Below are 288,358 nucleotides of genomic sequence, written 5' to 3' on the forward strand. Positions count from 1 at the left end.
CAACACATACTTCCCTGCAATCTCTAGTAGTTAAGAACACAGCAATTATAAAGACTTTATCTGAAACTGCACTATCTTTATTGGGAAAGACTGATTCTCAAACCGTGGAAGTAAAAGCTCTTGCTGAAAGAACTTCTAAACTGGAACTGGTGGGTCAGACATTGCTTAAAGACAAGAACTTTACTTCTAGAAGGTTGGAACATCTTGAAAATCAGTCTCGGAGACTAAATTTAAAACTAATAAATTTTCCCAGCTCACCTTTGATTACACCGGTACAAATGGTGAAGAAATACCTTGTTCAAATTTTGGGTATGTCAGACTCCTCTCTGCCACCCATAACTCAAGCTTTTTATTTACAAACTGATACACCTCGTGTAACAGGAGCAACTTCTCAGGATGGCAGAGAGATGAATCTGACTGCCTTCTTGGAATCATCTTTGGAGGTTGTGACAAAGAGGGCAACTTTATTGTTCTCATTTGCTTTGGAATTAGATAGGGACGCAGTATTGAGACTTTCATTGAGACATTTAGATTCAAGTTCTTTGGGGTCTAAAATAAGAATTTACCCGGATCTATCGAGAGAAACCCAAAAGAGACGCAAGGCCTTTTTGGCTTTGCGTACAAGAACTGTGGCAATAGGAGCTAGTTTCCTACTGAAATTTCCTTGTATATGCAGAATTGTGTTTCAGTCTAAACAATTTCAATTCCCGGCACAGGCAGCTCCTTGTTACTCTGGGCAAGTCACTTAACCCTCCATTGCCCCATGTAAGCTGCATTGAGCCTGCCATGAGTGGGAAAGCGCGGGGTACAAATGTAATAAAAATAAAAAATAAATAAATTTCAATTCTTTGACCCCAATCAGCTGGAGGAATTTCTAGTAAGTAGGGAAGTAGTAAATGTAAAGGTATAGTCCCATATGTTCACTGTTTATCGAGCTAGGAGGAATTACCCGGGACGGGTGCATCATTTATTGTTTATTTCCTATAAATTTTCTTTTAGATTATAGTATATAATCTTCCATCTTGGACCAATTTCTTTAACTGGTGGTCGATATTTAAGTTGAATCTTGCCTTGAAAATTTAATGTAATTGTGAATATTTCCGATTTGTGTATTATCATGCATAATTGTGATTTATGTTTGTTAAAACTCAATAAAATAAATTTAAAAAAAAATCTCCAAGTTCATCTTAACATCAATAATGCACGAACGGCCACCATTTAGCTGCACAGGGGCACAGAACAGGGATGTCCACTGTCTCCACTGTTCTTCACTCTCCCAATAGAATTGCTAGCGCAAATCATCAGGGCAAAGGGAGGCCATCTGGGGCACTGAGGTGGGGAGCAAGGAACATAAGATTATGCTCTTCGCGGATGACATTTTTGCTTGTCCTGACAGAGCGTCTAACCTCCCTTACTCAGGTCAGGACAGAATTACAACTCTGTAGCGTGGTGTCTGACTTTTGGGTCAATATGAGTAGATCTGAGATTCTGGCATATTTTCTATCTGGGCATTAACATCACAGCTGGAGAGATTATTTGGAGCTAATTTCCCCTCTAAGGTGCAGGAACTATTTGCTGACCTTGATAGATGGGAGGGTCTTAATGTTTCAATGACTTGGCAGGCTGTCAAGATGATGATTTAGCAATAATTTTTATTTATTTATGGCCAGTGCTTTTTTTGTAGAAAAAAAGGTGCCGGTACTCATTATGGGCGGGGTCACCACATATGGCTCCACCCCTATGACAGCCACACCCACATTAACCACACCCCCTATACCAGCCATGGCGCATATAAACAGACGTCATTGAAAATATTACAGTACTATAGGAGAAAAAAATAACGTGATTTGCTAAGTAGTAGTAGTAGTATACCCAGTGCAAAATAAGACAGCCAATGTAAATTCTCAAATTGGACATATTACAAACACTAAAATGAAAATAAATGATTTTTTTTTCTACCTTTGTTGTCTGGTGACTGTTTTTCTTTCCATATGGTCCCAGACTGTGATTCTCCTTTCCTTTGTTTCGCTTAACTCTTCTGTGCCATTTGTCATTTTTTGTCTCCTTTTTCTTTGCTTTCTTCAGTATTTTCAGGCTCTCTCTCTGTCCAGATTTAATTCATTCTTACTATCCATTCTTTAATTTCCTTCATCTACCCGTGGCTTTTCATCTTTTCCTCACCCTTGTTCTCCCCATGCCTCTTCCTCTTATTCTCCAGTCTTTCTCTATTCCCCTTTTCCATCCAGCAGCTCTGCTTTCTCTCCCCATCCTTCCAGTGTCTCCCCTATTTCTTTCTGCATTCTTCCATCCAGCGTCTTCCCTCTTTCTCTCCCTATCCTTCCGTTTTCCCTCTCTCTCTCCCCATCCTTCCATCTGTTTTTCCCCTCTCTCTCTCTCCCCATCCTTCCATCTGTTTTTCCCCCTCTCTCTCCCCATCCTTCCATCTGTTTTCCCTCTCTCTTTCCCCATCTTTCCATCTGTTTTTCCCTCTCTCCCCAATCCTTCCATCTGTGTTTTTCCCTCTCTCTCCCCATCCTTCCATCTGTTTTCCCTCTCTCTCCCCAATCCTTCCCTCTATTGTTTTCCCTCTTTCTCTCTCTCCCCAATCCTTCCATCTGTGTTTTTCCCTCTCTCTCCCCATCCTTCCATCTGTTTTTTCCCCTCTCCCCAATCCTTCCATCTGTTTTTCCCCTCTCTCCCCAATCCTTCCATCTGTTTTTCCCTCTCTCCCCAATCCTTCCCTCTGTTGTTTTCCCTCTCTCTCCCCAATCCTTCCCTCTGTTGTTTTCCCTCTTTCTCTCTCTCCCCAATCCTTTCCTCTGTTGGTTTCCCTCTTTCTCTCTCTCCCCAATCCTTCCTCTGTTGGTTTCCCTCTTTCTCTCTCTCCCCCCAATCCTTCCTCTGTTGTTTTCCCTCTCTCTCTCTCTCTCTCCCCAATCCTTCCCTCTGTTGTTTTCCCTCTTTCTCTCTCTCCCCAATCCTTCCCTCTGTTGGTTTCCCTCTTTCTCTCTCTCCCCAATCCTTCCCTCTGTTGTTTTCCCTCTTTCTCTCTCCCCAATCCTTCCCTCTGTTGTTTTCCCTCTTTCTCTCTCTCCCCAATCCTTTCCTCTGTTGGTTTCCCTCTTTCTCTCTCTCCCCAATCCTTCCTCTGTTGGTTTCCCTCTTTCTCTCTCTCCCCCCAATCCTTCCTCTGTTGGTTTCCCTCTTTCTCTCTCTCCCCAATCCTTCCTCTGTTGTTTTCCCTCTCTCTCTCTCCCCAATCCTTCCCTCTGTTGTTTTCCCTCTTTCTCTCTCTCCCCCAATCCTTCCCTCTGTTGGTTTCCCTCTTTCTCTCTCTCCCCAATCCTTCCCTCTGTTGTTTTCCCTCTTTCTCTCTCCCCAATCCTTTCCTCTGTTGGTTTCCCTCTTTCTCTCTCTCCCCAATCCTTCCTCTGTTGGTTTCCCTCTTTCTCTCTCTCCCCCCAATCCTTCCTCTGTTGTTTTCCCTCTTTCTCTCTCTCCCCAATCCTTCCCTCTGTTGTTTTCCCTCTTTCTCTCTCCCCAATCCTTCCATCTGTTTTTCCCTCTCTCTCCCCATCCTTCCATCTGTTTTTCCCCTCTCCCCAATCCTTCCCTCTGTTGTTTTCCCTCTTTCTCTCTCCCCAATCCTTTCATCTGTTTTTCCCTCTCTCTCCCCATCCTTCCATCTGTTTTCCCTCTCTCTCCCCAATCCTTCCCTCTGTTGTTTTCCCTCTTTCTCTCTCTCCCCAATCCTTCCCTCTGTTGGTTTCCCTCTTTCTGTCTCTCCCCAATCCTTCCCTCTGTTGTTTTCCCTCTTTCTCTCTCCCCAATCCTTTCCTCTGTTGTTTTCCCTCTTTCTCTCTCCCCCCAATCCTTCCTCTGTTGTTTTCCCTCTTTCTCTCTCTCCCCAATCCTTCCCTCTGTTGGTTTCCCTCTCCCTGCCAAGTTTCCCGCGAACGGCGCGAAGTCGCGATGCACGCGGCACCAGCCCCTATTTCCGGCCGCTGCTGCTTCTCCTGTTGAGCAGCAGCGGCCGCTACACAAAGAAAAAATGAAACCTGGCTGAAACGCGGCACCCCGGCACTGTAGACAGCCATTAGGCATTGGCTGTTGCCCCGCAGCCACTCCTCCTCTTGCCTGTACGTCACTGCCCCTGGAGGAAGACCCCGGAGGAGCGCAGTGACGTAGAGGCAAGAGGAGGAGCGGCTGCGGGGCAACAGCCAATGCCTAATGGCTGTCTACAGTGCCGGGGTGCCGCGTTTCAGCCAGGTTTGAAGTTTTTTTAAAATCTTTTTCTTTGTGTAGCGGCCGCTGCTGCTCAACAGGAGAAGCAGCAGCGGCCGGAAATGGGGGCTGGCACTGCGTCCGTCACGGGGCGGGGGGAGCAAAAAAAAAAAAAAAAAGGTGCCGGTACGCCGTACCGTTGCGTACCGGCACAAAAAAAGCACTGTTTATGGCACTCCCCTTGTTTATCCCTTAGCAGTTTTTTGTAAAGTTGAAGCATAAGATCTTTCATTATATCTGGAAAAAAACGACCACCAAGGGTAAAAGTCGCCATGTTACTAAAGGTGAGAGGGAGCATGGGGATCCCAAATTTTCCCCTGTACTTCCAAGCGGCCTAACGTAGGGTGCTGGCGGAGTGTCTCATTGCTGATGCACTAAGCACAAAACGTCGATAACACATCTAGGAAATGGCTATTTTTGAATAAAAAAGACATTATTCAGCTTCAAAAATGGTCATGTTCGCTAATCGATTTTTGGACATTTTTTGCAAATCGTCCAAAGTCAGATTTAGATGTCATATTGAAAATCCGACTACTATGGTCTCTATTGCAACTTTGCTATCAGGATGCCCTGTCTTCCGTGTTTTGGTGATATCTTTTAAAGATACCTTATTCCAAGCCATGTTTTTTGTATGACTGTCAGCCTTCCCAAAATTTCTAGTTTAAGAGCTGCTCTATCTCCTTTTTAAATGTTGATGCCAGGACGCGTGGTTCCACCCTGGTTAAGGTGGAGCCCATCTTTCCAGAATAGGCTCCCCCTTCCCCAGAATGTTGCCCACTTCCTAACAAATCTAAAACCCTCCTCCCTGCATCATTACCTCATCTACCCATTGAGACTCTGGAGCTCTGCCTGTCTCCTGGTCCTTCTCATGGAATGGGGAACATTTCTGAAAATGCTACCCTGCACGTTCTGGATTTCAGCTGTCTACCTAAGAGCCTAAATTTGGCTTCTAGAACCCCCTCCCATATTTTCCTATGTCATAGGTACCCACATGTACCATGACAATAGTTTCCTCCCCAGCACTGTGTAAAATCTTATCTAGGTGCCACAAGAGGTCTGCTACCTTCGCATCAGGCAGGCAAATGGCCAAGCAATCCTCATGTCCACTATCCACCCAGCAATCTGCATGCTTGATGATCTAATATCCAACTACAAAAGCCATCCTAACCATTTCCTTCTAGGCAGAAGCCCCTGGAAACACATCTTCAATGCAAGAGGATACTACATCCCCTGGAGGGCAGGTCCTGGCTACATGATCACTTTCTGCCTCTCCACAGTGGCTCTCCCTTCAGGATACCTTTCTCCTCCATGGCAGCACAGAGGTTGCCAGACTGGAGGTGGGACAACTCTGCTATTTCCCTGTAGGCCTCCTCTATAAACCTCTCTGTTTGCTCAGCTCTTCCAAGTCTGCAATTCTAGTCTCCAGAGACTGGGCCCATTTCCTGAATGCTAGGAGCCAAGTACACACATATGACTTCTCACCAACTGGGAGATAATCAACCATGTGACATTCAGTGCAAAAGACTGGATAGCCCCCATCTTGCTGCTGGGCTGCTGCCTGCATCATATTATTGGTGATTTCTTAATTAAGTTGCTAATGGAATGGGAATATGTAAATTAAAGTTCCCTAAGATTGATAGTTATATGCTATGCTATACTAGTATTTAGTTGTTGTTGTTGTTATTATTATTATTTACTAGTATAAAAGGCCCATTTCGGTAGGCAATGAAATGGGCGCTAGCAAGGTAATCCCCCCCCCCTGCAGCGTCCTTCCTGTCTCCCCTGCCCCCCCTGCAGCCACCCATCTGGTCTCAGGACCCCCTCCCCACCAACCCTCCTCTGCCCCTGCAGCCACGCATTGTGCAGCGGCCCTCCTCTCTCCCCTGCTCCCCCTGCAGCCACCCATGTCCAGCGACTCTCCTCTCCCGCTGCCCCCCCTGTAGCTATCCATGTCCAGCAACCCTCCTCTCCCCCTGCAGCTACCCATGTCCAGCGACCCTCCTCTCCTTTCCCCTTGCCCCCCCTGTAGCCACCCATGTCCAGCGACCCTCCTCTTCCCCTGCCCCCCCACCAGCATCCCTTCTGTCTCCCCTGCCCTCCCCTGCAGCCACCCATCTGGTCTCAGGACCCCCTCCCCACTTCCCTCTTCCCTGCCCCCCCTGCAGCCATCCATGTCCAGCGACCCTCCTCTCCCCCTGCAGCCACCCATATCCAGCGACCCTCCCCTCCCCCTGCCCCCCTCCAGCCACCCATGTCCAGCGACCCTCCTCTCCCCCTGCCCCCCCACCAGCATCCCTTCTGTCTCCCCTGCCCTTCCCCTGCAGCCACCCATCTGGTCTCAGGACCCCTCCCCACCTCCCTCTTCCCTGCCCCCCCTGCAGCCATCCATGTCCAGCGACCCTCCTCTCCCCCTGCAGCCACCCATATCCAGCGACCCTCCCCTCCCCCTGCCCCCCTCCAGCCACCCATGTCCAGCGACCCTCCCCTCCCCCCTCGGCGCATCACCCAAACCCCTACCCCCCAGCGCATCACCTAAGCCCCTACCCCCCCCTCGGGCACATCAACCCCCTCGCCACCCGCAGCCGCCAATACTAACGCTGTCCGGCCACTGCTGCGTCTCCTGTTGAGCAGCAGCGGCCGGTACAAAAAGAAAAAAGCCAAAAAAAAAAGATTTTAAACCTGAAACACGGCTCTGTAGACAGCCATCTGGCATTGGCTATCATCTCTGCAGCCGCTCCTCCTCTCCCCTCTGACGTTGCTGCGCTCCTCCGGGGTCTTCCTGCAGGGGCAGTGACGTGGAGGGGAGAGGAGGAACGGCTGCAGTGATGACAGCCAATGCCAGATGGCTGTCTACGGAGCTGCGTTTCAGGTTAAAAATCTTTTTTTGGCTTTTTTCTTTTTGTACCGGCCACTGCTGCTCCACAGGAGAAGCAGCAGCGGCTGGACAGCGTTAGTATTGGCGGCTGCGGGTGGCGAGGGAGTTGATGTGCCCGAGAGGGGGGGGGGGGTAGGGGCTTTGGTGATGTGCCAGGGGGAGGGTCTTGGGTGATGCGTCGAGGGGGTGTAGGGGCTTGGGTGCTGCGGAGGGGCTTGGGTGTTGCGCTGAGGGGGGGCACTGAGAGCTGATTGATAGGCATGGGGAGGAGTAGGGAAACACACTCCGCATATTTCCCTACTCCTCCCCCTGCCTGGCTCGCGGTTTTGCAGGGCAGGGGCTTGGGTGCTGCGCCGAGGGGAGGGGGGCACTGACAGCTGTTTCCCAGGCAGGGGGAGGAGTAGGGAAACACGCTCTGCGTGTTTCCTTACTCCTCCTCTTGCCTTGGAATCAGCTGTCAGTGACATCACTGACGTCAGTGCATTCTAAACTGCCTAGCAGACCACCTCCGAGGGAGCCACGGTACCAGGCACATTAGAACGATGGAGGTGAGAATTATTATATAGGATGTTATTAGTAGATTCCCCTAAGAGCTAATTAGTGGCTGATAGAGATGCCCTAATTAAATTTGTAGCCTCCTAATTGGTTCAAGGGCCTATAAATCAGAGATCAGGCCAGGGGTGGGTGGGAGTTGGGCTGTTTGGGAGGGAATTAAAATCTAAACTGAAGCTTCCTGTGCCTATTAGCTATGCTTTGTATTGATACTATAGTAACTGTAAAATAGCCCCCTTCAGTGCTAGCCTATGGAACTGTAACCAAGATGTTATATGTTAAGAAAAACTATTCCTTAAACTCCTTTGCTAAGTGAGCAGAGTAACTTAAAATAAAGTTCCTGAGGTTACCTATTTCACTCTAAGTCTACATTTCCCCAAGTTTAAAAACAATTTCCCAGCAAATTCTTACCAGTGAAGATCCCTCCCTCTCTGAAAGTCTTTTCACAGCAATTTTTCTGCATTCAATGATGTTATGGTACTTTGACTTTTACTCAAAAAGCATTATATTAGGTAATAACCTTTTTACTTTCATTAAATTTTTAATGTGTTCTTCACTGTACTTTTAATTTTACTTAAGTATTAAGATACACATTTATTTTTATTTTTACTTAAGTACTTTGAAAAACACTGGAAATGACATGCTCAAGACTTTGAACTGAAGTTTGCACAAAGAGCCTGCCTGTTACCTTTTCTTTCAGGCTGTCGATGGTCAGAAGCAATGTTTCTCTGTAAGAGCTGCAAAACATTTTTGCCTCCTGCCAACTCTTAGTAAACCCGGTCTCTTCTATATAGTAACAATGTTTATTCCAGAACCACCATCCTGGATCATGGGGACATTTTAAATTCACCAACTCTATAACAAATATAGACAAAGTAAATTATGTACCAAAGCATACATGGTCAACATGTTATAGTGATCTGCCGGGCTTAATTTGTGGACCAAAAAGATATGGAATTGGTGTGTGTGTGGGGTGGGGGGGGGGGGGGGGGCAGAGCTGCAAATGAACTTCTATATACACAATGCTTCATTGGTGGATAAAAAGTATGTTGGTGTGTACATATATTTGGAAAATTCATATATTAAACATTTTAAAAGAATATCACCAACAATAGTACATTTCTAGATTAATCTGTTTTTCTCAACATACTACAGTCACAACCTTAGGTGGCAGGGCCGCCGAGAGACTGAGCTGGGCCCAGGGCAGGGCCCAGGGCAGGGCTGCCCCCAGCCCCCCCCCCCCAAGATCACTGACGCCCCACCCCCACCTCCCCCCAATTGCTACTGCTGTCGCCTCCCTCTCCTGCTCCCAAGCCGCCGGCGCCGCAGTCCCCAGTCTCCACCTACGTACCCTCAGCTCCCTTCTGTCTGCCAACCGACCCCCTTCATTTAAAAAAACCCCCAAAACTCAAAATCGGCAGCGCAGAACCTTCTGTGTGAAAGCGGCAGATCGCCTCAGGCGGGCCTTCCCTCACTGTGTCCCGCCCTCGCGGAAATAGGAAGTTACATCAGAGGAGGGCGGGACACAGTGAGGGAAGGCCCGCCCGAGGTGATCTGCCACTTTCACACAGAAGATGCTGCGCTGCCGATTTTGAGATTTTTGTTTTTAATGCAGAGAACCGGTTGGCAGACAGAAAGTAGCTGAGAGTAGGCAGGTGGAGACTGGGGACTGCGGCACTGGCGGCCTGGGAGCAGGAGAGGGCGAGAGAGTCCCCTCTCGGCGGCCCTGGTAGGTGGTCAATGACTGAACTGTCTGGGGAGACTAAAGTGGGACAGAGGGATCAGGGGTATGGGGTAAGGTGGAACAGAATGGAGCAAGATAAAATCCTCAGAGTGGGAGGCAACACCCATTCCAGCAGTAAAGGAACAGTGAGGCATATGTGAACACAATAAGGAAGGAGTCCTTTACTGTGTTGCACCAGCTGTCCTACCCCCCACCCCCAGTACTTCTGTTACTGATGGTAATATTCACACTGAATACACTCTAGGAATTATGTGGCAAAAAAAATCAAAATAATGCATCCCCAACCCCCCCCCCCCCCCCCCCCCAACATATTAAACAGAATAATATTTCCAGTATCCTGAAAAATATATGTAGGTACTTTAACATTTGGTTCCTAGTCAGCCCTATCACCCAAGTTTAGCATCTTCCTGATGACCATGTGGTGTTCAGCAACACTGTAACAGAAATTTTGTGGTTAATAGTAACCATAAAATGATTTGTCTATCAGGTTTATTAGTAGGTTGCCAAATGATCACCAGGTCTACTATCCTTTAGTTTATTACGAGTTATCAAACATGTTTGGAATATGCATTATCTGTATTATCTGTAAATAAGCATAGAGCAGCTGAGAACCAGGGAAGCCAAGGTTCAGATCCCACTGCCTTGAGATCTTGGGCATAAGAACATATGAACATAAGCATTGCCACACTGGGACAGACCAAAGGTCCATCGAGCCCAGTAGTACAACAGACTTTATGCTTCTTATTCTAGAAATAAGCAGCACAAGTTGAGTTTCCCAAGTCCATCTTAATAATGGCTTATGGACTTTTCTTATAGGAAATTATCCAAACCTTTTTTAAACCCTGCTTTTACCACATTCACACTGAGTGAAGAAATATTTTCTCTGATTTGTTTTAAATTTACTATTTTATAGCTTAATTGCATGCCCCTTAGTCCTAGTATTTTCAAAAAGAATAAACAAGTGATTCAATTCTACCCGTTCCACTCCACTCATTATTTTATACACCTCTATCATATCTCCCCTCAGCCATCTCTTCTCTAATCTGATGAGTCCTAGCCACTGTAGAGTTTTTTTTATAGGGAAGTCATCCCATCCCCTTTATCACTTTTTGTCGCCCTTGTCTGTACCTGTTCTAATATCTTTTTTGCGTTGCGGTAACCTGGAATGTACACAGTATTTGAGATGCACAACATGGAATGATACAAAGGCACTATAACATTCTTATTTTCTGTTTTTTTTCTATTCTTTTTATTTATTAACCTTTAAAGTGGACTAAAACAGCTACAACATTACTTCATCCTAAATTATAAATAATATTCTTTTTTATACCTTTGTTGGTTGGCCATTTAATTTTTCTGTGTTGGTCCCAGTCTGTAGTTACTGCTTTCAGTTACTGCTTTGTCTGCTTTCAACTCTGGGCCCAATATTTAACCAGCAGCCAACAGCAATCAGAATTTTGATGACTGCCATTAAACCCGGAAATGCAAATGCTGGCCCACTAAATTTCCAGGTATAGAGAGCCAGCTAAAATGTAGCCAGTTAAATGTGATATTCAGCACTTAACTGGTTAAGAAGAATCGCATAAAGATAGGGCCGCATTTTAAGAAGTCCTATTTATGTGGTTATCTTAACCAGTTAAGTGCTGAATATTGGCACTTAATCGGCTTAGATGAATAATCTATGTTGTGAATCTGCTTTTAAAATTATTGAATAATAAGACCAAATTTAAATAGTCTTTGGCAGTAGTCTATTAATTTATTATATTTTCCCCTTGTGTATCACAGATTACATGGTTGTGATTTGTTGTGCCTGTTTGTCTGTAATTCTTTTATTTATTTATTTTTAAATTCTTGCTACTATTTGAGATTCTGCCAAGTAGATTTGTGGATTGGCCACTGTTGAAAGCAGGATACTGGGCTAGATGGACCACCAATCCGACCCAGTATAGCTATTCTTATGTTCTTATGACCAGCTGATACATGCTGACTATCCTGAATTTCCTCCACAATAGAAATCAAGTTGGAAATCCTTGGCTATGGAAGAAAGGCAGTTCTTTAAGTCAAGTCTAGTAAGATACCTATGAATTTATTTATTTATTGCATTTGTATCCCATATTTTCCCACCTATTTGCAGGCTCAATGTGGCTTACAATACATCATGGATAGTGGAAATATATTAGAAAATAGACAGTGTTACAGAAAAGTTTTGGCAACATGATAATGATAACACATGATAGTAGTATAACAAGCAGATATTATAAGACATTTCTAACTATGTGCGGAGGAGTTATGTATATTCACATTGGTTGATCACTGTATTGGGTTTAGTTTTGACTTGGGATAATTTATGATAAACCCTTGAAAATCTAGCACCAAAATGGTTGAGTGAATGGATCTTTCTGTCCCTTCCTGAGTTGCACACTTTGCCAGCCAGCCAGCCATCCAAACAGGTAAATACATGCAACCCCAATCTAAATTTGAGCAGATATATGGAGTGACATCACTAATGAAATCTACTGTGGCAGCATTTAATTTTCGAAAGGGCACCTATAATAAAATGAAGAAACTGGTTTAAAAAGAACATAAAAGGATTGGCCACAAAGGTTAGGGCTTTAAATCAGGCATGGATGCTTTTAAAAATACCATTTTGGAAGCCCAGACCAGATGTATTCTACGTATTAACAAAGGTGGAAAGGAGCAAACAATAGCCAGCATGGTTAAAAGGTAAAGTGAAAGAGGCTATTAGAGCCAAAAAGAACATGCTTCAAACAGAAAAAGGATCTGACTGAAGAAAATAAGACTCAGCATAAGCACTGGCAAGTTATTTATTTATTTATTTATTTATTGCATTTGTACCCCACACTAACCCACCTTTTTGCAGGCTCAATGTGGCTTACAGAGTAAGGTTATGATAAAGTCAGTACATGATTTAAATACAGTTGATCATAAGCTGAGGTGAAAAAGGAATTTAGATGGGCGGATGTTGGATCGGTTGTGTGAGAAGTGTTTTAGGAGTGCTTGGGTGGTTTGGGAATGATTTGTATCTTTGAGGGTGACTTTTGTAAGCTTTGTTAAAGAGGTGAGTTTTCAGAGCTTTGCGGAACCTGGTTAGATTGTTCATGGTTTTCAGGGCCTTGGGTAACGCATTCCAAGACTGTGTGCTTTTGTATGCAAAGGTCGTAGCATAAGCCTGTTTGTATTTCACTCCTTTGCAGCTGGGGAAATTCAGATTGAGGAATTTGCGGGCCGATCTTTTGGCGTTTCTGGGTGGTAGGTCCACTAGGTTTAGCATATAGAGTGGGGCGTCTGCGTGAATGATCTTGTGCACGGTTGTGCAGATCTTGAACTCAATACGTTCCTTGAGCGGAAGCCAATGTAGTTTCTCTCTTAGGGGCTTCGAACTTTCATATTTAAGTTTTCCAAAGCTGAGTGTGGCTGCCGTGTTTTGGGTTGTCTGGAGTCTTTTAATGGTCTGTTCCTTACAGCCTGCGTACAGAGCGTTACAGTAGTCCAAGTGGCTTATTACTAGTGATTGTACCAGGGTGCGACAGACGTTTCTTGGGAAAAAAGGTTTAATTCTTTTGAGTTTCCACATCGATTGGAACATTTTTTTTCGTTGTGTTCTTCACGTGGGTATCGAGTGTGAGGTTTCGATCAATGGTGACTCCAAGAATTTTCAGGTTTTCTGAGATAGGAAGTGTGCAGTAAGGTGTGGTTATAGTGGAGTAGTTGTTTGTATTGTATTGGGAGATGAGAACTAGGCATTGGGTTTTTCTCTGCGTTGAGTTTTAACCGGAATGAGTCCGCCCATGAGTGCATGATCTGGAAGCTCTGGTTGATCTCGTTGGTTATTTCGTTTAAGTCACTCTTAAACGGGATGTAGATTGTGACGTCATCGGCATATATGTAGGGCTTAAGGTTTTGATTGGCCAAGAGTTCAGCTAGTGGTATCATCATTAGGTTAAAGATTGTGGGTGAAAGGGGGGATCCTTGAGGGACTCCACATTCCGGTGTCCAAGGCGATGATCTGGCAGTATTCGTTATAACTTGGTAGGATCTAGTGGTGAGGAATCCATTTGAGAACTGGGCCTCCGATTCCGAAGTATTCTAGTATGTGTAATAGTATTCCATGATCCACCATGTCAAAGGCACTAGACATGTCGAATTGTAATATGAGTATGTTCTTGTCGGTTGCAATTGTTTTTTTGAAGGAGTTCATTGCAGATATTAGAACGGTTTCGGTGCTATGATTTGATCGGAATCCTGACTGTGACTCGTGTAGAATTGAGTGTTTGGTCAGATAATCCGTGAGCTGCTTCGTCACTATGCCTTCCATCAACTTTGTAGTGAGAGGGATAGAGGTGACTGGTTGGTAGTTGGTTAAGTCCATTGTGCTTTTCTTGGCATCTTTTGGCAACAGAGTGAGTAGTATGTTTCCATTTTCCGTTGGGAAGAAATCATGTAGGAGTCTATAGTTTACTTGGTTCGTGAGGTCTTTTTTAAATTGTTTGGGTGCAGCTCGTATTAGGCTGGTAGGGCAAATGTCGAGTTTGCACTGAGATTTGGCGTATTTATTGAGCCAGTGTGTGAGTTCATCTACTGAAATTAAGGCAAAGTTGGTCCATGATCGATCAGCTGGGTATTCCCCAGGTATTGGGTCTAAGCATTCAAGGATGCTTGAATATTCAATGGTGTTACTTGGTATCATGCGTCGGAGCTTTGTGATTTTTTCATTGAAATACTTCGCTAGGTCGGCTGCCGATGGGGTGTCTGTGTTTTGTTTGAGGTGACCCGTGTGGTGTTTAGGAGATTGTTTACGAGTGAAAAGAGTTTGTGTGTGTCCTTGTAATCTGGTCCTATTATGGTTTTTTTAATACGTTCTTTTGGTATGTCTGATGCTGTATTTGTATTTTCTTTGTAACTGTTTCCATTCTTTAAGTGTGTGTTCATCTTTTTTTTTGCTCCATGCTCTTTCTAGTCTTCTGACCTGTGTTTTTAGTTCTTTCAGCTCTTCGTTGAACCATGGGATTGAGCTGATCCTGTGCGAGGTTCTGGTTTGGAGCGGGGCTATGTTGTCTAGGACTGTTCTGCATCTATTATCCCATTCTTGTAAGAATTGGGGTGATTCTGTGGTTGTTGTCCATTCGGCGGTATATATTTGTTGCCAAAATGTTAAAGGGTCTATTTTGCCTCTCGTTGTGTAGGTTCTTTTTTCCTGTTTTTGTTGTTTGTTGTTAGATGCAAAGCACTGATAAAGAAAACTAAGAATATGAAGAGAAGCTTGCCACAGAGGCAAAAACTCATAGTAGCAACTTTTTCAGATACATCAGAATCAGAAAGCCTGTGAGGGAATCTGTGGAACCGTAAGATCATCAAGGAGTAAAAGGTACATTCAGGGATTACAAGGCCCTAGCGGAGAGATTGGATGAATTCCTTGCTTTGGTCTTTATGGAAGAAGACAGAATAAATCTACATGTACTAGAAATGTTTTTCAAGGGTGAAGATGTGGAGGAACTGAGAGAAATGTTGGTGAACCTGGAAGACGTACTGAGCCAAATTAATAAATTAAAGAGTTGTAAATCACCTGGACCAGATGGTATGCACCATAAGGTATGGAAGGAACTCAAACATTATATTACTGATCTGCTGTTAGGGATTTTTAACCTGTTGTTAAAATTGTCCATAGTACCTGAAGATTGGAGGGAGGCCAATGTAACGCTGATTTTTAAAAAGGGTTCTGGGGTGATCCAAGAAATTACAGACCAGTAAGCCTGACTTCAGTGCCAGGCAAAACAGGGTAATCTATTACAAAGAATAAAATTACAAAACACATAGACAGACACACTTTAATGGGTCAGAGCATGGATTCAGCTGAGGGAAGTCTTGCCTCACCAATTTGCTTCATTTCTTTGAAGGTGTGAATAAACATGTGGAAAAAGGTGAGTCAGTTGATGCAACATAGTAAATGATGGCAGATAAAAGACCTGAACGGTCCATCCAGTCTGCCCAACAAGATAAACTCATTTTACATGGTATGTAATACTTTATATGTATACCTGAGTTTCATTTGTCCCTGCCTTTCTCAGGGCACAGACCGTAAAAGTCTGCCCAGCACTGTTCCTGTACTAAAAGTTCTGAAGCTAACGTCGAAGCCCCTTAAAATTTACACTCCAGCCCCTACATATCTATTCAGTCACGATCAGGGCACAGACCGTAGAAGTCCGACCCGCACCGGTTTTATTCTCCAAATACCGGAATTGCCACCCATTCTCCGCTTCCATAGATCCATTCCTTCTAAACAGGATTCCCTTGTGTTTATCCCACACATGTTTGAATTCCATTACCGTTTTCATCTCCACCACCTCCCGCGGGAGGGCATTTCACATATCTACCACCCTCTCCATGGAAAAATACTTTCTGACATTACTCCTGAGTCTGCCCCCCTTCAACCTCAATTCATGTCCTCTAGTTCTACCACCTTTCCATCTCCAGAAAAGGTTCATTTACCTTTCAAATATTTGAACGTCTGTATCATGTCATCCCTGTTTCTCCTTTCCTCCAAGGTATACATGTTCAGGTCAGCAAGTCTCTCGTACGGTTTGCAACGCAAATCCCATACCATTTTCGTAGCTTTTCTTTGCACCGCTTCCAGTCTTTTTACATCTATAGCAAGATATGGCCTCCAAAACTGAACACAATACTCCAAGTGGGGCCTAACCAACGATTTGTAGAGGAGCATCAACACCTCCTTTCTTCTGCTGGTTATACCCCTCTCTATGCAGCCTAGCATCCTTCTGGACATGGCCGTCGCCTTCTCACATTGTTTCTTCACCTTCATATCCTCAGATACCAACACCCCAAGGTCTCTATCCTGAGTCAAGTTTAATGTAATGTATCTAGATTTTCAGAAAACTTTTGACTCCTTTGAGAGACTCCTTTGAAAATTAAAAAGTCAAAGGATAGGAGGCAATATTCTGTTGTGGATTAGGAATTATTGAAAACAGAGGGTTGGGTTAAATGGCCATTGTTCTCAAAGGAGGAGGGTGAACAGTAGAGTGCTGCAGGTATCAGTACTGGGACCAGTGCTATTTAACATATTTATAAATGATCTGGAAATTGAAACAAATGAGGTGATTAAAATTGCAGATAACGCAAAAATATTCAAGGTTAAAACACATGCAGATTGTGAAAAATTGCAGCAAGTCCTTACGAAATTGGGGGGCCATTTTACTAAGCCGAGTAGGCGTGTACGCGCATCCTACGTGCATCAATTTTGAACTACTTGCCGACTACTGCGTGGCCTGGGCAGTAATTTTATTTTTTACGCGCATCCGCTACACACACAGAAAGTTTTCTGGCGCATGGCGCTAACCGGGCGGTAATCATCATTGTATGCACACTAACAATTACCGCCCGGTTGATGAATGAGACCTTACCATTAAGTCAATGGGTGGTGGTAAAGTCTCAGGCCCAAAATGGACATGCACCGACTTTCATTTTGCCGTACGTCCATTTTCTACCCCACAAAAAAAGGCTTTTTTTGCAGGTGCGCTGAAAAATGGACCTGCGCGCATCCAATAAACACGTCTACACCAGCGCAAGCCATTTTTAGGCGCACGTTAGTGAAAGGACTCCTGGAAGACTGGGCATCCAAATGGCAGATCAAATTTAATGTGGACAAAAGCAAATTGATGCACATTGGGAAGAATAATCCAAATCATAGTTATCTGATGCTAGGAGTCAGCACCCAAGAAAAAGATTGAAATGTCGTTGTAGAAAATACACTGAAATCTTTTGTCCAGTGTGCGGCAGCAGCCATAAAAGCAAACAGGATGTGAGGAATTATAAGAAAAGGGATGAAAATAAGACCAAGAATATTATAATGCCTCTATATCGCTCCGTGGTGCAACCTCACCTTTAGTATTCTGTTCAGTTCTGGTCACCATATCTCAAAAATGTTATAGCAGAATTAGAAAAGGACCAAAATGATAAATGAATAAAGGCTAAAGAGGTTAGGTCTCTTCAGTTTGGAAAAGAGATAGCTGAGGGGGGATATGATTGAGGTCTGCAAAATCCTGACTGGTGTAGAACTGGTAAAAGAGAATCAATTTTTTCACTCTTTCAAAAAGTACAAAGACTAGGAGACACTCACTGAAGTTACATGGAAATACTTGTAAAACAAAGAGGAGGAAATGTTTTTTCACTCAATGAATAGTTAAGCTCTGGAACTCATTACCAGAGGATGTAGTAACAATGGTTAGCATATCTAGGTTTTGAAAAAAAGGTTTGGACAAGTTCCTGGAGGAAAAGTCCATAGTCTGTTATTGAGATAGACATGGGGGAGCCACTGCTTGCCCTGGGATCGGTAGCATGGAATGTTGCTCCTATTTTGGTTTCTGCTAGATATTTGTGTCCTGGATTGGTCACTGTCGGAAGCAGAATACTGGGCTAGACCGACCATTGGCCTGACCCAGTATGGCTATTCTTATTTTCTTATGTGTTATTATATAGATAAACTGCAATGACCCCTAAACATTTTTGGGGCAATTCTATAACTGAGGCCCACACATTTGGTACCTAGATTCAGTGCACTGAGGGCCCAGGGCAAGCATCTGGGCACCCAGATTCTGTTATAGAATACTAGTGTAACTCATCATCTACGTTCCTACATTTAGGTGCGCCCACATACACTATTTCAATAGTAGGTATAAATGTGTACACCTAAATTTGGCACTTTAGCATGCAACAGTATTTTGTAAATTATACACATAAATGTTGAGCATGCCCATGCACCTCCCCCTGTGCATGAACCCTTGTATTTACACGCTAAGTGAGTTGCACATTAAAGTTACAGAATAGCACTTAGGGGGAGATTCTATATATGGCACCTAAAAACTCCACAAGGAAAACAGTGCCGACTAAGCATATTCTATAAGTGGCACCTAGATTTAGGCATGGTATATAGAATATGCTTAGTTGATATCCCAGCACCTAAAACTACACACATCAGTTTACGACATGGTGTAAATCCTGGCAAGTTGATTTAGACGCACTGGACCATATTCTATAACTACATGCGTAAATTTTGGAACACCCAAGAAATACCCATTTACCTACCCATAACTACACCACTTTTTGCATTCGTGCATTAGAAGTTAGGCACACTGTGTTACAGAATACGCTTAGTGACTTGTGAGCATAAATTGTAATTATTGCTAATTAGTGCTCATTATTGCTTGTTAGTTAATTCATTCATTTGTTACATTTGTATCCCACATTTTCCCAACTATTTTGCAGGCTCAATGTGGCTTACATAGTACTGTAATGGCGTTCACCATCTCTGGTAAAGAAACAAATACAGATGCTGTGGTCGAATAGGTTCATGTGTTATAGACACATTGGGGGAATCATAGATAGGAAGAGTTATGCAATGTTCATTACAAGCTTTGGTTTCGTTGTGTAGCAGGATTTAGGCACTTAAGTAGGATTGGTGGGTATGCCTTTTTGAACAAGTTGGTTTTTAGTGATTTCCAGAAATTTAGGTGGTTGTACGTTGTTTCCACGGCTTTTGGTAGTGCATTCCACAATTGTGTGCTTATGTAGGAGAAGCTAGATGCATAAGTTGATTTGTATTTGAGTCCTTTGCAGCTTGGGTAGTAGAGATTTAAATATGTTAGCAACACTGATTGACTTGTTAAGCCAGTTAAGTTATGTGTGCTGTTATAAAATATGCTTGGATTTCATGCGGATCTCTAGGCGCGCTATATAGAATCCGGGGGTTAGTGTCCAACTAGCACTTATGAGTGACAGTAACAATCACGCATGTAAATGCTACTTTTCTATAACTTACATGCACACTTGAAGTGTAAATGTAGATGCCAAGTTATGGAATGAGGGGGTTTGTGAACACTTGAGATGATGACATGAGGCCAAATGGCAGAACACAATACTGGTAGTGACATTTTCCACCAATCCCATTATTAGCAATATTTGTCCAATGGGGTATAAACTCCTCTTCACTTTCCTGAGAAGAACTCCCACTTAGCCATCTCTCTCCTCTTCAATCTGTTCAAAATTCTGCTGCACGACTAATATTCCGCCAGTGTCGTTATGCTCATATTAGCCCTCTCCTCAAGTCACTTCACTGGCTCCCTATCCGTTTCCGCATACAGTTCAAACTCCTCTTATTGACTTATAAGTGCATTCACTCTGCAGCTCCTCAGTACCTCTCCACTCTCATTTCTCCCTACATTCCTCCCTGGGAACTCCGTTCACTGGGTAAATCTCTCTTATCTGCACCCTTCTCCTCCACTGCTAACTCCAGACTCTGTTCCTTTTATCTTGCTGCACCATATTCCTGGAATAGACTTCCTGAGCCAGTACGTCAAGCTCCATCTCTGGCTGTCTTCAAATCTAAGCTAAAAGTCCACCTTTTTGATGCTGCTTTTAACTCCTAACCCTTATTCACTTGTTCAGAACACTTATTTTATCATCCTTACTTTAATATTCCCTTATTTATTTATTTATTTATTTATTTATTTATTTAGAGCATTTATATCCCACATTTTCCCACCCATGGGCTGGCTCAATGTGGCTTACATCAGTTTAAAAAGGCATACAGCAGTGTAAAAAGGCTTACATCAATCTAGTAACAAACAATCAGATACATTTAGGTTGAAGTAGTTGCTGAGTAGTGACAGAGGGGAAGAAAAGAGAAAGGTGTTTGTCCTGTTCGTGTGTCCTAATTAGATTGTACGCTCTGTCGAGCAGGGACTGTCTCTTCATGTTCAAGTGTACAGCGCTGCATACATCTAATAGCGCTATAGAAATGCTAAGTAGTAGTAGTAGTAGAAGAGAAGGTGGGGGGGGGGGGGAGGGAGGTATTGCTTTGATCTACCAAGATATTTTTACAGTAAATTTACTAGATTTTATAATCTCTCCGGAATCGGAGATTTCTTTCTTGCCAAATTTAGGGGCCCTTTTACTAAGCTGCATAGGTGACTACGCACGCCCAACGTGCTTCAATTTTGAGTTACCAATTGTGAAAGATCGTAAGGAATCTTATAAATTGAGTTCAAATTACAGACTGGTTGTGTCTATTCTTTGTTTTAAAAATTATTGGAGGGACTGGTCTGTGCTCAACTGAATGATTACTGAATGAAGCATAATGTTTTACATTATTCACAATCAGATCCTGGCACACTACAGAATCAACATTGGTGTCAATTCTTGATAAAGCTAGGTCCCTGTTACATAAGAACTATAAAGCTCTCATTCTGCAATTTTATCTTTCCTCTGCATTTGATCTGGTGGACCATGGCATCTTTCTCTCTGAGCTAGGTAATATCGGTATCACTGATAAAGTGTTAGATTGGTTTAGAGGGGCAGAAATTCAGACTGCAGGAATTAGACTGGCTAACTCCCACAGTCGATGATGAGCCCAGATATTCAATGCCGGGCCATTTCCAGTGGCCAGCATTGAATATCCGTTTTATTTTTGGCTGGTTTAAAGATAACCAGATAAGTCGGTATTCAGACTTAGCCAGTTTTCTTTAAACCAGCCAAAGATATCACATGTTTTCACATGGCCAAATATGGCCACTAAACTGGCTTTAAAAATCAATGGATAACTGGTTATATTGGCCAACAGAGCTGGTTCTCTGCTAGCACTAAGCGGGGATATTCAGTGGTGGATATCTGGTTATCCCCCGCTGAATATCAGCGAATAGCGAGTTAAGTGCTATTTAACTTGTCAGCAGCTGTTCTGGACAGTTAAATAGTGCTGATCATACAGAGTGAAGCAGAATGGAGTTTTGTCTGATAGTTGGAAGAACCCCTGTGGTGTTCTACATTGTCTCCTCTTTCACCTACACTTTTTAATGTATTTTTACATACTTTGGGGTGGCAGCAGATAAGGGCTGTTTCATCCCCCGTTATGTGGATGACATCACTGTTTTGATCCCAGTCTATGAATCATTAATGCAAATATCGTCAATTATTCAAAATTGTATGTCAATAATAAGTGCATGAATGTCAAATTATAAACTTAAAATGAACCTTGAGTAAACCAAGTTTTTATTTTTTGCTAATAACCCTGATTTATTGATTGATCACATATTTATAGATCAAGTTAAATATCTTCTCTCTCCTGTAATTAAAATTTTGTGTGTTTTTTTTGACCAATCAATTTCTCTTGAACCATAGGTCAATTCTTTGATTAAAAGCTCTCTTTTTAATGAGAAAATTATGAAGAATTAGAAAATTCTTTGAGGTTGAACAATTTAGATTACTCGTTCAATCTCTCTGTTTTTGTCAAACTTAGATTATTGTAACTTGATATATCTTGGTGCCCCTAGATATATTCTTCAAAGACTGCAGACAATTCAAAATATTGCAGTTAAATTGATCTTTTCTTTGTATAAGCATAACAGAATTTCTAAATTTTATATAGAGCTTCATTGGCTCCTGATTGAGGCCAGGATCTTGTTTAAAATTTCCTGTATTTTGTACTGAGTTCTCAATGGTGATTGTCCTGAATACTTATCTCATTTTGGATTTTCAATTTCTAGAAGCAGAAGGACTGTTACCTATTCTCCTTTTATTTTCCCTTCAGTTAAGGGTTTTAAGTGATTTAAGATCTGTGATTAGACTTCTTGCTTAGCAAGCACTCCAAATTTGGCGTGAGTATGCTTTATGTTTTATCAATAATTCTGAATACACTTCTTTTAGGAAGACATTGAAAACATCACTTTTTAAACATTTTCTTCTTAATCAAGAATGAGGTTCTGGTCATTTGTTTTTAATTGTATTTCTCAAGTTGTTGACTTGATTTTTTTCTTATTGTAAACTGCTTTGAACCTTTGGTGTTAGCGGTATATAAGTATAAATAAATTGTAAATTGTAATGAATCTCAGATACTTCTTGCAACCTGGATGTAATTGAACATGGTATAACTATCCTTCAGTTTCAGAGAATATAGTCAGATTCCCTTTTCAAGCAGTAGCATAAGAGAGCCTAAGGAAACCGTCCTGAACTTTTGTTTGGAGAAACGCTTGATCAAGACTCTCAGATCTAGAATGAAGTGGAATCCTTCCATCTTCTTTGTGATCAGAAATAAAATATCTGCCCTCTTTCATATGGTGGACATGGCTTGACCACATTGGCCTGTATAAGGGAAGAGGGTCCTTTGTAACCTCCTGATGATGAGAGCTTAATCTTGATGCTCTTAGTGGGCAATTAGGAGGATGATCCACTAATGAAAGAAAATATCCTATCCAGATAATTTTAAGAAACCACCTATCTGAGATTATAAGGGGTCATCTGTTTGAAAAAAAAAAAATTAGCCTCCCTCCCAAAGGAAGATCATCAGGAACAGATACAGGGACTGAAGCTATGTTCTCATGAATGCAGTCAAAACCCTGTCCCCACTTTTGGCTTTGATGCAGGTTGGGACGTTTGGATCCTCTGCTGTTTGGGATGAGATCAAAAACCCTATCTAGATTGGGAGGATCAGGAATTTGAAGATAGCTATGTCTATGAGAATAATAGGATCTCCATTGACCTTCATTCTAATACTTCCAAGAAGAGGAAGCCAGGTCAGAAATGAGCCTGGAGAGGGTCTTGAGTGTCATTGTGATGGGGAAAGGGGAAGGGGATGGGAGGCTGTGGAGGAGTGGCCTAGTGGTTAGGGTGGTGGACTTTGTTCCTGAGGAACTGAGTTCAATTCCCACTTCAGGTACAGGCAGCTCCTTGTGACTCTGGGCAAGTCACTTAACCCTCCATTGCCCCAGGTACAGCCACATTGAGCCTGCCATGAGTGGGAAAGTGCGGGGTACAAATGTAACAAAAAATAAAATAAAAAAATTTAATATTACCCCTTTCTGTGGTTACAATCAAAGCAGTTTAAATATTATATACAGGTACTTATTTTGTATGTGGGGTAATGGAGGGCTAAATGACTTGCCCAGATTGACAAGGAGCTGCCATGGGAATCAAATCCAGTTCCTCAGGCTCTCAGGGCACTGCACTAAACATGAGGCTACTTCTCCTCGCTGTGATGCTTAATGAGAGGGGCAGCCTCTTGCATCTTATCTCTGAAGGGATTCTTTCCATGGCAAGACATATCAGTGAGCTTCTCCTGCACATCCTGTCTTAGGTTTGAGCCAGACGAATCTGTATGTACCAATACGTGCAGTGTATATAATAAAATGTAAAAGGACAGTCACCCAGAAGCTATGGGTTTGAGTTAAGGCAGGCATATTATTATTTTGAGCCCAATCCCCAGGAGATGGAGGATGCAGACTTCAAGGCCTTATTTTTAAGAACCTTGACTCCCGATCTAAAAGCCTAGCTGGCCAATAAGGAACATGAGCCCATCTCCACCTTGGTGAGCTGAGAAATTGTTTGAGATTAAGGATCCTGTTTACTAAGGTGTGTTAGTGTTTTTAGCGTGCCTACACTTAGCGCACATGCTAAACATGTAGGTGCCTATAGGAATATTGTAGGCACATACATGGTTAATGCAAGTACATGGTTAACACGCTTTTAACGTGCCTATAACGCTCCTTAGTAAACAGGGCCCTAAGTCCAGTAGCGTGTAGGGGCGTAGCCACGGGTGGGCCTGGACCCACCCAGTTTGGGCTCAGGCCCACCCAGCAGTGCTGCACCTTTAACATAATTGGCGTGGAGGGGATCAGGCTGGGCTCCCGCAGTCCTGCATCTCCCTTCCTTAAGTGTCGCTCTCACGTGAACAGATTCCCCGGCAGTGGCGGTGATTCCCACATGTTGCCTGCTGATGCCGCTAAGCCGGAAGCCTCCTTTCTTCTGTGTCCCGGCCACCTCTGTTGCAACTTCCTGTTCTGACTAAGCGGCAGGATACTGCAGAAAGGAGGCTTCCGGCTTAGCGCAGGCAGCGTGTGAGAATTGCTGCCACTGCCAGAGACTTGTTCTCACAAGATAGGTGCTTAAGGGAGGGAGATGCAGGACTGTGTGAGTCCCTCCACACTGCCACTGCCAGGAACCAGAACTTAGAAAGTTGTGAGGTGGGGTAGGGAATGAGAGATGCTGCGGGGGGAGGGGGTTGTCATAGAGGGAAAATTGTTGGACATGGGAGGGGAGGGGAGAATTGTTGGACATAAGGGTGGCGGGGAGGGTGAGATGCTGCATGGAGTTTGTGAAGGGTGAGAGAGGGAGAAATTTTGGGCATAGGGTTGAAGGGGAGGGAGAGAGGCTGCATGGGGGGTGAGAGGAAGAAATGTTGGAAATAAGGGTAAGAGGGGAGGGAGAGATGCTGCACAAAGGGTGAAAGGGATAATACAGGGAGAATTGTTGGACGGGGGGGGGGGGGGGAGAGAGGAGAATTGTTGGACATAAGGGTGGAGGGGAGGGATGATGTATGGCTGGTAAGAGGGATGAGAGAGGGATAAATGGACCTAGGGGTGGAGGGGTGGACAAAGACCATATGGAGAGTGAGAGGGTTGAGAGAGGGAGAATTGTTGCATGGAGAGTGAGAGAGGGAGAATTGTTGGACATGGGGAGAGGTGGGGAGAATTGTTGGACATAAGGGTAGAGAGGAGGGTGAGATGCTGCATGGAGGGTGAGAGGGGTGAGGAGGGAGAAATGTTAGACACAGGGGTGGAGAGGAGGAAGAGATGGTGCACGGGGAGAGAGAAGAAATGTTGGACAAGGTAGTGGACAGGAGGAATGGGAAAATGCTGCATTGGGGAGGAGGAGGAAGAGAGATTTGGGGCACAAGGGAGGGAAACAGAGAGATGGTGGACAATAGGAGAGAGGGAGAGATTTTGGACATGGAAGAAGATGAGAGGGAGGGAGATGTTGGATCCAGGAGCAGAAGGGAGTGAAGGAGAGATGCCAGACAGTGGGAGTGAGGGAAGAGAGAGGGAGAAATGCTGGAGAAATGGGGGAGCGAGCAGAAGGGAAGAGAAGGGTCAGGGAGATGGCAGGCTATGAGAGTGGAGATGAGGAAAAAGAGGGAACAGTTGCTGGGCTAGAAGGGTGGAGGGGATAGTGGAATCATGTGGGAGAGACCAGGAGGGGGTGGCAAGGAAATGAATAAGAGAATAGTGATTACAGAGAGTAGAACTATGGTAATGGGGATTAGATTAAAGTTGAAAGATAATTGAGGGCTGGGGAAGGTTTGAGATGGGTAATGGGAGAGCTACTGGGTGAGAGAAGATGTAAATTTGATAGATGACTAAAAAGTAAAAAAAGGATGAGAAGGGTGATGGGTGAAATTTGAGTTGACAGAGAGCAGAAAAGAAAAAAGAGGAAAGAGCTAAAAAGGAGCAATCAATGTTACAAGCAGGTGTAGTGAGGGAATAGACAGGAGAGAGGAGAAAAGACAAATGAACAGCAGCCATTTGAAGGAGCCCCCCTGAATTCAAATCATAGCGCCTCACCTTGACCTCGCTCTGTGTGAAAGAAGCGCGGCAGTCTGCAGATCGCCTCCCTTCAGGCATTCCCTCCCTGTGTCCCGCCCTCGCGCAAGTTACGTCAGACGAGGGATGGACACAGGGAGGGAAGGCCCGAAGGGAGGTGATCTGCAGACTGCCGCTGCTGCGCTTCTTTCACACGGAACGAGGTCGAGGTGAGGCGCTATGATTTGAATTCAGAGGGGCCCGGCCCGGTGGTGGACAGAGGGGAGCGAGTGGAGGGGACTGCGGTGCAGGGCCCCCCCTCTCAGTGGCCCTGGATGGACGTCCTTCTCACAGGGTCGCCCAAATCGGCATAATTGAAAGCCGATTTTGGGCTTCCTCAACTGCTTTCCATTGCGTGGACGACCAAAGTTCATGGGGGCGTTACAGAGGTGTAGCGAAGGCGGGACTGGGGTGTGCCTAACACATGGGCATCTTCGACCGATAATGGAAAAAAGAAGGGCGTCCCTGACGAACACTTGGACGACTTTACTTGGTCCTTTTTTTCTTACGACCAAGCCACAAAAATGTGCCCTAAATGACCAGATGACCACCGGAGGAAATCGTGGATGACCTCCCCTTATTCCCCCAGTGGTCACTAACTCCCTCCCACCCTCAAAACAAATTTAAAAAATATTTTCCAGCTTCTATGCCAGCCTCAAATATCATACTCAGGTCCATCGCAGCAGTATGCAGGTCCCTGGAGTAGTTTTAGTGGGTGCAGTGCACTTCAGGCAGGCAGACCCAGGCCCATCCCCCACTACCTGTTACACTTGTGGAGCAATTTCTGAAGTCCACTGCAGTGCCCCCTAGGGTGCTCAGTTGGTGTCTTGGCATGTCAGAGGGACCAGTGTACTACGAATGCTGACTCCTCCCATGACCAAATGGCTTGGATTTGGTCGTTTCTGAGGTGGGTGCCCTTGGTATCCATTATCGCCGAAAATCGGGGACAACCATCTCTAAGGACGACCATCTCTAAGGTTGACCTAAATTTCGTGATTTTGGCGTCCCTGACCGTATTATTGAAACAAAAGATGGATGCCCATCTTGTTTTGATAATACGGGTTTCCCCACTCCTTCACCGGGACGTCCTGCGAGGACGTCCTCAGGAAATCTTGGGCACCCCTTTCGATTATGCCCCTCCACGGCAACTCAGATACCTGGTATATCCTGTTACAAAAGTTATTTACTGAGAAAAGGTATGGCAAGGACCAATTGCAAGCTTCCAGTACATATGAAAGTCCCAATTACAAGTCTCCAGCCCATATGCAGCACCTATGATTGGTCCAGGGTAGAGGAGAGGTGGATGCTCACCAAAGCCTATAAACCATGCTGCAGACAAAGAAACTTTGAAAAACTAGGCATGCTTGGAGAAAGTGTTTCAGATCCGTCCAAATGGCCTGTTTTTCCCGAAGGGGTTTGCTTCCCCCCCCCCCCCCCCCCCCCCCCCCTTCGTACCTTCTAGAAACTAATTCTTTCTTTCTTTCTTTCTTTCTTTCTTTCTTTCTTTCTTTTCTGTGACCTTTGTATGAGGAACAAACTTTCTTCCTCCTTTCTCTCTTCTTTATCTAATTAGTCTAATTACTTATAATTACCAGAGGTACTGATGTTAGATTTTGTAAGTTTAGTTATAACTTTACAACTGATGTCAGATACTGTGATGGTGGGTGAGTAATTAAAGACTTTTAATTCTCTCTAATTCCTGTACAATTTTTCTAAAATATTTTATAAAATTTCATAAGTTGTTTTAGCGAATAGCAAACCAAAATGTGCAGCCTAGTACAGCTTCAGATCTAGATGTGTGCTATAGGAGATCCAGAAGTTTATTTTAGAGCCATATATAACAGGGGCGTAGCCAAACCTCGAGGTGGGAGGGGGCCTGAGCTCAAGGTGGGGGGGGCACATTTTGGTTGCCGCTCCCCTCTCCCACCTTGCCGGTCCCCCCTCCGCCGCCCACTGCCGCTGCTGTATATCTTGGTAGGCAGGGGTCCCCAACCCATGCCAGCTAAAGCACCTGCTGCCGCAAATACCTTGGCTGGTGGGGGTCCCCAACCCCCACCAGCTGAATGTCACAACTGTCAGGAATGGTGAGCCCTTGGACCAAAGCTGGAGCTTTGGCAGACAAATCACTGGGGCTGGCACAGGCAGAAATCAGAACAGTCTGGACTAGGATAAACTAACAGACTCAACAAGGCAGGACAGAGGTAACTAAACACAATGGACAACACAAGAACCAGACCAGAACCAGACAAGGCAAAGAAAAGAAGGCAAGGGCCAGAACTGGAACCCAGACAGGACAAGGCAAGACTTGGAACTGGATTAAAACTGGGACTGGGACCCAGAAATGCAAGACAAGGCAAAACACGGAAGTAGATTAAAACTGGGTCCAGAAAAGGGCAAGACAAGGACAAGGCAGGGACTGGATCTGGACAGGACTAGACTGAAAGAGACAAGACAAAGCACACCTAGACAGGCAAGACAGGGCAGGAGTTAGGCAACAGAATAACAGACGCAAGACAATACACAAGGCAGGAACAGGATTCAGGATTCTCAAACAGGATTCAAGATTCTCAAACAGGTTTGGCTGGAACAGGATTCAGGATTCTCAAACAGGATTCAGGATTCTCAAACAGGCTTGGCTGGAACAGGATTCAGGATTCTCAAACAGGGTTCAGGATTCTCAAACAGGATTCTGGAACGGGCTTGGCTTGACTTGACTGGAACCGGATTCTGGAATGGGCTTGGCTGGAACTGGATTCTGGAATGGGATTGACTTGGCTGGAACCGAATTCTGGAACGGGCTTGGCTTGGCTGGAACCAGACTCTGGAACGGACTTGGCTTGGCTTGACTGGAACCGGATTCTGGAACAGACTTGACTTAGCTTGACTAAAACTGGATTGTGGAAGGGACTTGGCTTGGCTTGACTGAAACTGGATACTGAAAGGGACTTGGCTTAGCAGGGAACTGGGACAGAACTAGCTCAAACATAGAGCAGGAGCCGAACCTGGCTCAAACACACACAGGAACAGAACTTGGCAGAAACAGAGCTCAAGAGCCAGGAAGCAAACATGGCAAGCAAAGGATTAAGCAGACTAAGGGAAGACAAACAAACAAAGAAGCAATGTGCTTACCAGCACCCACAGCTGGATAGCAGTGAAGTAATCAGGTATGATGCTGGCTTCTACAGAGTCAGAATAAACAGATAAGAACCACACACACAGGAAACAGAACAGGGAATACAGAAACAGAGCTTGGCTAAACACAGAGATTGGCTTAAAAACAGAGCTTAACTATAGCAAGAGTCAAAAGCAGGGCTAGACTAAAAGCAGAAGCCAAGGGAAGTCAAACAGATACAGACCACAAGGGCAGGGTGTGGCTCTAGAGCCAGGCCTTCAGGATCAAGGTTCAAAAGCAAACTCACAGAAACAAAACAAAACATTGAAACACAAGAATCAGGGAAACACAGAACAGACCTTCAGGAGCAAGACTCAGGAACAAAGCCAAGCAGGGATATGACCTATACAGGTAACACAAATTAAGAGACCTCTTGCAAAGGCAACATACGAAAGCTCCCTGGGTCCTTATAAAGGAGTAGGCTGATGATGTCACAAGTAGGAAATGAAGCAGAAGCAGGGAGACCAAAGCGAGGCTTGGCTAACAGGAAGGACAACAACAGGGAAAAAGGCAGACTGGAGAGATCACAGAGTTAGATACAGAGAAACAGTAGGTCTGAACATAAAGGCATGGCCACAACCATGACACTGAAGACTTCATCCAGCGCTGGTCTCTGGCACTGCCGCATTACCTGCCCTGGTCTCTCTTCCCCTCACGTCCGGCACGCTACTTTTAGTGAAACTGAGCATGCTCAATTTCACTAAAAGGAGTGTGCCCGACATGAGGGGAAGAGAGAACAGAGCAGGCAATGCGGTGGCGGCGCCGCAGACCAGCGCTGGACGAAGTCTTCAGCTGCTGGGGGTTGGGGACCTCTGCCAGCCAAGGTATTTGCAGCAGCAGGTGCTTTAGCTGGTGGGGGTTGGGGACCCCTTGCTATGCCACTGATATATAATGCCTCGTTGTCTTTAAAAATTAAACAAAAATTAGATATCTTGATGCAATAAATTGATTCATAGTGTGTTTGGTTAGTAAGCATTTTAGTATTGTTGCCACTTAGTGTGCACTCCTGTACCTTTTGTGGTGTGATAGTAATATCAGGTGAGGAAATTGGAGGGGAGGCAGAGAGGAGAGGGGTTCAGGGAGCGGGAGGCTGCACGGCTAACATCGGTCCTGACCCTTGCTGTATAGCAGGGGTCCCAGTGGCATATCAAACGATGGACTATAGAATAAGTAACCACAAATTGGTTTAAATCATTGTAAACCGCTGTTCTCTAGCTACTCTCTCAAGATTCCTTTGTGCAAAGGGAATGGAACATCATTTACCGCCTTTCTGTGGGTTTTTTGCAACTAAATTCAAAGCGGTTTACATATACAGGTTTACATATACAGGTAATTATTTGCACCTGGGTCAATGGAGGGCTAAGTGACTTGCCCAGAGTCACAAGGAGCTGCAGTGGGAATCAAATCCAGTCCCCCAGGATCAAAGTCCACTGCACTAACCTCCACTGCTTTCTGCAAATGCTGGCATAAAGTGATGTACTCAGTAGTGGCACTGGTGATGTTTACGTCCTGTGTTCTATATAGCAGGTGAATGGAGAGAGTCATTTCATTACCCATCATTATTCAAATGGTGACAGCCCCATAGAGTGGTGGGGTGTTGCCCTAATGCCCATTAATACCAATGGTAACTTAATATCCAAGTCTCTATTAGAGGTGGAAACATATTTCTTCAACACATTAACAACCATTTGGTTTATTCTTTCCACCTGTCCTGAGGACTGAGGCTGATAGGCGATATGATATCTATTCTCAACACCTAAGATATCTGAGAAGTTCTGAGAGCAGAGGACATTTTTCTGGTAAGTGAACACTATTTTGCTTTGTGATTTGTGAACTTAAAGATTTGGGTTTAAAGGAGGAATTATAGGTTAGTGATAAGCAGAATGAAAATATTAAAAAAGCAAATTTTATCAACTAATCTTCATAATCTTTTCACTTTAGTTTTAAAACTTGAACTTTATACCACAGTATTAACAGATAGCCTCTAGCAGGCACTGCAGGATCTAGGGAGGAATAAAAAGAGAGAGAGAGAGAGAGAGAGAGAGAGAGAGAGAGAGAGAAAAGTAAGCATTATTAACTAGTTGCCATAATGTACAACCCTTTCCCCATAGTTTTAAACTGATTTTTTCTCTAGAAATAGGCATTTCCCCATAGTTTTAAACTGAAACCTTTTCTAGAGGTAGAAACTTAACAGCCAAAAACTCTTGTTCTAAAAGACAGTTATTTTCTTTTCCTTGGTTGCTGGAGAGGTGGCACATCCAGTGACCTCAATTAGGTGTTAATTAAGGTGTGGAGAAGTAGAATATTTGCATAGGTTGCTGAGGTAGCTAGAAAGAGCCTGTTTAAGAAAGGCCCCTTAGATTCAAAACTATATAAAGAGGAAAGGTCCCACTGAACTTTCTTTCTAAGACATTCTGAGAGAAGAGGACATTTCTCTGGTAAGTGAACACTATTTTGCTTTGTAATTTGGAAACTTAAAGATTGGGGTTTAAAGGAGGAATTGTAGGTTAGTGATAGGCAGAATAAAAATATAAAAAAAGCAGGACCCGATCCAAGATGGCGTCTGAGAGGGTCGCATGAATGCCAGCTCCTGAACCACCATCGAAAATCACAAGTGAGAATCTTCCCTGTTTAATAATGGGGAAGAGGAAGGGTAAGCCTGGCGTACCTTGCTCCATGGGTCAGGCGACTCCCTTTGCCGCTCAACAGATGACGCTGGAGGAATCAGATCTGACTGTTCAGAGGACTCAAGCCGGCGCTTCGAGGGGCCCAACAGAAATCTCGGACCCCAGTGTAGAGGGAGTGACTCTAAGTCCCCCTCTGAGGATTACACCCCCGAGACCCGGAGGAATTTCTTGGGCTACGGAGAGGCAACCGACAGTGGCATCCGGAAGTGTGGCCCCTGTGGTTGATCGTGGAGACCCCGTGGCTACCTCGTCACCGATTGAAACAGCTTCACAAGCAGGTTTGATGCCGGGTGCCTCTCAGCCTGCACAAACTCGGGACGAGACCTCCGGAGAAACTCCATTTGGGAGGCAATTCAAGGTTTAAACGGCACGTTGCTTCAGGTAGCAGAATCTTTACGAGAGAAATGGAGAAGTTGTCACAGGCCCATTCAGAGCTTTCTGGTAAGGTGACTGAGCAGACAACTAGGATGGACTCCATTGAATCTGAGGTAAACTCCAATAAAAACTCTATGTTAGCTATTATGAATGAAAATAATGCCCAAAGGAAGAAAATTGAATACATGGAAAATCAGCAGAGGAGAAATAACCTTCGGTTTTTGAATTTTCCTAAGTCTCCTCTAATCTCAGCCAAAGAGATGTTAAAAAAATATTTTATTGAAGTTCTGGGTATTCCCCCAGAAGCTTTTCCCCCATTGACTCGAGTGCTTTATATCTCTGGGGCCGGAGTTGATAATGAATCTCCTCAATTAAACTTGACACAGTTTTTGGAAAATTCATTGGAAGTTATCACAGAGAGGACGACATTACTAGTATCGTTTGCTCTAGAACTGGACCGTAATTATATATTTAGGTTATTCTTTCGCCATATCTCCTCTCCTTTTCTGGGTTCAAAAATTCAGGTTTTTCCTGATCTCTCTTGAGAGACACAAAGAAGAAGAAAAAATTTCCTATTATTAAAAGCGAGGGTCCTACAATTAGGTGAGACCTTTACTCTTAAGTTCCCATGTAAATGTCATATTTCTTTAGATTCCACTAATTATATTTTCTTTGAACCTGGAAAGCTTACAGCATTTATTGCTAGTAAGGAGTAATGTGTTGTTAACTTGGATTGAACACTAAATTGGCTGCCCCGTCCTGAATCCTTGCCCCTCTCTGTTTATTAAGATTTATTGTATTTTGTAGGTTGAAGTAGGTTTCTCTTCAACCTCTTTGTTCATTTTTATTTAAGTACCTATTTCTTGGATCAATCAATGTGGACTAATATAATTCACCGTTTTCCTGATTATTTTTTCATGATTATTATGATTTGAATAATGCCAATTTATGTTTTTGACATAAATGTTATGATAAAATTGATAAATAAAAAATTTAAAAATATATATATAAAAAAAGCAAATTTTATCAACTAATCTTCATAGTCTTGTCCCCTTAGTTTTAAAACTTGAACTTTGTACCACAGTATTAACAACCTCTAGCAGGCACTGCAGGATCTAGTTTAGTCTTTCCGCCCACCCCTAGGACAACTCTTCATTTATAGTCAGTTATTGTAATTAGGGTAACAAGCAAAGAGTGCTCTTATAGAGTTTTAAATACATTTCATTACCATCTAAGAAGAAAACACTAAATAAATCACACAATACACCATATAAACTAAAAGTCATTTTTATATTAAGCTAATATCCTTAATACTTTAGCAAGTTTTAAATGGAGTCAGCAGTCCAGCAGCAAGAGGGATGTTATCCAGTCTTTTGCATCGAGTGTCACATGTATGATTATCTCCCACTTGGTGAGCGATTATATGTGTGTGCCCGATGCAAAGAGCTCCTAGCTGTCAGAAAACAGGTCAATTCTCTTGAGGCTAGAGTAGCAGACTTGGTAGAGCTGAGGGAGACAGAGAGGTACATAGAGTAGACCTACAGGGATGTTGTAGAGAAATCCCACCTCCAGTCTGGTAGCCCCTCTGCTACCTTGGAGAAGGGAGGTCTCCTAGAAGGAGAGCATCACCATGGTGAGGTAATAAGTACTCCTGTAGCCAGGACCTGCCCACCAGGGGATGTACAATCCTCTTGCACCGAGGATATGTCTCCAAGTTCTGCCCAAGAAGGAAGGGTTAGGACAGCTGTTGTAGTTAGTGATTCAATCACTAGGCACATAGATAGCTGGGTGGCTGGTGGACGTAAGGATCGCCTGGTGACTTGCCTGCCTGGTGCGAAAGTGGCGGACCTCATGCGTCACCTAGATAGGATTTTAGATAGTGCAGGGGAGGAGCCGGCTGTCTTGGTACATGTGGGTACCAATGACATAGTGCAGGGGAGGAGCCGGCTGTCTTGGTACATGTGGGTACCAATGACATAGGAAAATGTGGGAGAGAGGTTCTTGAAGCCAAATTTAGGCTCCTAGGTAATCAATAGAAATAAAACATGGAAAAGAAATTAAGATGATACTTTTTTATTGGACATAATACATTTCTTGATTAGCTTTCGAAGGTTGCCCTTAGGTAGAAATTTCAAATCCAGGACCTCTAGGGTAGCATTTTCTGAAGTGCTACCTATTCCACGTGGAGGGCCCAACAGACAGGCAGAGTTCCGGAGTCTCAATGCATGGATGAGACAATGGTGCAAGGAGGAGGGTTTTAGATTTGTTAGGAACTAGGCAACATTCTGGAGAAGGGAGAGCCTATTCCAAAAGCAATTAAAAAGGAGATAGAGCAGCTTTTAAACTAGGGGGAAGGCCGACATTCGCTCAAAAGCGCATGGTTCGGGATAAGGTATCTTTCAAAGACATCACCAAAACAGGGAAGATAGGGTATCCCGATAGTGAGGATGCAAAAGAGACCATAGTAGAATAGGTGCCTTTAAATAAAAATAAAAATCAGACAAAAGATTGCAAATTAATACTGTCAAGTACTGAGCATGGTTTAAGTAGGAACAACAAACATAGTTTGAAATATCTATATGTGAATGCCAGGAGCCTATGAAATAAGATGGGAGAGTTAGAATATATTGCACTAAATGAAGATATAAAAGGCATCTCTGAGACCTGGTGGAAGGAGGATAACCAGTGGGACACTGTCACACCGGTATACAAATTATATCGTAGTGATAGGGTGGATTGAATTGTTGGAGGGGTAGCATTTTATGCTTTAATTATTTATTAGTTTCAAAATTTTTTAACAAATAATACATTTGAAACAGAAAAGATACCTTCGTCAATTTTACAAAGAAATCTCATTCCAAAATTAACTTTATGACTAAGTACACTCCAGTCCACAACGTCTAATCCAAGATTTACTACTAAGAGGGATTACAACTAAATTAAATAAAAGGAAAAATAAGAACCGATCTATTGACGGTGTCCTTTTTCATTTAAGAGCTTTACCTCATAGAACTTCTGGCGGCTATGAATTCAGATAATTGAACAGATTCATAAAAAACATATTTAACCGATTGATGACAAATTATACATTTACAAGGAAATCGTAACATAAAAGTAGCTCCCAGTTGAAGCACCCCTGGTTTTAACAGAAGAAATTGTTTACGCCTCTTTTGGGTATCTTTACATACATCCGGAAATATACGGACCTTGAGTCCTAGGCAATCTTTCTCTCTACTTTTAAAGAATTTTTTCATAATTAAAGTTTTATCCATGGCTAAAGCCAAAGTGACTAATAAAGTTGCGGAACTTATTAAATCTGCTGTTGGTGTTTCTAAAATTGCGGAAACATCCAGTGATTGATCCATCTGTTGTTCAGGTTCTACGAAATTTTTATTAGGTAAATAATATACTTGGTAAAATGTCATCTGTAAAACCCAGATTTTCTTTCAAATATCTATTTATCATTTCTCTAGGAGTAGTAGTAACTATCCTAGGGAAATTCAAAAACCTCAGATTTTTAAATCTTTGAGCATTTTCCAGGTTTTCAATTTTTCTTCTCAAATTAGAAACATCTTTTACAATATTGTTTTGTAAATCTCGTGATTTCTCTAAGTTTTCAGTCACTGAATTTATTTTAGCCAGCATTTCTTCTTTTTCCAGTTCCAAACCCTCAGCCTTCTCTTCAATTTTCCTTACCCGGGACTCAAGACCTTGAATTTGAGGGCATATAGCTTTACCCAAATTAGTAATTAATACCCAAAGACTTTCCAGGGATATCTCTGCTGGTCTCTCTTCTAAAAAGGATACAGTACTTTGCATTTGTAATCCTCCGGTTTGTAGCTTCTTCACTTCTGAGTCCATAGCCTTCTCCTTCGTTCCTCCCGCAGTGAGAATTGTATTCTCCCGGTTCAATTGAGGGCTTTTATCTCCCTCAATTCCTTCTCTCTCCAGGCTTATTTCTCCAGCTCCCGCTAGCTCCGGAACGCCAATTCCTGGCTGTTTCAGGGTCAACGCCATCTCTGGAGAGGAAACACACTGGGGTTGCGGGGGAGGAGCCCGTTGATCGGGGCTGAGGGTAACCTCCAGCAGGGGCGGCGTCTGAAGCCCTCCATTCGTCGCAGACGCGGCCAATCTGCCACCCACTGATCCCGCCGGCACCGTCGGTGTCCGCACGAACAAGTCCATGGGGCCAGTCTGCGAAGAGAGGGGTCGGTTCGGGGGAGCAGCTGCCGCCGCCTTCCCTCTTCGTTTAGGCATCACGAGAAGGTAGGAGAACGTGTAGACAAACGATCGGTTCAAGCCGCCATCTTGGATCCTCGTGCAATCGGGGTAGCATTTTATATTCAGGAGAGCCTTGAATCAAATAGATTGAAAATTCTGCAGGAAACAAAACACATCTTGGAATCACTATGGATTGAAATTCCATGTGTAAAGAGGAAAATGATAGTGATAGGAGTGTACTATCGTCCACCTGGCCAGGATGAATAGATGGATGCAGAAATGTTAAAGGAAATTAGGAATGCAAACAGACTGGGCAAATCAATAATAATGGATGAACTGAATTACCCTGATATTGATTGTGTAAATGTAACATCAGGGCATGCTAGGGAGGTAAAATTCCTTGATGAAATCAAGGACTGCTTTATGGAGCAGCTGGTACAGGAGCCGATGAGAGAAGGAAAAATTCTAGACCTAGTCCTTAGTGGAGCACATGATCTGTCCCTCCAACTACCGCCCCATCTCCCTCCTACCGTTCCTCTCCAAAATACTTGAGCGCGCCGTTCACAGCCGCTGCCTTGATTTTCTGTTCTCTCAGGCCATCCTTGATCCGCTTCAATCCGGCTTTCGCCCTCTACACTCGACAGAGACTGCACTCTCTAAAGTCTGTAATGACCTGTTCCTTGCCAAATCCAGAGGCCACTACTCCATCCTCATCCTCCTTGATCTGTCAGCCGCTTTTGACACTGTCAATCATGACTTACTTCTTGCCACACTGTCCTCATTTGGGTTCCAGGGCTCTGTCCTCTCCTGGTTCTCCTCCTATCTCTCCCACCGCACCTTCAGAGTACACTCTCATGGATCTTCCTCCACCCCCATCCCGCTCTCTGTTGGAGTTCCCCAGGGATCTGTCCTTGGACCCCTTCTTTTTTCAATCTACACCTCTTCCCTGGGCTCACTGATCTCATCGCATGATTTCCAGTATCATCTCTATGCTGATGACACCCAGCTGTATCTCTCCACACCAGACATCACCGCGGAAACCCAGGCCAAGGTATCGGCCTGCTTATCCGACATTGCTGCTTGGATGGCCAACCGCCACCTGAAACTGAACATGGCTAAGACCGAGCATATCATCTTTCCACCAAAACCACTTCTCCTCTTCCTCCATTCTCGATCTCAGTTGATAACACCCTCATCCTCCCCGTCTCATCCGCCCGCAACCTCGGAGTCATATTCGACTCCTCCCTCTCCTTCTCTGCGCATATCCAGCAGACAGCCAAGACCTGTCGCTTCTTCCTCTTTAACATCAGCAAAATTCGTCCTTTCCTCTCTGAGCATACCACCCGAACTCTCATCCACGCTCTCATTACCTCTCGCCTTGACTACTGCAACCTACTCCTCACTGGCCTCCCACTTAACCATGTTTCCCCCCTTCAATCCGTTCAGAACTCTGCTGCACGTCTTATATTCCGACTGAACCGATATACTCATATCACCTCTCTCCTCAGGTCACTTCACTGGCTTCCGATCACATACCGCATACAGTTCAAGCTTCTCCTTCTTAACTACAAATGCACTCAGTCTGCAGCCCCTCACTACCTCTCTACCCTCATCTCCCCGTACGTTCCCACCCAAAACCTCCGCTCACAGGACAAATCCCTCCTCTCAGTACCCTTCTCCACCATCGCCAACTCCAGGCTCCGCCCATTCTGCCTCACTTCACCCTATACTTGGAACAAACTTCCTGAGTCTGTATGCAAAGCCCCTTCCCTACCCATCTTTAAATCCCTGCTCAAAGCCCACCTCTTCAATGTTGCTTTTGGCACCTAACCTTTATACCTTTCAGGAAATCTAGACTGCCCCTACTGACTGACTGTCCATTTGTCCTTTAGATTGTAAGCTCGTTGAGCAGGGACTGTCCTTCTATGTTAATTGTACAGTGCTGCGTAACCCTAGTAGCGCTTTAGAAATGTTAAATAGTAGTAGTAGTAAGGTAATGGTGCTGGGGCCGCTTCTTATCAATGATCATAATATGATCAGATTTGATATTAGCTTTGGAGCAAGTATACATAGGAAATCCAATACGTTACCATTGAACTTTAAAACAGGAGACTATGTTAAAATGACAAGAACGGTAAAAAAAAACTTAGAGGAGCGGCTGCTAGGGTCAAAAATTTACATCAGGTGTGGATGCTGTTCAAAAACACCATCCTGGAAGCCTAGGCCAACTATATTCCGTATATTAAAAAAGGAGGACGGAAGACCAAACGACAGCCAGCATGATTAAAAAGTGAGGTGAAGGAAGCTATTAGAGCTAAAAGAAAATCCTTCAGAAAATGGAAGAAGGAACTGACTGAAAATAATAAAAAACAGCATAAGGAATGTCAAGTCAAATGCAAAGTGCTGATAAGGAAGGCTAAGAGGGACTTTGAAAAAAAGATTACGTTGGAGGCAAAAACACATAGTAAATATTTTTTTCAGGTGTATTAAAAGCAAGAAGCCAGCAAAAGAATCAGTTGGACTGCTAGGTGACAGAGGAGTAAAAGGGGCGATCAGGGAAATCAAAGCCATAGCGGAGAGATTAAATTAATTCGTTGCTTCGGTCTTCACTGAGGAAGATTTGGGAGAGATATCGGTGCCAGAAATTGTATTCAAAGCTGACGAGTCGGAGAAACTGAATGAATTCTCTATAAACCTGGAGGATGTAATGGGGCAGTTCTACAAATTGAAGAGTAGCAAATCTAGACTGGATGGTATGCATCCCAGAGTACTGATAGAACTGAAAAATGAACTTGCGGAGCTATTGTTACTAATATGTAATTTATCATTAAAATTGAGCATTGTACCGGAAGATTGGAGGGTGGCCAATGTAACGCTGATTTTTTAAAAAGGTTCCAGAGGAGATGTGGGAAATTATAGACCGGTGAGCCTGACGTTGGTGCCGGGCAAAATGGTAGAGACTATTATAAAGAACAAAATTATAGAGCATATTCAAAAGCATGGATTAATGAGACAAAGCCAACATGGATTTAGTGAAGGGAAATCTTGCCTCACCAATCTATTTCATTTCTTTGAAGGGGTGAACAAACATGTGGATAAAGGTGAGCCAGTTTATTTATTTGTTACATTTGTGTCCCACATTTTCCCACCTATTTGTAGGTTCAATGTGGCTTACATAGTACCGGAGAGGCCTTTGCAGGCTCCGGTGTGAACAAATACAGGGTGATGTTGTGGTAAGATCAAGTTCATGTGGCACAGCCACATTAGGGTATCGGAGAACGGAAGAGTTGTGTTATGTGCATTACGTGCTTTAGTTTGGTTGTGTTGCTGAGATCAGGCATTTAAGTTGAATAGATAGGGTTTGTCTTTTTAAACAGGTTGGTTTTTAGTGATTTTCGGAAGTTTAGGTGGTCGTCCATCGTTTTCAAGGCTTTTGGTAATGCGTTCCACAGTTGTGTGCTTATGTAGGAAAAACTAGATGCGTAAGTTGTTTTGTATTTAAGTCCTTTGCAGCTTGAGTAGTGCAGATTTAGATAAGATCGTGTTGATTCAGATGTATTTCTAATTAGTAAGTCGATCAAGTCTGTCATGTAACTCGGGGCTTCTCCGTAGATGATTTTGTGAACCAGGGTGGAGATTTTGAAGGCGATGCGTTCTTTGATTGGGAGCCAGTGTAGTTTTTTCACGGAGGGGTTTTATTTATTTATTTATTTGTTGCATTTGTATCCCAAATTTTCCCACCTATTTGCAGGCTCAATGTGGCTTACAATTTTTCGTCATGACTTATGTCATTTCAGAATACATATACAATTGGTAATATATATAGAACATGAATTCTAAATGAACAGTCAGGTAAAAAAGGGAAAGAAGGAGGCCAATCCAGTAAGGAGAGGCCGGCCACAACTGAGCTGATGGCTAGCGAATATAAGGTGGGAGGGGGGGGGAGGGAATGTGGTGAGGTGAAGGGAAAGGATGGGGGGGAGGGGGGAGTTGAGACTGGTAGGCAGGGAAAGGGTTAAGGAGTAGGGAAAGGGGGAGGAGAGGGTTAGGGGATATAAGGTAGGGTGGCTGATGCAGAGCTTCGTCAGTGTAAAGAACGAGTGGTTGGTGAGCGGAGCTGACCCGAGCCACCCACCCGATAGAGAGGAGGTTGTCACAGCTGGAGCAGTTAGTAGCCGTGATTATCCAAAGACTCTGGCAGGTACACAGCAAGTGAGCACATAAGATACACAACTCCCCCACATATAGTCAGAACTGTTTTACAATATATGCTTGTTATATTACTACCATGTCCTATCACTATCATGTTACCAAAAATCCTGCTGTAATACTAATTATCTATTTTCTAATATACTTCCATTATTCACGATGTATTGTAAGCCACATTGAGCCTGCAAAGAGGTGGGAAAATGTGGGATTCAAATGCAATAAATAAATAAATAAATAAATAAATAAATAAATAAGAGTGCGGTATTATTGGTGAATATTGCCCAAATGTTAATTTCAACATGAAGTATAATGTTATGCATGTATGTGGGCAGGTTTGCAGTGAATTCAGTGGGAATATGGCTTGTCTCCTGGCTTGGATGGCCAGGAGCCCAAGCACTTATCCGGGGTATATCCTTAAACGGGAGACACCATAATCATCGGGTTCTATAAGAAAGCACAGATAGGAGGTGGGTGTGCTTAGACGGCACGACCGGAAGAGTATTGTGGCGCAATCTGTAAGAAAAGCTGTGTACTACAGGGTTGAACGGTTAACGAGTTACATGAAGTTGTTTATTACTGCAACATGTTGAGTTGCTTTATGTGAAATAGAATGTTAAAGTGCCTGGCTGCGGCCTTAATAAATTCCAAATTTAGTCAAAGGAAGTGGCGTTTGGTCTTATTGGGGTCACAGAGGGGTGGGTATTGGAGTGTATGCCGAATGCTCCAGTTGAATATACAATTGGTATCACATAACGAACATGGATTGCATATTAAAATTAAACAATACGATATAAGGAGAATGCTTTCAAATCGCGTTTTACCAAATATAAGCCTAGCTGCCGTGTTTTGAGCAGTCTGAAGATTCTTTAAGGCTTGTTCTTTAAATCCCGCATAAATTCCATTGCAGTAATCTAGGTGGCTTAGTACCATTGATTGTATCAGGTTGCGAAATATTTCCGTCGGGAAGAATTGCTTCACACGTTTGAGTTTCCACAATGAGTGGAACATTTTCTTTGTTGTGGATGCCACTTGGCTCTCTAGTGTTAAGTTACGGTCCATTGTAACGCCGAGGATTTTCAAGCTGTTTGAGATAGGAAGGGTGTGATCTGGGGTGTTGATACTTGTGGGGATGTCCGTGCTGTGTTGGGATGAGAGGATGAGACAATGAGTTTCTTTATTGAGTTTTAGTTGAAATGCATTTTGCCCATGAATCCATGATGTTCAGGCCGAGCTTGATTTCGTTGGTTATTTCTGTCACTTTGATTTTGTAAGGAATGTATATTGTAACATTGTCTGCATATATGGAAGGGTTAAGGCCATGGTTGAATAGGATCGGTGATAGCGGTGATCCTTGCGGTACTCCACAGTCTGCTTTCCACGGTGATGATATGTTTGAATTTGATTTTACTTGATATGTTCTTGTGGTTAAGAAGCCCTTGATCCAGTTACGTATGTCTAGTAGTCTTATTAATATATTATGGTTTTACAATATCGAATGCACTAGACATGTCTAATTGTAGGCAGAGCCGGTCTTAAGGCGAGGCGACCGAGGTGGCCGCATAGGGCCTCACGCTCAGGGGGGCCCTGCGCAGCGCGCCTGAGGTCGCCACGCCCCGACCGCTGAGCTCCAGTCCTCCATCCCTCCCTCCGAATGGTGCGCGACGGCGGTGGGGTGGGGGCGGTCCGCCCCGGATGTCAGCGGGTGGGGGGTGCACCGCTCCCGCTGCTCCCACCCTGTCCTGCCTTTAAAAAAACAATTTCAAAGCGCCGGAGTGACAGGCAGCGCCTCGCGTCTGCCCTGCTACTAAAAATCTCTTCGACGCCGTTGGGCCTTCCCACATTGAGTCCCGCCCTCCTCTGAGGTAACTTCCAATTACCGCGAGGGCGGGCGGGACTCAATGTGGGAAGGCCCAACGACGTCGAAGAGATTTTTAGTAGCAGGGCAGACACGAGGCGCTGCCTGTCACTCCGGCACTTCAAAATTGTTTTTTTAAAGGCAGTGAGGGTGGTGGGCGGCAGGAAAATGGAGCTGGTAGGTGGGTCGGGCGGGAGGGACTCAGATGGGAGAAGGGTGTGGGGTGGGGGTTCTCAGGTGGGGGAAGGGTGGGGTGGAGAAGGGGGTTCTCAAATTGGAAGGAGACTGAGGTGGGGAGGGGGTTCACAGATGGGAGAAGGGGGTGGGGAAGGGGTTCTTGGATGGTTGAAGGGGACGGGTGGGGAGGGGACTGGGGTTCTTGGATGGGAGAAGGGGACTCGGGAGGGGGTTCTCGGATGGGAGAAGGGGACGGGTGGGGAGGGGACTGGGGTTCTTGGATGGGAGAAGGGGACTGAGGAGGGGAGGGGGTTCATGGATGGGAGAAGGGGGTGGGGAAGGGGTTCTTGGATGGTTGAAGGGAGCAGGTGGGGAGGGGACTGGGGTTCTCGGATGGGAGAAAGGGACTGGCACTGGGGTCTGAGAAGGGGTCATATGGGAAAATGGGGGCCATGCCTGGGGCTGGTGGGAAAATGGGGCATGTGTGGGTCAGGTGGGAGAATGGTTCTGAAAAGGGGGGCCCTAATACAAGGCGTGTGGATGAAGGGGGCTGGAACTGGGGGCTGAAAAGGAGGGTAGGTGGGATAAGGGGGCTAGTACTGGGACTGGAGGCTGAAAAGGGGCAGGGGCTGAAACTGGGGACTGGGGGCTGAAAAGGGGACAGGGAGAAGTGGCTGGGGGGCTGAAGCTTGGGACCGGTGGGAGAAAATGGCTGGGCTGAAATGGGGGACTGGTGGGATAGTGGGGCTGGAACAGGGGGCTGAAAAAAAGGGGCGGAGAGAGGGGCAGATCCTGGATGGGGGAGCGAGAGGGAGGGCAAACCCTGGATGGATGGGAGAGGGAGGGCAAACTGTGGATTGAAGGGGCAGAGAGAAAGGGCAGACAGTGGATGGAAGGGATAGAAAGGGCAGACAGTGAATGGGTGGGGGAGGGAGAGAGGGCAGACAGGGGCAGATGGTGGATGCATCATGGAAGGGGCAGAGATAGAGGGCACATGTGGATGGAAGGGGCAGGGAGAGAGGGCAGACATTGGATGGAGGGGACAGCAGAGAGGGCAGACACTGGATGGCAGAGAGAGAACAAATACAGATGCTGGATGGAAGGAAGACAGTGAAAAGAAGATGAGAAAAGCAGAAACCAGAGACAACAAACTGTAAATAAAATATATATTTTTACTTTTTGCTCTAGGATAAAGTAGTATTGTAGATGTGTTAATAAATGTTTATAATAGAACATGTAAACAAGGTAATCTTTTTATTGGACTAATTTTAATACATTTTGGCTAACTTTTGGAGAACAAAACCCCCTTCCTCAGGTCAGGATAGGATACTGTAACAGTACTATATTATATTGACGTAAGGAAGGATGTTTTGGCCTCTGAAAGCTAAATCTATTAGTCCAATAAAATGGTATTATTTTATGTTCTATATTTGTTTTATTTCTATGTGTTAATTTGTAAAGTGGTGATTGGTATTTGTTAGTTTTTTTCAAATTTACATCTGTTGTCTTTATATTTTGCACAATACTAGGGGACATTTTCTGTTTCTGTGGTGTTGCATTGTATGCAGAGTCTGGCATCTTGGGGGTTCAGTTTAATTTTTGTCTAAATAGAAAGTTTAAATATTACTACTTATTCTATAGTGGATTAGGGTGTATCTGTGTTTGTGAAAAAGACATGGCTTTTAGTTGTCATTGACTGTGCAGGATCGACGATCTGTACTATTCTGTCTGGTTTCATTTTACAATAGGTGAATTGATGTTCTACTGCTCACTGTAGTGTTTTAAGATGTTTTCCTTTTCTTTGTGTGATTCGTAGAAATGACTGCTTATGGTATGGTAGAATTGCTCTATAGGTCCTGAGTGTTTTGTATTCTCGGCATACCTAGTACTGGAATTTGGAGGGGGGTGTTAAAAAATGACCGGGAGGGAGAGAGGGGGGCCTTGGTGCTGGGAGCCCTAGCGGGGGAAGCCCTGGAGCTGGGGGCCTTGGAGCTCGGAGGGAGCGGCCCGGGAGCTTGGAGGGAGGGATGGCCGGCCCTGGAGCTAGGGTGGGGGTGGAGCTAGGGTGGGGGCAAAGTTAGGATGGGGGCAGGGCTAGGGTGGGGCCCCATGAAATTGGTCTGCATAGGGCCCCGCACTTGCTAAGACTGGCCTTGATTGTAGGAGAAGGATGTTTTTGCCTGTTGCTATTTCCTGCTTGAATTTGGCTAGAAGAGTGAGTAATACTGTTTCCGTGCTGTGGAGAGGGTGAAAGCCTGACTGTGATTCGTGTAATATTGAGTATTTGTTTATGTAATCTGTAAGTTGTTTGGTTACCATGCTTTCCATCAGTTTTACCACCAACGGGATAGATGCTACTGGACGGTAGTTAGTGATTTCGTTTGTTTTTTTCTTGGTATCTTTTGGTATTGCGGTGAGTAGGATATTGCTATTTTCCTTACGGAAGAGGCCTTGCTGAAGCATGTAATTTAGGTGGGATGTGAGTTCTGCTATGAAGTGGTCAGGGGTGGATTTCATTAGGTAGCTGGGACAGGTATGTAGTTTACAGTGAGTGTTGGAAAACCTACTAATAGCCTGGGTAACTGTTTCGACGGTAAGGAGGGCCAAGTTTAACCAGGTCCGATCTGCCGGGTATTCTCCAATGGTTGGGTCCAATTCATTAAGTAAGTTTTCAATGTCGGTGTTGTTCTGAGGTAGCGTGTTGCGTAGGTTTAGAATTTTTTCATTGAAGTACTTCGCAAGTTTATCTGATGGGATGTCTGTATTTGTGGTAGTGACTAAGTTGGTGTCTAGGAGTTTGTTCATGAGTTGGTATAATTTCTTCATGTCTTTGTAATCTATCCCTATTTTGGTTTTATAGTATGATCTTTTGGCCTGTCTTATTGCGTATTTGTATTTTCTTTCCATGTGTTGAGCGTATGTTCATCTTTTGTTTTATTCCATGCTCGTTCGAGTTTCCTGGTTTGTGTTTTTAACTTTTTCAGTTCATTGTTGAACCATGGTGTCAAGTTATGCTTGCGTGGGGTTCTTGTTCATAAGGGCGCAATTTCATCTAGTATGCTTTTGCATCTTTTGTCCCATTCTATGAGGTAGTATATGGAGTCTGTTTGTATTGCCCATTTGTTATTGTATATTAGTTGCCAGAACGTTTTCGTGTCTACTTGACCTCTTGTACTGTAGGATGTGTGTTCTAGTATTCGTTGTATACCCTTCTTCCGCCAATCTAGGGATACGTTTAGTTTGTAGTGGTCGGTCCAGGGTGTCTCTGTCCATTTCATATTTGTTATTGTTAGGTTCTGGTCTGTTGAGAGTTTGTGTGACATGAGACCAAGTGTGTGCCCTTTGACGTGGGTTGCTTGCATTTCTGGCCATTTGAGATTGCATAAATGCAGAAATTCCTTACATTCTCGTGCGTTGACGGAGTTCGGGTCTTCTAAGTAAAGGTTGATGTCTCCTAGTACTAGTGTATTGGAATTGGTTACACATGTATTTGAAATGAAGTCCATGAAGTTGGTTTGGCCTTCGTTCCAATTATCTGGAGGTCTGTAAAACAAGACACAATTCAAATGATCGCGTAGGGATATGTTGTAGATTCTGATTGAGGCAATTTCAAGTTGAGGTGTTATGTACTCGGCAGTGGTTTTGATGGTAAAGTGGGACCGATAGATTATAGCTATGCCTCCGCCTCTCTTTTATTTTCTGGTCCAGTGTGTGATTTTGTATCCTGGAGGGCACAGGTCTAGGATTATAGGGTCCTCTTGGTCATGGATCCAAGTTTCAGTGAGGAAGAGTAGGTCGAGGTTTTCTGACATGATCCAGTCTGTTAGTATTGCTGTTTTATTTACAGCGGATCTGGCGTTGACGTAGCCCACTTGGATTGTTTGAAATGGGTTTTCTGTATTTGGTGTTAAGTGGACTTCTGCTAGTTGTCATTTCTTTGTTGAGGTGATATTGTGTATCTGGATTTTCAGAAGGCGTTTGACAAAGTACCTCATGAAAGACTCCAGAGGAAATTGGAGAGTCATGGGATAGGAGGTAGTGTTCTATTGTGGATTTAAAACTGGTTAAAAGATAGAAAACAGAGAGTAGGGTTCAATGGTCAGTATTCTCAATGGAGAAAGGTAGTTAGTTGAGTTCCTCAGGGGTCTGTGCTGGGACCGCTGCTTTTTAGCATATTTATAATTGACCTAGAGATGAGAGTAACTAGTGAGGTAATTAAATTTGCCAACGACACAAAGTTATTCAAAGTTATTAAATCGTGGGACGATTGTGAAAAATTACAAGAGGACGTTACGAGACTGGGCGTCTAAATGGCAGATGACGTTTAATGTGAGCAAGTGCAAAGTGATGCATGTGGGAAAGAGGAACCCAAATTATAGCTATGTCATGCAAGGCTCCACTTTAGGAGTCACTCACCAAGAAAGGGATCTAGGTGTCGTCGTTGATGATATGTTGAAACCTTCTGCTCAATGTGCAGTTGCTACTAAGAAAGCAAATAGAATTAGATATTATTAGGAAAGGAATGGAAAACAAAAATGAGGATGTTATAATGCGCTTGTATCGCTCCATGGTGCAACCGCACCTTGAATATTGTGTTCAATTCTGGTTGCCGCATCTCAAAAAAGATATAGTGGAATTAGAAAAGGAGCAGAGAAGGGCGATGAAAATGATAAAGGGGATGGGATGACTTCCCTGTGAGGGAAAGGGAATTGGGACTTGATATACCGCCTTTCTGAGGTTTTTGCAACTACATTCAAAGCGGTTTACATATATTCAGGTACATAGGCGCCCCGTATAAGAGGCTTGGGGAGGCTAAGCCTCCCCAGCCAAGCTGTGACCTTTCCTCGCCTTTTCCGCCGCCACCCACCCCCCGCTGAGCCCGCCCTCAGCTCCCCGACCTTCCTGAAGTGGCCGCCCGGCGTTTAATCCTTTCAAAGTTGCAGCGAGGGCTCACCTCCGCTCCAGCCTTTCCTTTCTCGCTTCTCACTCAGTGTCCCGCCTTCCTCTGATGAGGTATTTCCTGTTTCCGCGAGGGCAGGACACTGAGCAAGAAGGGAAATGCTGGAGCAAAGCTCCAGCACTCGCGCTCCTTTCCGTCTTGCTGATCGCTTTTAACTTTGAGATTTGCAATGCAGGTAAGGAATTACACATACAAATGGCTTCAGGTACATCACGGAGAAGTGCCCCGAGGGCATCATCCTCTTCCTCTTCCAGTCCCTGCTGGGATTCATCGTGGACGCTTTCCTGATAGGCTGCATGTTCATTAAAATGTCCCAGCCCAAGAAGCGAGCCGAGAACCCTCATGTTCAGCCACCACGCCGTGATCTCGCAGCGTGACAGCAAACTGTGCCTCATGCTCCAAGTGGGCAACTTACACAACAGCCATAAGGTGTCGGCCCAGATCAGATGCAAGTTCATCAAGGTGAGTGGAGCCCTTGCCAGGTTGGCCAATGGAAAGCAGAGCCGCATCTACCCTCCTCCAGCTTTCTCCACTGCCTGGCGTTGACAGCTTGCCTGTATCTCCCGTTCTCTCGTGTCTTGGAAGGGAAAGTGAGCGTTAGGGGGATTGGCAAATTCTTTCCAGCGGAAAGTGCAGGGAGGGGGAGATACTGATATCACTGTGTTTATCTTCTATCTCTGTGCAGCTCCAACAGCGCATCAATAAGTAACATTCATAAGAAATATTTAACACCTGACCTGTCTAATGATATAAGAATTAGCAGGATTTGGGGGCTTTTATTTAAGGGGTTCGGTAGCATTCAAAGACGCTGTTGGCTTTTGGAGCTCATTACCTTTAAAAGAATAATTAGACGCTGATCCGATGATGCTCACCCCAGGGAAGTGTTGAGATGTATAAAAAGCTGATAAATATGATTAGGCGTTTAAATTACTGCTGCAACTAGTTCCTTACCGATTGCCCTGGAAGCTCTCAGCTGTGGCAAATGTAATAAGGGGGATCCAGTTCGCTGTGCAGGGTTATCAGAGGGGAATCGCAGAGGCTTCAACCTGTATACATTACTTACCCTCTTTATTGCTGTCCTTTGGTATATGAATGAGAGAACGTTTACCAGAGGCTCCCCCACCCCTCACCTTCACAGAACCGACATCCTAACTGTGGGTCCTGTGTGGATCAGTCATGTATTATGTACAGTGCAAATCAGAGGCCCCCCCTTCCCCATACACCACTCATCTAGCAAAACTGAATCTTCTCTTACCTCCCTGATCACAGCAGAGGGAAATGCAGGCCAAGGCAACACAAAGACTTAGATGGGAAAATGCTGAATTTAAGGGCTGGATCGGAACATTTTAAGGGCAGATGCTGAAACTGGAGGAAGGATAGGGACAGGGCTACAAGTGGTAGTAAGGACACATAAGGACACAAGAGGATGGTGGACATGGTGAGAGAAAAAATATCAAATGGAAAGAAAACACTGCATAAAACAGAAGACGCTGGGACCAAAGCGTATAGAATAACTAAATGCTCAGACAACAAAGGTAGAAAAAAGTATTTTATTCAGAATTTATTAATTGGAATATGTCAGCTTTTGGAAATGTGTATCTGTGATATTTTGCATGTAAGTTTCAATTTTTCTAGTATTGCTGCATGCTGAGTCTGACTTCTTGAGGTAACTTTCCAGTTAAGTATTTTGCCTTCATATCTGTTGTCATGTGTTTTTCATGTGTGATCAAGATGCAGTATTCTGCTAGTGTGTAGTATTTGCAGCCCTTTTTGGGTTTGGTTTTTTTTTGTTTCACTAGGTTGTGTACTGGTGTTTTAGAGCCCAGTGTAATTATAGTGCTGCCTTTCCACGCATAAGGTTGTAGCTCGTCCTGTCCTTGGAATTAGTGCTGTTATGGTTTGGTAAGGTTATGAGTGTGTTTTTGTACAAGTTTGTGTATAGTGTTTTGCAGTGTAGAGATTGTGTGTTGGCCTTACTGAGGTGACACCAAAACATCAGAAAGGGTGTAGAGCCTAAATCATGACACACTACCTCTTGAAGGATCTACATATGGTCGTTAATAAAAGGAGCTCATTGTGAACACTATCCACCCTAAAAGGGTGTTTTGTGGCTCTACATCAGAATTATGATATTATGATCCCTTGTTTCATATTGTTGACGGTCTGCATTTTCCGTATGGGTGGTATATTGGTGTATTAGGGTCTGCCCAGTGTAATATTTATGGTACAGTAAGGTTCTGAGTGTGTTTTTGCACAAAGTTGTGCATAGTGTTTGCAGTTGAGCGATTGTGGTTAGCATATGCTTTGAGCAACCACTTTATTCTTTGACATATGATACATATCTAATATCTAAATTTAATAAAAGGTATTAATTGTGTCTATTTTTTTTTTCTGTGTGTTGTCAGACAATTATGGAGGTAAGTTCTGCCCCTGGCCCCACCCCTCCCCAAACAATTGGGCCACCGACTGCCTATGTTCAGGTACTTATTTTTGTACCAGGGGTAATGGAGGGTTAAGTGACTTGCCCAGAGTCACAAGGAGCTGCAGTGGGAATTGAACTCAGTTCCCCAGGATCAAAGTCCACTGCACTAACCACTAGGCTAAAGCAGCTAACAGGCTTATTTTCGAAAATGATCACCGGCGATCTTCTGACATAAATCGGGAGATGGCCGGTGATCTCGCAAAAGCGGCGAAATCGGTATAATTGAAAGCGGCGTTTTTGACACCATCGCCGCTTTCCCGTTGCCGCGCCAGCGAAAGTTCAAGGGGGCATGTCGGCAGCGAAGCGAAGGCAGGCATGGGCTTGGCTACCAGATGGCCGGCTTTTGCGGATAATGGAAAAAAAAGCGGCATTAATCAGTATTTCGCCGAGTTTACTTGGTCCTTTAATTTTCACGACCAAGTCTCAAAAAGGTGCCCCAATTGACCAGATGACCACTGGAGGAAATGGGGGATGACCTCCCCATACTCCCTCAGTGGTCACCAATCCTCTCCTACACTAAAAAAATAAAAATAAAACACTTTTTTGCCAGCCTGTATGCCAGCCTCAAATGTCATACCCAACTCCCTGACAGCAGTATGCAAGTCCCTGGAGCAGTTTTTAATGTGTGCAGTGCACTTCAGGCAGGGAGACCCAGGTCCATCCCCCCTACCTGTTAACACTTGTGGTGCTAAGTGTTGAGTCCTCCAACCCCCCCCCCCCAAAACTCATTGTACCCACATGTAGGTGCCCCCCTTCACCCATAAGGGCTATGGTAATGGTGTAGAGTTGTGGGGAGTGGGTTTGGGGGGGGGATTTGGGGGGCTCAGCACCCAAGGTAAGGGAGCTATGCACCTGGGAGCTATTTGTTTACTTTTTAAACATTTTTAGAAATGCCCCCTAGGGTGCCCGGTTGGTGTCCTGGCATGTCAGGGGGACCAGTGCACTACAAATGCTGGCTCCTCCCATGACCAAATGCCTTGGATTTCGCCGGGTTTGAGATGGCCGTCATTTTTTTCCATTATTGCTGAAAAACAAAACTGGCGATCTCAAACCCAGCGAACTCTGGTATTTGGCCGGGCTAAACCGTATTATCGACAAAAAAGATGGCCGGCCATCTTTTTCGAAAATACTGTTCCGGCCAGCTGTTGCGCCGCCGCCAAAATAGATCGCCGGCGACCTATTTCGCCGGTGACGTTCAATTATGCCCCTCCACGGCTCTTCAGCTTGGAGAAAAGGCAGCTGAGGGGAGAAATGAAAGAGATCTATAAAATAATGAGTGGAATGGAAAGGGTAGACGTGAAGCGTCTGTTGGCCTTGGAAGCGGTATCGGACTACTACTCTCACCCTCCTGTAAATTTCAACCCATTCTTCCACCTCAATCTCACTGCTTTTCTTCCTTTGAAGTCCACTCAATCCATCTATTCACTCCTCTACCTCTCCGGGTAGCAGTCATTTATCGACCCCCTGCTAAATCCCCCTCTTCCTTTCTCAACTGACTTTGATGCTCTCCTTCTTTCTTGAACCTTCATCTCCTTCCCTCATTCTTGGGGATTTTAACTTTCATGCTAATGACCCCTCTAACTCTTAAGCTTCTCAATTCCTTGCCTTAACATCCTCCTTCAATCTTCAACTGTGCTCCACCGCCCCTACTCACCAGAATGGCCACTGTCTTGATCTTGTACTCTTCTCCAACTGCTCACTCTCCAATTTCCTTGCCTCAACTCTCCCCCTATCTGACTATCATCTTATAACTTTCACACTTCAACACCCTCCTCCCCAGTCCCGTCCTATTCTAACCAACACATTTAGGAATCTACAGGCTATTAACCCTTCTACCCTGTCCTCCAGTATCTCAAATCTCTTCTCTACTGCTATTTCAACCAAGTCCGTCAATGAGGCTATCTCTTCCTATAATACTATTCTGTCATCTGCTCTGGACACTCTTGCTCCTCCCGTGTCTCGTCCTGTTACATGTACCAAACCCCAACCTTGGCTGACCCCTCCTATCTGCCACCTACGCTCTTGTGCCCTCTCTGCTGAACGCCTTTGGCTTAAATCTCGTGCCCATGCTAACTTCATACACTTCAAATTCTTGCTGACCTCCTTCCAATCTGCTCTCCAACTTGCCAAACAGGACAATTACATCCATTTGACTAACTCTATTGGTTCAAACCCTAGACGTCTCTTTGCCACGCTAAACTCTCTCCTCAAAGCACCTTCTCCTCCAACTCCCCCTTCACTTTATCCCCAGACTCTGGCTGATTACTTTCATGATAAGGTTCACATGATTAAACTTGAATTCACAACCAGCTCTCCTCCACCCCTTCTTCCCTTAGTCCACTCTCCCAACCCTCTTACCCCTGCCTCCTTTTCTTCCTTTTCCAAAATCACTGAAGAAGAAACTTTACTTCTTCTTTCATCCTCAAAACTAACCACCTGCTCCACTGACCCTATCCCCACTCATTACTCAACACTATCTCTCCTGCTGTCACCCCTTTCATCTGTCATATCCTCAATCTGTCACTTTCCACTGTCCCTGATGCCTTCAAACATGCCGTAGTCACCCCACTCCTCAAAAAACCTTCTCTGGATCCTACCTCTCCTTCCAACTATCGCCCCATCTCCCTCCTCCCTTTCTTATCCAAGATACTAGAACATGCTGTCCACCGTTGTTGCCTCGACTTTCTTTCTTCTCAAACTATTTTTGATCCACTCCAATCTGGCTTTCGTCCCCTTCATTCAACTGAAACAGCGCTTACTAAAGTCTCCAATGATCTATTCCTGGCTAAATCCAAAGGGCTCTATTCTATCCTCCTTCTTCTTGATCTTTCTGCTACTTTTGATACTGTTGATCACAACCTACTCCTTGACACGCAGTCCTCACTTGGATTTCAGAATTCTGCTCTCTCCTGGTTTTCTTCTTATCTCTCACAGCGTACATTTAGTGTATACTCTGGTGGATCCTCCTCTTCCTCTATCCTGCTGTCAGTGGGTGTACCTCAAGGATCCGTCCTAGGACCTCTCCTTTTCTCCATCTATACTTCCTCCCTTGGTGCTTTGATCTCATCCCATGGTTTTCAGTATCACCTTTACACTAATGACTACCAGATCTACCTCTTCACACCAGAAATCTCGGCAGAAATCCAGTCCAAGGTAGCTGCCTGCCTCTCTGACATTGCTACCTGGATGTCTCACCGCCACCTGAAGCTCAATATGTCCAAAACTGAGCTCCTTATCTTCCCACCTAAACCAACCTCTCCCCTTCCTCCATTCTCTATTTCTGTTGACAACACGCTCAGTCTTCCTGTCTCATCTGCTCGTAACCTTCGACTTCTCCCTTTCTTATCTTGTCTTCCTCTCTTCAATAGTCCCTTTCTCTTTGTGTCCTTCTGTCTGTCCTACCCTTATCCCTTATTGGTCCTGTCTGTCTGTCCTGATTTAGATTGTAAGCTCTTTGAGCAGGGACTGTCTTTTCTTCATGTTCAGTTGTAAAGCACTGCATACGACTGGTAGCGCTATAGAAATGATTTATAGTAGTAGTAGTAGTGTTTACGCTTTCCAAAAATACTAGGACTAGGGGGCATGCAATGAAGCTACAAAGCGGTAAATTTAAAATGAATCAGAGAAAGCTTTTCTTCACTCAATGTGTAATTAAACTCTGGAATTCGTTGCCAGAGAATTTGGTAAAGGCGTTTAGCTTAGCGGAGTTTAAAAAAGGTTTGGACGGCTTGCTAAAGGAAAAGTCCATAGACCATTATTAAATTGGACTTGGGGAAAATCTACTATTTCTGGGATAAGCAGTATAAAATGTTTTGTACTTTTTTGGGATCTTGCCAGATATTTGTGACCTGGATTGGCCACTGTTGGAAACAGGATGCTGGGGTTGATGGACCTTTGGTCTGTCCCAGTATGGCAATACTTATGTACTTATATGTACTTATGATTCTCCACACATGTTGAATTATCTTACCTGTGTAATGTGGATTCCACTGGCTAAAGACATGGTTGATAAGAAAAGTAGCCATTGTTTCATACACTACAGGCGCTTGATCACTGTGCTTCTTAAAAAAAAATCTTTATTTATAATTTTAAGCAAACAATTAACACATGTAAATCCACTTGTTTTAGGAAATACAGAGCATCAATAAACAGTATTTAGAAGATTCAAGGAAATAAAACATATTTCCTATGAACTAATGCAATCTATATATAGAGAAATTAAAAGGAAAAAGGAAAACTGAGGAAAGGCGTGATAAACCCTGCTAGTTAAATATCTTTAGCACTGGTATCTGGAACAATGGAAATACTTTTCAAGTCCAAGAATGATTTTAACTGTTCAGGTACAAAGAAAACATACCTTACACCTAGGTACTTAATAGTACATTTACAAGGGTAGTTTTATTTTTTTTTTTTAAAAAAAGCTCTCAAGTCTTTTAAAAAAAAGCTCTCAAGTCTTTAACTCGCTGTCATAGAGAAAAAAAGCTTTCCTCCTTTCTTATCTTGCTTTAGATACATCTAAATAAATCCAGACTTTCTGCTCATAAAATAAGTCACTAGATTTCCTAAAATGCAACCTCATCATAGCACTGAGGGGCCTTTTTATTAAGGCGCGCCCAAAAGTGGCCTGCACTGGTGTAGGCGCGTGTTTTGGATATGCACTGGTCCATTTCCTGTGTGCACCTGGAAAAAAGGGGATTTTTAAAATGTGCCGAAAAATGGACGTGTGGCAAAATGAAAACCAGCCCTCATCCATTTTTGCCCTGAGACCTTAATGCCACCCATTGACTTAGCAGTAAGGTCTCACACGCTAACCGGGCGGTAAGTGTGTGGCACGCGGCAACTGCCGATTACCGCTGGGTAAGGGCTCCGCGGTAGAAAATATTTTCTACTAAATATTTTGGATATGCGCCAACGGTCTATGTCCCAGAAACACCAAGGAAAGATCATGATCAAGTATACAATATCATGTTTGTTGTTGATTTTAATCATAAATTGATCATGTGTGACTGTTGGCAGACTGGATGGACCATTCAAGTCTTTATCTGCCGTCTCTTCCTATGTTACTATATATATATAACCCGGCCTTCACTTCCCAAAAAATTCAAGAGTTGATGGTTGGTCTCCACAACCATATTTTTTCCTTGGACATAACAAAAGTGTTGTAGGGCCCACACAGCTGTTAACAGTGCTTTTTTACAGTTATTTCTTTTCTACCTTAAACAGGGCTTTGCTGGCATAAGCTACTGCTTGACTGTCTATGCCATATTTTTGATACTATACCGCATTCATGCAGTCCTGAGTGAACCCTATTTCTAGGTAAAATTCCTTGCCTCAGTGAGAGTAGGCCAAGCACAAGGCACGACTCAGGATGTTCTTCAGTTCTTGTACGGCAGAACTTTGCTCCGTGCCCCATTTCTATGGTACACCCTTTTTTAATTGCTTGACTAATGGTCGAGTAGTCTCTGCATACTAGTCCGTGAATTGCCGGGAAAAGTTGCAGATCCCTTGGGAAGACCGTAACTCAGAGATGTCTTTAACTACTTCAATGCCTGTATTCTCCTCTTCTGAGAGCGGAGTCCTCAGTTGACACCTCATACCCTAGGTAATTGGGTGAACTGCCACACCACTGTCACTTTGCCAGAGATAATTTAGCACCTGTCTTCTTTAATTGCTGAAATATGTGTTCTGTAAGATATTCTGAGAGAGTGGCACTTTTTATTAAGATGTCATCCACATATACTAGAGTGCCCCTAGCATTGGCATCTGGAAGCACTTTATATAAGAAGATGTTGAATTCCACTGGGGAATTAAGGTACCCAAAAGGTGTCCTATTCCAGCTGTACTGCTTATTGCCAAAAGTGAATGCTCATTTATGTTGATCCCAAAGATATACAGATACAGTCCAGCAGCCTGAAGCTAGGTCTAGACTGGTGAAATATATGGAACCTCTTATGGTGGCTAAATTCTGATCTAGTGGGGCAACTGGCCACCAGAACAGTGGTATTTGATTATTTAGTTGACAATGTTCCAGAGTAATTCTCCATGTGTTATTCTTCTTCAGAATAGGCCATATGGGTGAATTATAGGTGCTATTACATTGCCAGATAATGCCTCGAGCTTCCAAGTCCCCCCCCCCCCCCCCCCCCCACACACACACACAAAAAAAGAAACAGATGTACTAAAGTATACAGTGGCAAAAACAAAGTTTACTATAACTGAAGCTAAAAAGCTTTGAAATACCACCCCATAATCTAAAGAAAAACCTCTAAAGTGCAAGCACAGAGAAAGCCGTTTTAAAGAGGCGCCAATAAAGGGAATGCAAACTTCCAAATGGGAAGAGCAGCTGGGGACGTTTCTCATTTTCACCCATAATCGAAATTAGGGCGCCCAAAACACAGGGCAGCTGGGGACGTCCATAGTTACCCACCTATAATCGAAATGAGGACGCCCAAATCGACAGAGCAGCTGAGGACATTTAGGGATTTTATCAATAATCGAAATTAGGACGCCCATCTCGGGGACGCCCATCGCGTTCTTACATGGGCATCCCTGGGATAGTATTTAAGCGCCCTTCTCAGTATTTTCAAATCTTTGCATCGCATTGGTACAATGGCACCAAAGCAAGCACCCACCCACAAGGGTAATTTCAGCGTCTTATCTAGATTGTAAGCTCTTTGAGCAGGGACTGTCTTTCTGTGTATGGTGTACAGCGCTGCATTTGCCTTGTAGCGCTATAGAAATAAGTAGTAGTAGTGAAATTGAACTGACGTCGGTGCCGGGCAAAATGGTAGAGACTATTATTAAAAACAAAATTACAGAGCATATTCAAAAGCATGGATTAATCAGACAAAGTCAACATGGATTTAGTGAAGGGAAATCTTGCCTCACCAATCTACTACATTTCTTTGAAGGGGTGAACAAACATGTGGATAAAAGTGAGCCGTTGATATTGTGTATCTGGATTTTCAGAAGGCATTGACAAAGTACCTCATGAAAGACTCCAGAGGAAATTGGAGAGTCATGGGATCGGAGGTAGTGTTCTATTGTGGATTTAAAACTGGTTAAAAGATAGAAAACAAAGAGTAGGGTTAAACGGTCAGTATTCTCAATGGAGAAGGGTAGTTAGTGGGGTTCCCCAGGGGTCTGTGGCTGGGGCCACTGTTTTTTAACATATTTATAAATGACCTAGAGATGGCAGTAACTAGTGAGGTAATTAAATCTGCTGATGACACAAAGTTATTCAAAGTCGTTAAATCGCAGGACGATTGTGAAAAATTACAAGAGGACCTTACGAGACTGGGAGACTGGGCGTCTAAATGGCTGATGACGTTTAATGTGAGCAAGTGCAAAGTGATACATGTGGGAAAGAGGAACCCGAATTATAGCTACGTCAAGCAAGGTTCCACATTAGGAGTCACGGACCAAGAAAGGGATGTAGGTGTCGTCGTTGATGATACGTTGAAATCTTCTGCTTAGTGTGTTGCTGCGGCTAAGAAAGCAAATAGAATGTTAGGTATTATTAGGAAAGGAATGGAAAACAAAAATGAGGATGTTATAATGCCTTTGTATTGGTCCATGGTGCGACCGCACCTCGAATATTGTGTTCAATTCTGGTCACCGTATCTCAAAAAAGATATAGTGGAATTAGAAAAGGTGCAGAGAAGGGCGACGAAAATTAGAGCCAACTTCATTTTTTTGTTTCGGTTATGGGGCAGCAAACATGGGACTGCCAGTGCCGCATGTGGTCAGTGTTGGAGATCACTGCCATAAGTCATTATTAAGATGGACGGGAAAATCCACTACTTTTTTCTAGACTAAGCAGAATAAAATCTGTTTTACTTTTTTGGTACATTGCCAGGTACTTGTGACCTGTATTGGTCACTGTTAAAAACAAGATACTGGGCTTGTTGGAACTTTGGTCTGTCCCAGTATTGTAAGACTAAAAAAAAAAAAAGGAATTAGTGAAAGAAGATCCAGGGATTGCAAGCACCAGGAAGGGGTATCCATAACAGATATTGTCCTGTTGCACAAGGAACACCCCTTGAAGCAGCTAGGGGTCTTCTTATGGGATATACTGTTCATAAAAATAGTCACAGTGAAATCACACAACTTGATTGTGACAAAACTTCTCAGGCCAGAACTCAAGCACTATGGGCGGCCTGCAACAAGCTAATGCATAAAAAGAAATAAAACCAACTTTGACAACAAAATTTAATTAAGAAAATATTGGGGAAGCCACAAACCACATCACAGCAACAGCACAGAACTTACAGAATGAAAAAAGGTAAAGATCACAGTTTGGCACCAAGGTGACCATGACTCAAAAAAGGGTCCAATCAGCTCTGCAGAAAGCAGGCAGGAACAGAAGTTCATATGTGGTAAGCTTACTCAAATGATTCCTGAAAATTTGCTGGGAAGTGCTTCCTGTGCTGGGATCTACTGGTGATGTCACTCATACACAAGAATTTATTTATATCTAGCTCAAACCTTTTTTTTCAGTAATAGTTCAAGGTGAGTTACATTGAAGAACACTAGGTCTGTCTTTGTTCCTAGGGGGCTTATAATCTAGTTTTTGCCTAAATTAATGGAGGTTACGTGACGCCCAATAACTGAAGAAGCAGCAGTGGGATTTGTTGCTGGTTGTTAACCAATACCATTAGACTACTCCTCCATTTATTTTTGAAAAAACTCAGGAATCTTTGCTCTTAGTTATTATGGTAAGATTAAGACTGCAACTGCACTATTTTCTAAATAATGACCATGGTTTGGTGAACTGACTACAAGTAATAATTTAATTATTTAACTTCCACCGAGTATCTACAAAGGAGGGAAAAGACTTCAGACACTCAGTTACAAGTGCACTTCATGCATAGTTTCACTGAGGAGCTTCTCTACAAGTCTAAAAAAAAATCCTCCTTTAATTTTATTTTATATTTTTTGTTTTAATCCTTTCTAATTCTTCCTTCATATTTCAAACCATTTTTTGCATTTCTTTTTATATTAATTAAAACAGAACAGTCATTAATACAGGAAACCATTTATCAGAGCACATCTGAGTACATCTTTTTTGTAAGTGCTTCTCTGTATTAATGACTGTGAAAAAACAGTGGGGTTTTAAGCCCGTAAAACTGTATTATTTCTTGAAGTGTATTTTTCTAGTTTGGCTAGCAAGTGGTACATGTTTATGTTTAAAGCTGTTATAGAGAAATGACTGTTCTCTGCAGTGCGTTTTTTCTAGTTAAAAAGATACCAGTACTCAAATGCCAGGCCATCCTTCAGGAGTGGGGTGATCACTGAGGGACCCACCTCACAATAGCCAGGCCCCCTGCAACCAGTCACAGAATCTATAACAAGGCAGGATTGATGTGTAGATCCTGAGCTCTTTCATTAAAACTTGGGGACCATGGGTCAATTTTAGCAGTGGAAAAGGTGCCGGTACTCAGTACCCCCAAGTATCCCCTCAGAAAAAGCCCTGGTTCTCTCTTTAGTTAATACAGATAAGAGGTAATCTGCAGTGATGTGGTCAACTATTTTTAAAACTTGTTGTTCTGGGCTCTGATTGGCTCATGAGCTCAATTCATTTATGCCTATGTTTACTAAGCGGCGCTATGGGCGCATTAGCGTTTTTAACATGCATAAATGGTTTACATACGTTAAACGCTAATGCGCCCATAGAAATGTATAGGTGCATTAGTGTTTAACGTGCCTTAAATTTACAGGCGCATTAAAAACACTAATGCACCTTAGAATGTACTGGTTTTTTCTCCAGTCTCAACTTGGAAGTAGAGAGAGAAAGACCTCTTTACTAAGATCCTGTAAGCAGTTGTATTTCATAACCTGTGAGCAGTTACACTTCCTGTACTTCTCAGGTACTATTTAGATAGTAAACAAATGTTTAGAAAGTTTTTAATTAATATAAGAAGAAATACAAAAAAATGTTTGAAATATGAATAAGGAAGAATTACACAGAAAGGATTAAAAAAAATATAAAATAAAATTGAAGGAGGTTTTTTTTAAACGTGAAGAAGCTCCTCAGTGAAATTGTGCATGAAGTGTCTGAAGTCTTTTTCCTCCTTTGTAGATACTAGTGGAAGTTAAATAATTAAATCATTACTTGCTGTTTTGAGCTTTGATGTTAGACTTACTTGCAAGTATTACGCCTGTTGATTCTTGGTGAACTGACTGCCATTTGAAGTTCATCCAAACCATTGCTGTATGAAACTATAGACTAAGGAGCTCCACTGTGACAGACAAGAGCTAGTTACTTACTCTGGCATTCAGACAACTGCAGGCCAGCCACACAAGAGAGAAGATTATCACATGCCCCAGTAATTGGATTGCAGGGCATGTTCTCTGGGCACTCAAAGCATGTAGAGCTGCACTTCAAACCAAAGAATCCAGGGGCACAGGCTGAGAAAGAACACAATATAGAAAAATCAGTAATTCAACCACAAAAAAAGAGGATAAACTGACACATCTAAAATTGTTCACCAGTAATCAAAGATATTTTATAGGCACTACTGAATGCTAACATTTTGCGGGATAAAATGGAGGTATACTGTCAGAGCTGTGTGATTCTCAGTACCAAAATAGCAGAGGGTGCTGAAGAACAGGTCTGATGTGCACTATGTCACAGGCCAGTCCTTCTAGGTAAGCTTTCTAATTCAGGAACCCAGGAATGTCCTCTCTTTCCCCTAGATGGAGCAGGACACTGGTATACTGTTTACATGCTATATTTACAACTTTAGGTGAATACTTCATCATAGGCTTCTAATTAGCAACTTCTCACAACTAATATACACCCTCTTGCAGAACTTGATCCAGAATGCAATTACAAATAGGCAATGAAGTTTCCCAATCTATTCTGGGCCTGCATTGTACAATTGATAAGCATTAATATGCCTATGCCCTGCCAGCTTCCTAGCTATTAACTACAGCTTATTTTACCAAGCATATGGGCTTTAATATGCTAATGACCTGTCAGCTTTTTATTCAGCAGTCAAAGACTATAGCCTTTGACTGGATTGACTATCTACAGCAGTGTTAGTTACTTCCAGTCCTCAAGGGATACAAATAGGTCATATACCTAATAAATATGCTTGTGAATAACACTACACATAACTATAAAAATTAATTTCTATTCTTTTCACATTTATTGTTCCAAAAATACTAATTGTATAAAATGCTTTCCCTCAGTTAACCATTACTACTACTACTACTACTTATCATTTCTAAAGCGCTACTAGACGTACGCAGCCAGGGCCGTGCCAACACAGTAAGCGGGGTAAGCAACGCAGGGGGGCGCTGACCTCTGGAGGGCGCCTACCGTTTCCTGAGGTCAGCTCACTTGCAAAATGTTTTACCTGAAGCTGTGATTCTCCTCTCTCCCCTGCCCTCCCCTCTTCAACCATAGTGCTCACTGAGGCAGGCAGACTCTGCTGAAGTTGTCTGAAAGAATACAACCAGTGCTATTTATGTCTTTGGTATAAAAAGGATAGTAGCAAGGCTTGAACTGTCCTAAAAGAAAGTTATTTCCTGTTCTTGCCTGCTGAAGAGGTAGCACTGCAGTTTACCTGAATTAGGTGTTAGTAAAGGTGTGAGGAAGTAGAATAGTTGCTAAGGTTACTAAGGGCAATTTGATTACTGGGCTAGCTTCAAAGGGTTTTTTTGAAATAGTCTCCTTAGAACCCAAACTATATAGAGAGGAAAGGTCCCACTTAACTTTCTTTCTGAGAGAAGAGGATATCTCTGTGGGCAAGTGACATTATTTTATTCTGAGCTTGGTAACTTAAAGATTAGGGCTTAAAACAGAAATTGTAGGATATTGATAAATACAGTTAGAATTTTAAAATTAAAAAAAGCAAGCAAACTTTATTAGCTAGTCTCCATACCCTTTTCCTCATAGTACTAGTTTTTATTTTAGACCTTTACAGCTAGAGAAGTGAAGTCCCAAGAATGTGCATGCTGATCTTCTAGCGTTCCTGGGTGACAAATCTATAAGGTCTGACATGTAGGCCGGTGCATTTCCATGGATGATTTTATGAATCAGTGTACAAACCTTGAACACTGAACATTCCTTAACTGGGTCTTTAGTGATTTCCGAAAGTTGATAAGGTCATGAATATTTTTCAGATCAGTTGGCAGCTGTGGAATGCATTGCCAACTGATCTGAAAAATATTCATGACCTTATCAACTTTTGGAAATCACTAAAGACCTTCCTTTTTAATAAGACGTACCACACTAATCAACAATAGGAACTCTAACATATCAATACTTACCTGACAATCTGTTTATTTTCTGATTTATTGAACTGATTATATCCATTATGTTATACCTGTTCTTTTTGTAACGAATTATTTATCTACTCTTGAATGGCACTTGACATGATGAAATATTGTAAGCCACATTGAGTCTGCAAATAGGTGGAAAAATGTGGGATACAAATACAACAAATAAATAAATAAAACATTGTTACCACATCATCCGGCAAAGAGTTCCAGAGCTTAACTATTCGTTCAGTGAAAAAATATTTCCTCCTATTTGTTTTAAAGTATTTCCAAGTAACTTCCTTGAGTGTCCCCTAGACTTTGTACTTTAGGAACGAGTAAAAAAATTGATTTACTTCTACTCGTTCTAAACCACTCAGGATTTTGTAGGCCTCAGTCATATCTCCCCTCATCTGTCTCTTTTCCAAGCTAAAGAACCCTAACCTCTTTAAACTTTCCTCATACGAGAGGAGTTTCATCTCCTTCATCATTTTGGTTGCTCTTCTTTGAACCTTTTCTAATTCTGCTATATCTTTTTCGAGATATGGCGACCAGAACTGAATGCAATACTCAAGATGCGGATGTACGATGGAGCGATACAAAGGCATTATAGTATTTTTGGTCTTATTCACCATTCCTTTCCTAATAATTCCTAGCATCCTGTTTGCTTTTTTGGCCACCTCCGCACACTGAGCAGAAGATTTCATCGTATTATCTACAACGACACCCAGATCTCTTTCTTGAGTGTTGACCTCCAAGGTGGACCCTAGCATCAGGTAACTATGATTTGGATTATTCTTTCCAATGTGCATCACCTTGCATTTGTTCACATTAAATTTCACCTGCCATTTGGATGCCCATTCTTCCAGTTTCCTAAGGTCTTTCTGCAATATTTCACAATCCGCAAGTGTTTTAACAACCTTGAATAGTTTTGTATCATCTGCAAATTTAATCACTTCACTTGTTGTTCCAATTTCTATTTAATTTATAAATATGTTAAATAGCACTGGTCCCAGTACAGATCCCTGTGGCACTCCACTGTTCACCCTCCTCCATTGAGTGAAATGACCATTTAACCCTACACTCTGTTTTCTGTCCAATAACCAGTTCCAAATCCACAACAGAACCTCGCCTCCTATCCCATGACTCTTTAATTTTCTTAGGAGTCTCTCATGAGGGACTTTATCAAAAGCTTTCTGAAAATCTAGATACACTGTATCAACCGGCTCACCTTTATCCACATGCTTATTCACACCTTCAAAGAAATGAAGCAAATTGGTGAGGCAAGACTTCCCTAGGCTGAACCCATGCTGACTCTGTCCCATTTAATCTATGTTTGTCTACGTTTTCTGTAATTTTATTCTTTATAATAGTTTCCACTATTTTGCCCAGCACCCACGTCAGGCTTATCTTTCTATAATTTCCCAGATTACCCGTAGAACCCTTTTTAAAAATCAGTGTTACATTGACCACCCTCCAATCTTCAGGTACTATAGATGATTTTAATGACAGGTTACATATTACTAACAACAGCTCAGCAATTTCATGCTTGAGTTCTTTGAGTACCCTTGGATGTATGCCATCCGGTCCAGGTGATTTACTACTCTTTAATTTCCCAATTTGGCTCAGTACATCAGGTTCACCAAGATTTCTTTCAGTTCCTCTGCGTCCATCACACTTGAAAACTATTTCTGGTACAGGTAGATCTCTTACATCTTCTTCCGTAAAGACAGAAGAAAAGAATTCATTCAGTTTCTCTACTAAGGTTGTCCCCCATGAGTGCCCCTTTTGCTCCTTCATGATCTAATGGCCCCACTGATTTTCCTCATTTTATTATAGTCACCCTTTTGAAAATAAAATGTAGCACAACACCTCCTCCAATTTGATCCTCTCTATCATTGCGATACAATTTGTACCCTGTTAACATGGAGGGGCATAATTGAACGGAAACGCCTATCTCCATGGGCGTTTATCTCCGAGAACGGGTCCATAAAGGGGCGGGCCGAACCGTATTTTTGAAAAAATGGACGTTTTTGAGCTGGGCATTTGTTTTTTTTTTAGCGATAATGGAAACTAAAAACGCCCAGCTCAAAAACGTCCTAATCCGAGCCATTTGGTCGTGGGAGGGGCCACAATTCGTAGTACACTCACCCCCCTGATATGCCAGGACACCAACTGGGCACCCTAGGTCAGTGCGGTGGACTTCAGAAAAAGCTCCCACATGCATAGCTCCCTTACCACGGGTGCTGAGCTCCCAACCCCCCTCCCCCAAAACCCACTACCCACAAATGTACGACACTACCATAGCTCTTAGGGGTGAAGGTGGCACCTACATGTGGGTACAGTGGGTTTTGGAGGCCTCCCATTTACCAGCACAAGTGTTACAGGTAGGGGGGATGGGCCTGGGTCCACCTGGCTGAAGTGCACTGCGGTACCCACTAAAAGTGCTCCAGGGACCTGCATACACGCAGGCCTCTAGGACTTGTTACTGCTGTATAACATTGGCATACCAGTTTACACCTGAAGACTAATCTCTCCAAAAACGTCCTTTATTGGAATAAGCACACTTACTCACAGTTAACTGCAGATCAGAGGTTGTGCCCCACCACTGGCAACGAGTCTCCCTGGTAGTGAGATTAGCAGGTCAGAGGTGGCAGAATGCTGTACAATGCCCTCTTTCAGCCACATTCAAGGTAAGAACTAAGTTCTCTAACGTGGCTAACACATGGAAGGGATCTAAAACTGGCTAACAAAAATGGCCACTACCTCATGGACTACCGGAAACACAACAGGGCACACTCTGACCCAGTAGGCAGGGGGAAAAGCACCATGGGAGAAGAGCCTACCAACTACCAACATCGTGAGACTGTAATACAAGCTAATGAAATCACGGAGCCCAATACCCTACACCCACCACAATGCAATGCTGATGTGACCCTGTAGTGCACCCAAGAGCCACATCAGACCCAGGGAAAGGCTGTGAGAGGATTGAACATATTCTGCTGTCATGGAGGTGGGTACGGCATTTGATGGTGGCATACAGGCTGGAAAAAAGTTTGTAAAGTGGGTTTTTTTTGGTGGGAGGGGGTTAGTGACCACTGGGGGAGTCCGGGCCGGTCATCCTCTATTCCCTCCAGTGGTCATCTGGTCAGTTGGGGCACTTTTTTGGGACTTGCTCATGAAAAAAAAGGGTCCAAAAAAAGTGACCCAAAATCGCGGTAAAAACGCCTTTTTTTTCAATTATCAGCGTCTTGCCCATCTTTCCTCGGCTGCTAACCACGCCCCAGTCCCGCCTCCGACACACACCCGTCAACTTTATTCGTTTCCGCGATGGAGTGCAGTTGGAAACGCCCAAAATCGGCTTTCGATTATACCGATTTGGGCGCCTTTGCCAGAAAAACACCCATCTCCCGATTTGGGTCGCAATATAGGTGTTTTTCTCTTTTGATTATAAGCAGGATAGTGTCCCATTGATTTTCCTCTTTCCACCAAGTCTCTGAGCTGCCTATTATATCTACCTCATTATTTAGTGCTATATATTCTCCCATCTTATTTTTTAGGCTTGTAGCATTTCAAATTGTGTTTTTTCTTTTGATCAACAAGCTGCTTAGAAATTGAAGGGGATAATGTGCATCCTTTATCCTGCTCTCTCATTAAGCACACCTGGCTTACTTTCATCATTGTTGAAACCTCTGTAATAGGATTCCCTAAATGCCCTGTTTCCATAGTATCCTTCAAAGATACTCCTCACTGAACCATGCGCTCCTGGGGAAGTGTCGGCTTTCCCCCCATTCTAGTTTAAAAGCTGCTCTATCCTTTTTAAAAGTTAGTGCCAGCAGTCTGGTTCCATCCCGGTTAAGGTGGAGCCCATCTTTTCGGAACAGTCTCCCCTTTCCCAGAATGTCATCCAGTTCCTAACAAATCTAAATCCCTCATCCGTGCACTATCATTTCAACCATGCATTGAGACTTCAGAGCTCTGCCTGCCTTTTGGGTCCTGCGCATGGAACGTGGAGCATCTCTGAAATGCTACCCTGGAGGATCTGGACTTCAGCTTTCTACCTAAGTGCCTAAATTTGGCTTCCAGAACCACCCTCCCACATTTTCCTATGTCAATGGTACCCACATGTACCAAGACAGCTGGCTCCTCCCCAGCACTATATAAGATCCTGTCTATGTGATGCGTGAGGTCTGACACCTTTGCACCAAGCAGGCAATTCACCAGGTGGTCCTCACATCCACCAGCCACCCAGCTATCTACATGCCTAATGATGGAATCACCAACTACAACATCTGTCCCTGGCAGAAGTTTTTGGTGTGAGAGGATAATACATTCCTTGGTGGGCAGGTCCTGGCTACAGGAGTACTTCCTACTTCACCAGTGTGATGCTCTCCTTCTAGGAGACCTCCCTCCTGCAAGGAAGCACAGGGGCTGCCGGACTGGAGGTGGGACTTCTCTACAACATCCCTGTAGGTCTCCTCTATGTACCTCTCTGTCTCCTTCAGCTCCACGAAGTGTGCTACTCTAGCCTCAAGAGAACAGACCCATTCTCTGAGAACTAGGAGCTCTTTGCATCGGGCACACACATACAACTGCTCACCAACTGGGAGATAATCATACATGTGACACTCAATGCAAAAGACTGGATAGCACCCCTCTCGCTGCTGGACTGCTGTCTCCATTTTAGTATTTTTGAGTTTTTCAATAATTTAAAACTTACTCTTTTGCTTTTTCACACATATTCCTTTGATTTGGTACATTTGATGTTATTAGCAGTAAGCATTCTTGCTAGGTTCTAGCTTGATATTCATATTTAGATTTAACGATTAGATATTTAAATTTAAGGATTAGTGGTATTTGTCAATAATTCTTTGGATGTTCAGTAACAGCAGTTAGAGAATAAGGGGGCTAGCTTAAAGAAAGTTATATATGAAGTATGAAAAGTGCAAGAATATGATCTTAGCTAGGGTAGAATTGGATGAGAAAGTCCTGCTATAGTAGGGGCCCTTTTATTAAGGTGCGCCTTAAAGTGGCCTGTGCTGGTGTAGGCACGTGTTTTGGATGCGTGCAAGTCCATTTGCTCAGCACGCCTAGAAAAAAGGCCTTTTTTTGTGCCGGAAAATGGATGTGTGGCAAAATTAAAACAGCGCGCGTCCTTTTTTGGGCTTAGACCTTACCACCACCCATTGACTTAGCAGTAAGGTTTCAAGCGCTAACTGGGCAGTAAGCGGCCAGTGCAAGTAAACTGCCGATTACCGCCAGGTAAGCGTCACGCAGTAGAAAATAGAAAGTATTTTGTACTGTATGTTTTAGGCGTTCATCAAAAATGAAATTACCACCCAGGGTACGCAGTAGCCAAGCGGTAGTGCCAATTTGACGCACATTGGACGTGCATAGGTGCCTATGTGCCTTAATAAAAGGGCTCCATACTGTGTTTGCAGTAGGTGTTAATCCTTGTGTGTGTGACAGTAGCAAGTTAGTTGCTTTTTCCATGAAAGGTTTGGGAGAACAGTCAAGCTTTCACCTCTTTCCGGAAGTAGAGGTATCCTGAAATTTTAATTTATGGCCCTCATCAGCAAAACCACTTCTATACAGTACAGAATTCAACCTCTGGATGTCAGTCTGCCAAGAATGATACTTTACCATGGACTCCTGCTTCCCAGCGAACATATAATCCTCTTGCCCAATTAAAGCTAGGTCCCACTCTCAGCCAGTCAACTTTTCTGTAAAATAGACTACAGGTTATATGGGCTTAAACAGGCACTAATGTTACAATTTCCGGCTTTGTCCGACTTTCCTTAGATCTGTCCGGGTATTTTAATCTACTAGGTGCATGCTTTACCATGGCTTCCAATCAGGAACTTTCACAGCCAATCTAAATATACATCCCCTATCCAAAATGAATCCAGGCTGAATTTTCCAAAGGCAGTAAGGTTCCCACTCTCAACTAGTATGACCCTCCATAGTACAGACTACAGCACAGGGCTTTAACCTGCTATGCTCTGTACCTGAATTACTTAATAAAATCTGTAGAGGCATTCTTTTCATCAAGCTCCTATCCCACTTCAGGGTTTTGGCATTCCTGACAATAAGGTCTAGATTTTAATATACAGTGGCAGCAGGGGATGTTTGTTACCCAGTCCTATCTTAAGGATACTCATCAGAATGTCATTTTGCATTATCACAGCCACCATTCTTTTGCATTAAAAAAATAGCATACCGGTGGGTCAGTTCCTTCGGATAGATAGACTATGCACTTCTCGGGATGTGTTTAAAGAACAGGCTCGAGCCATATTGACCCATTTTAAGCAGAGAGGATACCCTCCTAAAATTATTCACGAGGCAGCTAAACGTGCCTTTAATGCTCAACAGGAGTGGTTAAATCATTCTACTATACTGCAGGATGTTTGTACGTTGATGAGTGTCCTGCAGTATACTCCTGCTAGTATTAGGGTAGAGAGGGTGATTAGGAAGTATTGGCCCATTCTATCAGTGCGCCCAGTTTCAGCAGGGGCCCTGGTTTACATACACAGGGAGCAGGAATTTAGGTGAAATGTTTTTGTGACATGATGCACACACTGACAGCATAGGTGGGGGTCATAGTGCGTGTGGGGCACGTACATATTGTAAATATGCGTTACAAGTTTCTCAGATTGATGTGCCCCATTTGGTAATGCAAGTGTTTACACAGTGTACTTGCACTGATGGCAATACAATGCAATGTGCATATGGAATTCATTGTCCCTGTGGGCTGTGGTATATAGGGCAAGATTAAGTGCAGAATGATATGCAAGATTAAGTGCAGAATAGACCAGCATTTGAGCAATCTTCATGTGCAGAGACAGGAGGCCCCCCTTGTTTCACACTGGATAGCAATGGTGCATTTTATTCAAGATTTGTGGTGGTATGCCAATTTAGAAACACTAGGGGTAGTAATATTCCCATGCTGTTATAACAGAAGGAACCAAGATTAATATTTACTTGCAATACAGTCATTCCTAATGGCCTGAATAAGGAAGTGGAATGGTTGAATGTGTAGGGGGCTGGGCTTGAGGTCTTTGAACCGCTGAAAATTGAGGGGCTCTATACACTTGCATCAGCGTTTTTTGGAGATCCAGTTGAGGATTTAAGAACATGTTAGAGTCTCTGACCGCCTTTTGTCCATGAATAGATTTAAGATGCAATTTGTGTTTGTTTAAAGTGTTTTAAATTTTATGTTTATGGGTTGGAGATGTATGTGGGTTTGTTGTAATGGGTAGTTTATTTTCAGGACTCTGACCCCTGATGACGCTAATGGGAACAAAACATGGACCGTGTTGGGTTCGATAGTAAAGCATTGCATGGATTCCAGTGATGATTCTTGTTTTTTACTGATTTGAAGCACTGAAGTACTCAGCCTGGCACCTGCAGTGACATTTGGTGGTTGTTCAGTTTCCAATCCTGGAAGATTGCATTACATCTGATGAAAGATTATGCATGAGACAGATTTGCATAGGCATGCAAATTTATCTTATATTGCAGGTACCCTGAAAAGCTGATTTGTTGGCTCTCCCTTGGGACATATTTGAGAACCACTATGCGATGAAAATGAACAGAAAGGTGAAATAGTACTCACATGTCTTGAGGAAAGCATCAACACCAGCAGCAGTAGTAGAGATCAGAGTGGTTCCAGTAACCAGAACAAATTTGCCATCCCACAGTGTGATTCCACTGCAGTTCTTCACTTCCAGGAGGCAGGCCTCTTTAGCTATGGACAAGCTATCAAACTTGGTGCTACTGTATGCCACAGGATAGAGTAAAGCATGTCCTTTGTACTCCTGAAACATATCTTGCGCTAAAAACAAAACGCAGAGCAATGCTTACAATTGTTTTCTTTGTACTATTTGTTTTTTCATAGTCTCTACCCTCTAACTCTCATCAGGGAAGTAACAAGTATGGTAATTCTCCTTAATCAGTGTGATTCCACTGCAGTTCTTCACTTCCAGGAGGCAGGCTTCTTTAGCTATGGACAAGCTATCAAACTTGGTGCTACTGTATGCCACAGGATAGAGTAAAGCATGTCCTTTGTACTCCTGAAACATATCTTGCGCTAAAAACAAAACGCAGAGCAATGCTTACAATTGTTTTCTTTGTACTATTTGTTTTTTCATAGTCTCTACCCTCTAACTCTCATCAGGGAAGTAACAAGTATGGTAATTCTCCTTAATCTTTACCATCCAATTCAAGGAATTATTTTACCATATTTCTTTGCTTACTCCTTCATATTTGTCTTAAGCAGATAGAAGGTAGTTCTATAACTGGGTGCTTATAAATAGGGAGAAGCCTACTTTCCTTTATAGAATATTAGTGTAATTGTGAAAATCCACATCAATAAATTAGGCTCAAGTAGTTACACCAGTCATAGAGTTGATGGATGATATGTATATGCCTACGTTCTGGTTATATGCACATAACTTACAGTATTCTGTAAGTTATGCACATAAATGTGTGTCCTACCCAAGCTCTACTCAGACTCTGCTGATTTGAACACCTACCTGTAAAATATGCACTATGTAAGATATATATAGTATATATTTACAGAATAGCACGTAGGCAGAATTTTGGTAGTTAAGTGCATATATGCCTTTATTCTAAACTGTTAGCACAATTTTCAGAATTATTCTCATTCTACTTCCCATTAAGGTCTCATTAGGGAGCCATCATTGAATGCAATGTTACATCTCCTGCTATTGCTTAGGATTCTCTGAATATTTAACAACTTTTCCTTACTAAGCAAGTGTATACTTTAATTTTCCCTATGGAGGAGATTGTTTCCCTATCTTTGAAGATTATTTCACAAAGTGGCTATGAAAATGAAAAAACTTTTTCCAGATAGTAAAATTAGTTGAGAAAAAGATCCGTTCTATGCTCCAGTAACTACATTATGCTGTCTGCTATTGCCAGTGCTTTTCTCTGTAAAGTTGATAATTTTAGTGGTCTCACATAACATGGTCTATGTTTTTGGTGTTTTGTTTCCTAAAGAAAGTTGCTTATGCTTTGTCTTTTTGTCTGTCTGCTGGTCTGTTTGTGTATGTATTATCCAATGTACCATTCAACTATGGCAACCAAATTTTCAAGATTAGCAAATCTACTGTATTTACAAGATAGTAGAAAATAATGTTTTCCCGGAAAACATATGGATGCAGTCAAAAATTAGGAAACTTGCATTTTTAGCTGCAGTACCTGGTTAGAACTACAGCATTACAACAGCTAATGTTGACACCTTATGGAAACTGTGAGTACTGAGCGGCACAAACATGATAGCAATAGTTCCCAAGAAGTTTGAATTGTTTGAATTGAATAAACAGAGATGCAGTTATGTTTATTTCAATAACTGAAATGAGAAACCTCAACTTTTACATGCAATGTTTCATTTCATGTTGTAAGTCGATTTTATTATGTATGTGATTTTGTAAGCCACCTAGATTTGTAGATGGGTAGGATATAAGAAATGATAAATAAATAAATAAATGTTAGATTATCCTGCTTATAATCGAAAGAGAAAAACGCCTATATTGCGACCCAAATCAGGAGATGGGCATCTTTCTCCCGTGGGCGCCCAAATCGTATAATCAAAAGCCGATTTTGGGTGTTTCCAACTGCAATCCATCGTGGAAATGGGTAAAGTTGACGGGGGCGTGTCGGAGGCGTGGTGAAGGCGGAACTGGGGTGTGGTTATCAGCCGAGGAGAGATGGGCTTGTTTAGCTGATAAACGAAAAAAAAAGGCGTTTTGACCGCCATTTTGGGTCACTTTTTTGGACCTTTTTTTTTCACGAACAAGTCTCAAAAAAGTGCCCCAACTGCCCAGATGACCACTGGAGAGAATTAGGGATGACCTCCCCGGACTCCCCCAGTGGTCACTAACCCCCTACCACCAAAAATACCCCACTTTAAAAACTTTTTTCCAGCCTGTATGCCAGCCTCAAATGCTGTACCCACCTCCATGACAGCAGAATGTGTTCTATCCTCTGACAGCCTTTCCCTGGTTCTGATGTGGCTCTCGGGTAAGTGTGACACCTTTTCTGTTATGCGCACTGCAGAGTCACATCAGCAATGCATTGTGGTGGGTGTAGGGTATTGGGCTCCGTGATTCCACTAGCTTGTGGCAAATGCTCACAATGTTGGTAGTTCGTAGGCTCTACTCCCATGGTGCTTTTCCCCCTGCTTACTGGGTCAAAGTGTGCCCTGTTTTGTTTCTGGTAGTCCATGAGGTAGTGGCCATTTTTGTAAGCCAGATTTAGATCCCTTTCATGTGTTAGCCACGTTACAGAACTTAGTTCTTATCTTAATTGTGGCTGAAAGAGGGCATTGTACAGCATTCTGCCACCTCTGACCTACTTCTAATCTCAGTACCAGGGAGATTCGTTGCCAGTGGGGCACAACCTCTGATCTGCAGTTAACTGTGCGTAAGCGTGCTTATTCCAATAAAGGACGTTTTCAGAGAGATTAGTCTTCAGGTGTCAACTGGTGCGCCAATGTTATATAGCAGCAACAAGTCCTAGAGGCTTGCGTGTATGCAGGTCCCTGGAGCACTTTTAGTGGGTACCGCAGTGCACTTCAGCCAGGTGGACCCAGGCCCATCCCCCCTACCTGTAACACTTGTGCTGGTAAATAGGAGGCCTCCAAAACCCACTGTACCCACATGTAGGTGCCCCCTTCACCCCTAAGAGCTATGGTAGTGTTGTACATTTGTGGGTAGTGGGTTTTGAGGGAGGGGGTTGGGTGCTCAGCACCAGTGGTAAGGGAGCTATGCATGTGGGAGCGTTGTCTGAAGTCCACCGTACTGACCTCTAGGGTGCCCAGTTGGTGTCCTGGCATGTCAGGGGGGCGAGTGTACTACGAATTGTGGCCCCTCCCACGACCAAATGGCTCAGATTAGGACGTTTTTGATCTGGGTGTTTTTAGTTTCCATTATCGCTAAAAAAAACCAAGCGCCTCTTCACGTACCCGTTTTCGGACATAGACGCCCATGGAGATAGGCGTTTGCGTTCGATTATGCCCCTCCACGTGGACCAAAAGGCTAAAAATAAGATTGGGGTGGATGCTAACTCTGGAGTTTAGTTGGTTTCAATTTATTGTTTCTTCTTAAAAACAGTTATTCTTTTCCCAAATTATTTGATGAATACCATATTGTGAGAACTGAATGTCTGGCACATCAACAAATACAACACTAAGGGGATAATTTTCAAAACAAAAAACAATGTCATAAGGTGGCAGAAGCACTTTTGTATCTCAAAAATGTCCAAATTGCGATTTTTGAAGCCACAATTTTAGTCATTCTACTCCACAGTTTGTCCAAATTTCAAGGGGGCAAGTTTTGGTTGGGATATGGACAGCACTAAGATAGACATTTTTTTGCAATAATGGAACAAAATGAAAATGTCTAGGGTCAAAATGAAGACATGTTTGGCTAGATTTGTTTCAATCATGAATTAGTGACCAAAAGGTGCCCTAAATGACCAACGTTGAGATATGTACCTGGGACCCTTTATGTGAAGTCCACTGCAGTGCCCCCAAGGGTGCCCCACTGCTCTGCTGGGATGTCTGTGTGGCCAGTCTACTAAGAATGCTGGCCCCCAATACATTCCAATGGCTTGTTTTTATGCATTTTCCCCTGCACTTTCTTTTTTCAAAAATGGTCCTAAAAGATAGATGCACTGAGCAGAAAAATGTCTAGCAAATGACCATTTTCAAAAGAAAAAGTTGGATGTTTATCTGGTTTGAAAATAGCTATGCTCATTATTGGATGTTTGGGCGATTTTCCCAAAATGTCCAAAATTGGATTTAGATGTCATATCGAACTTGCTGCAGCCTTAACTGATGATGTAACTGAGAAAGATTTTTTTTATTGGTGGGGTGTGGTATCGGGTTCTCGAGGCAGAACCGGAATTCGTGAGCCCTTGGACCACTGCTGAGGAGCGGCAGAGGCAGGCAAGACCACCCTAGATCTGGATACAAGGAAGAGCAGGACTGGAACTCTGTACTGGAATAGCAACTGAGACGGGCAAACTGGAACAGGCAGAACAGGAACAACTTCACCTGCGCTTGACCACCGTTCCTCAGGAGTTGAGCCCCTGAGTGCAGGTGGCCGGCAGGACTTGCAGGAGAAGGCAGGAACTGAAGGCCCAGAGTAGGATTCACGAGGGAGGCTTGGCTAGGTACTAGACTAGGACTGAAGACTGCTACTAGGCAAGAACACAAGACAGACTAAGCAGACAGGGTGAACACAAAGGCTAGGCAGAAGCAGGAGCTCGGATATACATACAAGCTTGACAGAAGCAGGGGTCAAGACATACATCTAAGCTTGGCTGAAGCGGGGTTCAGGACAAGCAGGTAAGCTTGGCAGAAATGGGGTTCAGAATAAGCATACAAGCTTGGCAGAAACGGGGTTCAGGACATACATGCAAGCTTGGCAAAATCGGGGTTCAGGATATACAGGCAAGCTTGGCAGAAGCAGGGTTCAGGATAACACACAAGCTGGGCAGAAACAGGGTACAGGATATACACATAAGCTGGGCAGAAGCAGGATTCAGGATATACACACAAGCTGGGCAAAACAGGGCTCAGGATATACACACAAGCTGGGCAGAAGCAGGGTTCAGGATAACACACAAGCTGGGCAGAAACAGGGTACAGGATATGCACGCAAGCTGGCCAAGGCAGGGCTCAGGATAGACATACAAGCTAGGAAGAAGCAGGTCTCAGGAGATAGACCCAAGCTGGGCAGAAGCAAACAGTAGAATAAACCAGAAACTAGCAGAGTCTTTGGGCAGGCGGCAGACAGTACAATAAACCAGGGATACCAGAGTCTTGGGCAGGCAGTAGTAGAATAAACCAGGAACTAGCAGAGTCTTGGGCAGGCAGCAGACAATAGAATAACCAGGGAAAACAGAGTCTTAGAGCAGGCAATGGACAGGAGAATAAACTAGGAACTAGCAGAGTCTTTGGGACAGGCAGCCGGCAATAGAATAAACCAGGAATAGCAGGCTAAAGGCTGAAGCTACAGCAGCTCCAAACACAACCAGAGAAATAAATCCAGGCTGAAGCTTCAGTAGCTCTAAACACAGACAGAGAAACAAACCCACGCTGAAGCTTCAGCAGCTCTAAACACAGACAGAGAAACAAACCCAGGCTGAAGCTACAGCAGCTCCAAACACAGACAGGGAACAGACAAAGGCTGAAGCTTCAAACACTGAGTAAAGGACCAGAAGGACTAGCAGTCCACAGACACACAAGCAGAAGGGCAAGAGCCCAGAGCAGGAAGGGCAAAAGCCCAAAGCAAGGCTATGTAGCAGTGCAACAGAACACTGACTAACCTGACGACCTTTTGGCAATGCAAAGGCCCTGAAGGCAAGTATAGCACTTCCTTATAAAGGCTCCCACTGATGATGTCACCTACTGCAGGACAGAAGCAGGAAACATACTGACACCAAGGAGAGGCTTGGAACACATAGGAAGTGAGCACACAGGAAGGACAGACAGGAGCCATCTAGGAAGCTGGAACAGAACATGCGGAAGCCATCTTAGATGCTGGCCAGGCAGGAGCCATCTTGGAAGCTGGCCAGGCAGGAGCCATCCCGGAAGCTGCACTTCGGGGAATCAGGTGAGCAAAAGAGGAGTCACGACCACGGACGTGACATGTGATAGCACCCCAAGATTGTCCTTGTATTTTAAAGTTCTGAGAGCTGACCTGCCACCTTTGAATTTCCAAAAGCAAGATGATTCTTGGACTAGAGATCATAGGAACAAAAGCGTTGCTATACTGAGACAGACTGAAGGTCCATCAAAGCCACCATCCTATTTCCAACAGTGGCCAATCCAGGTTACAAATACCTGACAAGATCCCAAAACAGTACAATACATTTTATGCTGCTTATCCTAGAAACAAGCAGTGGATTTTCCTCAAGTCCATCTTAATAATGGCTTATGGACTTTTCTTTTAGGAAGTTATCCAAACCTTTATAAAACCCCGCTATGCTAACTGCTTTTACCACATTCTCTGGCAATGAATTCCAGAGTTTATTTACACATTGAGTGAAGAAATATTTTTTCTGCTTTGTTTTAAATTTACTACTTTGTAGCTTCATCTCATGCCCCCTAGTCCTAGTAAACAAGCAATTCAAGTCTACGCGTTCCACTCATTATTTTATAGACCTCTATCATATCTACTACTACTACTAATCATTTCTAAAGCGCTACTTTTCTCCAAGCTGAAGAGCACTAGCCGCTTTAGCCTTTCCTCATAGGGAAGTCGTCCCATCCCCTTTATCATTTTCATCACCCTTCTCTGTACCTTTTCTAATTGCATTATGTCTTTTTTGAGATACGGTGACCAGAATTGCACATAGTATTCGAGATGTGGTCACACCGTGGAGAGATACAAATGCATAACATCCTCATTTTTATTTTCGATTCTTATCCAAATAATACTTATTTGCTTTCTTAGCTGCTGCTGCTGCACACTGAGCAAAGGGTTTCAACATATCATCAACTATAATACCTAGATCCCTTTCCTAAAGTGGAACCTTGCATCACGTAGCTATAGTTCGGGTTCCTCTTTCACACATGCATCACTTTGCACTTGCTCACATTAAACACCATCTGCCATTTGGATGCCCAGTCTTCCAGTCTCGTAAGGTTCTCTTCTAGGGATATCAATCCCAATCCTGTGCAAGTCTAACCACTCCAATCTTATTTTTATTCCTCTCCTTCCTCCCTCCTCTCCCTTTCTTATGTGCTGTGTGGAATGTCTGCTCTGCCTCCAACTAGCTTGTCTAAATTCACAACACTCCATCTTCTTACTCAAACTGAGACTTAGCTTTTCCTCAAAGACTCTACTTCAATTGCTGCCCTCTATCGTTGCCTTTTCTTCCATATACCTTGCCTAGTTGGCCGCAGTGGTGGTGTCCAGAACCTCTTCTTCCCCCTCAGTCTTACTGCTTTTCTTACTTTGAAGTCCACTCCATTGCCTATTCACTTCACTACCTCTTCAGGTTGCTGTCATTTATCGACCCCCTGATAAGTGTCTCTCTTCCTTCTCACTGACTTTGACTCCTGGCTTTCCTTCTTTCCACTGCATGCAAATCTCTCTCATGAATATTTACTGTGAATATCCTGAAAACCTGACTGGGGTGACTCCAGGACCAGCTTTGGGAACCACTGCCTTAGTCTCATCCAATCACCACCAACATATTTAGGAATCTTTAAGCTATTGACCCTTGCATTCTCTCCACCACTGTTACACCTTGTTAGGCTAACTTTTTCACTGTTGTATGAATAATTACAGTCTTATTTTTTTCAGACTGAAACAAACACACACACAGAATCATGAGAGGCTTCTAGTTCAGCCAGTGTATAACCCAAGAGCAATGACAGCACTTTTACAACCTGAATGATGTTAATCAGAACAAGTAGTAAGTGGTAGGAGTCTTGGCAGGTAGGCAAGGTGTTTCTCAGACAGGCCAGTTAGATAAAAGAGTAGGGGTAGCACTTCACATAAGATGGAATGCAGGGAGCCTTTTGTCTAGGTTTACAGCCTCTTTTATACAGAAATCACAAGCTACAGTTGGGGTAGTGATGTGCATTCTGGTTTTGTTGTTAATGTCAAATAACTTTGTTTATCCTAAATGTTGCTACTTTCAGGGGCCACAATATTGTCTCACTGGCACCACGTTGAAGAGATTCACCTTGACTGGGAGATGAGTTTTCATAAACAATGTGCAGTGTTTTTCCAGCCACAGTGCTTCTGTGGCTGCAAGGGAATAGTTCTTCACCAGTCTGGCCATGACACATTGATAATAACATTATTATTCTGGTACATTGGCACCCTTGGCAGCATTCTCTTCTCTGTATGCAAGGCTGAGGCTTGCTAGACAACATTCCTCTGTATGAAAGATGAGATTAGCTAGAGTCTGTATTTTAAAGTCAGGTTGAAATACTGAATAATGCCATGTATTATAATCCCATATAGGAGCATACAGTGCTGTATATTGTGCTTTACGCAGGGGCCCTTTGCCCCCACATCCCCCCTTATTTCAAGGGGGTCAGCTCACAATGATTTGAAATACTAGCTAAAAATAAACAATAGTGTGTGTTTACTCACAATAAGCAAAATTAACAATGACACCCGTTATTCATGACTACAAACTTATAAATGAACAGCAAACAACAATGTAATCATGCATACAGTGACAGTCTAAAATAGTAATAGGTATAAAAGCATGCAAATGTATAAAACTTGAATGATTATGCAATGAAGCGAAGGGGAAAACACAGAAGTGGAAGAACACTAAATACCAGGATAGATAAATCATTCCCTTTTGGGGGGAACAATCTGCACTACTAGTTCTGAGTCATTTTATTGTGCAGAATCAGTTTAGAAGACTTAGCAGTATTCTCCTGATGAAGGCTTTTATGCTGAAACATGGCCTGTGTTGATGACACATAGCTGGGACTTGCATATTTTGAAGAATAAACAACCTTTGCTTTATCCATCCTGGTATTTAGTGCTCTTCCATTTCTGCATTTTCCCTGTTGGTTTCTTCCTGTGGAAGTCCTTGGCTTTCTCACAATGAAGCGAAGCACATTAGATGATATGCAGTATTGTTCATCCAAAATGTAGCTAACCAGCTTATTTTCAAAGAAGATCACCGGCCATCTTCCGACACAAATTGGGAGATGGCCTGCGATCTCCTGAACCTGGCCAAATCGGTATAATCGAAAGCCGATTTTGGCCGGTGCCAACTGCTTTCTGTCGCAGAGCCAGCCAAACTTCAAGGAGGTATGTCGGTAGGGTAGTGAAGGCGGGATGGGGGTGGGGCAGGGGTAGGATGGGGGCATGCTCACGAAATGGCTGGCTTCGCCCGATAATGGAAAAAAGAAAGCTGGCCCTGATGAGCATTTCGCCGGCTTCACTTGGTCCCTTTTTTTCAGGACCAAGCTTCAAAAAGATGCCCCAACTGACCAAATGACCACTGGAGGAAATCAGGGATGACCTCCCCTTACTCCCCCAGTGGTCACCAACCCTCTCCCACCCAAAAAAAAAATATATATATTTTTTGCCAGCCTCAAATGTCATACCCAGCTCCCTGACAGCAGTATGCAGGTCCCTGGAGCAGTATTTAGTGGGTACAGTGCACTTCAGGCAGGTGGACCCAGGCCCATCCCCATCCTACCTGTTACACTTGTGGTGGTAAATGTTAAGCCCTCCAAAACCCCCCAAAACCCACTGTACCCACATGTAGGTGCCCCCCTTCATCCCTAAGGGCTATGGTAGTGGTGTACAGTTGTGGGGAGTGGTTTTTTGGGGGGATTTGGGGGGCTCCCAAGGTAAGGGAGCTATGCACCTGGGAGCTATTTTTGAAGTCCACTGCAGAGCCCCCTAGGGTGCCCGGTTGGTGTCCTGGCATGTCAGGGGGACCAGTGCACTACAAATGCTGGCTCCTCCCATGACCAAATGCCTTGGTACCGTACCTTTTTTCTGGGGCTCACCTGCTCGCTCCCTGCTGTTTGCACCCGGCCGATCCCTGCCTCTAAAACTTATTTTTTTCGCGAACCGGCAGACAAGAAAGAAAACAAACAGCAGACAGGCTTGCCTCCTTCCATCGCGTTGGCCACTTCGTTTCCCTGCATTCTCAGCGCGTCCCGCCCTCCTATGATGTCATTTCCTTTCCTCGAGGGCGGGACGCGCTGAGAATGCAGGGAAACGAAGCGGCCAACGCGATGGAAGGAGGCAAGCCTGTCTGCTGTTTGTTTTCTTTCTTGTCTGCCGGTTCGCGAAAAAAATAAGTTTTAGAGGCAAGTGGGGCTGGGGGTGTATGTGTGTGAGCAAGTGGGGCTGGGGGTGTGTGTGTGGGCAAGTAGGGCTGGGGGTATATGTGTGGGGGCAAGTAGGGCTGGGGGTGTGTGTGTGAGCAAGTGGGGCTGGGGGTGTGTGTGTGTGGGCAAGTGGGGCTGGGGTTTGAATGATCTCGGGGGTAGGTGGAGGCTGGGGCGAGTCACTGGACATTGAAGGGAGGGGAGGATAGGGGGCAAAAGAGAATAGCTGGACATGGAGGGGATGGGATAGTAGGGCAAGGGAGAGAGGAGAATGGAGAATTGCTGGACATGGATGGAAGGGGAAGGCAGGGAAGAGAGAATTGCTGGACTTGGATAGGAGAGGAGGGCAGGGGACAGAGGAGAATCACTGGACATGGGAGGGGAGTTTAGGGCAGGGGAGAGAGGAGACATGCTGGACATGGATGGAGGGGAGGGAAGATAGGAAGGAGATCCACATGGATGGGATGGCAGGGAAGGAAGGAGAAATGCTGGAAATGGATGGAGAGGAGAGCAGAGCAGGAGATAGAGGAGAATTGCTAGACATGGATGGATGGAGGGGTTGGCGGGGAGAGAGGAGAAATGCTGGTCATGGAAGAAGAAAGGAGGAAAGTAAAGAAATAAATGGAAAGGAAGCCCTGGAAACGGAGTTAAGAGAACAGATAGAGAGCAGCAGAATCAGACACTTGGACCAGTATGGATAGAAAACAGTCACCAGACAACAAAGGTAGAAAAAAATTATTTTATTTTCATTTTAGTGTTTGGAATTTGTCCAATTTGAGAATTTATATCTGTTGTCTTATTTTGCACTGGGTATACTGGAGCTGTAACATCTTATAGAATGCCCCTATCGGACCGACCGTTCACTTGTCTATTAGATTGTAAGCTCTTTGAGCAGGGACTGTCTCTCTTTGTTAAATTGTACAGCGCTGCGTAACCCTAGTAGTGCTCTAGAAATGTTAAGTAGTAGTAGTAGTAAATGATTTATAATGAAAAAAAAATCACAAGTTATTGTTTTTCTCCTATACTAGTATGTTTTCAATGATGTCTGTTTATATGCGCCATGGCTGATATAAGGGGTGTGGCTATCATAGGGGTGGGGCCATATGTGGTGACCCCACCCATAATGAGTACCGGCACCTTTTTTTCTACAAAAAATGCACTGGTCATAGGATAGGAGGCAGTGTTCTATTGTGAATTAAAAACCGGTTAAAAGAGAGTAGGGTTAAATGGTCAGTATTCTCAATGGAGAAGGGTAGATAGTGGGGTTCTCCTGGGGACTGCGCTGGGACCGCTGCTTTTTAACATATTTATAAATGATCTAGAGATGGGAATAACTAGTGAGGTAATTAAATTTGCTGATGACACAAAGTTATTCAAAGTTGTTAAATCGCAAGAGGATTGTGAAAAATTACAAAAGGACCTTACGAGACTGGGAGACTTGACATCCAAATGGCAGATGACATTTATTGTAAGCAAGTGGAAAGTGATGCATGTGGGAAAGAGGAACCCGAACTATAGCTACGTGATGCAAGGTTCCACATTAGGAGTCATCGATCAGGAAAGGGATCTAGGTGTCATTGTTGATGATACATTGAAACCCTCTGCTTAGGAAAGGAATTGAAACAAAAATGAATATGTTATAATGGACTTTAGATAGTTTTGAAGGAAACTCCAACTATTTGGAATGTGAGGACAGTGCCAGACTGACCTTTATGGTCTGTGTACTGCAAATGACAAGACGGATTTGGATAGGCTGGAGTGAGATTTGATGGGGATTTGATGGCAGTTCCAGTAGTTAGAACATAAGGGCAGAGCCGGGAGGACTTCTAGGGCCTATGTCTCAGAAACACCAAAAACCCCCCATGATTAAGTATATAATATCATGTTCATTGCTGATTTGTAATCTGTTGGATTGGTCGTGAGCCCTTGAGCCCAAGCCTGCTGATAGCAGAGGCCAAGGCCTAGGGGAGACTGACCCGCCACTACACACCCCAGCTATCCAACACCCCTAGCCTACCCACACGCAGCACCTCAGGAAGAAAGGGAAATAGGCATTCAAGCAGGCCTCACGATCAAGTGAGGGCCACCAATACTGCTGGGCGATGAACCGCTTAGTCCCCAGGGTCCCAGGATGACCGGCCATTCGAGAGGCATGCCCCCTTGGGGCATCCTTTCCCTCAGACGGGGCGGCACAAAGTTCATACCCGCAGGTACTGCTAGCGTCATAGCGGACATAATGGCGGCAGGCTCAATTACATACTGCAGGGGTTCCTCCTCCAGGTCAGCCTCCATGGACCTGGAGAGAGCATCTGCCTTGGTGTTCTTCTCCGCCGGACGGTAAGTCAGAGTGAAATCAAAGCAGGAGAAAAATAATGCCCATCGGGCCTAGTGAGGATTCAATCTTCTCGCTTCACGTAAATAGGTCAGGTTTTTATGGTCCGTGAATACCGTGAAGGGCTCCTGTGCCCCTTCCAGCAGGTGACACCACGCTTCCAAAGCCAATTTAATGGCCAAAAGTTCTTGATCCCTGATGGCATAATTCTTCTCAGCAGGGGTATACTTCTTAGAAAAGAAGGCACAAGGGAGAAGTTTCCCACTAGAGAGGGCTTGGGACAGCACTGCCCCTTTGCCAATCAATGATGCGTCCACCTCCACAAAGAATTTATTTCCTGGGTCGGGATGGCGTAATACAGGTGCCCCGACAAAAGCCTGTTTAAGGTTCTCAAAGGCCTTACAAACCTCTGGTGACCAGTTACGGGCGTCAGCATTCTTTCTGGTCAAGGCAGTAAGCGGAGCGGTTAGAGACGAGTAATTCCAAATGAACTGCCTATAGTAGTTTGCGAACCCTAAGAAGCGTTGTAGGGCCTTACGCCCTGTGGGTTGCTGCCACTGCAGGATGGCTGTCAACTTACTGGGGTCCATATGCAAGCTGTGGCTCGAGATGATATACCCCAAGAAAAGCAGTTTGGAGCAATAGAATTCACATTTTTGTAGCTTCACATAGAGGTGGTTCTCCCTCAACCATTGCAATACGATCTTCACATGTTCCTGGTGATCTTCCTCAGCCTTAGAAAAAATAAGGATGTCATCCAGGTAGACCATTACAAACTTATACAAAAGATCCCTGAAGATGTCATTCATGAAGGCCTGGAAGATCTCTGGGGCATTAACTAGACCAAACAGCATTACCAGGTATTCGTAATGCACGTCGCTGGTGTTAAACGCCGTCTTCCATTCATCCCCCTCCTGGATCCATACGAGGTTGTAGGCCCCTCTGAGATCGAGTTTGGAGAAGATCTGGGCCCCCTGGAGACAGTCGAACATCTCAGAAATCAAGGGTAGGGGGTATTTGTCCTTCTGGGTGATTGCATTGAGTCCTCTATAATCAATACAGGGGCGCAACCCCCCGTCTTTTTTTTCCACGAAGAAAAACCCAGCACCCGCTGGCGACTTTGATGGACGAATGAACCCTTGGGCAAGGTTATCTCTGATATACTGGGACATGGCTTCTGTCTCCGGACGAGACAGGGGATACACTCCGCCACGAGGGGGTTCGGCGCCTGGTAGTAACTCAATGGCACAATCCTAGGGCGGTGAGGAGGCAGAGTCTCTGCTTGTTGTTTGGAAAAAACATCTCTAAAGGATTTATATGGCTCTGGTAACGTTACATTGGCTTGATCCAGAGGAAGGGCCACTGGTACCGGAGAGACCTTGTCCAAACAGACTTTCTGGCAACCCGGGCCCCATGCTGACAATTCACCCTGGGCCCAAACAATGCAAGGTTTATGCAGGCGAAGCCAGGGTAACCCCAGGATGATGGACTCAGTGGCCGACGGGAGGACATAGAAGGAGATAATTTCTTTGTGTAAGACTCCTACACGTATCATCATAGGCACGGTCCTGGAGCGTAAAACTCCCCGAACCAGTCCCAAAGCTGCTAAACAGTGATGGGGTGAGGTAACGCCTCAGTAGGAATTTGATGACCCCACACCAGGTCCTCACTAATAAAGTTGCCTCCCGCACCCGAGTCAACTAAAGCTTCAAAACAAGGGGTATCCTTAATCGCCAACAAAACTGGAACCAAAACTTGCATCCAGGGGGAGAAGGACTTCGGCCCTGACCCTGTCTCCCTAGAAGGTATCAGGGCTGCTGGTTTCACGATCTCCTTCTATTCGGGCAACCATGAACAAAGTGCCTCTTTACTCCACAATACAGGCACAGCCCCTCAGAGTGTCTCCGCTGTCTCTCCTGGGCCGTCGGTCAACCTGCCTAGGTTCGGGCCCATTTTGCGAACCCTGAGACTGGGAGGAAGGATTCTTGTGCGAACTCTTCGAGCTAGCCCCTCCAAACTGCTGACTGGCGTGACGTTCATAGGCACGGTCTCTGAAACGGCTGTCCGCCTGGGTGCAGAGACAAATGAAATCGTCCAAATTGGAGGGCAGCTCTCAACCTGTCAGTTCATCCTTGATGGTGGCCGATACCGCATGCTAGAATACTGCAGTAAGGCTTGGATTATCCCATCCCAGCTCTGCTGCAAGGGTTCGGAATTAGATGACATACTCGCCCAGGGAAAGTCAACCCTGATGCAGATTCAACAGCTGAGTGGCCGCCAAGGAGGACTTCCCGGGTTCCTCAAAGATGAGCCGAAATTGCTTCAGAAACTCTGACAGGCTATCCAGTATAGGATCTTTTTTCTCCCATAATGTGGAGGCCCAGGCTAGGGCGGGTCCCGAAAGCAGGGAGATGATATATGCTACCGAAGGAAAATCCCGGGCCTGCAGCTAAAAGACAATTTGGCATTGATTGAGGAAGCCCCGACAGGTCTTGCTATCCCCCTCATACCGAGGAGGCTGGGCCACACAAATACCTCGGCCATACAACATGGGTCCCAGTGGGCTAGGAGCAGACAGCTCCCCCAGTAGCACCAGCAATGGTAAGCATATCCACGCGTTGACTCAGCGTGTCAACGACTCTCAAAACTTGTTGTAGTTGAGCATGAAATTGCTGGAGTAGCTGCATAGGAGAGGGGTCGGTCGAGCTCATGGCTTTGGTGTTCTGTAATCTGTTGGATTGGTCGTGAGCCCTTGAGCCCAGGCCGAGGCCCGCTGATAGCAGAGGCCATGGCCTAGGGGAGACCGACCCACCACTACACACCCCAGCTATCCAACACCCCTAGCCTACCCACACGCAGCACCACAGGAAAAAAGGGAAATAGGCATTCAAGCAGGCCTCACGGCCGAACTGGAACCGATACTCAGATCCACTCATACGGGCCTCACGGCCGAACTGGAACCGATACACACCCAGGGAGGGGAAAAAGAAACACAGGAGTCCCCGCAGGACCCAAGGTGCCAGCCGCGCACTGAACACCAGCCACAGGGCGCAGGAAAAACCAACCACGGAGGCTCCATAGACCCAGGACAGAACTCCTCCCCCAGACTACAAGGAAGGATATCAAAGGAACCAGCACGGGGTGCCACCCCCAACCCCCCAGGGGACTAGCGCAGGAAAGGAAAACTAATACAGGAAGCACCCTGTAACCACAGGAGGATACGGAGAAAACAGCTAGAAGACCGGGCTGCCACAAGAACACCCCAGCCAGGAACCCCCCCCCCCCCCCCCAGGACAGAAGGGAGAATGAGCCACCTAACAGCGACAGAAGTCAGAGACAGGTACAGGAAACAAAAGGTAAACTAGCCCTCAAACCAGAGGCCAGAGGCAAAGATACAAAAGGAATGAAGAAAATCCACTGTCTAAAACACACAGAAGGCAGAGACACAGTACACAAGGGGTTAAACTTACTGAACCAGAAGTCAGAGGCAGGAACACGGAGGAGGAAGATAACTGAATAAACAAACAACCTGAGGAAGGCCCGCAGACCAGCAGCCTGCCGAGAAGGCAGAACGGGGCAACGCCCCCAGTGAGTAAACAAAGTAGCTGGCCCCCCACAGAGAACTGCAAGCAGCGAGGGAGAGCCCCAGCTGGAGGCAAGTAACATAGTAACATAGTAGATGACGGCAGAAAAAGACCTGCATGGTCCATCCAGTCTGCCCAACAAGATGAACTCATGTGTATACCTTACCTTGATTTGTACCTGTCTTTTTCAGAGCACAGACCATATAAGTCTGCTTTGAGCTATCCCCTCCTCCCAACCACCAGCCCCGCCTCCCACCACTGGCTCTGGCACAGACTGTATAAGTCTGCCCAGCACTATTCCCCGCCTCCCAACCACCAGTCCCGCCTCCCACCACCGGGTCTGGCACAGACCGTATAAGTCTGCCCACCACTATCTTCGCCTCCCAACCAACAACCTCTCTTCCCCCCACCGGCTCCGCCACCCAATTTCGACAAAGCTTCTGAGGATCCATTTCTTCTGCACAGGATTCCTTTATGTATATCCCATGCATGTTTGAATTCCGTTACCATTTTCCTCTCCACCACCTCCTGCGGGAGGTCATTCCAAGCATCCACCACTCTCTCTGTGAAAAAATACTTCCTGACATCTTTTTTGAGTCTGCCCCCCTTCAATCTCATTTCATGTCCTCTCGTTCTACCGCCTTCCTATCTCCGGAAAAGATGTGTTTGCGGATTAATACCTTTCAAATATTTGAACGTCTGTATCATATCACCCCTGTTCCTCCTTTCCTCCAGGGTATACATGTTCAGGTCAGCAAGTCTCTCCTCATACGTCTTGGAACGCAAATCCCATACCATTCTCGTAGCTTTTCTTTGCACCACTTCAATATTTTTTACATCCTTAGCAAGGTACAGCCTCCAAAACTGAACACAATACTCCAGGTGGGGCCTCACCAACGACTTATACAGGGGCATCAACACCCCCTTTCTTCTGCTGGTCACACCTCTCTCTATACAGCCTAGCAACCTTCTCGCTACGGCCACCGCCTTGTCACACTGTTTCGTCGCCTTCAGATCCTCAGATACTATCACCCCAAGTGAACTAATTACTCACACACATGCTGACAGAAACGAACCCAGACAAAGGAAACTAAACAGCAAGCTGAATACACACACACACATGCTGCCACGAGATATCCCAAACAAAGGGAAAATAACAGAAAGCCCTGAATAGGGAACACAGATACAAAACTAGAGCACAGAACAACGTTCTGACAGAGAACAGCAACGGCTTTAGCCACAAAGAAACGTAACACCAAAGCAGGGGAAGCAGGAACATGTAGGCTTAAGTACTACCCACTGACGCCAGCTCAACCCCTGACAGCCAATCAGGAATGAAGTCCACCCCCTCCCCTGCCAGACCGGCAGAATCATAACATGATTTAATTTTAGATGATAATGAATGTGACTGTTGGGCAGACTGGATGGACTGTTCAGGTCTTTATCTGCCATCACTTACTATGTTACTATTAGGCACATTTTCAAAAGAGATGGATGTCCATCTTTTGACATAAATCGGAACATGGAAGTCCATCTCCCAGAGATGTCCAAATCGATAAAATCAAAACCCGATTTTGGACGTCTCCAACTGCAGTCCATCCCAAGGACGTCCAAATCTCAGGGGGGCGTATCGGAGGCATGGTGGAGGCGGGACTTGGGCGTGCCTAAGACTTGGACATCTTTGAGCCATAATCAAAAAAAGCAGGGACGTCCTAAAGTAAAACTTGTACGTTTTCACCCGGACGTGTTTTTTTTATGAATAAGGCAAAAAAAAGGTGCCCGAAATGACCAGATGACCACTGGAGGGAATCGGGGATGACCTCCCATTACTCCTCCAGTGGTCACTAACCTCCTCCCACCCTCAAGAAACATCTTTAAAAATATGTTGTGTCAGCCTCTATGCCAGCCTCAGATGTCATACTCAAGACCATGACAGCGCATGCAGGTCCCTGGAGCAGTTTTAGTGGGTGCAGTGCACTTCAGACAGGCGGACCCAGGCCCATACCCCCCTATCTGTTATGTTTGTGGAGGAAACAGTGAGCCCTCCAAAACCCACCACAAACCCACTGTACCCACATCTAGGTGCCCCCCTTCACCCGTAAGTGCTATGGCAGTGGTGTATAGTTGGGGGTAGTGGGTTTTGGGGGGGTTGGGGGGCTCAGCACACACGGTAAGGGAGCTATGTACCTGGGAGCAATTTATGAAGTCCACTGCAGTGCCCTCTAGGGTGCCCGGTTGGTGTCCTAGCATGTCAGGGGGACCAGTGCACTACTAATGTTGGCTCATCCCACATCCACATGGCTTGCATTTTGACATTTTAGACATGGACGTCTTTGGTTTCGAAAATCGCCGAAAGTCATAGACGTCCATGTCTAAGGACATCCAAATCCAAGGACGTCCTTGGTATTTTCAAAATGAAACGTGGACGTCCATCTTTTTTCAAAAATATGCTTTTCCCTGCCCCCAGATTTGGAAGTTTTACAAAAATGCCCAAATCCCAACTTGGACATTTCTTTCGAAAATGCCCCTCCACATGACATTGGAGCACCACTGTTTTTCCCTAGGTTGTTTATCTATGTAAAGGGGCAATTTTGTGGGCATTGTGCTGATAAGATTTTTTTTAGGACTGATAAACTGTTTATATAAAAATTATTTGTATAGGAGTGAAAGTATGGTGTTTCACGTTCTGTCTGTGGGGTAAGTTGTGGGTTATCCCTTGGATTCTATATAGTGTGACTTAGGTTGTGTACGCAAATCCGGTCATATTCCGGACACGCGCACATAATTTAATTAGTTAACAAGTCAGTCAGCGCTGACAATGCCACTTAAGCAATTATTGACACTAACTGGCATTAATTAGAATTTACGCAGACAACTGTCTAAGCATATTCTGCAATGTGACGCACATAAATTCTAAGTTGTTAATCTGCTTGTGAGTCCTTGTGCCTAGGCCGAGGCTTAGGAAGGCCTTGGCCAAGGCCTAGGGTAGACCAAACAGGCGCTAAGTAAAACCATGGCCGCAAAGCCCCGCACACTCAGGACAATCAACAAGCACCACAAGAAAAGGCCCACTCAGGTGGGCCGCAAGGCCGATCCGGAACCCACTCGTACAGAGTCCAAGCATACGGGCCTCACGGCCGAACTGGAACCAAGTCATATACTAGGGAAGGGAAAAGAACAACGAGGGTTCCCCGAAGGGACTGGAGCTCATGCAATGCACACAGCACTAGCTTTTGACACAAGGAAAAGGCGACAGACAAAAGCTGGCAGATACAGACTACGACCAGAGGGAGAAAATGCAAACAAAGGCTACATAGAAACACAGGTAGCAAAGCCCAAAGGGAAAAAGGGAAAGCCGGGGACGGAATGGGACACTGTAGACACGGACTCTACAAGAGCAAAGCTCCACAGGAATGGCTAAACAGGGAAAAACAGGCTGAAGGAAAAGGATGCTCTTAACTAAAGACAGGAAAGAAGCAGGCATATAAGAGTACCGAAAGGGATAAGGCAGACACCAGAGAAAGGCTGCCTAACAGAGGCAGGGCTTACAGAAGGCAATACCAAGCTTTGCACATAAAGTGTTAACACTGAGTAAAGGGAAACTTAAACAAACAGGAATGATTACAACGGACAGAAAGGCTGCCTAACAGAGGCAGGACTTACAGAAGGCAAATACCAAGCTCTGCACATAAAGGGTTAACACTGAGTAAAGGGAAACTTAAACAAACAGGAACTATTACAATGGGCAGAAAGGCTGCCTAACAGAGGCAGGACTTATAGAAGGCAAATACCAAGCTCTGCACATAAAGAATTAATACTGAGGAAAGGGAACTAAACAAACAAAGCAGGGACGAGCTTACTACGGACAAATCAACACCAGAGCCAGGCAGAGGACAGACGCAGGTGCAGTGCAGTGCAGCAATCAAGCACACGCTGGTAACAACCAGCACACACAGAAACCACAAGCATCAAGAAGAGCAAGCAAACTCCAAAGAATACACACTGTGCCACTAGCTCAGACTGAATGAGGGAATCAGGCTCAGCTGACAGGAATCAATGCTAAAGCGTAGGCTGTAGGGAGAGGTAAGTTTAAATAGATCTGACTTCTGACGTCTGCTGCTTCAGACATCAGCTCAATCCCTGACAGGCCAATCAGAAGCGAGTCCCAGTCATTCTCCTGCCTGTCTTAGCAGAATCATAACAGATACATATTTGAAACCAGGGGCATTGCTGCTATGGGGTCACTGGGGCCAGGGCCCCCGTAGATTTGGTCCTGGACCCCCCTACTGTCGACCTCCCCCACCAGCCAAAGTCTTCTTCCTTTCAGGTTTCTGAGTCTGACGCCCTGCATGTTGTACGTGCAGGACGTCAGACTCAGAAACCTGAAAGGAAGGAAGAAGAAGACTTCGGCTGGTGGGGGATGGGGTCCCCGCCAGCCCAGGTAGGCGACGGCGAGCGAGCGGGCAGACGAGCGGGTGAGGGGGTCGAGAGGGTTAGCGGCGGTGGGGGGGGTGTCAGCGATGATGATGGCGATGGCGGCGGGGGGTGGGCGATGATGATGGTGCCGGTGGCGCCGGGGGGGGGGGGGCTAAAAATGTGCCCACTCACTTCAGCTCTGGCCCCTCCCTACCGCTGAAGGTCAGATACCATGAGTGGGAAAGCGCGGGGTATAAATACTCCCCTGTTTGAAACAGTATAGTGTCAAAGAGAAATACAAGCAGAGAAATTTAATCATGTGGTTATGTTTAAATGTTATAAAGCGTATGGGAAAGAAAATGGAATTATTACAAAGTGAATTAGATAGACATGTGACTGACCTGAGAAGGTTGATGGAGGAATCTGAAACCCTGCCCAGTGTCAATTCATGTCTGTGAAACCAAAATTAACTATTAGTACAGGAATTAGAAAGGCAGGCAGAAATGTTGACTGAGGCTGAAGGAGCAGTACAAATGTTGAAACGTGAGGCAGAAAAGATACCAGGCCTCATGGCAGTCATCCAAGATCTCGATAGTGACGATAAGGAAAGCAATACTGCGAGAAAAGGCTTGAGAGAATGGCTCATGGTCCATACAGGCTACGATCATTTTACAATCTAGATGTACAGTTATACTTTGCGGCAGACCCCGGGATCAAAATCATTGGCATTAGTGGCAATGGGATCCAGATTGCAAGATCACACTGAAAGCAGGTGGAGTTTATGTGAGCATATATGTGGGGCTACTGTATGGTCTTTAGAATATACCCAACCCATAACAGGGGGAGGCACCAATAGTAATCCAGTCATCACATTTTCCCCTATAAAATCTTCTGACAGGGGTGTTTAATTCCTTAACTATTTCTGAGACTCATTTAATGAAATTAACTTTATACTGTTCTAGCAGAGAAGTACAAATAGACCCAGAGTACAGACCAAATCCCATTAGTGAACTGCTATTATCAGTGGTTACAGAAGAAAAAGCTACCCATGTCTGAGATTCATCTCATGGTAAGATGGAATCTTCTTTTATATTACCTATAGTATCACTAGAAGAAGAACTTGAGAAGGTATTTGGGATATTGATGGTACATCAATAGTACATTTAGAGACCAGGAAAGCAGCTGCTATTGCAATTTCAGCACAAGGAAATTGCCTTACTAATATAGATTTGTCAGCTGCACAGAAAGCAGAGTTAGAAGCTTTGTGGTTGGTGTTAAAACACATAAAAGAAATTAATTTATTCATAGAGCCTTTATTGTTGAAAACTGACTTCAGATATTTAGAATCAGTGCTAACATGAGGTTTACATTTTTGGGTACAGAAACAGTTAATACCAGCATTGGAAAGTGGAAGGAATGCTCTATTCTGTTCTCCAAAAAGATATTCTACAAGATGGCAGAAGGTGGCTGAGATATTAAGAGATGCAAAAGTGCCACTTAGTGTTGTGCGTGTGCCAGCATACACTAACATAAGATCAGTGATATGTGATTTAAATAGAAAGGTAGATGTAAAAATGAGATCTTTAATCCAAGTAGCAGTAGTGACTAGATCAGGTCTAGACACAGAACAGATCAGGAAAGAATCAACATTTGAATAACAAGAACAGGAATCCAGACAGGATTCTACTGACCAGACACTTAACTGGTCAAGGGCTACAGTGGGAATTGAAAAGACAAGCCCACTCATTGGGACACCCAGGAATAAAGGGCACTTTATATAGAGTTCAGCAGGCTGCTAGGTGGCCTGGAATGAGACAACAGGTGAGGGAATATGTACAGCATTGTCTACCATGCTTACAAAATAATGTACCTCATAATCCTCCATCACCTATACTGTTACAACAAAGGAGAATAGGACCCCGGGTTAGAATACAGATTGGTTTTATTGAAGGATTACCTCAATCAAGAGAAGTGTACACATATCTATTAATAGTAATAGATACATTAAGCATTTGGATAGAAAGTTTTCTGTGTAGACAGCACACAGCTGACGTAGCTGCCAAACAATTGTTTGTTTGAACAAGTAATCTCTAGGTTTGGACCACCACAGGTTATAGACTCAGGGGTCTAGCATTTGTATCGGAAGTGTTCAAATACATGCTAAAAACTTTGGGAATCAATTTCATGTTACATGTTCCATATAGTCCTGAAAGTTTAGGAATTGTGGAAAGACACAAAAGAATTGCCAAAGAAGGGCTTAGAAAGTAGTTTCACATTCAGGAAAAGATTGGCCTAGGCAAATGCCTATAATGCTAGCTTCCATAAGATCTTTTCCAAAACCAGCAAGAGAGGGTGTATCATCATATCAATGTTTGATGGGTACAGATATGCCACTTTGGAATAAATTCTATTTATGATGCCTGAAAAATTGGCGCTGAAAAAGAAATCCCGCTTAGGCATAATCTATAAACTGTGCCTAGATTTAGGCATGGCTTATAGAATATGCCTAAGCAGGTTTATAGAATATGCCTAGCGGCCATGCCAGCACATAACTCTAGGTGCATCCATTTACACCAAGGAAATCTTAGTATAAATACCAGCACTTAAGTTGGGCACGGAGCAGGTGTATGCTATAACTCTGCGCATATATATTAGGCATGCCCATGGCCATGCCTATTTTTGTCAGTATGCATTAGAATTTATATTCACCACTTTACAGAATACACTTAGCAAGTAGTATGCATAAATTCTAATTAATGCCAATTAATTCTAATTAATGCCTTTTTATCATTTTGGTCACTCTTCTTTCAACCTTTTCTAATTCCACTATATCTTTTTTTAAATATGGTGACCAGAACAGAACGCAGTGTATATATTAAAACTGACAAAATGGAGTCACAAATATAAAATGGACTCCAGAAGTGCAGCTGGAATAGCTGACACTGAAAATCTGACATTATAATAACCTTTATAAAGAATGTGCTGAGAGTCCTGAGAAAGAAGGGAGTAGAGTAACAGGATGTCTACAGCATGACCATGAGATGAAAGTAAGAACAGAGGTTGGCAAGACATGTGAAACAGGTGTCTGATAGTACTGCAGAAGGGAAAAAAAAGGGGAGAGAAAGTTAGACGCCAGAAGGTTTGAGATAAACTAGTAACGAGCTAAATAAAATGCAAGGAATGTGTGATGATGCCAGAATTATGTGCATATAAGAAAGGAGACAATTGTATTAGCAAGCAACTTCTTAACAGGCAACTTCATCTCTGTATTTGATGAGATTGTTCCTATACTTGCTTCCTATGTAATATTCTTGCATAGCTCTGTCATCCAAATGGCAGTTGAATAAAAAGAAAAAATTCTATAATTTTTGTTTCTCTAATTTTTGTTTCTCTGTATATACATTTATTGGGACATGTAAATTTTATTGGGATTTGTTGAAAGAATTTCAACAATTGGTGCCCCGTGTGAGGAGTCAGCGGCAGGACTGCTGACAAGTTATCTGTTTTTAGTTGATTGATCAACGGTGCATCGGTCTTACGATACTGATCAGCTCGTGAGAGGTGCTCTGCAATCTTCTGATTCGTAGACGGGGACTGCTTGGTTTTTTGTGAGGAAAGCGGGACCCCCGATGCCTGTTTCGGTGATTGACTAACAACGCCCCGGTCTTGCGATACTGGCCAGCTCGTGAGAGGTTCGTTGCAATTACTTGATCCGAGGTATCTGCTTAGGTGATGAGTATATTGACGTCATACTGCATACTTTTCTGTATTTTTTGACCCTGTTTGCTGTGATCCTTTTTCATTTCTTTCTTCTTTTTATTCTTTGTTACTATTTACAATATTATTGTATTTGTTGTAAAATGGCTAATATTAATATTGATATTGAGGTTCTTGTCTCTTCTACAGCAGACGGTGCAAGCTTTGTATATGCAGCACCAGGATTTCGTTGCTGGGGATAATGTTGTTTATCTTTCTTGAATCTGGTTGTTAAAAAGGGTATGACAATTCAGGCTTTTCTTTAAATCTTATGGGTATAGTATTACGGAGGTTAAATACAAAGCCTCCCTTCAGGAATGTAGCCTTGATTTTCCTCTAGCTGTTTTTTTGTCACGCTATGTTAACTTTCAACTTTGTGATTTACTGAAAGGTGCATGACGGCATTTTCTGAGGTTTAAAATAAATAAATAGGAATTATTTAGCTAAGTTTTTGGATTATGGAGTTATTACAAATTTTATATACCTTGTATACCAGGATTTTGTGCTATCCCAGTGCCCTTCTAGGCAACTGCCTGGGTTGCCTCACTTTGTTTCTCTTTTATTACATTAGATTTAATATTTGTATTCTTATAGCTCCATGCTGCACTTGGGTTCAAAGCACGGTGCATCTGTTGTAATTTACTGTGAGATTTATGGTATCGTGTTCATTTACTGACCATAGTCCCTAAAGAATGTAAAGAAAACCACAGAAGGTATCCCACACCCCAAAAGCTAAAACATTGGATTTTAAAACTCAGATTTGTAACTTATGTCAAAGTTACCGAGAGAGCTTGTTTCCTCCCCGCTTCTGCACAGATACATTAAACAAACCCTGCATTCGGAGAGAAAAAAAAAAAAAAAGGGTCCAGTTTGTGCTTTTCTTCAGGGACATATCAGCTACCTGTAGCCATGATTCATTTGCCTTTTATGCAAACCTTATGAGTCTCGTAGGCAGTGCAAATCACAGCTGCTTAATTGTATTGCACTAAATTTGTTTTCCTCCACTGCAGGGGAGGGATGCAAATTCCTAAGTTATTCATGAGATTTGCAAACTATTTCTTGCCTATTCTCTGTACCTACCTCAGTAGGATTTGTACAATAAATGTCTAGTGAAATATCCCACGTGTATGTATGTTCTGTACGGTAATTGAGATTTCAGAGAGATAAGTTTTAGGTTTCATGTGGATTTTCGTTGTTTCAATGTTCAGTTGTTTGCTTATGATGTCACTTTTCTTTCTTTTATTGATGACTTGCTCCCTCTGCTGATCTTTGTGTGTATTACATGTACAAGTTGCTTTGGGAAAGAAAGAAGAAAAAAGAAACAGTCCCTGCCCAAAGGAGCTTGCGGTCTAAACCACGGCAGACAGACAAGACTCACAATTACAGACTTTAGTTTTAATAATGTGATTTATGCAAGGAACTGTTTGTCTACTAAACTACTTAATGTGTTTAATTCATCATGCTTGTGATACATATATATCTGTGTTACTTTACCTTGGGCAATTGGGACTCCAGAGATATTGCCCCCTCCAGGGTAAAGGAATTTAGCTGAATGCTCAGATTAAGAAGTTGTTAATGTACCTTGAATGAGAATGCTTTGTGCTGCTTTAGAACATTTCTAGGCACCTGCCTACTTTGCTGACATCATCCTTGTTCTAACTTTTCTCCATAAATCATATGTCTCATGATTTTAGCTGGACGCTTAAACCTGGTTGTCCAGAGAGGTGAGGTGTACCATGATAAAGATCTAAATGTAAGTTTTAAATCATAGGGAATCACATTATGAAGAAGATGGAAGCAAGTTCCCATTCCTTGAAAGGTTACTGAGATGTTTGAAGCTTGTAAAAGATATACTGCCAATGTGCAAGTTGTGTGAATAGTGTGAATAACCACATGGCAGGAGTACATGATTATGTGCTACGAAAGTACACTTGTAAGTTAGATAGAAGGGTTGTGGAAGTGGATATATGTGGAAGTGTTTCAACAGGACTATACTGTTTGGGGATAGGCCAGAATAGGAATTCATTTTATTCTGTATTACCTATCAAAAGAAGCATGAAATTTGAGTATAGAATTAAGCTAATGGCATTTTGTTAAGGGTTTGACCAGATATTGAGTGAATTATTATCATCTATGCCCTGAGGCCTACATAGAGGCCCTGTTCTGATTTATCGTTTGGAGTCCTCTCTCTTGTTTTTCAGGTTCATCAAATTGTCCTCTCACCTTAGTTGGCAGGCAGGACGTGACATCATTTGACTGTGATCACTGATGGCACCAGTCTGTGTTAAGGCCTGCTGTCTACCATTCCTGATCTACTTCTGAATTGATAAATAATTTTTATAATTGGCATGTGACATTACATTTACCAGCCCCTGACATGAGTAAAGCTATGGAAGTCTCGTTTTGGCATCCTAATATGCTTTCTTATGCCATGAGAATTGTACTAAACTGTTTAGTTTGTTCCAAAAATATAGTACATCGAGGTCCAGTTATTTCTCCTGGATCCATTCCAATTCCAACGGGACCCGGAGTAGAGTGGCATTTGGACTTTACAGATATGGTAATACCAGTAAAAGGTAAAAGGTATCTTTTAGTGTGGGTCGACGCATTTACAAAATGAGTGGAAGCGTTTCCGTGTTCAAAGGAAACAGCTCAGGTGGTAATAGACACCTTTTTGAAATATATATTACCAGCCCATGGATGTCCACAAAAATTGGTAACGGACAATGGAAGTCATTTTGTAAACTCACTGGTCAAAGATATGACTGATTTATGTGGAATACTGCATAGACGGGTGGCAGTCTATCGCCCTACTTCTAATGGCCTAGTGGAACGCTATAATGGCCTATTAAAAACAAGACTTAGAGTCTTACTAGCCTCATTAAATCGGGGCTCAGAAAAGAAATATACCTGGTTGGACTTATTGCCCATGGCTGTGCTACAGTTAAGGTGTCATCCAAGTACAAAATTGCAGATCTCACCTTTTCAATTACATACAGGACGAGACCCTAGAGGGGTACCTGTAAAAGAAATTGATACCGGCTTTGACGGTATAACTAATTATTGGAAACAAATAAATCCAATAATAAATTTGACTAGAGACATGGCAATTTGTAAATCAAAGGAAGTTCATAATATGACTTTTTCTTCATCTTTTTCAGTGGGTCAAAAGGTCCTTCGAAAGAACTTCACACATAAGACCTGGAAGGACCCAATTTACGTGGGACCATTTGAAATAAAAGAGCTAACTCACACAGCAGCAAGATTGTCAGACCACATCATCTGGGTACATCTATCTGATTTACGCAAGGCTCCTGATCCGGGACCACCTGTGCACACTACTGTACCCCCAGAAGGCATTCCTTAGTAATATCATCAGAGCAAAAGAATTATGAAGGTTTTTGCAATCTGTTTGCTGGTAGGACTTACTTATGGACTCAATACATATGTTGAGAGAATTCAACATGCCTCAAAGACTTTTAATCTAACTAACTGTATTGTTTGCACTCTACTTGTCACTTCTGTAATTACCATTCCAGCACACATTCACCCTTACTCTATGATTAAGTTGCAAGGTATTCATAACTGTTTCAGTAATGGTACCTGCTATTTGGGTCTGGGACATGAGCACAGACAATATTGGACCAATGTTACTGCTCAACGCCTGCCTTCTTTGTTTGCTCATACTATACCTGCATTAAACTATTGGTGTCTGATAAACTCTAGTTCACTTCAGGGTAAGATACCTAATGTTTTATGTAATTATACTTATGACATACAATCCCGAAATTGGACTGTGTTACAGGGATCCTATGTTATAAATCAGACTGCAACATCTATAGCTTGTGCTAACAAAATGTTCTGTAACCGGACACTGACAACCTCTTATGTGACCTCTACTAATCTTACTCTTACAAATTTGACTTTTGTCTTTTCATTATGTCAATTTAATGCCTCTTCTATACAAGCCATTACTGCTGTACCTACTGCGTGTTCTTCACTTAAGGCACTAAATAATCCTATTTTTCCTTTTTCTCAGACCTATGCTTTATATCATAACCTAACTTCTCTACAGTCTTTACGGTTGGGAGATTATCTGTTATGTGATAATATCCTGTACACTTATCTTCCATCATGTTATAAGTTCTGCACTCTTGTTCAACTAAATTTATTTGATTTGATCATTCCATTGGAAATCAATAATTGTTAAAAATGCAATGCAGCGCATTCTTTCACTGGCAAGAATTGAAGTGAGTGATTATAAGGGAATTTTAGACACATCTTGGTGGGATTCAATAACTGGATGGTTTGGATCCCTGAGCCCATGGTTAAAGGGTCTTGTTTCAGTTACAATGGTCTTCATAGTTGTAATACTGTTGTTGCTTTGTCTTATCCCATGCTGTATGAAACTATGTGGGAACATGATGACAAAGATAACAAATACTACTATGATAACACATAGGGAACATGTTAACATATATCCAGGACATGGACAGACAAAGGAAAGAATGGCATGTAATAAAATCTATTCAAAGATTAACCATGAATAACACTTGACAGAAACTGTATGCTAGCTATGACGGCCTCTAGAAAGGGAGTAATGAGAAATACTATATCCCCATAGAGCTCAAACATGCTAGACATACTATAGTGTTTGCCTAAATATGTGAACGCTGCATACAGCGTTCAAGGGAGGATTGTATATATTAAAACTGACAAAATGGAGTCACAAATATAAAATGGACTCCAGAAGTGCAGCTGGAATAGCTGACACTGAAATCTGACATTATAATAACCTTTATAAAGAATGTGCTGAGAGTCCTGAGAAAGAAGGGAGTAGAGTAACAGGATGTCTACAGCATGACCATGAGATGAAAGTAAGAACAGAGGTTGGCAAGACATGTGAAACAGGTGTCTGATAGTACTGCAGAAGGGAAAAAAAGGGGAGAGAAAGTTAGACGCCAGAAGGTTTGAGATAAACTAGTAACGAGCTAAATAAAATGCAAGGAATGTGTGATGATGCCAGAATTATGTGCATATAAGAAAGGAGACAATTGTATTAGCAAGCAACTTCTTAACAGGCAACTTCATCTCTGTATTTGATGAGATTGTTCCTATACTTGCTTCCTATGTAATATTCTTGCATAGCTCTGTCATCCAAATGGCAGTTGAATAAAAAGAAAAAATTCTATAATTTTTGTTTCTCTAATTTTTGTTTCTCTGTATATACATTTATTGGGACATGTAAATTTTATTGGGATTTGTTGAAAGAATTTCAACAGCAGTACTCAAGGTGAGGTCTCACCATGAAGCGATACAGAGGCATTATACTATTCTCAGTTTTATTTCAGACCCCTTTCCTAATAATTCGTAGCATCCTGTTTGCTTTTTTGGCCACCACCACACACTGGGCAAAAGATTTCAGCGTATTATCTACAATGACACTTAGATCTTTTTCTTGGGTGCTGACCTCCAAGCAGAAGCAGAACCAGGTTGATGGTGCGGGGGAAGCGAAAGCGGTACGAGAGCGAACTTCTGCTGGTGCTGGCGCACATTTTCAATGCAACACGACTTGAGAAAAAAATAGGTGACAGCGCCGGCAGAACTCCGTTTGGGGGAGCAGCAACTCCCCTGCTGCCACACCTAGCTACGCCACTGCCTCCAAGGTGAACCCTGACTTGGGATCTTTTCTCTTCTCTTGCTAGCCTTACTGTATTCCCTTTTTGCTCTGATGTCCCACCACCATCTGAAACAGAACTGAATTTCTTTTCTTTCCCCCTAAAACCACCTCTCCGTGTTCCCCATTCTCTAGTTCTGTGGATTGCACTCTAATCTTCCCTTTCTCTTCTTGTAACCTTGAGTTCATCATTGACTCCTCTCTCTTTTTCTGCACATATCCAGCAGACTGCTGAAAACCTGTCATTTCTTTCTCTTTAATATCACCAAAATGTGTCCATTTGTTTCTAAGCACACTACCAAAATCTTTATCCATACTCTCATCACCACCTGTTTAAATGACTACAACTTGCACAGGTCTCCCACTAAACCATCTCTCTCCTTCAATCTGTTCAAAATTCTGCTGCACAACTTATATTCCACCAATATTGCTACACTCACATAACCTATCTTCAGTTCATTTGCACCCTATCCATTTCCATATACAATTCAAACTCCTCTTGCTGACTTATAAGTGAATTCATTCCGTAGCTCTTCAGTATTTCTCCTCTTTTATCTCTCCCTATAACCCTCCCCAGGAACTCTGTTCATTAGGTAAATCACTCTTATCTGTATTCTTCTCTTCAACCACAGAAGATCTTGAAGAGTCTGGAGTACTCAGTTTTAGATCCTGAAGAAAAGAAGCAGAGGGGTGCCCAACCAGGACCACAGAAGAGGATTCAAATAGAGTACAGAGAAAAGAGACATGTTTGGGATCAAATCAGTGAGAAAGAAGGAATTGTGTCTTTGTTTAAATTATCCTTCTAATTTGTCTTTTTCCATTTGTTACATTGTGGATACTTGATTTGCGGAATTATACTTAATAAAGTAGTTTTATGAAATTAATTCTTTTATGTGAACAGAGATTCTTTTGGAATTTCCTAGTGAGCCAGTGAAGGCTTGGGGGATTGGGGGGGGGGGGGGGGGGATAGAATCTGCCTCCTTCTGTCCCCCTGAGCTTTTTTTTGTTTGTTTTTGTACCACCTCAATGAGAGATGAGATACATCTGTTATGCATAAGAAAGTACAGATTTTTACCTTCATCTCTCTCGCATACCCAGCCTTTACGTTCTGAACATTCAGACACAATTAAATTATGCTTCACAGAGGAACCAATGCCCATGCATCCACTTTTTGCAAAATTCACACCAACGGCCCTGCAGGAAAAGAAATGAAGAGTGATACTGAATTATGAAGTTACTATAAAATACAGATTGAGGTATAAAGAGCCATCAGGTATTGTTAAAGATAAGATTGTTGGTACAGTTACAAGACTGAAACCAACAGATTACCTCTTTCACATTTAAAACAAGTGCATTAAAGAGATAATTATATAACAGCTCACAGTGGTAAAAAGTATGTGAATATTTTTCAGAGTGAAAGTACCTCTGTATTTTAACTTTGAAAATTAGCCCAGAAAAAGTACCTGCATTTCATAATTTGTGTGGGTAATTTTTTCAAATATAACTCCTGGAAAGAATGAAGGTCCTCACAAGGTTATTGTATGCTGCTTGGCAGACTGGGGGCATACCTTCAGGGAGGTAACCCTGACTTGTAAGCTAATTCTCACTGGATACTGTATTTTGGGTCCAAATTGAGACCAGTATAACTGGGGGTGGGGTCATTGGCAAATTACTACACACTCACTACTCTTCACCAACATGTTGTTCACCAGAATTGGGGTTCTGAACCAAAAGTTTACTAAGGAGAAATTAGGACCTAGCTGCTAATTTTCTTTCCTTTAATTCAACCAGACCAGTCCAGAACCTGTGGGTTATGTCCATCAACCTGCAGACGGAGGCAGACCACAAAAGATGTGAGCCCTATAAGGACACTACACAGAGTGAACTCTTCAGTATTTTGAATGGCCAAGCAGTAAAGTGAACAGTATTCTTTATCTAGAGTTGCCATGTTTATGTTTAATTTCTTACCACCTTATTTGGTGCACAGTTCAAGATGTTTTACATATCTAAAATCAACAAAGTGAAAAGATTAACCAATTAATATAACCTGATAGCAACATGAACCCAGAGAAGAAACTTGTCTCTTGGAAATAAAAGCAAAAATTTGTAAATAAACAGTAACCTTAATTGATATAAGGAAGGGGTTTTGGACTGGTCTGGTTGGACTAAAGGAAAGAAAATTAGCAGATTAAGACCAAATTTCTCCTTCCTTAACATCCAAGCCAGACCAGTCCAGAACCTGTGGGTTGTAGCAAAGCAGTGCTCAAGATGGACCTACACATCCTTGTCGAAAATACTTTAGCTCCAAATGCTGCACCTGTTCTAACTGCTATATCTAAGCAATAGTGTTTGGCAAAGATATGAAGAAAAGACCACATAGCTACCTTACATATGGACACCACGCTTACCTCCTCCTCGAGTTGCCATACCTCTGGTAGAATGAGTTCTTAAAGTTTGAGGCAGGGGCGTAGCCACAGGTGGGCCTGGATGGGCCCAGGCCCACCCACTTTCCCTACAGGCCCACCCATCCACATTATTCCTCGCTGGCTGCCTTTTCTCCCCAGGCTCCGCTTCGCTGCATCGCTCTGCATTCTTCTTCTTGCCTGTCACGCTGCACACAGCGCTGCCATTCACACAGGCAGCTGTGCTCCCCCCTACCGCGTCTATCCGGCCCTAACAGGAAGTGCATCAGAGGACCAGATGGACGCAGCAAAGGGGAGCGCAGCTGCCTGTGTGAATGGCAGCGCTGCGTGCAGCGTGAAAGGCAAGAAGAAGAATGCAGGGAGCGAAGATCACGCAGCGAAGCGGAGCCTGGGGAGAAGTGTGCATATCTACATTTTGGGCTCAGCCAAGGTACCGGGCAGGCAGCGGAGCAGAGAGAGAAATCAGTTGTATATTGTGGGAGGAGAAGGAGAGGGGGATAGGGACAAAAGATATGGGGTGGATGGTGAAGAGGAAATGTTGCTTGGAGGGGGAGGGAGAACACAGGGAGAAATGTTGGACACAGAGGTGAAGGGGAGGGAGAGATAGTGCATGAGGGTGGAGGGGAGGAAGGGAGAGAGAGACAAAGGGGTAGAGGGGGCAAGAAAGGGAGAAATCTTGTATATGGGGGTGGAGGGGAGGGAGAGATGGTGCACGGAGAAGAGAGGGAGAAATGTTGGGCATGACAGTGGATGGGAGGAAGGGAGAGATGCTGTATGGGAGGAGGAGAAAGAGATATTGAACCTGGGGCACAAAGGAGGCGGAGACAGAGATGGTGGACAGTGGGCAGAGGCAGAAATGTTGGACATGATGCAGGAAGGAAGAGAATGCTGCATGGGAGGGAGGGGGAAGACAGATATTGGATCTGGGGTACAAGGGAGGGGGAAAGAAGGATGTGGACAATGGGAGAGAAGGGGAGATGTAGGACATGGGGTTGGATGAGAGGCAGAGGAGATTCATGGGAGGGAGGGAGGGAGATATTGGATCCAGGAACAAATGAGAATGATGGAGAGATGCCAGACAATGGGAGTGAGGGAAGAAAGAGGGAGAAATGCTGGACCATGGGGGACAGAGGAGGATAGAAGAGAAGGGACAGGGAGATGTTGGGCTACGAGAGCAGGGAGGGAAGAAAGAGGGAGTAGATACTGAGCTAGAAGGGTGGATGGAGGAAGATGCTGGGAATGGTGGAACCATGTGGAAGAGGGTGGCAAGGAAATGGATGAGAGGATAGTGATTACAGAGGATAGAAATATAGTAATGGGGAGTAGATTAAAGATGAAAGGGAATGGCTGGAGAAGGAGTGAGTTGGGTAATGGGAGAGGTAGTGGGTGAGAGAAGAAGATGACGATCTGATAGGCAGCTGTAAATTAAAAAGAAGGAGAAAGAGAGTAAAATTTGATTTGACAGAGAGGCAGAAAATAAAAAAAAGAGGAAAGAGCTAAAAAGGAATGATCAGTATGTCAGAGGTAGATGTAGTGAGGGAATAGACAGTAGAGAGGAGAAAAGACAAATGGACAGCAGTCACTTGAAGGAGAATTAGTAGATGACAGACAGGAAATTAGAAGCAACATAATGGAAAAATAAAATGTCCAGACATCAAAGGTAGAAAAAAGCATTTTATTTTGAATATTTAAATGGAATATGTTAGCTTTGTGAAAAGTGCATAGCAAATGTCTTTGCATTGTGTTCAGTAGAAAGGAAATGCATTTTTGTTTTTATTTCTCCAGAGTTGTAGTACATGTTAAGTTTAACTTCTTGGGGTTCTCAATTCAATTTTTGTGTAAATATTTTTATTTCTAACTTGTGATCCCTTGTTCTGTTTTTGGCGAGGGTCTGTCAGTGTGACAGTAATGGCAGGTACAGAAATCAGAAGGGAGGCAGGGAAGAGAGGGGATTGGAGAGAGTGCCCTCCTTTATTTTCTGACCTGGGCCAGAGCATGTCTAACACTGGCCCTTACCCTTGCTTTATAGCTGGTGGGGCTCCCCAAGCATTCCAGCTGAGGACCTCCTCCAAAGGCAGTCAGAACTCGCTTCTACCAAGCTCTGCAGTTGGCAACAGCATCTTCGAGTTACTGACAACTAAGGATGCAAGGGGTGCCAGCTTCGGTCGCCTAGGGATGTTGCTACTGCCTGCCAAGCTTGGTAAAAGAAAGTTCTGGCCACTTTCAGAGGAAGTCTTCAGCTGACAGAGTTTGAGGATCCTCATTAGCTAAAGTATTTATATTTTGAGGTGAAGGTAGGGCGAGGCAGAGAAACTTTTGTGCCACCCACTTTGGGCTCAGGCCCACCCAAAATTGGTTTTCTGGCTACGCCACTGGTTTGAGGAGGTTGCTTCCCCTCCAATAAATAAGCAGACAAAATTATTTATTTTAACCAGCGTGCTAGCATAGCTTTAGAAGCAGGTTTTCCTTTCTTGTTTCCTCCAAGAAGGACACTCTGTCTGACTTATGGAATTCTTTGTTACTTCCAAGTATCTCATGAGAGCTCTCCTAACATACAGGGAATGAAAAACTGAATTCCTCTCCATAGTTTTCTCTTTGGAAAGAGGGAAGGACAAGGGTCTGAAAGAGATGCAAGGAGGATACTACTTTTGGGAAACAGGAGGGAAATGTCCTAATAGATGCTCCTGCATCTGAAATTGTAGGAAGGAGTCTCTACAAAACAGAGCCTGGATCTCATAAATTCTATGAGCTGAAGACATAGCTGACCAAAACACTTGGGATGAAATTCAAAGTGATTTAAAAAGACAGGAGAGACTCTTGCCTGCTTAAATTGTTTGGAGCCACCCAACTGCCAATATTCAGTGGCACTTAACCAGGCAATGCTACTGAATGTTGGTTGTAATTGGCCACATTTAAAATGGGCAGGTCAGGGGCAGTACAGGGGGTGGTGTTAGGGAGAAGCAGCTAGTTATGAGTGTGCCGGCAAAATTCAGTGTTGAAACCCGCATAGCTAACTGGGTGAATTTAGGAGAGCTCCAAAGTTGTCCTAAATTCACCCAGTTAGCTATACAGAACCCAGATGAATATCAGCTGAGAACCGCATAGCTTTTTACAGTGGCCAGCTCTTCCCCTTTCAATCTCCCTCCCACCCACATGAAATATCCCCCTATTTCCTATCCCCCTCCCCAAATCTCACCTTTCCTAGCAAGGAAAGAACTCCCTCTTACTCCCATAACACCAACATTTGGGGAGCAAACAGGGCAGCTGCCCTGGACCCCACAGCTCCAGGGGACCCCGCAGTCCAGGCATCGCTTCCACTTCTCCCCACCACAGTCAATCTCTTCATTCCTTCCTGATCTTCTTTAAAAAAATTATTTCCCTTCTTAGAGGCAGCCATTCTTACAAGTTGCCTGATGCTTCCCCAAAGCTTTCCCTCTCTGCTGCGATCCACCCCCTCTGATGCAATTTCCTGTTTCCATCTGGGCAGATTGTGGCAGAGAGATAAAGCTTCGGGACAGCCAGAGGGAGCTTGTGAGAATGGCTAACACATAGGGCCCTGACAGAAAAGGGAAATAAAAATTTTAAAGAAGACCACAAGGTGAAGAGAAGGGATGAAGATGCCCTGATTGCTGCTGGCTGAATGTTGAACCAACTGTTTTTTGAACAAGATCTTTCAAAATTGCCTTCTTCAGAAGTTCAAAAAGTGGATGACCCAAGGCCTTCAGTAGAAGATTGAGACTCTATTCCGGAAAAGGACAAAATGGAGGATGATCTAGATGATCTCTGAAACAAGGTAAGGCTGCTACCTGAATGTCCACGAACCTTAACACCAGACTGTTCTGTAGATCTCCTGAAGGAATGCCAAAATATGGACCATCAAGGAAGAAAAGGGAGACAATGTCATTTGTGCACAGCAGGATTCAAAAACTCTCCAGACTCGTGCATACAGTGCCAAGGTGGAACACATTTTCACTTGGATGTAAGGTAGCTATGACTTCTTCCACATAGCCTCATATTCTTAAATGGAACCGCTCAAGAGCCAAGCTGTAAAAGAGGAGAGCAGGGTCTTCCATTATCACTGTCAAAAAAGTCCCATTTCCTATGACAGTTTGAATAGTTGATTGAGCTTTGAGATAAACAAGATCTGTAAACCAAGGTCTTTTGGGCCACTCTGGAGCTGTAAGAATTTCTCAAACTGGGTGAGATGCTATTTTTTGAATTATATACTTGTATCATGAGAAGAGTCAGAAATACATTAATTTTCTTACTGCCATAGTTGCAATACAGCATCCAGATCCTTCGAACCATACTCTCCTCTACATAAGTACATATTTACTGCCATACTGGGACAGACTGAAGGTTCATCAAGGCCAGCATCCTATTTCCAACAATGGCCAATCCAGGTTACAAATACCTGGCAAGATCCCAAAACAGTACAATACATTTTATGCTGCTTATCCTAGAAATAAGCACTGGATTTTCCCCAAGTCCATCTTAATAATGGCTTATGGCCTCTTCTTTTAGGAAGTTATCCAAAGCTTTTTTAAACCCCACCAAGCTAACTTAACTTATTTTACTACATTCTCTGGCAACAAATTCCAGAGTTTAATTACATGCTGAGTGAAGAAATATTTTCTCCTATTCGTTTTAAATTTACTACTTTCTAGCTTCATTGTGTGCCCCCTAGTCATAGTATTTTTGGAAAGAGCAAACAAGCGATTCACATCTACCCATTCCACTCCACTCATTATTTTATAGACCTCTATCATATCTCCTCTCAGGCGTCTTTTCTCCAAGCTGAAGAGCCCTAGCTGCTTTGGTCTTTCCTCATAGGGAAGTTGTCCCATCCCCTTTATTATTTTTGTCACCCTTCTCTGTACCTTTTCTAAGTCCACTATGGAGCTCATTTTTTGAGATGCAGTGACCAGAATTGCACACAATATTTGAGGTGTGGTCGCACCATGGAGCGACAAAAAGGCATTATAACATCCTCATTTTTTGTTTTCCATTCCTTTCCTAATACCTAACAGTCTATTTGTTGTCTTAGTGGCCACCGTACACTGAGCAGAGGGTTTCAATGTATCATCAAAAATGATACTTAGATCCCTTTCCTGGTCGGTGACTCCTAATGTGGAACCTTGCATTACGTAGCTATAGTTTGGGTTCCTCTTTCACACATGCATCACTTTGCACTTGCTCATATTAAACAACATCTGCCATTTGGACACCCAGTCTCCCAGTCTTGTAAGGTCTTCTTGTAATTTTTCACAATCCTTTTGCGATTTAACAACTTTGAATAACTTTGTGTCATCAGCAAATTTAATTACATCACTAATTAGTCCCATCTCTAGATCATTTACAAATACGTTAAAAGCAGCAGTCCCAGCAGTCCCAACACAGACCCTTGGGGCACCCCACTAACTACCCTTCTCCATTGAGAATACTGACCATTTAATCCTACTGTCTATTTTCTATCCTTTAACCGGTTTTTAATCTTCAATAGAACTCTACCTCCTATCCCATGGCTCTCCAATTTCCTCTCTTTCATGACTTTTGAAAATCCAGATACTCAATATCGACCAGCTCATTTATCCACGTTTGTCCACCCCTTCAAAGAAATGTAATAGATTGGTGAGACAAGCTTTCCCTTCCCTAAATCCATGTTGGCTTTTGGGCTAATTTTCGAAAGAGAAGGACATCCATCCTTCGACATGAAATTGAAGATGGACGTCCTTATCCCAGAGATGTCCAAATCAGTATAATCGAAACCCGATTTTGGATGTCTCCAACTGCAGTCTGTGGCAAGGATGTCCAAATTTCAAGGGGGCGTGTCGGAGACATAGCAAAGACGGGAATTGGTTGTGCCTAACACTTGGACGTCTTTCACCCATAATCGAAAAAAACAAGCATGACCCTGACGAACACTTGGACGTTTTCACCCGGACATGTTTTTATTATGAATAAGGCACAAAAAGGTGCCCGAAATGACCAGATGACCACCGGAGAGAATTGGGGATGACCTCCCCTTACTCCCCCAGTGGTCACTAACCCCCTCCCACCCTCAAGAAACATCTTTAAAAATATGTCATGCAAGCGTCTCTGCCAGCCTCAGATGTCATACTCAGGTCCATGACAGCGCATGTAGGTCCCAGGAGCAGTTTTAGTGGGTACTGCAGAGCACTTCAGACAGGCAGACCCAGGCCCATTCCCCCCCCCCCCCCCACCTGTTACATTTGTGGAGGAAACAGCAAGCTCTCCAAAACCCACCACAAATCCACTGTACCCATATATAGGTGCCCCCCTTCACCAGTAAGGGCTATGGTAGTGGTGTTCAATTGTGGGTATTGGGTTTTGGGGGGCTCAGCACACAAGGTAAGGGAGCTTTGTTCCTGGGAGCATTTTATGAAGTCCACTGCAGTGCCCGCTTGGTGTCCTGGCATGTCAGGGGGACCAGTGAACTACAAATGCTGGCTCCTCCCACATCCAAATGGCCTGCATTTGGACGTTTTTGACATGGCCATCTTTGGCTTCAAAAATCGCCGAAAGTCAGAAACGTCTATGTCTAGGGACATCCAAATTTAAGGATTTGGACATTTCTGACAGTATTTTCGAAACAAAAGATGGACGTCCGTCTTTTTTCAAAAATACGGATTTTCCCGCCCCTGGATTTCACAGTTTTGCAAGGACATCCAAATCGCAACTTGGACGTTTCTTTTGAAGATGGCCGTCTTTGTCTCATTAATCCATGCTTTTGAATATGCTCTGTAATTTTGTTCTTTATAATAGTCTCTACCATTTTGTCCGGCACCAACATCAGGCTCACTGGTCTACAATTTCCGGGATCACCTCTGGAACCTTTTTTCAATTTAATTCAATTCAGTTCTTATACACCGCTAATATCCCCTTTCCAGGGTTCAAGTATGGTTTACATTCTAGGTAAGACAAAAGCAGATAGTGTTAATGTGAGGTATGAGAAAAATTAGAAACCATTAAAAAAATTGATGTTACATTGGACACCCTCTAATCTTCCAGTATCATGCTTGATTTTAAAGATAAACTACATATTACCAACAATAGTTCTGCAAGTTCATTTTTCAATTCTATCAGTACTCTTGGATGAATACCATCTAGTCCAGGCAATTTGCTACCCTTAAATTTCTCAAATTGTGCCATTACATCCTTCAGGTTTATAGAGATTTCATTCAGTTTCTCTGACTCAACAGCATTGAATATCTTTTCTCTCCCAAATTTTCCTTGCTGAAGACCGATGCAAAGAATTCATTTAATCTCTCTTCTATGGCTTTGTCTTCCCTGAGTAACCCTTTTACCCCTTGGTCATCTAGCGGTCCAACTGATTCTTTTGCCGGCTTCTTGCTTTTATTTCTTAAAAAAATATATTACTATGTGTTTTTGCCTCCAACAAATCTTTTTTTTTCAAAGTCCCTCTTTGCCTTCCTTGCTTTGCATTTGACTTGCCATTCCTTATGCTGTTCCTTATTATTTTCAGTCAGATCCTTCTTCCATTTTCTAAAGGATTTTCTTTTATTTCTAATAGCTTCCTTCACTGGTTGTCATTTGGTCTTCCTTCTTCCTTTTTTAATACGCGGAATAAATTTGTCCTCGGCATCCAGGATAGAATTTTTGAACAGCATTCATGCCTGCTGTAAATGTTTGACCTTCGCAGCAGCTCTTCTAAGTTTGTTTTCACCATTCTTCTCATTTTTATCATTGTCTCCTTTTTGAAAGTTAAATGCTAAAATATTGGATTTCCTGTGTGTACTTACTCCAAAGCTGATATCAAATCTGATCATATTATGATCACTGTTATCAATTGGCCCCATCACTATTACCTCCCGCACCTGATCATGACCTCCACTAAGGACTAGGCCTAGAATTTTTCCTTCTCTTGTTGGCTCCTGTACATGTCGAATGTGACCAGATACCAGATGACAAAGATGGGATGCTCACGCTACAGGCTGCCCGGAATCACCCCTACCTGAGGCCCATAACCGACCAGCTTGAACACTTGAATCCAGATGCTGAGATCTCGCTCTTGCCAGACAGAGATCCACCAGAACCCCTGGACATCCGTGAATCATACAAGAGCCCACGCAGTGCTCCCTATGCACACTCACTCAACTTGGGTTGGACAACAGTAGGCGATGTCTGCCTCGAGCAAACAAGAGAGTCAAATGTCAATGTACTTTCGATCAATGTCCTAGAAAGCGGGCGCTCTTCCTTGTTCGAGCCATGTACCAACCATCTAACCACCAAAGAAGCTCCCACCCAGAAGGAACAGAGCATTGTCCCAACGCTCTACAAAACAGTCTCTCCAGCAGACTTAGGAGAATGTCTGGGAAGCTCAGTGTTCCAGAACACCAAAGATGAAGATGAACCTGCCTTCTCCATAAAAGATAAAGAGTTCCTGAACATAATGAGTACAGAGTTCAGTACATATGAGTCATCTCCTTCAGTAGACCATACTAGAGACCTGAAGGCCCCAGACTTAGAACACCTGGGAAGCTCAGTGTTCCAGACCACCGAAGATGGAAACAAACCTGCTTTCTCCATATGAAATGTGGATATGGGAGGAGCCAGCATTTGTAGTGCACTGGTCCCCCTGACATGCCAGGACACCAAGCGGGCACTGCAGTGGACTTCATAAAATGCTCCCAGGAACAAAGCTCCCTTACCTTGTGTGCTGAGCCCCCCAAAACCCAATACCCACAATTGAACACCACTACCATAGCCCTTACTGGTGAAGGGGGGCACCTATATATGGGTACAGTGGATTTGTGGTGGGTTTTGGAGAGCTTGCTGTTTCCTCCACAAATGTAACAGGTGGGGGGGGGGGGGGGGAATGGGCCTGGGTCTGCCTGTCTGAAGTGCACTGCAGTACCCACTAAAAGGTGCCTTCTGTCTCGCTGCACCCTATGCCTGGAATAAACTTCCTGAGCCCCTACGTCTTGTCCCATCCTTGGCCACCTTTAAATCTAGACTGAAAGCCCACCTCTTTAACATTGCTTTTGACTCGTAACCACTTGTAACTACTTGCCTCCACCCAGGGGCGTAGCCAGCCTTCTGTGGGAGAGGGGTCCGAGCCCGGGGGGAGGGGGCACATTTTAGCCCTCCCCCCGGCGCCGCCCCCCCCCACCGCCGACATTGCCGCCCCCCCTCCCGCCGCGAACCCGCCGCCGCTGCAGCCTACCTTTACTTTTGCTGGCGGGGGATCCCACTCCCCGCCAGCCGACGTCTTCTTCTTAGTCGCTTCCCGCTCTTCAATTTGTTTGCTGACTCCTGCACGTTGTACGTGCAGGACGTCAGACTCAGAGAACAGAACTGTTCTCTGAGTCTGACGTCCTGCACGTATAATTACGTGCAGGACGTCAGCAAACAAATTGAAGTGCAGGAAGGACTGAGAAGACGTCGGCTGGCGGGGAATGGGATCCCCCGCCAGCAAAAGTAAAGGTAGGCGGCGGCGGGGGCGGGTTCGCCGGGAGGGGGGTCCTGGGGTGAATCTGCGGGGGCCCCGGCCCCCTCAGGCCCCACGTAGCTACGCCACTGCCTCCACCTACCCTCCTCTCCTCCTTCCTGTACACATTAATTGATTTGATTTGCTTACTTTATTTTTTGTCTATTAGATTGTAAGCTCTTTGAGCAGGGATTGTCTTTCTTCTATGTTTGTGCAGCGCTGCGTACGCCTTGTAGCGCTATAGAAATGCTAAATAGTAGTAGTAGTAGTAGTAGTAACTTTCCAGGTGCTGGACCTGAACCAAACTCCTGCAAAGTAAAGTAAATTCTGACTATTTAAATTCCAAACTTCTCAACTTTGTGGCTATAGGTGAGATACCTGATATTCTCTTTAATTTAATGCTTATTGCTTAATTAATTTGCCCTGTGAACCCTCTTTCTTTCTTTCTTTCTTTTCCTGCCAAGCTCTGATAGAGAGGATAGGCTGTTCAAACTGCATTGCACTGTGGCTCTAAAGTTGCATTTTACATTGCTGAAACTGCTATAATTATTGGGAATAATTAGATTTATTTACCAAAGGAAAGTTATATTCTAGGGCAATTTGAAATCAATTGCAAATTCTTTGATCAGACTGTACCATTTCTGGTCCCATCTAGAGAATTTCTTTGATACAGCAGTTAGCTGACACATTGGGAGGAAATCACTGCATAGCAGGAGGTGGGTTGGACTCTAAACCACTTGTTTGTAACTTTTCAGGTGCTGGACCTGAACCAAACTCCTGCAAAGTAAAGTAAATTCTGACTATTTAAATTCCAAACTTCTCAACTTTCTGGCTATAGGTGAGATACCTGATATGCTCTTTAATTTAATGCTTATTGCTTAATTAATTTGCCCTGTGAACCCTCTTTCTTTCTTTTCCTGCCAAGCTCTGATAGAAAGGATAAGCTGTACAAACTGCATTGCACTGTGGCTCTAAGTCTAAAGTTGCATTTTACATTGCTGAAACTGCTATAATTATTGGAAATAATTAGATTTATTTACCAAAGGAAAGTTATATTCTAGGGCAATTTGAAATCAATTGCAAATTCTTTGATCAGACTGTACAATTTCTGGTTCCATCTAGAGAATTTCCTTTATACAGCAGTTAGCTGACACATTCGGACTTATAATCCCACCCACCCCAGGGTTTTCCACTCATTTATAGACAAACCAAACCTCATTAACTTTACTCCTCATACACAGGCAGTCTTGCAGACTGTTAACCCCAACATAGTACACCTATTCATACCCATTTCAACCAATCAGCATGACTTTTATTCTCTGCAATAATTGTGGTGCTTTAGTTTCAAGGCCAATCATCTGGAGACTTAAGGCTTGTCCTATCTGACTTCAGCTATCCAGTTTAAAATAGGAGCTCAGTAAAGTAATGCAAGAATTGGATGCACAAAGCAGCTTCTAGGACTGCACAGAATCATAACTTCTCACCACTGCCTCAAAGAATAAAACCAACTAAGAATAGATGGTTCACGGTGGGCTCAGGCAGACTTCGTCATGTGACACAGAAGCATCCACCCGCACAAGTGTTGCCCCTAAAGAATTCTTTTGCTCCATTACAACACTATGATGTTTCTGAAAATAGAACTGAGGCAGAGGAAAAAGCAATGAAGTTGGAACAAAAAGATATGAAGGTACCTGAAGTGAAAAGACACCCCCAAATCACTAATGTTGAAACACATACCAGGAAATATAGATGGAAAGCGATGGCCACAAATGCTCATAGTCTAAGCAATAAAGTTCATGACCTTCAAGCCCTGATGTTGGAGGAAGACTTAGATATTGTTGCAATCACAGAGACGTGGCTCAATGGTTCCCATGAATGGGTGCAAACATACCAGGCTATAATCTATTTAGGAAGGATAGAGAGGGCTGTAAAGGTGAAGGAGTAGCTCTATATGTGAGAAATGAGATCACAGCGACTGAAATGACAGGGACCTGGGGAAAGGAAGAAGCGATATGGATCACCTTAAAGAGAGATGATAGAACCTTTGTCCACGTGGGTGTTGTTTACAGACCTCCGACACAATTAGAGAAATTAGATAAAGACCTGATCGCAGATATTCAAAAGTTGGGAAAGAAGAGAGAGGTGCTGTTGCTGGGAGATTTCAATCTGCCGGATGTAGATTGGAAGGTTCCGTCTGCGAAATCGGAAAGAAGTAGAGAGATCGTGGATGCTTTCCAAAGTGCTCTGCTCAGACAAATGGTGACGGAACAGACGAGGGAGGGAGCGACGCTGGATATGGTGCTCACAAATGGGGATAGTGTGTCAAATGTCCGAGTGGGTGCACACCTGGGAAGCAGTGACCATCAAACGGTTTGGTTTGATATGATGGCTGAAGTGGAGGGCGGCCACTCTAAACTCAAAGTCCTGGATTTCAAGCGTGCTGACTTTAGTAAAATGGGGGAATACCTGAGAAAGGAGCTGATGGGCTGGGAGGACGTACGAGAAGTGGAAGGACAGTGGTCCAGGCTGAAAGAAGTAATAAATAGGGCCACAGACCTTTATGTAAGGAGAGTAAATAAAAGCAAGAGAAAAAGGAAACCGATATGGTTCTCCAAGCAAGTGGCTAAGAAAATAAAGGCTAAAGAGTTGGCGTTCCTGAAATATAGAAAAACTCAAGAAGAGGAACAAGGAGAGGAATACCGGATGAAACTGAAAGAAGCCAAGAGAGAGGTAGGTCTGGCGAAGGCGCAAGCGGAAGAACAAATGGCTAGAAATGTAAGAAGGGGCGACAAAAATTTCTTCAGGTATATTAGTGAAAGGAAAATGACTAAAAAGGGAATTGTGAGACTAAAAGATACAGCGAACCGCTATGTAGATAATGATGAAGAAAAAGCCAATTTGCTAAATAGATACTTCTGTTCTGTTTTCACAGAAGAAAATCCTGGAGAAGGACCACAAGGGACTGGCAAAAGTACATTTGAGAATGGAGTGGATATAGCACCATTCACGGAAGAGAGTGTGTATGAACAACTTGGAAAGCTAAAGGTGGACAAAGCCATGGGACCGGACGGGATCCACCCCAGAATATTGAGGGAGCTCAGAGACGTTCTGGCGGGTCCTTTTAAAGAATTGTTTAATAAATCCTTGGAGACGGGAGAGGTTCCGAGGGATTGGAGAACAGCGGATGTGGTCCCTCTTCACAAAAGTGGTGATAGGGAAGAAGCTGGAAACTACAGGCCGGTAAGCCTCACCTCGGTAATTGGGAAAGTAATGGAAGCGATGCTGAAGGAAAGGACAGTGAATTTTATGGAAACCAATAAGTTGCAAGATCCGAGACAACATGGTTTTACCAGAGGGAAATCGTGCCAAACGAATCTCATTGAATTCTTTGATTGGGTAACTGCAGAATTGAATCATCGACATGCTACAGATGTAATCTACTTAGATTTTAGCAAAGCTTTTGACACGGTTCCCCACAGGAGGCTCTTAAATAAACTCGATGAGCTGAAGATAGGTCCAGAAGTGGTGAACTGGATTAGGAGTTGGTTGACGGACAGACGACAGAGGGTGGTGGTAAATGGAGTTCGCTCGGAGGAGGGAAAGGTGAGTAGTGGAGTGCCTCAGGGATCGGTGCTGGGGCCGATTCTGTTCAATATATTTGTGAGTGACATTGCTGAAGGGTTAGAAGGTAAAGTTTGCCTATTTGCGGATGATACTAGCATTTGTAACAGAGTGGACACCCTGGAGGGAGTGGAAAACATGAAAAAAGATCTGCGGAAGCTAGAAGAATGGTCTAAGGTTTGGCAGTTAAAATTCAATGCGAAGAAATACAAAGTGATGCACCTAGGGAGTAGAAACCCATGAGAGACTTATGTGTTAGGCGGTGAGAGTCTGATATGTACTGAGGGGGAGAGGGATCTTGGGATGATAGTATCCGAGGATCTGAAGGTGACGAAACAGTGTGACAAGGCGGTGGCTGTAGCGAGAAGGTTGTTAGGCTGTATAGAGAGAGGTGTGACCAGCAGAAGAAAGGGGGTGTTGATGCCCCTGTATAAGTCGTTGGTGAGGCCCCACCTGGAGTATTGTGTTCAGTTTTGGAGGCCGTACCTTGCTAAGGATGTAAAAAAAATTGAAGCGGTGCAAAGAAAAGCTAAAAAATGGTATGGGATTTGCGTTCCAAGACGTATGAGGAGAGACTTGCTGACCTGAACATGTATACCCTGGAGGAAAGGAGGAACAGGGGTGATATGATACAGACATTCAAATATTTGAAAGGTATTAATCTGCAAACAAATCTTTTCCGGAGATGGGAAGGCGGTAGAACGAGAGGACATGAAATGAGATTGAAGGGGGGCTGACTCAAAAAAGATGTCAGGAAGTATTTTTTCACAGAGAGAGTGGTGGATGCTTGGAATGCCCTCCCGTGGGAGGTGGTGGAGAGGAAAACGGTAACGGAATTCAAACATGCGTGGGATATACATAAAGGAATCCTGTGCAGAAGGAATGGATCCTCAGAAGCTTAGCCGAAATTGGGTGGCGGAGCCGGTGGGGGGAAGAGGGGTTGGTGGTTGGGAGGCGAAGATAGTGGTGGGCAGACTTATACGGTCTGTGCAGATCTGGTGGTGGGAGGCGGGACTGGTGGTTGGGAGCCGGGGAATAGTGCTGGGCAGACTTATACGGTCTGTGCCAGAGCCGGTGGTGGGAGGCGGGGCTGGTGGTTGGGAGGAGGGGATAGTGCTGGGCAGACTTATACGGTCTGTGCCCTGAAAAAGACAGGTACAAATCAAGGTAAGGTATACACATGAGTTCATCTTGTTGGGCAGACTGGATGGATCATGCAGGTCTTTTTCTGTCGTCATCTACTATGTTACTATGGTGATCAGCTTGCGATTTTAAATACAAAAGATGAGCGTTCCAAATGTTCGGACTGGAATAGTGGAAAGATGAGGCAAAAAGAAGCTTGTATTTGACACCCCTGCAAGTTGAGTAATGTAGTTGAAGATAGGAGTGAGCTGTATTTGTGGCATTTCTTGGTGGTAGATCAATCAAAGGAACCATTTATTTGGGTGCGAATCCGTAAATTATTTTATGTGTTAACGTGTAGATCTTGAAAGCGATTCGTTCTTGTACTGGTAGCCAGTGTAGATAGAGACGCATAGGCTGCGCAGGAACGAAGCGCGATTTTCCCAAGATGAGTTTCGCAGCAGTGTTCTGGGCAATCTGGAACTTTCTCAGTAAGTGCTCCTGACAGCCCGTATATATCCCACTACAGTAATCTAGGTGTGACAGGACAAGCCAGTGGACGAGAGTGCGGAAGAGCTCTCTGGTGAGACAGAACCGTATACGCCGCAGCCTACACATTGCATAGAACATCCTCTTGGTGACCGCTCGCACATGCAGGTCCATTTGCAGATGAGGGTCCAGCTCAACACCTAGAAGTCTTAGGCTCTTCGAAATAGGAAGAGTCTGATCTTTGATGACAAGGGTGCTTGCAGAGAATTTGGTATGGAGGGACGAGAGAACAAGACATTGAGTTTTTTCTTTATTTAACTTAAACTGAAACACCCTTGCCCACAAATCCATGGTGGAGAAACATGCTTCAATCAAATCTGTGATTTCAGCTAGTGAGGAGTGGAAGGGGATGTAGATGGTTATATCATCTTTGTAGATAAATGGGTTCAAGCCTAGGTTTGCTAGTGCTGCTGCCAAGGGAAACAGCATGATATTGAACAGGGTTGTTGGTGAAAGAGGTGAGCCTTGGGGAACCCCACAAGAGGCTTTCCAAGGAGCGGAAAAGGCCGGTGTTCCTTTGACCCGGTAAGTTCTTGTCAGAAAACCCTTGAACCAATGTATCACGCTCCCTCCAATGCCTAAGATATCTAGTATATGAAGTAAGATGTTGTGGTCCACCATATCAAACGCGCTAGACATATCAAACTGCAGCAGTAAGATTCGTTTTCCAACCGATATCTCCCTTTTAAAATTTGACAGGGCGGTAACCAGAACTGTTTCTGTGCTATATTGAGCATGGAATCCTGACTGCGAGTAATGCAGAATGTCAAAGTTCTCCAGGAATTCATTTCACTGAGTATTTACCATGCTTTCCATTACTTTGATAAGCAGGTGTATAGACGCCACTGGTCGATAGTTTGAAATTACGTCAGCTTTGATCTTTGGATTCTTTGGAATGGGTGTGAGAAGTATGCTGCCGTGCTCGGGGGGGGGGGGGGGGGGGGGAGAAGATGCCCTGTTTCAGCATGTTATTTAGATAGGAAGTCAGGTCAGCGATGAAGCGCTTAGGGGCCGCTTTTAAAAGGTGGCTTGGGCAAACATCCAGACCACAATACTTACTAGAGAACTTGAGTAGAGCTTTAGATACGTTATCTGCAAGAATGCTACTAAAGGCAGTCCATGTGCGATCAGCTGGACAATAATCAGCACGAGGGACCATTGTGGTAAGGAAGTCGTCCACAGCTGTGGGGGAACCAGTTAGTGTAGATCTAAGATTTTTTATTTTCTCGTTGAAATAAGTAGCAAGCAAGTCTGCTGATGGAAGTTCGTCTTGGGTGGTCTCCAGCTTATTGATGGCAAGAAAAGAGTTCAAGAGTTGGTTAAGCTTTTTGCTATCTTTTCCTGCAGATTTTAATTTCATGGAAAAGTAAAGACGTTTTGCTTTCTTGATGGCATAATTATATTTGCGGTGACACGATTTCCAAGCTTCCAGCGCTTGATCTAACTTCTTTTTGCGCCATACTTGTTCAAGCTTTCGGGTTTCAGTTTTCAAGGTTTTTAGCTCAGTAGAAAACCAAGGCGTTGAACTACGTAAATATGAAGTTTTGTGTTGCATGGGCGCAATAGATTCTAGAACACTCCTATATTTGTTGTCCCAGGCACTGAGATAGAGGGCAGAATCGGCTTGCACTGCCCAGTCGGTGTTATAAACTAACTGCCAGAATAATGGAATGTCAATTACGCCTCTTGAGTTGTATGCGCGGATTGGACTGGGCTGGTGCAAACCCGAGCTTAACCAGCGCAAGGTGAATTGAAGTTTGTAGCGATCAGTCCAGGCCGTTTCAGTCCAGCGGATATCATTTAGGAGGAAATTGGTGTCATCTAGGAATTTAAAGGAGAAGAGATCTAATGAGTGGCCTTTGGAATGGGAAGGGCAAGCAACCGGACACTTCAGGTCCCAGAGATTGAGGAAATCTAAAAATTGGAGTGTTTCCGGGGAGTTTAGGTTGTCAAGGTGAAGATTAAGGTCACCTAATATGATGATTTTGGAGTTGGCAGTACAGATAATAGAGATGAAGTCCAAGAGATCTGTTTGATTGTTACACCAATTAACTGGAGGCCTATAGAATAGGATGCAGACCAGGTGTTTGCGGAGTGAACTATGATGAATGTTTACCGCAGCAATTTCCAGTGATGGGGATAGGTGGTCAGTGCAGGAATCCACTGTGAGGTTTGAACGGTATATGAGGGCTAGGCCACCACCCCTGTCCCAGTGAGCAATTTTGTATCCTTTCGGGCAAAGATCAAGCATAATGGGGTCCATAGGCACTCGCAACCAGGTTTCTGTGATGAACAGAAGGTCAAGTTCCTTGGTAAGGATCCAATCACGAATAAGCTCAGGTTTATTCACAATTGATCTTGCGTTAATATAGCCAATTTGAAATGAATGAAACTGAACAGCCTGCTTCTCATCACATGGGATAGGGATAAGTTGCCTTGGAATATTGGTGCAAGGTTCTGAATAGACGTGTGATCCGAGTGGGCAGCATTGTGGAGTAGGCGGCGAACTGATAGTCTCCTGCTAAGCGAGACCAATGGTATAGAGTTGAATTGGGACTCTGTTACGGTGAGAGTAAAGTGTATAAGAGCGCAAAAGTAGAAAATGAGAATTACTCGATGGGACAGCATTGTAGAATAGAAGTTCATAGGGTAGTGTTAACAACAGGTGGAGAAAGCCACTTTGGACAATGTTAGTGTCCCTCCTCTATCTGTCCAGCAGTCATGTCCATACAGAAAAAAAAACTCAGAACAGGTACAGTACAGGAGCCAAAGCCAGCAGATGTTTATATGCAGACAAGAGGTGCTAGCAAAGTGAAGATATCCTGCTTGTCTTGACCAGGAGAGCTTAGCAGATGGCAGCAGAGGAGAGGCTACGTGGAGCAGCACAAATGTTAAACCATGCAGGAAGCAGTTGGGCAGGACCAGCTGCAGGATCAGGAACACCCCCAGCCACCGAGAAGCCCCGAGGCCTCACCACCGCCAATCAGCTGACCCAGGGAAGATGACGATCCACGGGCAAATGGCCACAGGGGAGGCGGCCCAGATGAAAAGGAGCACGCAGAGCGAGGGAAAGAGCACAAGCCCCCCGCAGAGAAGGGAGAGCGAACACTGCGCCGCCCAAGCAACACGGACAGGGCAGGTCTCGGAACCGACATCCAAACCACTAGCTCGGCGAAAGTTAGGAGTCCCGACATGACAATACCGCACACAGTCACGATTAGACTACATCCTAATTTCGCAGACGTTGTTTGAGCAGGTCTTGGCCGCAGCAATTGGACCGGAGGAGATCTCAGACCATGCATTAATATGGGTAGATTTAGAGACGACAATCTATTTTAAGAAGCCCTCGGGTTGGCGTTTTCCAGCATATCTGTTCTACTTGCCTGAATTTACTAAACATTTGCAGGTGAAATGGGAGGAATTCTTCACCTTTAATAAATGTCACCTAGATGATCAGCCAAAGCGGTCTTGAGGGGGGATATAATAGCTTTTGTGAGTAGGCGTAATCGCCGCATTGCACAAGGGATTATAGATCTTGAAAAGAAGCTCAAAGCGGCTAAGCAGAGGTGTGTTAGATCCCCCACTCCCGCATTGTATGAGTCCTTAACGGCGACAAGAATAGCGCTAAATAGCCTGTTGCATGAATGAACAGAGTGGTCTCTTATTTACAGAAAGTACAGGCTCTACAAATTTGGGGATAAAGTGGGAGGGATGCTGGCATTTTTAGTGAAAGGAACACGTAAGACCCATTTTATCTTGGCAGTCCATTTGCGGGAGGGAGGGGTTTCCTCCAATTTTGAGGAGATTGCGGACATATTCAGGCAGCATTTTGATACTTTATACAAGGGGGAGAAGGAGAAGGGGGACGTCCAGACTGCCATCCAGGAATATTTGCAAAAGTCGGGAATGCAGAAACTCTCCGCAGAGGAGATAGATTCCGTCAATAAACCGCTTATGGCAAAAGAGCTTCAGAAGGCTATTAATGCACTGAGGCTCCATTCAGCGCCGGGACCAGATGGGTATACTGGAGAGTTCTTTAGGATTCTGCGGAGCCAGCTCCTTGGACCGTTGTAAGATTTTTATAACACTGTTGTTTAAGATGGAGCTTTTCCCCCTCATGCAAATACAGCTCTAATCGGCTTAATGCCCAAGCAGGGGAGAGACCCGCTCCAACCAGGCGCGTATAGACCAATTTCCCTGATTAATGTGGACATAAAGATATTGTCCCGTATATTGGCAGATAGGCTGGCTCCTTTGATATCACTTATGGTGAAAGAGGATCAAGTAGGCTTTGTCCGAGGGCGCCAGTCAGTACTGAATGTGCGCAAGCTAATTCTGGCCATGATGTAGGATTTGGGAGGACAGCAGCGAGGGATGGTGGTCTGTTTGGACACTGAGCGGGCTGTTGATTGGGTGTTTTGGCCGTTTCTGTTTGGCACTGTGCTGGATAGGACTGTGAGACTGGTTTATGCAGGCAATTATGGCCCTATATTCAGAACCACGGGCTAGTGTGCTGGTGAATGGCATCAGGTCGGCAGAGTTTATGATTGCATGTGGAACTCGCCAAGGTTGCCCGCTATCACCGTTGTTGTTTCTGCTTGCACTGGAGCCTTTGTTGTGTGAGATTCGGGTGAGTGACGACATTCGGGGTGTGCTCCTGGGTGGGCACTTGCTCAAAGTGCTCGCATAAGCGGATGACCTATTACTATTTTTAGAAGCCCCGCAGACTTCCTTGGGGAGGCTCCTCCATATCATTGTTAGGTACGGCGAGATCTCGGGCTTTCACCTGAATCTGTCTAAGTCGTTAGCTGTACCATTAGATGTGGATGTGAAGAAGAACTGGAGAGGGCAGTTTCCCCGTCTCTGATGTATGAGAGGAATGTGATTCCCTTGTTGGAAGAGACCAGGCACACCTTACAACTCTGGGGCGCCTGCCCGCTTTCCCTAACAGGATGCATTAGGCTGTTTAATATGATGGTGCCCCCCCCCCCCCCGGTGGCTGTTTCAGATGTTGTCATTATTCTTGAGACAGAAGGAGGAACGGTCCTTGCATGGATTGATTCAAACATTTCTCTGGAGGGGCAGGTGTCCCAGACTTCCAATTAATATATTGCAAAAGCCTAGGGGACATGGGGGCATGGGTTTACTGAACATTAGATATCTGACAATATCTGTGCCATGAGGCATATACGAGACTGGTTGACAGGACAACAATGCTTCTCTGCGACACTTGCAGAGTCTTCCGTGCTCCCTAGAGTGCATCTCAGTTGGTTGTTGCATTCATCAAGATCAAAGCATGACATTGGGATTCGCAATAACCCATTTGTACTTTCCACCAGAGCAGCGTGGAGATGGCTGTGTCATAGACACGGCTTCTCTGCAGTAGCGGCACCTTTCTTGTCACTGTACCATAATCCGGACTTTCCAGAAGGAACATCATCACTGGCTTTTGCTTGCTGGCGCAGGAAAGGAATTCACTACTTGTACCAGCTGGTAAACAAGGAAGGAAAGATTCAGCCCTTCTTGGATATTCAACAAGAATTTGCAGTGTTTTCATCAGACTACTTTGCTTACCTCCAAATACAGCGTTACACCTCTTCACTGGGATGGATCAACCTTTGTGAGGATGTGCAGGACACGCTAAACACAGCCCTCACATTGGGGTCGCAGAATTTAGTACCATCTCGATTTCACCATAGATTTGTATTGGATTCTACAGAAGATCTGGACTTTGTGAGCAGGGTAAGCACGTGGACAGAGGACTTGATGACTGAAGTGTCTGCGGAATTGTTCCGGAGCTTTGTATTGTCTATACAACAGAGCTCCCCTTTCACAAGGTGCTGGGAGTTACAATATAAGTTTATGCTCCGAATGTATATATCTCCGGCTAGGGCGCACTGGGCTGGGTTTGGAGCCTCCGGAGCATGCCCCAAATGTAATCAGGCGCGGGCCACCCTTGGGCACATGTTTTGGTCCTGTCCACAGATCATATCTTTCTAGTCACAGGTGCTGGGTGAGATTCAAGCTTACTGGTGCCGTAAAGTGTCAAGGCATCCTCTAGTATTATTTGGCAGCTACAAATATGCAAAACCCACTTTACCTGGATTTATATGTTTTCTACAAAGAGCTATGCTAATTGGGAAAAATCCATTCTTTTGTACTGGAGGGAACCAGTGACGCCTTCTCTGGGATTGTGGAGGACACACATGATAGAGTTGTTGAAGCTGGAAAGATATGCTATTAAAGACCTGGCCTCAAAGGAGGGCAGATGCTTACAGTGGACAGGGGAACGCTTTTGGGACACTCTACAGCCAATGGCGAGAAGCAGAATCCTGAACTAATGTACATTATATATGGTGCGATTTAACAAACTTGCTTTGTAAATGTTGATTTCTAGAAAGGGGGAGGGGGTGGCAGGGGTGTGAAAGGGTTGGGGTTGGGTGGGGAAGGGGGAGGATAGTGGGATTGTTGTGGTATTAATCAGTTAAGGTATATTGGAATTGCGGAAGATCGGCATTGTATATTTGTGATGTATGTTGCAATAAACATGATTTATATTTCAACATTTTTATTGATGATTCCACAACATGACAACAGCACGCAAAGTCGTTTTACAGTGCATTGTAAACATAACATAAACATCTGATTAAACACTGTGATTCTTATCCTCATCAATCAGTTTTTAAACCTTTTCTCCCCCCCTCCCCTGTAACCTCTCCCCCCCCCCCCCCAAGCTTAACATTCATCTGCCCCGTGATTCCTGCTCCAAAGATCCTGTTGACAATACACCTCCTCTGGGCATCAGCAGTACACCATTGCACTGGTTCTTGGTTTCTCCTATTATGCCCAGCTTTATGATTCAACAGAAACCATTTCCCATGTCCTAATAATGTATAAATTTATGTTCAATAATAAGAAGTCTTGCACTACCGCTCATACCTTTCCCCCCTTCCCCCCCGATCCCCCCTCCCTCCTCCCTCTCTATACCCCCATCTACCCTCCCCCTCCCTTCCCTCAATGCAATGCTCAAAGTATCGTGCAGTCTATACTACTTTTGCCAGGGGAGTTTATTTAAAATTTGACTACGCGCTCGTGGCGAGATGGTGTTCAGATACGCCCCCCACACTGCTAAGAACGTCCGCTGCCTTCCCGGTGTCAGGCCCGCACCTCTGGCCTCCCATATCATCAGTTCGTGAAGTTTATTCCTCCAATGCCAAAAGGAGGGAGGGTGATCCTGCAGCCAGTATTGTAATATGCACTTCTTCCCTACAATGCACGCCTTCCCTAGAAATAACTTCTCCCCTCGTGTGCCCAGACTCCACAGCCCGGGCACACTGAATACTGCTCTTTCAAACGTTAGTTTAAAATTCCTACCTAGTACCTCTTGTAAAAACTGGGAGATCGCCACCCAATATCTAGAGATACTTCCACATTGCCACAGTCCATGGGCAAATGTAGCCTCACCACTTGTACATTTAAGACAACAACGGGAATCAGTTACCCCCATGTGAGCAGCCTGTCTCTGGGAAACATAAGCCCTATGCACCACCCGAAAATGACACTCCTGGAGTTCTGCACTGTGGACCAACTGTGGGCCACTTTTAAGGGCTGTCAATAACAATTGCGTAGGTATTTGCCTTCCCATCTCTCTGCTCCATCTGTCTGCCACCACCTGTAAGTCACGAGCTTTTTCTTTATTGCATAGTTCTCTATGGAACCATGCTACCGACACTTGTCCCTCTGCATCTCCTTCCAGGAGTGTTCTTAGCTGTTCACCAAAAGCAACCGACAGGCTCTCCGATGGCAGCGATCGCACGTAATGCACCAGCTGCCTATAGGCCAATATGCTTAATGGGCCCCATCCTCCCAACCCCGCAAAAGTCTGGTAATCTACCAGCGATCCGTCCTGTTGGAGTAGGTCTGCCAACCTTATTATTCCCTTATTTAATAATTGACGAAACACCTTGGAATCCCTCCCTGGCGCAAATTCTAGATTCCCTTGTATAGGAAGCCATACACTACTCGTGGGATTTTGTTGCCACAGCGGCAATAATGCTCTCCATAGCTGCCACATTGGACGCAGCAATATACTGTCCCGTAATTGTGCTGGCAGTTGTCTTCTGGGTGCATGTATCAATGATGCTATATTCCAGGGGTCAAAATAGTTTTTTTCCAGTTCCATATCGAGATAAGTGCTGGTTTCCAACAACCAGTCTCTAAGATATCTGAGTAAACAGGCTTGACTGTATTTCTTAAAATCTGGAAATCCCAGCCCTCCAAGCCTTGAGTTACCCATCACCAGTTTCCATTTCATCTTTGCCTTCCTACCCCCCCAGCAGAATCTTGCCGCCAATTTATAGAATGTCTCCAAATCTTGTTTATTAATCCATAGTGGTAAAGCCTGCATTACATAAAGCCACCTTGGAAAAATAATCATTTTTAGCAAGTGTACCCTACCATAAAAGGACACCGGTAGAGCTGACCACTTTGTCAATTGATCCTTCGTTTCCCGTAGAAGCTTGGTTACATTTATCTTGTATACCTGTGAGGTGTCCATTGTCAATTGTATTCCCAAATATCGAAACCTGCCTGTCGCCCACCTCAATGGGAAATCCCCTTCCCACATACCTCTTACTTCTTCTGAACTGGCCAGTGCCTCCGATTTCAAAAAATTTAATCTAAATCCGGAAAAGTCTCCATATTCCACTAAACTCTCCATTAGATTTCCCAATGAGGCCTTAGGTTCTGTAATAAGCATTAATAAGTCATCCGCAAACGCAGCTGTTTTAAAGGAATGTTTCCCTATGGTTACACCCTTTATACCCTGATTAGATTGAATCTCACGTAATAGTGGGTCCAATGTTAAGACAAAAAGTAGTGGCGACAAGGGGCATCCCTGTCTTGTTCCCCTACTTATCGGGAAACTATCAGACAATACTCCGTTTGCGTACACCTGTGCTCGCGGCTCTGCATATAATGCTCTAATTGCCCTCAAAAACCCCCCTCCTATACCATATGCTTCTAAGACCCCGTACATATAGCCCCAATTCACCCGATCAAACGCTTTTTCAGCGTCGAAGCTTATTAACATAGCCGGGATCTTCTCCCTCCTAATTCTTTCCAATGCCCCTAATATTCTTCTCATATTTTTTGATATTACACGCCCCCGGATAAGCCCCACCTGTGAATCAGCTATCAGCGAAGGCAACACTCTAGTTAGTCTGTTCGCCATAATTTTAGCGAGGAGCTTCACCTCCGCGTTAAGCAATGATATTGGGCGGTAGGATTCCGGCCTATCTGCTGGTTTACCCGGCTTTTGAAGAACAATTATTTGAGCTATATTAAGATATCGAGGCAGCCTTTCCTGTTGTATAATATTATTAAACACTTCCACCAGTACTGGACTAATCTCTGATCTCAGCAATTTATAAAATTCATTCCTGAAACCGTCCGGTCCTGGGGCCTTTCCCAATGTCCCTTGCTGTATTACTAATTCCACTTCTTCCACCGTCACCGAAGCATCTAATTTGGCTAGGTCAGAGTCCGCTATGCGGGGTAATCCCATACTAGACAGATACGCCTCACTATTGTCCATTATCGTATTTTGCGCTTCATAAAGCTGGGCAAAAAATTCTGTAAAAACCCCGTTAATGGCTTTATCTGTATGATGTCTGTTACCCTTGGAGTCTATCAGTGTGGTCATTTTTGTCCGTCCTTTGTTTCCTTTGACTAAACGAGCCAATAAGCCACTACTCTTATTCGCAAACCTATAGAGCTGATATTTGTAATAAGCTTGCGATCGTTTCGCCCAGTCATGCAACAGTTCATTTAAATGTTGTTGCGTTTCCAATAATTGTTTTTTCACCCTTGCAGTCTGTGTCTCCCCGAATTGTTTGCGGAGGAAAGTCATTCGTCTCTCCAGGCGCTCCACCTCCCTACGGCGCACTTTTCTCTGATGACTAATATAGGAAATCACCTCCCCCCCGTAGGACAGCTATCGCTGTCTCCCAATAAAGATCCGGTTGAGCCCTATGCTGAGCATTGGCTTCTGCATATTGTTGCCATTTTGAGACTATAAAAGGCAAAAAACTAGTGTCCCTGTACAAATAAGACGGGAAACACCAACCACCTTCCCCAGAGACAGGCTCCCCAGCCAACTTCACCTCAACCCATGCATGATCTGACACCATTATGGGGCCTATCTTTGCTTCTTCTACCTGTGTTAATAATTCTGATGATATTAATATATAGTCTATCCAGGACATTGTATTGTGAGCTCTAGATATATGTGTGTAGTCCCTTTCTAGAGGATTAAGTGTCCTCCAGACATCTATCACTCCCAATGCAGATTCTAGTAAATGCACCCCGCGTTCCGTGCGGGCTACTTCTCTATCAGTAGGTGCTGAGCGATCCAGTTTTGGGTCTGCTACATCATTCATGTCCCCTCCTAACACTATTGGTATATCCCCCAATCCCAAAATCTGCTTAATTACTCCTTTAAAGAATTTCCGCTCAAATACATTTGGGGCATATATATTGCACAAGATCATCGGTTGGCGTTCCAGTACTACAGATACTAATATAAACCGTCCTTTTGGGTCTGCTATAACTTTCTTTGTTTCCATGTGCAACCCTTTCTTTACTAGGATCACCACTCCCCCCCTTCTCCCCTCTGCTGGTGCCTCATACATGGAGCCTACCCACCATTTTTTCAATTTTTGATGTTCCCTCGTGGAGAGATGCGTCTCCTGCAGGAAGGCAACCGAGGTCCCCCTGTCCCTTAAAACCTTAAGCAATTTTTGTCTTTTAATGGGCGAGTGTATTCCCCCCACATTCCAAGAGGTGAACTTCACATCTGGCATTTTAGCCTATTCCTTCCCTTTCCCGTTGAGGTCTATTGTCCAATGAATCCATTCCCATCACCTCGTACCTAAGAGTGTCTCCCAGCCTCCACCCTCCCAGCTTAAAGGACATTATACTTATGCCACATTTCCCCTTATTTGCCCCCTCCGATCCTTCCAGTGTTGCCCTCCCTTTTCCCTCCCTCCTTCCTCCCCTATCCCCTTTTCCTCCCTCCCCCCTACCCTCTCTTCCCTTTATTGTTCCGGATTCTACCCAGAACCCTTCCATACTTGAGCTAAAGGTCACCCTTCCCCTTGTTATCTTCCTGTCTCCCCCCCTATCTTCCATCCTTATCTCCTCTCTATCCCTTGCTGACAGTCCCACTGTTATGTATTCCACCCCTCTTTGAATGCTACTGCTACTACCACTACCCAACCCCTCCGGAGCGCCACTAGGGCCCCGCAGCGTTGTACAGTGTAACATGTCTTAACTTAACCCCCCCCCCCCATTTTTCAACCAAACATTGATCAATGTCCTCATATGGGGATTACATTCGTCTGAGGGTCCCTCCTTCCTTAACCTGTTTAACCCAACCTTCCATAGTTTAACTTTAACTCCCTTACTAACTAAGCCCTTCCCTTCCTGTTAAACAGATTACTTTCATATTCCTCTGATCATACTGTCCAGTCATTTTATGTTCCTTAATACTTTTTCTACCATTCATCCTTAACATTCTCTCACAGATTCATATTCCCATACATCCATCAGACTTTACATTAATATGTTACTATTGTGCTCTCTTCTACATTGTTTTCTACATATTTACAGTAGGCAAAAATAGCATAATACAGATATATATCTCTCCCTCCCCACACTATTATATATTCAATGCCTTTTAACTTTTAGGCCATCTCTCTACAGATGTTCAGCTTATATATATCACAAATCAGCTTCTCTCCGATCTTCTCTAATGGAGTGTCATTTCAGCAGATGGCCAAACTATCCTGTACAGCTTCAATGCACAAGAATTCAGCCATACATTTACCTCTCCCCGCTAATTACACTGTTCTTGTTACCCTCTTGTAGCCTTCGGTATCCTGCTCCTTACAACTCTGTCTGTTTCTTCGTTTAGTCTGCTGCAGGTCTCTGACTCCCCAACTGTTCCATAAAACTTTTTGCATCCTCCACTTTATCAAAGAAATGCACTCGACCCTGATCGGTTACTTTAAGCTTTGCTGGGAACAATAAACTGAAGCGTACTTTGTGCTCAATCAACTTGGCGCATATTGGAACAAACTCCTTCCTTGCTGCCGCCACTTTGGTGGAGTAGTCTTGAAACACAAGAATTTTGCTGTTTTGGTAGCGTAGTTGTTTGCCTCCTCTGGTCGCTTGCAACACCCGCATTTTATGTGCATCGTTGAGTATTTTAAGGATGGTCACTCTAGGTCGCGCCTCTCCTTCACGCCTCGGGCCTAATCTGTGTGCCCGTTCCACTCGGAGTTCCCCCGTCAATTCAGGAAGCTCAGCCGCCTCTGGAATCCATTTCTCTAGAAAACTCCTTAAATCTTTGTCTCCAAGTGCTTCTGGCAACCCGACCAGTCTTAAGTTATTCCTTCGTGAGCGATTTTCAATATCTTCAAACCTCTCCTCCAGCAGCTTGAGGCGTTTTTGTAAGGCTGGACTCTCCTCCTCTAGCTTCTGCACTGTGTCTTCCACGTGCCCAACACGCTGCTGCACCTCTTTCAAACCGGACGCTATGGTGGCATACCGTTCCTCCATGCCTTCAAGCTTCTCTAGTATTTGTTGAAATTTACAGTCCACCGACTGCTCTACTGCCTCCGTCACCTCACGGATGATATCCGCCGCCCATTGTGGGCTCGGAGTCGGAGACGGCGGCTGGCTCTTGTCCGCCATCTTTGCCTCCGCTCCTCGTCCCTTCTCACGATTCTCCTTCCTCACTGATTTCGAGGCCATCCGCTTTTGGACTTGTTGCGTTTTGTTCACCACAACCGCCCCGTTATTTCTGTGCCTTTTTTAAGTCCGTTTCGGGGGGGAGACAGGTTGGTTATTTTTATCGATTCTATCGGGCGCCTCGGAGCAATGAGTGCATGCGTCCTCACTCCTCCATAGCCCAACCGGAAGTCCAATAAACATGATTTAAATATAAAATGTCTTATGGAAAGGAGGGCTCACCATAGATTTTAAATTTTAAAAAATATTTTTAAAAATTCTTGTAGTTGGGGGCAGGACTAGGCAAGGGCAGAGCTGGGCAAGGAGGGCTAGGCAAGGGGCCTGGGCCATACTGAACTTTTCTGCACAGGGCCCCGCAATTGCTAAGTTTCTCTCTGCTGTGGTGGACCTCCCTGTCCAGCTGGAGTTCTGTCAGGGTGTTGATCCTTTCACACTGCTTTCCATCTCCTGGCTCCTTGAGGTTGTAGGGGGGCTAACTCAGGAATAATGTCAGCAAGTACTTTTTCACGGAGAGGGTGGTAGATACCTGGAATGCTTTCCCGGGGGAGGTGGTAGAGATGAAAACGGTAACGGAATTCAAAAATGAATGGGATAAACACAAAGAAATCCTTTATAGAAGGCATGGAACCAAACACGCTTACCAGTGCAGTGATTGGATGGCAACACCAGTTATTGGGAAGCAAAGCCAGTGCTGGGCAGACATCTATGGTCTGTGTCCTGATTGTGGCTGACCGGATTCAGCTTCAGTAGCTGGAGAACAAGGCCAGTGTCAAGCAGACTTCTATGGTCTGTGTCCTGATCGTGACTGGACAGATAGGCCAGTGCTGGGCACAGGGACGTAGCTACGGGTGGGCCTGGGTGGGCCCAGGCCCACCCAGTCGTTTGCGACTTTCCACGATGACGATGACGACGTGGAGGGGCATAATCGAACGCGAACGCCTATCTCCATGGGCGTCTATGTCCGAAAACAGGTACGTGAAGAGGCGGGACAGACCGTATTTTCGAAAAAATGGTCGTTTTTCAGCTGGGCGTTTGTTTTTTTTAGCAATAATGGAAACTAAAAACGCCCAGCTCAAAAACGTCCTAATCTGAGCCATTTGGTCATGGGAGGGGCCACGATTCGTAGTACACTCGACCCCCTGACATGCCAGGACACCAACTGGGCACCCTAGAGGTCAGTGCGGTGGACTTCAGACAACGCTCCCACATGCATAGCTCCCTTACCACGGGTGCTGAGCACCCAACCCCCTCCCCCAAAACCCACTACCCACAAATGTACAACACTACCATAGCTCTTACGGGTGAAGGGGGCACCTACATGTGGGTACAGTGGGTTTTGGAGGCCTCCCATTTACCAGCACAAGTGTTACAGGTAGGGGGGGATGGGCCTGGGTCCACCTGGCTGAAGTGCACTGCGGTACCCACTAAAAGTGCTCAGGGACCTGCATACACGCAGGCCTCTAGGACTTGTTGCTGCTATATAACATTGGCAGACCAGTTGACACCTGAAGACTAATCGCTCCGAAAACGTCCTTTATTGGAATAAGCACGCTTACAGTTAACTGCAGATCAGAGGTTGTGCCCCACTGGCAACGAGTCTCCCTGGTACTGAGATGAGCAATAGGTCCGAGCTGGCAGAATAGTGTACAGTGCCCTCTTTCAGCCACATTCAAGGTAAGAACTAAGTTCTGTAACGTGGCTAACACGTGAAAGGGATCTAAAACTGGCTTACAAAAATGGCCACTACCTCATGGACTACTGGAAACAAAACAGGGCACACTCTGACCCAGTAGGCAGGGGGAAAAGCACCATGGGAGTAGAGCCTACCAACTACCAACATCATGAGCATTTACCACAAGCTAGTGGAATCACGGAGCCCAATACCCTACACCTACCACAACGCATTGCTGATGTGACTCTGCAGTGCGCATAACAGAAAAGGTGTCACACTCACCCGAGAGCCACATCAGAACCAGGGAAAAGCTGTCACAGGATAGAACACATTCTGCTGTCATGGAGGTGGGTACGGCATTTGAGGCTGGCATACAGGCTGGAAAAAAAGTTTTTAAAGTGGGGTCTTTTTGGTGGGAGGGGGTTAGTGACCACTGGGGGAGTCCGGGGAGGTCATCCCCGATTCCCTCCAGTGGTCATCTGGTCAGTTGGGGCACTTTTTTGGGACCTGTTCGTGAAAAAAAGGGTCCAAAAAAAGTGACCCAAAATCGCGGTAAAAACGCCTTTTTTTTCGATTATCAGCTAAAGACACCCATCTCTCCTCGGCTGATAACCACGCCCCAGTTCCGCCTTCTCCACGCCTCCAACACGCCCCCATCAACTTTACCTGTTTCCGCGACGGATTGCAGTTGGAAACGCTCAAAATCGGCTTTCGATTATACCGATTTGGGCGCCCACGGGAGAAAGACGCCCATCTCCTGTTTTGGGTCACAATATAGGCGTTTCTTTCTTTTGATTATAAGCAGGTTAGTCTTCTTGCCCGCAGCGGCGAGCGGGCGGGTTGAAAAGCAGCAAGTAGCCAGGTTCGACTCCGTCCTTCGCTTCCTGCCCTCTCTCTGCGCCATCCTGCCCGCCCGAAAGGAAATGACATCAGAGGAAGGCGGGATGGCGCAGAGAGAGGGCAGGAAACGAAGGACGGAGTCGAGCCTGGCTGCTTGCTGCCTTTACGCCCGCCCACTTGCCGCTGTGGTCAAGAAGACTAAGTCATCATCGTCACGCAGGTCCCACAGTACATTCTTGATGATGCCCCGCTCCACTCATGCTTACCCTCCCCCAGCCATCTCTCCTCTTGTGCTCTCTTATTTATCCCTACTATCCCCCTTCATTCTCCTCACCCTGGGTTACCACATGGCTCCAGAAAAAGGAGGACGGATTGAGCCAGCTGGGTTTTACTTCCATTGCTTTGAAAGCAATGGAAGTAAAACCCAGCTGGCTCAATTACTTCCATTGAAAGCAATTGCTTTCCATTGAAAGCAATGGAAGTAAAACCCGGCTGGCTCAATCCATCCTCCTTTTTCTGGAGCCATATGGTAACCCACCTCACCACCATCTCTCTCACTCTTCCCAAGTCCATTCTCTTCTCAGACTCACTCCTTCACCTCTTTTCTCACTCCTCTGTTGCCCTAGTCTCTCATGTCCTATTGCCTTCCAAACTTCCCTCTCTGTGTCTTATTCTCATTTTGACCCTGCTCTACACACCCTTCTCTTTGCTGCCAGCCATCTTTCTGATTTTGTTTTTTGTTCTGTTTTTTTTCTCCTTTTGGGGGAGGGGTTGCTGAGTCCAGTGCAAAATAACCCCATTAAATTAAATTGAGGGGGAGGGGGAGTACAGTCTAATAGTACACCCATAGCAATGATAGTGAGGCTGAGGGGTCAGCACCGTCATACACATGGCTTAGGTAAGGAGCAGAGAAAGTGCAAAATAGCTCCCCCAACATGTATCTCCTGCTGCCTTCTTGCAGGCTCTGTTGTTCACTCCTTCTTTTTGGCAAAAAAATAAGTCTGTGCAGCTTTGGTATTAAGCAGGCCTTCTACTTATGTATCCCTTCCTTGTGTTAGGGATTATCAGGAGTACACATCACAGGTTGATGAACCCCTTCTCTGTTGCTAGCAGTACACAACTTACTGCGCTCACAACCTTTCTGTTTTGCAGCTGGTGCAAGCCTAGTTCAAAATCACAGTTGGTACAGTAAATATCTCATTGAGAGAGCCTCCTGCCACTAGTATAATAATATGGTACAGTGTGATCTTATATTTTGGTTTTATATTGCATTTGATTTACATTGCAACATTTAAATGGTAGGGAGGTTTTATAGCTGCAGAACGGAAGGTGAATTGCTTTTGACTGTGTATTTTTTTTTGTCCAGTGAAATGTGCGCACGTCCGAACTTAAAGCCCACCTCTTTACCACTGCTTTTGACTCCTAACCACTACTCACTTGCCCTGTCCTTTATCCTCACCTATTTATCCCCTTACCCTTAATTGTTCTGTCTGTTTTACCTGTCTTATCTAGATTGTAAGCTATTTGAGCAGGGACTGTCTTTTTTGTGTATGGTGTACAGCGCTGCGTATGCCTTGTAGCGCTATAGAAATGATAAATAGTAGTAGTAGTCCACTGTAAGGAAGGAAGCCATTTGGTAAATGTGTTTCCACTCCCCCGCGCAGCCATCGCCGTTCACTCAAAACACAGCAAGCAAACCTGTGAGCTGCTGCATCCACGTTGTTGTTCTTTATTGAAAGAGGGGAGCGGGGGAGACGCCGGATAGAATGGGGAAGGGGATGGAAAGAAACTGGATGGGCAGGGGAGCGAGGAGAATTGCTGGACAACAGGGATTGATGGAGGGGACAGGGGAGCGAGGAAATTTGCTGGAGATGGATGGAGGAGAAGGCAGGGGAGAATGGAGAGTTGCTGGACATGGATGGATGGATAGAGAGGAGGGCAGGGGAGAGAATAGAAATTGCTGGACGGAGTGGAGGGCAGGGGAAGGAGGAGAATTGCTGGACATGGATGGATGGAGAGGAAAGGGGAGAGAGGAAATTTGCTGGGTATGGATGGATGGAGGAGAGGGCAGGGGAGAATGGAGAGTTGCTGGTCATGGATGGATGGAGGGGAGGGCAGAGGAGAGAGGAGAATTGCTGAACATGGATGGATGAATGCAGGGGATAGAGGACATTTGCAAGATATGGGTGGATGGAGGAGAGGGCAGGGGAGAATGGAGAGTTGCTGGACGGATGGATGGAGGGAGCGGAGAGAAGTCAGGGAGGAGATGCGCATGGATGGAGGGGAGGGAAGAGAGGAGAAATACTGGACATGGATGGAGGGCAGGGAAGAGAGGAAAAATGTTGGACAAGGATGGAGGGAAGGAAAGACAAAGGAAGGAGATGCACATGGATGGAGGAGAAGGGAGATAGGAGAAATGCTGGACATGGATGGAGGGGAGGGAAGACAGAGGAAGTAGATGCACATGGATGGAGGGGAGTGAGGAGAAATGCTGGATATGGATGGAGGGAAAACTGCTGAGTTTAAGGGCTGGTTTGGAACATGAGGGCAGATACTGAAACTCGAAAAAAGGATAGGGACAGGGCTACAGATGGTAGACAGGACACAAAAGAACACAGGAGGATGGTGGACATGGTGAGAGAAAAAATATCAAATGGAAAGAAGACACTGCATAAAACAGAAGACACTGGGACCAAAGCGAATGGATCAGACAACAAAGGTAGAAAAAAGTATTTTATTCAGAATGTATTAACTGGAATATGTCAGCTTTTGGAAATGTGCATCTGTGATATTTTGCATGTAAGTTTCAATTTTTCTGGTATTGCTGCATGCTGAGTCTGACTTCTTGAGTTAACTTTCCAGTTCAATATTTTGCCTTCATATTTTTTGATTTCTAGTTCCTTGTGTCATGTCTGTTGTGTCATGTGTTTTTCATGTGTGATCAAGGTGCAGTATTCTGCTAGCGTGTAGTATTTGTAGCCCTTTTTTTTTCACAAGGAAGTGTATTGGTGTTTTAGAGCCTAGTGTAATTACAGTTCTGCCTTTTCAAGCATAAGGTTGTAGCTCATCCTGTCCTTGGAATTAGTGCTGTTATGGTTTGGTAAAGATATGAGTGTATTTTTGCACAAGTTTGTGTATAGCATTTTGCAGTGGAGAGATTGTGGGATAATGTAATTATATTTAAAAATATCAATTTTTCCATTAAGTATGTATGTGGTTATACTGATGCAGGGCAGCTGATGGGCAGACTACTTAGAAATCCATCATCAAGTGAATTCTAAGGCATTATTTTGTAGGATCCCAAGAGACACTACTCATATAGACAGTGCATGCCCACCCATATTAGCTCTGGGCCCACCCAAAATCTCAGGTCTGGCTACGCCACTGGCTGGGCAAACCTTTATGGTCTGTGCGCTGATCATGGCTGGACAGATTAGGATGGGCTGGAATGGGGCTTTGATGACAACTTCAGAAGTTGCATAACAATGCCAGTGCTAGGCAGACTTCTATGGTCTGTGCCCTGAAAATGGCAAGGACAAGTCAACATCAAGCTATACATGTGTAGTGTCATATCATACTTTAGCTAAGAGTTTACCTTGTTGGGCAGACTGGATGGATTGTACAGCTCTTTATCTGCTGTCTTCTACTATGTTACTACGTTACTGTATTGCAAGTGTGGACTGGGCCTAAACTGTTGTGCTGCATATTACCACAGCTTCCTCTTCTTTGCTTTCTCTAAACTACAGTCTTGTACTGCTTTCTCAATACCACGGTCTTGTACTGTGGGTAATGCTGGAATTCGTGTGCCACAAACAGCACAATCCTCCAGCACAGAGCTATCTTCCAAGTCCTACCTTTGGTGCAGTGCAGATATGCTGGGCCACCTGCTGTACCATCAGTATCACTCTAATCCTGCTTCTGCAGCACTTTCCCCCTTCTCTTTCTTAATGCCAGTGTGGCAGGGACTGGGGCTGGAGCTAAACAGTAATTATCATGTTGTGTACTCACCTCACATTCTGCTTGTATCTTACCAAAGGTCAAAAGACAGGTGAGCCTTCTTAGGCTGGTCAGAATTGGTAGGTGTGCTGTCATAATCTTCCAACTTCACTCTCACAACTCACACCTGCACAGGGCTAGGCCACGCCACAAAATTTGTCCTCCACTCCAGCCTGCACAGGGTAAAGTTGCTCCTGTTCCAGTGAGCTCCACTTCTTTTCCTCTGTCTGTGGCAGGCAGCAGCATGCAGATTTCACACCAAAGGCTTTTTTGTACTGCCACAGAGAGAGAAGAACATGAAGGTGCTTGCATACAGAGGATTTTTTCCAATCAGCAAGTCCGGCATAAGGGTATCTGATGCCCTAGGTAAACTTTCAGTTGTGTACCCCCAACCAGCCCCAGCCCCATTAATTTTTGAAGTGGATCTCCCAAAAGCAGCACTGCTCCATGCACACTCTGCATAGAGACTCACAGCCCTTATATATGGCAGTTCTGCCTCCACTTCCTCTTCTTCTGCCTCCTCCTCTTCCTCTGCTTCTTCTTCCAGATGAAGGTTCTCTATGGGAGGAAGGAACTGTGGTTAGTCTCAGTCAAAGGGTGCCTGGCGTATATTGGCTCCATGTGTGGTGGATGCTGCCCTGGCTTGATGTGGCAGAAACTGGGTAAAAGTTGCTCTGTTTATTGATTTCTGTCCCCTAACGATTCGGAAGGCAAGGCGAAACCAAGATCCCTGTTGGGACTTTTAAATTTGTGCTTTTGTTACCCTCCCTGAAGAAAATCCGCTCAGCCTTTGCAGCTTAATCCATCACAGTTGTTTGGAGCAGATCTAATTCATGGACCGATAAGTTGTTGTTTCTTCATATTTTCTGTGCTTGAATATATGGTCATTTTTGAGATGGACATTGATTGATTAAGATTGTTAAAAATGCTGTGATGGAAAAGGGTGTATTTGCATTTGGAACATGCACATGTTTTATTTCTGAGCACTTAATTAAAAAATCTAATGGTTATAGATATTGAAATTTCATTATATTAATAATAAACACAGATATTTTTGAGTTAATAAATTATTTTTGAAAAGATATGTGGAGGGGCATAATCGAACGGCGCCAGCCAAATATATGGCCGGCCATCTATTTGGCTGGCGCCGCAAAGAGCACTCCCGAACCATATTATCGAAAAAGATGGCCAGCCAACTTTTGTTTCAATAATATGGTTCGGGCCGGCCAAATGTCAGAGATGGCCGGGTTTGAGATGGCCGACATCGGTTTTCGCCAATAATGGAAACTAATGCCAGCGATTTCAAACCCGGCCAAATCCAAGGCATTTGGTCGTGGGAGGAGCCAGCATTTGTAGTGCACTGGACCCCTGACATGCCAGGACACCAACCGGGCACCCTAGGGGGCACTTCTAAAAATTTAAAAAAATAATAAAAATAGCTCCCAGGTGCATAGCTCCCTTACCTTGGGTGCTGAGCCCCCCCAAATCCCCCCCAAAACCCACTCCCCACAACTCTACACCATTACCATAGCCCTTATGGGTGAAGGGGGGCACCTACATGGGTTTGGGGGGGTTGGAGGGCTCCCATTTACCACCACAAGTGTAACAGGTGGGGGGGGGGGGGGGGTGGGCCTAGGTCCTGAAGTGCACTACACACACTAAAAACTGCTCCAGGGACCTACATACTGCTGTCAGGGAGCTGGGTATGACATTTCAGGCTGGCATAGAGGCTGGCAAAAATGTTGTTGTTTTTTTTTTTTTTGGGTGGGAGGGGGTTGGTGACTACTGGGGGAGTAAGGGGAGGTGATCCTCGATTCACTCCGGTGGTCATCTGGTCAATTGGGGCACCTTTTTGAGACTTGGTCCTAAAAAAAAATGGACCAAGTGAAGCCGGTGAAATGCTCCTCAGAGCTGGCCTTCTTTTTTCCATTATCAGCTGAAGCCAGCCATGTCTTAACAATGCCCCCATCCCGCCTCCGTCCCGCCTCCCATACCCTTCTGAAACGCCCCCTTTAAATTTGGCCGGCTCTGCGAAGGAAAACAGTTGGAGCTGGCCAAAATCGGCTTTCCATTATACCGATTTCGCTGGCTTCAGGAGATAGCTGGCCATCTCCCGATTTGTGTTGGATGATGGCCGGCGATCTCTTTTGAAAATAAGCTGGATAGTGTTTTCTTACTTGGACAGTTTATATTTTCTGATTTCAGTGAGTCCAGGATAAACTATAATTTTTTTGAGTTTAAACTCCTGATTGTCTAGTATTTGTTGATGTGGTTTACACATGTATCCTCTTGTGCTCCGGCCAGTCATTTCCACTACCCAAGGGTCTCTTGCAGGTGTAAGCTTGTTACCAGTGATTTGGTCTTTGCTGTAAATCTACAGTGGCTGCACTTAGCACAATGTGATGAGTTGCTGTACCAAAATAATTTGGAATGTGGTGGGGTGCCATTGTTCTCTTAGAGGTCCAGACACATCAGCAAACTACTACAAATACTACTACTACCACAAATCATTTCAATAGCGCTACCAGTCGTACGCAGCGCTTCACAATTGAACATGAAGAAGAGATAGTCCCTGCTCAAGAGAGCTTACAATCTAATTCAGGACAGACAGACAGGACAAATAAGGGATAAGGGTAGGACAGATAGGACACATAGGGATAAGGGACTATTGAAGAGAGGAAGACAAGATAAAGGTTACGAACAAGTGAAAAGTTAGGAGTCAAAAGCAACATCAAACAGGTGGGCCTTTAGCCCGGATTTGAAGATGGCCAGAGATAGAGCTTGTCGTAGAGGCTCAGGAAGTCTATTCTAGGCATAAGGTGCGGCAAGATAAAAGGAAAGGAGTCTGGAGTTAGCGATGGAGGAGAAAGGTGCAGTTAGGAGAGATTTGCCTAGTGAACAGAGTTCCTGGGAAGGAGTGTAGGGACAGATGAGGGTGGAGAGGTAGTGAGGGGCTGCAGAGTGATTGCACTTATAGGTCAATAAGAGGAGCTTGAATTGTATACGGAAACGGATATGGAGCCAGACTTCAGAAGAGGGCTGATATGAGCATAGCGACTTTAGCGGAATATTAGTCGTGCAGCAGAATTTTGAACAGATTGAAGAGGAGAGAGATGGCTGAGTAGAAGACCTGTGAGAAGCAAGTTGCAGTAGTCTATGCGAGAGGTGATGAGAGTGTGGATGAGGGTTCTGGTAGCGTGCTCAGAAAGGAAAGGGCGAATTTTGGCAATATTATAAATGAAGAAACGACAGGTTTTAACAATCTGCTTAATATGTGCTCCCACCCCCTCACTCTCTCCTCAATCACTGGCTGACTACTTCCGCGACAAGGTACAGAAGATCAACCTCAAACTCACTACCAAGCCACCTCCTCCTCTTCACCCTTTAACCCACTCCCTCAACCAACCAACCCAGACCTCCTTCTCTTTTCCTGATATCACCGAAGAGGAAACCGCCCACCTTCTTTCCTCCTCGAAATGCACCACCTGTTCCTCTGATCCCATCCCCACCAACTTACTCAACACCATCTCTCCTACTGTCACCCCCCCCCCCCCAATCTGTCATATCCTCAACCTCTCTCTCTCTCCACTACAACTGTCCCTGACACCTTCAAGCACGCTGTAGTCACACCACTCCTCAAAAAACCATCACTAGACCCTACCTGTCCTTCCAACTACCGACCCATCTCCCTCCTACCCTTCCTCTCCAAGATACTTGAACGCGCTGTTCACAGCTGCTGCCTTGATTTTCTCTCCTCTCATGCCATCCTCGATCCACTTCAATCCGGTTTTCGCCCTCTACATTCGACAGAAACGGCACTCACTAAAGTCTGCAATGACCTGTTCCTTTCCAAATCCAAAGGTCACTACTCCATCCTCATCCTCCTCTACCTATCCACCGCTTTCGACACTGTCAATCATAATTTACTTCTTACCGCACTGTCCTCATTTGGGTTCCAGGGCTCTGTCCTCTCCTGGTTCTCCTCTTATCTCTCCCACTGTACCTTCAGAGTACATTCTTATGGATCTTCCTCCACCCCCATCCCGCTCTCTGTTTGTGTTCCTCAAGAATCTGTCCTTGGACCCCTTCTTTTTTCAATCTACACCTCTTCCCTGGGCTCGCTGATCTCATCTCATGGTTTCAAATATCATCTTTATGCTGACGATACCTAGCTCTATCTCTCCACACCAGTCATCACTGCGGAAACCCAGGCCAAAGTATCGGCCTGCCTATCCGACATTCCTGTAGTCCATCACCCCTCTAACACCTCATCCTCTGCTTTTGATGACCCTCATACTATCAACAGTCACACTCTCAGCAGTTGTCTTACTTCCTTTAACTTACCATCAACTCAGATCATTTCAAAAATCTTTCAATCCTTGCAAATGACTAAAGCTCCTCATGATCCTCTTCCCTCTCTATTTTTCACATTCTTCGAGCCCACGATGCTTACCTATCTTCAGATGATGGTCAAGTCTCTAAATCAAGGAACATTCCCCACAGCCTGGAAAACAGTTTACATCCATCCCAACTCTAAAAACCTCAAAAGGATCTGAATTGCTGCTTCCAACTTTTGTCTAATAACCCAGTTATCATTCTTATCATATCTAGTAGAAAAAATTGTATTTAATCAGCTCAAAGACTACTTAGATAATACAAGTGTATTGCACTCAAATCAGACAGGATTTAGAAAACATTATAGCACTGAAACTTCTCTCCTTGGACTGGCTACACATATTCTATGAAGCCTAGACCAGGACAACCTATTTGTGCTCATATATCTGAATCTTTATGCAGTCTTTGATCTGGTTGATCACGACCTACTCCTAGCCAGACTTAATTCTATAAGTATCACTGATAAGCCATAACTGGTTCTTCTCATATCTGTTAATAGATCCTACACTGTACACTGGCTAGACACTTCCTCAACTCCTTGCACCCTGCCCTCTGGTGTCCCCAAAGGCTCCATTCTGGCCCCTACTCTATTTAATATCATCCCCTCCCTGATACAGTCACTCAATCTCATCTTCTTCATCTACGCTGGCGATATTCAGATAGCTAGCCTCCAATGTTACACTTCTCAAGAGATCCATGCCCTACATGAAAAAATAAAATAAGATAGCACAATGGCTTCAACTCCACAAACTCAAACTTAATCCAAACAAAATGAAAGGACTCCTTATGTATTGTACAAACCCTCCCACCCTTCTAGCTTCAATTACTATGGCACATTCCCCAGTCTCATTTATAGATTCTTTAAAGATATTGGAAGTCATCTTAGACAGTGCCCAGCTTCAACTTCACACTACATATTACTAACACAGTATGTACTTGATTTCACAAACTTAAACCGGTCTACCCCACTCACAATCTTTTCTCAGAGACAGTTCTCCGGATTCTGGTTCACTTGCTCATAATCATACATCTAGACTACTAAAATGTAGGCTCCATAGCTTGTGATCTATGCCAACTCCAACTTATGCAAAATGCTGCAATCAAACTAATCACTGGTTCGTGTAAACATGACCTCATTAGCTCCATTCTTTGAGAAGAGCACTGGCTCTCAATCCCCCATTGAATAACGTACAAAACCTCACTCTTCACCTTCAAGGTTCAACAATCTGGACTGTCTCTCTATTTATTCTGGATTATAACACCTTATCTTCAAGCCAGAGCACTTCATTCCACCAACCAAAACCTTTTAACTATCTCATCCCTCCACCAGGTCTGTTTTGATACTATCCAGTCTGAAATTTTCAGCATTAATGCTCCCACCCTATGGAATTCTCTCCCCCTATTATTACATAGCAAGTAGTCCCTTGATAAATTTTTAAAAGGCTTGAAAACATTCCTGTTTATAAATGCCTCCTTTGGCAATGTCCCCTCCTTGCCCCCTGCGTGCCTCCTGCCTGGCAGCACAGCCATGGGATCTCCAGCAACACCTTTTCCATTTTCTACATATTTTTAGCTCTTCTGTCCTCCCTATCTTGTCAATTTTGTAGTTCCTTTCTCTACCCTGTTATATATTATTTTATGTAAATTGCCTTGAAAGGTACATCATTGTGCGGTATATGAAAACTGATTAACATAGAGGGGCATAATGGAACAGAAACGCCTATCTCCATGGGCGTTAATCTCCGAGAACGGGTCCGTGAAGGGGCGGACCGAACCGTATTATCGCTAAAAAATAGACGCCCATGTTTTATTCGCCAATGTGTGAGCTGGGCGTTTTTGCTTTTCAGCAATAATGGAAAAGGAAAGTGCCCAGCTCAAAAACGAATAAATCCAAGGCATTTGTTCGTGGGAGGGGCCAGGATTCGTAGTGCACTGGTCCCCCTCACATGCCAGGACACCAACCGGGCACCCTAGGGGGCACTTTTACAAAAACAAAAAAAAAGGTAAAAGAGCTCCCAGGTGCATAGCACCCTTCCCTTGTGTGTTGAGCCCCCCAAATCCCCCTCAAAACCCACTGCCCACAAGTCTACACCATTACTATAGCCCTAAGGGGTGAAGAGGGGCACCTACATGTGGGTACAGTGGGTTTGGGGGGGTTGGACGACTAATAAGCATTAAGCAGCACAATTGTAACAGGTAGGGGGGATGGGCCTGGGTCCACCTGCCTGACGTCCACTGCACCCCCTAACAACTGCTCCAGGGACCTGCATACTGCTGCCTGGGAGGAGGGTATGACATTTGAGGGTGAAAATAAAAAGTTGTGAAACATCATTTTTTTGTGGTGGGAGGGGGTTAGTGACCACTGGGGGAGTCAGGGGAGGTCATCCCCGATTCCCTCTGGGGGTAATCTGGTCATTTAGGGCACTTTTTGGGGCCTTATTCGTGAAAAAACAGGGTCCAGGAAAAGTGCCCTAAATTCTAGCTACAAACGCATCCATTATCGGCGAAGGGCGCCCATCTCTGTTCGGGTGATAACCACGCCCCAGTTCCGCCTTCGACACGCCTTCGACACGCCCCCGTCCACTTTGTCCGCATCCGTGACGGAGTGCAGTTGAAAGCGTCCCAAATTCGGCTTTTGATTATACCGCGTTATTCGTTTTTGTGAGATAAACGCCCATCTCCCGATTTAGGTCGGAACTTGGGCGTTTTTCTCGTTCGATTATAAGCTGGATAGTAACATAGTAGATGATGGCAGAAAAAGACCTGCACGGTCCATCCAGTCTGCCCAACAAGATAAACTTACATGTGCTACTTTTTGTGTATACCTTACCTTGTTTTGTACCTGTCCTTTTCAGGGCACAGACCGTATAAGTCTGCCCAGCACCATCCCCGCCTCCCGCCACCGGCTCTGCCACTCAATCTCGGCTAAGCTCCTTAGGATCCATTCCTTCTGAACAGGATTCCTTTATGTTTATCCCACGCATGTTTGAATTCCGTTACCGTTTTCATTTCCACCACCTCCCGTGGGAGGGCATTCCAAGCATCCACTACTCTCTCCGTGAAAAAAAACTTCCTGACATTTTTCTTGAGTCTGCCCCCCTTCAATCTCATTTCATGTCCTGTCGTTCTACTGCCTTCGCATCTCCGGAAAAGGTTCGTTTGCAGATTAATACCTTTCAAATATTTGAAAGTCTGTATCATATCACCCCTGTTTATCCTTTCCTCCAGAGTATACATGTTCAGGTCCGCAAGTCTCTCCTCATACGTCTTGTAATGCAAATCCCATACCATTCTCGTAGCTTTTCTTTGCACCGGTTCAATTCTTTTTACATCCTTAACAAGATACGGCCTCCAAAACTGAACACAATACTCCAGGTGGGGCCTCACCAACGACTTATACAGGGGCATAAACACCCCCTTTCTTCTGCTGGTCACACCTCTCTCTATACAGCCTAACAACCTTCTAGCTACGGCCACCGCCTTGTCACACTGTTTCGTCGCCATCAAATCCTCATATACTATCACCCCAAGATCCCTCTCCCCATCCGTACCTATCAGACTCTCCCCGCCTAACACATACGTCTCCCGTGGATTTCTACTCCCTAAGTGCATCACTTTGCATTTCTTCGCATTGAATTTTAATTGCCAAAGCTTAGACCATTCTTCTAGCTTCCGTAGGTCCTTTTTCATGTTTTCCACTCCCTCCGGGGTGTCCACTCTGTTACAGATCTTAGTATCATCCGCAAATAGGCAAACTTTACCTTCTAACCCTTCGGCAATGTCATTCACAAATATATTGAACAGAATCGGCCCCAGCACCGATTCTTGAGGCACTCCACTACTCACCTTTCCCTCCTCCAAGCGAATTCCATTCACCACCACCCTCTGGCGTCTGTCCGTCAACCAGTTCCTAATCCAGTTCACCACTTCGGGTCCTATCTTCAGCTCATCCAGTTTATTTAAGAGAGCCTCCTGTGGGGAACCGTGTCAAAAGCTTTGCTGAAATCTAAGTAGATTTCGTCCATAGCTCGTCCCTGATTCAATTCTCCTGTCACCCAATCAAAGAACTCAATGAGATTCGTTTGGCACGATTTCCCTTTGGTAAAACCATGTTGTCTCGGACCTTGTAACTTATTGGCTTCCAGGAAATTCACTATCCTTTCCTTCAGCATCGCTTCCATTACTTTTCCAATAAGCGAAGTGAGGCTTACCGGCCTGTAGTTTCCAGCTTCTTCCCTATCACCACTTTTGTGAAGGACCACATCCGCCGTTCTCCAATCCCTCGGAACCTCTCCCGTCTGCAAGGATATATTAAACATATCTTTAGGAGGACCCACCAGAACCTCTCTGAGCTCCCTCAATATCCTATGGTGGATCCCATCCGGTCCCATGGCTTTGTCCACCTTTAGCTTTTCAAGTTGTTCATACACACTCTCTTCCGTGAACGGTGCTCTATCCACTTCAATCTAATTTGTACTTTTTCCAGTCCATTGCGGTCCTTCTCCAGGATTTTCTTCTGTGAAAACAGAACAGAAGTATCTATTTAGCAAATTTGCTTTTTCTTCATCATTATCATTTAGTCTCACAATTCCGTTTTTAGTCATTCTCCTTTCACTAATATACCTGAAGAAAATTTTGCCACCCCCCCCCCCCTTACATTTCTAGCCATTTGTTCTTCCGTTTGCGCTTTCGCCAGAGGTATCTCTCTCTTGGCTTCTTTCAGTTTCATCCGGTATTCCTCCTCGTGTTCCTTTTCTTGAGTTTTTTTGTATTTCTGGAACGCCAACTCTTTAGCCTTTGTATTATGCACACCTTAAAAATACACGTCAAACAGTCTTGTAAAATTTATAACATTATATTGTTTGCATTTGTATCCCACATTTTCCCACCTCTTTGCGGGCTCAGTGTGGCTTACAATAAGATAAGAATAATGAAAATACATTTGTTACAACTTGGTTATGGGTTATATTGTACAAGTTATGCGAGATATCGAATTATCATTAGGAATATCACAATGAGACGTCAACATGAAGCTTAAGGGCAGTGTTAGGTCACAAGGGCATGTGGTGTACATATTTCTGTGAGTAAGTGTATGAGTAGTGTTGAATTGTGGGGGATGGGAGATCATAAGTGGATGTATGATGCATTGATGAACAGTGAGTGTGGACTCTATGTGTTTTGGTTCTTTCCGTAAATTGTTTCAAATAGATGGGTCTTCAGTGATCTGCGGAAGGATGCTTGTTCGTGGGTCGCTCTTAAGTTGCGCGGCAGTGTGTTCCAAAGCTGCGTGCTCGTGTGAGAAAAGGTTGACGCGTGTAGCGTCTTGTATTTCACGCCCTTGCAAGTAGGGAAATGGAGGTTGAGGTATGTTCGGGAAGATCTCCTAGCATTTCTGGGTGGTAAGTCAATCAACTCGGACATGTAGGCTGGGGCTTCGCCGTGAATGATCTTGTGGACTAGTGTGCATACCTTAAAAGTGATGCGTTCCTTAAGTGGAAGCCAGTGTAGTTTTTCTCGTAGTGGTGTTGCCCTTTCATACTTTGGTTTTCCGAAGATGAGTCTGGCTGCTGTGTTCTGGGCTGTTTGAAGTTTCCTCAGTGTTTGCTCTTTGCAGCCTGCGTATAATGAGTTGCAGTAATCCAGATGGCTGAGGACGAGTGATTGCACAAGGTTACGAAAGACGAATCTTGGGAAGAATGGTCTTATCCTTTTCAGTTTCCACATGCAGTAGAACATCTTCTTAGTTGTGTTGTTTGCATGGGTTTCAAGTGTTATGTGGCGGTCGATAGTGACTCCAAGGATTTTTAGTGTTTTTGAGATTGGAAGGTTTAGGTTTGGTGTATTTATCACTTTGAATTCGTTAGTGTTGTATTGGGAGGTGAGTACCAGGCATTGAGTTTTATCAGTATTTAATTTCAGACGGAATGTGTCTGCCCATGTGTTCATGATGTGTAGACTTTGATTGATTTCGTTGAGGATTTCTTTGATGTCTTGTTTGAAAGGGATGTATATTGTCACATCATCGGCATATATATCAGGGGCGTAGCCACGGGTGGGCCTGGGCCCACCCAATTTGGGGTCAGGCCCGCCCAGCAGCTCAGTGATACGGGAGGCTCCGGTCCCCATCATTATCCATTCCCCCGTGGCGTGCCGCAACTTTCATCCCCATCTTCCCTCACCCTCACCCTCGCAGGCCCGCCCAGCAGCGATTTCGATCGCAGGCAGCTCCTTCGGCTCGCACACGCTGCCTGCCGGCTGCCGCTCAAATCTCCTTGCAGCTACTAGCAGCGCTAACCCGGAAGCCTCTCCTCTGAGCTTCCGGGTTAGCGCTGCTAGTAGCTGCAAGGAGATTTGAGCGGCAGCCGGCAGGCAGCGTGTGCGAGTCGAAGGAGCTGCCTGCGATCGGAATCGCTGCTGGGCGGGCCTGCGAGGGTGAGGGAAGATGGGGGTGAAAGTTGTGGCACGCAACGGGGCAAGGGATGATGGGGAAAAGATGTTGGAATGGGGGAGGGAAGACGGGGACAGCAGCTGCACGGGGGGGGGGGGAGGGAAGAAGATGGAAGGAAAGATGCTGCACAGGGAGGAGGGAAGATGGAATGATGAGGCATGGTGGGTGGGGGAGAAGCTGCATGGGGAAGAAGGGAGAGATCCAGTAAAGGGGTGGAGGGGTCAGGAAGGGAGAAGTCTTGGCTGCATATGAGGTGGAGGAGAGGGAGACATGCTGCATAGAGAGGGGATAGGTGGTGAGAGGGGGAGAAATGTTAAACATAGGGGTGGAGAGGAGGGCAAAATGGTGGGCATAGGGGTGGAGGGAAGGGAGAAATGTTAGACATGCTGGTAGAGGGGAGGAAGGTAGATATGCTGTATGGAAAGGGGAGAGAGACGTTGGACAGTGGGAATGAGAGGGGGAGATAGACATGGAGGTGGATGAGAGGTACACAGTAGGTGGTGAGGGGGGAAATGCTGGGCCATGGGGGAGAGGACTACTACTATTACTATTTAACAGGAATGAAGAGAGAAGGGGCAGGAAAATATAAGGCTACCATGGTGGGGTGGGGAGGGGATCAGATGCTGGTTAGAAGGGTGGAGGGAGAAGATGATGGGAATGGTGGAACCCTGTGGGAGAGGGCAAGAGGGGGAGGAGGGGGTGGCAAGGAAATGAATGAGAGATAGTGATTACAGAGGGTAGAAATATGGTAATGGGGAGTAGATTAAAGATAAAAGAGAAAGTAGGGATGGGGAGGAGTAAGATGGGGAATGGGAGAGCTAGTGGGTGAAAGAAGAAGATGGAAATTTGATAGGTAGTTGAAAAGTAAAAAGGAGACAAAGAAGGGTGAGAGAGAGGCAGAAAAGAGCTACAAAGGAATGACCAACATGTCAGAGGCAGGAATATTGAGGGAACAGACAGGAGAGAGGAGAAAAGACAAATGGACTACAGCCGCTTGAAGAAGAATTAGCAGACGGCAGAGAGGAAAGCAGAAAAGAGTAATTGGAACCAGCAAGATGGAAAAATAAAATGTCCAGACAACAAAGGTAGAAACAAAGCATTTTATTTCAAATGTTTTAAATGGAATATGTTAGCTTTTGGAAATGTGCATAGGAAATGTCTTTGTATTGTGTTCTGTAGAAAAGGAAATGCATGTTTTGTGTCTCCAGTGTTGCAGTAATGCTATGTTTAACTTCTTGGGGTTCCTTTTCAATTTTTGTCTAAATATTTTTATTTCTAATTTGTGATCCCTTGTTCTGTGTTTGGTGAGGTTCTGTTGGTGTGATAGTAATGGCAGGTGGAAAATTGGAAGGGAGGCAAAGAGGAGAGGGAATCGGGGAGGGGAGCCCTCCTTTATTTTCTGACCTGGGCCAAGTAGGTCTTACAACAGTCCTAACCCTTGCTGTATAGCTGGTGAGGATTCCCAGGCATCCCCAGCTAAGGACCTCCTCCAAAGGCGGCCAGAACTCCCTTCTACCAAGCTCTGGCAACAGCATCCTTGAGCCATCGACAGCTAAGCATGTGTGGGGTGCTGGCATCAGTGGCTTAGGGGGTCATTGCTGCTGCCTGCCAAGCTTGGTAAAAGAGAGTTCTGACCACCTTCAGAGAAAGTCTTCAGCTGACTGAGCTTGAGGATCCTCATTAGCTAAAGTATTTATATTTTGAGGTGGAGGTAGGGCGGAGCAGAGAAAATTTTGTGCCCACCCACTTTGGGCTCAGGCCCACCCAAAACTGGCTGTCTGGCTATGCCACTGATATATATATAGGTTGAGGTTCTGGTTTGATAGGAGTTTTGCTAAAGGGATCATCATTAGGTTGAAAATAGTTGGTGAGAGAGGTGATCCTTGTGGAACTCCACATTCAGGTGTCCATTCCTTGGACGTGGTTGAGTGTGATGTAACTTGATACGAGCGTAGGGTTAGGAACCCCTTGAACCAGTTCAGGACATTTCCTCCAATGCCGAAGTATTCAAGTATGTGTAGTAGGATTTCGTGGTCGACCATGTCGAAGGCGCTTGACATGTCAAATTGTAGGAGGAGTATATTGTTCCCGGTTGCTATTATTTGTTTAAATTTGGTCATAAGGGTGACTAGTACTGTTTCTGTGCTATGGTTTGACCGGAATCCGGATTGGGCATCATGCAGTAATGAGTGTTTGTTTAGGTAGTTTGTGAGTTGTTTGGTTACCATTCCTTCGGTTATCTTGGTTATTAGTGGTATTGATGCTACTGGCCTGTAGTTGGTAATTTCACTCAAGTGTTTCTTTGTGTCTTTAGGAATTGGGGTGAGTAAGATTTTTTCTTTTTCTTTTGGGAAGAGTCCATTTTGTAGCATGTAATTTACATGGTTCGTTAGGTCAATTATGAATTGTTGAGGGGCTGATTTCATGAGGTTGTTTGGGCATGCGTCTAGTTTGCAGTTGGATTTGGCATATTTTTTGAGAGTTTTAAAGATGAGGTCTTCTGATAGTGGTTCGAACTCGGTCCAGGTTCTGTCTGCTGGGTGTGTTCCTTCTTCTGGGTCTAGACAGTCTAGAAGAGTGGCGTATTATACTCCTCAAATCCAAATACAAAATGAAAGTGATCACTTATCTGTTATTATATCTTCAACACTGGAAAAACTGTTAAACACTCGGCACCCACAATGAACTGCATTGGCATTTCGATTGAAAATTACCTGTTTCCAGGGTAGTAAGGGAGGATCCCTGCAAATGATTTTCAAATGCAACAATGCTTACATCTTACAATATCAACCAGCTCACCTTTATCTACATGTTTATTCACCCCTTCAAAAAAATGTAGAAGATTGGTGAGGCAAGATTTTCCTTGACTATGTATATGCTCAATAATTTTGTTCTTTATAATAGTCATTACCATTTTGCCCAGCACCAACGTCAGCCTCACTGGTCTATAATTCCTGGATCACCTCTGGAACTATTTTTAAGTACATAAGTGTTGCCACACTGGGAAAGCCCAGCATCCTGTTTCCAACAATGGCCAATCCAGGTCACAAATACCTGGCAAGATCCCCCCAAAAGTACAAAACATTTTATGCTGCTTATCCCAGAAATATTTTTCCCGTCCAATTTAAATAATGGTCTATAGACTTTTCCTTTAGGAAGTCGTCCAAACCTTTATAAAACTCTGCTAAGCTAACCGGCTTTACCACATATTCTGGCAACGAATTCCAGAGTTGAATTACACGTTGAGTGAAGAAACATTTTCTCCGATTTGTTTTAAATTTACAACTTGGTAGCTTCATTGCATGCCCCTAGTCCTAGTATTTTTGGAAAGTGTAAACAGACGCTTCACGTCTACCCGTTCCAATCCACTCATTATTTTATAGACCTCTATCATATCTCCTCTCAGCCTTTTTTTCTCCAAGCTGAAGAGCCCCAGCTGCTTTAGCTTTCCTCATAGGGAAGTTGTAATGCCTTTATCATTTTTGTTGCCCTTCTCTGCACCTTTTCTAATTCCACTATATCTTTTTTGAGATGCGGCGACCAAAATTGAACACAATATTCGAGGTGCGGTCACACCATGGACCGATACAAAGGCATTATACCGTCCTAATTTTTATTTTCCATTCCTTTCCTAATAATACCTAACATTCTATTTGCTTTCTTAGCTGCCACAGCACACTGAGCAAAAGGTTTCAAAGTATCATCAACGATGACACCTAGATCCCTTTCTTGGTCCGTGATTCCTAACGTGAAACCTTGCATGACGTAGCTATAATTCAGGTTCCTCTTTCCCAAATGCATCACTTTGCAGTTTGCACTTGCTCACATTAAACATCATCTGCTATTTAATCACCCAGTCTTCAAGTCTCGTAAGGTCCTCTTGTAATTTTTCACAATCCTCTTGCGATTTAACTACTTTGAATACTTTGTGTCATCAGCAAATTTAATTACCTCACTAATTACCCCCATCTCTAGGTCATTTATAAATATGTTAAAAAGCAGAAGTCCCAGCACAGACCCCTGGGGAACCCCACTAACTACCATTCTCCATTGAGAATACGGACCATTTAACCCTACTCTCTGTTTTCTATCTTTTAACCAGTTTTTCATCCACAACAGACCACTACCTCCTATCCCTTGACTCTCCAATTTCCTCTGGAGTCTTTCATGAGGTACTTTGTCAAACGCCTTCTGAAAATCCAGATATATAATATCAACTGGCCCACCTTTATCCACATGTTTGTTCACCCCTTCAAAGAAATGTAATAGATTGATGAGGCAAGATTTCCCTTCACTAAATCCATGTTGGCTTTGTCTCATTAATCCACGCTTTTGAATATGCTCTGCAATTTTGTTCTTTATAATAGTCTCTACCATTTTGCCCGGCACCAAAGTCAGGCTCACCAGTCTATAATTTCCCGTATCTCCTCTGAAACCTTTTTTAAAAATCGGCGTTACATTGGCCACCCTCCAATCTTCTGGTACCACGCTCGATTTTCAGGATAAATTACATATTCCGCAAGTTCATTTTTCAGTTCTATCGGTACTCTGGGATGAATACCATCTGGTCCAGGAGATTTGCAACTCTTCAATTTCAATTTGTCAAATTGCCCCATTACATCCTCTAGGTCTATAGAGATTTCATTCAGTTTCTCTGACTCATCAGCTTCGAATACCATTTCTGGCACCGGTATCTCTCCCAAATCTTTCTCAGTGAAGGGCAAAGCAAAGAATTAATTTAATCTCTCCACTATGGCATCGTCTTCCCGGATCACCCCTTTTACCCCTCAGTCATCTAGCAGTCCAACCAATTCTTTTGCCAGTTTCCTGCTTTTAATATACCTAAAACCATTTTTTACTATGTGTTTTTGCCTCCAATTCAATCTTTTTTTCAAAGTCCCTCTTTGCCTTCCTTATTAGTGCTTTGCATTTGACTTGACATTCCTTATGCTGTTTCTTATTATTTTCAGTCAGTTCCTTCTTCCATTTTCTGAAGGATTTTCTTTTAGCTCTAATAGCTTCCTTCACCTCACTTTTTAACCTTGCCAGCTGTCATTTAGTCTTTCGTCCTCCTTTTTTAATATGTGGAATATATTTGGCCTGGGCTTCCAGGATGGTGTTTTTAAATAGCATCCATGCCTGATGAAAATTTTTGACCCACAAAGCCGCTCCTCTAAGTTTTTTTTTCACCGTTCTTCTCATTTTATCATAGTCTCCTTTTTTAAAGTTAAATGGTAACGTATTAGATTTCCTTTGTATACTTACCTCAAAGCTAATATCAAATTTGATCATATTATGATCACTGTTATCAAGCAACCCCAGCACCATTACCTCTTACACCAGATCATGTGCTCCACTAAGGACTAGGTCTAGAATTTTTCCTTCCCTAGCATGCCCCGATGTTACATTTACCCAGTCAATATCGGGGTAATTGAAATCACCCAATATTATTGTGTTGCCTAGTTTGTTTGCTTCCCTAATTTCCTTTAACATTTCTGCATCCGTCTGTTCATCCTGGCCAGGCGGACGGTAGTACACTCCTATCACTATCCTTTTCCTCTTTACACATGGAATTTCAATCCAAAGGGATTACAAGATGTGTTTCCTTTCCTGCAGAATTTTCAATCTATTTGATTCAAGGCTCTCCTTAACATACAATGCTACCCCTCCACCAATTCGATCCACCCTATCATTATGATATAATTTGTACCCCATTATGACAGTGTCCCACTGGTTATCCTCCTTCCACCAGGTCTCAGAGATGCCTATTATATCTAAGTTTTCATTTAGTGCAATATATTCTAACTCTCCCATCTTATTTCTTAGGCTTCTGGCATTCGCATATGTTTGTTGTTCCTATTTACATCATGCTCAGTACTTGACAGTATTAATTTGCAATCTTTTGTCTGATTTTTATTTTTATTTAAGGACACCTGATCTACTATGGTCTCTTTTGCAACCTTACTATCGGGATACCCTATCTTCCCTGTTTTGGTGATATCTTTGAAAGATACCTTATCCCGAACCATGCGCTTTTGATTGACTGTCGGCCTTCCTCCAGTTTCTAGTTTAAAAGCTGCTCTATTTCTATAGTTAGGGTTATTTTTTCCCCATGTGCATCCCTTAGCCCTTGTCCGCATTAAATTTAATCTGCCATTTTGATACCCAGTCCCACAATCTCGCAAGGCTCTCCTGCAATTTCTCATAATTCACTTTTGATTTAACAACTTGGTGGATAGAGCACTTATCTGCATTTGTACAGATTAGTATTTTTGAATATTCAGCCCTCTGTATCCACACCATGTGCAAACTTTCGACTTTGATGCTGCTTAATTTAGTTTCTTTCTAATTTCTACTTTTCATTATAGTTTTCTTTTTTAAAAGTTAGTGCAGCTGAAGAATACTGCCGCCAGACTCATATTTGGAAAAACTAAATATGAAAGTGCAAAATCCTTAAGAGAGAAACTCCACTGGCTCCCACTTAAGGAATGCATTGCGTTCAAGATCTGCACGATTGTACACAAAATCATTCATGCAGACGCCCCAATCTACATGCTAAACCTCGTGGACCTACCTCCAAGAAACGCCACGAGATCATCCCGCAGATTTCTCAACCTACACTTCCCCAGCTGTAAAGGACTAAAATACAAGCTGATGCATGCCACTACCTTCTCTTACATAAGCATGCAATTATGGAATGCATTACCTACAGACCTGAAAACAATCGACGAAACAACTATCTTTCGCAAATCTCTGAAGACATATCTCTTCAACAAGGCCTACAATGAGAACCTATAGCCACACTAATCCACCTCACCAACCCACTCAGTTAAGAAAGCCCACCTTCTATAATTACCCAAATCACTCCCTTCCTCCTTCTTTCTTCCCTTACTTAATCTCTGCACAATACTAAATGTATCTGTTATCCTGTAATGACAATGTTAACAAAACTATGTAAGCCACATTGAGCCTGCAAATAGGTGGGAAAATGTGGGATACAAATGCAATAAATAAATAAATAAATTAATGTTCTCTCTCTAGTGTTTATGTCTAATTTGATGTATTATAACCAGCTGTAGTCTATGCCTACACACCTGACTCAATCCTGCATGTTGACAGAAAAAGCAATGTTATTTATATGTTACAAGTGTTTTCCATAGATAACAGGATTGATAAGACATACTAGCATCTATAAATTGCATTATTATTATTAAAGCTATCTAATGACTTAGTAATTTGACTCTGATCGTTTGATTTTCATATACTTATTTTATTTATTGCATTTGTATCCCACATTATCCCAACTTTTTTGCGGGCTCAATGTGGCTCACAATTCATCGTGGATATGGGAAATAGAGGGGAACATACATTTATTATTAACAGAGTTTTGGGTTAAATGATAGTTAAATGATAGCATTAAAACAAAAGATAGTAAGAAACATTTCTGGATAAGTCAAAGATTATACAGTTGATCTTTATTGTATATCTTGTCGAAGAGATAGGTTTTCAATAGTTTGCGGAAATTTGTCAGTTTGTAGACAGTTCTCAAGTTGCGTGGCAATGCGTTCCAGAGCTGCATGCTCATATAGGAAAAGGTAGATGCGTGCATTGATATGTATTTCAGGCCTTTGCAATTATCATACGCCAAGATGAGGAACTAAGATGAGAAACTAAATCTAAGTCATTTATTTGGCATCATTTATTTGGACCATCAAGACAGCCCTGTTAAATGCCCTTGTAATCACTCACCAGTCCAAAGTAAGATCAGCTTCTGTGCCTTCTTCCCATATCCATCTTCCGGTTCTGTCACTCAGCCCTGTCCAACTTATTCCTTGCACCAGTGCTGTTATCCAAAGCTAAATAAAATGCAAGAACTTTTGGTAAGTGTCTACATACATTTAAGGCTAGATTTTCTAATGTGTACTAATGCACATTAATGTGATTTAACACATGACTTAATACAAGCCCAATTATTGTCAATGGGGTGTATTTACTAACCATTCTATAACTTGGTGCCTACTATTAAGCCACAAGTGCTCTCATAGTTTATAGAATGCTAGCACTTACATATGTCAGAGGTGCCAATAATTGGCATTCATGTGCATAAATGCAGCAAAGTTAGTCACCTGTAGCAAGTGTTCTCCAGAGGACAGCAGGACAAATATTCTTACATGTGGGTGCCGGCATCTACACAGCCCCAAGTGCTCTCATAGTTTATAAAATGCTAGCATTTACACATGTCAGAGGTGCCAATAATTGGCATTTATGTGCATAAGTGTAGTGAAGTTACTCACCTGTATCAAGTGTTCTCCAGAGGACAGAAGGACAAATATTCTTGCACGTGGTTGCTGTTACCTACAGAGCGCCAGTGCAGATACTGCCCAGAGTACTGATAATTCTAGAAACCTCTGTCAGGCTCGAACACACATGCATGCATGCCTTCCCACCCACCCAACTTGTATGGGACCCACAGTTAGGTAGAAATTACAGAGCATATGGAATTCAACTCCTAGGGGAGGTGGGAGGGTATATCAGAGTATATGTCCTGCTGTCCTCCTAGACACCTGCTAGAGATGAGTAATTTCACTTTCTCTGAGGACAAGCAGAACATAGTTTTCTCAAATGCGGAAATCTTTAGCTTCCAGGCTTACCAAAAACAACAAATGGTCAATAGTGATTTGCAACCAGAACAAATCGCATTAAAAACAAAAACAGACGTGTTGTGAAGGTGCAGCCTGGAACAGAAAAGAATGGGCCTTGAAGGGTGGAAATGGATTCTATACTCCAGCCAAGTTCTGCAGTTTTGGCTGACCAAACTGGCTGTCGTGTCGGGTATTCTACTCAAAGCAGTAGTGAGATATGAATGTGTGGACTGAAGACCACATTGCTGCACTGCAAATCTTGTCAATGGAGGCTGACTGCAAGTGGGCTACTGACACAGCCATAGATCTGAAATTGTGAGCAGTTGCATGACCCTTCAGAGTCAGCACAGCCCGGACATAAGTGAAAAACATGCAGTCTGCTAGCCAATTGGATCAAGTGTGTTTACCGATGGTTGCCCCCATCCTATTTGGGTCAAAGGAAACAAAAAGTTAGGTGGACTGTCTATAGGCTTTAGTCCACTCCAGATAGAAGGCTAAGGCTCATTTGCAGTCCAAGGTGTGCAGTGTGCTTTTGCCAGGATGGGCATGAGGTTTCGGGAAAAATGTTGGAGGAACAATTGACTGGTTAAGATAGAAACATAGAAACATGACAGCAGATAAAGGTCAAATGGCCCATCCAGTCTGCCCATCCTCTCTAACTTCTAACTCTTCCTTTTCCTAAGCAATCCCACATGCTTATCCCATGCCTTCTTAAATTCAGACACAGTCCTCAACTCCACAACCTCCACCAGGAGGCCATTCCACGCTTCCACCACCCTTTCTGTGAAATAATACTTTCTTAGATTACTCCTAAGCCTATTCCCTCTTAACTTCATCATATGCCCCCTTGCTCCAGAGTTTTCTTTCAGTTGAAAAAGGCTCACTTCCTGTACATTAATTCCCTTGAGATATTTAAATGTCTCTATCATGTCTCCTCTCTCCCTGACACCACCTTAGGAAGGAACTGAAGATGTATGTTGTGAGGAGGATAAGGCACAGATCCCCATTAGGAGGAAAACTTCCCTTAGACTACAATACCCAGAACCCCATTGAGAAACAGGGTTATAGAAACAGCCCCAAAGACCCCAAGTGGAACTCTAGTAAAGAAAGGGAAGAAAGTAGCATAGAAAAAGGTCTGTCCTTTTCCCTAGCAGCCCCTAGAGGGAGTGTGAGAGATGAAGCTCAGTATCTGTGGCTGAGAAGGCAGTATGTGATTCCTCCCAGGTGTGATGTGCAGAGAGAGAAATTCCTGAGGGCTCCAAAAGAATAGGACGCCCAGGTAGACAGCTCGGAGGGCGCAGAGCCCATGGAATACCTGCAGGAAGAAAGAGACATGCTCCCTGATTGTTTAGAGGAACCTACAGTAATGGAGTGGGAATAGGGTTACCATATTTCAATATGTCATACCAATTGTATATATGTGTTACCTGACTGTTCATTACATCATCCATGTTCTATATGTATTACCGATTGTATCTGTATTCTGAAATGGCATAAGTCATGACAGAAAAATTGTAAGCCACATTGAGCCTGCAAATAGGTGGGAAAATGTGGGATAAAAATGCAACAAATAAATAAATAAATATTTTGTCCTCTCAAAAAGAGGACACATGTCCCGCCCCCGTCACCTCCCCTCCCCCGGGTCACCTCCCATAGGCGCCCCTTATAAGAGGCTTGGGGAGGCTAGCCCAGCTGTGACTTTCCCCGCCTGCCTCCTCCTCCAAATGTAGCCCTGACTCGAGTCCTGCTGAATTCTGCTGCCGCCGCTTCTGTTGAGTGGTGGCAGGAACAAGACACTGAACCGCTGTCGCCGCTTCTCTCCACAGCCAGCATAAGAACAAAAAGAAGCGTGGGGCCGCAGCAGCCCCCACTGACGTCAATTTCCAGTTCTGGGGGGCAGAGGACCGGCAGAGCTGACAGCGCATGCCTGAAGCCGCTGCGGCCCTGAGCTTCTTTTTGTTCTTGTGTCAGCGCTGCTGTACAGAGGCCCGGAGGGAGAGAACATGGCTGGAAACGGTAAGGAAGAGAGGACGGTGGAGGAGAGAGAGACAGAGTGGAAAAGAGCAGGGGAGAGCCAGAGAGAGATGGGGAGAGAAAGAGGGGCCATGGAAAAGAGCAGGGGAGAGTCAGAGAGAGATGGGGAGAGAAAGAGGGGACATGGAAAAGAGCAGGGGAGAGCCAGGGGCATGGAAAAAAGCAGGGGAGAGTCAGAGAGAGATGGAGAGAGAAAGAAGGGACATGGAAAAGAGCAGGGGAGAGTCAGAGAGAAGATGCTGGATGGAACAGGGGTACAGAGAGAGAGATGAGTGGAAAGATGGGGAGAGAAAGAAGGGACATGGGCAAGAGAGAGAGAGAGAGAGAGAAGCTGCTGGGGAGAAACTGGGGGAGACCCTAGCTGTCAGATGGAGAAATGCTGAATGAAAGGAGGGAGAAAGGGGGAAAACGCTGGAAGGAGGGGGCAGAAAGAGGGAAGACACTGGATGGAAGGGTAGAGAGGGAAAGAGAAAAGACACTGGAAGGACATGCTGAATGGAAAAGGGTTGAGAAAGAGAGAACTGTCTAGAAGGAAGGGGAGATAGAGGGAGACAATGGATGGAAGGAAAGGGAGACAATGGATGGAAGGATTGGGAGAGGGTAATGGGTGGAAGGATAGAGAGAGAAAGAGGGATGACACTGGATGGAAGGTTAGGAAAGAAAGAGGGAAGGTGCTGGACATGGATGGATGGAGGGGAGGGAAGACAGGAAGGAGATGCACATGGATGGAGGGGATGGAAGAGAGGAGAAATCTTGACGTGGATGGAGTGGAGGGCAGGAAAGAGAGGAGAAATTTTGGACAGGGATAGAGGGAAGGAAAGACAAAGGAAGGAGATGCACACGGATGGAGGGGAAGGGAGAGAGGAGAAATGCTGGAGATGGATGGAGGGGAGGGAAGTAGATGCACATGGATGGAGGGGAGTGAGGAGAAATGCTGGATATGGACGGAGGGAAAACTGCTGAATTTAAGAGCTATATCGGAACACTGAAGGATAGGGACAGGGCTACAGATGGTAGACAGGACGCATAAGGACACAGGAGGATGGTGGACGTGGTGAAAGAAAAAATATCAAATAGAAAGAAGACACTGGATAAAACAGAAGACACTGGGACCAAAGCGAATAGAAAAACTAAATGCTCAGAAAACAAAGGTAGAAAAAGTATTTTATTCAGAATATGCCAGCTTTTGGAAATGTGCATCTGTGATATTTTGCATTTAAGTTTTAATTTTTCTAGTACTGCTGCATGCTGAGTCTGACTTCTTGAGGTAACTTTCCAGTTCAGTATTTTGCCTTCATATGAGATGTGTATGAAACTGGCTGAGATCCACAATGGGTCAAGAAAGACTGACAGCTTTATGTTTACTGAACATTGAAAGTGATCTTGTTGGAGATATTAACCCTGAGCAGATCATTGACACCTATGATGTGAAGTCTAGTCGCCGGATGTTACTTCACTAATGTGACTATTTCATTTTGGGATTTTCCATGTATGGAAATAGCAGTGTTTAATAATTGATAACATTTTTGAATAGTATACATTGGTTAATATATGCTTTGAGCAACTGCTTTTTTTCTTTGACATATTATATATATCTAATATCTAAATTTAATATAAGGTATTAATTGTGACTATTTTACTTATTTTTTTTCTGTGTGTTGTCAATTATGGATGTAAACCCCACCTCTGGCACCACCCCTAACCTCGCCCCCTTTAGCCTCCCCAAACAGTTGGGTCATTGACCACCATGTCACCTCCCCTCCCCTTACTATCTATGGCCCTGGTAGTCTAGTGACCTCTTCGGTGCAGGAAAGAGCTCCCTCTTTCCTGCCTGGAGCTCTGTCCTTGCCCTGCATCCTGTTGCTGTGATGGTCTCGGGATTCAAAATGGCCACCGAGAGTTGAAGTCTTGCGAGGCCGCTTCAACTCTCAGCAACCATTTTGAATCCCGAGACCGTCACAGCAACAGGATGCAGGGCAAGGGCAGCACTCCAGGCAGGAAAGAGGGGACTCTTTCCTGCCCCGAAGAGGTCACTAGACCACCAGGGCAGTAGATAGTAAGTAAGGGAAGGGGAGGCTAGGATAGGCCCGCCGCCCGCCCATCTGTCCAGAAATCTGGACAAACGGGCGGACTGGCAAAACTAGTCCGGACGCCCGGACATGTCCTCAAAAAGAGGACATGTCTGGGTAAATCCAGACATATGGTAACCTTAAGTGAGAAGCTACAGACCAAGAGAGTTCCAGCACCTAAAGGTAGAGTGGGAGGCCACAGGAGAGTATAAACTGTGAAGCGGGAGGTGATCTGCCAGCCCTGGTTGCTGAAGGGCTACTGCCAAGAACTGGAGAAATGAAAGTGATTGATTGTTCTTATCCTATATAATAAAACGCACCTCCAACATTCTGAAGCTGACTGCATGGCTGAGGCATTCCTGCTCTCTGTATCCATCTCCTGAATTGACATCACGTACTTCCGGGTTCGTCACAAGCAGAAGTGACCAACCACACAAGGTTTCTCGGCTTCAGAATGTTGGAGGTGCATTCTATTAAATAGGATTGGTCAGTTCCTTGAAGCACAGCCAGAGCTCAGCGTCCTGCACAGTAACGCTCAGACACCAGAGAGAGAGAGAGAGAGGGGGGCTGACACCAGAGAGAGGGAGGGAGGGGGGCCTGACACCAGCCGGGGGGGGGGGGGGGGGGGAGGTATGTCTGTCACACACACTCTCTCTCTCACACACACTCTCTCTCTCACACAGTCAATGTCTTTCTTTCTCTCACTCTCACACACTCTATGTCTCACACTGTATCACATTCACTCTCTATGTGTCACACAGTCACTCACACACTCTCTTGGTGTCATACACTCAGTCTCACGGAGAGTCTGTTTCTCACACACACTCTCTCTCGCACACACTGTATCTGTGTGACACACACTCTCTGTCTCTCACACTGTGTCTTACATACGCACTTGCACACACTCTCAATCTCACACACACACTCTCTCTCTCTCTCACAGACACACTCGCACCCAGACTCACTCTCTTCTCTCTCTCTCACACACACACACACACACACACACACACACACACACACACTCGCACATTCACTCTCTCTCTCTCACACAGTCACTCTCACATACACTCTCTCAAACATACACATTCTGAGGAAAACCTTGCTAGCGCCCGTTTCATTTGTGTCAGAAATGGGCCTTTTTTAACTAGTTCTCATATAATTGATGAACTTATTGAGACAAACTGTTTTGAACTGATTTGAAAAAAAAAATTACCAGGGCCCTAAAGGGCTCTTCCTATGGGCCCCAGTGCTGGGGCTTATGATCTGTAAGAAAGAAGGGGCTCACTTAGATAAATTGCTGGGGACTTTTCTCTTGTGCATACATATCTGGAGCCCAGCCCAGACCTTTTGATCCTTTTGAACTGAAACTAGCAGGATCAAACTGAGAGTACTCTGGGCCCCCCCCTCCCCCCCCCCGCCGCCATGCTGCTGCTGCCGCCACCATTGCCCCATCCCCGCCGTGCTGCCTCCCTCACACCATGTTGGATCATGAGGAGAAAAAGAGAAAACCAAACATTAATCTAGGGAACACAACAACATAACCTCTCTCCAGTAGCAGGCATATTATGAATTTATAAAAAGCTGTTCAAAAGTCACTCGGGACCTGTATGCAGGGAGGGCACTGCAGTCTAACAAAGCAATTTCTGCTAAACTAAGAGGAATCTTGATGATTTTGTTTCATTCAGCTCAGCAGAATGAAACAAAATCAAGATTCCCCTTTTTAGTTTAGCAGAAATTGCTGTGTTGGGCTAGCGGAGACCCAATTATTTCTTATAGTTTCTCAGCATGCCTATGTCCAGCTATACACAACCCTTGCCAACCTTGTAACTCTGCCAAGGTTAAGCAGGCTGTCACATTTCTTCAGTGAAATATCAGGACAGAGATGCTATGATTTTAGAGGCCTAGTTTACTTTAGAAAGCCTGAACCTGTTTTTCACTGCATTCAATTTGTGACAATTATTTACAGTTTACAAGTGCAGCCAACTCGCATAGAAAGAGCGCCACCACTGCTGCTGCTTTTAACAGAAGCTCTGGGGCGAGCTGAGCTTTCTTTAAGGGGGGGTGTGGCTTGCCTTAATTTTCCACAAGGTGGCAGGTGCACCTGAGGTCCATCTGATGACGGAACTTAACTTCCCTCTACTGCGATCCGCCCTTGCGGAAGAATGAAGTTACCTCTGAAGGGGGGGTGGGCCACAGGAGAGAGAAGTTCCTGCATCATCAGCCAATGGAAGCTAGCTGCAGCCTGCTAGTGGTGTCCTTCCCAAGGAGGTTTAATAAACAGGAGTGGAAGTGAGCCTATCTAGTCCATTGTAATCAATGAAGCCAATTAGGACAGTTTGACTTTCCCCTTCCCAGCACAGCTATCATCCCCGTTTACTCAAAGCAAGCAAACCTATGACCTGCTGCATCCACATTGTCGTTTTTTTTTTTAATTGTTGGTCCATCTGTAACAAGTGTAAAGCTGTTTCAATTGGATAGGCAGTGCCTTAAAAGGTGGAGGACAAAGGTTTTTTTTGGGAGGGGTTAACTTATTGGACAGTTTTTTAATTTATTTGAAAGCTTCCCATATGTAGATATAAATATCATGAAATAACAATTGAATATCACTAAAGCAGCTTAAAAAATTATTATAGCTGCTAGAAACAGCAATTTTAAACTCTGTATTTTGTGCTCATTTTTCTACACTAAAAACTAAATAAATACACTGTATACAATACAGATGGCCACATTTTAGTGAGGATATCCTGTTTCCTGATGGGTTCATCTTAAATATTGTTGTAATCTACCTTGGGAAGCCTGGTGTTATAAAGATGATGAAATATATTGAAATTAAATGGAAGTTGAATTAAAAACTCTCCTGTCATTGGGGCACATGAAATCACATCTTCATCTGTTTTGTAGAACTTTACCTTTTAGATACACAAATGGATTATTCTGTTGTTTGAGCATATTTCAGGGACAAGTGGTTTATAAGTCAAAATAATAAAAATATTTTCTGTCAAACAGATCTCTCATTTGTGGAAACATAACTAAATGGGCTATAAGCCCCTAATGCAGCCCATTGGTTTTCTTATATTTTCTTCTTGTGATGGCTCATACTGTGCCAAAACTGGAAATACAGTGAGACAGAATAATAGAATTCAGTAACATCCAAAACTTATTTTTTATGTTTTAATCATCTTTATTAAAAGCAAAACATGTTGGTTGATAAGCTTCATACAGATCAAGAAAAAAAAAACAGTAAACCATCCCACATGGCACAATAAAAACTTTTACTTTTACCCCAAGAATTCTTCCCCTCCCATACTCCCCTCCCTCCCTATAAGCCCACCTGTCTGTTTCCGCCTGCCAAAATAACACAACAGATGTACAGATCAGTAGAACTCAAAGCATTTCATAACAAGTAAAGCCATAAACAACACAGTTTATACCAAACTGTTTAACCACACTTTGCTTTTGCCTTCGGGTTTAATAAGCAATACCATGTGCAAGAAAGGTATAGATAAACGTAAACAATCCATGCTTAAGGCATGTGCCCTAAATATGTAATACTTGGTAGCAATAATTAAACAGTGATGGAATATTCACATAGCAGGCAGTCAACAGATTTATTTTCCACTTGAAATAATCAACTTTATATAAACTTGGCGACTGTTGGTTTACTGTTTTTTTCAGGGGGAAGGCCGACAGTCGCTCAAAAGCGCATGGTTCGGGATTACATATCTTCCAAAGATATCACCAAAACAGGGAAGACAGGCATGGGCGTAGACTGGGGGGGGCGAGGGGGGCATTGACCCCCCAATTTATCTTCTTACCGGAAGTCGTGGGGTGCCAGTAGTAAAAGCACCAAACAGGCTGCTCATCCTTCGCTTTCCTGCCCTCTCAGCGTCCTGCCCGCCTTCTTCTGATGCCATTTCCTTTTGGGCGGGCGGAACGCTGAGGGCAGGAAAGCGAAGGACGGAGTCGAGATGCTTCCTGTTTGGTGCTTTTACTACCGCCAGTTCGGAGTTCGCCGCTCTTCTTCTCACCGGTACTAGTGGAAGTGAGCCAGCCAGTCCGCACTGTAAGCAAGGAAGGAAGAAGGCGAAGCCATTTGGTAAATGAAATCTGTCTCTGTTTCCACTCCCCCGCACAGCCGTTACTGTTCACTCAAAACAGATCTGCCCAGTTCAAACTCCAAGCGAGGGCAACCCTTTCGTCAGGTAAAAGACTTTTATGATCGTTTCCATTGTCGAAGGCCAGATCTACGCCCTAAATCCCCGCTACTGGTGTTTTCGCGCATTAGAAGAAACAACGGTCAGGATTTCTTAGTACTTAAGGAAGCCGTCCCGGTTTAAACCGTTTCCCTCTTGCTCACCTACTGATATCCTTATTCAATTAGGATTTTGGAGGTCCAAATCAGACTGATAACCCTACAACTACTACTATTTAGCATTTTTATAGCGCTACAAGGCGTACGCAGCGCTGCACAAACATAGAAGAAAGACAGTCCCTTCTCAGAGAGCGTACAATCTAATAGACAAAAATAAAGTACGCAAATCAAATCAATTAATGTGTACAGGAAGGAGGAGAGGAGGGTAGGTGGAGGCGAGTGGTTACAAGTGGTTACAAGTCAAAAGCAATGTTAAAGAGGTGGGCTAAGGATGGGGCAAGACGTAGGGGCTCAGGAAGTTTATTCCAGGCATAGGGTGCAGCGAGACAGAAGGCGCGAAGTCTGGAGTTGGCAGTAGTGGAGAAGGGAACAGATAATAAGGATTTATCCGTGGAGCGGAGTGCACGGGAAGGGGTGTAGGGAAAGACGAGTGTGGAGAGATACTGGGGAGCAGCAGAGTGAGTACATTTATAGGTTAGTAGAAGAAGTTTGAACAGGATGTGAAAACGGATAGGGAGCCACTGAAGCGACTTGAGGAGAGGGGTAGTATGAGTCAAGCGACCCTGGCGGAAGACGAGATGGGCAGCAGAGTTTTGAATCGACTGGAGAAGGGAGAGGTGACTAAGTGTGAGGCCAGCAAGAAGCAGATTGCAGTAGTCTAAACGAGAGGTGACAAGAGTGTGGATGAGGGTTTTGGTAGAGTGCTCGGAAAGAAGGGTGCGGATTTTACGGATGTTGTAAAGAAAGAAAAGACAGGTCTTGGCAATCTGCTGGATATGAGCAGAGAAGGAGAGAGAAGAGTCAAAGATGACCCCAAGGTTTCGAGCTGAGGAGACAGGGAGAATGAGAGAGCCATCAACAGAAATAGAAAACGGGGGGAGTGGGGAGGTGGGTTTGGGGGGGGAAATGAGAAGCTCTGTTTTGGTCATGTCTAATTTCAGGTGGTGTTGAGACATCCAGACAGAAATGTCAGACAAGTACGCTGAAACTTTGGTTTGGATGCAAGGTGACTTATCAGGGGTAGAAAGGTAGATTTGGGAGTCATCAGCATAGAGATGGTAGGAAAAGCCATGGGATTAGATTAATGAACCAAGGGAAGAAGTGTAGATAGAAAAGAGGAGGTGACCAAGAACAGAACCCTGAGGTACGCCGACAGGCAGAGGGATAGAAGTAGAAGAGGATCCACCAGCGTGAACATAGAAGGTGCGGAGGAAGAGGTAGGAAGAGAACCAGGAAAGGACAGAGCCCTGGAATCCAAGTGAGGACAGGATATCGAGGAGTATGCTGTGATCGACAGTGTCAAAAGCAGTGGAAAGATCAAGAAGAATGAGGATGGAATAGAGACCTCTGGATTTAGCCAGTAATAGGTCATTGGAGACTTTAGTAAGCGCAGTTTCGGTTGAGTGGAGAGGGCAAAAACCAGATTGTAGTGGGTCAAGAATAGCATGTGAGGAGAGAAAATCAAGGCAGCGGCGGTGAACAGCACGCTCAAGTAATTTGGAGAGAAAAGGGAGGAGGGAGATGGGTCGGTAATTAGAGGGACAAGTAGGGTCGAGTTAAGGCTTCTTAAGGAGAGGTGTGACCACAGCATGTTTAAAGGCAGTAGGGACAGTTGCAGTGGAAAGTGAGAGGTTGAGAATGTGACAGATAAAAGGAATAAGAGCAGGTGAGATGGCATTAAGAAGGTGGGTGGGAACGGGATCAGAGGAACAGGTGGTACATTTTGAGGAAGAAAGGAGAAGTGTAGTTTCCTCTATAGTAACTTCAGGAAAGGAGGAAAAGGAATGTGGGGAAGGAGAGAGAGGGGAACGGACTAGTGGAGGGAGAGGTGGCGAGGAAGAGAATTCAAGGTTTATCTTTTGAACCTTGTTGTGAAAGAATTCAGCAAGGGTTTGAGGAGATAATCAAGGGGGAGTTGGGGGAGGGGACACCTTGAGGACAGAGTTCAATGTGGTGAAGAGAAGTCGAGGTTTAGAGCCAAGAGAGTTGGTCAGTTGGATATAATAATCCTGTTTGGCGCGTAAAAGAGCAGAATGGAAGGAGGTCAGCATGAACTTAAAGTGTAAGAAATCAGCAAGGGCCCAAGATTTCCGCCAGAGGCGTTCGGCGAAGCGGGTACAGGAACGTAGGTAGCGGATATTAGAAGTCAGCCAAGGTTGGGGTTTTGTACGCCTTATAGGGTGGGTCATCAAACTTGCTCTGGGTTTCTGCCTTTAATTTGGTCTGAGCTGTGTATAAGCCATAATAAGATAATTCTATTATTTAGACTAGCCTAGTTTGTGGAGAAAGAGCTGGCTTGATAATATCTCATACATATTCATTATGGTTATTCCCCAAAAAAAGCCAGCTCTTTTTCCCTTCCTTCCTTCCTCCATATTAGCATATTCATTTGCATACATATATATATATATATATATATAAAATAAAACTCACCCTCAACGTTCTGAAGACACTGACGTCACTTCCGTCACTTCCTTCAAGACGGGTTCGAAGGGCTCGTGGTGGTGAAGCCACTGAAATCGACAAGTCTTGGGGCCCTGCCCTCGCGTCAAATGTGATGATGTCGAGGGCGGAGCAATGGCGTCAGAACGATGAGGGGGTCGGTAGGTAGATAGGGAGAGAGGGAGGGAGAAGGGGGGTGTTGGGGAGGAAAACCTTGCTAGCGCCCATTTCATTTGCTCCAGAAACGGGCCTCTTTTACTAGTATATATATATATATATATATATATATATATATATATATATATATATATATGTATATATATGTATATGCAAATGAATATGCTAATATGCTCCACCCTATCCTTTGCCCCCCCCAAATGAAACAGTCAAACTACGCCCATGAAGATAGGGTATCATGATAGTGAGGTTACAAAAGAGACCATAGTAGTTCAGGTGTCCTTAAATAAAAATCAGACAAAAGATTGCAAATTAATACTGTCAAGTACTGAGCATGATGTAAATAGGAACAACATAGTTTGAAATGTCTATATGCGAATGCCAGAAGCCTAAGAAATAAAATGGGAGAGTTAGAATATATTGCACTAAATGAAAACTTGGATATAATAGGCATCTCTGAGACCTGGTGGAAGGAGGATAACCAGTGGGACACTGTCATACCGGGGTACAAATTATATCGTAGTGATAGGGTGATAGGGTGGATCGAATTGGTGGAGGGGTAGCATTGTATATTAATGAGAGCCTTGATTGAAAATTCTGCAGGAAACAAAACCCTTCTTGGAATCACAGTGGATTGAAATTACATGTGTAAAGGGGAAAAGGATAGTGATAGGAGTGTACTACCATCCGCTTGGCCAGGATGAACAGACGGATGCAGAAATGTTAAAGGAAATTAGGGACGCAAACAAACTGGGCAACACAATAATAATGGGTGATTTCAATTATCCCGATATTGACTGGACAAATGTAACATCAGGGCACGCTAGGGAGGTAAAATTCCTTGATGAAATCAAGGACTGCTTTATGGAGCAGCTGGTACAGGAGCCGACGAGAGAAGGAAAAATTCTAGACCTAGTCCTTAGTGGAGCGCATGATCTGGTGCAGGAGGTAATGGTGCTGGGGCCGCTTGATAACAGTGATCATAATATGATCGGATTTGATATTAGCTTTGAAGTAAGTATACATAGGAAATTAAATACGTTATCATTTAACTTTAAAAAAGGAGATTATGACAAAATGAGAAGGTGAAAATAAAACTTAGAGGAGCGATTGCGAGGGTCAAAAATTTACATCAGGCGTGGATGTTGTTCAAAAACACCATCCTGGAAGCCCAGGCCAAATATATTCCGCGTATTAAAAAAGGAGGACGGAAGACCAAACGACAGCCGGCATGGTTAAAAAGTGAGGTGAAGGAAGCTATAAGAGCTAAAAGAAAATCCTTCAGAAAATGGAAGAAGGAACTGACTGAAAATAATAAGAAACAGCATAAGGAATGTCAAGTCAAATGCAAAGCGCTGATAAGGAAGGCTAAGAGGGACTTCGAAAAAAAGATTACATTGGAGGCAAAAACACATAGTAAAAATATTTTTAGGTATATTAAAAGCAGGAAGCCGGCAAAAGAATCGGGTGGACCCAGGGGCGTATCTGCGTGGGGCCTCAGGGGCCTGGGCCCCCGCAGATTTCGCCCTGGACCCCCCTACCGCTGCTAACCCTCCCCCTCCGTTGTTGTCGCCTACCTTCGCTGGCGGGGGACCCCAACCCCCGCCAGCCGAGGTCCGCGTCCTCCTGCCGCTGCCGGCTGCCGTTAAAAGAATTCCGTCAGCTGGCGGGGGACTCCCAACCCCCGCCAGCCAAGCCGAGGTCCTTTCATTTCTTCTTCCAGTAAAGCTGGCGTCGAAAGTTTCTTCTGAGTCTGACGTCGCTGCACGTTGTACGTGCAGGACGTCAGACTCAGAAACAGAATGAGCTTCATTCTGTTTCTGAGTCTGACGTGCACGTACAACATGCAGCGACGTCAGACTCAGAAGAAACTTTCGGCGCCAGCTTTACTGGAAGAAGAAATGAAAGGACCTCGGCTTGGCTGGCGGGGGTTGGGGGTCCCCCGTCAGCTGACGGAATTCTTTTAACGGCAGCCGGCAGTGGCAGGAGGACGCGGACCTCGGCTGGCGGGGTTTGGGGTCCCCCGCCAGCGAAGGTAGGCGACAACAACGGAGGGGGGAGATTGGCAATGGCAGCGGCTGGGGGGAGGGGGATCGGCAATGGCGGTGGTGGCGGCGGCGGGGGGGCTATAATGTGCCCCCTCACTCTGGCCCTGGCCCCCCTACCGCCGCAGTTCAGATACGCCCCTGGGTGGACCGCTAGATGACCGAGGAGTAAAAGGGGCGATCAGGGAAGACAAAGCCGTAGCAGAGAGATTAAATGAATTCTTTGCTTCGGTCTTCATCGAGGAAGATTTGGGTGGGATGCCGGTGCCGGAAATGGTATTCGAAGCTGACGAGTCGGAGAAACTTAATGAATTCTCTGTAAACCTGGAGGATGTAATGGGGCAGTTCTACAAATTGAAGAGTAGCAAATCTCCTGTACCGGATGGTATTCATCCCAGAGTACTGATAGAACTGAAAAATGAACTTGCGGATCTACTGTTAGAAATATGTAATTTATCCTTAAAATCGAGAGTGGTACCGGAAGATTGGAGGGTGGCCAATGTAACGCCGATTTTTAAAAAAGGTTCCAGGGGAGATCCGGGAAATTATAGACCGGTGAGTCTTACATCGGTGCTGGTCAAAATGGTAGAGACTACTATTAAGAACAAAATTACAGAGTATATTCAAAAGCATGGATTAATGAGACAAAGTCAACATGGATTTAATGAAGGGAAATCTTGCCTCACCAATCTACTACATTTCTTTGAAGGGGTGAACAAACATGTGGATAAAGGTGAGCTGGTTGATATTGTGTATCTGGATTTTCAGAAGGCATTTGACAAAGTACCTCATGAAAGACTCCAGAGGAAATTGGAGAGTCATGGGATAGGAGGTAGTGTTCTATTGTGGATTTAAAACTGGTTAAAAGATAGAAAACGGAGAGTAGGGTTAAATGGTCAGTATTCTCAATGGAGAAGGGTAGTTAGTGGGGTTCCCCAGGGGTCTGTGCTAGGACCGCTGCTTTTTAACATATTTAAAAATGACCTAGAGATGGGTGTAACTAGTGAGGTAATTAAATTTGCTGATGACACAGAGTTATTCAAAGTCGTTAATTCGCAGGAGGATTGTGAAAAATTACAAGAGGACCTTAGGAGACTGGGAGACTGGGCATCTAAATGGCAGATGATGTTTAATGTGAGCAAGTGCAAGATGCATGTGGGAAAGAGGAACCCGAATTATAGCTATGTCATGCAAGGTTCCACGTTAGGAGTCACGGACCAAGAAATGGATGTAGGTGTCGTCGTTGATGATATGTTGAAACCTTCTGCTTAGTGTACTGCTGCGGCTAAAAAAGCAAATAGAATGTTAGGTATTATTAGGAAAGGAGTGGAAAACAAAAATGAGGATGCTATAATGCCTTTGTATCGCTCCATGGTGCGACCGCACCTCGAATATTGTGTTGAATTCTGGTCGTCGCATCTCAAAAGAGATATAGTGGAATTAGAAACGGTGCAGAGAAGGGTGACGAAAATGATAAAGGGGATGGGACGACTTCCCCATGAGGAAAGGCTAAAGTGGCTAGGGCTCATCAGCTTGGAGAAAAGGCAGCTGAGGGGAGATATGATAGAGGTCTATAAAGTAATGAGTGGAGTTCAACAGGTAGACGTGAAGCGTCTGTTTACACTTTCCAAAAATACTAGGACTAGGGGGCATGCGATGAAGCTACAATGTAGTAAATTTAAAACGAATCGGAGAAAATCTTTCTTCACTCAATGTGTAATTAAACTCTGGAATTCGTTGCCAGAGAATGTGGTAAAGGTGGGTAGCTTAGCAGAGTTTAAAAAAGGTTTGGACAGCTTCCTAAAAGAAAAGTCCATAGACCATTATTAAATGGACTTGGGGAAAATCCACTATTTCTGGGGAAAGCAGTATAAAATGTTTTGTACTTTTGGGGGATCTTGCTGGGTATTTGTGACCTGGATTGGCCACTGTTTGCTGGGCTTGATGGACCTTTGGTCTTTCCCAGTATGGCAATACTTATGTACTTATATAATACTGTGCTGCTTGCTATTTTGTATTTTTGCAGTATATTGTTTGCCTGCATAATAAAATCTCACTTGCAAATATTTTTCTGACACGGCTTTAATTAACAAAAGCTACCATATGAGGCAGACACAGTCGTATAATTAACATTTTAATTTTATTTGTATTTAGGTAATGACTGAGAAAAATGCTATTAAAAATTATATAACAAAGCATGAAGTTGACTTGGTTAACTTTTGCTGTATATTAACCAGTAGTAAATATAATAGTAATAAACAATTTTAAGTGCATTTTTATAATATACTACTGCATTCTTCAAAATAGAAGGAGGAAGTTCCCACAAACCATCTAGGCACAGGTAAAAAAAGCTTTCAAATGCTCCCAGGTTTCAACCTAATACATGTTAAATGTGGGATATGACTGTCATAAATAAAGATCTGAAAGGAGTCTAGTTCCGGCAGTGGCGTAGCTAGGGTAGTTACACCCGAGGCCGGTCATTTTTTAACCCCCCCCCCCCCCCCCCCCAAATCCAGTACTAGGCATACCAAGAACACAAAACACTCAGGACCTATAGAGCAATTCTACCATACCATAAGCAGTAATTTGTACGAGTCACACAAGGAAAAGGAAAGCATCTTAAACACTACAGTGAGCACTAGAACATCAATTCACCTATTGTAAAATGAAAACAGACAGATTAGTACAGATCGTCAATCCTGCACAGTCAATGCCAACCGAAAGCCACGTCTTTTTCACAAACACAGATACACCCTAATCCACTATAGAATAAGTAATCATAAACTTTCTATTTAGACAAAAATTAAACTGAACCCCCGATGCCAGACTCTTCATACAATGCAACACCACAGAAACAGAAAATGTCCCCTAGTACTGTGCAAAATATAAAGACAGCAATGTAAATTTGAAAAAACTAACAAATACCAATCACCACTTTACAAATTAACAAATAGAAATAAAACAAATACAGAAAATAAAATAATACCATTTTATTGGACTAATACATTTAGCTTCCAAAGGCCAAAATCTCCTTCCTCAGGTCAATACAGTATAGTGCTGTTACAGTATCCTATCCTGACCTGAGGAAGGGGGTTTTGTTCTCTGAAAGTTGTCAAAATGTATTAAAATTAGTCCAATAAAAAGATTACCTTATTTACATGTTCTATTTAGAAACATTTATTAACACAGCTACAATACTATATCCTAAAGCAAAAAAATAAAAATATATATTTTATTAACAGTTTGTTGTCTCTGGTTTCTGCTTTCCTCATCTTCTTTTCACTGTCTTCCTTCCATCCAGCATCTGTCTTCGCTCTCTCTCTCTCTCTCTCTCTACAATCCAGTGTCTGCCCTCTCTAATGTCCCTTCCATCCACTGTCTGCCCTCTCTCTTCCTTCCATCCACATCTGCCCTCTATTTCTGCCCCTTCTAGCCACCATCTGCCCCAGCCTGCCATCTCTCTCTCTCTGTCCCCCTTCCATCCACATCTGCCCTCTCTCTCTCCCTTCCATACACATCTGCCCTCTATCTCTGCCCCTTCCATCCACCATTTGCCCCAGTCTGCCCTCTTTCTCTCTCCCTCTTCCACCCACCATCTGCCCTTTCTCTCTGCCCCTTCAATCTGTCTGCCCTCCCTCTCCCATCCATCCAGGGTCTGCCCTTCCTCTTCCATCCATCCAGGGTCTGCCCTCCCTCATGCTCCCCCCTTCCATCCAGGGTCTGTCCTCTCTCTTTCTCTGCCCCCTCTTTTCAGCCCCCAGTTCCAGCCCCCTTATTCCACCTGCCCCTAGTTCCAGCCCACATCTCCCCCCTGCCCCCCTTTTCAGCCCCACTATCCCACCAGTCCCCAGCCCTTTTCTTCCATCAATCCCGAGCTTCAGCCCCCAGCCACTTCTCCCTGTCCCCTTTTCAGCCCCTAGTTTCAGCCCCAGCCCTTTTCTCTCACCAGTCCCGACCTTCAGCCCCAGCCAGTTCTCCCTGTCCCCTTTAAAGCCCCCAGTCCCCTCAGTTTCAGCCCCTGCCCCTTTTCAGCCCCCAGTTCCAGTACTAGCCCCCTTATCCCAACTACCCTCCTTTTCAGCCCCCAGTTCCAGCTCCCTCATCAACCACATGCCTTGCATCCCCCCTTTTCAGCCCCAGACCCATTCTCCCACCTGCACCAGGCATGGACCCATTTCCCTCCTACCCCCTTGTCAGACCTCAGTTCCAGCTTCAGACCCCTTCTCCCCTCTGAGCACTCCCCTCCCCAGTCCCCTTCTCCCCTCTCAGCACCCCCACCCCTCCCCAATCCCCTTCTCCCCTCTGAGCACCCCAATGAGCTCCCCCACCCTCCCCAATCCCTTCTCCCTTCTGAGCACCCATCTGAGCTCCCTCACCTTCCCCAATCCCCTTCTTCCCTCTGAGCACCCCTCTGAGCTTCCCCACCCCTCCCCAATCCCCTTCTCCCCTCTGAACACCCCTCTGAGCTCCCCCACCCTCCCCAATCCCCTTCTCCCCTCTGAGCTCCCCTCTGAGTTCTCCACCCCTCCCTAATCCCCTTCTCTGAGCACCCCTCTGAGCTCCCCACCCCTCCCCAATCCCCTTCTCCCCTCTGAGCTCCCCCACCCTCCCCAATCCCCTTCTCCCCTCTGAGCTCCCCCACCCCTCCCCAATCCCCTTCTCCCCTGAGCACCCCTCTGAGCTCCCCCACCCTCCCCAATCCCCTTCTCCCCTCTGAGCACCCCTCTGAGCTCCCCCACCCCTCCCCAATCCCCTTCTCCCCTCTGAGCTCCCCGTCTCCCATCTGAGCCCCCCCACCCGGTCCAGTCCCCCCTCCGTCGAGGGCTGACAGAGCCCTCTTCTCCTGCTACCACCCTGCCTTTTTAAAAAAAAATCCATGCAGCGACGCAGGCAGCGAGGCAGGCAGCGCCTCGCGTCTGCCCTGCATGTGCTGTGAAAGCAGAAAATCACCTTGCTGGCGTCGGGCCTTCCCTCGCTATGTCCCGCCCTCTTCTGAGGTAACTTCCTATTTCCTCGAGGGCGGGACATAGTGAGGGAAGGCCCGACGCCAGCGAGGCAATTTTCTGCTTTCACAGCACACGCAGGGCAGACGTGAGGCGCTGTCTGCGTCACTGCATGGATTTTTTTTTAAACAGGCAGGGTGGTGGCAGGAGACGAGAGCTGTCGGCTCTCGACGGAGCACCCCCCACCCGCTGACACCCGGGGCGGACCGCCCCCACCGCCCGGCCCTTGCTACACCATTGAGTTCCGGTAGTGCCGAAACAGGGACGGGGGAGAAGTTTTCCCTTTAGATGTAATGACTCTCCTTCACTAATTCCTTCTAGACAAAAAGTTTGCCCTCTAGTGGCCAAAGTGCCAGTGAAACCACTAGTTAGAGGAAGAAACTACCATCCCCAGAAACCACTGAGACACCAGGAGGACTCTCAGGAAATGGAGGGAGGAGTGAATGATTGGGAAATGAGTTCTGATCAAGGGAATGAGCAGCAGCTGGGGGAACCCAGGGTGGAGGAAGACACGGAATGGGATAGGGTTGCCATATGTACGGATTTACCCGGACATGTCCTGAACAGTCCGCAATTCTAGATAGAGTGTCTGCATTGCCATGGAGTTTCCCTGCCCTATGCTGTATAGTGAAAGAAAAGGTTTGTAAGGCTAAATACCACCTATTGAGGCATGTATTATAACCCTGCATTCACTGTAGCCATTTCAAGGGGGCATGATCGGGAGTTCCCTAGTGGTTAGGGTGGTGGACTTTGGTCCTGGGGAACTGAGGAACTGAGTTTGATTCCCACTTCAGGCACAGGCAGCTCCTTGTGACTCTGGGCAAGTCACTTAACCCTCCATTGCCCCATGTAAGCCGCATTGAGCCTGCCATGAGTGGGAAAGCGTGGGGTACAATTGTAACAAAAAAAAAAGGAAAGATTCGTCCCTGCAGATAATATATTAGGGCTTCCATTGCCCATTTCAGAGCTAAGCACTCTTCTTCTATGACAGCATAATGTTGTTCTGCCAGTGTTAGTTTCTTACTTAGAAATAGGACTGGATGTTCTTCACCTTCAAACTCTTGTGACAGAACGGCACCCAAACTGGTATCAGAAGCATCAGTTTGTAGAATGAAGGGTTTATTAAAATCTATCCCTTTAAATATTGGCTCTTCACATAGACTATTCTGGAGAACACTAAAGTCCTTTTCATTCCCCTCAGACCAACTTAACTGGTTGGGATTTGCTTTTTTAAGCATATCGGTGAAGAAGCTAGAGACTTCAGCAAATCTGGGAATAAACCTTCTATAATAGCCTATGAGCCCTAAGACACTGCACAGTTGTTTTTTAGTAGCCAGCAGGGAAAAATCTTTTATACTCTGGACCTTGTCCAACATTGGTTTAATGACTCCTCCACCCATCCTGTATCCTAAATATTTTACCTCTGAGCTAGCAAACACGCATTTTTTTGAGTTAAAGGTGAGCCTGGCTTCCCGCAAGGATTCTAAGATGGCTCTAACTCGGGGTAAATGCGATTCCCAGCCAGGACTAAAAATCACAATATCGTCCACATAGGCCACGGTGTACTCTTGATGCCCTTTGGCAGCATGCAGCCACCCCATTTAAGCCAAATGGCATTCTTTTAAATTGAAATAGACCAATAGGAGTGCTGAAAGCTGTTTTGGGTTTGGACTCCTCCGTTAAAGTGATTTGCCAATATCCTTTTGTAAGATCTAGCATTTTAAGATATTGTGCTTGTCCTACTTTATCTAAGAGTTCATCTATGCGGGGCATAGGATAGGCATCAAATTTAGAAAGGAAGTTAACCCTCCTAAAGTCTATACAAAACCTCTGAGATCCATCGGGTTTCAGCACTAAGACTACGGGACTAGACCATGAACTGCGAGATTCTTCTATTATGCTCATATCCAACATTTCTCTCACTTGCTTAATAATTTCTCTACTTCGCGCTTCTGGTACCCTATGAGGCATATTTTCAAAGCACTTAGCCTTCCAAAGTTCCGTAGGTTTCTATGGAATTTTGGAAGTCTAAGTGCTTTGAAAATATGCCTCTATATGGCCTTTGCCTTACTATTTTTCCTGGTTCCGTAATAATATCATGAAAAATAAGATGAGTTTCTCCTGGGATGGGGTTGAGTACGTCCTGGAAGTCCTCTATCAGGGCCTATACCTCTAGCCTCTGCTGAGGAGTCAAGGAAACACCTATAATTGGTGTACTTGTTTCATGCATATCTCTAAGCTGGGGGCCTAGGTCTTCTTCCGTGGTGGCCACCATCACACCCTGCTCTACCCATGGTCATAATACATTTACATGGTAAATTTGTATCCTTCCTTTATCATTTTTCATCTCATAAGACCACGGTCCTACTTTTCATTTTATTGTGAGAGGTCCTTTCCATTGGTTAGTGAATTTATGTGGGGAAGAGGGTATCATTACTAAGACCCTATCCCCAACTTGAGAACCCCTTTCTTTTGTGGCTTTATCATAATATGCTTTTTGAATCTTCTCTAAATTGTCTTGGGCATATTTAGAAGTGCATCTAATTCTAGCCCGCAAGTCCCTTAAATAGGACACTACACTCATCAGGTTTAGGTTTGTCTTCCCTTTCCACCCATTGCTCCTGTATTATGTCCAGAATTCCCCGGGGTAATCGCCCATACAGTAATTCAAATGGTGAAAGCCCTAATGAAGCTTAAATGTTTTCCCTGCATGCATACTGTGAACTGGTCACCCTTCCAAGACCTAGCCAGGGCTGACCCTGCTTAGCTTCCTTCACACACAGTCACTGCTGGGCTCTATACTTCTCGGTGATTCACCAGGACTCTGCCTCAAACACAGGGGAGTTCTCTGCCTCCTCTTCTCCTTTCACAAATATGCATCAACACCAGGCTTCTTATAACCAAAGGCTTTATTAGTTGCCATTTAACATAATCTTCATGGCTTATTTCTTCTTCAACTCAAACATAAAAAAAGGCATTTACTTTTCCTTCTCAGAGGGTAGTGCAACAGTCACCTTTTCAGCAGAGAGCTTCCCCAGTGCTTCCATCTTCACCTTCCAGCTTTCCACCATTGTCTTAATAAAGCTGCCTGAAAACCTCTCACACCTGGTTCAATTTCCCAATCAACTCCTGGCTTCTCACTCTCCTGCCTAGAGTCCTTCCCCTGACTCTGATTCCCTTCCTGCTGCAGTGCATTCTGGACCTTGTAGTTTCCTGCCTTCTCACAATACAAAATAAAATGAAGCAACTGATCCCAGTCTTCATAGCGCCCATTTAACCCTTTCCTCAACATATTTTTAAGGGTCTTGTTAAAGTGTTCTACCATACCATTTGATTGGGGGTGATAGGCAGAGGTGGTGATATGATGGATGCCGAAGGCTTCCCAGAGCTGCCTCAAAGTCTCAGACTTAAAGTTAGAGCCTTGGCCCGTGAGAATTTCCATTGGGAAACTCACCTCACAAAATAGCTTTACTAACTCCTCTGCAATTACTCGTGCCATTGTGGTGCGGAGAGGCACAGCCCATGGGAATATGGTAGCCCTGTCCATAATGACTAAGATATACACATATCCCCTAGGGGTTTTAATAAGGAGACCAATGATATCCATCGCTAGGCTAAGCACGGGTTCCTTTATTACAGGTAATGGCAACAACGGGACCCATGGTGAATACCTGTCTATTAGTTTCTGGCACTGAGGACAACTTGGTGAGTAAAGAGAATAAAATTGCTTTTCTAACCGATGCAGCCTTGGGTGACTTATTTCTTCCTAGGTATTGGTGGGTGGACCACCATATTGGGAGGGATAAATAAACCCAAAATTACATTGGATTAGAACAATTTGATTCAATAGCTGATCTATGAAAGCCTTTATAGCATTCCAAATTGCCCTTGGATCCAGGAGACTGGTGTGAAGCTGAATCTCCTGAACAGACCAGCAACCCTGAGTATGAAGCCCATCTAGATGAGCACCCCAATCCAGGTTGGATGCATTTGTGGTCAGAATTTTCTGTGGAGAGGGAAGCCGGAATGGAAGTCTCAGAGTCAAATTGCTTTGAATTTTCCACCAGAACAGGGGTGACCAAGATGATATCTACTAGATCACCACTGGGAAGCTAGGGTCCACTGGGAGCCAGTCAAAACTCAATCCCTACTTAGACTGGGGAGCTGGCTGGGACTTTTGAGGATGCTACTGCCAAGGATACTCCTCATGAGATATCTGAGTCTGCACCTGCCTTGGCCTACTGGGTGCACAGTCAGCCTTTGGGTAAGATTGCTGAGGTACAGGTCCTCTCCTAAATTTCCGAGATCACTTCCTCACCTGGTGGGCTGAAAAGAAGAACCACATCAGTTGATGCTGGCATCAATGTCTGGTGAGGCACCAGCATTGACGAATGGCTGACAGGCAGATTTGGAATATTATTCCTGTCTTTAATCAAACAATTCCAAATTATTTAAAATTTAGAAATACTTTGGAATCCTATTTGTTTGATAGGTATTACATTTTTTAAAATTAATTAATCTTTCTGTAAACTGCTTTGATTCCTTGGTCGATTTAAGCGGTATATAAGCAATGGAATGGAATGGAGAAGTACCATAGTTGGCACCGGTGCCCTCTTTCCCGTGGCATCACACTGAGCTAGGATGCACCCAAGCTTATCCTGTAACATGACTCAGAAAAGCTCCATGAGGGCAGGCATCAGTAAAGGCGAGGCCAGTGCTGGTGTGGATGTTGTAGTTGAATTGGAGGTGGGATCCCGGCTTCTGGGAGACTGGCACATTGACACTACTTTAATGGAGGGGGTGTGGGCTCACAGCGCCAAACGCTTCTCAGGTACCAGTAAGGCTGGTGTCCTGGAGGGCCTGGCACCATGCTTCAAGGAGGCCTGATGCTTCTTTGCCTTTGCTTGTTGACCAGCATCAGAGTCCTTCTGTGCCAATGAGGACGATGCAGAATCCACATAAGACCTCAGTGTTGGATCCAATGATGCTCGGCCCAAGCGGGCACTACCAACACCCAGTATCAAAACAGGGGAAGACCTCCTTGATGTCGATCACCTCCAGTGACCAGTGAAGCTCCAGAAGCCATGGCTACTGATGCCTTCGATGCCAACGTTGATGGACTGGATTGTGGTGTGCCAAAAAGTTTCTCACGCAGGAACCCCCCCTGACTTTTCTGGGTTCTCTTCTGTATTTGATCACAAAGAGTACAGTGAGAGGACTTATGGTGAGGCCCTAGAGAGGTTAGTTAAATGGCATGAGGATCAATCACTGACATGATCCTAGCACAGTTCACTGCTTAAACCCACTGGAATGTTTCTGGGACATAATGGGGAAGACAGCTGCAGTGAAATTAAATGTTACAATTGTAAAAATCTTTTGTCTTTCTTTTGAAAAAAAAAACTCCAGCAGGGAGCTCAGGCCTAAATATGCTGCAAGCTGCAGAAAATGGAAACTGTAAAGGGCTAAAAAAACTCTAATCGGAAACAAGAGGAAAAATCATAAGAGGAAAGTTCCCATGATACTAAAATAAAAAAAGCAGGAAGGTCAGCAAAAAAGTTTACCATGAGGCAAAAATCGTGCGACACAGACAGTGTGAGACATGTCGTGGATGAGAAGAAACTGCAGGTCCCTCATGAGTTGGGGGGGCAAGAAGGCACAAACACATGTGCGGTTGGGCCTGCCAAAGGCTTCTGGAGTCATCAGTATGCTGGGCAGCATCCACATCAGGGCTCCGTAGATGACAGGACCCACATGTGAGAAAACTATGTCCTGCTTGTACTTGGAGAATAGGAGCTATTCTAAAAAGTACGTACCAAAGTCACTTACTTCCAGACTCTGTATATCGTGCCTAGCATTCCGCATTCAAATCTAAGCATGTTCCATAGCAATGAGCATAACTTAATTGGCTTAAGAAGCCAATCAACATTGTTAACAGCACTTAACAAGCAACAATGAGCACTAATTGGCAATAATTAGAATTTACATGCATTACTGTAACTCATTGCGCCTAAATTCGAATGTGCACATCCAAAAAGGGGTGCAGTTATGAGTGGGGAAATGAGCGTTTTGTGGGCGATCCCAAATTTCCGCTCACTGTTATAAAATGTGGCCCAGTCCGAGTAAATCTATGCAAAGGGATTTATGCCACATTTTCATTAGTGTAAATGGTGTTGGGATATCAACTAAGCGTATTCTATATACCGCACCTAAATTTTATAGACTACACTTAGGCAAAAATGATTTCCGCACAGATTTCCCAGGTGCCATATATAGAATCTCCCCCTTAGTGTATAACTGCAAGGGGCATACATGCGGGTGGAACATGGGTGGCCCATGGGCATCGCCAAGTGTCATGACCATCTTATAGAATATTACAACTTTGCACTTGTATTCTATAACAGCTTAGGTGCATCAAAGCACCGTTAGAGAATTGGCACCTACATCTTGGTGCAAAGTTATAAAATTGCCCATAATGTTTAAATATTAGTAAATTTAGCCCTTAACCAATATATTAAATTTAATTTAAAAACTTAAATACCAGCCTTCACGGAGTAAACCAAAGCACTAAAGTGCACAAGAATAAAATACAATCTGGTCAATATTCAAAGTGATTTAACCAGACAGAAATGGCCGCTGATTGGTTAAATCGTTTGGTCGGGGCTATACACTATTTTTCAGTGACACTTAACCAGTTATCATGGCTGAAAATTAGCGATTAATGCCTAAGTGAAAGCTGGCTATTTTGGGAGTATTCCAGGAGTGAAGTTAGTACTTGGCCAGTTAAATACCAATATTCAGCACTTAATTGGCCAGGATAACCACATCTATCTTTATGTGGAGGACTGGCCTAGTGGTTAGGGTGGTGGACTCTGGTTCCGGGGAACTGAGGAACTGAGTTCAATTCCCGGCACAGGCAGCTCCTTGTGACTCTGGGCAAGTCACTTAACCCTCCGTTGCCTACCGCATTGAGCCTGCCATGAGTGGGAAAGCGTGGGGTACAAATCTAACAAAAATACAAAATAAACACTTAAGTTCTGAATATTGACTTAATGTATTGGCCAGCACCGCATAAACTGGATATTCAGTATTGAAGCCTGGAGATGGCCTAGCATCCAATATCCAAGAATAACACACCAGTGGTGGTCAGCACAATGTTCACTGCTGCCAGCTGAATATTGACCCCAACACAAATACACTATAAGAGGAAAGGCTAAAGAGGTTAGGGCTCTTCAGCTTGGAACAGAGACGGATGATTATATATTTGATTGATGTCTACAAAATCCAGAGTGGTGTAGAATGAGTAGAAGTAAATTGATTACTCGTTCCAAAAGTATAAAGACTAGGGGACACTCAAGGAAGTTACATGGAAATACTTTAAAAACAAATAGGAGGAAATGCTTTTTAACTCAACAAATAGTTAAGCTCTGGAACTTTTTGCCGGAGGAAGTGGTAACAGCGGTTAGTCTAGATTTGGACACATTCCTGGAAGAAAAGTCCATAGTTTGCTAGTGAGATAGACATAGGAAGTAACTGCTTGCCCTTGGATTTGTAGTATGGAGTGTTGCTACGATTTGGGTTTCTGCCAGGTACTTGTGACCTAGCTTGGCCACTGTTTGGAAAGCAGGATACTGGGCTAGATGGACCATTGGTCTGACCCAGTATGGCTACTCTTACGTTCTTATTTTTGATTGGTTTGCTAGCTGGCTGCCTAATATTGCCTGGCTTCATGGCATCCTTCTTTCTGTAATAAGCTTCATTGTTATATTGATTATTTTGTGCTCTTCTCTATAGTGTGCCTGCTCTCTTTGGTGGCTAAGAATGTATTTTCTAGCCCTTCTCCTGTTCATACTGCTATCATGGTGCAGACTGTCCCTGAAGATGTTACTGCTTCTCTATTTGAGCGACTGCCTTTCTCTCCTTGTGTGGGTGATTCTAAACAGAATCAAATGGGGGCCTGTTGTAAGGGTCCTGAAGGGGACTCATGGGACCTGGAGAGTTGGAGGTCTAGTAAGGGATAAGGGAGAAATGGAAAGACTTTGTCAGTCATATAATGAAGGAGATTTGTTAGGTTCCTTTGAAGCTGAAAATAGTAGCCTTGAAGAGCTTGAGCTGTAAATATTTGGCTGAGGCTAACTATCTGTTGATCCAAATGTAATAGCAAAGGCCTTGAAACCTAACACATGAAAGAAACTGAGTAAATTGCCTGTAGCTTAGCTAAAGAAGGACATGCATGGGCCAGAATGATATGGTGTACCTATTGATGGAACAGACAGGGCCTGATAATAGGAAAAGTGTGTTGCTTGCCAATTATCTTATCATGCCAGAGAATTAATCTGTGTTCTAAAATTTGCTAATAAAAGCAGCTCAGCTGAAAAGAGGGATTAGAGGACAGTCTTCCCTAAAGCTGGCTTTAGCTTTACCTGTGACCTGTGTTGTGTGTTTATTTTCTCAAACGCACCTTGGGCTCTGAAACCTAAGAACCGAGGTAATGGCAAGGAGACTTCCAGGTTTTAATAGCCATCACTTCCACATATACAAGCTAATAATTCCTAGCTCAAAGACTAGATAAATTAATGTCTCTGTAAATTACTGCAGTCTTCCTATAGTCCTGTCCGTGACAGGCTTCACTGTCTCAATTTGCATTCGGGGTTTCCTGTCATCTTCCCCCAGTCCCAACCCTGACAGGCTCCATATTAATCCAAAGGTGAAAGGTTTAATTATCCTTACCCCTATCCCTAAAAATCCATCAATACAATCTAGTGTAGTTTCAAACTATAGACCAGTGGCTTCCATACCACTTTTAGTTAAGGTAATGGAGGGACTTGTAGTGCAGCAATTGACAAATTACTTATCTTGTTATGATATTTTACATGAATCTCAGTTGGGATTCAGGAGAGGTTTTAGCACCGAGACAGTTTTGGCAACACTGTCATCTGAGCTTAAGCAAGAAGTTATACAGGTAAGTTCTTTTGATGCAATACGATCTCTCTTGTGCGTTTGATCTAGTGGATCATATGGTACTGTTATCCATTTGGGATCTTTAAGGGGTGTGAGGTGTGTCTCTTCAGAGGTTTAAAGATTTTTTTTTCACTAACAGAAGTTATAAAGTAAGGATCAATGGGGTGCCAGTCATGATAATTGAGGAATTTAAAGAGGCATCACTTTTGTGGGAAAGTATCCCTTCAATTTGTCAGGATTAAATTTAAGTCTCTGTGTGCATAGCCTGTTAACTTTTGTGGATAGTTTTTGTTCAAGTTGAGAATCTCTTGAGCACTGCCACTGGAGGGTCCAGCAAGGATCTGAATGTCATCAGCATATACATATGCTGTTAGTCCTAGTGGCTGAACAATGGCCAAGAGAGGAACCATAAATATATTAAAAAGGATTGGCATCCTGAGATATTAAAGTGGCATATTACTTCTTTCTACCAGATGGATCTCGTTTCTGTAAAACCGTGATTGTGTCTTTAAAAAAGAGGGAAGGAGGAAAAGGGCAAGGCCTTCATAAATACTCAGCTCTTCAAACTTGTCTATGTAATAATGACAGACCCTGATAGTACCATGGTTATGATTTCTTCTGAGACTAGAATGAAGATACCACAGCACAAAAAAAACATTTTTTGTGGGCAAAAACCATTTGTCCTATACTAAATTCAGTGTGTGTATTCCAAATCCAAAGTCAGAATTGTTGTAACACGTCAGGAAATTTTGTTATGCATTAGTTTGCCCAAATGAATTAAGCACTTGGAAAGCATTGAATAATGTTTTACAGAACAAGTTTTACTCCAACAATTACCTGATCTACATCAAAGTTTTCATAGTAAACAGTATATGAAAATGTAATGGAATAACAAAATTTCAAAAACGTCTGGTATTCCAGTTTAAAAGTCTTACTTCAGCAAGGCCCAGTACTGTTAAAAGTGCTTCAGGCATCTACTTTTGCGTTTGTGACTGGTCATATTTTCCCGTTGCAAAAACCAGCAGTAGTCCCCCATCATGTTGGGATTCCAGCGGCCTTGATATCTGTTCTCCATTGTAGAAATGTCTTTATGGAACCTCTCTCCATGTTCGTCACTTACATGTCCCAAATTGGGTGGGAAAAATCAAGATGGGAATGTAAGAAATGCATTTTCAATGACATTCAGCAGCCAAGTTGTTCATATGCTTTAAGCATGTTGTCTACTAGTTCAGCATAGTTTTCAGTTCGTCTGTTCTCAAGGAAGTTCTGCACTACTAGCACCAATGCATACCAAGCATTAATATTATAAGTGAATAGGCTTTGCATGTATAACTTAAAATCTAGATGTGTCAGGCAAATTCGGAGTTCCAAAACACCTTAGATTAGAAGAATCACACATTCAGTTTTGAAAAATTTTAAAAACACACTTGTTCCAGGATACATTTGAAAATAATTTGTGACAAATGGCAACATTAGGTAGGCAGCATTAAATAAGCAGAACTTTATATATGTCTCATGTACTTGTTATGAATGGTTGTTTTAGTAAGAATTGGTGTTTTCTATTTTTAAGAATGATTGTTTTAGTTTGCTTTCCTATCTATTCAATGGAGTTCTATTATGATTGTTTTATTATGATTTTATATTACCATTTAAACCGTTTTTGTTTTGTTTTGTTTAGTAAAATGAATAAACGATAAACGATATTTGAAATCGGCGGGTTCAATTTAGTATAAATCACATGTTTTTCTCTCAGTAGCAAAATCATTGCTGTGTTGTGGCTTGGAGTGGTACAAATTTCTCAAGGGTGGAATGAAGAGAGATGTTCCAATCTGATTACATCAACCATTGTTATGTCTCACTCAGTGGTACCAGTCAACAGAAAAAAGTTCTTTACTGTGTGTTAACAGCATTGCAGATAACTTGAAAGAGTATTTCTCTGCAGTGTAAGGTAGGTGGTGGTAGCCGATGATGAATGTCAGTCAGTGGTGTCCTAATTTATATAAAGGTACCCTGGACGTATGAGGCTATATATTATTAAATGATAATATAGCAGTTCATTGTCTCATCTATATCCTGTTGATTTGGAGCAATTAGAGTGAGTTTAAGTTTCTGATATTGCATTGCTCTATGCAGTTTTGAATTGGTTCACTTTCTATATATGCCATTACATCTCAGTAAAAGGAGTTGGGGCAATATTCCCTCTAAGCTGTGTAGGAGTCTTTTGCCCACATTCCTGCCAGTGGGAAACAGTGCTTCAATATCATGTTTTCAATCACAAGGGATGCATATTGAAGCACCACCTCCCACCGGCAGGAATGTAAGTCGAGAACTTCCTTACAGGTTAGCGGAAACTTGATTTAAAGTCAGATAGAGATGATGAGACAGTAACACTTTATGGCTGAAAAGCTCTGCACCTGGTCATGGATGAGAAACTCAGCATTTCTACTGAGCCCTTTAGTGTTTGTTTTATAGTGTTTGATCATCTTAATTCTTATCCCCTGTGCCATTCTCCAAATGTGATCTTTCCTTATCCTAAACCATTTTGGTGTACATTTTCAAAAAACACTATATCAAGAAATAAAATAAAATGAAAAATTACACTAAAATGTTTTCTATTCTGGAGTACTCTTCCTTTAAATACTTTACGTAGTAACGTGGAGGGGCATAATCGAACTGGGCGTCCATCTTTAAGGGCGCCCCGGCGAAGGGGCGGGGCATCCCATATTATCGAAACAAGATGGGTGTCCATCTTTCATTTCGATAATACGGTCGGGGACGGCCAAATCTCAACACTTAGGTTGACAGAAATGTTGAGATTGCCGACCTTAGAGATGGCCGACCTCGGTTTTCACCTATAATGGTCGTGGGAGGAGCCAGCATTCGTAGTGCACTGGTCCCCTCTTACATGCCAGGAGAGCAACCAGGCACCCTAGGGGGGCACTGCAGTGGACTTCACAAATTGATCCCAGGTGCATAACTCTTTTACCTTGGGTGCTGAGCCCCCCAAAACCCACTACCCACAACTGTACAACACTACCATAGCCCTTAAAGGATAATGGGGGGCACCTAGATGTGGGTACAGTGGGTTTGTGGTGGGTTTTGGAGGGCTCCCATTTACCACCACAAGTGTAACAGGTAGGTGGGGATGGGCCTGGGTCCGCCTGCCTGAGGTGCACTGCAGTACCCACTAAAAACTGCTCCAGGGACCTGCATACTGCTGTGATGGAGCTGGGTATGACATTTGAGGCTGGCATAGAGGCTGGAAAAAATGTTTTTTAATTAGTTTTTTTGGGTAGGAGGGGGTTGGTGACCACTGGGGGGGTAAGGGGAGGTGATCCCCGATTCCCTCCAGTGGTCATCTGGTCAGTTCGGGCACCTTTTTGAGGCTTGGTCGTGAACAAAAAGGGACCAAGTAAAGTCGGCCAAATGCTCATCAGGGACGCCCTTCTTTTTTCCATTATCAGCTGAGGACGCCCATCTGTTAACCACGCCCCCGTCCCACCTTCGGTACACTGCCAACATGCCCCCCCTTGAACTTTGGCCATCCCTGCAATGGAAAGCAGTTGAGGATGGCCAAAATTGGCTTTTGATTATGCCAATTTGGGCGCCCCTGAGAGAAGGACGCCCATCTCCCAATTTGTGTCGGAAGATGGGCGCCCTTCTCTTTCGAAAATGAGCTGGATAGTAATGTAGTAGATGATGGCAGAAAAAGACCTGCACGGTCCATCCAGTCTGCCCAACAAGATAAACTCATATGTGCTACTTTTTGTGTATACCTTACCTTGATTTGTATCTGCCATTTTCAGGGCACAGACCGTAGAAGTCTTTCCCAGCACTAGCCCTGCCTCCCAACCACCAGCCCCGCCTCCCCCCTACCATCTCTGCACCCAATCTCGGCTAAGCTTCTGAGGCTCCATTCCTTCTGAACAGAATTCCTTTATGTTTATCCCATGCATTTTTTGAATTCCATTACCATTTTCATCTCCACCACCTCCCACGGGAGGACATTCCAAGTATCCACCACTCTCTCCCGTGAAAAAATACTTCCTGACATTTTTCTTGAGTCTGCCCCCCTTCAATCTCATTTCATGTCCTTTAATTCTACTGCCTTCCCATCTACGGAAAAGATTCATTTGCGGATTAATACCTTTCAAATATTTGAACGTCTGTATCATATCACCCCTGTTTCTCCTTTCCTCCAGAGTATACATGTTCAGGTCAGCAAGTCTCTCCTCATATGTCTTATAATGCAAATCCCATACCATTCTCATAGCTTTTCTTTGCACTGCTTCAATTCTTTTTACATCCTTAGCAAGATACGGCCTCCAAAACTGAACACAATACTCCAGGTGGGGCCTCACCAACGACTTATATAGGGGCATTAAAACCTCTTTTCTTCTGCTGGTCACACCTCTCTCTATACAGCCTAGCAACCTTCTAGCTGCGGCCACCGCCTTGTCACACTGTTTTGTCGCCTTCAAATCCTCAGAAACTATCACCCCAAGATCCCTATCCCCGTCCGTACATATCAGAATCTCACCGCCTAACACATACGTCTCCTGTGGATTTCTACTCCCTAAGTGCATCACTTTGCATTTCTTCGCATTGAATTTTAATTGACAAACCTTAGTCCATTTTTGTAGCTTCCGCAGATCCTTTTTCATGTTTTCCACTCCCTCCCGGGTGTCCACTCTGTTACAAATCTTAGTATCATCCGCAAAAAGGCAAACTCTACATTCTAACCCTTCGGCAATGTCATTCACAAATATATTGAACAGAATCGGCCCCAGCACCAATCCCTGAGGCACTCCACTACTCACCTTTCCCTCATTCGAGTGAATTCCATTAACCACCACCGTCTGGCGTCTGTCCGTCAACCAGTTCCTAATCCAGTTCTCCACGTCGGGTCCTATCTTCAGCCCATCAAGTTTATTCAAGAGCCTCCTGTGGGGAACCGTGTCAAAAGCTTTGCTGAAATCTAAGTAGATTACGTCTATAGCACGTCCCTGATTCAATTCTCCAGTCACCCAGTCAAAGAATTCAATGAGATTTGTTTGGCATAATTTAAAACCATGTTGTCTCGGATCCTGCAACTTATTGGCTTCCAGGAATTCACTATGCTTTCCTTCAGCATCACTTCCATTACTTTTCCAATAACTGAAGTGCGGCTTACCAGCCTGTATTTTCCAGCTTCTTCCCTATCACCACTTTTGTGAAGAGAAACCACATCCACCGTTCTCCAATACCATGGAACCTCTTCCGTCTCCAAGAATTTATTAAACAAATCTTTAAGAGGACCCACCAGAACCTCTCTGAGCTCCTTCAGTATCCTGGGGTGGATCCCGTCCGGTCCCATGGCTTTGTCCACCTTTAGCTTTTCAAGTTGTTCATACACACTCTCTTCCGTGAACGGTGCTGTATCCACTCCATTCTCATTTGTACTTTTGCCAGTCAATCGCAGTCCTTCTCCAGGATTTTCACACTTTAAGTGTAAGGTCATTAAGAGAGTGATCTTCCTTTGAGAAATGCTCACCTTTGAGCTGTCCATTTGTTTTCCTCTTTAATATTTTATGGTATGAAGATTGATATGGGACCTAATTTTTGGCTCATCATTAAAACAGCATCCTTATTTACTTGTTTTCAATTGAATCATGTATACTCCGCTCCACATTATTTTGAGTGCATTTTAGCGCTACAATATTTGAAAAGAGATATACAAATTCCTTTGATATCTGGATAGAATAGGCAACCATCACATGGTGAGAAGACTCCTGATGCAGGCCTGAACGGCCAAAACACAGCTGTATCGAGTCCCTTTCTCCCAACTTATCTATGGTTAATAAAGTATATATTTCTCAATGTTTATATTAAAAAGTGTCGTCACCATTTTTTAAATATACTTTTAAATATTTTTATGTTTTTATATTTTTTATTTATTTTTTGTTTGTGTTTTTGTTAGTCATCTTTGCTGTTTTGCCTTTTGTTGTGACAAGACCACCACATCCTTTATAAAGTTTTAAACCTTGATCTTTGAACCACAGCATTAACAGATAGCCTCTAGAAGGCACTACAGGACCTAGTTTAGTCTTCACATGGAGAAAAAATAACCCTAACTATAGAGACAGAGCAGCTTTTAAACTAGAAACTGGGGTAAGGCCAGTTTCTGACCTCATCCCCACCAACTTACTTAACACCATCTCTCCTACTGTCACCCCCCCCCCCCCATCTGTCATATCCTCAAACTCTCTCTCTCCACTGCAACTGTCCCTGACACCTTCAAGCATGCTGTAGTCACACCGCTTCTCAAAAAACCATCACTTGACCCTACCTGTCCCTCCAACTATCGCCCCATTTCCCTCCTACCCTTCCTCTCCAAGATACTTGAACGCGCCGTTCACAGGCGTTGCCTTGATTTTCTCTCCTCTCATACCATCCTCGATCCGCTTCAATCCGGCTTTTGCCCCTTACACTCGACAGAAACGGCGCTGTCTAAAGTCTGCAATGACCTCTTCCTTGCCAAATCCAAAGGCCACTACTCCATCCTCATCCTCCTCGACCTATCCGCCGCTTTTGACACTGTCAATCACAATTTACTTCTTGCCACACTGTCCTCATTGGGTTCCAGGGCTCTGTCCTCTCCTGGTTCTCCTCTTATCTCTCCCACTGTACCTTCAGAGTACATTCTCATGGTTCTTCCTCCACCCATCCCGCTCTCTGTTGGAGTTCCTCAGGGATCTGTCCTTGGACCCCTTCTTTTTTCAATCTACACCTCTTCCATGGGCTCCATGATCTCATCCCATGGTTTCCAATATCATCTTTATGCTGACGACACCCAGCTTATTGTCTTTCCACCCAAACCCACTGCTCCTCTCCCTCCACTCTCTATCTCAGTTGATAACACCGTCATCGTCCCCGTCTCATCTGCCCGCAACCTCGGAGTCATCTTCGACTCCTCCCTCTCCTTCTCTGCGCATATCCACCAGATAGCCAAGACCTGTCGCTTCTTCCTCTATAACATCAGCAAAATTTGCCCTTTCCTCTCTGAGCACACCACCCAAACTCTCATCCACTCTCTCATTACCTCTCGCCTTGACTACTGCAACCTACTCCTCACTGGCCTCCCACTTAACCATCTATCCCCCCTTCAATCCGTTCAAAACTCTGCTGCACGTCTTATCTTCCGCCTAGACCAATATGCTCATATCACCCCTCTCCTCAAGTCACTTCACTGGCTTCCGATCAGGTACCGCATACAGTTCAAGCTTCTCCTGCTAACCTACAAATGAACTCAATCTGCAGCCCCTCCTTACCTCTCTACCCTCATCTCCCCTTATGCTCCTACCTGTAACCTACGCTCTCAAGACAAATCACTCCTTTCAGTACCCTTCTCCACCACCGCCAACTCCAGGCTCCGCCCTTTCTGCCTCGCCTCACCCCATGCTTGGAATAAACTCCCTGAGCCCATATGCCAGGTCCCCTCCCTGCCCATCTTCAAATCCTTGCTCAAAGCCCACCTCTTCAATGTCGCCTTCGGCACCTAACCACTATACCTCTATTCAGGAAATCTAGACTGCCCCAACTTGACATTTCGTTCTTAAGATTGTAAGCTCCTTTGAGCAGGGACTGTCCTTCTTTGTTAAACTGTACAGTGCTGCGCTGCGTAACCCTAGTAGTGCTCTAGAAATGTTAAGTAGTAGTAGTAGTAGTAAGGCTGACAGTTGCTCAAAAGCGCATGGTTCGGGATAAGGTATCTTTCAAAGATATCACCAAAACAGGGAAGATAGGGTATCACAATAATGAGGTTGCAAAAGAGACTGTAGTAGATCAGTTGTCCTTAAATAAAAATAAAAATCAGACAAAAGATTACAAATTAATACTGTCAAGTACTGAGCATGATGATGTAAATAGCAACAACAAACATAGTTTGAAATGTCTATATGCAAATGCTAGAAGCCTAAGAAATAAGATGGGAGAGTTAGACTATATTGCACTAAATGAAAACTTAGATATAATAGGCATCTCTGAGACCTGGTGGAGTCTTGGCCAGGACGAGTGGACGGACGCAGCAATGTCAAAGGAAATTAGGGAAGCGAATAAATTGGGCAATGTAGTATTAATTGGTGATTTCAATTATCCACATATAGACTGGGTTAATGTAACATCGGTACATGTTAGGGAGGTGAAATTTCTTGATGAAATCAAGGACAGCTTCATGGAACAGCTGGTTCAGGAGCCCATAAGAGAAGGAAAAATACTAGACTTAGTCATTACTGGAGTTCATGATTTGGTGCGGGGGGTAATGGTGCGAGGGCCGCTTGATAACAGTGATCATAATATGATCAGTTTTGATATTGGCATTGAAGTAAGTGAACTTAGGAAATCAAATACATGAGCGTTTAACTTTAGAAAAGGTGATTACGACAAAATGAAAAAAACGGTGAAAAAAAGACTGAAAGGTGCAGCTCGCAGGGTAAAAAACTTACATCAGGCGTGGATGCTGTTTAAAAACACCATCCTGGAGGTACAGGACAAATATATTCCGCGTATTAGAAAAAAGGGAAAAAAACCAAACGTCAGCCGGCGTGGCTAAACAGTAAGGTAAAGGAAGTCATTAGAACCAAAAAACAATCATTCAGAAAGTGGAGAAGAGAAGCGACTGAAGGTAACAAGATAAAACATAAGGAATGCCAAGTCAAATGCAGAGCGGAGATAAGGAGGGCAAAAAAGGACTTTCAGAAAAAGTTAGCGTTAGAAGCGAAAACACATAGTAAAAATTGTTTTAGATACATTAAAATTAGGAAGCCGGCTAAAGAATCGGTTGGGCCACTGGATGAAAATTGTGTTAAAGGGGCGATCAGGGAAGACCGAGCCGTAGCGGAGAAATTAAATGAATTCTTTGCCTCGGTCTTCACCGAGGAGGATTTGGGAGGGACACCGGTGCCGGAAAGCATATTTGAAGCAGGCGAGACGGAGAAACTAAACAAATTCTCTGTAAACTTGGAGGATGTAATGGGTCAGTTCTGCAAACTAAAGAGTAGTAAATCACCAGGACCTGATGGTATTCATCCCAGAGTATTAATAGAACTGAAAAATGAACTTGTAGAGCTACTGTTAGTAATATGCAATCTATCCCTAAAATCGAGTGTGGTACCGGAAGACTGGAGGGTAGCCAATGTTACGCCGATTTTTTAAAAAGGTTCCAGAGGAGATCCGGGAAATTATAGACCGGTGGGTCTGACCTCGGTACCGGGCAAAATGGTAGATGCTATTATCAAGAATAAAATTACAGAACACATACAAAAACATGGCCTGATGAGAATGCGGAGTTCCCCAAGGATCCCCCCTCTCACCAACTATCTTCAACCTAATGATGATACCACTAGCCAAACTCCTAGCTAACCAAAACCTTAACCCCTACATATATGCCGATGATGTTACGATCCTTATCCCGTTCAAAAGCGACTTAAATGAAATAACCAACGAGATCAACCAGAGCTTCCAGACTGTGCACTCTTGGGCGGACTCATTCAAGCTAAAACTCAACACAGAAAAAACTCCCAATACAATACAAACAACTACCCTACAATAACCACACCATACTGCACACTTCCTATCTCAGAAAATCTGAAAATCCTTGGAGTCACCATTGACCGAAACCTCACTCTCGACACCCACGCGAAGAACACTACGAAAAAAATGTTCCAATCGATGTGGAAACTCAAAAGAATAAAACCTTTCTTCCCAAGAAACATCTTCCGCACCCTAGTACAGTCACTGGTAATAAGTCACTTGGACTACTGTAACGCTCTATACGCAGGCTGCAAAGAACAGACCATCAAAAAACTCCAGACAGCCCAGAACACCGCAGCCAAACTCATTTTTGGAACACCTAAATACGAAAGTGCAAAACCCCTCAGAGAGAAACTACACTGGCTCCCGCTCAAGGAACGAATTGAGTTCAAGATCTGTACGACTGAACACAAAATCATTCATGCAGATGCCCCACTCTATATGCTAAACCTAGTGGACTTACCGCCCAGGAATGCCAAAAGATCGGCCCGCAAATTCCTCAACCTGAACTTCCCCAGCTATAAAGGAATGAAATACAAACAGGCTTATGCTACTACCTTTGCGTACAAAAGCACAAAGTCCTGGAACGCACTACCCATGGCGCTGAAAACCATAACCAATCTAACAAGCTTTCGCAAAGCCCTGAAAACACATCTCTTCAACAGAGCCTATAAAAGTCACCCTCAATGAAACAAAACATTCCTTAAACTACCCAAGTACACCTAAGACACCTCTCACACGTCCTTACCTAACACCTTTCCATCTGAATTCCTCTTCCACCTCAGCCTATGATTGACTGTCTTTTTTTTTCTTCAAATCATGTAGCGACATTCTCATTTCCATACTCTGTAAGCCACATTGAGCCTGCAAAAAGGTGGGAAAATGTGGGTACAAATACAATAAATAAATAAATAAATAAAAGTCAGCACGGATTTAGTGAAGGGAAGTCTTGCCTCACCAATCTACGGCATTTTTTTTGAGGAGGTGAACAAACATGTGGACAATGAGGAGCCGGTGGATATTGTGTATCTGGATTTTCAAAAGGCGTTTGACAAAGTGCCTCATGAAAGACTCCTGAGGAAACTAGAGTCATGGGATCGGAGGTAGGGTATTACTATGGATTAAGAGCTGGTTGAAAGATAGGAAGCAAAGAGTAGGGTTGAATGGTCAGTATTCTCAGTGGAGAAGGGTAGTTAGTGGGGTCCTGCAGGGGTCTGTGTTGGGACTGCTGCTTTTTAACATATTTATAAATGACCTAGAGATGGGAGTAACTAGTGAGGTAATTAAATTCACAGATGACACAAAATTATTCAGGGTCGTCAAGTCGCAGGAGGAGTGTGAAAGATTACAGGAGGACCTCGCGAGACTGGGGGACTGGGCGTGCAAGTGGCAGATGAAGTTCAATGTTGACAAGTGCAAAGTGATGCATGTGGGTAAGAGGAACCCGAATTACAGCTATGTCATGCAAGGTTCCGCGTTAGGAGTTACGGACCTAGAAAGGGATCTGGGAGTCATCGTGGATAAGATGTTAAAAACTTCTGCTCAGTGTGCTGTGGCAGCTAAGAAAGCGCACAGAATGTTGAGTATTATTAGGAAAGGGATGGAAAACAAACACGAGGATGTTATAATGCCGTTGTATCGCTCCATGGTGCGGCCGCACTTAGAGTATTGTGGTCGCCGCATCTCAAAAAAGATATAAAAGAATTAGAAAAGGTGCAGAGAAGGGCAACAAAAATGATAAAGGGAATGGAACGAGTTCCCTATGAGGAAAGGCTGAGAAGGCTAGGGCTCTTCAGCTTGGAGAAAAGGCGGCTGAGGGGTGATATGATAGAAGTCTACAAGATAATGAATGGAGTAGAGCAGACAGATGTGAAGCGTCTGTTTACACTTTCAAACAACAACAAAACTTTCTCCTATTTTAAATCTACCATATTATAGCTTCATCTTGTGTCCCCTGGAGAAAGTTTTTCTTTGCTCAGCGTGTAGTTAGACTCTGGAACTCGTTGCCGGAGAATGTAGTGACAGCAGCTGGCCTTACAGAATTTAAAGGGGGTTTGGACAGATTCCTGAGGGAAAAGTCCATTGAACATTATTAATTTTTTTTTTTTTTTTGGGGGGGGGGGGGGGGGTTTGCCGGGTTCTTGAAGCCTGGATTGGCCAGAGACAGGATGCTGGGCTTGATGGACCCTTGGTCTTTTCCCAGTATGGCGGTACTTATGTACTTATGAGGATAACCAGTGGGACACTGTCATAACGGGGTACAAATTATATCGTAGTGATAGGGTTGATAGAATTGGTGGTAGGGTAGCATTGTATGTTAAGGAGAGCCTTGAATCAAATAGAATGAAAATTCTGCAGGAAACAAACACATCTTGGAATCCCTATGGATTGAAATTCCATGTGTAAAAGGGGAAAGGATAATGATAGGAGTGTATTACCGTCCGCCTGGCCAGGATGAACAGATGGATGTAGAAATGTTAAAGGAAATTAAGGATGCTAACAAACTAGGCAACAAAATAATAATGGGTGATTTCAATTACTAGTATCACTCCAACCTGCGGAATGTGTAGAATACAATCAACACCAAACTCAAAACTTCTACACTCTTATCAGCATCTGAAGGGTGATAATAAATATATAAACATGTACGATGGTGGAAAAAAAAGACCTCAGTGAGAACCGGACACACCTCTATTCAAAGGATACATCTTAAATACAGAGGGGACCTTTTTAATCATCAGTCTCAAAAAAACTCCACATACTTCTCTTTCATGTTATCATAAAACATAACACCCTATCAAAACACTGTAGGAAAAGGCCAAAAAACAATTTCCGGCACACAGCCGTTACTTAGCTTGGATGGTGGAATCAACGTCATTTTCTTCTTTTCAAGTAATATCATGCAAAGTCCGTTCCTGTGTACATCATCAGCTGCCCTTGTGGGCTGTATTATGTGAGACAGACTTCTCGTGCATTGAAGACACGATTGATTGAACACAGACATTGCATTCAAACCAACAAAATCCATGAACCTTTGGTGTCTCATTGTGTGAGCAAACAACATCTATTTTCGGATTTAAGATGTATTGCGATTGAACAAGTGCAGGTCACTGAACGAAGGGGTGATATTAGAAAAATTTTAAGGCAGAGGGAGCAGAGGTGGATTTTTACCCTAAGATCGGTGATGCCAGGTGGTTTAAATGTCTAAATCGAATGGAAGGCTTTCCTTTGATGACATGCAGACAGATGACGTAGGTAAGTGATGATGTCATACGTTACACATTTATATACTATCATGGAAGTACGGAAGCTGACCGCCATTCCTGAAGAGATGTTGAAATTTGCTGTGAAGGCGTGGGTCGAGGCTTGGAGGTGTTTTTGAAAAGTTATTTATTGTTTTCCCCTGAAGCAGCCATTTGTTTGGCGAAACAGGGCCACCCTGTCGGGAAGTGGATGATTGCAGGAACGGACTTTGCATGATATTACTTGAAAAGAAGAAAATTTCGTTGATTCCACCATCCAAGCTAAGTAAAGGCTGTGTGCCGGAAATTGTTTTTTGGCCTTTTCCTACAGTGTTTTGATAGGGTGTTATGTTTTATGATAACATGAAAGAGAAGTATGTGGAGTTTCTTTGAGATTGATGATTAAAAAGGTCCCCTCTGTATTTAAGATGTATCCTTTGGATAGAGGTGTGTCCGGTTCTCACTGAGGTCTTTTTTCTCCACCATCTTACATGTTTATATATTTATTATCACCCTTCAGACGCTGATAGAGTGTAGAATTTTTGAGTTTGGTGTTGATTTCAATTACCCCAATATTGACTGGGTAAATGTAACATCAGGGAATGCTAGGGAGGTAAAATTCTTTGACAAAATCAAGGACTGCTTTATGGAGCAGCTGGTAGAGGAGCCAACAAGAGAAGGAAAAATTCTAGACCTAGTCCTTAGTGGAGCACATGCTCTGGTGCGGGAGGTAACGATGCTGGGGCTGTTTGATAACAGTGATCATAATATGATCAAATTTGATATTAGCTAAGTAGTAGTAGTGAAGTAAGTATACACAGGAAATTCAATATGTTAGTGTTTAACTTTCACAAAAGAGACTATGATAAAATGAGAAGAACAGTGAAAAAAAACTTAGAGGAATTTATTTATTTATTTGGTACATTTGTATCCCACATTTTCCCACCTATTTGGCTCAATGTGGCTCACATAGTACCGTAAACAGAGTGACTTTGAGGGTCAAAAATTTACATCAGGCGTAGATGCTGTTCAAAAACACCATCCTGGAAGCCCAGGCCAAATATATTCCACTATTGAAAAAGGAGGATGGAAGACCAAACAACAGCCGGTATGGTTAAAAAGTTAGTTGAAGGAAGTTATTAGAGCTAAAAGAAAATCCTTCAGAAAATGGAAGAAGGAACTTACTGAAAATAATAAGAAACAGCACAAGAAATGTCAAGTCAAATGCAAAGCGCTGATAAGGAAAGCAAAGAGGGACTTTGAAAAAAAGATTGTGTTGGAGGCAAAAACACATAGTAAAAATTTTTTTTAGGTATATTAAAAGCAGGAAGCTGGCAAAAGAATCGGTTGGACCGCTAGATGACTGAGGGTTAAAAGGGGCGACCAGGGAAGACAAAGCTGCAGCGGAGAGATTAAATTAAATCTTTGCTTCGGTCCTCACCAAGGGAGATTTGGGAGAGATACTGGTGTCAGAAATGGTATTCAAAGCTGATGAGTCAGAGAAACTGAATGAAATCTCTATAGACCTAGAGGATGTAATGGGGCAATTTGACAAATTGAAGAGTATCAAATCTCCTGGACTGGATGGTATTCATTCCAGAGTACTGATGGAACTAAAAAATGAACTTGCGGAAATATTGTTAGTAATATGTAATTTATCCTTAAAATCGAGTGTGGTACCAGAAGATTGGAGGGTGGCCAATGTAACGCCGATTTTTAAAAAAGGTTCCAGGGGAGATCCGGGAAATTATAGACCGGTGAGTCTTACATCGGTGCCGGGCAAAATGGTAGAGACTACTATTAAGAACAAAATTACAGAGCATATTCAAAAGCATGGATTAATCAGACAAAGTCAACATGGATTTAGTGAAGGGAAATCTTGCCTCACCAATCTATTGGGGGGAAGGCCGACAGTCGCTCAAAAGCGCATGGTTCAGGAAAAGGTATCTTGCCAAGATACCTCACAAACAGAGAAGATAGGGGTTCTGGATAGTGAGGTTGCACTAGGTCAGGTGCCCTTAAATACAACTAAAGATCAGACAAAAGATGGCAAATCAATAGTGTCAGGTACTAAGCATCATGCAAATAGGAACGACAAACATACTCTGAAATGTCTATATGCAAATGCTAGGAGTCTAAGAAATAAGATGGGAGAGTTGGAATATATTGCACTAAATGAAAAATTGGATATAATAGGCATTACTGAGACCTGGTGGAAGGAGGATAACCAGTGGGACACTGTCATACCGGGGTACAAAGTATATCGTAGTGATAGGGTGGACCGGACTGGTGGAGGGGTAGCATTGTATATTAACGAGAGCCTTGACTCAGATAGATTACAAATTCAGCAGGACACAAATCACACCTTTGAATCATTGTGGGTTGAAATTCCATGTATAAAAGGGGACAAAACGGTGATAGGAGTGTACTACCGTCTGCCTCGCCAGGATGAGCAGGTAGACGCAGAAATGATAAAAGAAATCAGAGACGCAAACAAAATGGGCAATGTGATAATAATGGGTGACTTCAATTATCCAAATATAGACTGGGTAAATGTAACATCGGGACACGCTACAGAGGTACAATTCCTTGATGAAATCAAGGTCAGCTTTATGGAGTAGCTGGTGCAGGAGCCGACGAGAGAAGGAAAAATTCTAGACTTGGTCCTTAGTGGAGCGCATGATCTGGTGAGGGACGTTATGGTACTGGGGCCGCTTGAAAACAGTGATCATAATATGATCAGTTTTGATATCGACCTTGAAGTAACTGTACACAGAAAGTCAAATACGTTAGCGTTTAACTTTAAAAAAGGAGACTTTAAATTTAAACTTTAGCATATTTTCAAAGCACTTTGGGAGGCTAAGTTCCATCGGTTTCTATGGAAATTTGGGAGGCTAAGTGCTTTGAAAATGAGCATATGATAACATGAGAAGAACGGTAAAAAAAAAACTTAGGGGGGCAACTGAGAGAGTAAAAACTGTACAACAGGTGTGGACGCTGTTCAAAAATACCATCCTGGAGGCCCAGGCCATACATATTCCGCGAATTAGAAAAGAAAGACGGAAGTCCAAAAGACAGCCGGCCTGGTTGAAAGTGAGGTGAAGGAAGCTATTAGGGCTAAAAGAAACGCCTTCAGAAAATGGAAGAAGGAACTGTCTGAAAATAAGAAGAAGCAGCATAAGGAGTGTCAAAGCAAATGCGAGGCGCAGATAAAGAAGGCCAAGAGGGATTACGAAAAAAAGATAGCATTAGAGGCAAAAAAAAACATAGTAAAAAATTTTTTCAGTATATTAAAAGCAGGAAGCCGGCAAAAGAATCGGTTGGGCCGCTGGATGACCGAGGGGTAAAAGGGGCGATCAAGGAAGACAAAGACGTAGTGGAGAGACTGAATGAATTCTTTGCTTTGGTCTTCACCGAGGAAGATTTGGGTGGGATACCGGTGTCGGAAATGGTATTTCAAGCGGGCGAGTCGGAGAAACTTACTGACTTCACGGTAAACCTGGAGGACGTAATGGGGCAGGTCAGCAAACTGAAGAGTAGCAAATCTCCTGGACTGGATGGTATTCATCCTAGAGTACTGATAGAACTGAAAAATGAGCTTGCGGAGATACTGCTAGTGATATGCAACTTATCCTTAAAATCGAGCGTGGTACCGGAAGATTGGAGGGTGGCCAACATAACGCTGATTTTTAAAAAAGGCTCCAGGGGAGATCCGGGAAATTATAGACCGGTGAGTCTGACGTCAGTGCCAGGGAAAATGGTAGAGGCTATTATTAAAAACAAAATTACAGAGCACATCCGAGGACATGGATTACTGAGACCAAGTCAGCACGGCTTTTGTGTGGGGAAATCTTGCCTGACCAATTTACTTCAATTCTTTGAAGGAGTAAACAAACATGTGGACCAAAGAGAACCGGTTGATATTGTGTATCTGGATTTTCAAAAGGCGTTTGACAAGGTACCTCATGAAAGGCTACAGAGGAAATTGGAGGGTCATGGGATAGGAGGAAATGTCCTATTGTGGATTAAAAACTGGTTGAAGGATAGGAAACAGAGAGTGGGGTTAAATGAGCAGTATTCACAATGGAGAAGGGTAGTTAGTGGGGTTCCTCAGGGGTCTGTGCTAGGACCGCTGCTTTTTAATATATTTATAAATGATTTAGAGATGGGAGTAACTAGCGAGGTAATTAAATTTGCTGATGACACAAAGTTATTCAAAGTTGTTAAATCGCGACAGGATTGTGAAAAATTACAAGAGGACCTTACGAGACTGGGAGACTGAGAGGCTAAATGGCAGATGACGTTTAATGTGAGCAAGTGCAAGGTGATGCTTGTGGGAAAAAAAAACCCGAATTATAGCTACGTCATGCAAGGTTCCATGTTAGGAGTTACGGACCAAGAAAGGGATCTGGGTGTCGTCGTCGATAATACACTGAAACCTTCTGCTCAGTGTGCTGCCGCGGCTAGGAAAGCGAATAGAGTGTTGGGTATTATTAGGAAAGGTATGGAAAACAGGTGTGAGGATGTTATAATGCCGTTGTATCGCTTCATGGTGCGACCGCACCTTGAGTATTGTGTTCAATTCTGGTCGCTGCATCTCAAGAAAGATTTAGTAGAATTGGAAAAGGTGCAGCGAAGGGCGACTAAAATGATAGCGGGGATGGGACGACTTCTCTATGAAGAAAGATTAAGGAGGCTAGGGCTATTCAGCTTGGAGAAGAGACGGCTGAGGGGAGACATGAAAGAGGTATATAAAATAATGAGTGGAGTGGAACAGGTGGATGTGAAGCGTCTGTTCACGCTTTCCAAAGATACTAGGACTAGGGGGCATGCGATGAAACTACAGTGTAGTAAATTTAAAACAAATCGGAGAAAAAGTTTCTTCACACAACGTATAATTAAACTCTGGAATTCGTTGCTGGAGAAAGTGGTGAAGGCGGTTAGCTTAGCAGAGTTTAAAAAGGGGTTGAACAGTTTCCTAAAGGACAAGTCCATAAACCGCTACTAAATAGACTTGGGAAAAATCCACAATTCCAGGAATAACATGTATAGAATGTTTGTACGTTTGGGAAGCTAGCCAGGTGCCCTTGGCCTGGATTGGCCGCTGTCGTGGACAGGATGCTGTGCTCGATGGACCCTTGGTCTTTTCCCAGTATGGCATTACTTATGTACTTATATACTTATTACATTTCTTTGAAGGGGTGAACAAACATGTGGATAAAGGTGAGCCGGTTGATGTGGAGGGGCATAATCGAACGTCGCCGGCGATCTATTTTGCCGGCGGCGTAACAGCTGGCCGGAACCGTATTATCGGAAAAAATGGCCGGCCATCTTTTTTTTCGATAATATGGTTTAGCCCGGCCAAATGCCAGAGTTCGCCGGGTTTGAGATCGCCGGTTTTGTTTTTCAGCGATAATGGAAAAAAAAATGTCGGCCATCTCAAACCCTGTGAAATCCAAGGCATTTGGTTGTGGGAGGAGCCAGCATTTTTAGTGCACTGGTCCCCCTCACATGCCAGGGCACCCTAGGGGGCACTTCTAAAAATGTTTAAAAAATACAAAGAAAGCTCCCAGGTGCATAGCTCCCTTACCTTGGGTGCTGAGCCCCCCAAATCCTCCCGAAACTCACTCCCCACACCTCTACTCCATTACCATAGCCCTTATGGGTGAAGGGGGGCACTTACATGTGGGTACAGTGGGTTTTGGGGGAGTTTGGAGGGCTCAACATTAGCACCACAAGTGTAACAGGTAGGGGGGGTGGACCTGGGTCTGCCTGCCTGAAGTGCACTGCACCCATTAAAAACTGCTCCAGGGACTTGCATACTGCTGTCAGGGACCTGGGTATGTAACAAAGAGAGGGAACCAAATACAGAAAAAGACCAAGCAAAAAAAACAGCACAAAGGGCCTTTAAAAACAAAAGGAAACACAGTTCTTTCATTAAGATATCCTTTAATAATAAGATATTTTAATGAAAGAACTGTGTTCCCTTTTGTTTTTAAAGGCCCTTTGTGCTGGTTTTTTTTTTTTTTTTTGCAGGGACCTGGGTATGACATGTGAGGCTGGCATAAAAGTGCTTTATTTTTATTTTTTTCGTGTGGGAGGGGGTTGGTGACGACTGGGGGAGTACGGGGAGGTCATCCCTCATTCCCTCCAGTGGTCATCTGGTTAGTTGGGGCACCTTTTTGAGGCTTGGTCGTGAAAATAAAAGGACCAAGTAAACCCTTTGAAATGCTGCTTAACGATGCTTTTTTTTTCCATTATCCGTGAAAGCCGGCCATCTGGTAGCCACGCCCATGCCCGCCCATGTCTCTCCTTCGCTTCGCCGGTGACATGCCCCTTTGAACTTTCACCGGCGAGGCAACAGGAAAGCAGCGATGCTGTCAAAAAAGCAGCTTTCGATTATACCGATTTTGCCGCTTTTCCGAGATCGCCGGCCATCTCCCGATTTATGTTGGAAGATGGCCGGTGATCACTTTCGAAAATTAGCTGGATTATGTATCTGGATTTTCAAAAGGCGTTTGACAAAGTACCTCATGAAAGACTTCAGAGGAAATTGGAGATTCATGGGATAGGAGGTAATGTCCTATTGTGGATGAAAAACTGGTTAAAAGATAGAAAACAGAGAGTAGGGTTAAATGATCAGTATTCTCAATGGAGAAGGGTAGTTAGTGGGGCTCCCCAGGGGTCTGTGCTGGGACTGCTGCTTTTTAACATATTTATAAATGACCTAGAGATAGGAAACCTAGTGAGGTAATTAAATTTGCTGACGATGCAAAGTCATTCAAAGTAGTTAAATCGCGGGAGGATTGTGAAAAATTACAAGAAGACCTTACAAGACTGGGAGACTGGGCTTCTAAATGGCAGATGACATTTAATGTGAGCAAGTGCAAAGTGATGCATGTGGGAAAGAGGAACCTGAATTATAGCTATGTTATGCAAGGTTTCACGTTAGGAGTCACCAAACAAGAAAGGGATGTAGGTGTCGTCGTTGATGATACGTTGAAACCTTCTGCTCAGTGTGCTGCGGCGGCTAAGAAAGCAAATAGATATGTTAGGTATTATTAGGAAATTAATGGAAAACAAAAATGATGACATTATAATGTCTTTGTATCACTCCATGGTGTGACCGCACCTCGAATATTGTGTTGCTGCATCTCAAAAAGGATAGAGTGGAATTAGAAAAGGTGCAGAGAAGGGCAACGAAAATGATAAAGAGGATGGAACGACTTCCCTATGGGGAAAGGCTAAAGCGACTGGGGCTCTTCAGCTTTGAGAAAAGACAGCTGAGGGGAGATATGATAGAGGTCTATAAAATAATGAGTGGAGTGGAACGGGTGGACGTGAAGCGTCTGCTTACGCTTTCCAAAAATACTAGGACTAGGGGGCATGCGATGAAGCTACAAAGTAGTACATTTAGAACAAATTGGAGAAAATGTTTCTTCACTCAACGTGTAATTCAACTTTGGAATTTGTTGCCAAAAAGTGTGGTAAAGGCGGTTAGTTTAGCAGAGTTTAAAAAAGGTTTGGACGGCTTCCTACCGGAAAAGTCCAAAGACCATTATTAAATTGGACTTGGAAAAAATATTTCTGGAATAAGCAGCATAAAATGTTTTGTACTTTTTTGGGGGATCTTGCCAGGTATTTGTGACCTGGATTGGCCACTGTTAGAAACAGGATGCTTGGCTTGATGGACCTTTGGTCCCAGTAAGGCAGTACTTTTGTACTTAAGTAAGTATGGAGAGTAGTTGATAAAGTTTGCTGTTTTATACTTTTATTCTGTCTATCACTAACCTACAATTCCTCCTTTAAACCCCAATCTTTAATTTTCCAAAGCACAAAGCAAAATAGTGTTCACTTACCAGAGAAATGTCCTCTTCTCTCAGAACTTCTCTCAGAAGGTCTTGAAATCTAGACTAAAAGCCCATCTTTTTGATACTGCATTTAACTCCTAACCCCTATTCACTTGTACAGTACCCTTCTCTGTTTTATCATTCCCACCTTAGTAATTCTCTTATCCCTTATTTGCCCTTTTTTATCTGTCCAGATTAAATTGTAAACTTATTTGAGCAGGGACTGTCTCTTCATGTTCAATTGTACAGTGTTCAAGTAGTAGTAGTAGTCTTGGAGCTCAAATCCATAAAAATATACAGTATCCAGTTCTTTTAAAGTACAGTCCACTTTTTCCTGGCCTCTATGATCACATGCCCCTTCTCCTGGTATCAGTGGAGCTTTACAATGAGAGCCTGGGGTCACTTATGTGGGTTAGGGTGGGACCGTGTTTCTCTGTGCGCTTTCTCAATTTCATAGTTCAGGTCCACCAGCTGCATTGGAACGCATGTATTCAGCAGTTCTTTTCCAAAAGTTCTCGTCAGGCAGCTCAGCTTCTTCTGGCACCTTGAAAATTCTGATGATGAAATGCCTATCTTTATTTTTTTGGTCTTCCACTTTGTCTCTGATCCACTGATCCTCCCAGCTCAACTTTTGCATTGTGATCGTATCCTCTGCATATAAGTATTCTAGAGTAGCCATACTGGGCCAGACCAATGCTGCATCTCGCCCAGTATCCTGTTTCCAACAGTGGCTAAGCCAAGTCACAAGTAACTGGCACAGGGACGTAGCCACGGGTGGGCCTGGGTCCACCCACTTTGGGCTCAGGCCCACTCAGCAACAATGCACCTCAGACAACCAAACCACAACTTCAGCTTTCCTTCCTCCCAGCCACCCGCCGGCACACCGCAGGTTTTGTTCCCTTCCTGCTCCCTCCCCTGTCATCCCCGTCCTGCAGCGATGTTAGCTCCTGTGGTTTTTGTTCTCTCCCACCTCCCAGCCACCCGCCAGTGCACCACATACCCTCCCTCCCCTTCCATCCCTGCCGTCCAGCTCTGAACATCTGCAGTGGCGCCGGGGCCGTCCGCACGCTGCTACGAGTGCTTCCTCTGCGCTGGCCCCACCTCTTCAGAAAGAGTAACGGAGAAGGTGAAGCCGGACGGAAGGAAGCAATTGTGTAGTGGCAGCATGTGGCTCCGCTGCAGACGTACAGAGCTGGACCGCGGCGGGGATGGAAGGGGAGGGAGGGTGGGCCTGTGGCGCGCCAGCGGGTGGCTGGGAGGTGGGAGAGAACAAAAACTGCAGCAGGTGGCTTGCGGGGGCAGGGGATAGGGGAAAAGGTGCAGCATGTCGACGGGTGGGGGAGAGGGGAAAAAACCTACAGCATGCCGGCAGGTGGCTTGAGGGGTCATGGAGAGAGGGAGAGACAGGAGCACTGTTGGGATGAGGGAGTGAGACAGGGTAGTGCTAGGTGGGGTGGAGGAATAATTGTTTGATGTGAGGGGAGGGATGGCGAGATGCTGCAAGGGAAAAGAGAGGGAGAATTGTTGGATACGGGTGGGGTGGGATGGGGAGAGGGAGGGAAAGGCTGCATAGGAGTGGTAAAGGACCAGAGAGAAAAAAAAGTGTTGGACATGGAAATGGAAGGAAAGGAGGGAGAGATGAGAGGGGAAATGTTGAACATGGCATTGAGGTAAGGGGAAGGAAGGATGGAGAGATGCTGTGTGACGGGGGAGGGAGTGAGATGTTAGACCAGGGTCTCAAGGCAGGGAGAGGGAAAAAAGTTGGACATGAAGGTGGAGGAGAGGAGAGGAAGAAGGAAGATGGATCCAGGGAGAGAAGATGGACAATGGATGGTAGGGAAGAGAAAGGGAAAAATGCTGAACAATGAGGGAGGGGAGAGAGATGGGACAGGAAGATGCTAGTGGTGGGAGGTAAAAGGGATAGGGAGATATCAGGCTAGAGAGTGAGGATGGGAGAAAGAGGGAACAGATGCTGGGCTGGAAGGGTGGAGGGAGGGAGACACTGGGAATGGTGGAAAGCATGGGGGAGAGGCCTAGGGAGTGGAGATGGCAAGGAAATAAATGAGAGAACAGTGATTACAGGAGTAGAAATATGGTAATGGTGCGTAGATTGAAGATGGAAAGGAACGATAGGCTGGGAAGGAGAGAGATGAGGAATGAGAGAGCTAGTGGGTGAAAGGAAAAGGAAATGTGATAGATATCTTAAAAGTAAAAAGAAGGAAAAGATTTAGAAAGAGGATGAAATTTGAGTGTACAGAGGCAGAAAAGAAAAAAGAAAGAAAGGAAAGAGCTAAAATGGAAAGATCAATATTTCAGAGGCAGGTGTAGTGAGGAAATGAAATGACAGAAGAAAAAAGACAAATGGACAGCCACTAGAAGAATTAGCAGAAAACAGACAGGAAAGTGGGAAAGAGAAATTGGAACCAACATGATGGAAAAATAAAATGTCCAGACAATAAAGGTAGAAAAATCATTTTATTTTGAATGTTTTAAATGGAATACGTTAGTTTTGGGAAATGTGCATAGTGGATGTCTTTTTATCGTGTTAAGTAGAAAAGGAAATACGCTTTTGTTTTGTCTTTTTTCTCCAGTGTTGCTGTGCATGCTGAGGTTCCTAGTTCAATTTGTCTGCATATTTTTATTTCTAATTTGTGATCCCTTGTTCTGTAATTTGTGAGGGTCTGTCAGTGTGACTGTAATGGCAGATGAAGAGATTGGAGAGGAGAGGGAATTGGGGGAGGGGCTTCTTTATTTTCTGCCCTGGTCACCAGCATGGTTAACAGCAGCCCTGAACCTTGCTGTGGCTAGTGGGGATCCCCAAGCCCTGCCAGCTGGGGATCTCTTCTGGGGCTGGCCGGATTTGCCTTCCGCCGAGCTTGGCAGATGGGGGCAGCATCCTGGAGCCACTGACAACTAAGTATGTATGGTGTGCTGTCATCAGTGGCTCAAGGAGTTGCTACTGCCTGCTGGGCTTGGTGGGGAGGAGTTCTGGCCATCTCTGGTGGAGGTCTTCAGCTGAGGGAGATTGGGGATCCTCATCAGCTAAAGTATTTATATTTTGAGTTGGGAAGCGCTGGGGGAGAGGGGGGAGAGAGAAAATTTTGTGCCCACCCACTCTGTGCTCAGGCCTACCCAAAATTGGTTATCTGGCTACACCACTGACCTGGCACAAACACAAATCATGGCAACATTCCGTGCTACCAATCCTAGGGCAAGCAGTTGCTTCCCCATATATGTCTCAGTAGCAGACTATGGTCATTTTCCTCCAGGAACTTGTCCAAACCTTTTTTAAACCCAGATACGCTAACCACTGTTACTACATCCTCTGACAGAGTTCCAGAGCTTAACTATTCATTGAATGAAAAAATATTTCCTCCTATTTGTTTTAAAAATATTTCCATGTAACTTCTTTGAGTGTCCCCTAGTCTTTGCACTTTTGGAATGAGTAAAAAATTGATTTACTTCTACTCGTTCTACACTACTCAGGATTTTGTAGACCGCAATCATATCTCCTCTCATCCGTCTCTTTTCTAAGCTGAAGAGTCCTAACCTCTTTAGCCTTTTCTCACATGAGAGGAATTCCATCCCCTTTCACATTTTTTTCGCTGTTCTTTAAACCTTTTCTAATGCCACTAATTCCTAACATCCTGTTTGCTTTTCTGGTCACCACCACACATTGAGCAGAAGATTTCAACGTATATTATCTACAGTGAGACCTAGATCTTTTTCTTGGTTGCTGACCCCCAAGGTGGAACCTATCATCAGGTAACTATGATTTAGATTATTCTTTCCAATGTTCATCACCGTGCATTTGTCCACATTCAATTTTCATAAGCCATTTGGATGCCCAATCTTCCAATTTCCTAAGGTCTCCCTACAATATTTCACAGTCCACACATGTTTTAACAACCTTGAATAGTTTTGTGTCATCTGCAAATCTTCTAGTATATTCACCCAATTCTCTACTTCATCCAGCCTTTCGGTATAAGCTCCCAGGTTGTCCTTTAGTTTTTCTAAGAACTGCTCCACAGTTTCCACCTTGGATTCTCTAATTTCTCTCAAGGGCACATGCAGTTCCACCAGGTCTGGCTCTGTGGCACTTGAATGCTCAGCTTTCTTCTGCCATCTCGGCCAGGGCTGCTGCAGGCAGCGCTGCTACGTTTAAAGCTTTAGTATCATATATCTCATGAATGTTTTTTCCAGGTTTTTCCTGCACACTTTGTGGCATGTCCAAGAGCTCCTCTGACACTGGGGTGGATAACACTGGGAAACTCCATTTATTTGCTCACAATTCAGGAGCTCTGGAACCGCTCACCTACTCATCTTTCCCCTGTAATCGGAAACCCCCATTATGTTTACTTTATAAAGGCTCAACCAACCACTCTGTGGCGTGATATCACCTTCTACTGGTTCCTTCACAAACAGGAAGTATGCCCCCTAGCTTGTATTTCTAATCAGACAGGTTTAGAAATACAAGCTAGGGGGCATACTTCCTGTATCAATTCCAACATGGTTTACATCATACAATGCCTGTATAAATTGGTATACGTAGGACGAAGTAGTAGATCTATTAAAATCTGTCTTAATGAACATAAGTCAAGGACTAGCACTAGGACTAAGACTAGCACTAGGACTGAACAGGCTCCTCTAGTCACCCACTGGATCATTCGGTGGCAGATCTCCTGTGGAGGGTCATTGATCAGGTTAGGATCGGGTGGGAGTGTGGAAACTATGAATCATGGCTGAATTATAAGGAATAACAATGGATATTCACGTTAAATACTGTTGCCCCTAGTGGCTTAAATGCGGAGATCAAGTGGATGTCTTTAATATAGATGTCCCTTTAAAATTTCCTGTCCTGTGATTGGTGGGGAACCATGAGTCTTGAACCTATAAGAACTCATGTAGTAGATGCCGGTGGGCTGAAACAAAATGACCATTAGGAGGGGCATAATCGAAAGATCGTCCAAGTACGCATTAGGACGTCCTTACGAAAACGTCCAAAATCAGGCAGGTATAATCAAAAAATAGTATGGACGTTTTTCGACAATCGATTATTCCCTGTTGCAAACGACCAAATGAGGGGCGCATAAAGGTTAGAAAACAGGGCGCCATTACACATTCGATTATCGCAGGTGAAAACGACCAAATCAGAAAGTATAGTAAAACAATTTGTACCGCAAGTACAGTGCATGCTGTTCTGGACATCCAGGTACGGGAAATATGAGGATCGTTCATACGCATCAAATACAGGAAGATCATGTTGCTCCACCGAATATTCCTCATATGTGCCCTATCTGGATGTCCGGAACTGCATGCACTGTACCTACTGAACATGCAGCTATATGCATATTGTGTATATGTGAAAAGGTTCGCGTGCTTCATACTCATCTACATAAGGCAAGTTCCGCACACAGGAAGGGCCCGCACGCATAACAACCATTCATGCATGTCAAGGACATCTATGATTACGACGGTGTCCACGTGCTGATAGGGTCATATATAGGATGGTAATCCATATATGGAACTGTGCACGAAACAACGTCCGTCACGCAAGGGCGTCCATATAAGGCACTTGTTTTCCAACACCTATTCTCACTGAAAAATATGGCGCACCTGCGACGTGAGCCAAACTTTAGTGAGGCTGAGAGCCTGCTGCTGGTGCGGCTATGCCTTAGGCACCGGCACAGGCTCTTCATCCACCACCACCACCTGCCCCCCAGGATACAGGCAGTGAGAGCCAGGTCCCGCATCAGGAACAGGCTGGAAAGGTAAGTGTTTGCCACCACCCCCCATCAGGTCTCCCTCCTGTACCTACACATATAACAGCTTCATCATCACTGTAAGCAGTAACCGGAGTGTGCATGCAAGGATAATGAGTAATATGGGTACATGCACAATCAGTAATAAAATGTATGTACTGGAAAGGACAACCATTCCCACATCCCAACAATAATTTATTTCTTTATTTACTTATTTATTGCATTTGTATCCCACATTTCCCGACCTCTTTGCAGGCTCAATGTGGCTTACATCATGAATGGTGGAAACATTTAACAAAAGAAATGTATAGCATACAGAAGGATCTTGATAACGTGGTAATGATAAGACATATTAGTAGTTTAAGAAGCATAAATTATAATGCCTACAAACGGGACTTTCTAGCCTCATGGCCACCTCTATGGCATCATCTGCATAGGAGCTGACTCTGTGACTGCTATGGGTGCTTGAGCACCCCCAATATTGAATAAATTCCTTGTATGTGTCCAGGGAGGGCTTATCTCCACTGGGGTTAGCACCCCCAATAATTTAAAAAAAGTGTCTCCTATGAGCATCTGTACCAATGGAATGTCCCCCCCCCCCCCCCCCAACAGTGTTGACCCTCTCTGCTATTTGATTGACAAATGAATGTGTGTGCAGAGGGCTAGAAGGACCATCCCCTGACTCCTGCTCTACAAACTTATATCTTACAGACGCTTCGGGGTTCACAGGGACCTGGAGTCCCTCCGGAGGAGGTTCCGGCGTGTGAGGCGGGAGAGTCCTGACATCATCAGGGCAGAGCGACGGTACCTGAGGGCTCGACATAAGTCTTCAAAACAGGACACCTGTACTCATTTGTAAATGTATTTATTGAATAATGCAAATGTACTGTACAATATCACTTTCCATGTGGCTAATAGCCAACTAGTAAGTAATAACATATCTGTCCCAGATCAAGGACTCAGGTTGCAGGTGCCCTCCCATGAGTGTGGCTGCAACTTCCACCGACCCTCCCCCCGAGATGAATGAGATGACATGCCTCACTTTACTATCCCCCTTTCTGGGGTGGGTGGATAGTGTTTCCTGGTAGTCCTGCCTGAGGCCCTACTTTTAGTGGATGTCATGGCCTCACGTAAAAGTTATGTGCTAAGCACCCTTCCCAACGCCCCCCCCCCCCCCCCCACAATAAAAACCACAAAAACAGGTCAGCAAACCGTCATCACATATCAGAATGCAAACATGCTGGTCAGCAATGAGTGTGGTCTGCCAACATGTTCTGTGTCAGAGCAGCTTCCAGGGTTCCCTGTCATGTCATCTGATGCATCTCAGTCCCCATGGGTATAGGCCACGCCTCACCACACCTTGCCCCATCCCCCGCCTCAGGCCACCCAGCTACTGCACTATGCAAGCCATCTTGCATGTGCTGATCTCAACCACACTCCTTTGACATACACAGGGCTCCAGCACCAGCAGGAGGAGGAGGCGGACGAGGAGGGCCACCTGGAGGAGGAGCCAGCCAGGAGGAGCCAGCCGAGGAGGCCCACCAGGAGGAGGAGGAGGAATCCCACGAGGAGGAGGAGGAGGAGGAGGAGGGGGTCCTCATCATTGATGAGGACATTATGGAGGACCCCTCCCCACCTGCAGCTCCATCCACTGAGCCATCTCCATCCCCTGGGCCAGCTCCATCTGAGCCATCACCATCCCCTGGGCCAGCTCCAGCCCTTGGCCCAGCTCCAGCCCTGCGCCTCCTGCAGCAGCTGGTAGATGGGCAGAACCAGGTGCTGCAGGAGCTCAGAGCCCTAAGGCAGGGTAATGAGCAGCTCCATGGCCCACTGAGGGTGCTGCTGGTGCTGCTCATTACCCTGCTACAGAGGGCCTTGCTAAGAGGGCAGGGCTGCCCTTGACAGACTTTGGGGGGGGGGGGGATTTGTTGGATTTGGGGGTGGGGAGTGGGGGGATATGTATGGATTGTGGAGATTTGTTGTGGGGGGGATATGTAGGGGTTGTGGGGATTTGTGTCTGGGGGGAGTTGTAGGGGTGGGGGGTGGGAAATTGTTGGGGTTTGTAAAAAATATATTTTTCCTATTTCATATAACAGGGTGTGTGTGTCTGTACCTTGTGCATTACATATAACCAAATGGTGGTGTTGATGTGAGAGGAGGCAGCAATATGCATTGCATGAAATGTGAAGTGTGAATGAGAAAGTTGATGCATGTCTGTGTTAATGGTGCCCATACAGGAGCCCACCTGTTCATTCCAACCTGCATGGCTGTATGTGTAGGGGAGTGGGCCGGGGAGGCTAGGTGGCTATTACTGTTGAGGAACACAAATGGCCATCCAGCCTCTCTCCCTCCCCCTTACCATATAGCCCCACAGCACAGAGTGGCATAAATAATAGATTTGTTGTCTAGCACTTGTGATCTGTCAAGTAGAAACTTGCACATAACCCTAGGTAGCACATACATGATGTTTTCTCAGTGTGATCACCAGACACCCTTACCCACAACCATACCAAATTGGTGGGGGGCCCACGAAGGAGCTACAAGCAGCTGGCTCATCTTTTCACATTCAATACATCAGCAATGGTATATAGTGATGGTGGTGAGGAGAAAAGGGAAAACAATGGGAAAACCATTAGATGGATGCTTACCTCATCACAGTTGCAATATAATACAAGAGTTACAGAAGGGCACAAATAAATATGGTGTTCATTATTTGGATGTTTGATCACATTTTTTCCAGTAGTAGCTCAAGGAGAGTTACATTCAGGTATTCTGGGTTATTCTCTGTCCCAGAATGACTCTAAGTTTGGACCTGAGCCAATGGAGGGTAAGTGACTCACCCTAGATCACAAGGAGCAGCAGTGGGAATTGAACTGGCAACCTTGTAATTACAAGGCTGGTGCTCTAACCACTAGGCCACTGCAGCCACCAGGCTGTTGCCACCTGCAGGTAATTTGGGTTTGGACCTGTAACCACAAACCCTCTCCATGTCTTAAGGGCTCATTAGGCAGTACCTGTGGCCACCTTGAACCTAGTTTGCAGCCTACCACATGTTAGAAATGTTGTTGTTCCCTAACTATGGAGGATTGTAGGACGATGTTCAATAATGTGGTAAACACATTCATTGCATATATTATTCCCCATCCCCCTCCTATCGAACTTGAGAATGGGTGGCCATAAATGGGGACTGGGGTTCACCACATAAACAAGGAAGATGGAACCTACCGGGAACCAATACAGAAGCTCCAACAGCATTGAGGACCTGCCAAAACCACACAGTACGGCGCTGATGGCCTCCAACCAGTGCACAGGAACCTGGTGAAAAGAGAGCTAAGAGTTGACTGCAGACTACATACAGTGAATGGACACTCCTTGATTATGAGCAGAAAGAGAAGAGGTGGCTGAGAAGTATGAGCTTACCTTGAACGTGTGTTGGAAGATTGTGTAGTGCGGATTCTATCTCCTGGACCATTAGCTCTATTTCTGCCTCAGTGAAATGACCCTTACCGATGGGTGCTTGCTTTGGTGCCATTCTAACAATCTGTTCGCTCTCACAGACTGCCTGCTACTACCAGGCAGAGAGAATGGGAGACAGTAAGGGAGGCTCACAGGATGTGGAAGACTGGAAATGGAAGCTGTGTTGGCTGAGGGCCACCACAAATCACAACCCCCCCCCCAAAAAAAAAAAATACACAGGTGTACCCAAGCATACATTGCCAAACACAAACGTTATTATAAGTGAGGGTAAAACACTGTAAACTAATGTTAATAAGAACCGCAAACGTCCCAGCACAGGAAATGCCGGTTTAAATGGCAATCAAGAAAGGGAAGGCAGGTGGGACGCCCATACTTATCTACCCATAATCGAAATCACGTGGCCCAAATCGCTACCTCAGCTGGACACGTTTAGGAAATTTGTGTATAATCGAAATTAAAGCGCCCATATCAGACACGCCTATCCCGTTCCAACATGGGCATCCCTGGCGACTATTTAGACGCCCCTCTCTGTATTTTCAAAACTCATTGGTACAATGCCGCCACACCAGTCCCTAACCCGGAAGGGTAATTTTTCTGATGCTGAGGTGGAGCTCCTGGTGCAGGAGATAGAGCAACGGCACGCCAATCTGTTTGCTCCCACCGGACAGAGGCTGGCTGCAACCACCAAGCAGCGGGGATGGGAGGATGAATGCAGTCTTCCATTGTGCAAGGGACGTGGAGGACTGCAAGTGCAAGTGGTGCAAGCTGAGGCGGGATGTGAGGAGGAAGGCTGGGGCCAATCCCGCATCACATGACACCGCCAACCTCACCCCCATGGAGCTCATGGTTCACGCCCTCCTACCCCAGGAGGGCATCCACGGGATCGGGTCCCTTGACACCTCGGCACAGCCTGAGGGCTCAGGTAGGTCGACCATTCATTATGAAGCTGGGGTATCTGTTGTGCTGCACTACACTGTGTTATACAAGTTGGGGCCAGGAGGAGGGAGGTGAGGAGTGGGGGGGGGGGCAGGAGGAGGGAGGTGGGGGAGGAGTTTCACCAGGGTGTGTCTCTGGCTGTATTCATATCTACTATAATAAAACTCACCCTCAACGTTCTGAAGACAACGTTCTGAAGTCACTCAGTCACTCCCTGAAGGGTTCATGGATTCATGGTGGTGAAGCCATAATACTGACCATGTCTCTCTGCCCCGCCCTCGCATGACTGACCAATCAGAAAAAACACCCTCAACATTCTGAAACACAAAGGACCATCACAACACCGTTCCCAGGCAACACTAGGCAACGTAAGACGGACCAATCAGAGGAAACTACGTGACAATAAGGGAGGAGCATTCCCCAGCAGAATGGCTCATTATCTGTGCAGCACGGAGAGCACAGAACCACCGCTGGAACGAGAGAAGAATATTCCTGCTGTGGGTATGTGCAAAAATAGACCGGGGGGGGGGGGGGGGGAGAGACATTTTTAAATGCCTAATGCCAGTACTGAAGAGTGCCAGAGGGCATATAGCACAGACTATATTTGGGATCGCTTGACATGGAGTCAGAGGAGCCGGAAAACAACGTGCCCGTCACCATCTGGGACGTGGGCGAACAGGACAAGCTGCGGCCCAGCTGGAAGGATTACCCACGACCCAGCCAGCAGCAAACAGCGACCAAGGACAGCACAGCACATCCCCCAACCCCCAAGCAAAAAACAAAACAAAAAAAGACACACATCAACAACCTGCACACACACCGCACCCTCACACACTCACACATATACACACACACACACACACACACAATACCTCTGTGACACATACACACACACACAAAAAAAGCCACATGCTAGCGCCCGTTTCATTGGTTTCGGAAACGGGCCTTTTTTACTAGTGTAGAATAAAAGGCCACCTTTATGATGGTGTCCTGACCTCCTAACCCCTACTCACTTGTTCCGTACCCTTACTCTCTATCCCTACCGTAGTCATTGGCTTCCTTCTTGTCCTGACTGTGGTGCATCTTAATTACACTGTAAGCTCTATTTGAGTAGTGGTACATAAGAACATAAGTACATAAGTAATGCCATACTGGGAAAAGACCAAGGGTCCATCGAGCCCAGCATCCTGTCCACGACAGCGGCCAATCCAGGCCAAGGGCACCTGGCAAGCTTCCCAAACGTACAAACATTCTATACATGTTATTCCTGGAATTTTGGATTTTTCCAAGTCCGTTTAGTAGCGGTTTATGGACTTGTCCTTTAGGAAACCGTCCAACCCCTTTTTAAACTCTGCTAAGCTAACCGCCTTCACCACTTTCTCCGGCAACGAATTCCAGAGTTTAATTACACGTTGGGTGAAGAAAAATTTTCTCTGATTTGTTTTAAATTTACTACACTGTAGTTTCATCGCATGCCCCCTAGTCCTAGTATTTTTGGAAAGCGTGAACAGACGCTTCACATCCACCTGTTCCACTCCACTCATTATTTTATATACCTCTATCATGTCTCCCCTCAGCCGTCTCTTCTCCAAGCTGTATAGCCCTAGCCTCCTTAGTCTTTCTTCATAGGGAAGTCGTCCCATCCCCGCTATCATTTTAGTCGCCCTTCGCTGCACCTTTTCCAATTCTACTATATCCTTCTTGAGATGTGGCGACCAGAATTGAACACAATACTCAAGGTGCGGTCGCACCATGGAGCGATACAACGGCATTATAACATCCTCACACCTGTTTTCCATACCTTTCCTAATAATACCCAACATTCTATTCGCTTTCTTAGCCGCAGCAGCACACTGAGCAGAAGGTTTCAGTGTGTTATCGACGACGACACCCAGATCCCTTTCTTGGTCCGTAACTCCTAACGTGGAACCTTGCATGACGTAGCTATAATTCGGGTTCTTTTTTCCCACATGCATCACCTTGCACTTGCTCACATTAAACATCATCTGCCATTTAGCCGCCCAGTCTCCCAGTCTTGTAAGGTCCTCTTGTAATTTTTCACAATCCTGTTGCGATTTAACGACTTTGAATAACTTTGTGTCATCAGCAAATTTAATTACCTCGCTAGTTACTCCCATCTCTAAATCATTTATAAATATATTAAAAAGCAGCGGTCCTAGCACGGACCCTTGAGGAACCCCACTAACTACCCTTCTCCATTGTGAATACTGCCCATTTAACCCCACTCTCTGTTTCCTATCCTTCAACCAGTTTTTAATCCACAATAGAACATTTCCTCCTATCCCATGACCCTCCAATTTCCTCTGTAGCCTTTCATGAGGTACCTTGTCAAACGCCTTTTGAAAATCCAGATACACAATATCAACCGACTCCCCTTTGTCCACATGTTTGTTCACTCCTTCAAAGAATTGAAGTAAATTGGTCAGGCAAGATTTCCCCACACAAAAGCCATGCTGACTTGGTCTCAGTAATCCATGTCCTCGGATGTGCTCTGTAATTTTGTTTTTAATAATAGCCTCTACCATTTTCCCAGGCACCGACGTCAGACTCACCGGTCTATAATTTCCCGGATCTCCCCTGGAGCCTTTTTTAAAAATGGGCGTTACATTGGCCACCCTCCAATCTTCCGGTACCACGCTCGATTTTAAGGATAAGTTGCATATCACTAGCAGTAGCTCCGCAAGCTCGTTTTTCAGTTCTATCAGTACTCTAGGATGAATACCATCCGGTCCAGGAGATTTGCTACTCTTCAGTTTGCCGAACTGCCCCATTACATCCTCCAGGTTTACCGTGAAGTCAGTAAGTTTCTCCGACTCGTCCGCTTGAAATACCATTTCCGACACCGGTATCCCACCCAAATCTTCCTCGGTGAAGACCGAAGCAAAGAATTCATTCAGTCTCTCCGCTACATCTTTGTCTTCCTTGATCGCCCCTTTTACCCCTCGGTCATCCAGCGGCCCAACCGATTCTTTTGCCGGCTTCCTGCTTTTAATATACCGAAAAAAATTTTTACTATGTTTTTTTGCCTCTAATGCTATCTTTTTTTCATACTCCCTCTTCGCCTTCTTAATCTGCGCCTTGCATTTGCTTTGAAACTCCTTATGCTGTTTCTTGTTATTTTCAGACGGTTCCTTCTTCCATTTTCTGAAGGCGTTTCTTTTAGCCCTAATAGCTTCCTTCACCTCACTTTTCAACCAGGCTGGGTGTCTTTTGGACTTCCGTCTTTCTTTTCTAATTTGTGGAATATGTATGGCCTGGGCCTCCAGGATGGTATTTTTGAACAGCGTCCACGCCTGTTGTACAGTTTTTACTCTCTCAGTTGCCCCCCTAAGTTTTTTTTTTACCGTTCTTCTCATTTTATCATAGTCTCCTTTTTTAAAGTTAAACGCTAACGTATTTGACTTTCTGTGTACAGTTATTAATGTGTGTCATAGGAGCAGACTCTGTGGGTGCTGTGGGTGTTTGAGCACCCCCAATATTGAGGAAATATCATGTAGGTGTCCAAGGAGGGGTTATTTGCACTGGGCTTAGCACCCCCAATAATACTTTACACTTGGCTCCTATGGGCGTGTGTAGGTTACTACTGTGGCACAACTTTGGGGCCCTTCCTTCCCTACTCCCTCCTATTTTCCCATCAGCATTGTGCATATTTCCTTCTGTCACCTCAGTGCTCTAGTCAGTGTGGGCCTCATGCATGAAACTTAAGGAGCCTGTAATCGGGGTCATAAAGCAGGTCTAGGCAGTCTAGCAAGTCAGTAGTAACACAAGACATGCTGAAATGTCCTTCACTTTAACAAATATACAACAAACAGCTTGTCCACAAAGTTGTGAGCGGTGTCCTTCTCTTGGCTGTCCGTCCACTACCTCTACCCAGCTGCCTGTGGGGCTCTGTTTCACATCGGTGTTAATCCCATTCCTCCTCACCATCTCTTTGCTGGGTCATCAAGTGTGGGGCAATGTATATGAATGCTGAAAGACAAAAGTGGGTTATTTTCACCAACACACTTCCTCACCTTTGTGCTATACAGGTGATGACTCTGAGGAGGCTGGCCCTAGTGGCCTTCAGTCCCAACAAAGGACTACACCAGCAGGAAAGCCTCAACCTCCACCGCCTGCAGCAGCAGTCCAGCCTCTACCTCCACCACTTGCAGCACCAGCAGTACAGCCTCAACCTCCGCCGCCTGCAGCACCAGCAGTAGAGGCTGTACCTCCACCACCTGCAGCAGCAGAACCAGCAGTAGAGGCCCAACCTCCACCAGCACCACCGGCAGAGGCTGTACCTCCACCACCGGTTGACTTTAGGATGCAGATAGGGGGCCAGCTCTTCACTCGCAGCCATCCAGCCAAAGGAGGCAACTACTGCGGTTGGCCACTGAATTGCTGTGGCACAATGTGCACTTGGAGGAGTACCAGCAGCAGAAATTACAGCTGCAGCGGGAAGCACTGGAGGTGCAGCGCCAAGCCCACCAGGAACTGCTCCAGGCGCAGCACCAAGGCCACCAGGAGGTGCTCCAGCAACTCCAATGGCTGGAGCAGAGCATTCAAGGCCTGCGTCCTCAGGTCACAGCACCTACTCCAGCCGTGCTGCTGCCGCAAGACCTGCCATCCACTTCCTCCAGTGGGCAGCAACCACCAGCTAAGAGGTGGACATTGAGATCGTCCGCCTCCGCAGCCGCTAGTGCAGCAGCCACCACACCAGCTCCCCTTCTGGGTCCTGTGCCCAGGCTACAGCCAACAAGGTGGCTGGATTTCCACAGGGCAGCCAAAGCCGCAGGCTGCTGCGTGGATACGGAGGAGAACAGTGGGAGCAGCCCATCAGAGGAGTCTGAACAGACTTCCCCTGCAGCACCAGCTGCAAAAGAAGTCCGTGGGAAGGGTAAGAGGGGACGGGGGAGGTGACGGGGGAAAGTGATGGCACATGCTGGAGGGTGAGGGTTGGTGGGTGGTGGTGGTGGTTGGTGTAATGTTAATAGTTATGTGATTAATAGAAATAAATGTGCACTTACTTTCACACAAAACTTGTTTCAATGAGTCTTTGTCTGGCTCTGACGCCAAGCTGGTAAATAGTGAGCTCTGCTCTGTGGGCTGGGGGTGGAGGGGGCTCCTCTTCCTGCTCATCTGGGGCCTCCCTTGGTGGCTGTGGCTCCTCTGGGAGGGCCTGTCCTCTGCGCTGGGCCAAATTGTGCAACATGCAGCACGCCACAAAGATCCTGGCCACCTTTTTGGGGCTGTAGAGGAGCTCCCCTCCAGACCGGTCCAGATAGCGGAAACGATTTTTCAACAAGCCAAAGGTCCGCTCAATGATCCCACGGGTGCTCCGATGTCTCCTGTTGTAGGTTTCTTCTGCCCCTGGTTGTGGGTGCACCACGGGGGTCATGAGCCACGTCCTCTGCGGGTAGCCTCGGTCACCTTTGAAGAAAAGCAGAATGAGATAGATGAGTGTGTATTGCTTGGAGCCGGTACAGGGGGGATTAGGATAGTGAGTTGTGGAGTGAGCTGGAGGAAGCCAGGGCGAAGGATTGCCCAGGGGAGGAGGTATAGTATGGGTACATCCATGTTGCACTTACCTAGTAGCCATCCACCAGGGAACTCCCCTCGCTCAAATCTGCGGAAGATGCCCGAGTGCTGTAGGATGTAGGCATCGTGGGTGGAACCGGGGTACCTGGCACACACGTCTAATATCTCCCCCTGGGCATCACACACAACTTGCATGTTCATAGAATGAAATGCCTTCCTGTTTCTGTAGGTGGCTTTGTGTGGCCGGGGGGGTGGGGGGGGGGGGGGTCTGAGTGCAACGTGTGTGCAATCAATCACACCTATGACCGAGGGGAATCTAGCAACAGCATAGAAGGCAGCCATGTTGTTGTGCAGGGCCTGGGGGGTGGTGGGGAAAGTGATGTAGTGAGAGGCGTGAGTTAGAAAAGCATCCAGGAACTGTGTGAGACAGTGTGAAATAGAAGCCTGGGTGAGCCCTGTGTTAGCAGCTAATACAGATTGAAAACTCCCAGTGGCCAGGACAGAGAGAGAGGCAGTGATTTTGAGGTGGACAGGGATGGGGTTATTCCTACGGGTCTGGGGCTGAAGGAGGGGTTTCAGCTGCTCACAAAGCTGATGAATGGTCGCCCTATCAAACCAGAACCTTGTTAGACACTGCTGGTCAGTGAGGTCTAGGAAGATGGTGCAGGGCCTGAACACTCGGGGCCGTGAATACCTCCTGCGGTGTGTGGCCTCTTCCTCTAACATGGAAGCCGCCAGTGAATTTAGTGCATCCATTTCCCCACCAGTGCAAGTATTAGTACTAGAAGTAACACAAGAACAGCACACAGATCTCTCACTGCCACCACACCCTCTGGCCACTCGCTCGCCAAACAGTACAGGGAACACAGAGACAAACGGAGGTCAGGGAATACAATATACACGTGGGAACAGTGAATGGAGAGGGATAGGGGGAAGGGGAGGGGCCGATAGAGCAAGGAGGAGGAGTAGGCAAAGGTCAAACGGTAAGACACAAAAGAGGCAGGGCACACAGACGAACGTAACAGATACTCAACACACTCAGCTTTCTCTCTGCAACCAACAATTCAGCACTCCCAACAATGATCTCGCCACTCTCCAACTCCACACAATCGCTAATGGGTCTAAAGACGATTTCCCCCTTGCTCTGGTCGCTTCTATTTCGGGTCTAACCAATGGCGCCCATGTTCCCGCCCAACCAAAATCACTTCGCTATCCGTTATACGTTGTACATGACCACCTCGTTACACCGCCCTTAACACGCCCCCGACACGCCCCTTGTTTGGGCATCTGTATCCGAGCATAAGAGCGATACGGATGGATTGAAAGTTGTGTTTCGATTATACCCATTTAGTCGTTTTTGAGAGACAAACGTCTATATCCCGATTTGGGTCGCAATATAGGCGTTTTTCTCTTTCGATTATAAGCAGGTAGGTGAATAAATGATATGGGATAGATAGATGGTGTGTTAATTTAATAGAAAGGGGTGTACTTAACATTTTACTCTTGTGTTTTGTAGGGGAACTCCTTGATAAAGCCTTCACAAAACATGTGCTATGTCAGAGCACTGTACCCCTGTGGCCGACTATATATTTCAATCTCACATTTAAGATGAGTATAATTCTTATATTAAGTAAAATGGTTAGAATTGAGTATCAACAATAGGAAGACGGTGGGGTTGTTGACCCAACGATGAAGTGAGTGCAAAAGGCTCTGCGTATAAGTATATGGATGCAGTGTGGCACGGCTGAGGTTCACAATCTTCCACATTAGTTAATATAAGGCATCTGTGGAGAAACTGGTTTCAGTGAATACTTAACAAGTAACTATGAGTGTCTATTAGGTGTGTACTTTATAAAGGCAACACAAGCCCTTATAAAGTAAGGGTAAGGGTCATGGATGTGATATACCGCCTTTCTGTGATACAGGCAAATCGGTTTACATTTTCTATTCAGGTACTTTCTCTGTCCCTACTGGGTTCACAATCTGTTTTTGTACCTGGGGCAAAGGAGGGTTAAGTGACTTGCCAAGGGTCACAAGGAGCTGCAGTGGGAACTAAACCTAGTTCCCAAGGTTCTCAACCCACTGAACTAACCATTACACTACTCCTCCAGCAGGCACCTGGAACTAGCCTTGGTATTGCACAACTGCCAATGCACCTATTTACACCTGCTCCAAAGTCAATATAAAAGCGTGTGTATGTACTCATGTATTTTATATCAATGCATGTATACATCGCATCACTGTCCCGTTCCATTCAAACTATGGTGAGAGGTAGGCAGGACATGGAGAAGGAGAGGACCCTAAACTGGGGGTATGAAGGAATCCAGGATGCTAATGTAGAAGGTGGAAGAATGGTAGAAGGAGAGTAAATAAAAAGAACAAAAAAAAAGCAGAAGAGGACAAAGAAAAAGGAAAAGAGAGTATCAATTTTTCATTGCTGAAGAAATAAGATAGAAAAGGAAGGAATAAAAACTGATACAGCAAAGAAAAAACAGGAAGAGAGACACAAGAGTGAGACAGACAACAACAACAATAACAAAAAAGAACAGAGACAAAGGCAGAGACTCTGAGCCAGAAAATCAAGCCATAGACCCCAAGGGTGAGAAGTTATTTCATTATCTGATAGAGCAGCAGGGGTGGGCAACCTCAGTCCTCGAGGGCCACAACCCAGTCAGATTTTCAGGATTGCCCCAATTAATATGCATAAGATCTATTTGCATACAATAGAGACAGTACATGCAAAAAGATCTCATACATATTCATTGCAGAAATCCTGAAAACCCAACTGGGTTGTGGCTCTCGAGGACTGAGGTTGCCCACCCCTGCTGCTCTGTCAGATAATGAAATAACTTCTCACCCTTGGGGTCTATGGCTTGATTTTCTGGCTCAGAGTCTCTGCCTTTGTCTCTGTTCTTTTTTGTTGTTGTTGTTGTTGTCTGTCTCACTCTTGTGTCTCTCTTTCTGTTTTTTCTTCGCTGTATCAGTTTTTATTCCTTCCTTTTCTATCTTATTTCTTCAGCATTGTTTACAGCCAAGCCACAAGATACCATTGTATCTGCTCTGACCCAAGGGACAGAGACAGACACCTTGAAATCCTTCGAACGGAAAGGCTACAACCCCAAACTAATCTCCAAGAATATTGCCTCCTCCCTCAAAACACCCAGGGAAAATCTGCTACAGTACAAAGAAAAAAAGCCACAGACAGAATCCCCCTTATAGTGACATACAACCCAGAGCTGGAAAAATTAAGAAAAATCATAAAAGATCTTCAGCTTCTACTCCAGGAGGATGAATTACTGAAAAAGATATTCCCATCCCCACCAGTGCTGGCTTTCCGACAGCCACCCAACTTAAAACACAAGCTAATCAGAAGTAAACTCCCAACACAGACTCAAAAAGAAAAGAACGGCACACATCCTTGCAATATATCCAGCTGTAAGCTATGCCAAAACATTTCACAGGACCCCACAGTCATTCACAAAGGAAAAATATTCAACATAAAGGAATCCTTTACATGCTCATCTTCCAATGTGGTATACATTATCCAGTGTAAAAAAAATGTATCAAAGGATGCTATATTGGAGAAACAAGCCAGATGCTAAAGAAAAGATTTAATTTACATAGACATCACATGAAAAATGCCAGTGCCAGACAGGATTCCACCCCTGTGGGGCAGCACTTTACAAAACCAGAACATTGTACCAGTGATTTCATAGTAAGAATCCTGAAAGGTAACTTTAAAACAATACAGGAACGTAAGACCTTTGAAGTAAAAATGATTGAATATTTTGACACCCAACTGACAGGACTTAACAAAGATCTGGGCTTTATAGCCCATTATAAACCATAAAGTTGTATTGCTCTGTTTGTCACCCTCCTCTCATCTATCCACCCCATCCTGTTAGACTATCACTGAAATGCTTTGATGTTCCTATGCATATCTCCTGGTCTCTCACTATCCACCCCCATCCTGTTAGACTGTCACTGAAATGCTTTGATGTTTCACTTATATATACTGTCATCTACCAACATTTGCTTATTTCCGATCTGACGAAGAAGGGCAACCTTAGAAAGCTAATCAAGAAATGTATTAAGGTATGTCCATTAAAAAAGGTATCATCTTATTTTCTTTTCCATGTTTTATTTTGTTTTATTTCTATTGATTACCTTTAAAAGTGGACTAACACGGCTACCACACCTCTCTACTCTAGAAAAGAGTCACGAATTTGGATGAGTATTAATCAAGCTCATGCCTTTTCAGTTTTAGCTCAAGGCAAGTTACATTCAGGTACAAAAGATACCTTCCTGTTCCCACAGGGCTTAGCGGTTAGCTGGGTTTTAAAAAGGTTTGGACAAATTCCTGGAGGAAAAGTCCATAGTCTGCTATCAAGACAGACATGGGAAGCAACTGCTTGCCCTTGGATTTGTAATATGGAGTGTTGCCACGATTTGGGTTTCGCCAGGTACTTCTGACCTGGCTTGGCCACTGTTTGGAAAACAGAATACTGGGCTGGATGGACCATTGGTCTGACCCAGTATGGCTACTCTTATGTTCTAACTTTGCTCCTGAGACAATGGAGGCATAGTTTGGAGGGGGTGATGGTAGGCATTGCCCCTCCCCCTAAATGTTGCTAGTGTCACTCTCTTCCTTCCATTCCACATATAGTCCAGCATCCTCCTCTCACCTTTCCCTAAGCCCAATATCTGTCCCTGCTCTCAAACCCTTCCTGGTCCCACAGCTCCTTCCCATTGCAGTGGCTGTGAGCTCTAAACATGAATGAAAGAGAAGCTGGAAGACAGCCTCGTGCTCAAGCACTCAGCAAAACTCTGCTGACCTGCCCTCTCTGAAGCATACTACTGCTGCCCTAGGTGCAGGCCAGAAGAGCCTTACTGAGTGCTTGAGCATGAGATTCTGTGCTGAACACTCTTTTGTTTCTTTTTAGAGCTCATAGCTGCTGCAAAGGGAAGGAAATGTGGGTCAAGGAGAGGTTTGAGGGGAGGGATGGACTATGGAGGGCAGAGGAGGGAGTGGCAAGAAAAAGTAATGCGGGATTAAGAGGGAGGGATAAACATTAAGGAGAAGAAAATAAGAAGAGCAGGACTCGCATAAGGGGCAAGCCAGTGAGGCATTGGGGCCATAGGCAGACACACAATTTTTGGCAAGAACGCGGTCTACAAAAAGACATGCCGTTGCGCCATGGTTGAATGACGATCTTAAAAAAAACACAAAACTATATCCCGGCGGCTCGAAAGGGTATGGCGTAAGCATAAGGATAATCAGCATTTTCTTGCGTGGAAGCAATCTCTCAGACAATACAAGTATGCAATTAAGCAAGCTAAAAAACTCTATTATAAATCCAAAATAGGACCGGATTACAGTGACTTACGGAAGCTCTACTTTTTTGTTAACAAATTATCTGATACTACTACATAAGTACATAAGTACATAAGTAATGCCATACTGGGAAAAGACCAAGGGTCCATCGAGCCCAGCATCCTGTCCACGACAGCGGCCAATCCAGGCCAAGGGCACCTGGCAAGCTTCCCAAACGTACAAACATTCTATACATGTTATTCCTGGAATTTTGGATTTTTCCAAGTCCGTTTAGTAGCGGTTTATGGACTTGTCCTTTAGGAAACCGTCCAACCCCTTTTTAAACTCTGCTAAGCTAACCGCCTTCACCACTTTCTCCGGCAACGAATTCCAGAGTTTAATTACACGTTGGGTGAAGAAAGATTTTCTCCGATTTGTTTTAAATTTACTACACTGTAGTTTCATCGCATGCCCCCTAGTCCTAGTATTTTTGGAAAGCGTGAACAGACGCTTCACATCCACCTGTTCCACTCCACTCATTATTTTATATACCTCTATCATGTTTCCCCTCAGCCGTCTCTTCTCCAAGCTGTATAGCCCTAGCCTCCTTAGTCTTTCTTCATAGGGAAGTCGTCCCATCCCCGCTATCATTTTAGTCGCCCTTCGCTGCACCTTTTCCAATTCTACTATATCTTTCTTGAGATGCGGCGACCAGAATTGAACACAATACTCAAGGTGCGGTCGCACCATGGAGCGATACAACGGCATTATAACATCCTCACACCTGTTTTCCATACCTTTCCTAATAATACCCAACATTCTATTCGCTTTCTTAGCCGCAGCAGCACACTGTGCAGAAGGTTTCAGTGTGTTATCGACGACGACACCCAGATCCCTTTCTTGGTCCGTAACTCCTAACGTGGAACCTTGCATGACGTAGCTATAATTCGGGTTCTTTTTTCCCACATGCATCACCTTGCACTTGCTCACATTAAACATCATCTGCCATTTAGCCGCCCAGTCTCCCAGTCTCGTAAGGGCCTCTTGTAATTTTTCACAATCCTGTCGCGATTTAACGACTTTGAATAACTTTGTGTCATCAGCAAATTTAATTACCTCGCTAGTTACTCCCATCTCTAAATCATTTATAAATATATTAAAAAGCAGCGGTCCTAGCACAGACCCCTGAGGAACCCCACTAACTACCCTTCTCCATTGTGAATACTGCCCATTTAACCCCATTCTCTGTTTCCTATCCTTTAACCAGTTTTTAATCCACAATAGGACATTTCCTCCTATCCCATGACCCTCCAATTTCCTCTGTAGCCTTTCATGAGGTACCTTGTCAAACGCCTTTTGAAAATCCAGATACACAATATCAACCGACTCCCCTTTGTCCACATGTTTGTTCACTCCTTCAAAGAATTGAAGTAAATTGGTCAGGCAAGATTTCCCCACACAAAAGCCATGCTGACTCGGTCTCAGTAATCCATGTCCTCGGATGTGCTCTGTAATTTTGTTTTTAATAATAGCCTCTACCATTTTCCCCGGTACCGACGTCAGACTCACCGGTCTATAATTTCCCGGATCTCCCCTGGAGCCTTTTTAAAAATGGGCGTTACATTGGCCACCCTCCAATCTTCCGGTACCATGCTTGATTTTAAGGATAAGTTGCATATCACTAGCAGTAGCTCCGCAAGCTCGTTTTTCAGTTCTATCAGTACTCTAGGATGAATACCATCCGGTCCAGGAGATTTGCTACTCTTCAGTTTGCCGAACTGCCCCATTACGTCCTCCAGGTTTACCGTGAAGTCAGTAAGTTTCTCCGACTCGTCCGCTTGAAATACCATTTCCGACACCGGTATCCCACCCAAATCTTCCTCGGTGAAGACCAAAGCAAAGAATTCATTCAGTCTCTCCGCTACGTCTTTGTCTCCCTTGATCGCCCCTTTTACCCCTCGGTCATCCAGTGGCCCAACTGATTCTTTTGCCGGCTTCCTGCTTTTAATATACCGAAAAAAAATTTTACTATGTTTTTTTGCCTCTAATGCTATCTTTTTTTCATACTCCCTCTTAATCTGCACCTTGCATTTGCTTTGACACTCCTTATGCTGTTTCTTGTTATTTTCAGACGGTTCCTTCTTCCATTTTCTGAAGGCGTTTCTTTTAGCCCTAATAGCTTCCTTCACCTCACTTTTCAACCAGGCTGGGTGTCTTTTGGACTTCCGTCTTTCTTTTCTAATTCGCGGAATATGTATGGCCTGGGCCTCCAGGATGGTATTTTTGAACAGCGTCCACGCCTGTCGTACAGTTTTTACTCTCTCAGTTGCCCCCCTAAGCTCACATCTACCAATCTAGACATCCCATCTGCGGCAAAACTGGCCAAGTATTTCAAAGAAAAAATCATAAAGTTGCAGAATTCGTTACCAAAGAACGATTCGTGCATTCTTGATTTTATCATTGGTCTGGATCCTGATCCAGGAGAGCACCCAGCTGTCCGCACGTTTTCACACTTCGCACCTTTAACAGTGGATTCTGTAACACAGGAGATTCACAGATTTTCAAGTAAATTTTGCAAACTGGATATTTGTCCCAACTATCTAATGAAAAGTGCCCCTAATTTCTTCCTTACCGATCTAACTCTGCATTTAAACTTCATGCTTAATAATGGAATGTTCCCAGAACACTGTGGAAATATCTTACTTACCCCTATTCCTAAAGACACAAAGAAAAAAAAGTAATGATTTAACCAACTATCGGCCGATTGCATCTATCCCGCTCTTTGTAAAACTGATGAAGAGCTTGGTGAACAAACAACTCAACGAGTATCTGAACAAGTTCAATATTCTACATGAATCTCAATCGGGATTCCGCACACTCCATAGCACTGAGACTGTGCTTGTCACACTCCTGTCCAACTTCAAAAAAGAAATTGCTGTAGGAAAAAGCATTCTACTCTTACAATTCGATATGTCGAGTGCTTTTGATATGGTCAACCATAACATCCTCCTGCATCTCCTCGATTATTTTGGTGTCAGTGGAAATGTTCTTCTATGGCTGAAAGGCTTTTTAACATCAAAAACCTACAAAGTTCAATCTAACACAAGTTTATCACCTCCATGGTCAGCTGACTGTGGCGTGCCACAAGGCTCGCCTCTTTCCCCAACGCTCTTCAATATAATGTTGACACCTTTGGCCAAGGCTCTTTCCACAGTTGGACTCCACCCATTTATTTACGCAGATGTCATCACCATCTATATCCCTTTTAGAAAGGACTTAAGCGAAATAGGCAAGGAAATCAGACTTGGTCTACACACCGTGCTTGCTTGGGCTAACTCATTTGAATTCAAACTCAACACAGAGAAACCTCATTGCCTTATACTTTCCACTCTTTATAATAAGTTCAAGCCAACCACCTTAGTCACTCCTGAACTTTCCCTACCAATCTCAGAAACTCTGCGACTATTGGGTGTAATTGTCGATAGAAACTTAACGCTGGAGCAGCAAACAAACTCCACCACTAAGAAAGTATTCTTCTCACTTTGGAAACTGAAACGTATTAAACCATATTTCCAAAGAGATGTATTCCGCAATTTAGTTCGCTCATTAGTCTTAAGTCACCTTGATTACTGCAATGGTATATAAGCAGGGTGCAAAGCTCTGCTTCATAACAAACTTCAAACCACCCAGAACACAGCTGCTAGACTGGTTTACGGTAAATCGAGGTTTGAAAGTTCAAGACCACTGCATGAGAAACTGCATTAGCTTCCTATAAAGGACCGGATAACTTTTAAAGTTTGCATCCTGGTGCATAAAATTCTCTACGGTGAAGCTCCAGCATATATGGATGCCCTTATCAGCTTACCACCAAGGAACTCTTCCAGATCGTCACGCACGTACTTGAATCTTCACTACCCAGCCTGCTGTGGCATCAAGTACAAAATCGCCTATGCATCCACCTTTCCTTATGTTAGTGCTCACTCGTGGAATGGATTACTACAATCTGTAAAATCTATTCAAGATCATTTGGCCTTCAGAAAATCTCTGAAGACCCTATTATTTGGGAAAGCTTACGCTTCAGACCCGCCTAGCATCTATAACTTCTGAACTGCTGCAGTCACTACAACATATTGAACTTTATTACTCTTTCTCCTTTTCCCCTCCTTTGCTGTTACTCGCTAGTCTCTTTACTTCATTGACTTTGATCGTTTGCTGAATTGATGTATGTTTTTGTAGATTGATGTAAGCCACATTGAGCCTGCCCATGGGCGGGAAAATGTGGGATATAAATGCTATAAATAAATAAATAAATAAACCCTGCCCCCTGCTGCCACCACCCAGAATCTCTTCTCCCACCCAGACAATTGGGGGATCACTTCACTCCTCAGACACTTCACTACTTGTCTAATTTTGAAATCATAAATCTTTTGCCTGAAGATTTGATTTCATGTAACTTCTAAAAGAAAAATAAGTTCAGAAAAAGATAAAGACTGGGCCTTTTTACTTCGTATTACTTCTTTAAACCTTCATCTAATAAAAGTTTCATCTTACATAATTTCATTATTATGACTGTTTTTCACAGAGTTGAGATTCTTGCATTACCTTCTCTTCCATGCTGTCTATTGTCACTAGCCTTGTGGCGATATAGGAGTGACAGGCTGCTATTGCTTCGGGCCAGGTTTTGCTTATTTTTGTCTCCACATAATAACAATGTCCATTCCAGAACCACCAGTCAGGATGCTGTGGGCATCTCACACTGACTAAACCTGGCAAAGGAATACTGAAATATGAGGAAGATGGAGGATGCTTCTGTAACTAATGCCTTCTACTTTTTAATCATCCAGTGAAAAATGGGAGATCCTGCTCAAGCTAAGCCACTTGTAACCATTCAAAACCTCTCTACCACATCCTATGTATCTGTCCCATATTTCTTTTACAGTATGGTATTTATGCAATATTCTTGGCAAGACTAGGCTATTTCACATTTTAGCTTCTGAACAGAGGAGCCCATGAGAACTAAAGGGACATTAGGGGGTGATTTTATAAAGCATCTCCCATTTGTAAACCATGTTTCTCTTACACAATTGCATGGGTGTACAAGTGTGTCTAAAATAGGGCAAAGAAACATAGTGCTGTAGGTAGTATAAATAAGTCTTATAGGAAAACAACTCCTAACAGAATTATTTATGCCAAGGTCCTAGATTATAGAACTCTGCCCAAGCAAATATTCTGGACTCATGCTAGGGGAAATAGGACCTTACTTTGGCACCTAATCAAAATTAGCTGAGCTAGAGAGAAGGAAACCAAAGCCACAGATAGTATATATTATTTATTATAAAATAAAGAGAATATATATATATAAATAGAACAGCAGCAAGGTTTAGCAAAATACAATATATAACTTGCTAATAATAATAAAAACAAATAGATTGCTACCAAAATAAAGACTATGCAAAATGATTCTTACTGGAATACTAGGTGATTACACAAACCTGATTTTGTAATCGTGAAAACTATACTACACTTCTTATGCAAAATACAACTGTTAGCAGCTTATTCCCTGACCATGAGTCACCTAACCAATCTTATCACAGACAAACACCAATCACTAATCCCCGACTATAGGCAGTAAATCTGTTATCTCACCATGCTGTCTCTGAGCAGTCTCCCGATGAGGTTGGCACAGATTTCTCCTTAGACTCCAGCTGTATCCACAGTGAGTCTCAGTCTTGGATTCAGATAAGGTCTATCTTCTGAAAGCAGGTGTCACAGTCATTCAGTGTCGCATCCCAGAGCGGATGTAGCTGAACCACAGGAGGCCTCTTCTTCCACTTCCAGTCCTGATCCATCGCATCCACGCAGGTTGACTGACATCCACCAGAAGGATGATGCTTACACCATCCCCATCCAGTAGCTGACATCCAATCACTTCAGTCCATTTTGCTGTTGCCTAGCGACGTTTCCTTCAGTGACACTCTGTATTGCTGTCTGCGCAAGTCTGTGCAACTTCCCTTCAATAAGTGTTCCTCCACTTCTGTGCAGGTACCTGGACAAGGTGCCAAGCCGCTTGTGGGAATGTGCAGCCTTCTGTTGACTGTGGGACAGAAGTCTTTCACCCACCACTTCTCTATTGTCAAAGGTCTACAGCAGCCCTTATGTCTGGGCTCCGATTGCCTTGTGTGACTGGGAGTTTATGTGGATCTGATGAACCTTGTCTTGTGGAGTAGACTGGATGGCAGCTGAGTGGAATCTGAATCTACGCCTGTTAGCCTGAAGTCTGGATAGACCATACCCCAGGTCTGTGAGGTAGTCAGTGATGAAGATGTGTCCATTCCGGCAAGAGTGAGGGATTTTTCCATCAAGCTCCGTCTAGCACATGGACAGCGTCTATTGGACAAAGTGGTGTTCTTCAACCCGCATTCTCACTTTCGGGACCTAGGGTTGTCTACCGGTTTTCTGCCATGTTTAGAGGTGACTGGTACTTCTTTTCACTTGTTGGTCACCAATCTGCAGTCAGATGAAGTAGTTGTGTCTGCAGGAGATCCTTTTGGATTTCTGGTGGGAGAGTCTTTTCCTGATGTCAAGGTAAGTTTGCCTATTATTGGCAGGCTGCCTTCCTCTTGGAACACCAGCCGGGGGGGGGGGGGGGGGGAGACAACTGAATGTCTATTTACCTCTCCCACAGGCCTCATCTCTCTTGAGTTTGTTTGGCCTTATGATGCAACGTGTTCACAAGTGCAGTTGGAAGATGACTGTTTGATTTTGTCTAGGAGGATGTCTTTACCCTAGAGGTCTAGAGTGGTGAATTCTGTTGAAACTTCATCTCTGCAGGACGAAATTGAAGAGCAAGTGGAAATTCCATCCAACCAGCCTTTCTCAGAGTTTGATGTTATGGTGAAAGATCAAGTGAAACATGCTGATACTTGTACTACTGATACAGAGAAGGTGCAGTACTGAGTTGCTGTACAAATACAAGGACCTTTTTGCTATAGACTCGTATGATTGTGGGCTTACAGACCTGCATGTCACCAGAGTTCCTACGGAACCAAATAGCAAGCCTGTCTTTGTGCACCAGTATAAGATTCCATTGGCTTCCTATGAATCCGTGCAAGAGATTCTCAAAACGTTGGAGGCCAGGGGCATCATTAGGCAATGCAACAGCACATACAACTCCCCTCTGTGGCCCATTTTGAAAAAGATCAACAGTTGGAGAATCGCCCTGGATTACCATCAGCTGAATAAGCGAGTACCTTTTTCCAGGTGGCCGATGGCTCCTCTGGATCAGAATCTTGCTATCATCAAAGGGCTAAGTATTTCATCAGCTTGGATTTGGCATCAGGGTTTTGGACAGTGCCTGTCCATCCCCATGATCAGTATAAATTGGCTTTTATGTTTGGGAAGATACAGTATACGTGGAACAGAACACCCTTTGGGTTCCTCAATTCCCCTGTGAATTTAACATCTTCCTACACAAAGCACTTCCAGATGCTGAGGCTCAAGGAACGGTGGTCTATGTGGATGATATTCTGATCAAAAGCCCTACTTTTCAAGAACACTTGGCAGAGATTGACCATGTTTTCTTACAGTTGACAGATGCTGGAGCTAAATTGACCCTGGCCAAAAGACAATGGTGCAGGAAATCACTGAATTACCTAGGGTACGAAATTTCTGCTGAGGGTCTGCAACCTCAGAAGAAGTGAGTACATGCCTTACAACAGCCGAAACAGCCCACCAATCTCCCAGAACTTCGTTCCTTTTTGGAAATATGCAATTACTCCCTACAGTTCATTGATGAGTATGCGGAGATTACCAGAACCTTGGTCAAAGTTATTAAAGAAAGATACGCCCTGGGCTTGGGGTCCAGAGCAAGAATCTGCTATGCAGGAGCTGAAGGATCAGCTTAGCTGCTTTCCATGCCTCGTGTACCCTGAGGGGGGTCATGAGTTCTATATTGACCTGGGATACTCCAAGCACTCCATGAGCGCTGTCTTATATCAGAAATATGATTCTGATAAGCGGGTCGTGGCCTATGCCAGCAAAGGCCTATCCAATGTGGAAAAGAAGTATTCCGACTGTGAGAAATCGCTTTTGTCCACTGTTTGGGCTCTGCAACATTTCCGGAGTTATATCCAAGGCGAGAAGCTAATCATGGAGACTTGTCACCAACCCATCAGTTTCTTGGGTAGCGACTGAATCAAGTCCGGTCAGGTGTCCAACAGCAGGATAGTCTCCTGGACACTGGCTCTGCAAGGATGGCCTTTAGAGGTAAGTTATGCTCAGAAACATCGTAATGTAGTAGCCCAAGGTATGGCTGACCTGCATGACTGTGCAGCACATGATTCCCTTGCAGGTATTCCTGAAACAGATGTTCCACCACAAGGGAAAGAACCGCATCGACACCATCTGTATGATGAGAACATAACATAGTAGATGACGGCAAGATGTGTGCTACAATGCCTAAGGTCTCTGCGGATGGTTGTGCCTTCCGCCGTGACACAGACCATGAGTTGGTTGCAGATGTGGGAGTGGTATGAAATCCCACCGTTCCTGAAGAGACTTTGAAGCACAGCTTAGGTTCACTGACGAACAGTATGCTGAGATTGTTGCAGCGTTGGTGGCGGTACAGTCTGCAGTTCAGAAAGGAATGCAAGAATTAGTCATATTTACAGATTCAGATTATGTGAGACAGAACTTTGTCTCTCATCTACTCAATTGGAAGCAGAACAACATGTTAAACTCTAAAGGAAAACTGGTACATCATGGAAATTTGATTCTGGCCTTAGATCAACTGGTACGGGACCATGACATGACCATCTATTGGAAGAAGGTCAAGGGTCATGCAAAAGTTGATAGTCCTGACAAGATAGGGAACGACTTGCAGATCTACTCGCCAAGGAAGGTGCGCTCACAGGAGAATTATGGCAGATCTCAGAGTCTGAGACACTGGCCGTTCATGCTGTCACCCGACAACAAACGAAACAGCATAGTGAGACTCCAGTGTTCCAGTGGTGTAATGACAGTCCATCATTTGATCTGGTCATGGCTCAGAAATCAGATCCAGTAGTTGGATGATTTTATGAGTACATCCAGAATCCGCAAGAACATCCGTTGTCAGAAGAGGAGTGTCAAGCTGAAGATCTGCCAGGACCTGCTTATTCGGACGAGTAAGCATGGCATTGAGCAATGGGTTGTGCCTCAGGCATATCGTGGCATCATGTTGCAACATGCTCATGATGAACCATGTGCAGGGCATCGAGGTGAAGGCATCACCTATGAGACCTTGAAGCAAGTGGCTTATTGGCCCCACATGTGTCAGTATGTGCAGCTGTATACTCAAGGTTGTCTGACCTGTTGTTGTTTCCAGCCATCTTCTCCCTCCCATCGAGCACCACTCAGGAAGAAGGGTATTGCTATGCCCTGGGCAGATATCCAGATTGATTGGATGGGACCTATGGTTTGATCCACCCGTGGCAACAAGTATATGCTTACTGTCACATGCCTGTTCACCAAGTGAGTGGAGTGCCTACCTGCACCCAATTGCACCGCTGAAACTACGGCTACCTTACTACTGAACCATGTGTTCAGTCGGTGGGGTTTGCCGATGCAAGTGGTTTCAGACCAAGGATCTCAGTTTACTGCAAAAGTAATCCAACATATGTGGAAAATGCTAGGCGTGAAGAGTAAATTGCACATTGCCTACCGACCTCAGTCCTCGGGACAAGTGGAAAGAGCTAATCGTACCATCATCACTATTCTGAAGAAGTATGTGTCATCTTCAGGTAAGGATTGGGACATGAAGTTACCATTGGTCCTTATGGCTATTCGTGCCACACCCCATCATTCTACAGGAGTGTCACCTTTTGAGATGATGACAGGTAGGGAAATGATGTTACCAATTCATTTGCTTTACAGGACTAATGATGTGAACTTGTCCAGTGCTACTTCCTCTCATGAGTATGTCACCCTTTTGCATCAACATTTGCAAAGTGCCTTTGCCCAAAAGAACTTGGACAGTAGTGCTAGAGGTAGGAAAGCCTACTATGATCAAGGGACTACCTCCGAAGAGTACCAAATTGGCGACAAGGTATTCTATTTCAATTTTGCTAGAAACAAGGTAAAAGAAAAGAAATTTCTGCCCAGTTGGCATGGTCCTTTCCCTATAGTGGAAAAAGCTTCACCTGTGGCTTATCAAATTCGCCTCAAGAAAAATTCTTAAGGTGAAGATAACCTTAAATGGGTCCACATCAATCAGCTAAGACCATGTCATCCCAGTCATTTGGTTCCAGATACATGCATTGTTGAAATGACTTAAACTAACCATGAAGCAGAATAGCTTCCTCTTCTTTTGTTTTACAGCTACAAAAACAATCTTGAAGATTCGGTATTGTTGCCAAGATGATTGATCCTGTTCCCATATCTGATGACGTTCTTCAAGATGTTCCTGAATCCCTGCTTCCTAATCCATTTGTGGTTTGAACATTCCTTCCCTTTGTTCCTGATTTCCATTGTCTACTCATGACTGTTGGATTTTCTTTTCCCAAGAATTTTTTTTCTTGTTGGGGGGGGGGGGGGGGCATTTTGTTTTGTTTTATTTTTATTTTGTCAGATCTAGTGTTCCTGTAAGTGAGGTTCTGGATGTGTTTGTTTGTTTTTAGACATTTATTGACTTTCTTATTGAACTGTGTCCAATTCTTATGTTTGAAGACTTTCTTCATCATCACCATTACGTGGACCATTTTGTTCCTGTTTGATGCTTTCTTGATGCGAGAAGTTGTCCATTTACACCTCATTATCATCAAGATCCATCACCATTGACTTTGTTATATTTGTGGAGGTCAACCATGAGTAATTCTCCACTATGCAACATCTCGTTTCATTTTCATATTATGTACTAATTTTTGCTGATGCTTTTGCCATGCATTTTATAGTACCATGATTAGATGTTGATTATAATTTCATGTGTTAAGACATAACTGCTAACACCCTATGATTTATTCTAGTATTAGTGATCTGCTGTATTAGCGTTTCAAATTTACTTATGAACATTGTAAAATGATTTCATGAAGTATTTACTTCTAGTTTTCATGTTAAAGAGTGTTAGTGTTGAGTTACTGACATTTACTGTTTCTGTTTCTCTTCAGTCTTGACCATGAGTCCTGATTTTAACCTGTCTAGTTGTATTGCTAGTTAGGTTGGAGAGGGCATTTACTCCCTTGTAGTAATTTCCATCTGCAAGGGGGGGAATCTGTAGGGGTATTTGCCTGAGATTTCACCTGAGCTGGTCTTGGTCCATACAAGCCTGACACATCCTGTTACAACAAGATGAATTCTACAACCTATGACCTGAACACATCTGTGTCAGCAAGATCCAGCTTTTCAGCTTTTGGAAAATCACTGGTAGGCATGCCGCATCCAAGGACATTCTGTGTTGCAACCACCCCTTTATCTCCCTGAGAAGCTGAGAGGGGAGTGAGACCCATGGCTCCAGTAAGCCTGGTTGGAGACAGATATGCAGACCCGAAAGTATAAACTTCAGGGTCATGAACAAAGGACTCTTCATGCTCATGGAGTTAGCTGGACAAGATTATGATTGGTCCCGGAGGATCATCCGACGGAGAGGTACTAAGAAAGCGGGAACTAAAGAAAGTTAGCTGTTCGGAGATCATCAGACAGTTGGGACTGGCAAGAGGACGGAAAAAGACCTGAAAAACTCAGCAAGGTTAGAAGGCTCGGAGTGAGCAAGAGACTTTGCTGTTCTAACCTTGTGAACTACTGTATATAAGTTAAAGAAAAAGAAATCATGAGTTCTGGAAAAGAACAAGTTTGGCAATGGTGCAATAATGTCTGGTGATGATAAGAGTCATGGACATGTGAAAACAATGAACAACCCAAATGATTAACAGGGTGATGGAAAATAGAGATATGATGGCTGTGAAAGGTGGAAAGAATGTAGCTGACATTTGCAGATTTAGCAAAAGAAGCCTTAAGGGATTATGAGAAATGACGTACAGAAACTAGGTGCAGGTAGCAAAAGTAGACTATATAAGAGGTATGACTGAGAATGTAACTTAAGCAAAATGAGCTAGCTTTCCTTCTGTGTATGCTGTTATTGTAAATATATACTTTGCTTCCTGTATAATGTTCTTATACAGCCTCTGTCCAAGGGAGGACAGTTGAAAAAAATAAAAGTTTTTTTATTCTTTCTTGCTGAATATTGTGAATGTGATTTGTATAACCTAAGAGAATAAGGAGGTTTTAAACAATTGGCGACCGCGGCAGGACGCTGCCAGCGGTGATATTTGCTTGCGGTGAATTGATAACTGATATTATATGATTTGACTCTCTTCCCTATGATCTCCAGAAATGGCCAGTCTGGAATGAGTAGGTGTTAGGGTGTCGTGCAACAGAATCGTGAGTATATGTTTGAAGCAAAGTTTTTGCATTATTTTGAAATATTGCTTTTCTGTTTTTATATTTGTCTGCTTCTGTGCTGTTATTTGTTTTCTATTTCTTGCTCCTATGCTTTCTGGGTAACTTTATTATGAAGCGTTTTCAGTCAAAAGATAAAGCTACTCCTTCTCCTACTGGAGAGGAAAAAAAGGAATCGGTTGATCCTTCTTATGTACTCTATATTGATAGTAGAAAGAATTGCTCGCCCTTAGTACACGTAAAAGACACGTTCCCTTTTGACGCCCCAATCATTCACAAGACTTGCGATAAATGGGCAGGTTATGCTACAAAGGATCCGTTCCTGTCATGGCCAGTTATGGGCTCCTTTGTTAGATCACAGTTGCTATCTGTTCTAAAATATATACAGCAGCATAAAAAGGGAAAATCCTTGCAAAAACACTTGCATGTTTTGAATCTTTTTATGGTTGCAGCAGATCTGTACCATGCTGATAAAGCCAAAATTGATACTCAGATGCGCGAGAATGCGCGTATGAAAGCAGACAAGGAAGTTCAAAAACAGCCTCCTTCATACCAGAGCTCTGAAGCTGCTGCAGCAACACTGCAACATCTTGGATACCTTTTGCAGAACCAGCTGCCACTGCTGAATTAGGAATGTCAATTAGACGATTACAATCATTATTACATGTTGTTACCCATGAATTGGACATTGCTTTAACCGCCCTACAAAGTCAGATTGATGATACAGCACGTTATGCGATGCATACTAGGATGGCAGTAGACTATATGTTAGCCCAATCAGGAGGTGTTTGTGAACTTATTAATGATACCTCATGTTGTACTGTTATCAGAAATCAATCTATTATTGTTAAAAATGCAATGCAGCGCATTCTTTCTTTAGCACAGCTGAAAGTAAGTGATTATGAAGGAATATTAGATATGTCTTGGTGGGATTCAATCAAAAATTGGTTTTCAGGATTGAGACCATGATTGAGAGGTATTATAACTGGATGTATTGTTTTCATATGTGTTGCTGGATTATTGCTGTGCTGTCTGCCATGCTTAATGAGTTGTTGTCGACGAGTTTGTCAGAGTACAATGAAAATGACCATGGTAAATCAAGTCAATACTATCATTTCTCCTGACACTCTGGTTGACTCAACAGGACCCAATTGTCCTGGACTACTAATGTCAAATAATGAAACCTCACTCACTGATTCTATGATTTGACAGAAAATGTTTGCTATTGCCATGACGGCCTGAGGGATAACCTGTTACTCAGGATTGTGCTCAGTCTAACAGTGATACAAACTATAATCATACAATCTGTTGTGAACCTTATGAATAAGGTTCAAGGGAGGATTTGTATATAAGTTAAAGAAAAAGAAATCATGAGTTCTAGAAAAGAACAAGTTTGGCAATGGTGCAATAATGTCTGGTGATAAGATAAGAGTCATGGACATGTGAAAACAATGAACAACCCAAATGATTAACAGGGTGATGGAAAATAGAGATAGGATGGCTGTGAAAGGTGGAAAGAATGTAGCTGACATTTGCAGATTTAGCAAAAGAAGCCTTAAGGGATTATGAGAAATGACGTACAGAAACTAGGTGCAGGTAGCAAAATGAGACTATATAAGAGGTATGACTGAGAATGTAACTTAAGCAAAATGAGCTAGCTTTCCTTCTGTGTATGCTGTTATTGTAAATATATACTTTGCTTCCTGTATAATGTTCTTATACAGCCTCTGCCCAAGGGAGGACAGTTGAAAAAAATAAAAGTTTTTTTATTCTTTCTTGCTGAATATTGTGAATGTGATTTGTATAACCTAAGAGAATAAGGAGGTTTTAAACACTACATATCTGGTGAAAATACGTTTGGGTTTAGCTACATCAGCTCTGAGACGCGACACTGAATGACTGTGACACCTGCTTTCAGCTGGAGTCTAAGGAGAAATCTGTGCCAACCTCATCGGGAGGCTGCTCAGAGACAGCATGGTGAGATAACAGATTTACTGCCTATAGTCGTGGATTAGTGATTAGTGTTTGTTGTGATAAGATTGGTTAGGTCATGACTCGTGGTCAGGGAATAAGCTGCTAACAGTTGTATTTTGCATAAGAAGTGTAGTATAGTTTTCACGATTACAAAATCAGGTTTGTGTAATCACCTAGTATTCCAGTAAGAATCATTTTGGATAGTCTTTATTTTGGTAGCAATCTATTTGTTTTTATTATTAGCAAGTTATATATTGTATTTTGCTAAGCCTTGCTGCTGTTCTCTCTCTCTCTCTCTCTCTCTGTATATATATATATATATATATATATATATATATATATATATTTATTTATTTATTTATTTATTTATAATAAATAATATATACTATCTATGGCTTTGGTTTTGTTCTCTCTAGCTCAGCTAATTTTGGTTAGGTGCCAAAGTAAGGTCCTATTTCCCCTAGCATGAGTCCAGAATATTTGCTTGGGCAGAGTTCTGTAATCTAGGACCTTGGCATAAATAATTCTGTTAGGAGTTGTTTTCCTATAAGACATTTATACTACCTACAGTGCCTACTTTTATGAAATATAGGGGGTAATTCTATAACTGTACAGCTATATATAGGCACCCAGAGGGCAAATGAATAGTGCATATTCTAAAAAAGAAAATAGGTGCCTACTTTTCTTTATAGAACATTAGCATAACTGGGTATATATGCACATAGGCACTAAGGCATTAATATTTACGCCAGCCATTGATATAGCATTAGTTTGTGTAACTATATTCCAGAGAGTCGCACGTAACTTATGAAGTGACATTTTCGACAGAACATCCAAGTCAGAATTGGGACATCCTGTTAAAAATAAATGCCCATCTTACAGCCATTGTCGAACAGGAAACACGTTGGGATTTCCTGTTTAAAAATATGTAAGAAGGACATTCTTGCACTGAAAATGTCTAATATGAACAGCCATTTTCCAAAATGAAATGTCCAAAATATGAATGTCAAAACATCAGGTGCAAAAATGTCTATATGTTATCATTTCTACAAAACTGGCCACACAGACATCCCTGTAGAGCAGAGGGGACTTTAAACAATGGGAGCCAGGTACACATTCCACCTTAATTCCTTTATATGTTATTGTGAACCCTCCAGGATCAGATAAAAACCTACTGCAGCTAAGGTAAACCACTATTAGAGACATCATGCTTGCAGGTGTCTAATAAATTCAGGTACAGTAGGTACTGCTATGTTCAAGGAGGGCTCACATATTTGTACAGAAATAAAAGAGTTAAAGTGGGAGTCACATCTGGGTCCCATTGTTCAAAATCCACTGCACTGACCACTGGGCTACTCCTTACACTTGCTTGCTGCTCTATTAGGAATGACCATAATACCTGAAGCTGTCATAGAGCTTGGTATCAACTATTACTTTCACTTCTTAGGGGGGTGGGAGGGGGGGTCAGTAACCACTGGGAGAAGAAGGAGGGGTCATGCCTTCAACCCTCCAGTGGTCAGCTGCTCAACCAGGGCACTTTTCTGCAGTGCTTTTTTTTTGTAGAAAAAAGGTGCCGGGGCGGGGGTCACCACATATGCTCCACCCCTATGATAGCCACACCCACATTAGCCACAACCCTTATACCAGCCATGGCGCGTATAAACAGACATCATTGAAAATATTATACTAGTATAGGAGAAAAAAATAACATGATTTTTTTCATTATAAATAATTTCTGTAAGCTGTTACAGCTCCAGTATACCCAGTGCAAAATAGGACAGCAGATGTAAATTCTCAAATTGGACATATTCCAAACACTAAAATGAAAATAAAATGATTTTTTCTACCTTTGTTGTCTGGTGATTTTGTTTTTCTATCCATATTGGTCCCAGTCTCTGATTCTGCTGCTCTCTATCTGTTCCCTTAACTCTGTTTCCAGGGCTTCCTTTCCATTTATTTCTTTACTTTCCTCCTTTCTTCTTCATTTCTTGCCATATGGATACATCCATAAGTAAAAGCTGGGTCCTCCTCCATGGAATTGCCTATTTTCTCCATCCATGTGCAGTTTTTCTCCTCTCTTCCCTTTCCCTCATCTCCATCCATGTGCATCTTCTTCTTTTTTTCTTTTTTCTCTCCTCCCCTCCATCCATGTCCAGCATTTCTCCTCTCTCCCCGCCAACCCCTCAATTCCATCCATGTCCAGCAATTCTCCTCTATCTCCTGCTCTCCTCTCCATCCATTTCTAGCATTTCTCCTCTCTTCCCTGCCCTCCCATCCATTGGCATCTCCTTCCTGTCTTCCCTCCCCTACATCCATGTCCAGCATGTCTCCTCTCTCCCCTGCCCTCCCTCCCATGTCAAGCGATTATCCCCTGACCTCCCCTGCCATCCATGTCCAGCGATTCTCCTCTCCTCTTACCTCCCCTCTCATCCATGTCCAATGATTCTCCTCTCTCCCCTGCCCTCCCCTTCCATCCATGTCCAGCGAATCTCTCTTTCCTGACATGCCCTCCCATCCATGTCTAGTGATTCTCTGCCCCCTGTCCTCCCCTGCCCTGCATGTCCAGCGATTCCTCTCTGCCTCCTGTCCTCCCCTCCCATCCATGTCCAGTGATTCTTCTCTGCCCCCTGTCCTCCCCTGCCATCCAGGTCCAGCAATTCTCCTCTCTCCCCTGCCCTCTCCTGCCATCCATGTCCAGCAATTCTCTCTCCCCTGCCCTCCCCTCCCATCCATGTCCAGCGATTCTCCTCTCTCCCCTGCCCTCCCCTCCCATCCATGTCCAGCAATTCTCTCTCCCCTGCCCTCCCCTCCCATCCATGTCCAGCAATTCTCTCTTCCCTGCCCTCCCCTCCCATCCATGCCCATCGGTTCTCCTCTCCCCTCTGCCCTCCCCTCCCATCCATGTCCAGCGATTCTCCTCTCTCCCCTGCCCTCCTCTGCCATCCATGTCCAGCAAATCTCTCTTCCCTGCCCTCCCCTCCCATCCATGTCCAGCGATTCTCCTCTCTCCCCTGCCCTCCGCTCCCATCCATGTCCAGCAATTCTCTCATCCCTGCCATCCCCTCCCATTGATGTCCAGCAATTCTCTCTTCCCTGCCCTCCCCTCCCCTCCCCTCCAATCCCATTGATGTCCAGCAATTCTCTCTTCCCTGCCCTCCCCTCTCATGATGTCCAGCGATTCTCCTCTATCCCCTCCCATCGATGTCCAGCGATTCTCATTTCTTCCCTGCTGTCCCCTCTCCCATGTCCAGCGATTCTTCTTCCCCCAGCCCATCCTCCTTCTCCTCTGCCTGCCAGCAAAGCGATAGAAAGGCTGCCTGCGTCAGAGTCAGCCCCGAGAAAGGTGCAGCGACTGAGAGAGGTTGGCAGCGTCGGAGCTTCCCTCTGTGAGTCCCGCCTATGCGGAAACAGGAAGTTGAAACAACGTAGGCAGGACTCGCAGAGGGAAGCTCCGACGCTGCCAGCCTCTCTCAATCGCTGCCTGCATCATTTGCGCTGAAGAGTCTGATGTAGTAGTAAGTAGGGAAGTGAGAGGAAGGGTGCAGGACTCACCGGGTGGCACAAAAAAGCACCGCTTTTTTGTACCCTGGACATGATTGAAACAGGTCTAGATAAAAATATCCTTTTTAGCCTTGGACATTTCTTCCCGTTCCATTATCACTGAAAGATGTCCTAATTTTGGGCCTACCCTAGTCCTGCCTAAACACACCTCCAATACGCTCCCCTGTTCCACACTTTTCAAGCACACAATAACAGAGCAAGAAGCAAGTTTTGTGTTGGGAATAAATGGCCACAGCTTTATTAGAACATCTTAACCTAACCCCTAGGAAGCACCCGAACCTAGAGTTCTAGTTGTAGAGGCTTCCCCTCCCTGCCATGCCTTTCCAGCTAGGGAGCCTGACTCACTGTTCCATGTGTTGGCCAGCCATATCTCCTCCTCCAGCGTGACCATGTGTCCGTTCGCTTTGAACTGCACCCCAGTCTAGCATTCCACCTGCCATTTAGAGCCATTGAGGTGATTAGTGTGCCACCAATGAGTGTTCCGGACTTTGCCTCAAGCAGCCGAACTCCCTTTTGGGTGCTGTTCCAGCACCTCCAGCAGCTCCCAGGCTCGGGTGCCTCCGCCACAACCCGGGGTTGCGAAGCTTACCCCGGGTCCCCCCCCATTCCTTGGGTCACCTTTTGCAAAGCCTCTGCGAGACATCTTGGAAGTCGTTCTCAATGAGATGCAAGTTTGGGGTGAGGCTACCACGTGCATGCCAGCGTGTTCCATAGAAGAGTGTTCAATGGTCAACATCGCACCTGGTGACAAAATGTAATTCCAACAGTCTGAGCCGCACAATTCCCAATGTGGCCTCCAACGACCAGCTGCTTAATTGCTTCAGGAGTGAGCAGTACCATGTCGGAAGCAGTCTCACAGCATCAGGGGCTTCACAACCTCACAAAGGGCTATGCAAAACTGCTTTTTTTTTTTTTGGTTGCATTTGTACCCCGCGCTTTCCCACTCATGGCAGGCTCAATGCGGCTTACATGGGGCAATGGAGGGTTAAGTGACTTGCCCAGAGTCACAAGGAGCTGCCTGTGCCGGGAATCAAACTCAGTTCCTCAGTTCCCCAGGACCAAAGTCCACCACCCTAACCACTAGGCTACTCACACAGAAAACCTGATAAGCAGCTACCACGTGCTTGCCAGCGTGTTCCATGGTCAACATCGCACCTAGTGACAAATGCAAGTCCAACAGTCTGAGCAGCACAATGTGGCCTCCAACGACCAGCTGCTTAATTGCCTCAGGAGTGAGCAACGCTATGTCGGAAGGAGTTTCATAGTATCCAAGGGGCTTCCCAGCCTCACAACAGGCTATGCAAAACTGCTTCAAATGGAAAACCCGATAAGCGGCTGGCAGCTTGGTGCAACAGGGAAAAATGGCCCACTGGTGGTCCCACCTCCAAGTAGGGCCAGAGGGCAGGTTACACTGACACTGTATTGGTCGTGACACTGTACCAGTCGTGTTTTGTCTTGGACCTGTTGCTGTGTAGGCAAAAGAAATGAAGAGGCCAGAGGTCAGGAATTGCATAGACCAGACTTTGAACAGCATCATATAGGGCTGGTGCCCTGCTCTGACTCTGTAGAGGGCAGAGGAGAGTGAGCTGACCAATGTTATAAGACAGATCAAGACTTTAAGGTTCCCCCAGAAGTCTACTTACAGCCTCGTATAGGGCTGGTGACCTGCACTGGCTGACATGCACACTACACAAGGGCTACCATAAGATTGAATCATGGTGCAGAGAGCGCTTTTATTGGCCAATAGCTGCAGTGTAGAATAAGTATAGCCCACATTAGAGATTAGCTTTCTGCTGCCTGCACCGGAACCTTGAGGTAACAAAGGAGAGTGTGAAGGGAAGAAGGGAGGTGCAAGTTAGCCTACCCCGTATGGTGAGAGTACATCAATGTGTTAGAAGTGAGCAAGAAGGTGGCAATTGCATGCCAGAGACAAAGTTTGTGTCAGCAGGCTGAGCCTGTCTGTATTGGCAAGGGCAGAGTGACCAGGTAACCACCCGTAGTCCGGCCAAACTAGGCATGCAAAGCAGTGGAGGAAGCGATATTGCTGCCCGCAAGCAGTAACCTGGGGATCTAAAAGTACCCACAGGTATCAAGCAGATGCTTTGATGGGCAAATGTTGAAGTGATTGAATTGAGGAATTTGAGGCAGAATGGCCAAGGACCCAGCAACAGGGAGATTAGGGGACAAACCAATTGTTGATAGGTTTTATCAGCACAGATCAGGCAGCAAACATGAACAGCAACATGGATCAAGCAACAGAGACAGAGTCAGCGGGAGATGACAACCTGACTGTTGCATACCAGCTTGATTGCTCGCAAACTTAATTTTTGTAAGGTATGCCATAGCGACCCTGCAAAAGTTTGGACCAAATCACCTGAGACCCCTATAGGCTGGGGCTCATAACCTGGAGAATGTTAACAAGGTCACCATGCTAATGCTAGTAATGATTAATGTGATCTTTCAAATCATAGGAGAGTGGAGATATCCTGTATGAACGAAATGGAGACCCGTATATTTATTGACCAGGAGTTTGTATTCAATCCAAACACCAAAGTGGTTTTGTTTTTGGAACACCAAAGTGAAGTACAATTCTGCAGGGGTGATCAATAAACCTGAACAAGCAAGAGAACTTTGCGCACAGGGAGATCCCAATGGTTTTGTAGTCCATCACATTACCCACTCGGCTATGACTACCACTTAGCAGTGGGATTTGAACCGGCCACCTGTAGATTGCAAGACCAGTGCTATAACTACTAGGCCAATCCTCATTGGGATTTGAACTGACTCTTCTGGATTGCAATACATGTGCTCCAACCACTAGGCCATTCCTCCAATCCAAATCCTGCAGGGAACGTACCAGAAGAATGAGCCTTACAGGCAGTTTGAGTTTTCCCAAGTGTACAGGGCTTCCTATGTGATCCTTTGAGGGCGTAATCCAGACACACTGCTTGGGTCTAACAAAGAGAAATGAAGAAGGCCAAGAAAGAGGACCGATAAGTGATCTCTGTTTACACGAACTGGAGGGGACACCATGCCCTTGAGTTACGCGCAAGTAAATCGCAGAGATGCATGCAGAGTGTCAAAAGAGGGGCAAGTAGGGTAGATCAAAGGTCAGCAAAGAAACCAGGCTGATCTCGCAGGACCAAGTGGAATGCCTTGTGAGGGGACAGGAGGCATCATTCATAGCTAACTTGAGGCAAGCATCAGGAAATAATCATAGAAACGTGGAGTCACAACTATGCATTGGTGTAGAAATGGACAAATAAGGTGGAAGTGAAATGGAACAGATAAAGGGAGGCAGTTAGTTAGCCTGACAATTGCAAGGAAAGGTTCTGAGGGGTGTGGATACCAGTTTCAAGCATCCTAGGAACCTATGCCATATCATGCAAGTAGCGATGGGAAGTACCATCCGCCTTTATAAGCCGTGGGATAAGAATTGGCCACCTCTGGATTGCAGGACCTGTGCTCTCGCCACTAGGCAATTCCATCACTCCAGCAGTGGGATTTGAACTGGTGACCTCTGGGCTGCAACCAGTGCTCTAATCATTAGTGTGCTCCTCCTCTAGCAATGGCAGACCACTTGCAAAGGGGAAAATCAGCTGGGGGAGGGCACACAAGTAAAGAAAGGGGGAAGGGGACATCACCTATGGGGGGAAATCCTTGTATAACCATGTTATACCCTAAATCATGGTTGAATGCATGCTAGTAACTTGGTGAGGAGGATAGAGACCACACAAAGGATGAAGTCCACAGACCCGATCATGGCAAGGAATGATGCATTTCGGGAGGTGGAGTCCCAAAGGTCTGTTACCTTGACTGAAAGCATGAGAGGTAAATAGAGATTCCTGTGAGGGCATAGCTCCTATGAGGTAAGCCTTCAGTGGGCGCTAGCTCTAGACGCATCATAGCATTCACGTCCAAGCCATTAAAGGAGGCACACTTAAAGAGCCCCCCTCTGCTTTGCAGATGCACACTTCAACCGTCTACACCCGTCTGCATTGTTCGCTCCAATAGACTGGAAGAACAACTAAGCTGCGGTCCACTCTTCATTAAGGGAATCCAGCTTCAAAATGTTCAGCTGACTCAGCTCACTCATCCCCAAATTAGGAATCTCATCATAGGTCAAAGTGTATCTCCATCTTCAAAAGAGGCTAAAAGGCTGCCACATAATAAACATTAGTACTCTGTCACTGACCACATGTAAAACAAGGGAAACCTAAGTTCTCTCATATTCTCTAAATAACACAACATTATGATAGAGCCCCGAGTAGATCAAGTCCAGGGAGATTGCCGATCACCTCTCTGGGAGTGAATCAATTGAAATTAGACGGACTACGGGAAGGTGTGCACTCTGAAGACTTTGCGAGGACACACATACTAGGAGTACAGAGTTGAAGAGAAAGTAAAGGATTACAAGGTTTTAAGAGCTGCAGGAGGGAAATGAACCCACTTTGCCAAGCTCAGAGCAAGTTACTCTAGGCACTATGCTATACCGGCAATATAGCTGAACTACTATATCATAAAAGTGAAATCCCCTGTTCAAATGGCGGTGAAGAAAATTAAGGGCCCTTGCAACAGTCCTGCCAGATGGGGATTTGTAGTGTTTGTATTCTGCAGCAACATCTTTATCTTCACCCTGGGCTGCAACGATGGATATGCTTGCAAAAGCAGAGGAATGTTCCTAAATTCATGCACTGGGATAAGTTTTCAGCACGGGTAACTGCCCTTACAAAAAGCAGCAGTGGGATTTGAACTAGCCACGTTTGGATGTTGATTGGTGCTCTAACCACTAAGCCACTTCTCTACTCCAGGTCTTTTTATGAAACAGAACCTGTATGCTGTATATCATAGAATGGGTTTCCCGCCTACCCTTTTGCTCGATAGAGGATAAAGGAGTAAGGGAGAAATGCCCTGTACTTCCACTGCTGCTACTAGAGCATCAATCCTTGTGCCTAAGGAAAACTTAGATGTTTTGAGCAAGACCTGTTTTATAGCAAATGGCTGCAGTGGGAATTGAACCCACTTCCTCAAGATCAAGGCCTGCTGCACTAACCACTAGGTTACTCCGGTAGAGAAATGAGCAGTGAAATACTGAATTCAGGTAATAGTCCAGATTCAGGGAAGTACAGCAATGATCTGAATTTGTATGATCTGTACAGTGAAATACAGGAGTGTCTCAGCATTAAACTATTATGGAAGGATGCTAATAAGGAAGAAAAGCATAAACAAATATACCTGTAATTTTATCACAAGGAGCAGCAGTGGAATTTGAACTGGCCACCTTTGGATTTCAAGACTGGTGCTCTAACCACTAGGCCACTCATCCACTCCAACAAGCATGCACGTAATAGCATAGAGGAATTCACATGCACTAGAATTTAATAATCAGCACCAACAGATGTAAAGAGGAGAACTCTAACCACTACACCAGTCTTCTAGCGTGCCAGAAAAACAGGTTCAGATTGCATATCAGTAAGGATTGCGTAAAGCCCTTTAATTTAGAACACACGCAGGAACATCGGCACACAGTAGTGATAAGTAGGAGACCCACCTCTGCAAATATGGCAGCTAAATTTTCTCTACATGCTAAGCTGGAAAAGTACACCAGCACTGCAACCCATGAGTGTAGTTTTTAAACTACCACAGGTCACCTCTTCAAAGATTCAAACCCACAAACTTGGGCACATAGGGCACGGTCAGGTTCTACTGAGCCACCCAGAACTGCTATGAAGTAAGCCAGACTGCCTCCACTTAAGGTTGATAAAACTGCTGCGTAAGCGTTTTGCCAGAGCAACGTGCTGACCTGAAACTAACCGAGAGACAAGTTCAGAATTAACGTTAACAAAGCTGAGGAAGACCTGCTGTGTGAAAGATCTGCTGGAACAATCCGCTGCTGCTGAAACAATCTGCTGCTTGCTGGGGCCTGCCACCGAAGAGGCACCCCTGCCTCCTCGGCAACCCTTTATCTCAATTTGCACCAATGACTGTAAGCCCATCCCCTTCCAACCTCCCAGCCAATCCCCGCGGGAGTTTCCACTGACGTCACTCCTACCCAGACGGGGACGGCAGCTGCCTTGTTATGTACGGCTGCTCGCTATGTAGCTCGCCAGCCTTCTTTTATACTAGCCGTTGAGCCCGTAAAAACGGGCTAGTAAAGGAAGGGGGCTAGTAAAGGAAGGGGGGGGTTGAAAGCCCCCCCCCCTCCGATAGGTCGCTACCGCCCCCCTCCCCGGAGTCCCCTCCGCCACCCTTCCACCTGGGCCGGGTACCTGGCTTCACTATTCAAACCGCAGGAACGCAGCACACAGCTCATCTGAGCTGCCGTCGGCCTTCCTTCTTCTCTGCGTGTGTTCCGCCCTCGTGTGACGTAACGTCGGCAAGAGCGGGACACAGGCAGATAAGGAAGGCCAACGGCAGCTCAGATGAGCTGTGTGCTGCGTTCCGGCGGTTTGAATAGTGAAGCCAGGTACCCGGGCTGGGTGGAGGGTGGGTGGGTGGCGGCGGCGACTCCGGGTGGGTGGGGGGAGCGGTAGCAGCAACCCTGGGGGGGGGGGAGCGGTGGCGACAGTGGTTCCCTCACTCGCAGGTGTGCAGGTTCCCTCTCTGTCACACCCCCGTCATCACATATTGACGCGGGGGCGGGACAGAGAGGGTCTCTACTGCGCATTTGCGAGTGAGTACGCCTCTTGCCATTTATATGTTTGATACCTAGTTATGCTAATGTTCTATAATTTGGACGTTTTCCTTTGGAAAATGGCTGTTCATTTTGGACATTCTCATGTATTTTCGAACAGGAAAACCCAATGTTTTACTTGTTCAAAAATGGCAATGAAATGGACTTTTTTTTGGACGTTATGAGCAGGACATCCCAAGTCAGACTTGGATATCCTTTTGAAAATGCCTCTCCATGTATCTTTATAAAAATACCAGCACAAATTCGGGGCGATAGCACCTAGACTCTGGGCAATGATATTTGTGCCTGCTCAGGAAAAGGTCTAAATGTTAGTGTGTAAAGTATATGTGTAAATCCCAGTTTTGACCATGCTGTGCCCAAACTCTTCCCTTGAGAATGCCTAATCTACAATTGCATACCGGCATGCACTATACACACTTTTAGATGTGATGTACTTTGTAAGAGGCCTTTTATGTGCATTAAAAGTTTGGGATCAATATTCAAAGTGATTTAAATTGCTTGTCTGGGGCAAGCTGTGGTTATTCAGTAGCACTTAACTAGAAAGTGCTGCTAAATATACCTAGTTAGCACCTAAGCCATAACCTACTGTTTTGAGGACAGTCCGGGGGTGGAGTCAACACTTATGCAAATTAAGTGCCAATATTCAGCACTTAAACAGATAAGGTAACCACATATATAGGATTGCATAAAAAAACACTGGCCGATATTCAAAGAGAGTTAACTTTCCAGGAATGGCTGCTGTCCGGTTAACTCGCTTATCTGTGGCTATCTGGTCATTTTCAGCAGCACTGAATGGGTTATCTTCCCTGAAAATGACCAGTTAGCACTGAAGTCCAAGCCGTCTATGCCGGAGGTGTTTTGGGTTGAATTCCAGTTAACTCCCAATATTCAGAGCTAACTGGCCAGTGTTAGCACATAAATAGGACTGCATAAATAGCTGTCCTATTTTTATGCACAAACAAATGGCTGGTTAGCTCTGAATATTGAGTTAACCAGGCATGCACTAGCCAGCTTTAGAAACCCCAGATATTCAATGCCAGCAACTAGATATGGCCAGGTACTGAACATCTGGGCTCAATGCTGGCAGTGGATATTAACAGTGCCGCCCGCCGCCAGATGAATATCGAGTGGACAGACCTATCTATGCAGTTCACCTAAACCAGTTAAGTGCTCAATATTGCACTTAACTGGATAAGTTTTATTTGGCTGTGTATGCATAGATATTCAATGCTAATGCCTGAACATGACCTGGCATTGAATATCTGGGGATACAGTTGGTGGTGGTTAGTAAAACGCTGACTGCCACTGGCTGAATATATCTCATTGTAAAACTGCCCTCTTAAAGGTACATATACACTGATTTCTCCTTACCATATATACAGGAAGAAGAAAAGTTTCTCACACAGCTAATAAAACTGTCACATGTGCCTTTGACAGGGTTACACACTTGAGTCCTGTGGCACAGAGAACATTCTTTCTCACATTGATGTCCAAAATATCCTGGGGCACAGGCTGAAAGAAACAGAGTGACAGGATCACACACAGCATGTAAACATTAGATTAAAAATAAAAAGGTGCTACATTATTCTATAACAGTGCACCTAAAAAAGGGTTAGAACCAGGTCAGAAAATAGGGAAAATATATGTAACCAGGAAATGTTAAATGTTTTATTAAGGAGGGTGGGAAAGGGAAAGTTTGGAATGGTGATTTCATTTGTGAACTGCTTCAATTGCTTTCATGAACATGCAGGCAGTATATAAAAACTTGTATAAATAAATAAAAGAAATAAAGATTTTTAGATACCAAAAGGCACCTACTTGGATCCTATTCTATAAAGAAAAGTAGGTACCTGCTTTCTTTTATAGAATACTAATGTAACAGGTCAGATATGAGCCTATATTTTAGGAGTGCCACTAATACCAGCCATATAGCTGGTGTAAATGTTTAAAAATGTGCATAAATTCTGTGCATCCTGCCAGCACGTAGCTGGAATATTGGCACTTATATGTGTATGTGCACATATATGTCCATATACGCCGGTACTCTAGTCATACACATGCATTTTTGGCACATAAAGGTTGGCACTCTAATTATAGAATTGCCATCTAACATAATGAGCTATTGAGTAATGATTATGCATAAGTATGTATATGTTTTAGATTTTGGATTTTAATTTTCTTATGTAAGTTTACATATATTTTTTCTCTATTTGTTACATGGATTTTATATGACCCCAGATGCAGCCATTTGGGTGAAACATGACCACGTAGAGCACAATTTCTAATTTGAACAAACTGCTCAAGTTATTTCTGGTTTTTCAGATTCTTGGTTCTGTTTTCCTTTATATTTGCTGCTGGAATTATAGCATCTGCTTCTCCTTTTGTGTGAATATGCACATATCTTATGTACAGTACATATGTATTGCCACACTGGGACAGACCAAAAGTCTATCGAGCCCAGCATCCTGTTTCCAACAGTGGCCAATCCAGGTCACAAATACCTTGCAAGATCCCGAAAAAGTTCAAAACATTTTATGACACTTATCCCAGAAATAACTTTAGAAAAGGAGATTATGATAAAATGAGAAGAACGGTGAAAAAAAACTTAGAGGAGCGGCTTCGAGGATCAAAAATTTACATCAGGCATGGATGCTGTTCAAAAACACCATCCTGGAAGCCCAGGCCAAATATATTCCGCGTATTTAAAAAGGAGCACTGAAGACCAAACGACAGCTGGCATGGTTAAAAAGTGATTTGAAGGAAGCTATTAGAGCTAAAAACATAGTAGCATAGTAGATGACGGCAGAAAAAGACCGGCACAGTCCATCCAGTCTGCCCAACAAGATAAACTCATATGTGCTACTTTTTGTGTATACCCTACCTTGATATGTAACTGTTCTCTTCAGGGCACAGACAGTATAAGTCTGCCAAGCACTATCCCCGCCTCCCAACCACCAGTCCCGCCTCCCACCACCGGCTCTGACACAGACCGTATAAGTCTGCCCAGCACTATTCCTGCCTCCCAACCACTAGCCCCGCCTCCCACCACCGGCTCTGGCACAGACTGTATAAGTCTGCCCAGCACTATCCCCGCCTCCAAACCACCAGTCCCACCTCCCACCACCGGCTCTGGCACAGACCGTATAAGTCTGCCCAGCACTATCCCCGCCTCCCAACCACCAGCCCCACCTCCCACCACTGGCTTTGCCACCCAATCTCGGCTAAGCTCCTGAGGATCCATTCCTTCTGAACAGGATTCCTTTATGTTTATCCCACGCATGTTTGAATTCCGTTACTGTTTTTTTTTCCACCACCTCCCGTGGGAGGGCATTCCAAGCATCCACTATTCTCTCCGTGAAAAAATACTTCCTGACATTTTTCTTCAGTCTGCCCCCCTTCAATCTCATTTCATGTCCTCTCGTTCTACTGCCTTCGCATTTCCGGAAAAGGTTTGTTTGCGGATTAATACCTTTCAAATATTTGAACGTCTGTCTCATATCACCCCTGTTTCTCCTTTCCTCCAGAGTATACATGTTTAGGTCAGCAAGTCTCTCCTAATACGTCTTGTAACGCAAATCCCATACTATTCTCGAAGCTTTTCTTTGCACCGCTTCAATTCTTTTTACATCCTTAGCAAGATACGGCCTCCAACACTGAACACAATACTCCAGGTGGGGCCTCACCAACGACTTATACAGGGGCATCAACACCCCCTTTAGAAAATTCTTCAGAAAATGGAAGAAGAAACCGACTGAAAATAATAAGAAACAGCATAAGGAATGCCAAGTCAAATGCAAAGCACTGATAAGGAAGGCAAAAAGGGACTTTGAAAAAAAGATTGCATTGGAGGCAAAAACACATAATAAAATTTTTTAGGTATATTAAAAGCAGGAAGCTGGCAAAAGAATCAGGTGGACCGCTAGATGACTGATGGGTAAAAGGGTCGATCAGGGAAGACAAAGCTGTAGTGGAGAGATTAAATGAATTCTTTGTTTCAGTCTTCACCGAGGAAGATTTGCGAGAGATACCGGTGCCAGAAATGGTATTCAAAGCAGACGAGTCGGAGATACTGAATGAAATTTCTATAGACCTAGAGGATGTAATGGGGCAATTTGACAAATTGAAGAATAGCAAATCTCCTGGACCGGATGGTATTCATCCCAGAGTACTGATAGAACTGAAAAATGAACTTGTGGAACTATTGTTAATAATATGTAATTTATCCTTAAAATCGAGCATGGTACCAGAAGATTGGAGGGTGGCCAATGTAACGCTGATTTTTTAAAAAGGTTCCAGAGGAGAACCGGGAAATTATAGACCGGTGAGTCTGACATCACTGCCAGGCAAAATGGTAGAGACTATTATAAAGAACAAATTTACAGAGCATATTCAAAAGCATAGATTAATGAGACAAAGCCAACATACATTGGTTGATATTGTGTATCTGGATTTTCAGAAGGCATTTTACAAAGTACCTCATGAAAGACTTCAGAGGAAATTGGAGATTCATGGGATAGGAGGTAGTGTCCTATTATGGATTAAAAACTGGTTAAAAGATAGAAAACAGAGATTAGGGTTAAATGATCAGTATTCTCAATGGAGAAGGATAGTTAGTGGGGTTCCCCAGGGGTCTGTGCTGGGACAGCTGCTTTTTAACATATTTATAAATGACCTAGAGATGGAATAACTAGTGAGGTAATTAAATATGCTGATGACACAAAGTTATTCAAAGTAGTTAAATCGCGGGAGGATTCTGAAAAATTACAAGAGGACCTAACGAGACTGGACGTCTGGGAGAATGGGCATCTAAATGGCAGATGTGAGCAAGTGCAAAGTGATGCATATGGGAAAGAGGAATCCGAATTATAGCTACATCATGCAATGTTCCTCGTTAGGAGTCACCAACCAAGAAAGGGACCTAGGTGTCATCGTTGATGATACATTGAAACCCTCTGCTCAGTGTGCTGCGGTGGCAGGAAAGCAAATAGAATGTTAGGTATTATTAGGAAATGAATGGAAAACAAAATTGAGGATGTTATATTGCCTTTGTATTGCTCCATGGTGTGACCGCACCTCGAATATTGTGTTCAATTCTGGTCGCCACATCTCAAAAAAGATATAGTAGAATTAGAAAAGGTGCAGAGAAGGGCGACGAAAATGATACAGGGGATGGGACGACTTCCCTATGAGGAAAGGCTAAAGCAGCTGGGGCTCTTCAGCTTGGAGAAAAGACGGCTGAGGGAAGATATGATAGAGGTCTATAAAATAATGAGAGGAGTGGAATGGGTATATGTGAATCGTTTGTTTACTCTTTCCAAAAATACTAGGACTAGTGGGCATGCGATGAAACTACAAATTAGTAAATTTAAAATGAATCGGAGAAAATATTTCTTCACTCAACGTGTTATTCAACTCTGGAATTCGTTGCCAGAAAATGTGGTAAAAGCGGTTAGCTTAGCAGAGTTTAAAGAAGCTTTGGACGAGTTCCTAAAGGAAAAGTCCACAGACCATTATTAAATTGGACTTGGGGAAAACCCACTATTTCTGGGATAAGCAGCATAAAATGTTTTGTACTTTTTGGGGGATCTTGCCAGGTATTTGTGACTTGGATTGGCCACTGTTGGAAACAGGATGCTGGGCTTTGATGGACCTTTGGTCTGTCCCAGTATGGCAATACTTATATAATAATGGTCTATAAACTTTTCCTTTAGGAAGCCATCCAGACCTTTTTTAAACCCCACTAAGCTAACCGCCTTTACCACAGAAGACTCGTGAATAAGCTGAAAAGGCTGAACTTAGGACTCAAAATGGTGAACTGGATAGAAAACTGGTTGAGCGACAGGTGGCAGAGGGTGGTAGGAAATGGAATCCTCTCGGAGGAAAGGATGGTGAGCAATGGGGTTCCTCAGGGGTCAGTGCTGGGCCCCATTTTGTTTAATATATTTGTGAGAGATATTGCTGAAGGGTTGGAAGGAAAGGTTTGCCTTTTTGCGGATGACACGAAGATAGCCAATAGAGTGGATACCCTGGAGGGAGTAGAAATGATGAGAAGGGATCTCCAAAAGTTAGAAGAATGGTCGAGGGTCTGGCAGTTAAAATTTAATAAGAGAAATAGATATTCTGGATTTAAAGGGAATTATATATTTTTCATAGATTAGTTCCACTGAAGACGCCAACATGGCCCATGTAGGGAACCGTGAACATTGAACAATGGACATTGAATTGATGAATTCAAAGAGTGATCTTGAAGTATAAAAGTCTACACCGATCCGGGGCTCGCATCAGTTCCTGCATAGCACCATCCAATTGAAGATGTAAAGACAGCTCTCCCCCTAAGTCAATGCAAGCTAAGTAGCTGCCTTTCTTGAAAATTCTATTTCTGAGACTGTTTATTTGGTATACCATAATACACAGGAGTGGGGACAGAGGTGTTTTTACATATCTCGAGTCTTCGGGTCGCTGTAATACACCAAAAAAACTGAGCACAATTCATAATTTTATAAGTACATATTTTATTATTGCATTATAAGTTTACACATTAAAGACACAGGTTTGTTTTTTATTTTATATATTTTTTGGTTTCTTTGACATGTTCAAGTTGAAATTCAATGCTAAGAAGTGCAGAGTGATGCATTTGGGGTGTAGAAACCCAAAGGAAAGATACCGAATAGGAGGGAAGAGATTAGTAAACTCGACTCAGGAGAGAGACCTTGGGGTGTTGGTGTCCGAGGATATGAAGGTGACAAGGCGACAGCCATGGCCAGAAGGATGCTAGGCTGCATAGAGAGGGGTATAACCAGAAGAAGAAAGGAGGTGTTGATGCCCCTCTACAAGTCATTGGTGAGGTCCCACTTGGAGTGTTGTGTTCAGTTTTGGAGGCCGTATCTTGCTAAAGATGTAAAAAGACTGGAAGTGGTGCAAAGAAAAGCTACAAAAATGGTATAGAATTTGCATTGCAAACCGTACGAAGAGAGACTTGCCGACCTGAACATGTATGCCTTGGAGGAAAGGAGAAACAAGGGTGAGATGATATAGATGTTCAAATATTTGAAACGTATTAATCCAGAAACAAACCTTTTCCAGAGACGGGAAGGTGGTAGAACTAGAGGACATGAATTGAGGTTGAAGGGGGGCACACTCAGGAGTAAAGTCAGGAAGTATTGTTTCACAGAAAGGGTGGTAGATACGTGGAATGCCCTCCCATGGGAGGTGGTGGAGTTGAAAACAGTAATGGAATCCAAACGTGCATGGGATAAACACAATGGAATTCTGTTTGGAAGGAATGGATCTACGGAATCTTAGCGGAGGTTGGGGGCGACACCGGTATTTGGAGAGTAAAACCGGTGCAGGGCGGATTTCTATGGTCTGTGTCGTGATCGTGACTGAATAGATATGGATGGGCTGGAGTGTAATTTTTAAGGGGCTTTGACGTTAGCTTCAGAACTTTTAGTACAGGAACAGTGCTGGGCAGACTTTATGGTCTGTGCCCTGAGAAAGGCAGGTACAAATCAAACTCGGGTATCCATATAAAGTATTACATGCCATGTAAAATGAGTTTATCTTGTTGGGCAGACTGGATGGACCGTTCAGGCCTTTAACTGTCGTCATTTATTATGTTACTGTGTTACTATGTTACTTGCATATCTCCGGCATTTAGGCAAGAGCACTTACTCAAGTTCTATGGCTGGCATAAGTGCTCATGCCTAAATTATAGGCATATATATAATCTATTACGCTAGTATTCTATAAAGTAAAGTAGGTGCCTGCTTTCCTTTATTTATTTATAAATGTTATTTATTTATTTTAAAACATTTATAATCTGCATATCTTAAATCCTCAGCAGGGTACAAATACATACATACATAATAATAAACATATTTTAAAAACAGATAAAACACAATAGAAATGCATACAATAACTCTGTTCTTCATCTCTTCCTTTTCCTCTTATCCTTACCACTTCCTCATAATCAATTCTCATATGCGAGCACATTTACTTCATCAAACTTAATGTATACTAAAAGCCTATGTGAAAAGGAAAGTTTTTAGATCTTTTTTAAACTTCTCCAAGTTCTATATTGTTTGTATAGTAAAAGGTAAAGTGTTCCAGAACTTTGGTCCAGTAATATAAAGGATAGTAGAACTGTATTTTTCTAATCGCACAACTTTGAAAGAACGGACTTCTAGTAAAGCCATACTAGATAATCACAAAGCTCTTGTTGGCTGATACATTTGAAGTTTTGGAGACATCGTAACAGCAACAACACTTTAATTTTTATTCACCACTCAATCAGAAGCTAATGTAATTGTATCAAAATGGGTGACATATGATCATAAAGTGATGAACCTGTTAACAAGTGTGCAGTAGCATTCTGTGAAACTTGAAGTGATTTAAATACACGTTTTAGTAAACCCAGGAACAAGCTTACAGTAGTTGAAATGTGGAGTAACTGTGCTCTGAACAACACTCCTGAAATAAGAAGCAGTCAAATAATCTCTCAAATATCTGACAATCATCAACTTGTGAAAAACAAGTGTAACCCCAATTTGTTGATGTAGTCTAGGCAGCTGCCTAGTCCTGCCCGGGATGGTGGGAAGAAAGGGCAAATAATGTATTTGTTCACGACTAGTACCAGACTCAGGAATCTCCTGGCAGGCTGGGCAAGCACAACACCAGACATAATGCTATATGAATAACTTAGTCCACACCAGTTGTCAACTTGAACAAAACAAAACTGTACCTCAGCTCCAACTGATGAAACCAAAAATATTACAACAGTTCATATTTGAGTGGCCAACTTATGTACATCTGTCCTCTGCTTCTCCTCTCCAGTACAGAAAGTTGGAGGGTGGACAATGTAATGCTGATTTTTAAAAAAGGTTCCAGGGGAAGGGGGGGGGGTTATAAATTTGTTTATGGTAAAAACTGTTTTCTTGACTCTTGCTGACCGTTCGGAGCCACTGTTACATCAGCTTTGTTTACACAATGTATGTTCCTGGTTCTTGTCTCTTTGACTGCTTAATAAAAAAGATTTAAACATAAAAAAGGTTCCAGAGGTGATCGGGGAAATTATAGACCGGTGAGCCTGACGTCGGTGCAGGCAAAATGGTAGAGACCATTATAAACAAAATTACAGAGCATATTCAAAAATATGGATTGATGAGACGTGGAGGGGCATTTTCGATATGACATCTAAATCTGAATTTGGACGTTTTACTCAAAACGTCCAAATTCTAAACAGGAAAAAAGGTCATTTAAAAAAAAAAGTCTTTTTCTTTTGAAAATACTGTTTTGAAAAATGTTTTGTGATTTGGACATTTTGTTTTTCGGTCCATTTTTAAACAAAAAAACGTCCAAATGCAAAATGCACAAAATCAAGCCATTAGAATACAGACCATAAGAAAAGTTTCAGTCACAGGAAAGCATTCATAGAGGATAGCAAAGTTCAAACTGCTGTAGAATCAGTCCGTTCTATTACATCTGAAAAATTATTTTGTAGGAAGACTAATATTTCAAAATATCAAAACATTCAGAGGTAATCAATAGAAATAAAACAATATCAATATTTCTATTGATTACCTTTAAAAGTGGACTAACACAGTTACCACACCTCTCTACAAAACATTCAGAAAAATAAGAGACTAGTGCTTGTTCTGACTGTGGGGCTAGCTACACAGGAGTAAAGATTTTTACATGTCCTCAGTGTGGTAAAAGATTCACAGGCAAGACATCCCTCATAGTTCACCAGAGAATCCACGCAGGTGTAAAACCATTTACATGTTCTGAGTATGGTAAAAGCTTCAAAAAGAAGGCATTGCTTGCAGTGCACCAGAGAATCCACAAAGGAGCGAAACCATATATATGTGCGGAGTGTGGTAGAAGCTTCCGCTGGAAGGGAAACCTTACAGGGCACCAGAAAATGCACACAGGAATAAAACCATTTACATGTTCTGAGTTTAGTAAAAGCTTTGGTTGGCAAGAAAGCCTCACATGGCATCAGAGAATCCACACAGGGATGAAGGCATTTACATGCACTGATGAGGTAAAAGCTTCAGTTGCATTGGGACAGGTAATTAGGAAGTGTACACTCTTGCTATGAAGTATGGAAAAATAGCACTCTGGTATTTACATAAATGTAATGAGACCTCCTTTTATCTATAGATCTGAATTCAAAGCCCAAATCTACTGATAAACAAAAGACACAAGGCTCAGATGTTATAAAAAAAAATAGAAAGCTTGGCAGGTAGAATAATGGAAAAGTGACAGCCCAGGAAAGCAATAGGGCACCCTATGCTCCCAGGTACACATCTCACCATTGGTCCTTTACCTTGTTTGCTAAGCCCCCCAAAACCCACCCAAGACCCACTACCCCCAACTGTACACCACTACCATAGCCCTTACGGGTGAAGGGGGCACTTATATATGGGTACAGTGGGTTTCTGGTGAGTTTTGGAGGGTTCACAGTTTCCTCCACAAATGTAACAGGTAGTGGGAGGTAGGAGCCTGGGTCCACCTGTCTGCTGTGCACTGCACCCACTACTAGACTACTCCAGGGGCCTGCATGCTATTCTGATGGACCTAAGTATAACATCTGAGGGTGGCACAGAGGCTGCAAAGTAATGTTTTTCATCACATTTTTGGGGGGTGAGAGGGGGTTAGTGACCACTGGGGGAATAAGGGGAGATCATTCCTGATTCCCGCCAGTGGTCATCTGGTTATTTAGTCCATCTTTTTGTGCCTTATTCATTATTTATTTATTTGTTACATTTGTATCCCACATTTTCCCACCTATTTGCTTGTTATGAAAACAGGTCTAGCTCAAAACGTTTAAATTGTAGTCCTGGACAGTTTTGTTTTGCTCCATTACGGCTGAAAAACGTCTAAGTCTTAGGAACACCCAAGTTCTTCCCTGAACACTCCCCTAGCACTCCTCCTTGAGATTCTGGTGGACTTCAGCAAATAGAATGTTAGGTATTATTAAGAAAGCAATGAAAAACAAAAATGAGTACGTTATAATGCCTTTGCATCGCTAGAATATTGTGTGCAATTCTGGTCACTGCATCTCAAAAAAGATATAGTGGAATTAGAAAAGGTGCATAGAAGGGCACTGAAAATGATAAAGGGGATGGGATGACTTCCCTATGAGGAAAGGCTAAAGTGGCTAGGGCTCTTCAGCTTGGAGAAAAGAAGGCTGAGGGGAGATTTGATAGAGGTCTATAAAATGAGTGGAATGGAATGAGCAGACATGAATCACTTGCTTACTCTTTCCAAAAATACTAGGACTAGGGGGAACACAATGAAGCTACAAAGTAATACATTTAAAACAAATCTGAGAAAATATTTCTTCACTCAATGTTTAACTAAACTCGAATTCATTGCCAGAGAATGTGGTAAAAGCAGTTAGCTTAGTGGGGTTTAAAAAAGGTTTGGATAACTTCCTAAAAGAAAAGTGCATATGCCATTATTAAGATGGACTTGGGGAAAATCCACTGCTTATTTCTAGGATAAGTAACATAAAATATATTGTACTCTTTTGTGATCTTGCCAGATACTTGTAACCTGGATTGGCCTCTGTTGGAAACAGGATGCTGGTCTTGATGGACCTTCGGTCTGTCCCAGTATGGCAACACTTATGTTCTTATGATTAATGGTCCCCTCTTTACCAATGTTATAATTCTGTTTCAGTACCTATAGAATAATAGCAGCCAGCTTGATGACAGTTCACAGCAGACAAGCATTAATGTTCTGCAACCTGCATATGACTTGCTAGAAAAAGTAATTGAAATCCTCCTCTGTCTGAGATGTAACCAGTGCCTTAGCTGATACAGGGTTGTAGCCTGGATGGTATATACAGTTCCAACTTATCTCTCTCTCTTTTACCTGGATTTTACTGGGGTGCTGTAGTTCCCCATACCACCACGTAATGCCAGTCAGCAACTTTTCTAGTTCTGGATCTGGTCCCAGAAAATCCTGAATCCTTGTTCAAGACAAGTGCCTGTGATGCCTTCCCTGAGGGTACAGGCAGGCAGATTTCTGGCAGTTCAGAATACCAGTACAGGCATGGCACGAAAAATAGGGTCTCTCTCTATGAGATGAAAGGTCAGAGGCAAGAGATCACCAGAGACAATTTTGGTGGGCAAAACAGGAGCTTAAATTCCTTTAGAAGGAGTTCACTGCTTCCACCAGGAACATCCCTCAAAAATCAAACTTCTTATTTACTTCCATCTCCTTCCAGTCACTTACCCAAATCTCTGGAAGGTTCTGGTGTCAGAAGGTCTGCGTTTCCAAGTATGTGCAGGAAACAAGAGTTCACCAAAAGGGCAATCTCTCGGGCTACTCCCATACAGAGGGACCATTCATGTCATTGTATCACCCTGCTCAAGTCTGTCCAACAGACTGTTGCCCTTTCCTTCCAGATAAGTGGCTATGAGCACCATGTTGTGTTCAGATGCCCAAGTCTACAACCTGACTGCTTCTTAACACAGGAGGTAAGAGCCCTTGCCTCCCCACTTTTTGTGTAGTACATTGCAACCTGGTTGTCCATTTGAATGAGAATAATTTGGTGCATCAGCCAATCTCTGAAAGCCTTTAGAACCTTCTATACACCCCACAGTTCCAGGAGATTGATGTGTAACTGAGTCTCCTTGGAGGTCCACAGACCCCGAGTGTGAAGCCCATCTATGATCTCCCCATCCCAGGTTGAATGCATCCATTGTAAACATCTTGTGTGGGCTACGACTCTGTAATGGAAGTCTCTTTGTCATATTGGATCGAATAGTTCACCACAAGAAACAGCCCTGGAGTACGAGTGACAGTGACTGCATCTGCTAGGTTCTCCATGACCCATGACCCTTGGGAAGCTACAGTCCACTGGGCTGGTCTCAAATGGAGATGTGCCATAGGTGTCACATGAATGGTGGAGGCCATGTGGCCTAAAAATCTCAACATCTGCTGAGTTGTGACCTGGTGGTTTTGAAGGACTTGGAGTGCAATACACACAAGAGCATATGCATGCTGGTTTGGGCTTCAACCATGTCTAGCAGGGCTCCTATGAACTCCAATTTATGAATTCCAGTTTTTGAAGAAGTAGATGGGATTTTGAGTAGTTAAAAATAAAGTTGCAAAGGATTCAAATATAAATCATTTTATGCATCCAGCTTCTCCTACATAAGTACATAATTGTAGAACGCACTACCAAAAGCTGTGAAAACAATGTATGACCACCTTAATTTCCGGAAAGCATTGAAGACCCACCTGTTCGAAAAGGCATACCCTACGGACCCAACTTATGGGCCTAAATCTCTGCGGCACAACTTAAACAAACCTTTTAATGTATACTATACAGCTCTCCTTCTCTACTATTCCTAACTGTTGGCTAGATCTATAAACCTTATTTATTTGTTTGTTGCATTTGTATCCCACATTTTCCCACCTATTTGCAGGCTCAATGTGGCTTACAATGTTCCTTCATGGCATTCGCCATTCCAGAGTAAAAGATACAATTGGTATTACATAAAGAACATGGATGACATAATAGAATTAAGCAATCAGGTATAGAGAGATAACATTCAGGATATCAGATAAGTAGTGATGCGTTACAGTTTCTATTATGGATCATTGTCATATACCTTGTTAAAGAGATAAGTCTTCAGTGATTTACGAAAGTTGATTAGGTTGTAAATTATTTTCAGGTCAAGTGGCAATGCATTCCACAGCTGCGGGCTCATGTAGGAAAAGCTGGACGCATGTCTGTTTATATTTTAGTCCTTTACAGCTGGGGAAGTGAAGATTCAGGAAAGTGTGCGCTGATCTTTTAGCGTTCCTGGGTGGCAAGTCAATAAGGTCTGATATGTAGGCCAGGGCATCTCCGTGAATGATTTTATGAACCAGAGTGCAGACCTTGAACGTAATACGTTCTTTAAATGGAAGCCAGTGTAGCTTTTCTCTTAGGGGTTTGGCACTTTCGTATTTTGTTTTTCCAAATATGAGTCTGGCTGCAGTGTTTTGGGCTGTGTAAAGAGCAATTCCTTAACTCTTTACAGCCAGCATAAAGTGCATTGCAGTAGTCTATATGGTTTAGCACCATTGATTGTACTAGGTTTCAAACACTATCCCTAGGGAAGAAAGGTTTTACTCTTTTGAGTTTCCACATTGAATGGAACACCTTCCTTGTTGTATTCTTCACGTGGCTTTCAAGTGTGAGATTTCAATCAATGGTAACTCCAAGAATTTGCAGGGTGTCTGAAACGGGAAGGGACAGACTATAACATCAACCTGTATTTGTTTCTAGCTGGCGAATGCCTTCACGGTACTATGTAAGCCACATTGAGCCTGCAATTAGGTAGGAAAATGTGGGATACAAATGCAATAAATAAATAAACTCTGGTAGCTCCAATACCCGAATAGTTCAGGCCATGGATACATGAACTGTGCTCTTTACCAGTCATTTGTCCAGGTATGAAAACACATGTAGGCCCAGTCTGTATAGAAAGGCTACAAATACTACTAGACCCTGGGAACTGATGTGAAGACAAAAGGAAGTATGTGGTACTGGTGGTGGTGTTTCCCTACACAGAATTGCAGATACTTCCTGTGACTAGGATATCTGTATCTTGTGCCTGAATCATGGGGACTAAGGTACCTAGGGAAACCATCCTGAACTTTTCTTTCATCAGATACTTGTTCAGGGCCTGAGATCTAGGATGGGAGGGAATCTTCTTGTTTTTTGGGGAATCAGGAAGTACTTGGAGTAAAAATTCCTTCCCTTTTTCTCTTGGTGGAACAGGCACAACTGCACTGGCCTGCAAAAGGGAAGAGAGATCCTGTATAAGTAATTCCGAGTGCTGAGAGTATAACTTTGATACTTTGGGGGGGGGGGGGGGGGAGGGAGCAATTAGGATAGAGTCTTCATCAATGAAGGGTGTAACCCATCTGGACTATTTGAGAACACAGTGGTCTGAAGTTACAAGGAGTCACCTTTCCTGGGGAAACATTCAGTCTTCCTTCTACTGGCAGGCCATCTGGTATGGTTATTTTTACTGTGGCTATGCTCCCTGGAGCCAGTTGACTGGGGAACTGTTTGGGACTTTTGAGCTCTCTGCTGCCTTGGATGGGAGCAAGAGCTCTGGGCTGAATGAGAAGGGCAGGAGGTAGAAGGGTCCCTGCGAGTAGTAGGGCCTCCCACCAGCTGCTCCTGAACAACTGGTTCTAGGTCAGAAGCATGCAGCCAGGCGAGTCTGTGCATTCCTATACCCATAGTGGAGGTCCTGGATGATATCAAAAGCATCATAGGTTGCCCTTGCTATGTGCTTTTCGGCATGCACACTGCTTGGCTACTAACATGTAGAACTCTGCTTGGCTACTAACTTGTGGAGCTCTGCAGCCTTCTCAGGTGGTAAAATGTCTGCAAAGTCCATCACACTGTTCACCAAGGACTTCAAGTTCATGCTCATGAAAAAATGGCAAGTAGGTATGCAGAAGGCTAACATAACATTCTGAAAGATTTTCCTCCCCAAAGAATCCAAAGTCCAAGCATCTATCCTCAGGGCCACTTAGAAGAGAGACGTGGAGCTCTTGGCTCTTTTGAGAGAGCATTTGATGACCACAGAGAGGTGTGGCATTTGGAGCTTCTCGAATATGAGAGCCTTTAGGACTCTATACATAGAGTTGATCTTCTTAGGAATAGATTGTAAAGAGAGGGGGGGTCTCCTACTGTCTCATCTGTACAGCCTTAAGGATATTGTGAATGGGCACTATCACATCTTCCTTAGGAGAGCCATCAAAGATAGTGATGTCAGACATTTCTGCCTTGGGCTCAACCTAAACCTCCAACTCAAATGAGATAATCTCAGCCTTCTCCCTGACAAAATTTGTGAAGGAGATCTCCTCAGGGAGAGATTTTCTTCTCTCATGTGGTGGGGAGAGATCTGAACGAAGTCCAGTGATCCCACCTCTAAGAGAACTTCTGGCTCTTACAGGATAATAGTCCTCTGTTTGAGTGCTCACTTTCCTCAGATGACTAGATCAATGGGCATGCTTCAATTGAGAGCACCGAGGAACAGCATGGGACCTAGACATCTAGGAAGCTTCCTTCCCCAAGCAGCTGAAAATCAACACCGTCTCAGCAAGTACTAACCCTAATTCTCCTTTGAAGTGTGGCCAATAGAGAGAACATGAGCCTCCATAATGGGCTGAACTGACATTGGTGAGAAGTCACCCCAGCTCCTCCTGCAGCATAACCTGGAACCACTCCTCAGAGAAAGACACTGGGAATGGCAGGGACTCAGTCAAAAGGGCCAAATCGTAAAGCTGGTCTCGGCCCAGAGGAAGCTGGCATGTAGGCACCAAATTACTGGAAGGGGAGTTACTCTCTCAGTCCAGATGCTTCTCAGGCACCAGCAATGCCAATGCCCCAGTGCTCCTGGCATCATGTTTCAAAGGGAACTGATGCTGATCCTTCTTGGCCTGGCATCAGAGTCCCTGAGCACCGACGAAGACGATGTCAAATACTTATGTGTCTTCGGTGTGGTATCCAATGATGCTCATACCTGATGGCCGGTTAAATAACATTTTAGCGCCTAACCGTAGATATTCAGTGGGAGATAACCGGTTATCTCTGCTGAATATTCGTGGTTAGCAGCTAGCTGCCAACTAGGTATATCGCACAATATAGCCAGATAGGCACTGATATTCAGTGCCAAACTGGCTAAGTTTATCGTTAAAATAGACCACATAAATAGCAGGCCTATCTTTAACCGTTAAGCACCACCAGTTAGCACTGAATATCAGCTTAACCTGTTAAGTTGCTGTGATCAAAAGTGAAACTGGATATTTAATGCTGGTCGCTGGATTGATTATCCGGTCCTATCACTGTGCTGGACAGTCACTGTGCAGCCAGAAGCCGGCTGAATATCAGGGGAAATATGGTTGGGCCCCAAAGATGACAAGCACCAATTATGAATGTCTGTAAGAGATGTTGTTCTACCACACTGGGAGCACTTTTAAAAACAATTGGGAGTTTTCTGGGACATATCGAGGAAGATAATCAAAGCAAAATCAAATGGAACAATGATGGAAAATATAAAGGAAAAAAAATACCCTGACTAGATTGCCCAGACCAACAAGCTATGAAAAAAAACATATAAAACTTACAAGTACTGAAAAAATCTAAGGCAAATAAAAACAAGGGGATATAAAATTTGCCCTGCGCAGCACTTACAACATAATACCCGAAAAAAGGACTCAATACCACAGCCATGAGCTGTGAGGAGAGACACAAACAAACGTCTTTATTGCTTCATGGATGAGAAAAGACTGGTCCTGTGCAGTGGAGGCAGGTGGGAAGACATGCACAAGTGGTGTGGGATTTCAAAGACTTCTAGAAAAAAAACTAGGAAATTTCTCCTCCCTGGGCTCTGTCAGATGGCATCACCCACACATGATAATATGCTGTCCTGCTTCTCCTTGGAGAATTAATATATCTTTTTACAAAGTGGAGAGTGTCCAAGTTATCCATTGTTGGGCATGGTTGGGGAAAGGGGAAGGTCAGAGAAGTATATGGTAGGATACCGGAGTATGTATGAGTAAGCATATACTGTAGGTCTGTGTTTGTGCAGGGTGAAAAATGGCAAAATGTTCAACCCATACAGAGGTTTTGTGGATTACTCGCAAAGTACTCAAGCATGCAGTCTCCTTTTATTGTTCTGATAGCTATATACTGACTAAACACACAATAACTGCTGTATGCTGCAACTTGGGAAGTCAGAGATAATGAAGGTTTTGGAGTTGTGCTCTACTAGAAGCATCAGTGCTATAGAACCTTATGGAGGAAATCCATGGTACAGCATGTACAGTGGTGTGCTGGAGCCGGCTCGCACCAGCTCACACGAGCCTGTTGTTCAATTTTACTGATTTTTGTGAGCCGGTTGTTGGAGTCAGGCAGCCAGCACACAAGCATCTGTTTTTTTTTCTCCTCCTCTCTCCCTCCTCCCCCGGCCCCAGCATACCTCATCATGTCGTCCCTTATGTTCATCATCCAACCCTCACCACTGCCTGACCAACCCGGAGCCTTTTCTCTGCCGGATCCCACCCACAGGAAGTTGCATCAGCGGGGCTGTACACTATTCGGCAGAGACAAGGCTCCGGGTAGACCAGTGTGCTGAAACAAAGAAATTGAAGCTGTTTAGGTTAGTCTGATTCCTCTTCCCGCGCTGCTGTTAAACCCAAAACAAAATCAAGAAAACGTATGAGCTGCTACATCTACGTTGTCGTTCTTTATTGTTGGTAGCATTTTAATTTCATCTCACTCATATTTTCAAACATGCCAGCTTGTGCAGCACACGGATGTAAACAGAGGATAACTTTTCATAGGTAGAGTAGTAAGTTGTTATAAATGGCAATCACTCTGTCATTTGGAGGGGCTGGTTATAGGGACACCTTCTTCTTGCATGTATTATATTTGTGCAGAGATTTCTCTTGGTAAAGGGCCACTAAAACAGATATCATGTTATAAGAATCAGGTGCTGCATCCATGTTGTCGTTCTTTATTGTTGGTAGCATTTTAATTCAATCTCGCTTATATTTTCAAACATGCCAGCTTTGGCAGCATACAGAGGTCAGAAAAGTATAGTAATGGAATAACTTTTCATAGAGTAGTAATTTGTTATAAATCATAATCAGTGTGTCATTTAGAGGGGCTGGTTATAGGGACACCCTAGCATGTATTATATTTGTGCAGAGATCTTTTTTTCTCCTGGTAAAGGACCATTAAAACAGATGTCATATTATAAGGATCAGGTGCTCAACATTCAGAGTTTCTATCTATCTATCTATTTAGTTAGTTAGTTAGTTAGTTACTTATTTATGACATTTAACCCTGTTATTGGTGCAGAGATTTTTTTTTTCTCCTGGTAATGGGCTTCTAAAACAGACATCATGTTATGGGAATCAGGTTCTCAGTGCTCAAAGTTTCTATCTATTTATTTACTTATTTATGGCATTTTATCCCATGTTAAACTTGAATTAGATTGGAACCTGGAAGCATTAAAAAAAAAATTCCCGGAGAGAGTAATGCATGACCCCCCCCCCCCCGGCTCTCTCCCTGGGTATAGCCAGCTCTGCAATTTGGGGGGGGGGGGCGCAGAGGTGGACGGGGGGGGGGGGGGGGGGGGGCGCACAGTTGGACCGGGGAGAGAGCCTGTTGTTAAAAATTTACCAGCACACCACTGAGCATGTACCTTAATCATGTACCTGTCAGGTAACTTACCAGTCAATATTCAAAATGAAACAGGTAGAAGGGTCTCTATGCACTGGAAGTGAAAGCAGAAGACGTGTCGTGGGCTGCTGTCATCCAGTGAAGAAGACAGCTTAGGTAAATGCCAGAACATTGCTGCCTGGATGTCTCACCGCCACCTGAAGCTCAATATATCCAAAACTGAGCTCCCTATCTTCCCACCTAAAGCAACGTCTCCCCTTCCCCCACTCTCTATTTCTGTCGACAACACGCTCATTCTTCCTGTCTCATCTGCTCATAATCTTGGGGTCATCTTCAACTCCTCCCTCTCCTTCTCTGCACATATTCAACAGATTGCTAAAACCTGTTGTTTCTTCCTCTATAATATCGCCAAAATTCGCCCTCTCCTTTCTGAGCACGCTACCAGAACCCTCATCCACACTCTCATCACCTCTCGCTTGGACTACTGCAACTTGCTTCTCACAGGTCTTCCACTCAGCCATCTCTCTCCTCTTCAATCTGTTCAAAATTCTGCTGCATGATTAATATTTCGCCAAAGTTGCTATGCCCATATCAGCCCTCTTCTGAAGTCACTTCACTGGCTCCCTATCCGTTTCCGTACACAGTTCAAACTCCTCTTATTAACCTATAAGTGCATTCACTCTGCTGCCCCTCACTACCTCTCCACCCTCATCTCTCCCTACACTCCTTCCCAGGAACTCCGTTCACTAGGCAAATCTCTCCTAATTGCACCCTTCTCCTCCATCGCTAACTCCAGACTCCGTTCCTTTTATCTCGCCGCACCTTATGCCTGGTATAGACTTCCTGATGTTTAAACATTTTTATTGAGAAATCGTCATGGTATACAAAATCAATCAACTCAATATACAACAAAGTACATGTAACAATCTCTCATTCAGAAGAGTCCTCTTTTGCCGTCTCTGGTTTTTATTTTCTATAATTTTTCTCCCCCCCCCCCCCCCCATCCTAATCTATTCCCGCCCTAGGTTACTGGTCCATGTCATCACGTTAACGACAAGTATGTCAAGGTTTTTAATTATTCATTTACATGTAGTATTTTAACCTTTGTTCATTCTCAGTCCTTTCATTCTAAATACAACAATAAACGAAGGAACATCTTTTTATCTGAGGTGGAGCCCTTGTTCTGGTGGCTCCCCTCTATAACTTAACATAAACTGCTAACAGTGGTAGACGTGGGTTTGGTGCTCTTGCACATGCACATGTTAGTACAGTACATACACCCACTCGGTGGTGTACAACCTTCATCCCTTGTATACTAAGGCGCATAATGTTTCTCCTTTATTCAACCATCCCCCCTATCCCTCCATCCCTATTTCCTCACCAACCCTCTTCTAAATCCCCCCCCCCCCCCATCCCTTCCTCTCCTAGTGACCTCCCTTGCTGGGGAAGGCATGTTAATGGATGATTCTAACCCGAGGCTGATTTACAACTGATTTAAAAGCAGACTGCGCCCGCGTGAGCTAAGGCTGTGTAGATATGGGCCCCAGGTGAGCAGAAATTGTTTCTTCCTTTTCGGGTTGCCCTTTGCCTGTTTTGCTTCCCATGTAGCCAATTCGTGCAGTTGGTTCCACCATTGCCAATACGCAGGCGGATCTGGGGAGATCCATTTTTGTAGGATGGTCTTACGGGCCAGCAGACATGCTTTACGACACCAAAGCCTGGTTCCCTCCATTTGTGTCTGAAAAGCAAGTTGTGTGTCTAACACGTAATGGTCCCACGTTCCCCCCATGGGTCTCCCTACCATTTTAGCCATGAACCTCCGAATCTGCCTCCAGAAGCCTTGTATCTTTGGGCATCCCCAGAAGGCGTGGTACAAAGTGTGTAACCTATGAGCTCATTTAACACAGTTCGTGTCCCTTGTGGGTATCATATGTCCCCATTGCTGTCCCAAAGTGTAAGCCCGCATGATCACTCTGTATTCAAATTCTCTGAGCCTTTCATCAATAGTAAGAAGTGGGATACGTCTTAGCGAAGCTCCTATGTCCCACCTCTAGGGACACCCCTGACTCCTGTTCCCATTTATGTTTAATGTAGCCTAAATTTTTCGGCGCTGTACGCCGCAGCAGTGCTTTATGCAGGGTGGACACTGTGATTCCCCCAAGCTCTAGGTCGTGGAAAAACTGTGTAATTTGGCTCCCAAATTTCGACCTCACGGCAGACTGGTTTAGGTGTAAAATATAGTGCTTAGCTTGGGCGTATGCGAAACGGTCTCCCCATGTGTTCCCTATCTTGTCTTGCAAGTCCTCAAATTTTTTAATGTCCCCGTCTTGGCCTAACATGTGCTTCACCTTTGTGATTCCCTGCGACTCCCATCTAAGAAAGGTAGGGTTACTCCGTCCTAGTTCAAACTCCGGGTTCCCTCTAAATGTTAGTAATTCTGATGTCTCTGGTGTGCCCCCTAGATGTTTAGTCAAAGCCTTCCATGCCTTATGCATGGGTTGCAGCAGCTGACAGCGTTTGAATGGTGCCGGGAGTTGGCCCTGTGTCAAATGTAACAAGGTGAGCACGTTATGGGGGGCAAAGTATGCACGTTCCCTTTCTAATGGAGTGGAGGAGTGGCCTAGTGGTTAGGGTGGTGGACTTTGGTCCTGAGGAACTGAGTTCAATTCCCAGCACAGACAGCTCCTTGTGACTCTGGGCAAGTCACTTAACCTTCCATTGCCTGCCGCATTGAGCCTGCCATGAGTGGGAAAGCGTGGGGTACAAATGTAACTAAAATAAATTATGTCAAGCTCCATCCCTGCCCCCTTCAAATCCGGGCTAAAGGCCTACCTGTTTGATGCTGCTTTTAATTCCTAACTTGTCACCTGCTCGTAACCTTTATCTTGTCTTCCTCTCTTCAGTAGTCCCTTTTCCCTATGTGTCCTATCTGTCTGTCCTACCCTTTTCCCTTATTTATCCTGTCTGTCTGTCTTTCCTGATTTAGATTGTAAGCTCTTTTGAGCAGCGACTGTCTTTCCTTCATGTTCGATTGTGAAGCACTGCGTACGACTGGTAGCGCTATATAAATGATTTGTAGTGGTAGTAGTAGTAGTAGACTTCGCACTGCTTTTTCCACCACCAAGCATTCTTATGCCTTTGCTCCTCTGCCATTGGCCCCTTGGAGCTGCTGTTTGTGAGTTTTGCTACTCCTACCACTACACTACTGGTGAGCAGCAGATAGGGGGGGATCCTTGACTGTTGGGGGGAAGAGTGTAGAGACAGGGGTGATACTGTTTGGGGGAATGAGGGTAGGGAGAAGGGAGATGCTTAACTGTTGAGAGTATTGTGGGGTAGGGATAGGGAAGAAGGGGAGTGTGGACCACTGGAGGATAAGGAGAGGGGAGATGCTTGTCTGTTGGAGGGGGACAGGAGAAGGAAGATACTTGACTGGAGAGATGTGGGTTGAGGAGAGGGGAGATGTATGGCTGTTGGGAGAGATAGGGACAGGAGAGAATGGTAAGATGGTTGAAAAGGAGAGGGGAAATGCTGGACATTGAGGGGAGATATTGGAATGCAAGGGGAGAAGGGAGAGAGAACAGAGGGTTGATACTGGATATGGTGGAACCATGTGGAAGAGGCCATGGGAAGGGACTTGGAATGGAATGGATTAGCAGAAAAGAAAGAAGCGGCAGAAAGAGATGAAAGTGAAATATTGTTTCCAAAGTGAGATGTAAAGGAGGAATGGATGAAGACAGAAGGAGAGAGGAGAAATGGCAAAAGGACAGCAGAATGGAAATTAAGCAAAAGCAGACAAGAAACCAGAAAAGAGAGACTGACTAATACGACTGGAAAAATAAAATGCCAAAACAACAAATGAAGAAAGTATTTTATTTTTTAATTTATTAATTGAAATATGTCAGCTTTGGGAAATGTGTATCTCTGATGTATTTTGCAAAATACAAGAGGAAAAGCAATTCTGTTTCTATTTCTCCAGTGTTGCACTGAATACAGAGTGACTTCTGGGGATTTCAGTTATATTTGGTCTGCATGTTTCTATTTTTAATTTGTGGCACTTTTTTCCATATCTGATGAGAGATTGTCTGTGTTTTATTTGTGTGACTGAGTCTATTTGTCATCACAGATATCTGTTTGTAGTTTGTAGTTGTTTGTTTTATGTGGTAAGGCAGTATACAGTGGTGGAAATAAGTATTTGATCCCTTGCTGATTTTGTAAGTTTGCCCACTGACAAAGACATGAGCAGCCCATAATTGAAGGGTAGGTTATTGGTAACAGTGAGAGATAGCACATCACAAATTAAATCCGGAAAATCACATTGTGGAAAGTATATGAATTTATTTGCATTCTGCAGAGGGAAATAAGTATTTAATCCCTCTGGCAAACAAGACCTAATACTTGGTGGCAAAACCCTTGTTGGCAAGCACAGCGGTCAGACGTCTTCTGTAGTTGATGATGAGGTTTGCACACATGTCAGGAGGAATTTTGGTCCACTCCTCTTTGCAGATCATCTCTAAATCATTAAGAGTTCTGGGCTGTCGCTTGGCAACTCGCAGCTTCAGCTCCCTCCATAAGTTTTCAATGGGATTAAGGTCTGGTGACTGGCTAGGCCACTCCATGACCCTAATGTGCTTCTTCCTGAGCCACTCCTTTGTTGCCTTGGCTGTATGTTTTGGGTCATTGTCGTGCTGGAAGACCCAGCCACGACCCATTTTTAAGGCCCTGGCGGAGGGAAGGAGGTTGTCACTCAGAATTGTACGGTACATGGCCCCATCCATTCTCCCATTGATGCGGTGAAGTAGTCCTGTGCCCTTAGCAGAGAAACACCCCCAAAACATAACATTTCCACCTCCATGCTTGACAGTGGGGACGGTGTTCTTTGGGTCATAGGCAGCATTTCTCTTCCTCCAAACACGGCGAGTTGAGTTCATGCCAAAGAGCTCAATTTTTGTCTCATCTGACCACAGCACCTTCTCCCAATCACTCTCGGCATCATCCAGGTGTTCACTGGCAAACTTCAGACGGGCCGTCACATGTGCCTTCCGGAGCAGGGGGACCTTGCGGGCACTGCAGGATTGCAATCCGTTATGTCGTAATGTGTTACCAATGGTTTTCGTGGTGACAGTGGTCCCAGCTGCCTTGAGATCATTGACAAGTTCCCCCCTTGTAGTTGTAGGCTGATTTCTAACCTTCCTCATGATCAAGGATACCCCACGAGGTGAGATTTTGCGTGGAGCCCCAGATCTTTGTCGATTGACAGTCATTTTGTACTTCTTCCATTTTCTTACTATGGCACCAACAGTTGTCTCCTTCTCGCCCAGCGTCTTACTGATGGTTTTGTAGCCCATTCCAGCCTTGTGCAGGTGTATGATCTTGTCCCTGACATCCTTAGACAGCTCCTTGCTCTTGGCCATTTTGTAGAGGTTAGAGTCTGACTGATTCACTGAGTCTGTGGACAGGTGTCTTTCATACAGGTGACCATTGCCGACAGCTGTCTGTCATGCAGGTAACGAGTTGATTTGGAGCATCTACCTGGTCTGTAGGGGCCAGATCTCTTACTGGTTGGTGGGGGATCAAATACTTATTTCCCTCTGCAGAATGCAAATAAATTCATATACTTTCCACAATGTGATTTTCCGGATTTAATTTGTGATGTGCTATCTCTCACTGTTACCAATAACCTACCCTTCAATTATGGGCTGCTCATGTCTTTGTCAGTGGGCAAACTTACAAATTCAGCAAGGGATCAAATACTTATTTCCACCACTGTACATGTTCAGTGTATAAATATTGGAGGTGAAGTATTCTGATGATCTATAGTTTCTATGTAGAGAATCCTGCTTGTTTTGTTTTTCCAATAAGAGATGTATTGATGCTCTAGTGACTGGTGTAATATTTGCAATGCTGCCTTTTTAAATGTTCTGTAGCTACTGCTGGGGTGGGGGGAGCCATACATACTTATACAGGGGTTGGCCCTGTATGAATACTGACACTTGTTTCCTAGAAAAAATGCACTGCAAATATTTAAAAGTATTAAATTTTAGAAATAAAATTAAACAATTTATTCACCTTTTACACCTACAACCCATGGTTAGGGAACAGAGATAAAGAAAATAATAGTAAATGCCAAACAGACCTGAAAGCAGGACACCATCCAGAGAACATAAATCCTTTCTGGGGGCCCGATATTCAGACCAAGGGAGTTAGCCAGGCTGCCTTCCACAGTCGGTGCTGAGCCCAGATATTCAATGCCAACCATTTCTGGGGACCGGCATTGAATATCCAGTTTCTTTTGGGTTGGTTTAAACATAACCAGCCAAGCCAACATTTAGCACTGGCCTGTTAAGTTTAAACCGGCCAAAGGTATACCTATTATTTCGATGGCCTAATTTGCCACCAAGCTGGCGATGCGCTGAATATTAGTAGATAGTCGGTTATATCGTGCAATATAACTGGTTATCCGCTAAGCACTAACCTGCAATATTCAGTGGGAGATAACCAGCGATCTCCTGCTGAATATTGCCAGATAGCCAGTTAAGTGCCACTTAACTGGCCAGGAGCTGTTCCTGGCTGGTTAAATGGTTTTAAATATTGGGCAGAGGGTCTTTTACAATTCAAGCATTGTGATTATGAATTGAAGAACAGAGATGTCCTTATCTAGTCTGTCTCATCCATACAAATATGCAATCTTCCTGTAACACTGACCTGTTTTTACGTACAGGGTAGAATTGGAGCCTAGACTATCCACAAGCAATGTGCCTTGCACGGTGTAGTATTTCATGTCTAGCTGTACCACTCCTGTGCAATTGTCCTTCAGCATATAACAGCTATCTTGTGAGACCATGAGAGAACTATTCCACCAGGAGGAGAAGCCAGTAGGGGATATCAGTAACTTCTCAGAAAATACTCTGAAAGCCCTATCTGTAAAGAAAGGGGGGTAAATAAAATATTAATTAATCTCTGCACATATTCTGCACATACATGACCAGTAATTAAAGTAATGTGGTTGATATGTTAAGTGTTAGTCCCCCTGAAATTCAGAGAAATACGGGTCAACAAACAAGTGGTAGTTGAGCCTTTTTTAATGGAATAACTCAGTGATTCACTTTCAAGAGCTGTTCTCCCTTCATCAGGATAGTGCATTATTTCAGTAAGCATGTTTGTTGTGGATTAGGAATTGGTTAAATGATAGAAAACAGAGGGTAGGGTTAAATGGCCTCTTCTCTCAGTGGAAGAAGGTAAATAGTGGAGTGATCTATATTGGCCTGGTGCTCTTTAACATATTTATAAATGATCTAGAAATTGGACGAGTGAGGTGATTGAATTGGCAGATGATACAAAACTATTCAAAGTTGTTGAATCGCATGCAGACTGTGAGAAATTGCAGGAGGACCTTAGGAAATTGGAAGACTGTACATTGAAATGGCAGATGAAATTTAATGTGGACAAATGCAAAGTGATGCACATTGGAAATAATAATCCAAATCATAGTTGCTTGATGCTAGATTCCACATTAGGAGTCACCACCCAAAAAACAGATCTAGGTTTCATCGTGGACAATGGTGATATTTTTAGTTCAGTGCATGGTAGCCAAAACAAGCAAATGGGAATTATTAGAAAAAGGATAGAATATAAGATAAAGAACATTATAAAGCCTCTGTATCACTCCATAGTGCAACCTCACCTTGAATACTGTATGCAATTCTGGTCACTATATCTCAAAAAAGATACAGAGGAACATTTTCAAAAAAATATCTAAGTCACCAAATAAAAGCCTGTCCTGATCATAACTTCCAAAACAACAACAACAACAAAACCCAAAACCAGCCATATTACAGCTATAGTCAAACAGGAAAAATGTCTAGTGGACTCAGGCTGCTAATGAACACTTCAGTACAAAGTAGTTAAGTTTCTTTTATTCAGAGAGATAAAATGCTGGCAAGAAGAAATTTCATGAGACTGATCATTGGCAATCAGATGTCAGTTCTCCCCTCATGAGCTTCTTGTAATTTCTTACATTTTTCAGACTAAATGTTAACCCTAAGTTTTCCAGATCTACAATTCCTTCCTCTTGTCATATGATCTCCTTTAGGGATCATTTAAACATTCATCATATCTCTAATATTATCTCTTCACTTTTTCCCTCATCAAATGTTAAATCTATATCTCAGTCTGTTCCCCAGCTGAGTTGTATGATACATTATACGAGAGGTCATGGTAGGTAATTTCATAGTGGCTCTCTATTTAACACTACAGTGGAGACATTGCTCACAAAATTGCAATATAATACAAGTTATCAGTAATGCTATAATTACTACCCTAATTATTTCCCTAAGAACCAAAGGGGTCCTTTTACTAAGGCGCGCTGAAAAATGGCTTGCGGTAGTGTAGGCACGGGTTTTGGGCACACGCCGATCCATTTTTTAGCACGCCTGTAAAAAGGGCCTTTTTTTTTTTTTTTTTTTGGCTGAAAATGGACATGTGGCAAAATCAAAATTGCCGCATGTACATTTTGATTATGAAACCTTACCACCAGCCATTGACCTATTGGGAAAGAATCCGGCCGGTAATGACCTATGTGCATCAAATGCCACTTGGCACACGTCCATTACACGCGCCCGAAAATAAAAAATATTTTTAGACAGGGACCAGGACTTGAAACAGAAGTACTCCTAAATCTTAAACTGACCTAAGTGCTCCCAACAGAAGTGTTCCTCACAGTAAACTAACAAAAGGACTTCCTAAGCCCTATCTAACAGGAGTGCACCAAGGCACTGACCTAAAAGGAGTGCTTCTCACAGCACCAAAATGAAAAGCAGGGGAGCCACAAGGAAGAACAGGGAAGCTAAACACATAAGCTAATAAAGGTGCTTCCTAAGCACCAAACTTCAGCAGACCTAACACAGGTGCTCTGAGCACCAAGCTACAGAAGCTCTTCAACTCTAAACTAACTAGGGTGCTCCCACGCACCAAACAACCAGAAGAGCTCCTAGCACTAAAAGGGAAGACAGGGGAGCCACTAGGGAAAAAACAGGGAAGCTATACACGTAAGCCAAAAGTGCTTCCAAAGCACCAAACACAAACAGCAAAGACTGCAATGCTCCCAACAGCACGAACACCAGAAGTACTTCTAACAGCCAAATCTGCAGTGTTCCTAACAACAACAAACCCTGAAATACTTCTATCAGCAACAGAGCTTCCAAAGCCCTACACACAGCAATGCTTCCAAAGCACCAAGAGGGAAAAGCAGGGGAACCACAAGGGAAAAGCAGGAAAGCTAAACATACAGTCACAAGTGCACACTGCACTAACACTAACCTGGACCTAAAGCAAAAGCAAACATTGCAAAGGCCCTGAAGGAAAGAACACCACTTCCTTATCAAGGCCCTCCCGAATGATGTCACACTCCCTAGACCCAGGCAGACAGCACACTGAAACCGAGAGAGGCCCAACCCACACCAATGCAGCACCGTGAAGCACTTGAAGCCAGTACACCCAAAGAGAGGTAGAGATAACTCAGTCCACACACACAGCTGTAGTAAAGTGAAACAATTAGAGTCATGCTGCTGGAAGCTGCCAGCATAGAGAGAAAGAGAGAGAGAGCTAGCTCAGAAAGGACAGACAAAAGAAACAGAAGCCAGCTAAGAAGCTGACCCCCAGGAAAAAGGTAAGTTTGAGAGGGGTTCTGACCACAATCATAACATATGTAGATAATGATGAAGAAAAAGCAAATTTGCTAAATAGATACTTTTGTTCTGTTTTCACAGAAGAAAATCCTGGAGAAGGACCATGATTGACTGGCAAAAGTACGTATGAGAATGGAGTGAATATATCGCACCGTTCACAGAAAATCTAAAGGTGGACAAAGCCATGAGAATGGACAGGATCCATCCCAGGATATTGAGGGCGGTCAGAGAGATTCTGGCGGGTCCTCTTAAAGATTTGTTTAATAAATCCTTGGAGATGGGAGAGGTTCCATGGGATTGGAGAACAGCGGACGTGGTCCCTCTTCACAAAAGTGGTGATAAGGAAGAAGCTGGAAACTACAGACTAGTAAGCCTCACTTCGGTTATTGGAAAAGTAATGGAAGCGATGCTGAAGGAAAGGATAGTGAATTTCCTGGAAGCCAATAAGTTGCAAGATCCGAGACAACATGGTTTTACCAAAGGTAAATCGTGCCAAACCAATCTCATTGAATTCTTTGACTGGATGACCGGAGAATTGAATCAGGGACGTGCTATAGATGTAATCTACTTAGATTTCAGCAAAGCTATTGATACGGTTCCCCACAGGAGGCTCTTGAATAAACTTGACAGGCTGAAGATAGGACCCGACGTGGTGAACTGGTTGACGGACAGACGCCAGAGGGTGGTGGTTAATGGAATTCGCTCGGATGAGGGAAAGGTGAGTAGTGGAGTGCCTCAGGGATCGGTGCTGGGGTTGTGAGTGACATTGCCGAAGGATTAGAAGGTAAAGTTTGCCTTTTTGCGGATGATACTAAGATTTGTAACAAAGTGGACACCCCGGAGGGAGTTGAAAACATGAAAAAGGATCTGCAGATGCTAGAAGAATGGTCTAAGGTTTGGCAATTAAAATTCAATGCGAAGAAATGCAAAGTGATGCACTTAGGGAGTAGAAATCCAGGGGAGAAGTATGTGTTAGGCGGTGAGAGTCTGATATGTACAGACGGGGAGAGGGATCTTGGGGTGATAGTATCTGAGGATCTGAAGGTGACGAAACAGTGTGACAAGGCAGTGGCCGTAGCTACAAGGTTGCTAGTCTGTATAGTGTGACCGGCAGAAGAAAAGAGGTTTCAATGCCCCTGTATAAGTGGTTGGTGAGGCCCCACCTGGAGTATTGTGTTCAGTTTTGGAGGCCGTATCTTGCTAAGGATGTAAAAAGAATTGAAGCGGTGCAAAGAAAAGCTACAAGAATGGTATGGGATTTGCGTTACAAGACATATGAGGAGAGCTTGCTGACCTGAACATTTATACCCTGGAGGAAAGGAGAAACAGAGGTGATATGATACAGACGTTCAAATATTTGAAAGGTATTAATCCGCAAACAAACCTTTTCCGTAGATGGGAAGGCGGTAGAACTAGAGGACATGAAATGAGATTGAAGGGGGGCAGTCTCAAGAAAAATGTCAGGAAGTATTTTTTCACGGAGAGAGTGATGGATACTTGGAATGCCCTCCCACGGGAGGTGGTGGAGATGAAAATGGTAACGGAATTCAAAAATGCATGGGATAAACATAAAGGAATCCTGTTCAGAAGGAATGGATCCTCAGAAGCTTAGCGGAGATTGGGTGGCAGAGCCGGCGGTGGGAGGCAGGGCTAGTGCTGGGCAGATTTCTACGCTCTGTGCTCTGAAAATGGCAGATACAAATCAAGGTCAGGTACATAAAGTAGCACATATGAGTTTATCTTGTTGGGCAGACTGGATGGACCGTGCAGGTCTTTCTCTGCCGTCATCTACTATGTTACTATTACTATGATACACCTAGAGGGGCATAATCGAACGCGAACGCCCATCTCCATGGGTGTCTATGTCCGAAAACGGGTACGTGAAGAAACGGGACAGACCGTATTTTTGAAAAAAATGGGCGTCCATCTTTTGTTTCGAAAATACGGTGTGGACGGACCAAATGCCATGGATTTGGTCCTTTCTGAGCTGGGCGTTTTTTTTTTTTTTTGCGATAATGGAAAATAAAAACGTCCAGCTCAGAAATGTCCTAATCCAAGCCATTTGGTCGTGGGAGGGACAAATGTACAACACTGCCATAGCTCTTAGGGGTGAAGGGGGCAACTACATGTGGGTACAGTGGGTTTCAGAGGCCTCCCATTTACCATCACAAGTGTTACAGGTGGGGGGGGATGGGCCTGGGTCTGCCTGCCTGAAGTGCACTGCAGTACCCACTAAAAGTGCTCCAGGGACAGGGCTTGTTGCTGCTGTATAACCTTGGCACACCAGTTGACACCTGAAGACTAATCTCGTCCTTTATTTGGATAAGCACGTTTACTCACAGTCAACTGCAGATCAGAGGTTGTGCCCCACTGGCAACGAGTCTCGCAGTACGTCTGAGCTGGCAGAATGGTGTAAAATGCCCTCTTTCAGCAACATTCAAGGTAAGAACTAAGTGCTGTAACGTGGCTAACACACGAACAGGATCTAAAACTGGCTTACAAAAATGGCCACTACCTCATGGACTACCGGAAACAAAACAGGGCACACTCTGACCCAGTAAGCAGAGGGAAAAGCACCATGGGAGTAGAGCCTACCAACTACCAACATCGTGAGCATTTAACGCAAGCTAGTGGAATCACGGAGCCCAATACCCTACACTCACCACAATACATTGCTGATATGACTCTGCAGTGCCCTTAACAGAAAAGGTGTCACACTCACCCTAGACCCACATCAGAACCAGGGAAAGGCTGTCAGAGGATAGAACACATTCTGCTGTCAAGGAGGTGGGTACAGAATTTGAGGCTGGCATACAGGCTGGCAAAAAAAGTTTGTAAAGTAGGTTTTTTTTGGTGGGAGGGGGTTAGTGACCACTGGGGGAGTCAGGGCAGGTGATCCCCGATTCCCTCCAGTGGTCATCTGGTCAGTTGGGGCACTTTTTTGGGACTTGTTCGTGAAAAAAAAGGGTCCAAAAAAAGTGACCCAAAATCGCGGTAAAAACGCCTTTTTTTCGATTATCAGCTAAAGACGCCCATCTCTCCTCGGCCGATAACCACGCCCCAGTTCCGCCTTCACCACGCCTCCAACTCGCCCCCGTCAACTTTATTCGTTCCTGCGACGAAGTGCAGTTGAAGACGCCCAAAATCGGCTTTCGATTATACTGATTTGGGCGCCCGCGAGAGAAAGACATCCATCTCCCGATTTAGGTCGGAATATGGGCGTTTTTCTCTTTCGATTATAAGGTGGCTATTGTCCTAAGGACTCTTCACAATTTTAAATGGTCAACACAATCAAAGGCCTTACAATAGGCAATGAAATGCATATAAATTTCCTTCTGCTACTCTTTGGCTTTGTCAGTTATCCAGCATACATTGGTGATGATTTCTGTTGTTCCTCTTCTTTTCCTGAATCTTGCTTGCACATCTGGAAACTCTTTCCATATATGGCTCAGGTTTTCTTTGAATAATCTTCAGCATGATCTTGTTGGCATGTGGCACCAAGGAAATTGTCTGATAGTTTGTGCAGTTTGTCAGATCTCCTTTTTTTAGCTGGAAAATCTTTCAGATTTACTGCTAGTGGTCATTTCTGTCCTTGCACTGAGGTTTCAGTGTTAAGTACTTCAAGCTTCTCATAGAGATTTGAGTGATCCTCCACTTTGCATTTTTCCTTTTGCACCAAATGCAATGATGCCTATGCAGGATTTGCATGCTCAGCTTGGAAAAGAGATTGCTGAGGGGGATATGATTGAGGTCTACAAAATCCTGAGTGGAGTGGAACGGGTGGAGGTGAATCAGTTTTTCTGTCATTTAAAAAATACAAAGACCACAGGACACTCAATGAAATTGCATGGAAATACTTTTGAAACAAATAGGAGGAAATATTTTTCATTCAAAGAATAGTTAAGCTCTGGAACTCGCTGCGAGAGGATATGGTAATGGCGGTTAGTGTATCTGGTTTTAAAAAAGGTTTGGACAAGTTCCTGGAGGAAAAGTCCATAGTCTGCTATTGAGATGGACATGGGGGAAGCCACTGTTTGCCCTGGGATTGGTAACATGGAATGGTGCTACTAATTGTGTTTCTGCAAGGTACTTGTGACCTGGATTGGCCACTGCTGGAAGCAGGATACTGGGCTAGATGACCCATTGGTCTGACCCAGTATAGCTGTTCTTATGTTTTTATTCTCAGTGCTGTCCGTGCTGAACTGGAGTCAAGGGGCTCAGTTCAGGAAGCCTCTCATTTTCCTGGTCTTGATACCTAATGAGTCTGCTTTAAGGTCAATGAAGTCTGCAGTGCCAGAATTGGTGTATTCCCATTCAGTATGCTTTTTTTGAGTTAGAATCTGAGGAGTCCTAGAATCCTGACTACCTGTCAAAGGAATTTTGTTCTTGAGGGCAGTACATCACTGTTTTCTGTTCAGGGTCCTTTCCTGGTGCAAACATTTTTTTCCATATCTCTTCATGAATGTTACTCAGGTGAAAAGAAACCAGAGCAGATCAAACAAACAAACTTTATTGATAAGGTAACCACCTGAATAAAAAGTGCCCGACACAGGCTGTGTTTCACCCAAAAGGGCTGCGTCAGGGGCTCCTCAGTGTTTCTCTGTTTTTTGTTTTGCAGTTGTACTTGGTGGCAACTAAGATATATAATTTCTCTATTATTGTGTATGCACACACTTTTATAGGTATGTGCCCAATGTATACAGTTTTTATTTTGTATGTTAATACTATTTTAGCTATTTATATTTTAGATTTATTGTTCTTATCTGTTATACCACTTTTTCTGCTTCAATATATATTTTTATACATATTCTTTATATATTTTTCACATATTGTATTAGTTATTATTAGTATTAATTATATATTTTGTTTATTATTTATTGTTTTAGAGCCCCTGACGCAGCCCTTTTGGGTGAAACACAGCTTGTGTCGGGCACTTTCTATTGAGGTGTTTACCTTATCAATAAAGTTTGTTTGTTTTAACTGCTCTGGTTTGTTTCCACGTTGGATTTTGCGGATCATCTGCCCTCTTGTTTTCTGTATCTCAGGTGATAAATAGATATTTCTGCTGATATTTTTCTCTTCCTATTTTTGTTCTTTTAATTAAATTTGAAGGTATACACTTGAAATAGAAATCTACTATAATAAAACTCACCCTCAACGTTCTGAGGACACTGACGTCAGTGAAGCCAAGCCCTGACTTCCTTCAAAAAGGTTCGAAGGTTCGTGGTGGTGAAGCCACCAAAATCGCTCCGGGCCCCGCCCTCGAGGGCGGAGCAATGGCAGAACAACGAAGGGGTTGGCAGGGAGGGAAGCAGGGAGGCGGGGGGGGGTGGGAAATCGCTCCGGGCCCCGCCCTCGCGTCAAACGTCATAACGTTGGGGGCGGAGCAATGGCAGAACAACGAAGGGGTTGGCGCGACGAAAACCTTGCTAGCGCCCGTTTCATTTGCTCAGAAACGGGCCTCTTTTACTAGTAATGAAGTAAAAAGTATTTTCATTACCTACATGTGGGACTCAGTTTATTGTTTACTATTTATCATTTATTTATTTACTATACTGCTTCTTTCAAGAACGAGTCAAAGCGGTTTACAGCATTAAAAAATATAAAACACACACATAGGGAAAAAAGAAAAAGAGATAAGCAGCCACCAAACTAGCTGTCAAATGCTAAATTTTTTAAAAAATAAGTCTTCAAAGTGGCCCAGAATATAGGCGGAGATGGTGAGGGAGAGATTTCCAAAGTGCAGGAGCCAAGAAATAGAATGCACTAGGTATCATTGATTCTCCACCTTGCTTTAGATGAATAAGGTATAACAAGCCTATTGTATTAAGTGAGCAAAGAGCTTGAGATGGAATAGAGGGAATGATGAAAGATGCCAGATAGGCAAGTATATTATTATAGTAAATCTTAAGGGGTCCTTTTACTAAGGTGCACTGAAAAATGGCCTGTGGTAGTGTAGGCGTGGGTTTTGGGAGCATGCAGAATCATTTTTCAGCGCACCTGTAAAAAAGGCCTTTTTAAACTTTTTGCTGAAAATGGATGTGCGGCAAAATCAAAATTTGTTGCATGCTTATTTGGGGTCTGAGACCTTACCACCAGCCATTCACCTAGCAATAAATTCTCACGGTGTAACCAGGCAGTAATGACCTATTTGCGCCAAGTGCCACTTGGTGCGTGTCCAATACGTGCGGCAGAAAATAAAAATTATTTTTTGACCGCGCGTATTGGGCGTGCGACAAAAATGAAATTACCACAAGAGCCATGTGGTAGCCATACTGTAACTCCATTTTAGCACACATTGAGGGGCATAATCGAATGAAAACGTCTATCTCCATGGGCGTTTATCTCTGAGAACGGGTCCGTGAAGGGGCGGATCGAACCGTATTTTCGCAAAAAATAGACGTCCATGTTTTATTCGACAATTTGTGAGCTGGGCGTTTTTGTTTTTCAGCGATAATGGAAAATGAAAGCGCCCAGCTCAAAAACGAATAAATCCAAGGCATTTGTTCGTGGGAGGGGCCAGGATTCGTAGTGCACTGGTCCCCCTCACATGCCAGGACACCAACTGGGCACCCTAGGGGGCACTTTTACAAAAACAAAAACAAGGTAAAAGAGCTCCCAGGTGCATAGCACCCTTCCCTTGTGTGTTGAGCCCCCCAAATCCCCCTCAAAACTCACTGCCCACAAGTCTACACCATTACTATAGCCCTAAGGGGTGAAGGGGGGCACCTACATGTGGGTACGGCGGGTTAGGGGGTTGGACGACTAATAAGCATTAAGCAGCACAATTGTAACAGGTAGGGGGGGGGGATGGGCCTGGGTCCACCTGCCTGAAGTCCACTGCACCCCCTAACAACTGCTCCAGGGACCTGCATACTGCTGCCAGGGAGGTGGGTATGACATTTGAGGGTGAAAATAAAAAGTTGTGAAACATCATTTTTTTGTGGCGGGAGGGAGTTAGTGACCACTGGGGGAGTCAGGGGAGGTCATCCCCGATTCCCTCTGGGGGTAATCTGGTCATTTATGGCACTTTTTGGGGCCTTATTCGTGAAAAAACAGGGTCCAGGAAAAGTGCCCTAAATTCTAGCTACAAACGCATACTTTTTTTCCATTATCGGCGAAAGGCGCCCATCTCTGTTCGGGTGATAACCATGCCCCAGTCCCGCCTTCACCACGCCTCCGACACGCCCCCGTCAACTTTGAACGCTTCTGCGATGGAGTGCAGTTGAAAACGTCCAAGTTCGGCTTTCGATTATACCGCGTTATTCGTTTTTGTGAGATAAACGTCCATCTCCCGATTTAGGTCGGAACTTGGGCGTTTTTCTCGTTCGATTATAAGCAGGATTGGGCGCACATAGACGCTTACACAGCTTAGTAAAAGGGCCCCTAAATTTTATTCTAAAGTCAATCGAAAGCCAATGTAACCACCTGAGAAAAGGTGTGGCTTGATTGAAACAGTTGACCCTATAAAGAATTTGTGCTGTGGTATTGTGAAGTATTTGTAAATGTTTAACGTTAAGTTTAGTGATACCTGTTAAATAACATTACAATAATTGTGAGTTAATGTAGGCATAAAATAAAGTACTAAGAGAGTCCATGTCAACTACATTACGGATTGCACTCAGTTTTCACAAAAAAATAAAAGCCTGTTTTTAGCTTCTGGGAAATTTATGGGGAAAAAGAAAGGGCTGAGTCTCAGGTACTTTGCCTATCAAACAGGAAAGATGTAAGAGAAGGGGGAGACAGTAACCCGGTGATCCAGCAGGAAACCGTACTTTCTGGATTCATTACAAAGCGGTGATCTTGCAGCCAAAAATGCTACTTGGTTTAGGCAGTTCTGAAGTGGTCGTAGATTAATGGATTGTGAATTAGTGCCTTCAGAGAAAATAAAATTGTTTACCTGTAACAGGTGTTTTCTGAAGACAGTAGCTCACTAGACACAAAACCCTTCCCACTTCCCTTTTAGAGTTATTCTTTATTTATTTACAAGCCGTAAAGCCCGTAACAACGGGCAAAATTTCTGTTGTATGTAATGAAATAGCAAAACGTGGAAAATTTTTTATTTCTGAAATGTAATTTAAAAGTTGATGAACGTAATGTCAGTTGATGTGTATAGTACGGGTTTATATACTGTGTTCTTTGTGTAAACAGCAGGGCTGGTCTTAGGCAGAGGCGACCAAGGCAGCCGCATAGGGCCCCACACCTAAGGGGGCCCCGCACGGCGCGCCTCAACTCTGCCTCGCTCGTGCCTCCGCTCTGACCTCCACCGCTGCTCGCCTTAGTAACCTGAGATGATCCCCATTCCCGTGGCTCAGCCGCTCCGCTCCCGCCACCACCGGCGCGGCACCCACCCCCCGGCTTGGGCCCACTGAGCCCGCCATCAGCTCCCGAGTCCCCAGACCCCGGCAACTAACTGAGCGATGCCAGCGAGCCAGCCCAGGCAGCAACGGCCCCGCCCACGATGGCGACGACAGACAGTTGCAGCGCGACAGCTCACCTCTAGGCTCCAGCTTCCCGCTCAATGTCCCGCCTTCTGATATATTTCCTGTTTCTGGACGCGAGGGCGGGAGTCACTGAGTGGGAAAAGCTGGAGCCTGGTCGGAGGTGGTGAGGACGTGAGGTGAACCATCGTTGCTGACGCCAACAGTTGTGCACTTATGCCAAATCGAAATCGGATTCCATGCAGGCAGGAGATCAGGAGAAGTGTCTTTCTCATCTAACGATGCTTGTGGACAGTGCAAGGGTTGGAAATGTCTGCCTCCCTGAGAGGAATTTGACACAACAACATTAGTTGCTGGAGAAGCTGAGCAAGTAAGATCTTCTGGCTTGGAAGAGGCTGTTTCTAACATATCTAGGTTATTTTCACATAGATCTGCAGATATTTCTCCTGATAAAAATTTGGATGGCAATAGCAGATTTAGCTAAAACACTGCTTCCAGTAATTAATGATATGACACCTCGAATTAATCATTTGGAAGCTAGACTGCAATCACAGGAAGAAAAGATTACTAAGCTAAAATCTGAGAATGGAAATCATGAAGTAGCAAAATCTGATATAAAGTAGGTACAATCAGTTCAAACTATTTTAGTAACTGATGTGACTACTTGCCTCTCTGGTTTGATGGGTTACAGAGTAATAGGGGAATTTGAAAGTACTGGATCTTTTCTTAATATTTTTCCTTTATTCTCCTTTGTTGTGAGAATTGGAACTACTAATTGTAGTGGACTTGAACTGAATAATTTCTGGGGAGGGGAGGTTTCATGATAGCATTGTGCTTATTATTTCAATCAGTTTTTGTACAAATTTAGCTTCATTTGTCTTTATTTGAAATTTCATAAATAAAAAAATTTCTAAAAATGGAATAATCTTATCTGGGGTGGAGCTAGGGTGGGGGCAGGGCTAGGATGGGGCCCCACCAAATTGGTCTGCATAGGGCCCCACACACTTGCTAAGACCGGCCCTGGTAAACAGCATTAGATCCTTCAGAATTTGAACCTTGTTATGTTAGACTTATGTGATTTCCTATGTCCCTTGTTCAAATATTTTCTGTGTGTGTGTGTGAGAGAGAGAGAGAGAGAGAAAGTGTGTGTGTCTGTCTGTCTGAAAGAGAGAGTCAAGGAAGGAGAAGATAAATTTCTCCCCGCTTTCCCGAGCTTCCCTCTTTCTTTTTGGCCTGCCCACTGCCCCAGCCGAACAGCTGATCCACGCCGGTCCGCTCCCTGCTCTGCCACCAGGGTTGCCAGATGGGCGGTTTTCCCGGCCAATTGGGCGGTTTTCCGCAACCCGCCGCGGGAAATTTTTGCCCGCGGCGGGTTGCGGTTTTTTGGGCGGCTTTTTCGGCCGCGGGGGGCGGGGTTAGTGACGTGTTTGGGCGGGGTTAGTGATGTTTTGGGCGGGGTTAGTGACGTGGGAGGCGGGGCCGATGACGTGGAGGCGGGGCCGATGACGGGGGAGGCGGGGCCGTGACAGGGGAGGCGGGGCCGGCGGGGGCGGGGTTGATGACGGCGGGGGCGGGGTGATGACGCGGGGGTGGGGGTGTCAGGGGCGGGGTTTGAGTTTGGGCGGGTTTTGGGCGGTTTTTATGCTGGATTGGGTGGGAAAAA

This window comes from Microcaecilia unicolor, chromosome 6, assembly GCF_901765095.1.
Source record: "Microcaecilia unicolor chromosome 6, aMicUni1.1, whole genome shotgun sequence".
Classification (NCBI taxonomy): domain Eukaryota; kingdom Metazoa; phylum Chordata; class Amphibia; order Gymnophiona; family Siphonopidae; genus Microcaecilia; species Microcaecilia unicolor.